We start from the raw sequence: 243,793 nt of genomic DNA, 5'->3' as shown, positions 1-243,793 counted from the left end.
TCTTGGTGTGCACAAGAACAATCTAGTCCCCACCTGGAGATGCCGTGGTGTCTCCACTCCATTCTACGCTCCATACTGTTCCTCAGAGCCACCATACCAGGTTCCCCCAGCATGATAGCATCTAAGGTTGGAAGCCTAGGGAACGCTCAGGTAATGCAGCTACTCCCTATCCTGAAAGCCTCTTCAGTGTTGTACATTTTCTTTAAAATGTGAATGTTAGTTTTATTTTCCTAGTTACTTTAGGCAATTGCACCACATAATAGGCATTGGAAACTTCATAATATCCTGATTGCAGTTCAGTTTCATTAAAACCTATGATATACATTCAGTATAAGGTCTAATACACCTGCTATTTTTCTCTTTTTTTGAAAAGAAACTGAGCTAGAGTAACAAAAACTCCAAACAAACCCTGCCATTCAGCTATGGAGATCGACAGTGCTTTACTGTAATAGGTCATTTAACCCCAGCGCCTCATTTGTGGCATTACTGGGAGTGACAGTCTGTGTGAGTAGCTGTAGAGCTTCCACCACTTTCTCATTATCAGTAGAGTGGAGTGGTTTGTGTATGTAAAAAGCCATGTAACTGGGATGTGCGTTTAACGATAGCACAGAACAGCTCCCTCCTGTCACCTGAATGCCAGCTGCATTTCCAGAAGCATTCCTTTTATGAGCAGGGACATCTCCCAGGACACCTGGCATCAGCTCAGCACAGCTTCTCATCCTCACAGTTGCAGGTGCACCAGCCCTGGAGGCACCTGAGGCTAAAGCAGCAGCGCTGGAGCAGGAAAGGACTCTGTTGTCCTGGGGCGGAGGCGAAAAAAGGGGAAGCATCTGTGAGTCCCCTGCCAGAACCACACTGAAGGAGCGTTCGCTCCTGCTCCAGTCCTGCCTGGCATGGCAAGAGCAAAGGCACGTGGATGGGCTGGAAAGCTCAACACGTGGGTGGATCTGTCTACACCCAAATGCCTGGAGACAATTCTTGGGTGACACAGAAGCAGCTGTTACGAGAAACCCATGAGAGATTATGGAGGCAGCTGAGCTGTGTAAATATTAACAAAATTGGAGCTGCCCAGAATGTCCTACTCCAACGAGAAACTTTCTCTGTGCCCCAAGTGCACGGGGTGTGCTGGCAGCGGCTGCTGCAACACTGCAGGCAGCAGGGCAGGGAGCACAGGGCTGGCACTCCAGCAGGACAGACACACAGAGCGGCACCGGGAGAACCCAAACTGCAAAATAACCAGGGAAAGGGAGTAAAGAGAGTGCTCCAGTCCTTCTCGGCAGCATTGCCCTGTGCTCCCTGTGCCGGGAGGGGATGCTGGCACCTCGGGCGCCCTTCTGCCTGTCAGGGGAAGCGGGGACAGGCCCGGGGGGGATGTTGCCACCTGATGCTAGCGCAGCTCCAGCTCTGCAGGGCAGGGAGGCAGCGGGGCACAGCTCGGCTCGTTCCTTTGCCCCATCTCAAGCAGCAACAGGAAATCCAGGAGCTCTGTGAAATGACAGGGAGGGAGAGAGAGAGAGAGAGAGTGAAGTCCCCTCGCCTGGTGACGTCTCTCCTTCCTCTTTTTTTTTTTTTTTTTTCCTGTCCCTATAAAGAATCCCGGGCTCGTATCAAACTTCCCAGCCAAGGCAAAGCGGACCCGGAGGGGTGGGGGAGAAGGAGGAGGAGAAGCCCCTGGGCGGGCTGCGGCCATGCCCGAGCCCCTCGGGGCGTCCCCCGGCAGGTGACGGGACGGGACCAGGGGCTCGGCCCCGCCGCACCTGCGCCCCCATCCCGGCGGCCGCCTCAGCCCCAGCTCCAGGCGAGCTCGCCGACCGCGGGAAACTTTATTATTATTATTATTTTATTATTTTTATTCTTTTTTTTTGGGGGGGGGGGGGAGTCCAAGTTTTCGGGGTGTTACAATAACCCCTGGCGTTACTCCGCGCCGTCACTGCCTCCCACCCCCTGAATTAACAAAACAAATCAAAACGAGGAATAAAGTTATCCCGGACCTCCAAACGACCAAACAAAACTTTTAAAAACCTGCACCTCGGGAAGAAAAGGCGGCGAGAACCAGCCCCGCGGCGCCAGGATGAGGCGGTGACCGGCAGCGGCAACTCGCTGCCCGCCGCGCTCTGCCCCTCCCGCCCCGCTCCGGCCAAGCTCTCCGCCCGGCCATGGCCCCCCGGCCCAGCGCCGCCACGGCCGCCTGCGCCCTGCTGCTGCTGCTGACGCCCGGTAAGAGCCCGAGGTCCCCGGGACGAGCCCCCCGGAGGGCTCCGGGACACGGCCGGGACCGGAGGCGCCCGGCGCCGCCTCAGGGAGAGGGCGGGCGGGCGCCAGGGGGCGCCGCGGGGTCTCCCCGGGAACGGGCGAGGGGCGCTGCCCGGCTCCCCTGAGGGGAGCTGTGGGGGGCTCGGTGGGGCTGGGGGGGGGGGGGCTGTAAGTTTTGGGTGGAGGTTGTGGGGTTTGGGGGTCCCTGTGGGGGTTGGGGTGCCCAGGGGTAACGCAGAGGGTTTGGCGTTTCGGCAGTGCTCGGTGAAGTTACTCCGTTGGCACGTGCTGGGTGAGGGGGTGAGGTGCTAGGTAGCCTCTGAAGGCAGATCCCCGCGAGTTTTGTTGGGTGGTGGATGGGTTTCACAGGGTGCTCAGCACGTTACAAGCCTTTTGGGGGTTAGTTTCATGAGGTGGACACACCGAAGCATCCTTGGTTTTCTTGGCTCCACTCAGAGATGGGTTCCTTCTGCAGAAACGCCCCCAGGCTGGCTGCAAGGTGCTAACCTAGGGCATTTCACATATCCCCTGCAGCATCTTCCCCACAGCTCCCTGCACAATAAGTGGTTATCCTCAGTTCGTGCTGCAAACTGCCTGACCAGCTTTTCCTGAAAATAAATAAATAAATAAATGCCACCACAAGTGGTGCAGGCCAAAGAGCCTTCCATGGCCGGCACTCTGGTGACCCTCGGTCCGAGTGGCCCAGTAAGGCTGGTGCCATGGTCCCATGCCGCACGGGACACCAGGAGATGCACCCTGAGGTGCACCTGGTGGGGAACAGGGAGCCTGTGTGTCCCTCTGGGGGGGGTTCCTCGAATTGCTCCACCTGGCCGACACGCGTGTGTTAACTGGCAGTTAATGCACAGGCTGGAAGAGCTGCCCGTAGAAGGTGTGTTACCAGAAATCCAGCCGGGAGCTTCCCAAAGGCATAAATAAATCCCCACAGACTTCTGTGGATCGGAGGGAGATGAGGGCAAGTGTTTGGCAGAAGGGAGAAAGCACGTCTTGCCGCAAGTGCTCCTGAAGTGGAGCACGGTGCAGTGGCACCCCGGTGGCTGGGTGAAAAGGTTGGGTAGAGATGATGCCCACACTGCAGTGCCGCCTTGGTTCTTCACTTACCAGCACTGCTTTCCTGGCACTTTTGGTGCTAACAGCTTTGGAAGTTGGTCCAGGCTCACTTTCTCATCAGTGCCTGGCAGAGAGGAGGCAATGTGTGCATCCAGTGAGAAGGAAAGGAAGACAGGCACATCGCTAACTGTCCCTGTAGGCAAAGGCTCACGAAGGATTTGGAAGCAGCATTATGGCTGTCAGACCTTTGTCCATCATTAGGAAAAGAATCTGTTAGCACAGTGTCTGTGTGCCCTAATTAGGCTGGAAGCCAAACTGAAACAGGGCCAGGAAGTCGGAGGATTCTGGATAGCACTGATGTTAGCGAGGTATTAACTCCTCAGTCACCTTTCCCTCAAAGTTCATCTCCAGCGGTGAATTTAATCAAACTTTGTTTGACCTCCCAAGGGACAAGAGGCATGGATCTGTCCTGCAGGCTGTAGGTTAAGCCTCCTCTGGGATATTTCTGGTCAAAGTTAGGCAGAGTTACGCTGAAGAACTTGAATCTGATTCAAACCCAAACATCTAAAAGGCAGACAGATGATTTTGCAACGGTGAAAGACATTGCCCCTGAGGTGCTGAGTGAGGGCAGTGCAGCTGCCCAGCCCCAGGGGCACCTTCCTGGGCAGGACTTCCCGGGCAGCCAAGAGAAAGGGAACACTCGTGGCCCTTACCAAACCTCAGCAAGGGAGCTGGAGTGTCCTCTCCTTCTGTATCAGTGGTTGCAGCCGCTGTGTCGTGATGTCCTGCTTTGCAGCTCAGCAGATCCCCTATGTGGGCCAGGGATACCAGAGGACAGAAGTTGTCCATAGCCGTAAAACTGATCCGGATCAATGGGTGGTCTCCTTCAGAGAACTCCTGTGCAAGGAGGATCATTCGCTCCGTGTACGTGTTTAGCAGGGAGAAGAGACCGTGCAAACTTCATCCCAACAAATTCCTGCCTCATCTTAAAACGTAGCTTCAAAATATTTCATATGTCTTTAAATTTCCTAAGACAGTTCTACAGGTATCATGAAATATCCACTTTCTTTTCGTTTATTACAGAGCTTATTTCAAACTCTTTCTTGTACTAGTTAGGGGCTTTCTGCTAAAAACTTTTTACATAGTAATAAGAGTTGTGGAGATGCCGACAGCTGGCACAAGTTCTAGGTAGGCCTTTAAAAAAACATCTGAAAAGAATTATTGACACTGGCAGTACCTTCTGTAGTGTCTTTCGCTCCTTGATATTATTATCAAAAAGTTTTTAATATATACGCTTTCCAAATAACTTTTCTGGTATTGGAATAAACTCAGTAATTGCAATGACGTAACACTGGAAAACTAACAAGATTCAAGAATTAAAATTAGGTCCTGCCTGATCCCTTTGACACTGAAGCCAGTTTGGAATTTAACATTTTTTGTTTGTTTCATTTTGCAACTTCTTCTGCAAACAGACCTACAAATGTACCAGGAAAGGCAATTTAGCTTACTAACAGATGCATTTCAAATGTGCCACATGTCAAGAGCTAATCGAAAGCTTCAGGAGCTCAGAACCCTGCCAGCTTGCCAGCGAGGGTGCCCACTGCATGTAGCCAGAAGGACTGCGGAGCCGGCGGCGCGTTGTTGCGAAGGCAGAGGCATTCGGGGTGTGCTTCTGCCTTCCTCTGAGGCAGCCAGTGCTGGGAAGTGGAGGATTGGATAGCCGACAATATGGGCTGCTGATCGGTTCTAGTAAACCAAAAATGTGTCTCTTAATTGGTGTTATTTCTAAACATTTGCTTTACTGTGGGAAAATGTTATAAAAAGCAAAGGAGACTTTTTATAAGATTGTGATATATGAGCTTCTCTGCCTGAAGCTGCCACTTTCAAAACCAACTGGAAATCTCTTACACTAATTCATCTATTTAAGGCAAGGAAAAAAATGCAAAGTATTTCTGAATACTCCCTGAGCTTCTAAAAACCAGCATCGTACCCAAAAGAATACTGAGAATACAAACCAGATTGTTTGTTGAAGGTTTCTGTTACAAGAACTTAACATATCTTCTTTTAAAATTTCAAAAATATTTATCTGCACACGTTTCCCCTTTGGTCTGGCAATACACATGAATCTAAATAAGAGCAGCAGTGTACATTTGAGTGGTCTCTACTCTTTTGTATGGTCTCTGAATTGCTCGCAAAGCAGTAGTTCAACCCAAATCAGTCTGAAGTAATCCATCGAGTCGGGCTGTATTTACAATATGTGTATTGCCGGCAGATCACCTTATTGCAAAAGGTTTCCAACAAGCACGAGAGATTTCTTAGGTACAGTCAGTGGTACGTGAGCTGCCTTTTTTTGTAAGTTTGTCCTCCAAACTGCCAGCATGGTTTGAAGGAGGGTGAAAATCTGCCTTATGCTGCATACGCTCCGAGATGAAACGTGCCTTTTGCTTCCAAAGACATTTGCAAAGCATATGCAGCAAGGGTCACTTGATCATCAGCAAAGGACAGGATGAACAGAGGAGCTGCTTTCAGCTTACGTTGCAAAACAGTTTTGGGGGCAGCAGCAGCAACCTGCATTTTTTAAAACTACACAGGAAATTTCCAGGAGGCAGCGTTTGACTTTCACAGAGAGTATGAGAAGGACACTGAAGCTTAGCAGCCCTGCCGAAGTTCTTGTGCTTACTCCCTCTCATCTCCCTTGCTCCACCTTTCCTTTTTTTCTCTAGACCAGCCTGATGTCACTGGGATGGGAAATTACGAGTGGAAGCAATTAAAAGATATTCAGAATATCTAAACAACAGCCAGGAGCAAAATAGATGTGTCCCAAGTGTTTTCCTTCAGAAAGCAGCTCGAATGACTGACGGGACACAAAGGCTGCTGGGTGCCAGTCAAGGGATTCTGGTTCTCACCTTCGGGCAGAGCATCTAGCTGTACTCCACCACATGGCCAGAAAAGCTGGCTACATAAACAAGAGGGCATAAAACGTGTGCAACGGAGAACTGATCTCCTGGGTTAGGCACTTCTTTAATTTTTCTTTTTAAGGCCACTGAGAAAATAGGAGAACCTGCCAAAATCAGCCAGTCAAGGTTATTATCTGGAAATGGCATTTAATATAAGCACACGCTTGAAGGCTGCCCCAGGGAGCAGAACTTTAGCAGCAGAGAGCTTGCAATCACCAGGAGCAAGCCAAGATTAGAAGAAATCATGTGAAGCGAGGCTTTCTGTATAGGAGTTGTGATCTTAGGGGCTTGCCCGTGAGCCATTTGCTTCAAGTGAGAAAGGAGGAAGGTTCGAAGAAGGTAGGGAGCCTGATCTCATGAGCCTGTGATGAACAAAACTGATTGCTGCCCATTTTGGGCAAGCTCCACACTGCCTGAGTGCTCCACCAACTTGTGTGGGGAACCCCGGCCCACCCCAAACCAGGTATCAGCACACATCCACAACTGAACGAGGCAAATCTGGTGACCTGGCCGGACCTCCTGCATTCTCCAGTAACGGGAATAGGAAGCTGGAAAGAATCTCCAGTCCCGTGCCCACTCCACAGAGCTGAATCTGGGCTTTTCTCTGCTATCCTTGAGGCAGGCTGTGCAGCACATGTGGCCACAACCGGCATTGCCCCGTGTGCCCCGGAGGGACCATCTCAGCTTTTTGCTTTCAGAGGTTTGGGAAATTGCATGCAATGAATCCACATATTGAGGGCAGCTGAGCCAGTGCCCCGTGCAGTTGTTAGCTTTGTATTAGGCAGTCGCTAACAGTTTCATACAGCTTTGTACTCTGATGGGGAGTGAGTCTGTGAACCGTTTTATGATGGATAGTGAGTAGATGTGTGAACTGTTTTACAAAAGGCAGCCCAACGCCCTCATCCCCAAGTCCTTGGATTAGCCTGTCTTTACAGCACATACTTTTTGTCCTCACTACATCCTACACCCCTCTCCTGCTCGCTCCCCCCTTCCCTAGATGTCTCCTAAACTCCCCTCAGGGCTCAGGATTCCTCGAATTTTTACATTAGAAAAAGTCTGGAGGAATTTCTCAGCTCTAGAGGTCTGCACAGTCTCTCTTCCCTGTACCAAAATGAATTTTGCCTTTACATGGTGCCTGGTGCAGAGGTTAGCCAAGCCAGGGTCTGAGACCTGCAGCCAAATCCCTGGTGTTTTGCAAGGAGATGCACCAAGTCTTCATGCTGAACTAAACTTTTCAAGGGCAATTTTTTCAAGCCTCCCCCCCCCCACTATCCACAAACGTAAAAGGAGTCACAGCCAGTGCACGGTGCGTGTGCAACCAGCGTTCGGGGCTTTCATTGCGGCTCTAAGCTGCAAAGCTTTCAGCGCTGAAAAGGAATCTCAGACATCAGTGGGTCAGAAGGAAAGGACCTCTTCTAACCCTTCAAACGAGGCAAGGCCAAGCAAGCCCGTTTTCCTTTGTGCCCTGCTGAGAATGGCAAAAGCATATGCTCCCTGAGATTTCAAAATTCAGCCAAAAACTGGACTCAGGACCAGAATGTAAAGGAAATATATGGACCAGCCTTCTATTTTCAGACCACTTGCCTTTGTCTTCTGCATTTCCACATAGGTTTCCTTAGATCTTCCTGTGTTTTTCTGAACTGTGGGAACACGATTGCCAAGGAAGTGGAGAGGGGAGTTTTCAGTCCTTTTGGGATTGTTCTTGATTTGAGGGTCAAGGAAGCTTGACCTAGTCATTACCTGTTCCATTTTTTAAAAAATCTCCATGAATTTAAAACACTGCAGTCAAAATCTTTGCTTCCTTAGAGCCCACAGCTCAGAAATCACAAACCTTAAATTCTTCCTTATAGATACCCTAAGGTCAGTTTACAGAAAAAGCAGCAATCTCCACGGGGCTACTCTGCCCACTCCTCCCTAGCTGTGGGTAAACTGGGACAGCCCCTGTCACTCACGGGGATATGGCACACAAACACACACACACAAACAGCTATCCTGTAAGGGATTCGTCCTGTTTGCCACTAACCCATACCTCATTAGCTGAAATTAGCGCTGAATACAATAATTTGGGAGTTGAAGCAATTTTCTCCTTGTCTCCAGAAGCCTGCAGCTGGTGACACGGGCACGGAGCCTCCTTAGTATCCCAGTCCCCATCCTAGCTTCCCTCACTGCTCCTGAGAAGGGCTCGCCTTGGCTCTTTGTAGCCACAGGGATCATCCTGAAAGCTGATACCGAGCCTGGACTTCCCGAATTTGGGGGTTTGGTTGCGCAGGGGCTGCCGTTTCAGACCTTTAATGTGCGGATGCCTACGACAGCGTGTCCTCCAGGAGTTATAAAAAGTGTTTTTCCCCTCTGCTTCTTCACTTGTTCTTCCAGCTGCCTGAAGCTGCCTCCCCGAGGGGCTGTAACACATGCCCACACAGTAGCATTTGGAAACCCTTCTTGTGGGCAATCCTAATTACAGTACGCCTTCATACAGGAAATGGCTGTTGGAAGAGATTGCCCAGAGCCCTGAACAGGAAGACGTATGCAACTGTGTTTGAAAGGAGGGAAGTAAGGCACAGTGGATTATCACTTGCAAGCCTCAAGGTCCCTGTCTTTCCTTGCAGAAAAATAAATCCCACAGGTGCAGTGTTGTCCAGCTGAAGGTACGGCCCCTCTCCCCACGCACCCCCCCTCTCCATTCGCTGCAAATTAACTCCCTCAGCGCTAATTTGCAAAGATAAGGGAAAGGACTTCGTGCACAGCCACTGCTTAAAGCCCAGGTACTGCTTTGCTCCTCAGCCCACGAGGAATATCAGAGCTCCTAATGCAGCGCCCAGGTGTGGCAGAAATGCTTTTCCCAGACCCCTTGGTAGGTGTACACCAGGCGAGGAAGTTGTAGCAGCTCTTGCTGCATGACACAGCGGGACAGAGAGCTAAACAGCAAATCTGGCTAGCTTTTAACTATTTGTACTCTTACAAATAAAGGGTGATTCAAGTGAATGGAAACGATGATGTCACCCCGAGAACCTTTTAAACACCATTTAAGCTATTACATGGTGTGAAGCAGAGAGAATCAGCTAAACTTTTAGCCTGCCACATTTTTTCTCTACGAGCGGATGATGTCTGGGTTATTTTCACTTCGTGTTCGTGCACTTGGGTCGATCTTTGCTCTCCGTTACACAGGTTTAAAGCTGAACACAATAGCCTGTCTTTGAATTTGCCTTTCTGTGACCAAGAACATTTATTTTATTTCGGTTGGTTTTACATTTGTGGTAGGATCTGAGTGAGAAGAGAACTGGCTGAAAGCTGCTCTCTCGCCGCATGCTTGATAGAGGTGGAGATTTCACTGATCTTGTTGGCAAATCCCAATTCGTTTTGGAAGTGAAAAATCGCAGTGAGAAAGCTCAGTACCCCGCTGGCTCTCTAAGAAGAGGGAAAGCCAGTGGGTGGCCCTGCCCCTAGGCTGCAGCACCGGCGGCCTTGGGGCCAGCCACCCCGGCTGCTGTTTGTGGGGCCGCGCGTGCGCTCACTTGGAGTTTATTTTGGCCCTGAAGGTCCCGTTTTGCTAAGCCTCCCGGAGGTTCTTGTGCTTAAAAACAACTTTTCCTCAATCTTGGCAAATCTCCTGTTGAGTAAGGATGGAGTAAGAACTCAGGGAAGAGAGCGGGGCTTGGCCCAATCGGAATCACCAGAGAGGGTGATTAATCTCCAGAACCCTACGTCAGCGTGAACCCAGCACAGCGTGTGATGGGGAGGGATTGCCTGGGGCAGAGCCTCCTTTGGCTACGGTCTCGGTGCAGTTGGCCCATCGCACTTTGAAAGACAGCCGTGTGTTTCTCACAGCCCATCATCCTACTCAGCGAAGGCTTTTCCAAATACAATGACACCATGGGTCTCTGGGAAAGTCAGGGCTGGTTGTTACCACGAAGCCACTAATGATCCCGTTAACAGTTTTATTACTTAATCCACCGATACATCAGGTTCTAACTTTGTCCAGAAAGACAAAACATGTCTTCGGTGTGATGTATTTATAGGCTTGGAATTGCTCTGAATTTCTAGGCTGTGCTCACACGTGGACCATTTTCTCATGGCTTTAGCACCACGTCAGATAAACACGGGTGGCTCCATTATCTGGCTCGCTGTGGCGTGTTGCATTTCGCCACATGTGAAATGCAGCTCTGCCTGGGCAACATCACCTGCCCTGATAAAAGGGAGGTACAGGCCAAAACCAAAAGGGCCGCGATGGCACGGCTGCTGGGATGAAGGAGCTGCCTGGGCAAGGTGAGTTCAGGAGCGAGCAGGATGCTTAAGGGGATGTCGGAGGTTTCCCCCATCTGGCTCCAGATGCAAATCCCCGTCAGGAAATGTTGTCCTTACATTTGAAGAAGGATGTATACACGTCTGATTTTGTCTTAGCATTATGGAGACATGGGCCTATTTGGGGATACTGTCCAATCTATACTCCTTTCAACTAAAAAGACCGACAGATGTGGTTATTCGTGTCCTAAGGCCTGTACCAGGTGAACATTCTGGGAAGAGAACAAGGGACTAGAAACCCCTTAGGGGGTTCAGCAGTTTGGGCTTTCACAATGTATTCGTTGCAGCGTGATCTTTATACCAAGGCTAAAAACATTTGTTATAAATTAGCCACATACTCTGCCTTTTTTATGGTCCTCTACTTTGCATTTGAAATGTGATGTTCAAGCCTGCATGGTGCAACACCATTATTAATTTCAGTTAATAAACCATGATGTAGCGTGCCTTCCTCTGGTTTCTGAAGTTGATCTCTCTGTAAGTTTGTGCATAACTGTGGTTGTTATTAACATTCAATTGCTAACTTTTCTTTCCTAATGTACTATCCAGAGCGTCAGAGCTGGTAAACAATATCAAACAGGGCAGGCAGCCACAAACAGGCACTACGACATCCCACAAGTCTACGAGCACAGACTAATGCTCCCAAGAGAAAGGCTCTCCTTTCCTCATCCCAAGAATATGTGCCACAATTCGTTTTAACATTCTTCATGACGGTATCTTCAGCTTTCTCAAGAGTTTCTGGCACAAGGACAAAAGAAGAGGAAAGGAGACAGTTTTGTCTGGGTATAAATCTCAGTTTTCATTTGCCAAACTCGTCCTGCACTTTTGAGAAAATCAGGGCAGAGGAGTTGAAAAATCCGTGCTCAAAGTGGGATTAGGGGAAAAGCTAAAACTGAACTACTTTTGATTCCCATGGAGGAGAGTTTGCGTAGCTCTTCCACTGTACTATATCACAGTATCACTGTTCAAAATGTTCACGTAGACTTTTAAATGCTACATGGATTTGTGGCTGGTCATTGAGCAATGCAACTTTTTCTGCCTTTCTGTCTGCCTCTGACTGGGATGTCCCTCAGTGAGACCGCCTGAGCTAAGAATTTCAGTCTAAACATCTTCCTGGTGTAACAGAAATTTTATATCTAAAAATCTTGTTTTCAAGATAGTTTACATTAAGAAGATTAAGGTGTCTTTCAGCAACAGGCAGCTATTGCTTGGGAAAAGAGGAATAATCACTGCAAGAGAAATGACTGGGCAGAATCAATTACGCCAGAAATAGGAGACAAAAAGCTGACAGCATGAACCTCTTACCAGCATAAATCAAATCCATTTGTAAAGGCAACGAGTTGTCGCAGGGTCTGCAAGTGCATGTGACAGAAATGTGCCCCAGGTAGCTTGCCTTGCCTCTGCAGTACTGCAGAACGTCCTTTAGGGGCTGGTCTGCTGCAGAGAAAAGCCACTGAAGTTTTTCTCCTTGTGCAGTGGCAGAGGGATGCGCAAACAGCAGTGATGCAGTCACCTCCCCTCCTCCTCCTCCTCACACAGCTTCTCCTTCCCTGGGTCACACCTAGCACAACCACGCTGTGCACCTGAGAAGATGGAAACCACCAGCGTTGAGAACAAGCCCTTTTCCTGAACAAAAGGCAAAGTGTACTCTTGAACACACAGTGCAGTGCACGGCAATCAGCGTAAAGGCAAAAATGGAGGTTTTTGTTCCTAGGATGCTGGGATCTCTGTTCTAGGTTCTGGACATCTCTGATGTAGCGTTTAATTCTTTTTGTGCATTTATTCTGCATCCTTTGAGCAGCAATGACAGCTAGCAGTTAATAATGCCACAATTAAAGCCATCGCTGTTACTGTTGGGGATAAATACTTCACCCTGATGAATTGAGCAGATAACACCTTGAAGAGCCATTGTTTTGGGCTGCTGCTTCTTTAATTCCCAGTCTTGTCTGGTGTCACCTACATTTAGAGCAAGGCTAACCAAATGTAAAAAGGGACAGCAAAAGGGGTCAAAGAGCAACTTCAGGAGAGCCCAGAACAGCCCAATCCCTTTTGTCATCTTTCCTGTTTGAAAATCTTTCTGCTTATCTGGGTTCTGGTCTTGTCATCTGCTGGTAGCGAAAGCGAGTTTGTGACACCGGGGCGTGGCGGGATGCGGGATATCTCAGACAGCAATCTCCTTGCCATGTATATGATCAAGGGAGAGGAATTCTCAGCATACACAGGGCAAAGGTCTCCCGGGCTCTTTCATTTAAGGCTGAAGTGATGTCCTTTAGCGTGTATTGTACTGCTGGTCTTTGAAAGGCTGCCTTTTTGTTTTGATTCTATATTGTTCTAAGTTAAATAGTAGGAAAAGAGAAATCTCTGCTGCCATAACATTCTCTTATAGGCCTATTCATTATAGATCCTGAGAGGAAACTGAGAGCTCCCCCGGACAATGCTCTGATACACAAATGAGCATACATTAACTTTCTGTAGCTGTATAGCTCATTTTTGCCTGCATTTCCTTTACATTCTTAGGAACGTGGAGTCGGGCATAATTTGGTTTTATGTCTTCCTCTGCCTTGAACTGCTGTCTTGTTAGACACGCTGCACATCCAGCAGCCTCCCTGCAGCCCAGGCTGGGGGTGGAAGTGCTTCGGGCAGACGCGGTGGCGATGATGCCGCTGGTGATGCCAGGAGGGCCAGAAGCAGAGGAGACCAGGCCAGGTCTGCAGGATTTGGGCTGAGCTGGGAAGGAGAGGGGGTGGTGCTGGCCAGGCGCTGTGCTCCAAACCAACCAAGGTGGTCAAGGGGTTGGATGTAAGCTGTGACGTGGAAGCAGCTCAACTTTGGTTCCCTGTCCTTTGAGAAACGCCTCAGGGGAGCTCCCCTGGGGGCACACCTGCAATGTTTTTGACAGATGGCTAACTCCAGAACAGAGATGTTTGCTGCTTTTGTGCCTCTGCCCTTCTGTAAATCAGGGCAACCAGCACTTCCCCTCCTCCCTGGAAAGTCAGGGTGATAAACGTTGCGAAGAGAAAACGCAGCTCAGGCACTACAGTGGTGGGAGCCACGTTTTTACTTCATCTTTCACTTCCATCACCAGAGAAGAAGCCATTTAAAGCTACAAGGATATTGAGGCACTTAGGGTTGCAATGATTAGGACTGGGATCCCGCGGTAGGCATTGCCTGAACTGCCAGAAGTGAATCTCTGCCCTGTCCTCCAGACAGACTGCTACAGAACTTGGGTTTCTCCGCTGCTCTTTTGCACTAACATGTTTTGTTCTCATGTACTTTGCATGGGAACAGAGCCAAGCTGATGAAAAAGATTAGAGACTAGGTCAGGCATTGTTACCCTATCTCCTGCAAACACCTTTGAACAGTCTGAGGAGTGTGACGCCTACCTCTGAAATGCTGCCTGTCCCTTCCAAAAGGTGTGTCTCACACACCACTCCCTGCTAACGCTGCCGTGCACAGTCTGCTTACCTGGGTACCACCAGGTGCACGGCATTGATGCACAGGGCTTGCAAGGCTACAGTTTTTCTCAAATTTCTTTTAACGCAGCGCCTCTCTCAGCCTCTTGACCCACACATATGCTGCAGCTTTCCTTGGAGGAATCATGAAGCACACATACACATGCACACACACATGCAGTGTCACTTCAATTGCAACCACAGTCCAAAAAGCCTCTTGGTTTTCATTTTGACTGTGTCTTCTGGCACAGAGAAATTTGCAAAGCTAATTTTCAGCTCCTGTCTAATGGCTTCCCCTGCTGAGTGTCTGTTACAGTTAAAGGATTCCAGATTGAGAGTTTGTTCTCGTCTCCCCTGTGCACATCTATGTTGGAGGTGCTTTTTGGAGAGCTGGTTAATGAGCCTGGCGTGTGACTGAGTGTTTGTGCTGACATTCAGGAGGAGGTTCCCCTCCTCACAAAAGGAAGGTAGCCCTCACATCCTCACAGCACATTTGTATTCTCAGTGCATTCACCCAGCAGAAATCAGGTACTTACAGGTATCAGACTGTGCCACAAATAGTGGATTTATCAAAATTGAGGAAGCAAAAGGAGAAGTCCCTCTTTCTAGGAGCACGCTTGTTCTAGAATTTGCATGTTTTTTCGGGAAGAGGAACGAGCAGCATGCAGCAAAGGCTCCAAATACTGCTGTGTGCTACTTCCTCCTTGCCCCTCGTGCTTGCCCCACTGGCCACCCTCACAGGAGAGGACGCTGCAGTCCACACCAGGTATTTGCTGGTGTCAGCTCTTTCCAGCCCCTGTGGAGCTGAAGAGAGGCTGGCCATGTATGATCCCGCAGCTCAGCACACAACTGGGAGCCAATTAACTTGCCTTCTAATTCCTGCCATGCTGCAGGCTTCCTGTATGACCTTAAGTAAGATACTTATCTTATCTGTCTTCAGTTTCCAGCAGTATATAATAGCAATTAATTACCAACCTCACAAACATGTTGCAAGGTTAAATCCCTTTGCAAGCGATCACACAACTAATCTTAGAAATGCAGACTGCTACGATTATTATTGTTATTGCCATTTTGGCACAGACTTGGGTGTTTTCCTATGAAGTCTGCTCCTGCCCAAACCTTAAGATAGGGCTTAAGTATCAGTTACCACAAAAGACTTCCCCATTTTTCAGCACAGGGTGTTGGACCTTCACCCTAAAAGGCTCTTGGAGGGTGAACGTAGACACGGAGAAAGCAAAAGATGGTGGGTGTTAGACCTGGGCGCTGTCTAGGGGTAGGATTAGGGTCAGGGTTAGGGTTTGGAGAGAGAGAGAGAGAATGGAGTCCCAGTGTGAGTGGGGTTGTGAAGGGGCTGCCAGGAAAGGCTGAGGACTGGCCAAACTTTTCAGTCCTGGCCAGTATGGGGGGAAGTCCCTGGTGGGACGTGTATTGGACCTGGGGAGTGTCTAGAGTTAGGGTTTGGAGAGAGAGAAAGCACAGAGCCACAGCGTGAGTGGGGTTGTGACGTGGCTGAAGAAGACAAAGGCATGCTGCAAGGCTCTGGGAATAAAGGAACTCTGCAGCAGTCCTCTGCAGAAGGCTGCAGAGACAGAGCCCAACGTGCAGAAAGATGCCTCAGGGACCTACGTGTCTCACTGAAGCCCGGTGCGATGATCAGTTAAGGGTGAGGGATGTATTGAGGTGTCCTGACAACATCTAGCAAGAGGGGGAGAAGTCTCCCTCTCTCCCTCCCAGAATGACTGTTACTGGAGCCTCCAGTGCCAAGAGAGCTGGGGTGAGATGGGTTTCTGGACAATGGTGAACACAAATTCCACACTCACCTGGTAAGCTCCATTTGTGAAGCAAGTCCAGAGAGGCTACAGAACACGAAGCACTCATTCAGCCACTTCTTCTGATACACTCGGCCAACAATATGGCACTTCTCACGTGTAGTTACACCATCTAAAAAAGAGCGTGTTATTGAGGAGGTAGAAAGTTGATCTTTGCACCAAGCTAAATTAGAATTAAAATTTCTTAATCTCTCACTGAACAGTTTCTCTCATTTAAAATGGGACGGCATAAATGAGTTTTTATTGGAATATGCTACTCTTATCATTTTAATTAAGAGGAAAATACATACATAAAACAAAACACCTGGGCATTATCAATATTCATGGTTATTATTCTACTTGTCAGTTGGGGCAATCCATTTGTAGTGAACTGCAGCGCTGAGTACAGTATCTTTGTGCTTAAGATCAACATATTCCCAAGCTTGTTGTCTTTGGCATAGCCAATATTTTATCTGCCAAAGCCAATGTTAATGAAAAATTCCTGAGAAATTCCACATTTCAACACAGAAACACTCTGATGGGAATAACAATCTCTTTGACCTTGTTCAAAAGCAGATATTGGGCAGGATACAAAATAGGGAGGTATTTCTGAACCCCTCTATCCAGGACGTTGGGTACTTGTGCTAAGTTTTTGATGCTTGTTCACCTTCATAACTGGTATCATCAGATTGTGTTCTCCCCATAGTACCTGCATCCACAATCATTGTTGCTAGGAATGACGTGTGCAGTTCGAAACCCTGGGCTGGTGAAACTGAGAACTGCCTTCTAGTTCTGTTGCACAACAGTCTCATCTCTTTGAAGCAGTCAAGGTGATGCAGAACCTTTGTAATAAGACCATGACCATATAGAAATGGGTTTCCCTTTGGGGGATAATGCTGATGAAATACCAAGGTGAGACTTTTGGACATGGGAAGCAGGAGTGTTTGTGATCCAGCACAGTCGACATAAGCCTAGGTGGTCTGTAATATATGGGCTCATCTCCTCACTGCGTGTGACAGTTTGGAAAATAAGGTCAAGCAAATTAAGTTGTGAAACACAAGCCCAGTCACGAGTGAGGTGACCTTCAATCCGCTACTGGCAGTGTGGGGTAATGGCAGGGCCTAATTTACTTTGATTTGCATGAATTGAATTCCCACACCTCGTCATCTCCCTTAGGAGTTCAGAGCATCCTGTACATTTCTGTTGGAAGCAGGGTAGTCCTAGAGCTGTGCCACAGTGAAATGGCTGACTTGAATGAGAGAAGATCCACCTGGATTTCTCCTTCAGTCCCTTCACGTGAGCCTTGCGCAGTCAGACCATCCTTCCTGCTCTGCAAAGGCTTCTTGCCAAGGCAGCCCATATGATGTGGGAAGGATGGGCAAGCCAGGGCTGTGCAAGTATCTCATTGTGGAGAATCCCAATGTAGGAAAGAGAGGCCATCCTCAGGAGACCTTGGAACAAAGCTCAGAGGAGTGTAATGGAGTTAGTCACATAGTGTAGTTTATTCTGTGAGTGGAGAAATGAGTGATTTTGTCAGCAAGTCAGGAAAAACCTACGCATGCAGCCTCTCCATACAGTGTCCTGCAACTGAAACCTTTGTGCTCTACATACACTTCAAGGACCAGAACACACAGGGCAAAAGAAAATCCAGACTTACCACTAACAGACATCCAAAGTCAGCTTATTACACACACATCCACACCTGACAAAAGGCAGGGCAAGCGGTGTGATTTATTCCCTCCCTGTTGTCAGAGTCTGTGATAGCATCTAGGAGCAACACAGTCTGCCGTGCCCCAGAGACAGGAGAAAGCCTGACAGCACACAGATAAGAGCAGGTGCTAATTGGATGCTGTGGTCCAGCTCGTGGATGGGATGCAGTGTGAATGCTCTGGTTTCAGCCCCTGGAAAGCCCCCTTTTGCCAAATCCTCCCCTTTCTTTGGAGCCTGCTGGAAGGCAGTGGCTCAGCCGGCAGTGAGAGCGCGCCGTGCTTCCCCTGTGTAGACAAGATCTTTGATGTGCTCATGCTGAGCTGCTACCTTTATTTCAGTTTGAAAGGGGATGCGAAGGGAGGGACAGACTCTTGCCAGTCACTGACTTGCCTAAATATTTATCTCTGCTAAAAACAGTTTAGTTTCTGGATTTAGCCCAGCGTTGTTTCTGATGAGAGACATCAAACATAATACACACGAATCAGGGACAGCACATCTGGCATTGCCTGCGTGCTGTAGGAATATAAATAAAAGAGCCAGTAAACTCCAGCTGGTGACTTATTTGTACTGCAACAAGGCTGTCAGCTTTCTAATATCACCACCCCGTGAGGAGCGGGTGCCATGAATCACTTGGGGCGGCTCTGCGGTCCCCATTGGCGTGCGTCTTTCTCTTTGCATGGGAGGGCTCGACAGTGAAGGATCATAAACACTTTTTTCAAACTGATTTGCAAGAGTGCTGGATCCACTGAAGAGAGTGGCAGGCCAAGCCAGCAGCGCTGCCAATATTTGAAACATTTCTCCGACACAATGATATTTTATTTTTGGAAGTATCTGATATGAACGTTCTTTTCCTGGAAAGATTCCTTCTCCTGCCTGCCTCCCCCGCCTCCCTCGGCCTGCTGGTGCCAATATTTCTGTTGCAACTTCCTCGCTCCCAGCCGTTTCCTACTATAGATTTCCCTCCCCTCTCCCCTGGAGCTGCTGCTCCAGGTTGCACTGTTCTGCTGGCCTGCAAGGAGGCAAAACTCGGCGTCCGTGCAGCTGCCTCCAAGATGCCAGCGGGTCAGGCCCTGGGGCTTCAAGCTGCCAGGCTGGAAGGGCACGAACATGGCAGGAGGCCTGGCAGGACAGCTCGGCTGGACAGACGGGCCTCCAGCTGCCTCCTGTCATGGAGCAGTGGTGCGAGGGCCTCCATCCACCTCCCTCATGGAGCAGCAGTGTGAGGCCTGGTGTGTGTGAGGAGCGCCGGGCCCACACACCTGGGGGTGCTTACACGTGGCGTCTCCCCTCCTTTCTGTCCTCTCGGCCCAGGGCAGCGCTGCCCCAGAGCTGGTAGTGCCCATCTTTTACTCCATCACTCTGCAGGCTGCCAGCACGCGATAAGCATGGCCTTTAGCTGAGCACAACTTGGCATGGAGACCCGAGCGGGAGCCTTGAAGCCGAAGGTTAAAAAAAGACTGCAGTGCCCAAAGAGATGATTTGACCAATTTAAGCAAAATCGTCGTAGGAAGCAGCCATGAGACTTACCGCATTGTTTCCCTAGTTAGCCCCAAACACCAATTTTAGGTGCTGTTAAAACAGTGGAGGTCAAATTTACTATGGAGGGCAAAGACCAGTGATTCATTTTCCCTTCTAGCCACTTTTCACCTTGAATAACAAAGGGGCCTAAACACAGAGAACGTTTGTTCTTGAGCGCTGCCAAAACCTTTTTTTTTTTTTAATTATTTTTTAATAAACCGTCATTAAAATCTGGGCCCATTGCCTTGACAAAAGAAAAGAATATATTTGTGTATACTTAAGAGACGGGAAAGAGACTGTGCGCCAGGCCTAGTCACAGATAAAGGAATTCCGGACATTATTCCTTGCGCTCCTAGGGGTTGTGACATGGGATTTCCTTTCAGAGTGGTAAATAGCTCAGCAGTTGTTGTAGGACAGGGTGGGGTGCTCAGTGCTTTCTTTAAAATGGGGAGAGATGAAAGCACATTATGAGAAGAAGGCTGAGCTGAATGCGTGCACAGTGAGCCCCTGTGAACGGGGGCGAGGGGTGCACCATCACCCAAGGCAGCAGCTCCAAGTTTTGCCCTCCCACAGCTCCGTGGCTTGGAGGTGCTAGCAGCTGGTCTCTGCTTTGGGAAGAACAGGTCCTGCCATAGTGCCTTAGGTTTAGTTCTTAGGAGAGAGCCAAAATTTCAGGGCTTGTTGGCACCTTGTGGATGCCTCCTAGATCGACTCCTGGTGTTCGGCCATGAAAATACAATGTCAAAAAAAAAAAACAAAAAAAAAACCTCCCTGGCTTTTCTCAAAGCCAGCCCCAGTCCCAGCCTGGTATGAGAACGGGAAGGGTGGGGACAGTAGGTAACCAAAGCTGTGAGCTTCAGGAGGAGCTCACCACAGTTTTTAATGAGAGTGAGACGTTCGAGGGCTTTGGTAGCTGAAAGCACCTTTCTCTCTTTTGCCAAATCCTGCATAGGACTGGGGTAAGAGGTCTTTTCTTTTAAGAAAACAGAAGAACTAAAGCTGCAGATTTTATCCTCTTTGCATTTTAAATAGAAGAACATTCAACTTTGTACTTGGATTACTTTTTTTCTGTTGGACTTTGTTTTAAGGACTCACCCAAACGCACTGATCTTGCAGTGTTGGGGGAAGCTGGGAGAGGGAAGGAATGCAAGTCTCTTGATGAGGGAGAAAAGAACATTGAGCTGATTTTATATTTGGATCTGAACACAAAACAATTTCCCTTCCTCCCTCTTCCTGCAGCTCTCCTGGAGGGTCAGCAAAGACTGCAGATCCTAAACCTCACCGTTCAAGCAGGGCTTAAAGGGGAGAAAGAAGCTTTGCATTTTACTATTGTCCAAATCCTCAGGATTCAGGTTTTTGATACTAAATGTTCTGCTAAGGAAGCATCAGTGGAACAGAAAAATTAGTGTATTGCAGAAGTTTGCAAACAGAAGGCTCCTACATGAGCCTTCTCATTGCCTTCTATTTTGCTGCTAGGTATCTGAATTACAACTATAATCCTTCTACCATATGACAACACACCTGCAAATTTCTTTTCCATTTGAAGCAGAATGAATAAAGCTCCCAAAATAGGAAGGCACGTGGCAGCGGGCTTGTAAGATTCATGGAAAGTAGGAAAGTCTAAGAGATTAAAATGCTGTTTCCAGTGCAAGAGTCAGTCTCGATCTACTGTAACTGGCCTTGCTTCACCACTGAACAGGATGCCCAGGAAGGGCTAGAGATTGAAGTCTTAGCTGCATGCAGTCCCTACTGCAGCTCACTGCCTCGGGAGGGTCCAAGCCCATATAGGACACATGGAAGCTCCTAACCAAGCTTAGAACTGGAGACTTCAAAGGAAAACCAGAAAATTCTCTCTTTGACCCCTTCCTAACATCGCACATTTTTGTGAAAACCAGGGAAAAGAGAAAGTTCCTTTGTTCATTGCAGTAATAAAATAACACATCTTCTAAAATAACCGCGGGACTGGTCTAAGGCACAACAAAGACAGCTAAATGAATCACACAGAGAATTACTCATACATACACGTTTTTAAAAAGTAAACAGGTTATGCTTACCATTGCAAGCACGCCAGGCTGTACAGTCTGCATTGCTGCTCGTGGAGAGTGGGAGAAAACCAGCTGATGAACAAATAATTTCAGATTTCAGTCAGGCCCTAGGAGGGCACCCAAACATTGGCACTTCTGTCTGGGCAGGGGGCTGTGTGGCAGTCACACCTCAGGAGAGTACTGGTTTGCTCGTATGAAATGGATGATGTTTTTAAGAGCCATGTAACAGGCTGTAGGCTATTGAATCGTGCTTTTTTGATATCTTTGTACAATCACATTAAATCCCTTAAGATGAATTGTATTTTCATGGCCAAAATACAAACAAACAAAACTTTTTGAAAAACAAACAGAAACCTATTAGAAAGATTTTTAGAAAGCTAAACAGATCTAACACTTCTTTTAAGGACTTGTAATTATAAAATAGCTCAGTTAAGTTAAGAATGCCAAAAACTATTCACTGTCCTTCCCGGAGGTGTTGTGAGCACATCAGAGTTTCTGTTTCCTCACAGTGGAACCTGCCCCTTCATTACCAAGCCACTGCCCAGTGTCACGATCTCTTTATTTTGGGCTGCAAGGTGCAGTAAACCTGGGCAACCAGTCACGTCCCACAGGACAGATGTTCATATCAACACAGCAGCTCTTGTGAATAAGGTTTGCAGGATTGGTGCTTGGCATACAGCTATTTTTACTCTCAAACAACTTAATTTATTTTTTTTTTTGATACTCCCGAAGCTTCTTACATCCTGTGACCTTGCGCTGAAGCCCACATGAAATGCCTCGCAATCTTCCTAAATACTGTCTTTACTCTTACGGCTCCTGTATGAACCACTGCTATGCAGTTAATGCTCTGCAGTTGTTTCTACCCTAAGACCTTTTAGCCAAGGGTTTACAACTTGGCCTCTGAGGTCTCTGCCTGAAAATTCTTTATTTTTGTACTCTCTGCAAGAGTCTGTTTTAAATTGATATAAACATTTCCATATCTTAGGAGTGCAGCAAAATGGTCAGCTTCTCTTTCCAGCTGGAAAGCAAACATGTTTCCTTCAGTCAAAGTATTGCATGTTGTTGGCTAGACTAGTGGCTGGTCTCATTCTGGCTTGGTTGTGCAGATCCAGGCGTCTGCGTGAACTTACTACACATACAGAAAAAAACAAAACAAAACAAAACCCACCTTTAACTGACTGTGCAGTACTTGCTTTTTCAATGCATCTGTTTGACTGTAGTTGGCTTTGCTTCCCCCTCGTCCTCAGATATGTATAGCACACAGGTACCACCACACTCAGCAAGAGACACAGAGAACCCGTTGTTTTTCTTTAGCATATGGAGAAATTCTTCAGTAGCATAGTCCACAGACCAAAATTCATATGCCATGCTAAAAATGGTACTGCCTAACCAGGGGAACAGACCTCTGAAAGAACAAGTAAGGACTCCAGCTAATGTGGGCTCTGCCTTGACAAGCCATTTGCTTATTCTGCAGGGCCTCAGATCTGGATTTCCCCATCAGAATCGCTTCTCTGGGTTCGTAGTGCAGCAGTTCACGGCTCTGTGCATGGATTCATGCATGGATTCAGTATGGGAAGGAACCTTGTTAACTGTCTGTGTGCATTTCCATTATTCTTCCATCTCCAGCCTTGGTACTTGTCCCTGCCTGAATCCATGCGGTGACGTTTTTCTTTCTTGGTAGTGGTGTTCTCTTTGCTTTCATTCAGAGCTCACTTAGCTTCCATGGTTCTCTTTTCTCCTCAACATTTTCATACAGATCTGTGTGTTTTTTATCAGGGCTTCTGTTACTCTGCAAGAAATAGTCAGGAGAGAATTCCAAAACCAGGAGCTGCTTTCTTCATTTAATTGCTCTTAGAGTCACATTTGTTGATTTCCGTAACTATCCAGCACAAGAACTGATCTTATTCTTCAAAGAGTGACTGAACGTTTTATCTATGGGAGCTGCAATAAACTCTTGGGCTGAAAAGGGAAACTTTTTAGGAAAAGAAAACAGCAGTGGGCTTATCTCTGCTCTGCTTGAAATCAGTAGTAAGAATAGAACCAGTTTGTTTTTTTATAACAAGAGAGCTTTTCATTAGAAAATTACACTGTGACAAAATTTTGTGTCCAAAGTGACTGGGGTAAATGCAGTCTTCCAGGAAAGGTTCTGCAGCCAGGATGGTTTCTCTGCTCACAGCCCAGTGACACCATGCCCCTGTCACTGAGATGCATGCGTAGGATGCTGGAGACACCAAGTTCCTTGGCGGAATCAAGCCTTTGAATCTGTGTTTCCAACTACCGGGGGCTGCCCTAAATATATGGCTATTTTTAGACGAGTCTTTTTCTGTTGCTGCTTTTCATAATAAAAATTAAAAAAATAAAAAAATAAATAAAAAACAACCTTTGAAGGATTTTTGTTTTATCCCTACGCACAACAGGAATTAAAATAAATAAATAGACCTTAAATATTTAGACATGAAAAAGAAGAATTTCCTGCCCAGCTTTTGCTAAGCGGCGTAGGTGGCTTTAATGCAAACCGTGCCTGCTGCTGGGTGCCCAGCAATGTTTTCTTTTCCTGAAAGTCAGTGAAGAACCTTTAAAAGCAGGGTCCCACAAGGCAAACATACGGCTTCCAGAGGCACCGTGCAATCATCTCCCCGGTGCCGTGGCTCCTTCAGATGCCGATGTGAGCTGCTGCGACCCAACCCACCTGGCTGCAGAGGGAGTTGCTCCGCTGCAGCAGCAGGGAGGATGCGGCCAGCACCGGGGCTGAGGGAGCCTTAAAGTGTGTGAGCCCCTCGCAGAGCCCCTCGAGGTCCAACCAAGAAGCAGGATCCGGCCCTAAAGGAGCAGGCTCAGCTCGGGGCATCCCAGCTGGAGGATCACCCACCTGCTGCCCCGCTCAGGGCTCGTAGGAGGCTGCGCCCAGACAGCGGCGGCTGCCTTTCCTCCGAACCTTCGCAGGGCCAGCCAGCTAATCTGGAAAGCAGCAGGGGACAGAAGAAGGGACTTTTGTCAACAGGCAGCCATGCTACGTAGACTTGATAAATATGTGCAGCGCTAATTCGAAGCAGATTCCTGCTTTGCCACAAGCAGAATTCCTCCAAGCCCTGCCATCAAAAACATTATGTCACAGCTGCGGAGAAGCCTAACAAACAGGGGAGCAGCCGGGGTCACGTCAGGGTAGCTGTGGTGGAGGCTGCAAGGAAGCGATTGAAGCCCTGCTCCACGGCCTGATGGACTTTGTCATTAAGAAGGATTTCACAAACGATTTGCAGCCAATTCCCTGGGTCTGATTGGTACTTTCCAGCTTAATGCAAGCCAGCGAGGAAACCAGCTTGCAGACCTAGTTAGGCCAAACTACACAGGGAGGTTGCAGGCAGGAGATAATATAACATCGCCTGGGGATGCGGAAACCTAACTGCATCGGGGACTGGGTTTTAAGCAGATCGTTCGGTTCTCTCTCCCCTTCTCGAGCAAACAGCTTTTATCTCATCTCCCAAAATAGCAACCTCCCACCCTTCAAAACAAACCAAAAAAAAAAGTAAAACCTCTTGAGACAGGCACACAAAGCCGACAGAAGCAGAGCACAGAGCTGATCGAAAACAGATTCCAGCGTCAAGTCCAAAGTTGGTTTCAGCCCATTTCTTCTTAATGGGTTATGTTCAGAAACAGAGAAAACAGAGGCATTACCTGCCAGGCAGATTTCACTGTCATTTGGAATTTGCACTTTTCTGACACATATGATCTTTGTGATTTGATCAAATTCATTGCTCTTTAGTGTGGTTCATCAATTGGGCTGATCTTAGGAGGCTCTGGCTCATTTACTTCTGGATGTATAGCCCCAGAAAAGCTAATAAAATAATGCTAACTGGGTGTGTGCTTTTGTTCTGCTTCACTGTGACCATCCACCTTCCCCGTTCTGATTGTGTCCCTCTCGTGACCTTCCCTTGGCCTCCTCCTTCTGCAGGTCAGTGATTCATCAGCAGGAGGACACAGATGTTCTGTACAAAGAAGTGTTTCCATGCAAGCTGATGTTTTTCTTAGAAAAGAGGGCTGGGTGATGGAGAGGAGGAATTTAGCACTCTGCAAAAGGCCTGAGCACACACATTACCCGGTTTCCACTGGTGTGCTGCACGATGCTGCTTACACGACCCTCCGACACCCCCAGGGAGCAGGGCTGCCTGCTGGATTCGCACCAGCAAGGCTCCAAGCAGGAAACCTCAGGGCACGTGGCCCGGGACAAGAGGCAGCCTTTCTGAACAACTCACCCACGAGCACTTGGTGGGCAGCGGGCAGTCAGCTTGCTTGATGGCTTGACTGGGATTTAGCCATGGAGGACGGTCAGAGGCTGTTTTGCAAGCCACCCTCTCAGCGCTCAGCAGACCCTCATCCAAATTCCTCTCTGAGCTCTTTGTTTCTTAGAAACAGCTGCAGTCCTCTTCTGAGTTTTGGTTTATGGACAGTTGAGTCCAAAGCCCAGCACGCCCACTCTGCCTTTGAGTCCCAGCAGTGCTGAAGCAGTACCAAAGCAGTTTGCAAAGAAGAGACCGGCCCTGGCAGGCCATCTGAGCGGGACAGCGTGGCCCCAGTACAGCCCTAGATGTGGCAGCTGAAGCACTGGGAGATTGCTTCATGTAGGTCACCAGCAAATGTTTTCTGAAGGACATCTCCTAGCGCTTTATCTCATCTAATTTTAAATAGTCCTAAAGATAGGGAATGCTGCTTCCTTTGGGAGATGAATTAGACATGCTGATAGAACAACGTTGGGAAGATTTTCTTTCCTCTCCCTAGGCTCTTACCACTTGCAACTGTAAAAGCAGATAAATAGCTGCCCTTGGTATTGGACCTCCCGTGATCCCAGCCCTTCCTGTTAAGCACTCTGATTTACAAGTTTTATTGTTGTAGCACCGAGAGGTCCCGTTGAAGTGTACTGTGCAAGCAAGTAGCATCAAATCTACTGAGAGGGCTCTTGGACTTCAGGTTTAGACAACCTGGGAAATAATCAGATTAGAAAAATGACAGATTATCTTTTAAACCATACCAAAGTTTTGCTTGAGATATGGAAAACTGGCAGAGCACTCATACAACGTTGAGACAAAATTGCCTAAGAATCATCCCTGACACCAGAGATGTCAGAGTCAAGATACAAAGCTGAGATCTAGACATGTATATTTAGTATCTTAACTGTTCCCTTCCATATATTTGGGCTATTGATCCTTGACTGAACATCAAAGAACACAGATAAAATGATACTCTAAAATCGTACCAGAGAGTAAACCCATGCTTTCCTAAAAACAAACATCTCTGCAGCAATGAATTCTTTTCATCTTCATTGGAGATGAGCCACCAGCTTAGCTGTAGGGACAAGTTTCCTTTTTTTTTTTGTCTTGTGTGCCACTGAACAGATTTCCTCCCTGAACTTCATGTTCATTGAAGGCCAGGCTACCAAGTTTCGGAAAGTGTCCATCACATCTAGGCAGTTTGCACCAAACCAAAGCAAATGAAAGGCTCTGTTAGTCTTCCCCTTAAGCCTCATGTGGCTCTACTGACTCAAATCACTGCAAACAAATCATTTCCCTGTACAAAGCAAAGATGGGATCCAGAACAGATCCACACGGCATATCCCGATAAACCCCATCAGTTGGGCTAACAGCATCTTTCTTCAGATCTTATGAAGGTCACTCTGTGCTGTTCAGGGCTTAAGCATATGTTACAACTAGTCTGAGGGTTTCCCAACGGTCTCTTGAGAAAGTGGCTGATGAAACAAGAAGAGACTTGGGAGTCACCAATTTAGGTTGCGGATGGTAAAGGAGGAACAGGAGTGAGCATCCTCCTCACCTGGTACATGCAGGCAGAGGCTGAAGGCAGAGTCCTTTACAATTCAAAGAAACGTGCTTTTTGCTAAACTAGAGTTTGAGGAATGTCATAAGTTCTCTCTCCTGTTCCTTTCTGGTCATTCTGATGTCTCCCTAGGGTATCCATCTTACACTTTTCCAAACTCTTTTACTTAGGATGAATTGTCACGAAATCTTATTGTCAAAGGTGTATGCTGACTTAGAGTACAATATTTTAATTGACCCAGGAGTTTGAAAGACTGTTGCACATTAATATTACCTTATATTATATGCAAAATTTCTCTGTTAATACATGTTCTGGCTATGAACTTAAATAGCCAGATGAGGTGGATTTCAAATTCCCATCCCTCAGCAGCTCTGTAAATATACATATATATGGCAGCTGAGGTTGTGTGTTGGGTTAATGCTGGCCAGTGCATTAATTCATGCGGTGTGGCCAAGTGAAACTTTATTTACCAGCATATTTAACTTGAAGGACTTTTATTTTAATCTCTGTTTGCTTTTAATTTATGAGTGTTATTTTCCAAGCCGTATGGTACCAGGGGTCTCCCTCTGAAACAAGTCTGATAGCTCTAAATTACTGCTGAAAGTTGTTTCATGATTATACTCCAAAGGTGATGGGACTAGACTAGATTTATAACCCCAGCAGTACGCTCTGGGTGCCTGTATGACCAGATACCAGAACAGATCTTTGACATGTGTGAAAACAGCATTATTTTATTGACTTCTCATAAAAATTTCATTTCACCACTGCTGGTCTCTGATGTTAGCAACTTTTATGGGGACCTAAGGGAAATCCCTTTCAGGAGTTTATGTTGCCAGCTTAAAGTCTGACCTCTGCTGGCAGTCAGGATGAATTAGCTGGTTGGTGCGTGCGTGGGTTGCTGTGTGCCTTCTGAACACCGAATGAAGGGCAACTGCTCGGGCCTTCAGAAAAATAAACCCCACTGCACGCTCCCTGTCTCCTGCCTTGCAAGCAGAGGACCTGCATGCAGCCTTACTACTGCCCTGGTGTACCACGGACCCCCCGCAGGACGTGCTGCCATCCTATGGGAACCACCATTTACATTTCCAGGCTGCCAAGAGGCATGCAGTAATGTTGTGATCAATAAGTAAAAATATATCTAAATTACCATATCATATCCATGCAGAAAATAAAACTACTGCCTTATTTATTTTTTTAATCTGATGGTTACTGGCACTGCAATAGAAAAGGGTTAGAAAGATATAAAATTGTACGGACAAGAAAACATCAGAAAACTTTTCTACCAATGCTCTAAGTTTAAATAAAAGATCCATTTTCTGTAATGAAATAACCAGGCTAAAGAGCTCCATTTACTCTTATCCCGAATACAGGCAGTCCATTACTCCAGATAAAAAGTCCAATATAAATGTTAAAACTGGGTAGAAGCAAGAGAGAAATCAGTGCTTGCATCAACAGATTTACTACTTGTTTTTCACGAGAGGTCCTGGCCCAAATCAAGATAGATTTCCATAGTGACTGATCCTTTCTGTGCACACGAGCAGGTTGGGGAATAGTTCTTGGAACAGAGTCAGCACAACAATTGCTTTCATTATTTGCAGCTGTACAAAACAAATAACTTTGAAAGAAATATAGAGAGGTGCCAAATTCAATCCCATTGATGTGTGAGTGAACACAGTGTTTAGTGCTGCTCTGTGTGACACACATGAAGTCTGTGAATTACGGCTGTTGACTTTCAGCCTTACATGTCACCCTTGATAAATGAGCTAATCTGCTGATAGCTACTCAAAATAATAAAGTAATTTAATTAAAAGTGTTTAAAAACGTTCCTTCCACAGCATCCGAAACTTTCTAAGTTTCACTGTGTACACGGCATACAAATTACCCTCTATGGAGCAATTCGGATTAGATTAAAGGGAACTGAGTGTAGGGGTTTGACAAGCAGGAGTCACAACCTGGGCAGTGCCTGTAGCTACGGAGACGTGTTGGGCTGATAAAAGCGATAGAAGCGATCTGTCCACCAGCACACAAATAGGCTCCCAGGAGTTCACAGGCTAAAAGAGGTGAGGTGACCCAGGAAAGCCTGGTAGGGCCCAGTGGGGACAGGCCAAGCCCACCTCGCCACCTTCCCATTTCCCACTCAGCGCTCTGGAGAAAGAAGCGAAACCTTGGCCAGGTTCACTTCCAGACGAATGCTGTGTTGGATCTGAAGACTGAGGAGCAGCAAGTCCCTTACCATACGGGCGAAGGGCAGGCAGGGCAGGGCTGTGGTGGGCTGCAGCGGGAGTGCAGGGCCTGGAGGGCTCCTGCAGGGGCTGCTGCCATCTGGGTTCCTCCTCGGGGCCAGCCCGCGCCCGTGCTGCTCTCCCTCGCAGCCCTGTCACCAGAACGGGCCCTCTCCTCGGGATGGCCAAGTCCAGGAAGAATGAAAGCTATGTCCGGAGCTTCCATGAAGTAATCCTGTCTGGGAAGCAATGGAAACACTTGCATCTGCAACCCTAAGCTGTTCTCAGGAGACCACATCGGGGGAGAGGCAAAGACAGTTTCATACCTCACATATTTTGATTTTTTTTTCTTCCCCTGAAGTCTTCCACGCATAGCATGGTCTCTTTTGTGTGTGTGTGTCTCTCTCTCCCACCGGGTCTGCACATTTGCTAATCGTGGATATGTGCCAGGTCTTCTCTTTCCCAGAGGAATTGCCATAATTTAGATCCAGAAATAACAACATTCCCAGCCTTTTCTCCATCAACATGAGATTGCTGCATTTCCTAAATACTTCAAATTGTGCTTGAGTGCATGGCAGATGATTGCAGATGTTGCCACCTCCTTTCCCAGATCTCTTGTTTATTTTATGGCTGTAGATCTAAGCTCTGGACTTGTCACGCAGTCACAAAGAACGGACGTGTCCCCCCCTCTGTACCTCAGCATAAGCACAGGGCGGTGATATCTCTGTCATTCTGTAGGACTCCACACTCTGCGGTGTCAGAGGGAAAACAATGGCTCTGATTAATGAGCTGCTGCCACCAAAGACCAAACAATTTTGACCTAGAGCTGCTTTCTGTGGCCTCTTTCCATAAATCTGCAACTGATACGGCGATCCCTATCATGGAAAGACGAGAAAGCTCATGGCACTGCACGCTCAGGGAGTTGCCTTTGAGCAGGTGTAGTCAAACTCCAAAGGTTATGTTTTGATTACCAAAAATCAGAGTGAAGTTCCTGTTAATTAACGGTGTTTTTTTAACTGTCAGCACACAAAGCAATCAGGTGGCCTTGCTGAAGTGTTTCTGCTGATTACAGGAGGAAATCAGAGTGACCCTGTGCCACTTCATCAGGAAATGCTGATGCATCGATGGGTGAGGAAAAGTCTTGTAGGAACAAATCCCAAGAGTAGGGCCAATGTCTTATCTTATCTCCAAACACTCACCCTACTTTGCAGTTGTTTTCTCTGTGCTGTAGATGTCTCCTCCACTTGAGAGCAATGATTGAGTTTTTTGTTATTGTCACTGAGAACCTTTACATCCGAACTCCTGCCTCTGGCGGAGCTGCACACAACTTGTATCTGTAGCAGGCAGAGGGGAAGAATGGGTGGGAACTGCTCCCCTTTCTCATGAATCAGCTAAACAAATACTGGTCCTCTGGCTTGGAAAATCAACAAAAGCATGAAGCCTGCTGCGCCAGCCGATACTCTTGGGTTAACACCAGCGTTCAGATATTCTGAAAGAATCTTAGCCATCTCCCCCGATGAGTTACTGATTACTAATTTAATTCTGTATGAACTTCTTCAGCTTCTGTAGGAATGGAAGCTCTGACTGGCCCACCGATGGCTAGCTACATGCCCACATAGGGCATCGCTGTGGCAGGACTCCCTGGGGGGATTCCTGTATGAGGCACGGCCTCATACATCAAGCACCGTGCATGTGTGGAGGAAAAGATGAAGAGTTTAAATCTTTACAACTTCCATTATTAGCCTCAATATACATACGGAGAATTGAGGCTTAGGAGAGCAAACAACCTGATAAAGCGAACTCCCTGAGCAAACCATGAAACGGGAGCGAGGTGATGAAGCCACGTTAGATCTGGAGGCTAAGCTACCTGCACACAGCCCTTTCTGACCCACACATTCCACATCTGCAGCCCATAGGGGGCCTTTGCCCTCCCTACTGGCTCGGTACCCATCAGGTGGCTTGACAGAGCACCCACTAGCCAGCAGAAAAGAAGAAAATGGAGAAAGAAGTTTGCTCCTGATTTAAAGCCAAGATCTTCAAGACAAGAGCATCCCTTCTTTGCTGGGAGAGTCAAAGCCAGCAATAATGCTTAATTTAGAAAATATTGTGTTTAGAATAGAGAGCATAAGGTATTTTATTAATGCATGAGTCTGGCAGAATCAAAAATGATATGTCCTTCTCCCACGCAAAGTCACAGCAAAAGGGAGGGAGAGGTGGGTCTTTTTACTTACTTGCTAATGTCCTTTTAAGCCTTTAAAGTAACAGAAAATTACTCAATTATAACAAGTGAAAGCTGATTCCAGGAGCTGAGGACCTAATAAACACACCAAATATTGCAAGGCTTGTGATGCCATAATGCCAGCAGTACTGTTTTCTCTTTTCATAGTGAGTGACCTTCAAACAAATCCTAAAATGATTACAGGCCGTTGGTTTAAACACACACGGCTTTTCACTGAATCCTTGAACTTTCTAATTCTAGTGGAAATAGGATTTCCTTGGGGACACAGTCATGAAAATACCCTTTAAAACTGGTACCTGTTCGTTTCCCAGATGCACTCAAGCTGTGTCCTTGTGATGAGGTTCCCTGGCCTCTCAGAGGACAGCACATTGTCTCTCCTCAGTGCCATTTAGTGCTGCAGACACAAAGCAGTTTGGAGAGACTGAGCTATCATCTGCTTGTCCCTGGCAGGCAGGACAGGTAGCAGCTCTTCGTCTGCACGATCCGTTTTACTGGCAACCATCTCATTAAGGGTGATCAGGGCCGTGCACATAGAGCCCCCAGTGACCCCCCGAGCATTTTCAGAGCACAGATTACGTTCCTGATCTGGGCTCTGACTTTCAGAAACACTCCAAGTTAAGCATGGCTTACAAAAGTATTCCCAGTCTATTGTCAGCAGTGGACAAAGTTTTTAAATAACGTGTCTATGCCTCTCCCCTTTCCCTGCGAAGTCAGCTCTAAAACCCTGACTCCCAGCCCTTCCTAATGGGACCTGATGTGTCCTAGGGCCCAGATCTGCGCACAAGAGTGACTTTACACACATGAATAGTCCCTGGAGTTCAATCATGTGCAAAAAGCTATTTGTGTGCCCAAATCCTTGTGGAATCAGGGCCTTGGTCTAACCTGCTTCATTTAGCTGTCAGCACAGCGGTCTGCGCTTTGCCTAGACGTTATTTTTTTGTCATCTGACGCAGAGGTTGGGTGCTCTTTGGTACTGTTCTTCCAGTTTTCCCCTCCTCTGTGTGCTGCAGTGCCCGAAAGGGATAAGAGGATCTCTTAATCAGGTACGATATTGACATTAGCTGTCACCACGTAGGATACCTCGATACGCTCGATCTCACAAGCATTTGTGAGCGCTCTTTTTGGCATAGCTACTGGGTAGTGACAGTGCCTAAAGGATGCTTGAAGGAAGACTGTTACAATGAGAAACAGAGATTAAAAATAGTTGTTATCTCTGCTTACCGATGGTCCTAGCACGAACAAGGCTTAGTGTGGGAGGGATGTCCCTCGGCCAAGCGAGATGGAGTTAGGAATCATCTGGCAGAGGTGAGGGAGGTCACACGCTACCCTCCGCCTGGGGATCCTCCCAGGTTTCATCTTGGCTATGGTGCAAAATCAGATTATCCCAGGAAAAGCAGTTTTCAATATACTTTTCTTCCCTGGACAATGTATCAGTCAACCTTCCACATTTCACTGCCAAGGACCCGTGTCGATGTGCTGTGTTTGGGGTTTTCTGCGCTGTCAGGAGCAGAATGTTAACCTGGCAGAGAGAATAAGCTCTTGGGAGCAGAAACGGCGCAGAGAGGCCCTGGTCAGAGGGTCTGTCCTGGCTCAGGGCTCTTCTTAAAGCCTCTCTTTAGCTCGGCACTGTGAGACTCTTGACCAGCTTTGGTCAACCTGCTTTGGCAGAGAGAGGCATTTCTTAAAGTCCTGACTGTTTTCTTATGAAACTGAACACAGCAATCCTTGTGGGTACCTTCTAACTCAGGATATTCTCCAATTTTATGATTCTAAGTACAGAGCTATCTGTAATTTATTTAGTTAGTTAGTTAGTTTTGAGAAATGCTAGACATACTGATTAAAGCTGTAAAATTAAAATGAACTACATTAAAATAGTGAACATCCATGCAGCATACAAAGAAGGAAGAGCACCATAACGAAGCTACATGGTGCATTTAAGCACTCAGCTTTGGCTCAGGCATGCCAGAAAAGGCACACGCTGTGTTTAGAAAAACTCTCTGTCACCTGGCAGCGGGGATGAAATGTGTGTGGCAGAGGAATTTCTCCTCCTGTCCTCCATGGGGTAGAAACGCGCCGAAATTACTCTTTGCTTATTCTTTTCTTCAGCTCCTGAAGCCAAAATAAACTTTGGGAAAAAAGTATCTCAGATGTCTAAACAGAATAATTGAAAAATACTTTTCTTTCTCTTAGCAAAACCAGTCTCAGATATTATGAAAGCCCGAGCACTTACTCCCCGGTCACAAGAGCAGCTCGGGGCTCTGCCCGCTGCCTGGCGCAGCACCCCGCACCCCTCCCACAGCATCACACTTGCTCGTGAGGGACCTCGTGGGCCTGTTCAAAAGGCCAGCTCGAGGCTTCAGCTAAGCCACTGTGAGCCCTAAGAACAATTGACGGTGCATGAGGAACCATAGAAAGGATTATTCAAAACCCCAGGATTTTCTAAGTCAAAGCAGACCTGGCTGAAGTCAGCGCAAACAGCCCGGCGCGGATCGCGGTAGTAGCTGCGTGCTGGAAAAACTACGCAGGGCCCAAAGCCCCCTCAGCTGGCTAATTAAATGACACTCAGCAAACATTTCCAAAGCTACATTGACCATTTTTTTTGTTTTCTTTTTGCAAAGATCAACACTTAGCCTTAGGTGAGTGAAATTCCTCAGCACCACGGAACAGCACATGCCAAAGCTCAGACCATGCCACGTAACATGCTTGTTACAACCCAGCTTGGCAAGGGGTTTGGACCCGATGATCTCCAGAGGTCCCTTCCAAGCACTCTGGGATTTTGAGTCTGTGACTCTGTGAGTCTAGGGGGCGTTTTGCATCCACAGCATTACACACAATAGCAATTTTTAGGTAGGGCCATGCTACACAATGTCACCCTGGAGGGAGCTCATGTTGGCCAGGCTCCCACTTGCTCTCCAATTTATTCCTTATTCTATACAGGACATTAGAGACAGAGCTACAGAGCCATCAACCATGCAAAACAGGGTGTTGGGAGGTCTCTGATGGTGGAGCCATGGTCAGGACCGGTGCAGTGTGAGCTGCAGGTCTGTAGGGAGGCTCCGTGTGCCCAACAGGGGGGTTGAGGAACACGCTGTCTGGGCAGGATGCTTCCCGGGAAGGACTCTGGTGCCATGAGATGAGCTGGCCTCCGCTGAGTTTCTGCTGGGAATTTGAACGGCTCACGGAGGAAGCCAGGCTCTCCAACGTGGGAGTGATTCACTCTCCACGCTGAGAGAATATGCCAGGCTCAGAGCGTTTTACTTGAATCCAGCACAAAGGAGATGAGAGGAGATGGGAGGTGGGAGGCAAGAAAATCACTGTTTCATCCAGTTGAAAAGTTAAACCCTAATGTTTCTCTTTTTGTTAGATGCATTATCTTCACTATTCTGCTGAGAATAATGCCTCTTATAAGCCCAGCTAAAGATTTCTGGCTTATCAAGTTCAAGGCAAAGAAGATAGAGATTTGAAGAGCAGGAGGGGAAAGAAAACATACGGCTTTAATGTCAGAGCTTTAGAAATTGAGATACTTATCTAAGCCTGTTTTCTCCTTTCCTTGATTATGTTACTTTGAATTTGGACAAGGAAAGCAGCCCAGCCAGCCTCACTTCTGCTTCTTCTCAGTTTCACTTTCTGAAAGTGATACTGCCACAGATGAACGCTCCGATAGCAGGCGGGTTTCACGTTCGGCTTTCTGCAGGCAGCTGCCAGGAGCGCTCGGGGCGCGGGGCCGCGCAGCACCCACCTGCCAAAGCTCCTCGCTCCGGCCATGAATGTCAGCAGCCCCTGCACGTGGCCGTCTGCGAGGGCTCAGGAGCATCCCAGCACCTCTCAGTGCCCGTGTCTGTGGGGCTGTCACAGTGCAGTGGCTGTGCTCACAAGCTGTGTGGTGTGTGAGCCGCACCAAGCACTCATCAGTGCAGCAGGGGCGAGGTGAAACCCGTCCTGATCCCACAGAGCCCTGCGAAGTGGGGCTGCTCGGGAGATGTTTCCTGAGCCAGGAGATGATGATGATGGGGATGATGAGGAGAGAGGCCTTTGTCACTGCTGTCACTAAAGCCCACTGTCATGAGTGACCTGACAAACCTTGTTACGCCAGCACTAGGGATGGGGTCTCAGACATCACTGTGAACTACCTGCCAGCACTAGTTTTAATTTTATTTTTGTACATTTGCCTCAAAGAAAGCAGCTTGCTATTTGGTTCCAGTGCAGTATTTGTGAATGTTTCTTTGGAAAACAGGAGGCTTTTGATGTGTTTTTAACATAGCAGATGTTTCATGGCTGTGAATCAGAAAGAGCTGCTCCCAGAATTATTGTTACCTCTCCTCCCATTGATTACAAGGTAATATGTGAGCTCATGCACCGAGTTGTTTCCCAAAGACCCGATTCCCACCAGTTCTGTACATGTGTAAAAACCTTTTGAAATGAATCTGTTGTTCTAAAACTGTAATAATCCAGTAACACAGCCAGCTCTAAATAAAAGGAAGACTATTAGCAGAAATACAGGTTCCCCATGTTAGAAAAGAAAGAGATGAATAAGGGAAAGAAAAACAAACTGAGGGGATCTCTGTAGGTACAGTGTGCTCAACTGAATTGCAGCAATATAAATTAAACCCTGTGTGGGCCCCCAATTTAGGAACTATTTACAAAACAAAAAGCTTTCCTCAGCTGCATTGTGCCTGTTCCAGCCGTACTGAATAGCCTGCCTAACCATGGTTTCTTCTTTATTTGTGTCAGGTCTTGCTGAGGACGAATTTTTTGAGAAACCGACGCTAAGCATTGCAAAAAACCAGATTGTCATCTTACCAGGAGAAACCCTAAAAATAAAATGCAGGTAAGGATTGCTCGGGCAGTGCTGGATTCCCTGGGTTGTAGCGATCCCCTTGGCACAGCACGGCTTCTGGGGAGGGGAGAGCAAAGATTGCTGCACAGCCATCGTCTGGCAACTGGAGCAGTTTTCCCTCACAGGTGTTTCTGAGTGGAGGAGAATGTGCTGGGCTGTAACGGAGCAGGGAGGAAGGTCTGTGGTCACCATGCAGCCTGACCTCGCTCTTTACACTGTAAGGGGGCCCAAGAGAAGCCCTGAGTCAGTGCACGAGTAAGCTTATGGAAGGGGTTGTACCTTAAGGATGTGGCTGTAAGATCCTCATCTGAAAATAGGTTCCCATGCAGCTCTTTTGCAGCTAAAGTCACTCCTTTGCCCCCTGTCCATAAGTAAATGACAACTGAGATCATCACACTGTCATTAGCTCATTATATATACATATATATGTATAAAGCTTCACATATTAATACATACATGTATATAAGACCAAAATGTATGTATAAGCTTAAACTTCCTAACCTCAAATACTGCTAACCCACGAGATGACCATTAAATAAGCAGCAGTTACTACGTGTACATGCAAAGACCTGATCTGCTTGAACTTACAGCTTTAAATCAAAGATAACCAGGAGTTGTAAAAACCAGAGCATTAATCACAAACTGTGGCAGCTCTTCGATTCTTGACACAACGTGTGAAAACCAGCCATGCAAGAAATAAGCAAAGTTTTGGTAATACCTTGTGTTTGCAGGGTGGTGGACCTCTGCAAAAGGAGGATATAGGGTTTTGGTCACAACCAAGCAGTAAATGCAAAGAGTCAGAGCACTTTCTGCTCTATCCAAACACACACAGGCTCGCGCGGTCACACAAAAGGCCTCAGACTGGGCTGAACACAGGTGTCACTTGTTCTGAGTGTGATTTCAATGCCACACTGCTGGGAGAGGCTGTTTTTCAGTTTCTGCAGAGAGCATTGTAGGAGAGAAGGCTGAAGGTAATCTAAACTATCACAGTTTCTCCCTCACACGTACCTTTTTTTTTTTTTTTTTTTACACCTTCTTGCAAAGTCCCCTTGACTGTAGCCAGGACGTGGTTGGTTTCTTGCAACCCCAGTTCCTGGAGACAGTAAGAGCAATAGGAAGGTGAATCTAAGCTGTAGGTTATGCTGACTCATATATCCCTTCTGATTTTTTTCCTAGTCTATCTAATTCAATGTTACGGTGAAAGGTAAATTGACTCATGCTGTGTAAATTTGTGATGTCTTCTGGAGTGTTAGGTAATCCTCTTCAAAGTACCTCCAGCTATCTGCGTGGCTTATGAGGTCAAAACAACCTTACAATGGTATTTTTAGCTTGGCAAACAGCAAGGATGATGGCAAGAAAGTTTAAACAGTCCTTTAAAATCTCGATGCAGTGCTTCATAAAACATGATATGTGGACACGAGGTCAGTGTGGTGCTGCAGGCCAATTAAACCACTACTTTGCAGCAGTTCTCCATCCACGGCCTATTTCATCTCTAGCAACACCCTGTTTTCTCGTACCACCAGATGAATGAATAGATGAAGAAATTATTAGCACTTCAACTGTGCTGGCTGTGTTCCGAAATTGCTTTATGGACGTGAAGCAATGAACCCCCCAGCAGGGCTGGCAGGAAGCAGTACCTGCGATGCTCGCAGGGAAGCAGAGGCCCAGAGCGCTCAAGTTGCTCACCTCACCCAAGAGCTGGGGCTGCAAGCGAGATTTCTGCACTGGGAGCATGAGATCCCCTGACCCAGACCCCGATGCCTGCCACCCGCTGACACACCAGCTCCGAGGTCCCTCCGGAGAGCAGCAGGGCTCAGCACAAGATGGCAGGCCGAGCAGGCAGCTGCTGGAGGCTGAACTCGCCGTGTTAATGCTCCACCTCCCTCTGCCTCCACTCATTGGAGGTTTTTGGCCAGGATTTCCTCCTTTTTGGCAGCCTGGCTGAAACTGCAGCTACTGCTGTGACTCCCCTTGGCCAGCTGTGTGAAAATCCAGAAGCAGTGGCCAAAGCCTTCATCCTCCACCTGGATAAAACGGGCAGGTGGAGAAAGCGGGCGCGTGTGAGGACACAGATTGCTGTGAAGCCCCGATCTGCTCTGCAGGTTTCCAGCCGTTGCAGAAACCAGACTGGGTGAGGGCAGAGGGGCAGGGACCTGAGCACTGGGTGGGAGCTGAACGTGAAGTGGCAGAGTTCACGTTCAGGGCCAGGAGTCCCGTTTCTTGATGGAAGGGGTCATTACGTCAGTAATGACGTTAATAAGGTAGGGAGAGAGCACTGGAGGGACCTCCCCGCCACAAAGCAATCCGGTGCTCTGGAGGCCAGGAAGCTGCTGTGACGGACAAGGTGGGGCCGTCCAAGTCCACCGTGCACCCAGCGGGGGTGAGGCTGCCCACCAGGGAGGATGTTCACGCTTCTCCCAGGGTTCTCGTTCCCCTACGTGCTGGGAATAACCTGGAGAGCTCAGCCCCGCGACCACATCATCTCCAGGAAGGCGACAGAAGGACGGGCAGAAACGGGGGCCAAGAGGATGTTTGCTTAAGTGTCACTGAATTTGCTGGCAAATGCCTTCCCTTACGGCACCGACTGCACCGCTGCAAAGCCACTGGCACAGAAAGGGTCGTCGGGGCTCCTCGCTGACTGGAAATGTCACACAGCTCGCTAGATACACCGAGTACTAGCATCTCTGCGCCGAGGAGACGTGTCTAGACCGGATTTCTCCCTGGTGACACTCAACTGGGGAAATCCAGAGCTCCTTACTCCTTCCTCAGCTCAGCCAAAGCCGCTGGGTCACTGGGAACTCACCGAGGGAGGGAGAAGGGGTGAGGGGTCCGTCAGAACAGCACGGCAGGAGGGCACTGCCTCCCTCCAACAGCAACACGAGCTCCATCTTCCCCAGATGAATCCACAGCCCATTGCTCCCGTCCCCACTGGTTTCCACACTGACCAGCAACAACTACTACAACAAGACCGTACTCTTACCACACAGCAGGCTCAGCCTGTACTGGCTCTTCCCCAGGGACCTCAGAGCACATCCCGAGCAGGACGGGGCTCCAGAAGCTCCTGCCACCATGCTGTGCCCTGCTGGTTTCGGCACAGCACGACCAGCACAGCCAGCGCCCGTTGCTGAGCTAACTTGGGTCTGCTGAAAGCTCCCTCTGAGTCCAGCAACAGGTTGTAAAATGGCTTTGCTTTTTGTCAGTGAGCTACGTAAAATTGCGTTTGACACTAGCTGTGTTCATAAATAAGGCACGGAATGGGTCAGGTGGGTGAGGTGCTGTACCTATCTGTCCTGCTGGTTTTATGTTCTGGCTGCCGTGATGAGGGGAATGGAAAAAAAAATGTGTCTTGAGCAGATATTCTAAGATCTGTAATCTGATTAGTTCCAGACCCTTCACAAAATCAAGATTGAGTCACTGCTGATTAAACAAGAAAGGTGATGAGAAGTTACATAAATGTTCTCCCTACATGCAGCCTTAGAGTTAAAAGAAAGTATAAGTTAATGTAGCTGTTAAAATATGCAAAGTCCTCAGCTTGGAAGAAACATATAATTTTATCTGGTGCTTTCAAATGTTTGAAGTGCCTAAAACATAGCATTATAAAAACAATCTCGTGTTCAGGATGTCTGCTAAAATAAAAATTAAGCTTTCCTCCAGAAGTTAGCTTGCCACAGCTCCTAGAGACCAGTTCTGGAATTCCCCTTGTCCTGTTGGTGAGTGTGGTGTGATCCCCCTTACTTTTTTATGGCTGGTAATGCAAGCACCCCACAGCCTTATTCATTCGTGTCCAAATGACAGGCTTAGGAACATTAGGAATATCGACAACACTTAGCAAGAAGGAAGCCCAAATTTTGTCTGCAGTCGTGACCCTGTCATTAATTTCGGTGCGTTGTGTTGACAGGGGGGCACCTTCGGTGAGCTGGCTTTTGAGGGAGGACCAGAGGGAAGACCCCAGGGTGCACCTCAGCAGCTGCCGAAATAGCACGCGGCAGAGCTGCAGCACGCTCGTCGTCAGGAAAGTGACGGCCAACGACACCGGTTACTTCACCTGCATCCATGACGACTCCCCATCCAACAAGGACCTCATGGCCAAGATTTACGTCTTTGTTAGAGGTAAGAACTTGGCTTTCTTTCGGTTTTATGCCTTCTTGGTGACCTAAACTGTGTTCGGCTGAGCTGTTGGATCCGTGCTAGGTACAACAAGCCACCCAACTCAGCTTTCCCAAATCCCACCTCCCCGCTGACCCTGCAGGCACCAGCTCCGGCGTTTTGCAGAGGCTGGGTTACACCTGGATTGTCAGGCCAGCTCAACTCATGGGGACACGGATGTGACAACCAGAAATTAGCTATCTTGTTCAATTCCGGGACTTGAAAACTAGACAAAACTTGAAAACCTGCCTATTTTTGTGTGCCAAATAACTGACACGCTGATTCTTTAAACGTCTTTTATGCTCTTTTACTTTTAAGACTAAATTCTTTTATCCTAGGGGGTTTTGCTAGCAGAGTGCTTTTCCTAAGATTCACCCTCAATACCCAAGTCTTCCCCTTCCTTCCCAGGCATGAAACTCCCTGAGAAGGGTTTTTGTAATTCCTGTCTCTCCTACACGTTTGTGTGCAGCTTTGTCCTTCACATCCGTGAGGCGTACTTAGCAAAGCTGGATGACCGCACTGTACATATTTTCCTGGCTTTTGTAAAAAATGGCCCACTGCTCATTTCTGTTCTCTTTGAGCTGCCTCTCCTCCGTGTGTCAGAATCGCTGAGCTCAGATCCAATAACAAATGGAAACAGAAACTTCAGAGGAGAGTGGTCTGCTGTAATCAAGTGACTAACACACCGAACAACCATGTCAGTAATGGGAATTCTTCTTAAAATATTCCCAGAAAATGCTGATATTTTTTCCCAATCTATTTGACAAATGCACTGGTAAACTATTGAATCATCTTGGACCTTCCAGGCTGAGGTTGTGAGTAATTAGACAAAGGAGCTAACCTTCTGGGGCTGGGACAGGGGATGGCATGAGCTGCTTTGGTGCTGAATAGGGTTACTGTTCAGTTCCCCACGCATACAAATGAGTTAATTTAGTTTTTCCAGTAGCTGCTAAAATGGGGTTCTTGAAGTGTTGGGAATGAAACAAATGCTGGAGATGCAATGAGCTGGATGTGATCTGTGCAGTTCAGTGAGCTGTCTGCCTGCAGGACACGCTTGTGGATGGGCTGGGCAGCTCCCACAGCCTCACGGTGCTGCTAACCACGGTGAGACCAGCACGAGGCGTGACTCCCATCACCAGGGGACCGCGGTCTGCCCACACAGCTAAATTTGACTTCTGAACTGCTAGGTGAACACACCTGGCTGATGCACGTGGATAAGATTTTCCTGTCTCTGTATGTCTGTTGAAAATAGTCCCTTTCTGCCCTCATCCTGCTTTCCCAGTAAGTCTTTCTCTTATCGGAAAGTAGCTTTTTGGTGTTACTTGTTAGTTCCTGCAGTCACTTTTTTTCTGCCTTTCTATTTCCTTTTTCTTATTTTTCCTTGTTACTCTAAGCCCTGGTTTCTTTATCCGCCCTAGTTCTTGTGCTGAGCTGTTTCCTTTTCTCATTAAACACTGCTCAGATGCCCCGCATCTAATATTGTTAACCCAGCCCAATGCCTACACTTCAGGAAACAGTGCATTGAAAACTCAATCCTCTATCCTGATTCAGTGCCCTGGCCAGCTACCCGGGACTTCATTACTCTACGGCGGGAGCACGTGCAGGAAATGTTATGGATCTTTTGGGACTGCCTGAGCATTTTCCTTAAGAAAATATCTCAAGTTATGAAATGCTTGCTGGCGATGCACTTGGAGCAGTGCTAATCTAAAAAAAAAAAAAAATCACAGGATGTCCTCTTGCTAGCTTGAGCCTGCTGTGCCAAGGTTCTCCCTAAAAACAGCACTGCGTGTTTGCTCTAAATCAATCTATTCTCCTCTCTCAGATGCGATTTCCTCATGTAATATGCCCTCCCCGCTCTAGAAACTCTTGCCCAGAGTTTTAAAAGTCCTGTGCTGTAAAAGTTTTGAAGAAAAAGCGTACAGAAATTGAGCCGCTTGTGCTCTCTGCTCCGTGTCCTGCCCAGCCAGCTGCTTGCCCACCACTTCCAGAGCCCAGCTCGGGCTGCAAGGCTGCAAGTGCCTGCTGGGACCTGGCCTGCCAGGCTGGGGAAGCTGCTTGAAACAAAGCTATTTATACCTCTGCATGGATGCTGTCTGCAGGGCGTGCTCTTCTTCCCCTGTAATTCCTGTGTGTGTTTGCTGGATGCCAGCAGGCTGCTCTGGGGACAAGGAAAGTGTTGGCCAGTAAGGGAGCTGTGAGTTGTGGAGTTAAGGAGGGCGTTCAGACCATACCCATGATGTTCTTAACTATTTAAACATGCCTTCGTAAGGGATTTGGTCTCACAGTGTCTGGGCATCACTAAGAAAGCCATCGGCTGTCTCTAGTGAAGAAACTCACAGTTCCCAGTGAGTGCCAGACAAAGGAGAAGTCCAAAAGACATCTCTCTGCATGTTTTGTGGAGAGAGCGTGCGCTCGGCAGGGTGTTTATAGGACTGAGCCAGGTGGAGTGAGAAAATATTGAGCCAGACCCTGAAGGCTGGAGATTCCTCAGAGGTTACGAGCCATTATTGCCAAAAAAGGAAGGGGAATGGTATTTTTTCCCTTCATTCCTGGCCTGCTGCTTGACACCGAAATGAGAACATGATTGTATCGGAAGCCCTGCTTATTGGCTATTATTTCCTGTGCTTGCTTCTGTTTTTACAGCCTCCCTGGTGGAGCTTCTAAGCTCTGTCAGAATCTGGCACTCAGCAGCTCTCCCCCGGCGCAATTGAGCCGTGACCCCTGCACATCAGTCAGATCATAGGGGACCCAAAGGCAGCAGGGTCAGCCCCCACGCCTCAGCTGCGCTCCGACAGTCTGCAGGGAGGCAGAGCTCAGGACCTTAATCCTGAACGATTGTTCCTGAAGCCTTTTCTGCTTCCTGCTGCAGCTGCAAGTCCCAGGGACTGTAACTAAAAGGCAGACAACCCCCTCCTCCCGTTGCCCATCTCCTGGTTGGACATACAACGTAGCTTAGGGCTGGACCAGAAATAGTTGGGAGTTTCTTAATGTGGTCGTTTAACTTCATTGCAACTCTGAGGGGAAACCTCTGCAGCGAAAGGCAGCTTGGGTCGATGACCCGAGAGCAGCCCAGCAGCTCTCCCGTGGCCACAGTCAGTGAACAGGGGGACAGAGACAGCCACCCACCATCTCCAGACTCAGAAAGGCTCATGTGGACAGTGTTTCACTGCAAATGCTGTGAATTTGCTCTTGTCTCCTGCAATTATCCTTCCCAGCCTCATGGATGGTCCCCGTGGGGGACACACTCATTGCCACCTTTGGGATTGCTGGGCCCAGGGAAGGGGCAGGCTGGCTGTTGTGTGTTCTGATAGAGACCCCTCTCTGCTAGGTTTTCTATAGCACATATCAAATTAAACATGGCTTAGAGAAGGAGGAAAACAGAGACAAGAAGATTTTCTCCACCTTCCCCAAGTGCTGTTCCAGACCGCAGCCTAGACAGAAGTCAGGACTTGCAGCTCTCAGCTATCCGAAATCCTGTTACTGTCAGCAAAGCAACTGCCTCCAAGTAAGACAGCCCTCGGTGTGTCGGCTGGGAGAGCTCCCTGAGAGCTGAAATGCTGCCTCAGCTTTTGCTGTGCTTTCCCCTCGCAGTCCTTAGCTGCAGTATGGGATTTGCTACCCCTTCCTGTGCCACTCAGTCGGTGAATCAGCAGCATGAGCTCAGCTCTGCCTTGCTTCCCTCCATCAGCACCTTGCCCAGCGTTATTACTGTGGTAACTGAAGCTGGTCACATCTTGCTAAATACTGCCTAGAAAAGTTCCTCCAAGTTTCCAAGCTGGGCTTGGCTTCCCGTCCTCACACAGCAGTGGTGCTGCTTTGCTAGGACAGTCAGGGAGAGCAAAACATGGGGAGAGCAAGTCAGCAGCAGACAGCCTGTGTTATTTTTATGCAAAGCAGGGCTGTTGCTCCGGTTCTTTAAATAAGTAGGGCTATGATAGGGCTGGTTCACAACGACTTCAAAACCAACACGAGTCTCACCACAGAGCAATATACGTGAGCCCAGGACATCAGTGCTGGCGGCCACCCAAGAATAACTACTAGAATAACTAATTCCTGCTTGTGCCTTGTGTTGTTCACTCTTTGAACACGCAGATGGTGAGCATTTTAACTGCATCTTCCTACCCATGGTAGTTCAGCTGCTGGTGTTTCAGCATCTCAGTGTTACGGTCAATTAGGCACGTGGCAGGGTTGAGGGACTCATTTGCTTCCATACATTTGGTTATCAACACCGATGTTCCCAGCAACATGGTGTAAGTAGGAGATATCCCCGTGCAGAAATCGTGTTCGGGCTCCTTTTAAAGTTCATACAGATACCATGAAGCACTTCAGACCCAAGCTGTACTGCTGCACTGCCAGGCTCCAAAGCACAAGAACTGGAAATGAAATTGCAAGCAAGGCAGACTTCTGTGTGGGATCTCAAGTCCTGTTAAGGACTTGTTAATCCTGTTAAGGCTCCTCGTGAAATCTGAGGGCTGTTTAAGCCACCCATGTGAGCATAGCCCACAGAAGAAGGAAAATCTTCCACTACTTGCTGTCTGCTTAAATTCATCCAGCCTTTCCTGCTAGCTCCTCTTCCTCCGTAGCTAAGTGGAAGGGAAGAGGGATGCATCCAAGCTGCTTGTCCTGTCACAGCTCGCATCTCACTGCTCGTCAGCTCCAGCAGCAAGACGTCCCCAAGGAAGGACACGAGCTCTCTCTCCTCGCTGCTGAGAAGAATGAGGAGGGCAGGTGGTACAAGTACAGCACCAGGGTGAAGTGTCACATCAACCACAGCCTCCTCTTTATCACATGGGACAGCCCAGAGATGGGAAGTCCATCTTCTTCATCCTTCCTCCCTGAGAAAAATCTAAAGAGGAGGGAAGTGCATGAAAGCACCCCTCACATGAGATCATATTTTGGTTCCGACATTCTTTGAAGCCGATTTCTGCCTCCTTAATTCTCTTGACAGTTCACAGAGATAATCTGAATGTGAGAAGCAGAAATGCAGGCCCGGGGTGACAGCCTCGACTTGGGCTTTGGCTTGCTTTCCAGGAGATATTACCAATGAGAACAGAGTTGGAGCTGCATTTCTTCTTCCTTTCAAGCTGGAGACACCAAGACAGCTACACTTGCTGCCAAACACTCAGCAAACCGAGATAGGCAAACGGTGTCCTGTCTGCTCGGTGTGGAGCCCAGCAGATAAGCTGGCTGTCCTGTGCAGACTGCTGGACGGCTTTGGCACCAGATCCTAGTCAGCAGTGTTTAGGGCCACATGACGTGGGAACACGGGCTGGGTCAGCCCCTCTCTGTTGTTCCTCAAGTATTAAGGACTGGGTCCAGAGGAAAAATAAGATCATTTCAATTCTCAATCGAGACATTCAGTGTCTTCACGCCATACCCTAAAGGACCACTTTGAAGTGGAGGAGCCTTGTAAGATACAATGCTGAGTGAGCAGCACGACATCTTGGCACTGTGTCAGTGACAACACTCACCATCCCAGCAGGAAGAGGTAACTGTCCCCTCCTCTTCATTAATAACTCCTAATTGAAAGCCTGACAGCCAAAATCACCAGCACACTTCCCCCACTTCTTCCTCCCCATTGCCTATCCACCCAGCAAGCACTAACTGCCCAGCTTCACCCAAGCTCTGCGGCTGGCAGCAGCTCATGCAGGAGACTAGTTCTTAGTGATGGGACTTCAGTGATCCTGGTGAATATTTCCTACGTCTACATCTGCCTAAAATCTAGCGTTATAGATAGCCACATTCCATGAATTCATCTGATGCTTGAAACATGTTTCAGCCAAATTATCAAGACTTGGGTTGTTTTTTGTTGTTGTTCAATCCATTTTGGCTTTTTTGTTGTTATTGGCTTTTCCTTGGCATCGAAAAGAATTTTGCTCCTACAATTTTTCGAAGTAACATTTTGTAAAGTACTATTTTTCTCTACGGATATTCCTGTGTTTCTGACAGCAATCTCCAGGAGAAGAATGCATTTCATTTGCCCAAAGCAGAATGCTTCGTGTTGACTCAGAATGGCTTCTGGGGCCTTTGCAGTTACTTTTGTTTTGCCTACAGATAAAATATTCTGCTTTCTGTTTAATCTAAACATTCCACCACCAATTCTTTTCATTTCCCTGCCAAACTGGAAAGTCCTTTATTTTCAAAGGTCCGGTTTCAAAACAAGTGACTTTATAGGAGTTACTGCTGTACCTAGAAGCAGCTTTGATAGTTTACCAGGAAGAACGGAGCAGACCAGGCAATCTCCCTGTAAAGCTTTCCCAAATGCTCTGACCTCTGTGTCATTTAACTGCTAATGATCCTATTAACGTAGGGAGCAGATTGTTCTTGACCTTGAGGAAGACAAACTTGATGGGGTTTATGTCAAAAAATTAACAAAATGACCTGGGAAACTCTTATCACCCAGACTTTCCAGCAAGTCTGCTCTTCTAAGATATGATGGGTAGAAGGAAATAAATAGGGTGAGAGAATTACCTTTAGCAGGAACAAAGAGAAGCACAGTGAGTAGCTGACGGTTGGACTGAGTGATCTTTGCAGGTCCTTTCTGACTGAAACTCAGAGAACAGGAATTTCACAGAAAGGAGCAGCAGTGGATGACTGGCCTCAAAGGCCAGTTAGTGCCTCGTCTCTCTGGGCTGATGGATAGTATCTGAAGGGAGAGGTGGTGTTATCCCCACGGCTTTAGATATGATACAAATATCATGAGACAATTTGCCTTCATGGTGTAAGAAACATGAGCAGAAATAAAAAGTACTCGAAATTCTGTACAAAATCCTGTGCACATGTCTCAGGAGGATGTCCTGAAGACGCAGGCAGGTGATGTAACGCCGAAAAGCAAGAAGCTGGAGGAGAGAGCCTGGGTCTACGGCACGCTGAGCTCCTAGGGTGGGGGCTTTCAAGCCCCTCAGCTTCTCCAGCTGCCAGGACGGGGCCTCGAGCCTGCGGGAGGACGGAATTCAAATGGCAAGCGAGCATGACAAACTTGGAGAGCTCCACCACTTCCTGGTAGATAGGCACCTCCAGCACAGATAGCGCTAAACAAAAGAACAGATGTCACCGCGAGGCGAAGCAGTGCCGTATCTGCACTCACACGCTGTCACCGTGCAGGCCCGGAGAGGGAACTGCACGTCCCCGGGTGATTGCTCTTACACCGCCGAGTTAAAGGGGACCCTCCCTCAGCTCATCCCAGGCAGCAATTAATCTCCTCCTAGACAGAACGAGAGTTTCAACATGAAGGGCTTCTCCGCCCGAAGGAAAACAATGTTCTTGTAGGCACTTGACCTTTGGGTTGCTTTTGTGTGCAGCACACGGGATTTTTCTGTCCGGTCCCATCCCTGTGGCCGGACAGCAGCAGGCCCCCTTCCCCGCCGCTGCCCCGCTGCCTCTGCTTCCTTGGCTTGGCTGTTTGTGTTCCTTCTTCAGCCAGGCTGGGTAAACAGTAACACCCTGGCCTGGCTGCAGTTTCCTGCAAACTTCCACTGACCTGCAGAGCTAGACAGCCAGTCTGAGACCCAAGGGAAGGGGCCTTTCCCTCTCCTCCAAGCTGGTGCTGCAGCTGATAAGTCCCTCGTGCGCAGCTCTTGTCTTTCTTCACATATAATGAGCTTTGCAGCCTGCAGTAAATTATTCTTTTTAACTGTCCGATGGGAATTGATGGTGTTTTCTTATGGGTAAGATTCATAGGGCATATTGCCTTCCCAGCTCAGGAGGAGGAACAGATGTGCCAGGCTAGAGGGAAATACCCTATTTTCATAAAGCGTTTCTTTGCCGAGTTTCTTCCTTGGAGTTCAGTGCTGGTAAGAGCAGAGTTTCCGAGGCTTGTATTGCAGGACAGCACCTGTGTTTCCCATGCCACAGCTCTCCAAATGGCAGCAGTTGAGTGCGATTGATTTACACCATCTGGAATTTGAGATCTTCCTTGAGGTCAAGGTTATCATTTTTAAAGCAAAGTGACCCTGTCCCTTTTGTTTCACAAAGTTCTGTCTCTAAGAGGCTTTTTCACAGTGAGTAAATTGATTGCTGATTAACTTAAGCTGGTGAGCACGTCTGTAAAGCTGGCAGTGACACTCCCAGCCTTCCAGCAGATCATTTTTCCATGCCACAGTCAGCCTGAACTGCTTAGGAGTTTCATGAAGGATTCCCTTTTCTGTCTGGGTATATATAACAAAACTATCAGCTGGTAGTTGATGAGTTGTCTATTCAGCATTTATTCCTTGTCTTTTTGTTAAGCTCCAAAGCTGAGCCACTTTACATTTGCTTATCTGGTAAGTGAACAGCCCAGCTGCCTGGAAAATGCTCCTGCCCAAAGCAAGTGGGGTCGGCTGGCTCCTGCTCACGTGTGTTTGCGAGCAGCTGGGATGAAGCACGAGCAAACTTCACGATGCCCAGATCTGTTGCCCTCTATGCTGGTCCTCTTCGGGGCTCAACAATATTATTTCTTTTGCAGAGTTTCACAGGCAGAGGCAAAATGTCTGCCTGGCCTCACTGACAGACCCAGAGTTATTTGGTTGGTGCTTGATCCCCACCTGCAACCCTTCGCCGTTCATTCCAGGGCTGCTTTCCACCAACAGCCTCGTGTTAAAGCTCTCGTGCCAAAGCTCAGCCCTGCAGGCAGCTGCCTCTTTACCACCTCCACCTCAGGAGCAGCCCCGCTACATCAATACCTGTCCCCTCCTCTTTGGTGGACAGCGAGCTCTTTGGGCTAAAGCCGTAACCTGGATAAAGCACCGAGATAACAAAAATTAGAGATGCCTGCTTACTGCACAGGGCTGTTACGCTCTAGGAAACCTCAATTACTGTAGGAAAGAGAAGAACCCATAAAGATAATGTTTTTCTCTTCTTTTCAAAACAGAGAATAATGACTGTGAGACCTGACATCTACTGGAGACTAACAACCAACTGCTTTTCAAGCCATCCCCTCCTTTCCCAGTCCCTTCTTTATAACCCAGAAGCTACCTTTTGCTATTGTTAATTGCTGAGTGATTTTACAGCACTATCCAGATTTCAAATACTGATTGTAGAAGGCTGGCTTTATATATATTGGCTTCCAATTCGGACTGCAACTTATGATCTGGGATAGTGTAATTCTAGCTATTGGCTAGACATATGGCAATGCAGGTGGAGGCTGCCATTAAAAGTCAATCAGGAATGAAATACAGTTCCTATTATACATACTATAAATTCACGCTTCCCATTTAGGTATTTTCCAGTAGTTTAGTAGCATCACAATGAGTGTCTTTTCCATTTACAGCTGAAAAAAGTGGATTATTTTTAGTCCTGGTGTGAATCCGAACATTTGGTAGATGTCAGTCCTGGAGGTGGGGAGAGACGATGGAGGAGAATGAGGTTAAATAATTGTTTGTTTTCCATGAACAGGAAATATTTTAGAGAAAATTTATTCTGTTTTGACTAAGGTGTTTGAATTGTTGCATAATTCAATGTTTTCACACATTTTAGGGCTATTTAGCTCTTTTGCTTAACCACCTTCTTTTGATTTATTGCTTTTTAAACAAACATTGATATTCTGAAATTCCTTCAAAAAATATTGGCAAAAATATTTTTTAATTCAGTGCTCCCATCTTTTCAGTTGAAACATTTAATTAAAACTTGATCCAGGTTCGTGAATATTTTAGTACGAAAAAGCTCCTTTTTCACAGCAAGTTTCCTCTTGGCCTGTACCCTTGTCCCATCCCCCGTCACGTGGCACATTGCTCTTTTCTCTTCTTACCCAGAAAAGTAGATTTGAATATGCCTCCCCTAACACTTTTTTGCGCTCCCAGTTTTTGTTGCAAATCTGCACAAATCTACTTCCTCTGCCTTTTTCTATAGCGAATGATCCAAGAACATTGTCTTCTTCTAAGCAGAAAGGCCGCTCACCGTTCGCACACGCTTTGAATTTGGCTGTAAAAGTATCACCACATTTGATATACTCCAAGTATGGTTTAGCTGGAGAGCAAGACTGCATTAAGCAGCATTAATGCCCACAGACAAACATTAAACATGTTTGTAATGTAACTCAATCTAAGAATTTAGCAGCCCTGTTTGGGAAACTGCATTAGACAAACTGTAGTGAGTGTAAATATTTCATATTAGTTTTAGGGGTTGGAACAAGCTACAGGGTTGCGGTCTTGAGATCAGGTTTCTCAGCTTGAGGCTTGATTAGATCCAGTGCCTGCCTAGCCAAAAAGTTCAGACGTGTATCTGAAACTTCCTAAATGTGGGGAGATTAGAGGTCTATTTTTTATTCTAATTAGTGTCCCTCATATAATATTTCTTCAAAAGCCCTCACTCCAAAGTACATGGTGTTTTTTTTATAGACCAACACAGAAAAAAAAAAAAAATGAATGGCAGGGAATAAAAGCTGACATGAAAAGACATTGCTTGAAAAGATAGACATCATCCACATTGCTGGTCTTTGTCTTCTGTTTCACTGCCTCCTGTTCAGTTCAGAAAGTGTGCAAAAAGAGCTCTGCAGTGCCACTGACAGCTCCTTGTCACAGCTCCCCACGTTCATCATGCATCCCTTGTACCTGCACCGTGATCCAAGTGCCTTTTCTAAAACATCTTTGTAACATTTGCGACCTTCCTGATACACACGAGGAGCTCCACCAGCATTTGATCTCATCATGACTGAAGCACTTGGTACATTCCAGCTGCTAAGAATCCCATTTCCAGTTCTCAGAGCTAAAATGAAGCGATCAAAAATCCCAAAGTCAACAGCCCCACTTCCCTGTGCCAATCCCTACCTCTCACCCTTCATGTTTTTGTCAGGGGAACTCTGCTGGGTTGTGGAGAGGAGCTCTGCATCCAGCTCATGCTTTGAAGATTAATTCCAGGGGAGAGAACTCACGTATTTCCCTGACGTTCCTTGAGCAAGGACTGTTGTCATCAGTAAAGAAATGAACACTGACAGCGCCAAATGAATGACCTGCTCCCAGGCGAGTTACCAGCCATGGGGCAGCGAGATAGATAAACCACCTCTCTGCTTTCCTTTGTCAGGGGAGTTGTACTTCGGAAGGGAGGAGCAAACCCAAACCCCACACTCCATGTTCAAACCGTTCTGCAGGTCAGCATGAAGCAGCACTGATTTCAAGGAGATCAAACCTCCCTGAGCTGCTGGATGATTTCCAAAGTCACTCACCATCAAAACCACGCACCCACTTAAGTGACATGGTGGAAACCAACGACTAGATAAAAATACAATGCAAGCATAGCTATAGCATTTACATATAAAGCACTTGTTACCCAGAAATATTCAACATACTTGAGCACTTCACCTCCTATTTAATTACAATCCAGTATGGAATATGACAGCTCCCTACTAGGGTCCAAAGGGTGAACACTTGTTTCAAACTAAAACTGGATCCCCAGTGATTTGAAGCAAAATACTGTTTGCCAGGGATGGGGTACTGGAAAAAGAGAAATTCTGGAGACTTTTGCCATTTATTTAGACCCTTTGTTGAGAGTAGCCAGAAGACCCAACCCCCAGAAATTGGAATTTTGAGAACTCCACATACAGGGATTTTTTTCCTTACTAGCTAAAAACATTCGAGAAATATTTTATCATCTTTTCCTGGGAATTTTAGAGCATTCCCAGTTCTTCTAACAGATGACGAAGGGCGAGAGCTCTGATACAGTAATGCAGGCTTAATGGGATGAACAGACAGCCTTACTGCAACACTCTTCAACTAGGGCTTTCTGTAATCACAGAACAGCTGCCACAACAGCCCTAGCTGTAAAACGAGAGAACGAGAGCATGGGCTGAGGTGAACAGGTAGGGGCCAGCTGGCCTGATACATCGGTGCTAAACCAAGACGATCACACCGGTCAGACTCTTAAACACAGACTTGGGTTTGGCGTCTGTGTCGGAGAGGCACTCGGTCACCGATGCTGTATTTACTGGAGATGCTGTCACACCGTGCTGCAAGCTCAGCCCAACGTGTGCCAAAGAGCACTGCTGTCTAACTGGGTAGCGTGGGGACTTTATAACCTTTTGCACAGGGACGTGCCACTCGGGGCAATTTCTGGATGCGCAGTGTGGCTAGAGCCACCAGGCAATAAGTAATTGATTTTTTCTCTGTAAAAAAAATCCCTTAATGTTGTATCAGGAATTAGAGAGGAAACACAGCATGAGGATGCCAGGGTCGTTCAGGAAATACATTGATGATCTTCATCAAGGAGGACATTTTCCTTATTACACAGCATTGCAGAAGAGGTCACCTATGCTGTGGGTGTTTCCCATTTCCAAAGCCATAAAGCGTTTGGCCATTGTTGAAGGCCTCCTCCAAATCCATGGAGACGATGTGTCAGCCGGGGCCAACTGCGTTCATTACCAGAGCAGCCCACTGGGGAGCAATGAAACAGGCTTTTGAAAACTGATTTTAATTTCCTCATGGTACATCCTTGTGTAAAGTACTGTCAGAATACTTCAGAGCACATTTTTGCAACGAAGATTATTCACAATCCTTTCATGTCAGCTACTTCCCATGTTTTAGGTGAAGCCATTTGTAGCCAAAATATAATTAAGTGTGTGGGGGCAGGCCATGGATAAGCCGGTTGAGGTAACTGTGCAGCGCGTACATCCTTCCTTATCAAAAATGTAATCCAAAGGAAAAGTGGTTGATTGCCTGCTCTGTGTGGTGTAGTTTGGATTGCTTGGATTAGCTGAATGGTGTTTGAAACCATCAGAGTATCAAGTCGAAGAATGCTGTTTGGAAAAATCTTGAAGGTTTTGGGATCTCACAAATGGTCTTTTATTATTCTGATGACCATCAGCGTATTCGTACAATGGAAAATCAGTGAATGAGACTTGGAAGCTTTACTAACTTAAACTACCTCAGATTCCTGTTTATTTCAACTGTGCATGTCTATCCGCTCTGATTTATTATGGCAAATCTGCAGAAGGTCCCACAGTTCCCCAGGGTGTGACAGGTTGCTTCCCGGCCAGGTTATTAGGCCGAGTGCATCACCTGGCTGCCGTGGCACATGCAGTGTCAAATCGCTTGTGAAAGAAGTCGAGAGCACCACGAAGGCCCGTGGAGCTGATTAGTAACTTTATTTCTACAGATGTGGAATAGACAGGAAAAGGAGCTTTTGAAAGTTTAGACTGCAAACCAGTGAAATAGAGTTAGAAATGGGATATTCACTTCTTGGTCACTGGCTATGAATAACCCCTAGATGATAACATTTGAAAACAAGATACCGCTGGATGTCTTGTCACACGCTGCAGGGTTTGGTACGGGTGGCTGGTGACTGGGATCCCGGCGCTCAGTGGAGTCAGTTGTGCCGATCGGTGTTCTTCTCTCCGCAGACTACAGAAATCCCTTTGTGGAGATTCACCCGGAACACCCCGAGATCATCTACATTTCGGATGAGACAAAGACGGTGGTTGTCCCCTGCCGAGTTACTTCTCCAGATATCAAGCCCAAGCTTACCCAGGTAAGTGCCTTTCAGAGAAACGCAAACAAGTCTGGGCTGCCACCACCATGGGTAAAAATGTGAAATAAAATTTATGAAGCTAGGGAAGCTTCAGAAATAAAATAGCAAAAGTACTAAAAACCTGGAAGCACCGTTCTGCTCTCGCATTGTGCTGTCACTGAACTGTGCACGAGGCTGGGATTAGGCTGAGCTTATCAAATGATTTTCCCATCTCATGGCTTGATGCTCTGCCATAAATGGACAAGGACAGACGACAAAACACTATTTTTCTTCAAAATTCCTTCTACGACATCTGGCTATTAGCCACCTCCATGAAGGCTTACTCTCACACTTCTTATGCCTCGAACCTCCTCAGAACAGTGGCCCATTTCTGCTTGATTTCAGACATTTAAACCAAGTTTCAGCCTCAGAAATAAACGGCTCCTGCTTCCTTCGGCAGCTCTCGCATGTGACTGTCAAGGCTGCAGCGTGCTCTGTGCAGGCCAAGGCCATTTTGTAGAACACAAATGGGAATTTAGGGTCCAGGGCTTCCTCAGCCTCAGTCGGAGGGCTTTAGGGTTGCTCTCTGGAGATGCTGTGAGAGATGCGCTCGTTTTGCTGGATGTGGTGTGATACCAGGGTGGGGAGATCCTGTGCTGGTGGTGGGGTCTGCAGGCCCTCACCCCTCCTGGGCCAGGCGTGTGCTCCTCCGCAGGGACTCACGGTGGCCCGACACAGCGCTGCCTGCTGCCGACACCAGTGGCAAACTTCCAGCAGACGTGCACAGGGACAGCACGAGCCTTATTGCTTTAGCAGATCTCTGTTTTTAAGTTTTGTCAGTGGGGATTAAAAGGCGGGGAATAAGGCTCCTCTCCATGTGTAGCTTATCGCTTTAGCCTGGGTAAGTGTTATTGCCTTCTCCTTGGCTATAAAAATGAAACATCCCCATCTTATTTCAGCCTGCTTCAACCAAATTCATTGCTGGAATACTCCTGCTGACTTCGGCACAGTCGCATGAGCTTAAATACAGCCTTGGAGCCTCAAGAAAGCAGCCCTCCAGATTTATCCCCTTATTTATAGGCAACCCTGCTCTCCTAAGCTCTCCCCTGGTTATTTCTTCAAACACAACCTCAAGTCCTTTACCTTGCTGCAAGCTGCTGGAGGAATGAAATCTTCACTGAAATCTCTCTTTGGAATTGCAAGGAAAATTGTCCCCAAACGATTTTACCCCTTCAAGGGCGAGCGGCTGGGCGGTGGGGAAGGGATGTAGATGCTGAGTGCTGCTCCCCACAGGGATCCTTGTGAGGCTGGGAGCCGGAGGGACGTCGCTGCTCACGAGACCATGCTCTGGGAGCTGTGTGTTGGCTCCAGGAGCCACTGCAGCCAGCCCCGGGCCCCGCAGAGGGAAGGTCGCCGCTTGTTTTGCCCTGTCTGGGAATTTCGTAGCGCCGTGTGGAGCCAAGGTGGCGGCTTCCCATGCGGAGAGGAAGCGGGGTGGGAGAAGGGGTGGAGGTAAGGGTGGGGGAAGAGAGGTGAATAAGGCAAGCAGACAAATTTAGAACATCCTCTTCTTCCAAATTTAATCTCCTACGGACAGCGGACTTCAAAGGGAGGAAAGCCGCTGTGACTTCCTTCGAGCAGCATTGACGTTTTTTGTTTGGTTGTTGAAATATATATTTTTGAATATTGTATGAAGATGTTTAATATGTGTGCGGTGTTGAAAAGGGCCTCAGAGTAGGGTTATTTTTTCTTTCCCCTTTCCCTCGCCATTAGGGAGCAGAGCTGCCAAACCATAAAATTCAACTTTATCACATTTTATTATTCTTGTAAAAAATGTACTTTTCCCATCGTAAATTACGTTCCTTATGTTACCATTATACTTTAAAATCATTGCACTCTCTGGCCTTTAAATATGTATGGGGAAAGGTACGGCTTGCTAATATTAAACAGAACCCAGCTAACCCCACACATCATCCCTGCTACGAGGGAACACATGCTAAGACACACAACTCCAACTTTTAATTTTGCTTAACGTGATTTTAATTCTGGGCAAAAAAAGCATTCTCAGTCCTGTCAGATCTGTTTAGTCACTGCTCTGGTTCAATGTGCATTTGCTACTTACAGCTTTGACCTTCATGGGTGTTAAAGCACAAGTAAGCCTCAGGTCCCAGATCTCTTCCTGCAGTTTCCCTGAATTTTCCTCATGGCTCTGCACAGAGATGCCACAGCTCCATTGCTTTGGAAGTCCTTACATGAAATCCATGTTTGCTATTACAATCAGAAGGGAACCCCTGTTCCAAAAGAAAGCCGTGCCTGCTATCCCAAAGCAACACCACCAGTCGCTGCCCCATAGTCTTAATTCCTTAATAACAAGTGACCTAAAGCAAGGTCAGCCTGATCAGAAGTGTATTCACACGAGAGGAAAGAGCATCAGCTCTCAAAGCCCAGAGCTGCAATTTCTTCAGCACAGGAGTGTTATTTAAACGGAGTCCTATTTAAAGCACGCTACTGATACTAGACTACTGTTTATTTGGAGGCAGAGAAATAAACTGTGTGTTGCACAACAAAAAGGGGAAGAGCAAAGGTATGGCATCACTGGGGAAATTCTCACTTGCAGTCCCTAGTACAGCTTTTCTTTGTTAACTCCAAAAGCTAAAACCTGGTAGCTCTAAAAAGCAAACCATTACCTTGCCTGGTCTTGGAGAAACCAGTATTTGCTGTGAAGGAGGGAGAGGCATTATGCAAGTAAATTTCTTAGTTATCATGGGGCAACTCTAGGCACACTATGGTTTCTCTAAACCCTTCAGTTTTCAGCCCAAAGTGGTCTCAGCTCTCCTGCAAGCTATCCTCAGTCCTAGAGAGCCTTCCTGTGTCCTGCTGACAAGACATACCAGCAGGCTGTGCTTCCACACACCTGCCTGCAATGGGCTGAAATGGGTCGATTCAGTGAGCTGCTCTTTCACAGTCTCCTGAGTTATTTGTCTCTATTCACATTCACACAGTTCCTTTCTCCAGGATTTTCAAGAATGATTAGAAAGCAAAGCCAATTGCATTTTCTCTAGCAAATCAGCATTTCTCCTTGTGTTAATAATAAACTAATACATAGGGTTCAATAACAGTGGACGAGTTTTTGCTTTATTTTCCACATTTTCCTTTCATATTCTTGCTTCTTCCTCATAAGCAGAACCTAAAGATACTATTTTTTTTCAAGAATCGCAGAACACTACAAATATTTAGGAATTTAGGAAAACAAATGTCTATGTTACTAAGTCCCCTTACTGCTGCCATCCTGTGATTTACCATCCCAAGTCACACAGGCTGCTTCAGTGCCTAGTGGAAATCAATAGCTCCCCCTTGAAAGAGCCTCATCCCTTTCTGTGATATACAGAGAAGCTGACGACTAGCCACAGGCCATCAGGTAGTTAGTGACATGAATACTGCTGATTTTTAGAGGTCTAACTTAACACTTAAAGTACTGTGAGATCCCAGAAAGACATGAGGTACATACGTGTAGCATGAGGAGAAGCCAATTTTGTTCTCAGCACTTCCAAAAAGATTACCCTCTAAACCTCCCGGAAGATAGGCATAATTATTTCCAGTATAGAGAGGAGGGAAATGAGACCTGCAATGGGTAGCACAGAATCTTGCCTAAGATCTGAGATGACTGGGGCTGCCGAATCAAGAGCCCCAGTTATGATGTCCAAGTTCAGGATTTCAAACACAGCCGTACCTCAGGGTGGACTTTTCTCTTTGTATGTGTTGAAGCTGCCTGAGATATGTGTACAATGAGATCACCAACTACTCTGAAAGGTCAAATATCTACCCAGTCTACAAAGCAGAGCAGCTTTGGCTGGTCACCCCTATGATCTGAGGAGAAACAGAATGTCTCACCAGCCTCCTGTCTGCCTGCTCTCTTTCAGTATCCCAATTCTGTAGAGATCAAGTCCAAGAAGATGGAGTGGGACCCAAAAAAAGGATTTTCCATCCCCTCTCATGATTTTATTTATTCTGGATTACTCACATGCACTGCAAATGTCAATGGAAGCGTGTTCACATCCTACTACCTAGCACAGAGGTTGGGTGAGTGACTACCGTGCCCAAGGCATGACCACAATATTGCTGTTTCTTACTGGTATTTGATCTGTTTAACTGGTATGTGTCTGTAGCATGTCCAAACTGGAACACTTAGAGACAACTGAATCTTCCCCTTCTTCTCCTGTTCAGCAGAGCTTGGATTTGATCCAGTCCTGGTTTTGAAAAATTATGAAGTGTTGAGGTGGTACAGAATGGAAGCATTTTATTCAAACCCCACCAAGGCTTTGTTTGCTTGGATAGAGCAATATTTACATTAAGACAATTGCTGGTTTAGAATAAAACAAACAGTAGCTTTCTTTTTGCTCCTGGTCATTAAACACACGAGATCATGGCATAAAAATCTCATTAAAGCTCTGATTCACATCTTCACTTTTTTTTTTTTTTTTTTTTTTTTCTCTTGGAGATGTGCTATACCCTTCCCCTTGTATTTACAGTTGAGCTTCTGCACATAATTAAAATCTAAATTTGAAACAACTAAATGTTACATTTTGGACTGCTGGAGTTTAATAAGAATCCACTTCTAATTTATTTTTCCTTTCTTTTCAATGTATTTTCTTTCTCTCTTCATACATTGTATTTTTCACAGAGGAGAGTTTAGTGTGACTTCATTCCCATTACATTATGGCATCCTGCTATACAATTAGCACTCAGCTTTAAACAACAACGGATTTGTATAGCAGTCAAATAAAAGTCCTGTAAATCTTTTTTTTTTTTTTTTTTTTTTCATTGCTGGAGTAATTATTTATTATTAGAATCATGAATGCAGAGCTAAAAAACCCATTAGGTCATCCTTATCTAGCCCCAAAGCACACAGGCAAGACCATTCTCTAGAACATATTGCTGTATAGTGTTTAGAAGTGTATCTGCTATTTTGCACGACAGATAAAGAGGCAAGGCCGTGATGCAGGCTTTTTCACATTTGATGTATCTAAAGCATCAATAAATATATAAGGCCAAGATTTGGCAATCCCATTCAAAAACGAAGGGTAGCTGGCCATCAGGGGGCAGGAGAAATGTTTTATAAAAATTAGCCCTCTTTCCTGTATACAAATGTTGAGGTACTTTTTAATTATTTTTTTTTCTGAATGAGGAATGAAGAGAACAGGTACAAGAACAGCACCAGAGTGGCTGTGGAGCTGGTGGTTGAGAGTTGGAGCCAAACACAGAAAAACGCAGAAAAATAATTCATAAATTATTGTGTCCTCATATGCCCACTTAGTCTGATCGGCCGGTGTTCAGGCATTTATTCAACTGACCTGGCTTCTCCATTGTGTGGGTGTTTCCAAAAATTTCCATAGAAATGACAGAAGAAGGCGAGGCATTTGGGAAACTGAAAGGAGCAGATGTTGGAGAGGCATTCAGGGAGCAGATTCCTTCTTAAATGTCATTGATGCGTAGGATGCTGTGTGGTTATACCTTTGCTCTTTTTGTTTCAGAGGGCAGAGTACAGAACCTAGCTCTGAAAGCAAATTCCAAAAAACTGCTGGTTGGAGAAACTCTCAATTTGGAATGCACAGCAGAAACCTTCATCAATGGGCGCATCGAACTCGTATGGACGTGTCCGAATGGGCGAGTGAGTTGATGAAAATTCAGGATTTTGCTTTGATGCAGTCTCCTCCTCTCCAAGAGAAAGAGTTGTTCATGGGGCTGAGCAAACTGACTGCTTATTATTCTGAAATACAGTCAACCATTCATATGCCTACAATTGATTATATTTATAGTTTGAATTAATCTAGAACTTTTATCTACCATCTTAAACCTGCAAATTAAACTGCAAATCTCAGACTAAATATGTTTCTCATTGGAACAAAAAACTGTCTCATTTCTTGCAGCCTCTTTCTGGCAAGTGCCAAGTCTCAAAGGCAGCCGTGAAGGCTGCAAGTTGTCAACGTGCTCAGCCACCCTGGCATTTATCAAGTAGAGCAACGTGAAACAAAAGCCAATTGTATCTCCTCAAATCTCACCAAAGAATTAAATTTAAATTCTCAGTGTAGGTTCTGGTGCTTTCCATGGCACGCAATTTGGAAATGCTGAATTTGAAGTAGAAACATCTGAGAGACTGCATTCCCTTTGATGTGCTGAAACCTTTCAGTTCTCCCAAGGAAAACGGAGAGAAGAAGGCGTATTTTCCAGATCAGATTCATTTATCCAATATAATACTCACTGCTTCTTTTTATTTTAATTCAGCAAAATATCCATTTCAAAGGAGCATCTAAGCCTCCTGGAAAAGTAAAATGTGACCCCTAAAAATTGATTATTTTTGGACTTATTTTGTTTTCTTAAAGGAAGAATGTTGGGATGTTTGTTTGTTGTTCCTTTTTTTTTTCCTGTGAAGAAACTGCAGAAAATATAACATAGAATTTATAGAAGCTCAAGCAATACGATGTTACTGACTTTTGCTTCTTGAACCCCACCTGATGGAAGAGAGTTGTTTTTTTATGACCCCTCCTTAGATTTCTAACATGTTAAAGGAAGAATTTCTCTAGGATCACAATCCTATCAGAAGAATACAATGCGTTCTCAAATTTTTCAGGAAATTGCATTGGTATTTGGCTGTCTGTTATCTGTTAGGTATCTGTTGTTCTTTCAGAAAGTAGGCTTGCTTTCTAAGACAAGAAAACTGGCTGTGACCAGGAAAGAAAGAGGCAGAACTGTAACCCTACAGAAGCCAAAGGCTGTTTGCAGTGAGATCCCTGGGATTTTGGTCCCTGAGTAGGGCTGATCTTTGCTGCATCCCATTATTTACCTGCCTGCCCAGGTCTCAGTGGAGAAGTGCCGCAGTTCCACTCTGTTTCTCTTTCTTATTAGACTTGATAATGAAAGCTCACACAAGAGCCCTTCCTGCTGATTTGTCTTGTATAATATTTATTTCAGTGATGGGGAGATATGATAATTTTGATATGAATCACTGCTTTTCTTAAGTGGCAGACTTTGAAAGGATGAACAAAACAATCCCATTTCTGCTGCTTTTTGACCTCCTTTTTTTCCAACTTCCAGCGCCCTTACCCTAGAAGAAAAATAGACCAGAGTGAAACGGTGTATAAAGTTGGCAGCATTCTGACGATTCAAAACGTCACCATGCAAGATGGAGGCATGTATACCTGCAAAACATTCGATGTGCCGAGGCTGGAGGCCAATGTCACAGTCACAGTGTATGGTAAGTTCTGCAGCTAACCCAGAACACCCCAGAACCAAGATTGTTCAGCTGAAAGGATAATGCCATGTTATTAAATCTGCCGATAGGCGAATGGCATTAGGAAGAAAGGCAGCTAGTTAAAACAACCATTGATAATGTATAATCTGGAATCATTCTAGGAAAGAGTCAGTATCCAGCACAGTGTTTTCAAAAAACCATCAGAGAGTTCCAGACTGAGATCTCGGAGGACATGGCTTAACTGGGAGCTGAACTACTTTGAAAAGCCTGGCACCAAGCGTGGCTGCGGATGCCCTGGAAAACCTGGCCTGCTGGCATTCGCAGGGAGAAATACCCCAGGCATTTTTACACACTGCTCCAGGGCTATGGCAGATGCCAGTTCTCTGCTTTAAATATAAACTCTTTCATTTGGAGATAGAATTCAGTGGCTGTGGCAGAGCTTTGCCAGGAACTTGCTCAAACAGGCTGTCATTGCATTTGGCTGTCTGCAGCTTCTGCAGATCTGTAATTGCAAAAAATCCAGGGTAGACACGGCGCTATTCAAAGATGTGAGCGCTACACTGTGGTAGATAGATCTGCCCTTATTTGTCTTGCTCTTTTCTTCTTTTTCAAGACAAACCTTTCATTACGGTTTCACATAAGAAAGGGCCTTACTACGAGATCACATCAGGACACAAGTCACTGAAATTAGCTGCAAAGGTGGACGCCTTTCCTCGCCCAACTGTCACCTGGTGAGTACCACCACCCTGAGCAAAATCAGAAGAGCATGACCTTCTTTTGGTCTCCTGTCTGGAACAGATTTTCACTGTTTTTTAACAGACACAAGACAGGCAATTTGGGGTTACTCACAGCTGTGGTCTCACAGTGCAGCCACGATGTGACTCCTTTTGGTAGTGCTCTCTGCAGCTGGGCAAGCCAGACCTCTTTCCCATGCTCTTTTTCATAGACTCATGGAATCTCTCAGGTTGGAAAAGACCTCTGAGATCACCTAGTCCAACCTTTAGCCTAGTACTAAAGTCCATCACTAAACCACGTTCCTAAGTTCTACATCTACACATACCTTGAAGACCTCCAGGGATGGTGACTCAACCACTTCCCTGGGCAGCCTATTCCAGTGCTGCACAACCCTTTCAGTAAAGAAATTCCTCCTAATAGCCAACCTAAACCTCCCCTGGTGCAACCTGAGGCCATTTCCCCTTGTCTTATCACTTTCCCCCTTTGTCATACAAAAAAAAAAGGTTCCTATAGGAAAAATGGGGGGGTTCATTTACACTGGACACAGAATTGTAGAAAGCTAGTGGGGAAAGGCTGCCAGTTTATCAGCATTAGTGGTAGTCTGCAAAGAGGCAGTGTGTACTAGAAAGCTGCAGAGCACGTTATCAACATGAGAAATTGTTTCTCTACATCTCTTGAATAATTTACTCCAACTGGGTACCACCAGCAGTATCAGATCCTTTCAGACAGCGCAGTGAATCCTCCTAAGCACCACGAAGGCTCCACCTGGAGTGTGTTGGATCAGGTTAATAGCAAGGGCAACGTGTCAGCAAGTCCAGCAGACATTCATTCCTCTTGTTGCCCTTAAATTGCTTGTCCTCAACCCTGTCACTCGTTCCGTGCTGTGTTTTACAACCCCACCTTGTGCACCTCTAACAGGACGACAGCTGCTGTGGCTTTGTGTGTCCTGGCAGGGAAGGCAGCCCAGGTGAGTTAGCACCTTCAGGGTGTGCTTCTCCCTGGCTGGCTGAGTGCTGCTTCGGTGGCCTGGCAGATATTTTTAATTGCTGCTGGTTTTTAGGGGATGGAAACCTTCCTGGGAGTGGAAGCGGGGACCATCCCCCTGTCCTGTGCCAAGGCTTTGTTCTCGGGGCTCAGCGTGGAGCAGTTTGGTGGCTGCTGGGACCACCAGAGCTGCCTTCCCTGTGTGCTACAGCTGTTGATGTTGGAGGTCTCTCAGTGCAGTTGTTTAAACGACTGCAAAGGAGGTTTCCAGCACGCTAAGACAGTAGGACACGTGCCCCAGCTTCTCCTTCCACCAAACCTAAAGCTCTGTGTGTGGCAATGTCTGGCCTGCTTCGTACTCATAACCCAAACGAGCAGGGTGGGTTAACAGTGAAGAGGAGAAGGCTGCGTAGGCTCAGCTATCCCACTTGTCGTTAGAGAAGGTTCAGGACTGTAAATTCTTCACTGACCTTCTTAATGACCGTAAACTCTCCAGGACACGGACGTTAGCTTTTTCAGACACAGTAAAGGATCTTACGTACATGTCCAAAAACAACTGTGATTAATTCCCATCTTGTTTTAAAACTGATGACACAGATTTTGGCTAGCCTGTGATTTACTGCACCGAGAGCTGCACATCTCGCTGCTGTTTGCAGTCCAGCATAATCTGGGGGAAGCTAGATGTGCACTTCTGATTATAGCTGAGCATGCAAAAGCACTGATAATTCAGGTTCATTAAAATTGCTTTCTCCTGTCTGTTGGATGAAGCCCACAGCACTGCAGATGCTGTTCAGTGTTAGTGAGGAAGGACAAAGCAATAGCTGTGCCATCCCAGCAGCACTTCCAGGCCTGTGTTTCCCTTGCTGTTTCTGCAGGGTGACTCTTTATCCACTCTAATTTGGGTACCAGTTAAGTTTTTTGAGGGCTTAACGGGCATGTGCACAAATGATGAGCCTTGATGAGACTTTCACAACAGGTACAAAGACGGCAAACTGATCAAGGATAACCACACTTGCTATGAGCCCGAGCCACTGAAATACAGACTGGGCATAAGAGACGTGAGACCAAAGCACGCCGGCAACTACACCATCGTCCTGAGCAATGCAAAATACGGCCTGTATAAGAACCTCACCATGCAGCTGGTTGTGACAGGTAAGGCCTTGATGCTCATCATAACTTCTGTTAAATTCTTTCTCTTTTTTCGTGCAATCCTATTTTACCAGCCAGCAGGAACAAGTGACAAGTCCCCACGTTTAGCAGATAGAAGCTTGTACAATGTGGCGCATAGATTAGCATCTTATTTAGGAACCACTGAAGCTCCATCTCACCTCACCCCATGCTAAATAGAAGCAACAGAACGGGGAGCTGATATGAGGAGTCAGTCTGAAACCAGGTCATCTAAAGCCACTTTGCACTGAGCTACTGCACCTCAAAAAGAGACTGCAGCATCTTTTTGTTGGGACAGTGCCTCTGCAGAGGGAAACAGAGGTGGCTTGAAAGTGAACAAACTTGTAACAGGAGATTGGGAGACATCTAGTAGTGAGGGCTTGGAGCTGGGGGCACAGTTTCCCAAGAGAAGTGGTGGAAGTTCTATCCCTTGAGATTAAAAATGAGCTTGGGCAAAGCACTGGAGCACATCCTGTTGGGATAGGAAAAGTCCCAAGCGCGCTGGCGGAAGGAACTAGATAAGCTACCCTGTCTTTCATGTCTCTCCATCATCCTGCTACAGAAATACTTTCAAAGTCTGTATTTTACGTGTTGTTATTTATCTGCTGGGAGCATTTGAGAGACAGGTTCATTTTCAGGGGGATCCAGAGAAAACTGACGTAAACTGTGTGCACTGAAGCTGTTTTACTGGATAGAGAGGGAGAATAGATACTGGAATCACGATTATTAATCTCCCTTGCTGGGATAATGGAAGACAGAGCCACACTGTTTCTTTGCACATCCACTGCCTCTTTTCATCCATTGAATTTGGGAACAAACTGAATCACAAGGCCAAGCAGGAGTTCAGCAGAAGTCAGCTCTGCTTTCTTTTGTATTTCCCGAGTTTGCTCAGCCAGTGAGATAGATAAAGTGATTGATGTAGGTTTGTGTTTTTTTTCTATGGCGAATTATTTTCTCTTTCTTTTCTTTACACCTTAAAATATTCTCTATTGTCCTGTCTTGAATTACTTATGTACTGTTGTACTTCGTAGCTCCCAGTATTTGTGTTTTTCTCATTTCACCTTTCACAAAGGAATAGTGCCTGACAAAGGGAGAACTTGTTACTTAGGCACACTTGGCCTACTGAAAATGCTAAGTAAGATACAGTACCTTGCACCACCTTAAACATCACTTTAGGGTGTGAATTGGGATTGGAGAGAGCTATGAACATGTTTATGGGCAGCTACTGCAGCTCAGCTGATGAGCAGGAACGTGTTAAACTGCGGTGATTTGTTCACGGGGGGTTGTTTATCCATACAAGGGTTTTGCTGTCTTGTTGGAGAACGGAAACGTTCAAAGGAAGAGAAAATTAAGAATGATAATAAATTATCTTGTCAAGGTAAATATTAGTGTTTGCATGCAAAAGAGAATGTTAGTTTGAAGTGTAGCCTTTCCAGAAATAGGCACATAAAAACAAACAGACTTTGTTTGTGTGAGCAAGATGCTATTTCAGGATTAAACCATCCCATGCTATTAACTACAGCAGAAGCCTTTCATCTTTCTTGTATGTACAAGCATGTGGTATTCCGTCCCTCACACACAGTGCATGCCTAGCATGGTGCTCATTGTTAGCCTTTATTTCAGAGCCGCCCAACAAAGACTTCAATCAGCAGTAATTATTTCATTGCAAAACCCCCTTTCTGGAGTAGGCCAAGTCCAGCAGCTGCAGGACTGTTGCTGCCTGGAGAAGGCACTGGCTGCAAGGGAAGCACAGGAAGAATGAACAGCAGGTGCTTCTTTCCTGGTAAAACAAGGCCACCCCAGAAATGAGAGCGTGCAAAGGGAAATACTTGCCAGAGTACCATTGTTTTTAAGCAAATGACTGGAAACAAGGCGGGTATTTGCCTCGACTCTGAACAGGAATGAGTCAAAACTCCTAGGAAAGCTCTCGTGCCTTTGCCAGGCTGTCCGCAGCACAACCCAGCGTGCTATACCTGGGGCACTCAACCCAAGGACAGGGTCATTTTGTCCAGATGCTGGTGGGAAGAGATCAGAAAAGGAAAATTTTGTTCTTGAAGCTTATCCAACAGCACAAAACAGACTTTTTTTTTCTTGTGCTTTCAGTTGGAGTCAAGGGACTGCTTCTTTTTCAGATCTGAGCATCATTTGCTTTATATGCAAAAAAACAACCTGAAGCTCCAACTTGAATGCAGATTTGAATTTTTCCCTTAACTCCTCCAGAAATAACCTGACACTTCATCTCCAGTCATCATGACTGATAGCCTGGTATCACACCTGAATAGATCAAAGTGTTTGGAGTTTTAGCAGACACTTAGACATGCAGAAGGAGGCCAAAATGCTTTATAGATATTTTATGTAGTGATTACTTTGCCCACCACTGAAACAGAACCACCTCTGAGCTGAGAGGGGTGATTAATGCCTCTGCTTAGACCACAGGCTGTCTGCAATTACCAAAGTTGGAATTTGAATGCAGGGATTAACAGACTTCAAGAAAAAATCCTCTTGGGTTTGCAAGTCAACACAGTGATGGGAGCATCAGGTTTGCATCATGTCTAAAAGGTGGTGTCTGTGGCAGTCCAGCACCTGATAAGCCTCATGCTGAGTCCACAGCCATGAAGCAGCTTCCTATTGCTGAAGAGTAACATTTCTTGTCGAGTGACAGCATTACTCCCCAAAAGCCAGGGCCAGACTTCTAAATCTCAGAGCTGCATCTGGGAATGATGGTGAATTCTGATTAAAAGAAGATGGAAAATCACTTAAACAGACTTTTGAATGAAATGATAAATGTCATCTGAATGCTTTCTTTTCCTGCAAATGGTCAGTGTATTGAAGAAATGATAAGCAAGCACACAGCCCCCTCTCCTGTGAGTCTCTTCAGAATAACCCACCGTTCGTGTCCCTGAGCCGTGCAGGCAGTGTCACTGGCAGTCAGCGCGCTGTGACAGACCCGTCACTGCCAATTCGTACTAGGGGTAGGGGAAGTTTAAAGCTGATAGTGCTGTGGGTTGTCATCCACAAACAGCATAGAAAGAGCATGGGAGCCTTACTCATCAAATTGCATTAGATTAATTTGGCAGTGTATTTTATTCAGGAGTAACAGCAGCAGAAGAGATGCCTTTAAATAAGATGAGAACAAGATAAGAAATGATCTGCTGGGCCCTGCAAGATAGGAGCTTATACACGGTGCATCTCTTGACCTGTTACAAGACCCACACTGCTGCTGGCTTTCTTTGGAGTTGCCATCCATGCACGTCACTGCAGCCAGCACAGCAGTACTGGCATAAGGCATGCACTGGAAGTGCAAGGCATTTCACCCTGTAGTAATGAGCACAGTATTAGCAGTTATTTCCCCCGACGTTTGATATGGCCGTAAAGCTGAGGAGGCTCTGCAGAGAGCACAGGTATCCACCATTGCAGTTCCATGGAGGCAAGAAAAAGCAGAAAGGGCAAAAAACTCCCCGAGCTGCTGGGTAGGAGCTGATAGCAATGCTGGCCTGGGGCGAGGACCTTGTTGACAGTATGCAGGAAGGAGGTGCACGAAGATGTGCACTTGCTGCCTGGCCGGGAGGAGAATCACGCTGCTATTCAAAAAATGTCTCTTTAAGAAGTGGCTTAGCTGTGCCTCTGGTCACCCGTGCTCCCATCGCCGCTGGAATTTGATCTTGCAGGAGCACATCTCTCCCTTGCGGAGTCGTGTTGGCTCATTGTAGGACTCCAGCCCCCAGGAGGTAGCTGACTGCATTTTCAAAACTCTCCTTCTTTACATATTTACACATCAAACACTGTCCAAGAAGCGGCGGGTTGCTGTGCTTTTGTTTGGTTTGGTTAAATTCTTATTGAGAAAAGCTTCAAGAAAATAATGTCCTGAAGAATTTGGAGGGGAGGGAGCAAGAAGAAGGAACAATCCTAGCAAACAGCTGGTGGCTGCACATCTGAGTCAGCCAAGAGGGAGAAACGTGGGAGAAAAGAGCTATTGCGGGCTGGACTACAAAGCTGTTTCAGAACAAAACATAAACAAAAAATCCCCAAATCTATTTATGGGCAAGCAGGCTGCACTTCATCCTCACCCTTGCCCAAGTCATCTGCATGTACCAAGCTTCTTGCTGAGCCCTTTATGGAGCAGTCAGCATGCTCCGACCACCACGTTGTCAGTGAGGGTTGTAAAGAAGCACAAGTTAATTGTAGAAAATGGGATGAATAATCTCCTTCACCACTTTGCCTTTCTCCTTTGTCCCGAAGTTTCTCTCCTGTGCTCCCTCAAGACTCCTCCAGCAAGTGTTGCTTTGGGTTCTTGCTGCTCCAGTCAACTGAAATTGCATTCCCTTGTAGAGCCTTGCTCCCCCGAGCTCTTGCACTGTATCCACAAGAAGCGCAGGACCAGGTGCTAGTAACAGGCTCACCCAAGAGCAGCATAATTCGCAGGCTCCGTACGAATTCCTTCTCCCCTGGGCAAGGCCTGGACTACGAAGGGTGCGCGGGGAACTCACGTGTGCATTGCCACGTGCTCCTCGTCACGGCAGCGCGGTGATGGCTGTGCCTCGGTGTCCGTCACTAGGGAGAATTAGCTCCCGAGCACTGAATGATGCAAATGTTGCCCTGTTCTGCAGTCAGGCCAGCTCTTCATATTTGGTTTAAAATCAAAGGCAAAGGGAGTTCTGTGCCTGACCTACTTCGGCATGCAAGGGATGAGTTGACATCAAAGGAGTCCCCAGTGATCTCCATAATAACTCCATGGTGATCCATGTGAACAATACCCTGTCACCTAACCAGATCCAGAAATAGTCTGCAGAGGGAGATGAGTTTAATGCATCTGGGCTGCACCAGTTCAGAGAAAAAAAGCTCCTGGAGCAGTGAATCTCATTTAAAGGCAGCTGAGGACAGAGGGGAGACTCACAGGGTCTTTTGTGCACAAAGGGCCACTGAAATCTCCAGGCTGGACACCATTGTGCTGCGAGAAACATGAATTTCTTTGGATTATCAGCATAACCCAACTGGTGATTAGGTGAAAGGACCAAGCCAGACAGAAGCAGGGCTAAATAAAATGCTCTGCCTACACCTTACCTTCCCACTTCGATATTCTGCCAGGATGGGTTGTCCTTTGCATATCATATCCACCTCCAGAGTGGCTCCTTGGAGGAGGACCCATTCAGGAAAAGCCAAACTAGAAAATCTGATTTTCCATCTTCTGGGCCAGCCGAGCAAGCTAGAAACCCCAAAATAAAACCCAGCCCGTCTCCCTCCAACCGTTATTTCAGCGTGTTCCTCCCCCAGCCCAGCGCTTTGCTTTCCTCCTGGGCACGGGCAGCACTGGCTGCAGGCAGCGCGTTGCGTTGGGAGGATGCTCAGCTGGGAAGAGCAAGGGCAAAGCCATCACCACGGTGCTCGGTCTCTCCTGCTGGTCCCATTTGTCAGGCACGGGCAAGGGAGAAACGATTGAATTTTCTGGGAGATACACAAAAGGCAGGAAAAAATACAGCAGCACAACCAGACACTAATTCTGAGCAAATTAGGAAGAATTTTCTCACTGACATCACGCGGTCCCTGCGCACTTGCAGCTCCACAGCCCGGCCTCCCCTTAGCCTCCGCGCGCTCCCAGGAGAGCCCCTAATGACAAAGTCAGATGAGCTACCTTCATTCTGCTGGAAGTAGCCAAAGCAATTTTAGGAAGAGGAAGGTGGGGGCCTGCTGCAGTTTGCCAGAACAATCTGAAACATTCAGCTCACGTCTTTGCTGCAGCGATATCTCCCTGACAGCCCTTACAATCTGGAGGGGGGGGAAGTTGGGAAGTGGCAGCACATGGTTTCCACACAGTCTCTCAGCCAAGCCTGCAGGTGTATTAACTGGTGGTGCTCTCCTGTGAAAAGCAGGCAAAGGGGACAGACAAAAATCCTAGAAAGCAGTCTGCTCTGCTGAAAATTAAGCAGTTCATCGCTACACATTTGCTTTTGAACTCTGTTGAAGCCACAAAAAATAAGAAGCAGAGAGACCAGAGGAAAATCCCTTTTTTTCCCAAGTTTGCATCAGGGATGAATGGCAGATCTGGGAAAGATGGTACAGGGCTGAAACAGAGCCAGCTGCCTTCCTACAGGGTCAAGAGAGACGTATCTGTAAGTGACCGTAGGAGGTTAGGAAAACCAAACCAAATTGCACTGCCATTTAACCACCCAATTCCCAGCAGGGCAGGGCAGGCACTCTGTGATTCTTCTTCACTTGTGTTCAGGCAGCATCCAGCTGAAGGGTTTCTCTTCCACGTGCTTCCACCCCGCTGGCGTTCCCAGCCTGTGAGAGTGGCTTACAATGGAGCAGCAGGGTGTGGGCACCAAAGATTAGGCAGGGGGCTGATAACTGGCGAGCCTGCTTCTATTCCTGGCCTCCTGGCTTCTGTACTGACTTTGGAGAGACTTTGGAGAGACTTTGGCCACTCGATTTGTCCTGGCATCTGCTTCCCCAGAGGTAGCGTGGGGACAACGTTGTGCACCCACTCCAGAGCAGCCTGGTGTGTAGTGCTGTGCAGGATAAAACAAAAAGCAAACAGAACAAAGCAAAGCAAACCCCCCAGACAAAATCAGCTGGGGTCAAATTCAGCGTTCTGTTCAGCCTGAAACAAAAGCTATTTTCACTCGTTTAATTTAAATCATTTTTCTTTCTTTCAACAACAGCAACAAAAAAATACAATGATCACTTGCAAGCTGAACACAGATTAAGTGTTTTTACTTGGGGGGTGAATTTCATCCTCTCTTCCCCGTATCACTTGACCAGTCCATACTTGCATTAATGAGATTCAGATCTACAGTACAAAACATTCACCTGGCTCAGCCTGCAGAGCTCTGTTTCCATTAAGTACCGTACAAACATCAGATGAAAGATTCTGAAGTGCAAATTATTTTTGCTTTTGGGAAGCAGAAAAGGTAAATTGAGAACGAGTGGCCTCTCTGTGAATAGTTTTAATGAAGCCCCATGTCCAGCAAAGTACATAAGGTTGAGACTAAATGCCTCGCTGGACCACTCTATGGGATTTTAATGAAGTGCTCCATGTGAAAAGATGTTTTTGAAACCCAGTCTGGATGGCAGTGGGGAAGGTGTGCAAACAGCATTTCAGTCAGAGGTCACTGAAAGTAAGGCGAAGTTTCTCTGCAAACACAGCAAGCCTTTCTGCGTGCTGCCCTCTACATTTGGGTGCTTCTCTGGGTGCCAAGTGTGCACCTCCCTAACAACATCTGCAATGCATTTAGAGATAAAAAGGTCTCCTGCAAAAGGGGCGATGCCAGGGGGCAATGTCCCGGTCCTTTTCTGTATTATTTGCTCCTAATGCCACAGACTACCCATTACACAAGAAAGTAAGGTGAGATTTACATAATGCTGATCAATTTGAAACTTACAGTAAGCAGAACTGCTTTTTGATTGCATTTCACAGTGCAGTAGCAGCGAAGTCTTTAGTTATTCAGGTCATCTCTCACACCAGCAAGTGCACCTCTGCAAAAAGGGCTGGGGATACGATCACACTTTAAGGCAGAGAGGACAAAAACCCATTTCTTTCGATACATTTAAAGCCATCTGAACATGGCACATTGCAAAAGCAGCTGGAGACGAGAAAGCTTTTAAGGTTTGTTTGGCTTCTGCTTGAGGAAACTCAGCGTGGGGAGGGCAACGGCCGAGGGATGGGAGGCAGAGGCTGGAAGTAAGCAGGCAGATCTCTGGGGAACGGCTGGGAAGCGGAGAGTGGGATGGCGAGGGATGCTTCAGGTCAGGAGTGGGGTGTACTTAGCGCTCTCCTCTCGCAGCTCAGCACCGTGTAGCAGACAGGACCGCCAGGTCAGGGCAAGGCTCCACAGGGAGGTGTTCGGTGAGCCCAAGGTGAGGGTAGCAGAGGGCACTGAGGTTGGCACAGCCACAGAGCTTCAAGGAGGGCTCTGCTGCACTGAGCGGGTGAGGCAAGGTGTGCAGGGTGTGTTGCAGGGTGCTGTGCAGAGGCAGCTTGCTTCTTTATGGCTGTTGTAGTGCCGTTAGTCCAACACCTGCTGGAGCTCTCCATTCCCAACAGTTTGGGGTCTTTTTGCATGCTTAAGAACAGCTATACACGTGCAAATGTATCTGGGTTGATGAAACCCATATGTTAGATGCATAATTTAGGGTGCAAGCAGAAATATACCTGGATTCTGGCAGTGCTTACCCATGGATTTGTACCCCAAGCCTTTCCCCACACCTACCCATGAGCAAAGACACACCGGAGCTTGTGCATAAGCCACCACGCCGCTTAGTAAGCAAACATGAAAGAGAAAGCAAAGCAGGGCTTGGATGAGGGAGAGAATTATCTAAGAAATACACCAGTAGGTGTAGAATAGATAATCACTGGCTTTAGGTTAAAAACTCCTCGTCATGCTAATGCAGAGCCTTTCTGCAGGCGAGACTGCTGCGGTTGCCCACTGAGCCAACCACCTCGTTACTGCCCCACTAAACCCAAACGCAGCTGGCATGGCAGAGGTGACTGAACAGCCCCGAGGGGTTCAAGCACCAATGGAGGCAGCTGCTGCAGATAGGATCTAGCTGAGACGTGAGCCAAGTGAACAAGAATCATTCCTTCAGCTGCCGTCAGGGGCACAGCACGTCAGACGGCCGCTGTGCCCACTGTGCATAGGGTGGGAGAGTTCTCGGCTGAGGAATATCCCCCACCACATCCTACACCCCAAATCCGAGGCGTGCTGGGGCCAATGCCAGCAGCCTTAGAAGCACAAAGAAGCTGCTTTCAAAACGGCGGAAGGTGGGGTGACACTTACAGGGTGACACTCGCAGGATGACACCTACCACCCTTTCAGTCGATGCAGGGGAAACAAGAGGGAAAAAAGAGACTTCAAAATTGCTTCAATTTCTGAGTGCCGTGCCCATAATTACCTATTACCCCACGCTCACTGCATTGCAACGCACTCTGAAAGAAATGATGGGGAGGCATTTTTAGCCAGCCCCTCAAGTTTTAAGAAAATAATTGCTTAAACCTCATAAATACTAATTATTTCAATTGATGAATCATTTTGACTCATTCTAGGTTTCAAGTAATATTTAATAGTGCCATGCAGTAAAGTAATTGCGGAATTAGGAATTCATTTGTCACTCATGTGTGTTCTTATTTTAATTAGATCAAGTTAAAATTATTATTTCTTTTTTGGAAGGATAATTTAAATGACATTCAACGTGTTCATCATTTCACCGAGAAAAATCTAATTTTCAAAGATCATAATCAAACTTACTTTGTCCCCAAACTCTTTCAAACAAACACAAACACAAACACCGAAGCTTACTGTCCCCCTCCCCAGGTGTGTGAGGCTTTGTTCCGTCTGCTCAGAAAGCATAACACTTGAGCAACCTTTCACACTGAACTTGAGTCATTTTTTCTGAGTGAAAATTACACATTTGAGCTCAGTCCAAACATGCAGAACAAAGGATTTGAGGCTGCAAAGAAAAATGTCTGAGACCATGAAAAATGTGCTTCTGTCTCCGGGGAATTTTGCAAAATTATTTTTATGATCAGAAATAATTTAGTGGTGGGAAATGAGATGCTAGTTACATGGAAATGCAACATTAGTGCCAATAATTTGTCCTGTGAATTGCCCGTACACCCCCAGATCTCCCAACACTTGCTCAGTGATACATTGCATAACGCGGGGCTGGAAGCCCTGCTTCCACTTTGCAGATGAGGATTTGTTTTTGAGAGTCTGGAAAACCGTCCTGCCCGCTCCCTTCTTCATCTTCTCCATCACAAAAAGCCAACCCCTCGCCCTGTCTGCGGGGCTGAAGGAGTGAGGAGTTCATTTCTGGAGCCTGGTGGGACAGCACCTGCAGGCAGAGGGGGGAACAACTCAACCAAAAGGGATCAAACCCACAGAACAGAACGCAACGGCACCACCAAGCCAATCCTGCCATCTCCTTGTTGTTTCTGTGGCATGATTCTCTAAGTGGAATACTAATCGAGACCCAATCCAGGTTCCTTAAAGCAGCGAACGTTTTACTATAGAATGGGCGCTAGGATATGGCTGAACCAGCTACAGTCAACGCTGCTTTCATCTGGTGGAGAAGGAAATGCTGATGGATTTCCAGGCACCAATGAGGTCAGAAGCTCTTTCAGGGGCTGACCTGGCAGCCATGAGAAATGGAAAGCGAGGATCCCACCGAGACGTGGGATCAGAGTGGTCAGTCCTCTTCCAAGAGTAGCGGGCCGGGAGGGGAAAAAAATAGGAAAAAAGAAAAAAAAAAAGAGGGAAAGGGCTCAAGATTGATGAGGTGGGCAGCAGCTCCTGTTTATATATCTGGGGCCTCCTTGACAGCAGAAAAAATAAGTTAGCCCAAAAAATAGAAATCTAATCTGCATTCACTTCCCAACTTGTCAAAAGCCCGCAGCGTAAGGCAGCAACAGAGGTGTTCCACAGAGGGACCCCAACCAATAAATCTGTTTGATTTCCTGTTATGAGAAGCAGACAAAGAGATATGGCCAGGGATGGGCAGAGCTGTCTGCACAAGGGAAGAGCCTGTGCTTTCACCCCAATCTCAAACCCACCCTCTCCGAGGTTACGAAAAGTTCAGTTCACTTTGGGGATTTTTTAACATTATTTCTCATTTTCGCATGTTCCCGTGGGAGCTGGAAGTCGATGGGACAAAGCGTTGCCCTGCTGCTGGCCACAAGCAGCCCTGCAAGTGTCACACTAAGTTGGCTCTTGTGGGATTTCCAGCCCCAGGGTGTGATCTTGCAGTCCCTGCGGATGCGAATAACGCCGTGACATTTTTCATGGCTTTGCTGTTTCTGCGGCGAGGATGTCTTGGCATTATTCTACAAGGGGTTTCTCCCTGCCCCTTCTTCCCTGCCTCCTCCTCCCCCTCACCCAGTGCATGCTACAGGTAAACAGAAAAGGAAAGCAAAGTTTTCAGATCAAAAGGACAGCTTTGCACAGACCCTGTGGAGAACCATGCACAGTGATAGCAACGCTGCAGAGCAGCAGCTGTTTGATAAAGTTCCTCTCAGGAGGTGACACCAGAAGTTGAATGCAATTTTGCCCACGGTACACACACACACAGCCTGATCCTGCAGTCCCCAGCCGATGGCTGTTCATGGCACACCATTTCTAGAAGTGTAGCAGGTCCATGATGGCACTTGAAGGCAATTAGGATGAACGAGGCAGTGTTTTGATGTATTTTCAAAACCATCCGAACTGGTGCCCATGTTCCTGTGTGCGTGTGCTTTCAGTATTGCTGGTAATTGCCCTACAACTTCAGCCTCACTAAATCATCACTGGTAGTGGTGACAGCAAAGGGTTTCAAAACCTTTGATGGAAGCAGGCCCACAACCACAGATGCAAATTTGCTCTTTTGGGTTTATTTTGTTGATGTTGTGTTGTTTTTTTCTTCAGAGAGACCCAAGATCTACGAAAAGGAAACTGATTTCGATAAGATTGAGCGGGTGGAACTAAGAAGCAAACACAAGATCCAGTGCACTGTAAGCGGGAATCCTGACCCGAAGATCGAGTGGAAGTGGCAGCCCTGCAGCCCCACAGACACCCTGTAAGTGCCACTCGGGGAGCTCTCGCCTAAAGGTGAACACAATGCCAAGCAGCCCGGTGCTTTCAAGCCAGCTTTTCTTTCCAGTCCATCTTATTTCTTTCAATTAAAAATCGCAAGCAGTGCTTCCCTGCCCAAAGATTGCAGGGTTATGAGCCCCACAGCTTTCTGTTGCTTATGATCTTTTTGCAGTTACAAGCACCTTCTGTAACATCCAAATCATCAAATGAGTTGAAAGTGACTGAAGAGCAGACCTGAATGTTCTTTAACCAACGAGCCATGTCCCTCTGACTTACCACCACCTTTCCTTGCACCTCCTGGGTGCAGCCCACACAGAGGCTCTTTGTGCAGAGGTTACACACATCTTTTGCCTCTAAGAGCTATCGTCAGGCAAACCTGCCAAAGACTTGGGCTCCTTTAGTTGCCACGTGGACTTTTTGCTGCTTCAGAGCGCACACTGATCGCTGTCTCCTGTGGAAGCACCTGCACTGCCCAAGGTGCCGGGGGTACCAGGCCTTCACGCCGTACTGAGGGCCCTTTGCTGGGGGTCTGGAGGTGGCTTCGGGTGTCAAGAAACAGAAGGAAGTGACTGGGTCAAAACTGTCAGGAAGGAAGGAGGCAAGTTAAAATAAAAGAAGCTTTTTGAGATTCACCTCATACAAGCAGACGCTTTCTTTCCTCTTGCTGTGTAAGCAGGGTGGCCTGCGGGGAGAGGTGAGCTCAGCTCTAAGCGGGGAGCAGCAGGGGCTGCAGAGGAGCCAGGTGTAAGCATTGCCCTGTCATCAGACAGGGAAGAGCCACAAAGAGAAGCTCCTCTCCCAGGCTCCCTACAGCAGCGGTTGCAAAAAGGTTAGGTGATGTCTCAGGTTGGGTTGAAGAAGGGACTCGATGTCCTTCCACAGGGGAAGCAGCCTGTATCCTTGTCCAGCACCTGGCCAGGAGTTACACTGCACCTTTGGGAATCACAAGGCAGAGATTTGCAGGCTTAGGTAGGGCGGCTGGCATCAAGGCACACAAGCCCGAGCTGCTTCTTCGGAGGTGTTTGACCAGAGCAGGGAGGAAATACCCTAAGGAAACATCGTGCAGTCATAGGAAAGCCACAGAGATGACATGAAATCTTTTCCAGACCTTTCTGTCCAGGGAGAGAAAAGCACTCGTGAACACTGAATTACGCCAGTTTCGAAGCAGGGACCTGGTAGCAGAAGACCTCGTATAACCCTTGTTCCAGCTCTCTGACTCTCTGATCTTATCAATTTAAATACAATTGCAGAGTGGCGTCTACCTCTTCTGGCCCCCGGGGCAGCCTTATCTTTTTCCAGCAGAAGCTGTAGGAGGATTCCTGTGGGAAATGACACAGCCCCCATTTCCTCCTGTTGTCTCACTTCCTCTCTCGCTCTCTTTCTCTCCCCCCTCCTCAGTGGTGCACTTTGAATCCCCAGCCCCGATCATTGTTCCTTAGAGCTGGGATGTGATTTGCTTCCGCTGAGTTTTTTCCCTTCACCCCCCAGCCAGCACTGTGCCCTGCAGGAAGTCTCCCAGGGCATCTTCTAACGAGGCTGTTCGGGGAGCTGGGAGCCCTCCCTTAGCCCAGGGTGTCAATCCTGTGTCTTGTGCCTATTTGGCTGAGGCCCAGCTGGGTTACAGACTCGTTTTCTGCAGTAGCAGCCCTTGCACATCACCTCTAGAAGTCTATGTGCATTTTCCCTCCTGCAATCCTAATTTGCTGCTGTGGGCTCCGAGGCTGCTGGGACTGGAGGTGATAAGGATGCTTTTTTTCTGCCGTGCATCGCGATGCCTTGCACAACATCCAACTGCAGCTGGTTGTGGAACTGAATTGACTTCACCAGCTTGTTCTCACAGGGTCCCAGTTCCCAACGCCCACCCTGGACTGGAAATTTGAAAATAAGAAATTTCCTGGAGTGGCACAGCCGGCAGTGCCCTCAGCCAGCATCCCTGGGGCTCCAGCCTGCCAAAGACTTTGTGCTCCTAAGCTAGGGAAGGCTGGTGGATGTGCTGAGTTATTTAAAGGGTTGGCATTAAAGAAGACAGAGAAGCCCTTTACCTTGGGTGGTGCAGATACACCTTGCAGCATGACAGCCTGCATTTCATGTCAGAAGGCTCAGCAGCCAGCCAGCCATGCTCAGTGACATCCATCCCCACACACTGCCATTCTGAAGTCTGAAATGCACTGCAAGTGCCCAAAAGAGCCCTTAAAGAGCCATAGCTCCTTTGAGCTGCAGTATCACCCTTATTAGCCCCATTAAATAAGCGTGGTATTATTAAGTGTCCAGTATTTTCTTTTTTCTCAGTCTTCAGAATGCCTGGGGGGTTTCCTGGCTGCTCGTGCATTGATCTTTGGCCACCTTCGTGGAGGTGGCTCCTAAATACCTTTAAAATGCTGTGATGAAGGAATACAGCACTTTTAGAAAGCAGTAATGATCTCTGTCAGGAAGAGCTTTTAGAAGTTTTTAAGACCTAAGACTGTCACTTAAGAATGACATTCTCTCATTTAATCGTGCCTCCTCGGGTTATCTGCGGTGAGCTGTGTTCTTGAACATCACCTCTGCTTTTCCACCTCCAGGTGCAACCCTGATGGGCAAAAAATTCTGGTTCAGGAGAACACGATCGTAGGCAACAAGATCAAGAGCATTGAAAATATGACCATGAAGCACGGGGATAAAAGGAAGGTATGTGTGTGATGGAGAGCTGAGCACTGATGTCACGGCCTAGCAGTGGGCTTTACGGAGGGGATGCTGCGCTCACACAGCGCTCTCCCCACGGTTCCCAAGCTGCTGCTGGCTGTTAGCATGCTTGAAATTCCACGGCCCTGGGATCATTTTCAGATCTCTGCTGTTTATAAATGCTGGGATTCTGGCAATGATGTCACTTACCCTGTTTAAAACTCTCCAAAGAGTTCTGGGTCAAAAACCTCTCTGTCTCCCTCAGCCTTGAGGAAGTGTAAGACGGCTTCAGTGCAAGAGGGGTCCTGTGAAGCGCACCCAGCTGATAAGGGCATCAGGTTCATTAAGATGCTCTGCTCTTAGCACTTTGTACTACCCAGCCTTGCCTGCTCTCCCAGTAGCAGGACTTAAACAACTGGGTAATTTAAGAGGCCTACCACGGCCAGAAACAGCTGGGCTGATGTTCAGTGTCTGAATGCCCGCGGCACCTGCCTGTTCCAGCTGGAGGTGTGGACGGTTCCTTTCCCATTTAGGTCCCCAACCACGTTACCAAGCCGAGGAGGGCAGCAAGGCCTCCTTCCTTCTCCACCTCCCTGCCTGCTTCTCCTTCCAAACTGATCGTGCCGGAGCACGCTTCCTGCACGAACTGCAAAGATCCCAGCCATGAATTATCTGTTAAAGGCCTCGGGGACCTGCAGTGACACGGGGTGATGCTGAGTGATACAGTTTACACACGTCCATGCTAACCCTTGAGAAAGTGCCAGAAGCTTTCCTGCTCTAGATTCACAGACTTTGGCTATGCCTTGCAGAAGGGGCCGTGGTCCTGCTCAGAGAGCTGCTGAACCCCGGTTGGACTTACAGACATTGGTGGCTGGAGGAGTGGTTTTGCAGCCACCCGTGGTTTGAGGCGGGCGATTCAGACTCATGCTGACACCTGCAAGGTGCTGAGTGCTGCAGGTCGGATCCTGGTGTACCTTTAAGCATGTGATAATTCTTGGGGTACTCACATGCTTAAAATTAAGCACAAAGCTAAAGTGCTTTTCTGGACCAGGCCCAAACTAAATCAGCATCTGGCAGGATCAGTGCCTAAGCCATCTGCTCTTTCTCATGGAGACTTTCCAGTTCTAAACATAATCTAAAACAGAGCTCAGAAACATGGAGGTTGGGCTGGGAAGATGAAAATTGGTGTTCACTTTTCACTCTGGAGTTGTCCCTTTGCTGGAAGATATCTAGAAATTGGATCTACTTAGATACTATAGTGCCCCATAAGGTCTGTCTTTAACGTACTCTCTAAGATTTGGGGATCTTAGGTACAAACAACTATCTCCAGAGCTCCGATTGCACAAACTGGAGGTCGGTGACATGTACCTACACACTTTCTCCCTTTTCTAAACCTTCCTGTTTGCTGCATGGCCAGACAAGAGTTTAGTGGCTTTTGTGGCTCCTGTTGCTCTCCATACATACAGCCTGTCAAAATACATGATCTAAGAACTTACTTTATGTCTGATATCAGTCTTAAATTTATGGTAGTCCCCACATGAAAGTGAAGAGTTTCACCATTGCTGTGACTCAAAAACTATCTGTTGGCTGCTGGATTGTCCCACATCCCGGGATAGCAAGACACCTCAACCAAAATTTAAAATGTTTATCTGTCTTTATTTTATGTTTATGCCTATGCATGTCCCTCCCGTTACTTCTTTTCCCAACATTGCTAAGGTAAATACGTAAACAGGTGAAATTTGTGTTTGATCCCAGGCTTACAGATGGCATTTGGCTGCAGTCCCTATGAGTGAGGTGCTTTAGGGGTGCCACAGAGCTCCTGGATTCAGTGCAGCACTCCAAATGCATCCTTGCTCCACATTGGTGCACGATTAGGGGCTTCGCCGCTTTCCCCTATCCCCTGATTTCCCCAGAAAGCATAAAAGCAGGCACAGCAATCCAAGGAGAAACAGTGCTCCGCTGCCCCAGGGGACACCCCAGCACCTCCGCACGGGTGGCTCCTGACATCACCCACGTGCCCGTGCTGGGTGAGGGGAGGCACCGCTGGGGTAGGTGCTCTGTGGGAATGGGGGCCACGAGGGAACCTCGGTCCAAGGACCCCAAGGTCCTGCAAAGGACCGCTCGTGTTCCCCAAGAGCTCTGCTGCTGCTTACCCCTCGAGGACCACAAACAGCCCTGAGGCTGCTGGTCCGCATCGCACAGCTACCTCTGCCCCTTCCTTAGGCTCCAGGCATCCTGAAGTACTCCGTTTTTAGACATGTTCAAAAGCTCAGCCCACACCCTTCAGCTTAAGCTTTTACATATTTCGTTATTAAAGTTTCATAACAATACTTCTTTACAAGTTACATAATTTTACGATTTATAATATATTCATTATTTTCATCTCCTGCTGATCCAGTGGTTGAAAACACATTCTGAGGTGTTCCTAATAATTCTTATGTCCTGATTAAGATTTATTCAAAGTAATAAAACTAGACTTTATGAATCTCAGATTTCGGCACTTTGTCTCCCCACTTGCATTAGCAGACAATTCCTCTCCTTCCCTCTTTCTGAAGTCCAGGGCTATCTTTGTTAAGTGGAGCCTTTGGATAATAGAATATAATTCAAAAAAGATAGTGATGAAATCCCATAGCCTTCAGACTTTTCCTTGCTTTTTATCAGTCGTTATTCCCACCAGAAAATAAATAGACAGGAAACAACCCAATCTGTTCCCACTATGCCCTAGCAAGTAATTCATCTGCATTGACTAGCCACATGAAATAATAAAGACGTTGGAGTCTGACTGAGCGTGGCTTTTATTGGCAGTGTTATGAGGCTGGGATTAGCTGAGATTGGTTATTTTTCCTGTGTGATTTGAGTCTGTCCGACAATAGCTGGAGTCTCAGAGCAGAAGGTGGAATTTACCTGGTCGCTAGGATTTCATCTGTAGTTCAGCGTCCCTCCAGGTTGCCCTCCGAGAACTGTAGTGACACGTTTGTTCACTGACATTTGAGAAAATGCATAAACTTTTTAGAGTTGCTCAGACTATGGGAATGAATCCCCAGAAATTCCCAGATCCAGAGTCTTGCTTAAAAGCAAGCTTGCAGAGGCAGCAAGCAGGGCTTTTTCCAGCAGCGCAGGCTCACACCGAGATCTTCAGGCATCTGTTTGATGGAAGCGGCATGTACGATTGGATTGAGGTCTCTCGTCATATTTGCCATAGTGATTATTCCACTGTTATTCCAAGATAGAGAGATGAATTCACCCCCTCCTGTCATCCTAAAGGCTGTCTCATTCCCAAAGGAAAGCACGTGGTTATCACTAACAGTAAGAAGTAGTTCATGGACATTTTGCTCAAATGCTGGTTGCAGCAATGACATCGTGCCAGCTTCATGTGCCTGGCAGTTTTAAGTCAACACTAAAGTTTTCACTCTGTGATTTCAACTGCTGTGTAGCTACCTCTGAAGACTGCTTTTTAATGCCAGGTGAAACACCCTTGTTTGCATGAATTGCTCGCATTTCCTCCTCACGTTGCAAGGCGCTAGCTTGCTATTTTTTTTTCTTTCCTGTTAGTAAACTGGTCTTATTGCTTCGAGCTTGGGAGAAGGGAAGAAAAGCACAGTAAGAGCTATACAGAATTCAGCCCTCCTTGCAGGTTTCTTTCCACCTCTCTTTCCTCTCCCTCATGTCTATATGAGAGCGTGGCCTGGCCACGTGCATGTTCTTGCAGTGAAACGCGTGAATCAATTTTGCTGGGGAAATTGATAACCACTGCAGAAAGTGACCCCAAAATGTCAGGCTTAAGCCTCGCGGAGGAACAAAAGGATGATATCAGAGCAGTGGGGTGGGTTTGGTGACGAGCATGTGAACAGCTCAGCAGTGCTGTTTAAATGTCACCCTGCGTGGGTGCCGGTTTCGCTGAGCTCCCACAAACTTGCAGGGGAAGGTGAGCTGCCTCTGGGGGTTTGAACGAAGCATCCCCGATGTGGGAGACTTACCCAGATGTTTCAAGCACAGGAGCACACGGCCCCGAATGTCCTGGGCAAGTCTTCTGGGGAAGCCAGGCTGGCAGCAGGGACTGCAGAGAGGGCCCTCTGTCCTCCCCAGCCTCTGCAATTCACGACTGCCACGACTTGGGTGTGAGGGGAAGGCACGGGGCGCTCATTGCTCAAGGCTGGCCAGCACCTGCCCGGAGAGTGCTCAGTCCATCCGTACTAGAAATGTGCACCAGGAACTCAAGAGGAACCTCAGAGCTCCGGTTTTGCTCACTTTTCTGCCCGTTCAGCACCTCTCCCATCGCACAGCTCTGCCGTTCTCTGAGGGAGGTAACCGTTCGCCTTCTGCAGGGAGACAAACTCCCACGGCCAGGGAGCAGAGCAAACCCTGCAAGCTCCCATTCAGCCGACAGACTGCTCTTATCACTTGTCCTCAGTCCATCCTTTAGCATGTTTTGAATGGATGAATAAAATCATGGATCGGAATTGTCAGGCTATAAAAATAAGTGCTGTTCTCTGCCATTCAAGCAGACGGATTGGGAGCTAGCTGAATATTTCCTTGCAGGGTCTCTAGTCAAGTTCCTATTAATTTCATCTCCCTCTAGCCACCTCCACCCCAGCTCTGCCGGAGTTAGACAGCTGAGAAGTTTGCCACCCACTTTTTTACTCCTCATCCTCGCCCACATACAGCTAACGAAGTGAAAGAGAGAATTGTTAACGAGAGCTGTTGGAGGGAGGGATTAGACAAAGGGAAGAGAAAGCAAGGAATATCAAGAGAGATTAATTCATGCTGGCTCCAGCTTGAAAGCAAGGCCCTGCTGCTCTGTCCTTACTACAAGATGTCTTAAAACACTCATGGTACGGGGCTGTGGAATGTTATTTGGCTGCTTCGGAAGTGGCTTGTTTTTATCAGCTGGGGAGCATGGCAGCGAGGCACACGGACTTCATTGAGCTCCTCCATTACGGTTCTCTCAGCAGCACTGTCTGTTTACTTGCCATTGCTGCTCTTCAGAGATCAGGCGTTTTATTTCTTTTCTTACTGAGTTTTAAATCCGGTTTGTTCTTTTACAGTAATTATTTATTAGCTAATAAGCCCTTCCTCAGGCTTGCAGTATTGGGTGGCCTTTAGGTTAAGTAATAGGAAATGGAGCCCTTTACTTCCAAATTCAACACAGGCAATCAAAACTGGTTGTTGTCTGAAGGATGTTTGGCGTTTGGCATGCAGTGAGCTCACAGGATCTCAGGCCAGCTCCCACTAGGAAGATGTCTAGACGTCACATGCCAATAAATTGTTATTAATTCCACTGGTTCCAGCGCAGCCCACACAGAAATGAAGGACTGAACAGCCCCAGAGCTCATGCTGCCACCTGGGGCTGGAGTGCATTGGCAGGGGTTAAAGTGTCAGTCGGGCTGAGCTGCTCTCGACTGGGATATTGGGTGGAAGGCAGAGCCATTCCCGGCTCTGAATCCAGGGATGGAAAGCTCTTTGCCAGCTGCATGGACTAAGCACGTGAAGTAGGTTAACTCCTCACATTTTTTTTGCCATGCTAAAGGTCCCCAAATGCTGGGACTATGCCACGCCACTGAGAGAGGTAATCCTGCTCACAGTTTTCACTGGTAATAATGGGAAAAGATTCCTACACTCAGTTGCTCGAGTTCAAACTGTTTTCCCATTCAACTCAACAACCCCTTATCCCTACCTGCCATTACAACCAAGTACAGACAAATGTCACAGAGATAATGTTTGTTCAGCTTGGATTGTCTACAGAACCAGGTGATGAACTGCCAGCACATCTGCATTGTGAATATTAGGGTTTTTATAACATCTGGATTACTAGGGGCTACTTTTCGAAGCAATATCCTTGCCTGATTTGTCCAGATACTTCCAAAAGCAGCCACTACTGCTGCCTTCCTAAATGTTTCTTTCAGGTTTGTTCTGGTAAAAGTCAGAACCGTGTGGTTTTATGAAGGGGAAGAAAATTGGGATGCCCGTTGGTATTACACGTTTGTGTTCCAAAGCATCAGACTCTTGAGGATTAAAGCAGGATTAGGGCAGTTTGGCAGCTGAGGGCTTTACTCGAGATGCTGCAAAGATAACTGGGCTCCCAGTCTCAGGGATTTACCCAGGAGCACACAGACAGAACAAAAAGCTGATGCATACTGATTTCAAATTTTCATTCCTTTTCTTACAAAAAAATCACTCCATTCCCTTCTGGCTCTGAGATCCCACACCGTTTTCTGCTGGATGCTGCTGCTTCGCTCCCAGTTTGGCAGGAAGGTGAGAGCAAACCGAGCTCCCTCTTGTGCTCGGGTGTGTGTGCAACGCGTATCCCAGCACAGAGCAGGGTGTGAGCACACAAACAAGAGATCTCCTTTATCTCTTTTCCACAGTGAATTTTTCCCAAGACATTGCCCACAGACCAGGCTTGTTTCCTTCCACCATTTTAAGATCTTTTTCACCTTCCCACCTAGCTACTTTTGACCTTAGCTAGGACGAGGTCCTGGTACAGCTATCTGGCTCTTTTGCTTTTTTCCCTACTCCCATGTCAGACTTCTCTCGACCTACATAGCTGGAGCTGTTGGCATCTGCGTGTGGTGTGTGTGCATGAGCGTGTGGGTGCATTTACCTCTGGGCCACCAAATGCAGCTTGGGGCATTGCAACCGTTTTTAGAAGAGTCACAGTATCACCCCTAAAACTTTGGCCGTAGTCCAAAATGGATAACTACATTCCCCTTTATGATTTTAACTGGCTCTACAGTATTATTCTTGACTTCCAATCTAGAGCTGTCACTTTGCAAGACTAATAGCTGTTAAAAAGCTGTCCAAATTTATCCTCTTCTGCCCTTGGAGAATCAGTTTCAGCTCGTACATTTATAGTGGCTTTTTCTATTCTCAAACATAAAATTGTTAGATCAAGTGATCACAAGAAGAAAGATCTTTCTCATGATTCAGCAGTAGTTCAAAAAGCAGTGTCTAGGGCTCGAAGTCAGGGGGCAGTGCTCTGAACATGTGCTTGTTACTAACCTGGGGCGTTAGGCCCACTGCTACGGGAATAGAAAAAGGAAGAGGAGTAAACTGCCTGCCTGCGTGATTCAGTACCCACGTTAGAGCTATTTTCACATCACAAATAAAGCAGAACTGCACAGCTCTTTCTTTGGTGGACACCAGAGGGAGCTGGGTTTTCTGGTCTCCTATTTTCACCCCTAAATTTGGGTTGTTCCCATTTTTGGTTAATTTCTGTGTTTTGTAACCATGAAAAGTGGATACTTTTCCACTTACCCACTATTCTGCTGAGGTGAAAAGAAAAACAGTCCCCTTTAGAAAGTAAAATGCATATGGGATCAAAACCTTTGAAACTCATTTCCCTACAGGATTTAAAGTGCCAAAGCTCAGAAAATCTGAAATAACTCTCTGATAATACACCCTGCACAGCGATAGACACATCCACGGTGCAGCTTTATAAGGAGCAAAGGAATGTCTTGTGTGAGTTTAGTTTGGGATATTAAAAAGAAAGTCGAGAGATGCTTTTGCGCACTTCAAAGCACTCCCTGGAGATACGGACAAACGGCCAGAGGGTGTTATAAGTTTTGATCCTCAAAGTCGTTAAGAGAGGACAGCACCGAAAGTGATATTTGTTCCAAATGTGAGGGCTCAGAGTTCCTCAAGTGAATGGCTGCAGGGAAAGCAAAGCAATCTTGCAGGAGCATCTCTGCTATGGTGGCCTAGACCCTACTTTCTTGCTAGCAGTCCAAAGGAAGAACTAGAAATAATTAAAGCCATGATAGTTCTCGACAAGCCTGTGACGGCACATCGTGGCAGGGAGAGGGGAGTGCCATATGGCTGGCTCCTTGTTAGCCAGGCCCTGTATAGAGGCAGGGCTTAGGATGCTTGAAGAGCACAAGCTGTTGAAGAGGTGTGCAAATTCAGCCCCCACAAGTGACTGAGCTGCTTCCTTTTTCTGTGTGGTGAAGCTCAGGACAGGCGTTCCTCCCTTCTCTGTCACAAACCGCCCCTTCCTTGTGCCTTGCCAAGTGTCTCACCCACGCGGCTTCTCCAGGGGCTCCTTCTGCACCCTGCAGGTTCCAGCGGGGCTCAGGGGAAGGGTTATGGGATCAAGGTGCTTCCCAGGACCACTCCTAAGAGCGAGCTGGGGCCCAAAGGGGCCGCATCGCCCCCTTCTCTGGGGTTATATCAAAACGAAGCCAAACCCTGCAGTCACAGCCCTGTGAGTGACCTGCCTCCCGTGTGAGTGTGCACGTCCTGTCACCTGTGGAAACCATCCCTGAAAAGCTGAAAAGAAAGCAGGTGGGTGTGGGCCTGATTTGCTATGTCCTGGATGAATCTTCCAGGTCCTTCCCTTTGGGCTCTTTGCTGATGTTGTCATACACAAACCTGTTTTTCACATGGGGAAGGAAGGAGGAGAGAATTACCTGGGATGAGGTGACGTGAGATGAGACCAACAAATAAGAGCACTTGTATGCTTGTGAGCTCCACTCATGGCTAGCAGCTCCTTTGTTAGCTACTCTGCCACAAATTATACACTTACCCACTGCTCCCAAACCCCTCTGCTAAGCCTGCCCTACATTCAGCATCTTTAATTTTTCTCTCCTTGCCTGGCAGATTGTGAGCACGCTGACTATGGAAAACAGCAGCGCATCGGGGATCTATTACTGTGTGGCTTCAAACAAGATCGGCGAAGAAGAGAGGAGCATCGAGTTCTACGTCTCAGGTAAGCAGCGCAGGGACACTGCACCAAACCCGGGTGCTGCTGCTGGGACTGCCTCTAAAGCTGCACACAGCTGGTGAACGTGGCTGGAATGGAAAATCCCTGGGCACTGTGGTTTCAAAGCTCTCCAAACCACACAGAGCCCAGGCTCTTCACCACATGCAAGGTTGGGTCCCGCCAGTGCCCAGCTGAGTTTGATGTATCCAGCAGCAGACCTGATGCCCATTTTGCCTTTGCCAGCTACGGATTCAGGCCCCCAGTTTAGCTGCCTGGGTTTTAAAGCAGCGCTCAGGACAGCTGAGCACTGTCCTCACGAAACCTCTAGCAAAAGCTCAGTCCTGTGTGGTCGTGCAGTGGCCTGAAGCTTCTCTCTGCCTCGGGAAAATGGTCGCCTCCAGTTAATTCGGTGGACATAGCAAAGGTGAGCAAGGCCAACATCCAGCCCTAATGCAGGGCTGCTGTCACTGGGAGCTGCTGTGACTTTAGATCCCTGCCCGAGCAATTAGCCTTTTCTCTGCCCTTTAAGGAAGGAGGAGGTGAACATGCTAGTGCTCCAAAGAACACAAATCCAAACAAATATGTCCTTAACCTTTTAACACAGGAATTCTTTAGTAGTGAGATCAGGACCTGCATCATGCTTTTAGGAGAAATGGGAGCTTAAAAAAGGCGAAGAGTCCAGGGAGAGCCTTGTTCAAGTGCTTAACCAGACCAAACTGAATCACTTCTGTACTCACTTTCTGGATGAGTGGATGTTGGCCGGTAGAATTTGCATCAAAATAACAATTTTAAAACAAATTGTGCAGAATTGCCCTGGAAGGTAAATGTCTCACTGCCACCATTCCTGTTCTTCCCCATGAAGCCGATTTTGAGGGCTGAGCTCACTCACGGCAACGCTCTGCACCCCTCTGCCTCTCGTCTGTCCTGTGTGCTTTGCCTCCGTTGCTCAAAAGCAGTTCAGCACGTTTCACACCAGGCTAACCAGCCAAGCGCTCACTAAAGCTTGTCACCATTCTGATTACACAGAAGTACCGAAGTACTATCGCAAAATGGGATCCAAGGCTGACGAAGCTGGTGCCATATGGGGGAAGGATTGCGCCTCCAGTTACAGCTTCTGTGCACTACCCAACGCCTTCTGGAGCCAGAAGGGAGTTTAAGCCCCAAGAAGATGTTCTCCAAAGCCCAAACTCTTATTTATCAAAGAAAAAGCCCTTCAAGGGTCACCTTTGAGAGATAAAGCACAGACGTGAGAGGTCCACACGATGCCTTTCAAGGCAGACCAAAGACCAGCCATTTATTTTGCCCTTCCCTTCCAAGCGTGGGTTTGTTTCTGCTCTGAGCCCTGCCAGCTATGTTTGGATGGGTTACTCAACGCAGCATGTTCCCGAGCTATTCGCAGTACTTTGCAATACTCGGGGGCTAAAGCCAGCGCTGCTGCAACCAAACAGGCAATTGGCATGAGGGCAGGCTCCCAGAGCTGGCACAACGGTTGCACCTTTCACAACTATGTTTTATTTTCATTTTATGCCTTTCAGAGAAGATTCTTTTACAAGAACATACTGAATTGGCACAAGTTCTGTAGTCGTCATGTTGTGGTTGTTTTTTTTTCCCCACAATGAGGTAGCATTTCAGACTCTTTTGTCAGGGCACTGACGAGAGGAAGCTCAGTCGGGTGCTGCCCAGGCTGCACCTGCTCTGGGGGAAAGGCCGGACTTCAGCCTGGTGCCTGCAGCACCGCGCCCCTTTCGGAGAAGTGTTTATCCCAGGGGAATGCCACCAACAGCCATTTTGTTTTTTCCACTGCTCAGCCCCCTCAAAAACTCCCACAGGCACTAGAAATAGCACTGCCGTCTATTTTTAAAGCCTTTCTCTGGAATCCATTTCAGTGCAGGGTCACCAGGGTTTGCAGATCACACTGACAGCAAGCCACGGAAGGGGGCAGTGGGGTGAGCAACCCAGGGGTCCGGCGGCCACGCTGCCCTCCCAGAGCTCCTTCTGCAGATGCCCTGCGAGCGCCCCACTGAAGCCGTTCAAGGCCTGCCTGGTGCTTGTGTTTGTCTCTGCTAACCCCCCTTGCTGAAACAGAACCCGTCTCGCAGCCATCCTGCCTACCACAGGCCTGCCAGCAGTGTTCCCACCTCAGCCAGACGACTGTTTTGTCCCGTGCAGAGGCAGTGTGGGCATCCATCAGATGCTCACACAGCTCCATGGCCTTGCCCAGCCCTGCTGGCGCACCAAAGAGTGCTCGAGGCTGCCCAAACCCTCCCAGTGCAGCCCAAAGCTGAGCTGGTGCCCTCTGGAGGTGCCCTCTGCCACCAAGGGGTACGATTTACCTCCTAATCTCTGCTCTGCACCTTGGAAAGAGCAGCTGTGTATCACTGGAGGTCCGCAGGACATCAAATCCAAGCCTTTGTGTAACTGTACTGCAAACAACAAAATGGGATCCCACCCATCTGAAACCTCTGAATATGCTTGGAATATAAATGAAGTATGATAAGAATAACAAATAATAACAAAAGCCTCTTATCTGATTGCAAAAACAACTCCGAAAAATGAAATTAAGGATTTCTACCAGAAAGAAAATCCTATACTTCAAACTTGAGATAAGAATCGGCGATCAGATGCTGGAACAATGGATGAACTGGGCTTTCCTACAACTGCTTGCCACTCTCAGTTTGCTTACTCCTGACATGGTTATAGGATTTATGAAAAGCTCCTTGCTGCTTCAGATGGAGGGCTCACCCCTTCTTTTTCTCACTCTCCCTACATGCGAATGCCTGCTGGAGACCCCCCCTCTGACAGGCAGCGGGATGGAATTTGGGCAGGAGCAGGAGTTTTGAATTATCCAGATTATTGTGCAAAGCACAGGAAATTAAAACCAATTAATTCCTTGTAAATACAAATGGAGCCAGACTTTCTTTTGATTTATGCTGACTTTTTACCTTCTCCCAATGGCTCATTTCCCCATTTTGTCATGGAATCCCACACAGTTGAGAGTGAAATTCGCGGCTACTACACTGTAATACAATACGAAAGACAAATGTTTGGTGACTGCTGATAAAAGAGAAAAGGCCCCACGGTGCATTCTTCTGGCCAAGTTATTAGGAGTCGGTTAAAACACTGTATCTGTTCCGAGAGAGGAAGTTAATCACTGCTCAGGTTCAAGATTGTGTAAGCAAAGTAGCCCAAGAGATGAACTGACCTATAATGTGCTCTCCACGCTGCTGTGACTCCCCAGACAATTCAGGTAGGAGCAGAAAAGAGAGAGGAGAGCGAGAGAGACTTTATTTCCCCTCTTTTTCCTTCCACTGTAATGAAAATCAATGAATATTCTATTGGAGCTGGAAGAGCTTCTTGAAAGACTAACAAGATGGCAGAGAATAGCACAAATTCCAGCTAAAAATATTCAAAACGCTAAATAAAAAATGTCAGTAGAAGAAGTGATAAGAAAAACAAGCCCGTCCACTGCTCCCAGAACAGTAAATTGGCAGAAAAAGCCCTGCGCTAGCAAAGTCCAGCAGCAAGGTGAAACTGTTGAGCACCCCTCACAATTTCAGCTTGCAAATTAGCACGTTGGGAACTTGCCCTGAAATGACAGAGACCTCTGGGTGCTCCAGCCTGCGCTGTCACTGCCGTGCACCAGACGGTGCCTTCCACAGGACAAGCTCCATTTCCCCTCGGGGCTTTTTTCCACTGCCATTCACGGCAACTTGCCCTGCCAAAAAAAAGGGGTGACGAGTTGCATGACCCAGTTCTCCTGAAGAAAAGCTCCCTGAGAGGCAGAAGCAAGGGCAAGCAGGGCTGCCATCCCATCCACTTGGGATTAGTCTGCCTTGAAGGCTTGCAGAGCTGCAGTGTTTTACTCACGACCAAGCTCCAAGCTCACCACTTCACCTGGAATCCATTCACTAAGCACTAAGGCTCACAGGGTAATTCAGGTTGGAAGGATTTTCAGAAGGTCTCCCAGACCACTGAGCTTATTTAAGGACCAAAAGATCCATCTGCTTGATTTCTGTAACTCTTGCAGGAGCTAAGAGCAAATGCTTAGAAAAGCAAACAAGTAACGAGGGCATTTTGTCCCTATTTCGCTTCAACGGGTGCTAGAGAGATGCTGCTCATACCACGTCGCATTGTTTTCACTGGACCTTAATTCCTCCTGTTTCGGGAATTTTTGCTGGCCTCTGACTTTCCCCCCTTTTTGATAAGCATCAGGTTGGCGTGTCGGAACCACAAGACATCAGACGAGAGGAGTGGTGGTATCACACACGTCAGCTTGAGCACGCAGCTAGCGCTGTCAGAAAGAGCAACTGAGCCTAACAAAACACTGCATGAAGTAAAGTGCAATTTCATGAAAAGGAAAGAAAGGAAATATAACAATCCCCACTGCTGTGGCCTGAGGGGTCTCTTCTCTTTTTGGAACTTTTGTGAAACATTTCTGGTGCTGGTCATTAAAAACCATGAAGCAAAGCTTGCTGGTTCTATTCCAGATGACTTGTGAAGAAGAGAGACTTCTAACCACATCTGAAAGCTCCCTTGGGGCTCTGGAGTGTATGGAATATATGGTTTATTATAAGGTAGATTGGTTATTTCAACAGCCCTGCTATTTATGTCCAGCTGTAGCTTCAATGGAGCTTTCTGCAAGAGTTTGCAGTGTGAGCCCCTGGCCAAATTCCTGCTCCCACGTGGAATTTGTCCGATTGCAGGTGTGAAGTATACTTGCTCGGCTTTAACTTCTGTCCCCCCCAAAGTACCACCCATTTCAGCCTAGCTTGAGAAAGCATCTTATGAACAGCCCAGTACTGAAGCAACAGTCTACTGGATTTATTGCAAGCACTGTTGGTGTTCAGGAGGTAGCCCAGAACCAGTCCTCCCAAACAGCCTCATCATCCCAGTACCGTGCCTGGTAACGTTTCTAAGGGATTCCTCACAGCTCTCCATTTCCACCGCTTCTAAATCCTGACCTGACAGCCAGAACACAGGTCACTGTGGTTATCAGGGCATTTTCATTAAAGTCTGTTGGTATATAGATGGCTGAAGCTAACAGAATAAAAAAGGAAAAGAGTATGTTGCAGACACGAGTTAATCGTAGGTCTCTGGCAGCTAATGCAGAAATTGGAATTATCTGTAGGCCAGATTCTGGCACTCGACTCAGAAACACATTTATTGTCTTAAAATGGATTCAGTTCAGCACTTCAGGAAAATTGATTTTTTTCTGAAGTGAAAAGTTACTAAAAATATAGCAAGAAACTGCTTATTCTTTTGTGGATAGATTGGACTCGTGCCTCCAAGCATTACTCGGCTAACTGTTACAGCCTCCAGGACTCACACATCATTAGATTAGTTAATCCTTCCACTGATCAAGTAAATACCCACACGATGAAAGTAAATATCCACATCATCGAAATAAAAGAGAATTGGGAAGATTATTCGGTGGTGAAGAAAGAGAGAGTCACTTGTGAGAAATGGGAGAGGTTTCTCTACCCTTACGCAACCGCACTTCCAGGCACTGGGAGCAGACAGAAAGGTCTCACCAACACATTTGTCTACCTGCATAGCGGAGTCTCCTAGTCCATTAACTACTTCTATATAAAAGCTTTCGATTAATTACTTGAAAATGGCATGATTAGAGTACTGAGGGTGAAAATTACCCCAGGTTGGAGCTGTGATGGGCGAGGTACAGTCGCTTACTCAATGCCCAAGCACAAGTGCCTGGCTGTGAGCACCAACGCCGGTCTCACTGAAATGGGCTGGTTGCATTGGGGCTGCTCTTGGAAATCCAACCATCAAGCTGCAAGCAGGCAGCCAAAATGTGCTCAGGTGTGACTGAACTGTGAACGTGTTTTCTCTTCCTCCCAGATGTGCCGTTTGGGCTGCAAACAGACCCACAGGTCACAACCATTGTGGGGAACGACGCCCAGCTGACCTGCCGGGCCTCCAAGTACATCTACAGCAACGTGGGCTGGTACTACCCCTCCTCAGAGGCGGCTCCTGGCGACTTGGTGATCAAGAAAATCGACAACTACTCCATTTCGCTGACGCTGGTCATTGCTAACGTCACCAAGGAGCACGGGGGCCTCTACAAGTGCAGAGCTGAGAACCAGCACAACAGCACGGACACGCTGGAGCAGCACACGCAGCTCCTCGTCAGAGGTGGGTCCTGCCCGTGGCAAACGGCAGCGGGGAGGGCATTGCTCAGCCAGAGGGGCTGAAATGCTGAGCGTCTGCAGCTCCCTTTGAGGCTTTGCAAAGCAGAAGGTGGTCAGCATTTCTTATGGACAGTCCTAATACACACTGTGTTGGTTTTTTTTGTGTTTCTGAGTGAGGTTTGACTCCTACTCATGTGCAGAACTCATGCAGCTGTTGCTGGTTTCATACAAAATATTTGCCTTACACAGCGAGGTGATTTCAGCAGCCTTTTACCTCCCTAATTCCACGCTGGGTGCAGACTTAGCCCTGACTGAGCAGAAAAGACATCGCCCTCATGTAAATGACAGCCCATCTCTCATGTGGGACTGCCACCCCAGACCTGTGTGACTGGGAGAAGACCACCCATCTACAGCTGCCAGGGTGGTGTAGATCCCTAAACAGCTTTGGACCCACAAATGTTACCAGCTGGGTGTATACTCAAGCACCATGTACAGTTATTCTGGGTGACTGGGATGCACTTCACTGGAGTTACGTACAGCCAAACCCCCAACTCCTTTATTTACATCAAATAGTGATACTACAGATCCCAAAGCAATCATCTCAAAGCCTTCTCAGTAAAAAAAAGGGCTGCTGAGAAAGTGCACCATTCTTCTCCCAGTGAAGAAAAACCCAAAGCCCAAAACCAGAGCAGAACTAAATAACCAGAAGCAAGCCGGGGTGCAGAAAACAGAGTCCTTTAGAAGCTGGATTAGACGGCGATTTCTAAATTGGCTTCTCCACTTACATTAATGGATAACGAGACACCGAAGGGACAGCTATGCTGCCGTAAGCACTTGTCACTTCGGTAAAAAGCAGGCAGCACAGGGCTGGCTTCATTCTCGTTTAAGTGAAGGAACACATTGCCCATGCAGTCTCCTCCCCAGAGCAGCCAAGGCTCTCGCAGCCCCTTCCCCTCCACGCAGACACACACACACGTGCTCGCCCACGCCACAGCTGTGGCTAGCACGGCTCCGATACCTGAGTGGGAGGTGATTTATTTTAAGAAATGGCAGGAGCACCTGCCTCTTCCTGCAGTGCGGAGGAAGGGAAAGAATCTCACCGCTACCTTACAGCACTCGCAGCTTGGCTCGTCCCCACCGCTGGCACCAGAGCCACCTGCCAGCAGCCCCTGACACGGAGGCACCGGGCTTTTGCTGCGCTCTGCATTCAGGCGATTTGCTTCTCTCTCCCCTGGCAGATATTTTTATTCGTTTAGTCAAATTTCTGCCTACACAGACACCTACACATGATGGCTACGGGAAAAACACAGCTAAACTGGGAATACAGCCATGGGAGAACTGGAATCTTAATCACGCTCCTGTGAGAATTACCGGGGTCTGTTATTTGTCTGGCACACGGCGGAGATGCAGTTCTTCTCAAGAACATACACAAAGTCACCCCTCCAAACCCATTCTCCTTCCCCTACACAAACTAGCTTTTAAATAGCTCCTTTAAATGTATTAACACCCATCAGCTATTCTCCTTATTGATGGCTTTATGTATTTTTTATACTGTGCTAGCGATTTCATTCAATTGCTTTCCCATGCCTTTTATAAATGAGCATAACCTATTCTGTTCTATAAAGCAGAGATTAACACGCTGTGTAGTAAGCAGATAACCCCTCTCGTGGTGGAGGATGACCCAAAATCCTCAGAACTGGTTCCTCTTCGCCTCCTCCCTTCTTGTTTTGTACTCACTCTGCATTTGCTCTTCCCACTCACTGTCCTCTGTTTCCTTCAGAGGCTGAGAAACTCAAGGAGGTTCCAGCTGGAGCTGAATCTACACTTAGGCACTTTGAAAATAAGCCAAATGAACTCCTCCCATCATCTTTTGTGGGATTTTTGCTACCACTCATCAGCAAATCTTTGCCACTTCCAGCAAGGCCACGTGGCTGGCCAGAGGGGAGACGATGGCAGAGCTGTGGGAGAAGCCTTCTGAAATGTCGCTGTCTGTTGTTCTCCTTTGTGACTACAGCAAAGGCAGCGCCGTACGTTATCCAGAACCTGACCGACCTGGAGGTTAACATCAGCGGCAAGATCATTCTGGAGTGCAAAGTCAGCGGAACGCCAGAGCCTCACATCACCTGGAGGAAGAACGGCCACCCCATCTCAGCAGCCTCAGGTGAGCTTCCAGCGCGTGCGGCAGCACCGCGCCCGTGTATAAACCCGGGAGGGAGAGTGTACCTGCGGGATGGGTCTGAAAGCACGGCCCTGAGCGGCCAGAGGGCCGTGGTGCCTGCTCACGGTGCTTTGCAGCTAGCCACCAGGGCAAGCTGTGTTGTGGCACATCACACGGCCTTTCTCTTTCTCCCACTACACAGTCCTGAGAACGTGCTCTCCGTTCAGCCGGTACAGCAGCCACCACGAGCAGGGAGCGTGGGCTCCTCCACCCCAGCCTGGAATTCCTTCTCATCTCTCTGTCCTGAGATCTCCTATAAATCTTGAAGGAACCTGTGTCAGTAGCTAGTCCTGTGACTTTAATTATGCTTCCTGGACTAGGTAGGAAATCCAGGATCATACATAATTCAGATCAGACTGTTCTGAGCAGAAACCCTTTACAGCTACTGAAATTTTATAAATAATTCTAGAGAGACAAGCATGTAACATCCAACCGATGGAAACATAAATAAAATATTTGGAAAAAACACCTCGGGGTAAATATTTCAGCAGAGTGCATGGCAAGTTATGTGCAGCACTCTTGTTAACAACAGCAGGATTCATGAGCAGAACACCGACCAACGCAAAGTGTCCTTCCCTTTTGGATTCAAGGCCCAGCGTATTTTCCTGTTTCTACCCCAAATATATCCCTAGTGACACGGAGAAGCTCTCAGTTTCATGCCACAAAATCAGGAAAATTACACATGGAGAAGCCTCACATAGGTCATCCCTAGGCCACCTCTCTCTCGGCTCTCCACCTCTAGCCCCTGGCCTTCTGCAAAGCCAGGATGGCTCCGTGCAGTGATTTTGCCAGGGATGCACATAACCTGATCCCCATGTTCCACATGCTAGAGCTCCCGTCACTTCCCACAGCCTCCAAAATGCTGGCTTTCTCCAGTAGTTTCTTTGAGTTCCCTTTTCTTCCAGTATACCCCATTGCTATCAGAAAACCTCTTTCCGTCACTTCACAAACTTCCATAAATGTTTTGTCAGGCTCTGTCTACTTGTCATAAATAAACAGCCACATTTGCTGTAGGTTAAGTGATACCCAAGCGATCTAAACAGGTATTGAGGTGAAATAAAGTGTCGGGTTGTTGCCAAACCACGAGGAACATGGAATTAAAATGGCTCCTAACAAGAGCATTTATCATGCCTGCACAGATGGGAGCTCATTTTCAGTGCTCTGCCTCCTACAAGCATTTGCAGGCAGGTAGATTGTTGTAACAAAATTTAACCTTGATCCCTCACTACAGGAATTTCCATGGAAAATAATACCCTGGTCATTGAGCGAGTAAAGAAGGATGATGAAGGGCTCTATGAATGCAAGGCATCCAATGACATGGGCCAAGACAGCACATCAGCCTTCATTAAAATACAAGGTGAGCTCCAAGCCAAGGTAAAACACAGATATCGTGCTGGACTGATGAGAACTTTTTGTTCAGCCAAGGACTCTGGCTACATTTCAAATCCATCTGTACATTTAACCCCCAGGTTCTGAAGAGAAATCCAACATCGAAGTCATCATTTTGGTCTGCACCGGTCTAGCAGCTACCCTCTTCTGGCTTCTTCTGACCCTCTTCATTCGGAAGCTGAGAAAAGTAAGAGAGCTTCCATCCTGTGCAGAGGCTCTGCTTTTGGACCCTCTGTCAGTGTAGCACCAGCGTTTAGGGCTGAAGTCGAGTCTGTGTGAATGTTTGGGACAGAGAGTAGAAAAAGTGCAAAACGTTCCAGTGAAATTTAAGTCCAAGATTTCTGCTGACAGTCCCTCGGCTTTTCAAAAGATCGCTTGTACATGTGAGCCTCCTACCCACTTCCACGGTATCAGAAAATCAGGCTCTTCCTTTTTCGTGAGACAAACTTCCTTGCAAGATTAGGAGACAGAACAAAATCCTAATTCCCCTAAAATGAGGGCTTGATTTCAACAGCTATCCAATAAGATTTCTCTGAAATACAGATATTGAAGGGAGCCCTGTTTAAAGAAAGGTTCTAGGATGTTTACTCTAGAAATGAGCCCAAACCACACGGCTTATTTTATCTCCATGCCCTGGTATTCTTTTACTTCCTTTAGTGACTCAAAAAAATAAAATTTCAGGAAAGTTTTAAGGAATTTTGCTCTGTTTTTAAACTGTAAATAGAATGGCAACCACAGCTCTCTGCTCTGAAGCTCGCCCAAACTGCAGTCTTAGTGCTGATACCCGATACTTGAATAAAATTTCCCCTCCTACTGCAAATGCAGTAATCAAATTCATGTTTTTCCTCCTTGTCTCAGATTTTAAAGAGCTGTGGAGAAGAGAGAATTTCCTATTATATTCCACACCCATGCAAGTCTCTTTACAGGTTCCACCACATCCCAGCTTCTCACTGAGCAGCATTAGGAGCAGCAGTTTTCACCAGCTCTCAACCACTTTTAATTTAAAAGTTAATTAATTTAATATTCAGTTTAAAATTAGCATTAAAGCAATAGCTACAAAGCTGATAGCTGTGCAGAACCAGCCTGTTACAAAAAGCTGCTTAACTGTGAAAATGCAATGGAACATGCTCCGTGGGGTGCCAGGAAGTGTGGCTCGCAGGGTGCACAGGGAAATGCACTGAGCTCCAGTAACAGATACACCTCGAAGACAATGATTGATTTTGTGTCCTCGGAGTGTTTACCAACATTAATCCATGACTATTCCCAGCACGGCTGAGTGGCAGGCATACGTAAACATTTATTTCCCAGATAAGAAAAAAAGAGAGGCAGAAGCTGAAGTGATGCACGTATGGTTTAGAATAAATTTCAGAGCTAAGGCTGGAATCCAGGGAACTCCCCAGCTTGCACTCCGTCTTGTAGATGACAGCTCTCTCCCATTAGAATTGCAGGGTAAACACTGTGAATAATTTCTCCAAACCCTGTTTTTAGCCCGATGCCACAGACATTAAGACAGGGTACCTGTCAATTATAATGGATCCAGAGGAAATGCCTCTCGACGAGCAATGTGACCGTCTTCCCTATGACAGCAGCAAATGGGAGTTCCCAAGAGACAGACTGCGGCTGGGTGAGTGGTTTGGAGATTATTACTGTAAAGAATGATGACTTCTCATGCTCCTTGATTTCAGTTATATCTGTTGTATTACCCAAGAAGCAGCCCTCCATTTAGTGCCAGCATACTCCCATCCTTTGGTGAGAACTGGCACTGAGTCACAGAATTTAGCATCATCCTTAATGGGGAGAAACGAGATTTGGTAAGAAAAGCAAAGATGTTTCTCAAAAAAGTGATCACCTCTTACTGTTTCTTGGAGAACTGAAACCAAACTCTTGACAGGGAAGAAAGGTACCTCTGGGTACTGTCCCTGTCAAAAGCATCGTTTCACTCCCATAGGGGATGATGGAAAGAGAAGTGAGTCTGAAAGGTGACAGTCTTAGTGTCAATTTTCTTTTGAAGAAATCTTCAAATTCTTCAAATAATCAATTCTTTATCAACCATTCAAACTTGGCTTTGAGCTGTAAAGAACTACCAAGAAAAATGAACCAAATTGAATTCAACAGCTCAGCTCCTTGGGTGATGGAGCAAGGAAATGTAAAACGCAGCCTGTGTTTGCTTAGAGGAACGGCAACATCTGTGTGCGATGATGAGTGCAGGGAATATGCGTGTGGGGGGGTGCCCACAGAGCCTTAGCTGGAAAACATGGAAGAAAGAGGAAGACAGGCAAAAAATAAAAATTAAATTAGAAGATGGTGGGACATAGGGTGAACCTGGCAGAACCAAAAAGCCAGACCATGATACCCGGTGTAGCCTTCTGCATTGTGGGTCAGAGCCCTCCGAGCACACTAGCTAATATGGGCCCGAAAATTCAAAGGAAAGGGAAAATGAGAAAGATTATCACCTGAAATTCATTTTTTTTAATAGTTTTTACTTCAAAAAAATGCCAATAACTGAAGGGTCAAAGGGTCCTGGCTGAGTGCCTTAGCTGGCTGTCTCTGTGACTGTGACTCATGAGATCAGTCTTCCACAAATCTATGTTTAACCTGGCCTCTGACTTCCCAGGGCTCGAGGATAACTGTATGCAATGTTTTTACCCTTCAGCCATATCTATATCTATCTGTATATTTAGCCTTGCCTTCAGCTGAATCCAGATTTATTTATTCTACTCTGTTCTGTCACATACTGTATTGCATTAAAGTCATATGGATATAAAGCATACTGTTTATATCCATATACTGCAAATATGTGATACAGGTTTCTGTCGACTACCGGTCTGCGTTGTGCCTGGGTGCTGGAGTCTTGGATTTCTTGCAGAGCTAAGGATGCATGTTTCCCTCTTATCTGATGCAGACTGTTGTAAGCCCCCTTTGGCTCATTCTCGACTCTTGCTTCTCTAGGTAAAACACTGGGTCACGGTGCTTTTGGGAAGGTGGTGGAGGCGTCTGCTTTTGGCATTGATAAATCTTCAACCTGCAAAACAGTTGCCGTAAAAATGCTTAAAGGTACATATCCCTCTGAGATTCTCAGAAGACTCCTCAGGGAACACGTGGGCAACAAGCTTCCAGTTCTCAGCTCCAAACGAGTCCCAAGTTCATTGTGTTCAGAAGGGAGTGGGTTTGCCATATGGGAGCAATTAGTCGTTATACAGTGGATGTTAACATGTAGGAAATGACAAGTGGGCTCCATGCTGTGCTGCTGATTAAGTCTTGTATTCCTAGAGGAGGAAAACAGCAGCTTCCAGGTCTGTGGGGTTAGGAGGGAAACAGATTATGGAATGTAATTACACTAGATAGTCTGAAATTGGATCTAAGCCTTCGATCACAGCCCTTCCAGATGTAGAACAGTTCAAGGGGCTGAAAAAAAGCAGTGCCAAGGGAATGAATTAGACAACTTGCTTCTAATTATTGAAATTAAGGAAAGCTTTCACCATTCGGCAGTGGGGAATGGATGAACTTGGAGACTGCTCTTTCATATTACATTTACATACAAAGCCTCTGCAGACAGCGCATGAATAAATGCATCAGCCAGTGCCTTGGTTCGTGGGTTGGAGGATTTTAGCTGTTCACGTAGGATTTTTCAGAGGTACAGCTGATGCCCACTGAATGGCTTTTCATAGCCCACATTGCTCTGCATCACTGCTGCATGACAGTATTAACCCTTCAGTGCCATTAATCAGCAACTTCTATCACAGCATTTGCCTTCCTGGTGCTCTGCTACTTCCCATCTCTCTGAAGTGCCAAATCCATCAGTTTTTCACCTCTCTGGACCTCCTTTGAATCTTGTCTGCCTTCTCTGCATTAGCCAGTAGATCTTTAGATCATCTTCTCTTCTGCTGTTGTTTTCTCTGATCCATGCCCATCTCCAGACCCATCCCTGAAATAGCCTAGAAGCCCCTGGTCCAGCCAGACATCCTTCTCCATCCCAAACTTACTGGCCTGGATAGCTCTGGGTTTTCATTCACTTCCATGCTGTGCTTCCCAGCCGATCCTCATGTCAGCTCTACCCTGCCCACACATATTCAGTGATCTCTTTGACAGTTTCTCCATCTAGTTTTACCCTTTTCTCCCCCAAGTCTGGCCAGCAGCCTCCTGCTCTAACCTGGCCCACCCAAACTAACATGCCCATCATTCATCATGTTCCTGAATAAGCCAGATTCTCTAGTGGGAGTCAAACCATTCAGAAAAAAGAAAAAAGAAAAAAAAAGGCTCTGGAGATGTTTGCATTACTGTAATTCTAGCATATCTGTCATTTCCATAAAGTTGACTGGTATCTGTTCTGGCTTGAAGGCTACATCTTAACGTGCTAGATTAGCTGAAGCATTTTGGAGGCTGTTCTCTTTAGATTTTACCAGGCATGTGTTCCAGCTCATGCCAGTGTAAATCAGGAGTGATGCCACCCACATACATACCCATCTATAAACACTGTTGACTGAAGAAATCTTGGGCTTGGAATAACTCCTTTATGACACATAGCTTGGTGAAAAAGTTGTTTGTGGAGAATTCTACAAACAGATAAAGAGGTTACATTTGTCACACTGAGTGATCTGTTATGTAACCATTTCTTCATTTTTAAATCTGAAATGATTTTGCTATGGGAAAAACGGAGGCAACAGGACACAGCCATTTTGTTAAAATACATTTTGACCATGAAAATTTTGGAAAGAAGATAGAGGAAATAGGCCAGTATATGAACAGAATTCTGGCCAGAATTCTGCCTTTCTTAGCTTCGCCAGCAAAGGAGAACAGAATTACACTGTACCTGGCCAACCAGGGCTTTGTCACGTGTCGAGCTCGTGGTTAGCACACAAATATGGTCCCCTCTGCTTTGCTCAGATGTGTATTTCTTGGGTCAATGAGATCTCACAGGACTGAGATTCAGCAATGCTGTACATTGTCTAGTACATTTTGGGACCCATCTTACAGATGTGCTGGATTCCTCCATCACCTGCACTGGAGTGTTGCTCAGTACTGTAGAGGAATATACTCTGAGGTATCATAGAGAAGTACTGCTAAACTGCACATCACTGCTACAAACAGAGAACATTCGGCTGTGTGCTGTTGTTGCTTGGAATGATTGTTTGTTCCTTTACTTAGCCTGCAAAACTCAGTCCTTGCAAAGGCTCTCTAGTATCTGATTTAGGGTAGTTCTAATACAGGACAGTAACCCTCCGTAACCCATTCTAGAAAAAGGAAGAGTCACCCAAAGATTAAGTGGTATTCCACTTCATAAAGGTCAACAACAAACAATGAAACAGCTGAATTATTATCTGTGTAAGAGTCTGAGAGGTAGAGATACTGCGAGTAACCTGGGTGGCTTTTGTTTCCAAGTATAAACAGGATCTTGCCGTGTCCTGTTAAAGATATCCTGTTGAGTAAAGATGATTTTTTCCTGTTTATCTTAAGCAGAATGTGCAACTACTAATGAATGCAAGGCTTTAATGTCTGAACTGAAGATCCTCATACACATAGGACATCATCTGAATGTAGTCAACCTGCTGGGAGCCTGTACCAAAGCTGGAGGTGAGAAATGCTCAGTAAATAGGGAGCAAAGAAGCACCACTTGTCAGATACAATGGTGTTTCAGTGTGTCTGTGGTGGAGTGTCCAAGCCTCATGCACATGTGGAACGTGGCCACAACACATCGATGGCTTTTGAACATCTTCTAGCCACTGGTGTCACTTCTCTGTATTCTTTTTCTCTGTCCTTTGTAAGCTTGTCTGCAAAAGAGAATAGAGACTGCAGAGAGGCAGGGTCCTTAGTTGCAGTTAGGCACCCAGTCCTCCACATAGGCACCACTGATCATTTCCAAGTTGCTTTTCCCCTTCTTCTCCCTATTCTTCCCTGCTTTATCAAGAGGAGGCACCAGGCCAAAAGGTACTTGAGGCTTCCTCTTCCCAAGCATTTCACTCTTGCCAGGCAAAGGCAGGCATTTTGTGTAGTATACAGGAACCTCAGGCAGTCCAAAGCTGAACGGAGCAACAGCACAGATCTCCAAGGGGCTGAGCTGACATGACTTGCTGTACACCATGCAAAGAATTTGCCATGAAACGCAAACGTGAACCAAGGTTCCAGAAATCTTAGGTCTTTGTCCCTAAAAACATCTGTTCCTTTCCCATACTGCCATACAAAGCATCCTTACCTCTTACCAGACTGTACTTTAACTTAGGGTACCAACCCTCAAAGATGCCTCCTAACTGCTTACAATCGACCTTCAAACAATCCCCAATGGACAGATTTAAGAGAGCTGAGGACAAAGAAACCAGAGTAAAATAAGCAAAAGGGAAGGAGCGAGAGAGATGGTGCACGCATCTGTTATCATCTACGACTCTGAAGCTATCATTCTCCCAAATAACATAATTTCGGTAAGGTTCTAGGATGCCAGAAAAGAAATGTTCCCTCCAGCAAGATACTCCCAGTTCCACAGGAGCAGTCAGCAACCAGCAGCCACAGACACTTCTGTAATCTGGGAGCCAGGAACAGGGAACTTGCAGGAATTCTTGCAGCACTGCAAGCCCCAGAAGCTTGTATGGGAGGATGGCCACCTTTAGCTGAAGGGTTTAAAGGTCGGGTGCATAAGCAAGTAGCCTTGGCTGGTAGCTGGGACTGTGAGCAGAGAAGTAACAGTCTGAATGCTGGTGACTCTGCTGTCCTGCCAGCAAGGTGGCTTAACACAAACACATGCCTAAACCATGGCAGCATTATGAGGAGGTCAAGAGATTTTAACAAAAACAGTAATTCACCCATAGAGTTGTGGCATTTCAGTAACCAATCCAATACTGTGAGCATCCATCCTCTGAGGAGCTTTTTCTCCTGAGAGTCCCTCTGCTTCCTGTTCTCCGCTCTGCTCCATTCTGATGGATGAAGTATCCTCCTGCTTCCTGGCTAGCTGCTCCCTCTGGCCGCAGTGGCTGAGCAGAGCAGTGCAGCAGGGCCTTGCAGGGCACTGTGGAGCCTCCAGGCAGGTGCTGGGTTGTTTGTCTTTGAGCAGTGTAACTGCAGACTAAAGAAAAATAGCCTTGAGCTCTCAAGACAGACACTGGGATAAGTGTTACTATTAAAATGCCATCGCAGAATATGGTGCCTTCTCCTTGTTCGGTTTTATACAACCATATAGCAGTGTTCCTGATGCAGACTGCCATTAAGCATGCCCATATATTATTTCACCAATGTAACAAGTAACAAATTTTAACACCTTCGCTGAGTGCCTGATGTTAAGCAGTTAGAACTAATGAGTAGTACATCCTCTGCAACAAAGAAATAAAATAGAGAGAGGCCTTTTCAGTCTCTACAGCACATGTCCGACCGGACCCAGGAGGCGGGCTGCAGTCCAAGTCTGCGTGCGCATTTCTGGCATCGCCAGAGCAAAGTGCTGCTTCGAGCTGGCTCTTTCCTGAATGGCCAAGTGCAGCTCTTAGCATTTTTCCTTTGAAGTTCAAACACATAAGCCTGAAATACGTTTCTGGACATGAAAGTAGTTGGTTACGATTGATAATAATGGATGTTTACATACATTCTAGTCCCATGATTTTACCTCATCTTGCAGCTGATGATTACAAAGCGCAGTGATTGTGCCAGAGGTAGACAATGCCATTGTTCCCTGTCCTAATGGCTCACACTGAAACATAAAAGGATTTTCAAGCAGATCTTAAGAATATATGTAATTGCATAAAAGCAGCAGTTGCACTGAACTCCACAGTGGTTTGCACAGAAATAAGAAAGGAAGAAATTGATAGGACTTTCCAGGCTTTCAAAAACTTCCCACTAAATATTTCTGCAAACTTCTGATTTAGATCTGTCTAGGATCCTGCACGCTTTCATTGCCTCTCTTGGCATCAGCTCCACCTAAAGCATGCAATTGTAAGGGCAGCAGAGAAAAATGAGGCCTACTCCATGCTATGGATCTATGTACAGGGTAAAACAATGTTAGTAACATAGGGGAGTGCACATTCTCATTTATCATTCCAAATTTTCTTTTGTCTATAAATAAGAAATAAATACCAACTGTTAATCATTAATGGAGAAAAGTAAGAATCAGTTTTGTGTTTCCTGCTTTCCCTATCTACTACTGTTTGGGTGCTCCTGGAGCTCCAGTCCTCTGCTTCCTCATTTCCTCACCCATATAACGGGAATGACAGTATTTCCCTATTTTGCAGAGGATTTGTGAGGATAAGTTAACATTAAGTGCTTTGCTGTGCTTCAAAACTCATTTGACTCTCACTGTCTTTTCAGGTCCTTTAATGGTCATTGTGGAATATTGCAAATATGGAAACCTGTCCAATTACCTACGAGGAAAACGAGGAGATTTCATTGCATACAAGGTAAAACACGACAGGCTTCTCATAGTCATAAGGCGACTAGCAACCACAGGCCAGAAGTTGGGTTGTTTTCTGCAGTGGCACTGAGACAGTCTGGTATTTATAGATTCCTCCAATCATAGAATCACTTGGTTTGGAAAAGTCCTCTAAGATCATCCAGGCCAACCTTTAATCTAGTACTGACAAGTCCGCCCCTAAACCATGCTGCTTCCCGCACCGTTTCAATTCATATGAGCAAGAAAAAGGAGCCTTTTTCCCTGTAGGACCTCACTCCCATCCTCTTCTTCTCTAGCACCTGCTAAAGCATTAGTTGCACAGACCCCAGCACTGCAGAGCCTTTGAGACAGAAAGGGAACTTCCCGCGATGCCAGCACGACCTGGCACAAGGAGGTCACAAACAGTGAAAAACTGCTTTTAACTCCAAATGCAAGCCTGGTCTGGAGATCTGTGCTTGGTGCCACCAAAACCAGCTCTCCTCCTCCATCACCTGCTCATTCCCATCTTCTTTCCTCTCCTTCCCCTGGCCCAGCCCCAGAGCCCACGCAGCATGCAGCAGACTGGATCACAAACATGGCCTGCATTACAACGTACCAAACAGTTTTGGTTTCCAAACAATATTATCCATCCTCACGAACATTTGGGCTAGCACAGACTCCACTAAGACACAGAGAAGTCAGAGGAGGCCAGAAATGAGCGGTGGGGAGGGGTGGGGACTACCTCCTCACTGGGAAAACAGAGCACCAAAAGGGCTCTCGGATCCAAGCCCTGCCAGGAACTGGAGCCTCGCCAAGATGTTTTTTTTTTCAGATGACTCGATTATTGTTGTTATTATTATCATTATTATAGCTATTGTGTACAGGCACAGAAGTACATAAGGTAATTTGTGTAAGAGAAGGAGGTTTTCCTGGTACAGTCACTCAAAATTCATTTCTCACCATTGTTTTCGTGAATTGCAGGCACTGGTTACGTTTTGCTCCCCGGGGGGGGTGAGATGGCTGCATTTCAGTGCACATCACACTCTATACCTTCAACTGTGATTTTTAGTGTGGTTTCCCAAGAAAGCAAGAGGTACAGAGTTACAGTATCTCTCTGCTCATCTGTCAGTCTCACCGAGACAGCTTCCAGCTAACTTGTATGATGGAAAATTGGAAGAAGTAAATGGAAGGAGATGTATTAATAAATAGGAAAGCAGGCTTCATGAGTTCTGCTCTTCAGGGAACATCATGTTCCAGTGTGTATTGAGCACATCTCCAGAGGACCCTTTCTCCATATGCCACTCCATTACGTATCTTTCAGTGCCCAGGCATTACACAATCCAAAGCTAACAATCAGTTTGTGCCATTTCCAGTCCCAGGAAAATTCAGACCAAGCAGAGAAAAGTCTGGATGAGTCCAACAGCGATTTGACCGAACTGATCAAGAGACGCCTTGAGAGTGTAGCCAGCACTGGAAGCTCTGCCAGCTCAGGATTTATTGAAGATAAGAGTTACAGTGATTCTGAAGAGGATGAAGAAGGTAAAAGAGACCTACCTAATTCCAGACCTTTTATTAAGATTTCTGTTACTTCTTCTGCTGTTTCTTGGACAGCGTCACGCACGCTGTCACACACCTCACACTGCTTGACTTCTTCCAGAAATTGCAGATTCCTTCTTCTGCGTGTGCCCCTCTCCAACTTTCCCACAAAAAGAGATTTGCAGTAACATATGTATATAAAAGCTGCTCCTATTGTGTAGGAGGAGTAACAGCAATATTTTACTTCATTTTCATGAAGATTTGTTGGGGCCAATCTGTCCCCAGTCTCTCCGTTCACTATAAATAGTTCCCTTCACTTTTATCCCCAGATGTTGTTTTCCCCATAGCTAAATTATGTGAATAATGTTGGGTGAAACTTTTTGAATCATCTGATGCTCTACCCCCAGGTCAGTGGTTCCCAACCCAGTAGAGCTGTAGCTCTGCAGAGAACTCAGGAAGCTAACACTGTTCACAAGCAGGACTGGGGTAATCTGCATGGAACTGGCACCAGTGCTGAAAACATTCAGGAGCTGCTGCCCCAGAGTTGTGCTCTGTCTGTGATCTCTCCTAGATGCCGAGGATCTGTACAAGCGGCCTCTGACGTTGGAGGATCTGATATGCTACAGCTTCCAAGTGGCAAAAGGGATGGAATTTCTCGCCTCCAGAAAAGTGAGCTCATTAAAACATCAGTGCTGAACCTCTTTCCTACAGTCATGGGCATCTGATATGAAGAAATCCAAATATGCTCTTGAGCCTGTGCAATCTGCTATTTGCTTTTGTAATAAAGTGTCAGAGATCACATTAGCTCTAGTGGTTAAGCAGTCAGCAGCACTGAAGGAGTTGTGAAGGAATATCTATCATCTTCTTGGCCAGGGACAGGAGCGAATGCAGATTGTAAGACCATTTGCAGAACTGCCTCTTAAATGAATGCAGAAAGGTTTCTTGTAGAGAAAGATCCTGCTGGTGTGGTCAACAAAAGCACTACTGAAAAGTGAAGAGGGAGTACTCCACTATTTGTTCAGCATGACACTTATGTTGGAGAACATCAGCAAAGTCAGCACCTCTTTTGCATAGAAAAGAAAAAAAAATGTATGTTTGCAGCCTGTAGAAAGACTGCTTTTTGTGTAAATCTAATGTAATATACAGACCAAAGTACACACCAAACAGTAATTGCCTATGTGAAACTACTGCAGTCTCACACACTTCTGCTCACTGACGTGCAAATATGGCTGCAGCTGCTTTCTGATCTCTCCCAGATTTGGCACAGAATAATTAACTGGAAAATGGCACTCCCTTAGGCTCACTGTAACCTTGGAAGTTACTTCAGACAGAAAAATCTGAAAACTAGCTGTGATGCTTGGTTTGTTATTTTCTCTTTTTCTCTTCAACCTGTTTGGCAACAAAAACTCATTTACCTTTCCACTTCCCAAGGAGGTCTCAGGCTTTCAGCTCTAGCGGAGGCGTGTTGTCCAGGCAGAGGCTCTGATCTTGCCTGTCTTCATTCCTTCACAGTGCATTCACCGGGATTTGGCAGCAAGGAACATCCTTCTTTCAGAGAACAACGTGGTTAAGATCTGTGACTTTGGACTAGCCAGGGATATTTACAAAGACCCTGACTATGTACGGAAAGGAGATGTAAGTGGAAGAAACCTGAAATGCTGATCTCAGATTTGTATTCCCCCAGGACTTGAGCAGATCACTAACAACACTTCTGGCAACGTGTTCTGTCTTTTGCATTTTCAGGCAAGACTTCCACTCAAATGGATGGCTCCAGAAGCTATTTTTGATAAAATTTACACAACACAGAGTGACGTATGGTCTTTTGGAGTGCTGCTATGGGAAATATTTTCCCTAGGTAAGAATGGTTTAAAACCTTTTTTTTTTTTCCCCCTAATTTACGGCTCTGTTGCTATGAAAAGCTGTTAACAAAAGATGGTAAGGTGATGCCACGTTTCTGTTCCTGTTAGTACAATTGTGCGGTGCCTATCAGGTGTAAAATAAAGTCACTGGGCTGAAGTCAATGAGAATTGCATCTGGCAAAGTACATGAAAACAGTGAATACCAGGGAGCAGAAGCAGGAATAAACCAAATCCAGAACACTGGACCTGACATTTGCAGTAATTGAAACCAACAGAGCACTGTGATAATGCAAGCCTCTGTTGCTCAGGAGTGAAATATTTCTTTGGGAGCAATGAAAAAGTTCCCCCATCAAACCGTATTTTCCCCTAAGCCAGCTGCTTCAGGAAACCACGCAGCCCAGAGGCTGCAGGGGATTACACCGCTGTTGACACAGTGGTCTGATGCTGCTGGTGGCAGACCAGGAAACCCAAGGGAGTTTGCCCACAGGACATTTTATCCCAGCTTGGTTATCTTCCCCACAAAATCCAAGTCAGATTTTAAGTACGAAAAATGTATTGGCAAGAGCTGCCATCAGGTTGATATGAAAGCCAGGCAGTGCTAGACTCTGCGTAAGGCATTTTGGCAGCAGACAGGTAAATGCATACTTCTCTGGCCATATCATTTGCAAGCCACAACGTTTTTGAGAAAAATAGTAAGAGCATTCTTTATACACTGCAGATTTCATCTTCTGGTACTGTTAGAAATCTCAGCCTCACTAAGATCTGGTTACTGTACAGCAGATAAAGCCCTGAAATTTAGACAAGCAGTCTTGCAGACAGTGGGATTTTACTGCTCTCAAATTCTCCTTGCGGAGTGGCAAGTCCTGCTTTCCTGAGGGAACTCAGGAATGCCAGCTCTGGCTTCCTGATCAGCATTCGCAGACAAAAGAAAACAAGGAGCACTGTCAACTTAAGCTGCTGAATCTTAAAGCTAACTGTAATCTGCCACCTTTGGTCCACCGATCAGCTGCAGTTAATGATTAGGCTCAAGATGCCAAGTCGAGACCTGGCTGCAAAGTCTGGAGCTATTTCTAACCTGAGCTTTATTCAGGGCTGTTAGCAAGGAACACAACCTGGTTCCAGTCCAAGTCTTTGATTTGGACTTTTCTCTAGTTTATATCAGCATGCAAACCAGAAAGTTCACACCCAGCTGGTTAAAACAAGTGGCAGGTGCTGCTTTCCCCAGAGTTCAGTCCTATTTATTTACAGCTTTGTTACTTCAGTGTAACACTTCATGGCTCTGTAACAGCATCACCTGCTGCGTGTGTTTTGAAGAGCCACAGAAAGATGAAGCTCCAGAAGCAGGAGCCATGCCCCAGCTCTGACAGATGATTACAGAAGATGCATTATTAGCATTAGCATGCAGAGACACGCTCCGAGGGGACAGTCTCTCCATTGCGCATCTCCAAGGAAGCGAATGAGCTGAATAGCAATGAGTGGCCAGGCCCACTTCATAAGGCAAACTAGTTATGCCATTCCCAAAGGTCCTGGCAGTGTTTAACGGATGTGAACTTCGGGTCATCTGGCCTTTAATACCTAAGACTAATAAAAATTAAAATATATTCACTGAAATTCATCTCTATTTATAACTGTTGGGAAAAAAAAAAATCATTTATCTGCTTGCTTTTCATCTTAGATGGCCTCTTTTCTTAATGAAGGTGCTCACTTGGAACAATGGGCTGTCCTCTTCTGAGTTGAGGGGAATTTACTCAATTACTCCGAGGGCTGCCATCCGCAGGGCAGCCTCTGCCCTCCCTGTGACGTAGATCACAAACTACTTTCTTCAGTCCGTGGCACAGATTCAAAACCAAGTGGTTTTCTCTAAGAGGGTTTTTCATGCAGATCATCCAGGCATGCCTGTGGCTTGGCACTATTCACATCTGCCGCTCACATGATAAATATTTAATTAAGGATTTGTGTCACTGATTGAACTCTCTTATATAAAAGTTTTACAGATCACTGAGAGCCAAGGGATGGAAAGTTCTTTGTCGTTGCTACAGGGTGTGTTTGGCTCCCACTTACAACCACTGCTTTTTACTGGGTTCCACAGGCTTAGCACCCTGCAAGCAAGGAGCAGACAGAGATTAGCAAAAGGCACAGTTGGTTTGAGTGGGGGTGCTGTCAGGGTCAGAAGTTGAATGAAGCACGATACGCTTCCCCTAGAAAGGCTGGCAGACCTGCCCCATGTCGGTGGTACGCAGGAAATCAGGGCTGGAGGGGCTGCCAGTGTTGATCTGGGACTGGGTTTGCACTGGGGTTTGCTTGATTTAAATGGGGTCAGCACGGCTCACGTCAGGCAGTGCCAGCAGTTTCTCATACATGGGGAAGGCACTCACATGGCACTCTGCAGAATGCTGTCGTCCCTCGGAATTTAAATGTGCAGTGTTCAAAAGGCAATCAGATGTAATTACATAAACAAGCGGTGCCTGGTAGTATAATATCAGCATCTTATTATCCTACTAAAATAAAACCAAGATCAAAAGAGTGCTACTATATCCAATGCATGCCACATCTTTGAGCATTTTGAAACAGATTTTCCCCTAAGGAAAACATCATGTTTAGGCCTTCTACCATATGTTTCAGCCTACATTTCTTCCAAGCTGTCTCAGCATCCCAAACCCGAGTTATTACGTAGTTCAGACGAAGTGCATGGAGGTGGAAAGGGAGATTTCCTCCCTTCTAAGATCTGAGCTGCCTGCAGCTAGGAGGAGGCCAGCAGTAGTCAACGTGTAAACTACCAAAAGATTTTGCAATCAAAAGTAATTCGCAATTGCCTTCCCTGTACTTGCTCACCCCAACACACTGCTGTTGAGAAGGTCAATGACGTTATCAAGAAAAAGTAACTCAGATTGCCAGATCAAGTGGAATTCTTGATCTTGAATGGGAATTCCCCATTTCCACTGTGTTGCCCTCAAGGTCTCAGTCCCAATCACTGTATTTGCAAGACTAATCCTTGTCAGCAATTATTATGATCATAATGACAGGCCAAAGACAAAACTAGGAAGGAAACTCAAGATGCGAAGCAGAAATGATGCTCCTGACTATTTCTAATCTACATAACTTCAGGAAACACTCTTGATGCTGTGCTCTGACACTTGCAATAAAGGCATTTCAGATGTGCTGAGGCTAAGTGTCCCTGAGCTTTGAATGTCATTGGAACCTATTTGCTGTGTTGAGATGCTCTCTTAGGAAGTTGCCAGGATTTTTGTCCCCCAGTGCGTAGTTTTGCAGACTGAGCGGTCAGATTCACAAAGTAGAATAACTCTGGAAACAGCCACATTTTGGCACCCTCTTCACTGCCTTCTTCCAAAAGACTTCTGCTGGGCTTGTTGTGCCCCCAGGTGCACAGCACACAATGATGTTTCCAGACTGGGGAAAAATACACAGGAAATAAATACGCAGGAATGTTGTAAATCATATATAGATCCCTTGAGGGCTGGATACAGATCCAGATTCCATTCAATCCCCAGTGTTAGAACTTGATTAAATTTTCTTCCAAATTCACTATCCAGCCTCTAGGATGCCAAAATGTGAAAGACAAGGGTTGTACTACATCTGAAACCTTTGCTGAGGAGGGAGGGAGGAAATTTTACACATCTTCCAGGTAGATCTACAATAGGTTCAGTAACCTTTCAAACTTCACTGCAGACATCTCTCAAATTGTACCTGTGAGGTCCAGATTACTCAGGTGCCAGAGCACTTTCACAAATTATATGTCCGTTCCCCTTATTCATGGCGCATTGTAAAATGCAGATGTCATACAACAAAGATCACAACCTCTGAAAGGCCCCCATTCTCTCATTAGTTGCAGAGAAAGCAGATTCATTGATTATTTCTCTGAAGATAACTATTTACACAGGAATGTGAAATAAATCTCCTTTTTGATGGCTTTTGTGCAAGTTAACCTGCTACTACCAGTCCCTTTCCAGAAGCCTACCTCTCAATTACAGTTGCCACAAGCTATTCTTCCCGGTTTCACACTAACATTTGAGTGGCCCTGCCTGTATTACAAATTCAGAGGAGGCAGCATGGCTGAAATCCCAACCCCTTCTGTGTTCTAGCTTCTTTTGCTGTCAGAGCCTAGGTAAACTTGAATTTTCAGCAGATATCACTGATGTGTGTTTACATCACTGGAGCCTCCTCCTTGTTTCTCCCATCAGGTGCCTCACCATACCCCGGAGTGCAGATAGATGAGGACTTTTGCCGACGGCTCAAAGAAGGGACGCGGATGCGATCTCCAGAATATTCCACTCCAGAAGTGTAAGGCCTCCTGGCTTTGTGTTGAGAGCTGCTACATGTCATTCAAGCCTCACGAAGCAGATTGTATTGAAGCGTGGAGGAGAAAGGGGACCTCATCGCATGACAGCTACATATTTTGCATTTTGTTTTCAGAAACATTGTAGTTGTGCATGCCTTGGGTATCCTGGTACCAAAGATGAATTCTAACGAAACACCAAATCAGCTTGACCTTTGCCAACAACACAATTAACAGATCTTCCCAAGTCAGATGCAGTTCATGGATCTCAGCTCAGGAGACTGCTGTGTCTGACTTATTTCCAAATCTGAGACAGGAACTAGGCATTCGTAACTACAACTTATTTCAGCAACATCAGTGGGGCCTATCGGTCAAGTTTAAAGTTAGGTGAAAACAAAAAGCCTACAGGCTTATTTGAAACATGGAAATATGGATGGAAAAAACATTCCACATGAAACTAGAGTAGAATTGCAGAATATGGAGATCTGAATGTGTCTTAATCCCAAACTACCTATATGATGACCAAAACAAGCAGTAGCAGAAAGAAACAGTTTGGGAGCAAGCTCTTATCCTTCTCTTAACACCTGTGGTTTTTCTCTAGCTACCAGACGATGCTGGATTGTTGGCACGGAGTGCCCACAGAGAGGCCTACTTTCACGGAGCTTGTGGAGCGTTTAGGAGATCTTCTTCAGGCCAATGTGCAGCAGGTAGAGCAATACAACTCTTTCTTCAATGGCTGTGTACCTGTATAGGTGTGGCTGCGTGTGGCCATACATGTACTTGGACACAAGCACGGACTATGCTGAGCAGTGATACTAGATTGGGCTTCATAGCAGAGGTTGCAAGGAATATGGCTGCTGGAATGAGTAAATAAAATGTTAATTATTCAAAGGGGATTATAGTTCAAAACCAGACGTTTATCCATACCTAATAAGAGAAACTTACGGTACATTAATTAAAAAATAGGCTCAGTTGCCCCTTAGAGTAACAATGGTGCTTTATCTCACAATTCTAATTAGATTCCAATATAGTAAGCTGCCAGTTGGTATGAACTTTCTCTCTCATTTTCTGAGCTTATGTTCATCAGTGCTCTTAGGAGCTTTAAAAGGATGTAGTTTAAAGCTCAGAAAGTCAATTACATAATTATTGATTTCGTAATAGTTCAATCGGTTTCCTTCTTCACTAAAAGCAACCAGACCAGTTATGTAACTGTCAATTTAATTTAAGAAGAAATCAAACACTCCCCTCCAGCTCCTTCCTGTTTGTAAACAAATTTAGTGAAGCTAAGTTGAAGAGGGCCCAGTTTGCAATATGAAGAGCTTGTGAGTTTTATCCTGGAACCAAAGTAAATTAACGAGACATAAAAATCATGGCAAGGGAATAGGGCACTAAATTGGTTCTCAGAATTAAAAGAAATAAGAAAGCAAAGGGAAATTTGCACAAATAGTTTTAAGACTTAGTCATTTCTGAAGATTTCTACAGTGGTGTAAAGGACAATGCAGAGTTTATTAAGATGTGACCTGAATTCCATTAAACTTGCTGTAGCAATTCCTTGTAAGGACAAGAAACAAGATCCTTTAAGGCTACCATTTTAAGGAATGGCTCTTACTACGCTGCAACTCCTTAAGTTGCAGATAAGCAAAAAGTCCATAAGTAAGACAATATTCTTTTATCAATTCCAAATTCTGTTCAATTTGCATCAGCCTTGGGGACTTTGTGACTTCCAGCCACTCCCTCCCTTCTCCCAGACATGTGGCTTAAACTTGGTTTGAGCTGTCCCCAAGACTGGCCCCCAGGAACAAGACGCTGCAGGGCCATCTGGGAGGGACATTTACAAGGTTTAACTGGAAAGCTACAGACAATATTCAGCCATTTTATGTCATAGATTACCTGAAGTGAACCATTTTCCTCATACAAAGCCTTCTATGCAGTAAATGTTGGAGAAAGCTACACATTTTAACTTACATGGGTTGTGAAGAACATCAGTGAACACCTTACAGAAACATCATAAAGTTAAAATAAAATACATTCCTGTCTCAGTGTAAAGCCCTGTTTCATATGATAACCTTTAACATCTGAGATGCTGTAGAAGATGGATTTTACCAGCTTTGTGTTCTCTTGTGTTATTTATTATATAGGATGGTAAAGACTATATCCCACTGAACATCACGCTGTGCCCCGATGGAGAGTCTAATGCCAAAACTTGCCCCGTGGAAGAAAATTTGAACAACTGTGTCAATCGCTGGAGCGCAGTGGAAACTGGGTAAGAAAAATATATGGGCGAGTATGGGTGAGGGGCAGAGAGAGAGAAATAAAGATCTGATATAGCTGGGCACCGTTTGTTGTCCTCTCTCCGTATGGCTGCTTTAAAGGAGTTGGACAGGCGCATTTGCCAGGGCATCGCTTGTTAGTTACAAAAGAAGAAAAAGGAAGACTGGTATGGGAAACTGAGCCGTGTCAGGGATGTTAACTGAGTTACCAACCTGGGTTTTATGCTGACCCCTCAACTTTCTTGCTTTCAGTAACAACAGCAAGAAGCGACCACTGAGTGTGAAGACATTTGATGAGGTGCCAGTGGAAAAGGAGAAAGTGATACATGAGGTAAGGGAGGTGATTGCATCCTTCTCCAGCAGGTTCACAGATCACTTGTCACAAGCACCACAAACAGTAGAGCTTTTGAAATGTGTTTGGTAAGAAAAAGCTTTAAATCAATCAGAAAATTTGGTCCTAGCATCTCACACATAGGTCTGTGTGACAACAGAGGAACATGTATTTAGATGGACAAACAATTTAAAGAGAAGCTTGTGCATGATTATCCTGGCTTTGATCAGGTTAAGGAGCTTTACCTTACAGCTAAACAGGAATTTATTTCAGCATGTTTTTGGTTTTGTTTCCTGTAAGAAAATGGCAGCTCACTGAGAGGGCCCCTTTTGAAGGAAATGTGTCCAGAAGAGATTCTGGCTGCCTGAGACAGCCAATAACTTGCTGCTGAGGGTGCTTAGTTCAGGAAAGACAAGACCAAGATTCAAGATCCTGCTTTACTTGATTCAAAGGGCTTCTACTCTGGATTTTCCCCACCCTAGGTGGACATATTTTTTGCTAGCTTAATGGCTCTCTGCAGGTGGGCAGGTATTGGTTTCATTTGCACTCCAGTGGAAAACAAAAGCCTGTTTCATTGTGCAATGATGGTTCAGCTTGTTGCCTTCCCCTGAAATTACAGTTTCCAAAGGTGGAGGTTATTTTCTGTTTGACTTCCTTATTTAAACAAAACTCATAAATGTCCTCTACAGTTCAGTACCCGTGGGCTGCAGTGCCACATGCACTCAGTGATTCTATGTCACTACGGACAGCCCCTCGTAATGCATGTTTGAAGCAGAGAGAAAATGGAAGAAATTGGACAGAAATGGAAGAAGGCATGCATCAGCTGGCTAGGAGCAGAAACAGGAAAGAAGGACGCGTGCAGCTTTATAGGAACACGTCAGTCTGTCTGCTCAGCTGCTCAGGGAACAGTCCCACACCCTCCAGCTACCGCTCCCCCTTGAGCAGCCAGCCCGTCCTCAAATCAGCTCCCTTGGGAAGGGTCAAGTCTCCAGCTACAACCTGTCCTGGACATATTTCAGGTCCTTGACAAACGGAACATCTATCTCGTCTGTTCCCTTCTTAGCACAGCCTCGATGCCCGCTATTCCCCAGTATTTTGCCAAATGTAATTTCTGTGCCTTTATCAGTGCATCTCAGGGATTAGAAGGCTTAGCATTTTCCCTGCCTCTTGCATCTTTCCTTTTGCAGGATAAAAATCTGTCCCTCTGAATCACGCAAAGACATTTAGTAGATAGATGTGGTATCAGTAAGTGATTACTGCTGCCAGCATGAGCATTACTTTCCTAAATGCTCCTTCTTGGCATTTTAAAGTCCTTACATGGAGGGAGAAAAGCTTCAAAAAAAGGGCAATCCATTAACAGATCAGAAGTGAAAGTGAGATTTCAATGGGAATCATTTAAAGTGAAATTGTGATGTGATCTACTTTTGGACTAATTAAGTGTACTTAGATTACTGTAATTATCTTAAATACCAAGACATGAATACTGGTTTGGTCATTATTTCAAATAGTTGCCCAGGAACTCTAAAAGTGCTCTGCCACGCCTTCCTGCAATTGTGCTACTTCTCTGTAGTCTCTGCTAAGATTTTCTAACAATTTTTCTGTAAGCAGAATGAAAAGCAGTAATCAGATGAATTATTTCTAGACCACATATTTTAAGGAGAAATAATAAAGATAAAAAGCAGAAAGAAATTCTGACAAAAGTTTTTGACAGATTCTAATTAATTTAAGATTTTACTTTATAAATTGAAAAGCAGTTTCTGAACTGATTTTATTAACAACTGATATATTACCAAAACATTTATTAAAAAGCTTTTGCTTTTATTTTTTCTGTTTCAGTCAGATTGAATGATAAAATACAGGTAACTACAGTTTCACTTCCCATGCTGAAGTCTTTTGCTTTCTCGATTTTGATAGACAACATGTTGTTTGTGCAACTCTCCAGCATCAGGAAATATTTCAAATGCAAAGAAATCCCTCGGGATATTTAATATTTTGAAACTTACTTAAAACAAGGACTGTACACGTCTGTGAACTGGTGTGGCACTTAGCACAATAACAGCTTGATCTTAATCACAACCTTGAGACTCAATTTTAGGTGCAGCTGCATCACAACCTCCACTTTAAATCTAATCAAGATAGTTTTGTGGGATAGGTCACAAACATTTCATAACTCAAGCACAATTAGCCATTTAGGCTACATATTCTTGCAAGACATCTGGGTTTGCCAAACTGATACTGAACATCCACTCCCCCCTAAATATATCTGTTTCTAATATACAGTGTATTTCTTGTAGGTATTTAAGTTATGTTTTATCTGATGAGCGTAGACAGTATTATTGGATATATTCTTTATGAACTTCTGTCCATTCCTGTGTCTCAGCTGTCCTATCTAGATGATATCCAGATGGCCTACTTAATATCAATTTCAGGTTTGAAAATGTCAAATTGGTTTTTGATATGTTCATTTCAAGAATGCATTTTCAAAATACAAACAACAACAACAAAAGGCATTTTCAGTGTTACAACAGCTACATGTTGGTACATTAATGTACATTTAAAACAGTTTTTTTAAAAATGACCATCATAAAAAAAAGGCAAATGTTCTCAGGCTAAACAGCATCATTATTAGGAGCAGCTGGCTAAAAGCTGATGAAACTGGCCCTGATAAGATACTATTTGGAGGAACGGGCTTAATTTCATATACCACGTGGCCATATCTCTGTGCTAAGCGTGTCATTAAATAGCATGCAATTGAAAGTTCCGATGCAAACACAAGCCTTGCAGGTTTGGGGCTGGTGTTCCATTCTACATGATAATATCCATGATCTTGCAATCACGTGGAACAGCTGGTAGCTCCTACATTGAACTCCAGTCCGCAAGCAGCAGTACATTGCACTGCAATGTAACACCACCTTGTTGGCCGTCTCTCCCTAAGAACTGTACCTGCTCTGTAGCTGGAGATAATTGGATAAATGAAGTTCTATCGACTTGCCCCAAAGCTGCATCAGCGCAAAATAATAGCTAGAATTTGTTATTTTAACTAGATACTTGACTTTCTTTCTCCACTGACTTTAATACTGGTTTAGTCTGACCCTTCTCCACGCTCTCCCCTTGGCAAACCACTTCTAATTCGAAAGTGCTCCATGCTGTCACCATCAGTCGGCACTCTGCTGATGTCCTCTTCCTTTTGCTACACAGGAGTCAGACAGTGGGATGGTGCTGACGTCAGATGAGATAAAAAGCCCAAAGAGGCTGGAAATCCGTTCCTGGCCCTATGGGATCATGGCGCTAGCGTGAGTACTGAGTACTTTTTGTTTATTTCTTTGGAAATCAGTGTTCCATTCAGAAAAATGCTTCCAAAGTTTCCAATTTTGTTTCCAATTCCAAAAGAGAAACTGTTACACAATGTAAACAGGCCAGAAGGAGAAGCAACTCTGGGTTTCAATACTGTAACAGACAGGTAACAGTTAATGTATTTTAAGATAAAAGAAACTATGATGGAAACTGCTTCCAAAAAGAAGCTGAACATAAAACACACTTCCAGGTCTCTGTAAGGATGGCAGTATTGTCGAATGTATGTTACCGGAAGGATAATTAACACAATTAATTGATTCATGTGACAAAAATGAAAACTCATTTCGTCAGCTTTGAGCACATAATGTCTTATCAATCAATTTAACTCTTTTTTTTTTTTTTCTTTTCAAAAAAGTCAAGTAGACTTTAGATACAGGACTGGCAGTTTTGCATCTGATGAGATGTGAGAAAAGTTGAGAAGCAATGTTTAGTAAAGGAGAGTATAAATATATATGTCTAAGGGACATTTACCAGAACTGTGATTTCTACACTTGTTTTTTCATTGCTATGATGACAGTCCCCCAGAGAACTGGGGGCGGGGGGATACTACCTTTAAGCCTACCACCTACAGGATTCTATGAATTGCATTTTTCAGATCTGTCTTACAAACAGAGGCTATGCCAAAGTTTGATGTATGTTATCCATTCATAGCACAGACCATCACAGAACAAAAGCAGATGCCTTCTTAGCTAATAGTTCTTTATGTTGTTGTAGCACTTGGGTAGAGACTGAGAGCAGACCCAGTGGTAAAACTGGTCTTCTCCGTTTTTACCTTCCTAGAAAAGAGTAATAGCAATAGTAATCCATTTACTGACTCAGATGTCAATGTGTGGAATTTCAAAGATTAGCAACCCGAACTATTTTTAAAAAACAATTCTATAGCAAGGATCTCTGTGTCTGTTCAGTTAAGTAAGCTAATTAGATTTTAACTGAATTACCTAGAGTTTTCTCTGAAATGTATTGATGAGATATCTATTGGCTTTCTCTTTATTAAATTCAATGATCTTCCCCACCAGAGCAATTCCTTGTTCTTCAACAAGAAAAAAATAGCACAATTTCTGCATAGTAAGGGAGAGAGAACATGGGAATGCACAGTCAGAATATAAGACTATTTCAGAGGAGCTGCAACTCCCTCATGCAAAGAGAAAAGCAAGATGGAAGAAACTTGCCTTGCCTTATCAGGCCTTAAAACCATAAATTACGCTATGTGTGTTTGATGGCAGAAGAGAAGAAAGAGGAAAAGGGCAACTGTTACGTAGCACAGGCTAGAGAGCCTTGAGGCATTTGGTGTGTGGCACTGTCACAGCATCGTACCTGCTGCAGGACTAGCAGAGAGCCAGATGAGGTTCCATGTGTCTGTGCTGAGAGGATTTCTGCACAGCACCACGCATTGCTATGGAGACCAAATGGCACCAGCTCTAAAAAAAGCAGCTCAAATGTCAGGAACTGCATTGCCAGGATACTTACCTGGTTTGATTTACCTCTCTGCCGCATGATGTCATGCTGACACTAGTCCGGCACATTCACACACACAAGCAGCCTCCCAGGTAGGATTTGTCCTAAAGGCTTCAGTCAATCATCTCTGACTGCTATTTCCCCTACTGCGTTTCCATCCCTTGGATAAATAGTTGGAGGGAATTGTGGAAGAGGAAGGCTCTCTCTCCCCTTTCCAAGCCTTCTGATGAAAATCACAAAATCAACAGCCAGCCAGATGCAGGCAGAAACACCAAAATTGCGTAACAGCCTGTTCTTTTGAGACTTCCAGGAAAACCTTCTGAACTGCTATCAGGCCCACTGGGAGTGACTGAAGTAACACCGCTCTGTGGGGTTCAGGGAATATCTGCCTGACCCCCAGCACATGGGGCTGTCCCACTTAGAGCCAGTGCTTCCACGGGATGCCGTTCACCAGGAGCTATCTGATACTTGCTGTGCCAGCCAGACCACAAATCCATCTTACCAGAGGTCTGCTATAAAAGCAAACAGGGCGGCAAGCTGTTTGTTGTCTCCTCATTCCCAGGAGCACAGCTACCTCGAAGCAGACAGAGGTGTGCTTTTTCTTGGACAGATCCTTCCCCAAGTGTTTGGGGTCCAGCTGAGCAGGCTATTTTGTCAGCTGTTTGTATAACCTTGCCTATCACTGGAACAAATAACATTTTTTTACATAGCTGGAGAGCATCTTGATGCCCTATTGTTTGAGGGCATGACACCCCTTGGCCCTTCTGCACTGCTGACTTGCAAAACAAGCCTCAGAAGCATATGGAATAGTCTCCAAATGGCTAATGGAGGTCAGAGACGAGCTCTGGTTTAATAGGGGAGATAAAGTCACCCCTGTTAATTGTATATCTCTCCCTATCAAAAACATTTACCCTGGATCCTTTTCAAATGCCTTTCTTTTATAAAACAAAACTGTTCAAAGGCTTAGCATGTTTTCTAAACCAGGGTGGCTGCATTTATTATTTTTGCCAAAATCTTGCTGCTTATTTATCTTGTATTCATTTCTCTGTCAAGTTTAAAATCTGGCAACACTACACACCATGGTGTGTCAGTGTCAAGAGTTTACTGGAGGTGAATCCGATACTCGGGGCATTTCTGAGCTCTCAGCATTTTGTCCTGCTGCAGTGTAAAGCTACAGCAGTAGCTGTAGGAGGGACAGAAGGACTGACCTGGATAATGACACCGGAGTTAGCGTTCGAGGAAGCACGTTCAGCAGGGAGGGGACTTCATGACGAGATGACTCTGTGTCAGGTTTCATCTGATACTATTAACAGGCTACTGCCAAGCACTGCTTTCGAATTCTCCCAAAGCCTTTATAATTAAGTTATTGGGTAAAACTATAATAGGTTTAATTCTGACAGGTTTGATATCTGCTCCGTTGTCCTCCCTCCATCCCTCTCCCTTCTTTCCCCCCGCCCAACCCAATTATCCTCAGTTGCTCTGAAATTACTTGTCAGGATCTGGCCAAGGCCCATGACAGCGGCTGACTGAGGCTCAGCTGATGCGCTCAGGGCGCTGGCTGCTGCATCCAGATCACATCACCGAGGGCTCTGCCTTTGCCAAAGCCAAAACGGGCCTAAGGCAAGTCAACAATATTGAAACAAAGTGATCCTGCTTGGGAGCAGCAGGCACTCACGTCCAAATGCGAGGTGCCCACCAGCAATGCAACCCAGGGAATTGGGCCAGAAACCTTCTGCAACATCTCAGAAAAATGAGCTATGGAAATACTTTTGCTCCACAGCAGAACTCAGCTTCAGCAGCTTTTTCTGCCGTGATGAAGATGCTGAGATAGCAAATGTACTTGGCATTGTGTCACGCAGCACCTTGCACAATGACCTGACTTGAGCTCTCCAAATACAAGGAACTTTGAGTCAGTACCTACTGGGAGAGTTATGCAAGCCAATTTTTCCCCAGAATTATAATATATGCTTATAGTGGCAAGGACTCCAGCTTGGTTTTGACTGCAGTGCTTTTCATCTCACTGCTTTTAGAGTGCTGGAGCTGATGTCAGAGGCTTTTATTCTGGTTTGAATTTCAGATAGCTGACCGACTTTGCCACACAGGCAAGGGGACGCATACTTAATAACCGGGTGGCTTTGGCCTCTTAAAACTTTATTCTAGATGTGCTTTGTGTTTAGAAATGTTTCACAAAACAACGAATTTTTGATTCTAACCCCTTAAGCTTTCCTTGCCAGTAGACTACTGATCGCACTGATACAGCCAGAGGGGCACCCAGGATTAAATTCCTACTGCACAGTACTCTGTCCAGAATGCATTAAAGCAAACTGCATCAGTCAAAGTATCAGGGGAAAAAAAAAACAACCCTTTTATTTCTTTCATTGCTAAAAAATAAAGAAAATTAATCTCTGTTACTCTGTGCCTCATTAGACACCTCTGATAGCTGCTACAGGGCCCTGAAGCTCCTACAAGTTGTTATGAGATGCGGTCAGGAGACAAACAGCTCTGCTTGGCAATGCTCAGCCCAATTTCTCATCTTTCCCTAAACACAGTTTCCAAATAAGCCCACAATTTCGACATGGACACAATAGACTATTAGGTTTTTCTACTCAGGGCAGGATACTTGGGCATTTTATTGCAAAGCAGTAAGAGCAGCTCAGCAGCACGGGGAATAAGTGCTGCACGTGGCAATGCAGTCCCACACTGGACAGGGAGATTTTCTTACAGTCACCTCTCTCAGTGCTCCTCTTTAAGTTATCGACCCTTAGGTTTAAGCTATTGGAAACTGCCCCTCTCACATAAAAATAAACAGCCCTAGTCATGATCCGCCACCTTCTTGGCAATTGCAGTGTTTTTCTACCTCTAACCGAAGTCTCTGGTTCATACAGAAGGATGAAAAAATCTCATTAACTCATTTAGGCTTTCTAACTATTGCAGGATTAACCTCTGTGGTACCTTCTAAGCAACTTTGGCCCCTATTTGGAAAACTTAAAAAAAATCTTGTGAAAGATTACTTAACATTCAGGCTAAGTTTTCCTTCGTCTAGTTTAATTCATCTGTATCACACACTCTGACAAAGCACAGTAAAAATGGGAACTGAAAAGGACTCTCACTGCCCACACCACAGCACCATGCTAAAATGCACTTGTTCAGGTTTGTGTCTGGGACATGAGAGCCACGAATAGAGCGGGGCCCCGCACAGACACCGCGCATACACGCAGTGGCATGGAGCACACGCGCTGTGCTAACCCATCTCCTGGGTATGGTCCTAGTTACTCACCTGGCAGCCTTTCAGTTAGGTTTCTCCACCTAGGAGGAGCCTCTGTCCCAGACCGGGTTTGAAATCTCACAAATGCAGCGCTGGCTCTGGGCTCAGGGACACGACAGATACACATCCTGAAGTGCTGCAGGATTTCCCGGTTATTAGGAGTGTCGTTCTCAGTTCATTTGCCGCTACCAGTTTGCATTCTTCTCCTCCTCCACCTCTGGTTTCTCCAGTTCTTTCATTGCTTTTGTGCTTTCCCCCATAAACCTCCCTAATTTGCAAAACCCTTGCTGAAGGAGAGGAGTCAAGTGCCTTATCTTGCCTGAAGTAGTACATCTTCTTGGGACGACCGAAGAGTTGGGCAGTGTGTCAGATGGGACCAGCTGGGGTCAGTGGGCAGATGTGTTTCAGCTGAACGTCACCTCATTCACACACCTACACCTTCACGGGGCTGTGCTGAGAACACTGCCAGACACGCGGGGCTGGGCTGACACATTCACAGTTAGGAGCAGATTTATCAAAACTGACCCTCTCTTTTATCACCTCCTGCAGCTGCAGCGTTCAGAAGTTCTGCAAAATCAGGCTCAGGAAACACCTTTTGGGGTGCTGTAATGCCACGCCAGGACAAGCACTGAACCAAGCAATGGCTTTTAACAAAATTATTTAATTGCATAGCCATTATGATCTTTTGTAGCTATATAATTGTATGATTAATCAAATCTAATGACTTCAGTCAGAAAATGTTTATCTGTGGGGCTGAGGGAGAAGTTTTTATCTTATACAGGATGTCTCAGAGCATAAAGGGGGTTTGGTCTCCTCTGAAGCATTAAGTACTGACCACTGCCAGAGGCAAGGTGCAGACGGACTGATCGTCTGATTCAGTGTGGCAGTTTCTATGTAAAAAAAATGAGATTTCAAGGACAGAGAGAAAAGGGAAGCCGCAGTCCAGTTTTCCCACATACAGTCGAAGCATATGTACATTTCTCTGCGTCTGAGTATGAACAGAGCAGATTGAAGTGTCAGTAAATATAGAGCATTAAAGGGAAAAATGCAAAGACCCTTGGATAGCTTTAATTTAGGAAACGTATTTGGAATGAAAGGAGTAGTTTTTAAAGTTAATTGCATTTTGGTCTGCCATAAGATGGCTAACGACAAAATTTGCTTCTTCTGACCTAACTCATCTTCTGTCTTTGCTCATCTTTCTGTCAAAGCCTTCTGTCTTTGGAGTAAATATTAGATGTCAGCATTTATGGGTCCTTCTCAAACACCAGCATGATTTCAGTGATAGACCGAGTCATTCCTGGATCCAGCATCCTGACCTCGAGAGGCAGAAACCTAACAAGAACTCTTACTGGGAGTCTATGTGGGTCTGAAAATTTCCTATTGTGTGGCCAGACTAAACCCTAATAACATTTCTTTTCTCTAGCACTCTGAGATATGCAGGTTGGGGGCCAAGTTAAACAGATACTTTCAAGCTTCTCCCTGTCTCTACTGACAACTTTAATACCTGGCAAATTGGATGCCAGAGCATCCATGGAATTGTCTGACACAAGTCAATAGGACTGAGCAACAAGAATAAAAATACATAAATAAGCAGAGAAGCAAATCGTGGTTCTGTTGGTGAAGCCAGGGAAGAATTTATCCATAGAGAAAGTGTGTGGCAAAAAGAGCCAGCAGCCAAATGTCTAGTACAGAGAAAAAGCTTCCACTTGGGCTTTTCTCTGGACAGAGAGGAAAAACTTAGATTGTGAAATCAAAGTGTGCTACATTTTTGTTGGAGCTCTCAGGGTTACTATTTATTTCAGAATTTCTGCTTCGCCAGTCAACAGGTTGGTTTCAACGCCCAATGCAAGTCTAAGAGCTCAGTAACATTAGCTTTCATCTATAAACTATGTACTTGCATTTAAGAAGTCACAGAACTCGAGTTTACTCTAGACAGGCAAGAGGTGGTGAGCTGGCTCTTACAACTCGGTGGTCCTGGCTTCACCTCCTGGAGACCAAGCTGGAGATGCAACATTCTGTGGAAAGCCACACGCCCAAATCAAGCCAGCCACGAGGCAGCCAATCTCCCAGTGCAGCTGACTGGAGTTGCAGCTGTTTGTTAAGTCTGAATTTGGCTGCACATCTCAGCTCCTGGCTTCGAATGACTAGCTTCATGGACTAGGATATACACAGCATCACCTACTCCACACACTTTCCTAAGAGGAGAACTACAGGGATGGATAATTTACAGATGGGCACTAGAGACTGTTAAATGTGGTTGTGGACAGATGGGTAAACTGGTGTTCTGTCTTAGCCAAGGCGCTGCATTATCCATGCACACTCCTGACCTTTTCAGAATTAGAAATTTTTTAAATGAAGGCACTGATGCTAATTCTGTCATCCAGATTAGAACAGCTGCTGCTTATAGGAAAATGGAAGCTTTTGGCAGGTTCCAGATTCAGAGACACAACTTCTGCAGTCACAGTAGCACAACTGGCAAGTCATGTTTATCCTTTCACAGTTGAGGAGCTGTGCCCAGTATCCACTGCAATTCTGTCATGCCCAGCATCAACCTGCTCTTAAGTCAACAGCAGTACTTTGCTGTACCTCCACAAAAACATGTCAGCACACACAACTGGTGTCTGGAATCACTGACTTCTCCTTTTCACAATATTTGTCCCCCTTCCTTCAGTTACTGCATCTGTCTCTTAGTTACTGTTTTATGTTTACTGGAGCAGGAACCTGCTTTGCTTTCTTTGTAAAGCACCCAGCACTCTGAATTCCTGCTGAGCTGCTGGGGACTGTAGTCACTGAAGCAGTCCAAATAAATTAAGTGTAACGAATAATACAATCATTTGATGAGTATTGATTATTTGGGTTTGGTTAAGGTCATTATGATGTAGCTTTATGCCCCTTTAAACACATGTGAAATACCCAAAGTGCTTCAGCACTGCCTGATTTTCAGTTCTCCCAGGCACGTGATCAGTCTGGGAGCGAGGCTCATTCCAAAGAGATGCATGATAAAGGATCCTAAGCAAAGTGGAGAGGTTGGAAAGCCATTCTTAGGTTGGGATCCTTATCAGAACCAATCCTAAATTATCCAAACCTCTTTCAACGAATTACTCAAAAGAAACCAGGCTTAAAACACTGCATTTAAGGCAGCCTACAAGAGAAAGTACCTTTTCTTCCATGACACTTCCTCAAGGTCACCTTACAATACAAATTCCAGGTTCTCCCACTTCTAACATTGATGTTGCTCTGTGCGATGTAAGCCACTTCTCTCCCACCACCTGGATCACCTATAATAAGAAGAGACAGCAGAAAATGAAACCTGGCTCTCTTTAATAGGATCAGTTACAGGCCAGCAGTTATACCGTTGAAAAGCACTGCCCCTCACTAGCGTACTGCTCAGTAATTTTAAAGGGCTAGAGAATATGAGAGAGATCTTGCCCTACAATGCTTTCAGTATCATTTTAAATTGGAGTCTGACTTATTAATTAATTCATCCTTTATTACACTTCAGGAAAAGTCAGTCTTCATTTCTGCTTTCAGAAAAGTCAGGCTTTTACTGATCTGTGTCAGAACAATGAGAGAAAAATATTGTATGTATAGGACAGGTGCATTTGCAACTAAGATATACAATACGCTAAAAAGTACAAAGCTAAAAAGAAAGGGCATCAGGACTCCTGGATTTTCTCGTAAATCTATTTTCATTACACTGAGTTCTTTGAAATAGCTAATTCAGTTTTATTATCCAATTTGTAAAATGTCACTGTCTTACAGGATGCTGCAAAGTTAAATTGAAATGCTTTATATATGTATGTATTTTTAAATACTTTTGACTATTCATTACACAGGGAGACAACAACTTGTGGCGCCAGGGTCAATATACTGTATTGTTTGTTCTCAACAGGCGGAGAGCTGTTAGCAAGAGCAAGGAATCCATATTATCTGACCACGAGCGTGAGGCTGTCAAATACCAGCCAGCAGTGCAGGTTGAAGAGGACACCATGGACTTCACACTGGAAGACTCTGTTCTCCTTCCGATGGATCCCAACCTGGAGTGCCACAGCCCACCTCCAGATTACAACTCCGTCATTCACTACTCTGCACCTCCGGTGTAATCAGCCCACCCTGAGGCAGGGCCTCTTGCTCCTCTCTTACCTATGCTAGATTCTTACATGCCTCCGTACAGGGGCTGGGTGAAAACAGAAGGGAAATCTGACAGCACACTGGTTCACGTTTCTTCTGGCACATCTCTGATGTGAACAGAAACTCTTTATGAGCATCCTCCATGTTATCTTTAAAGGCCTATTGCAACACATGCAGCAAATTAAAATTCTATCAGAATTGTAATTAGGAGGAGCTGTAAGCCCCGAGCATTTCCATCCTTCCTCCCTAGCTGGGACTGTTCATTGGCATTTGCAGATTAGCTCTGTAAGAGTCACCACGAGTCATCTCAAGCTAGCTGTGAAAACAAGATTCATTCTGCTGGTCCTGCACACATCCTGCAGGGATTGTTTAGTATGATGTTGTAAGGGATCAGTTGAAAACAACAGCCAGAAACTGTAATGTTTTGGAGAAAACCCGGAAATTAAAGCATTTTTCTTAACTTGGGAATTCACCCTCCATAAATGTTTTTGAAATATTTTGAAATCCAAAATATTTTTGTTACCATTTGTGATTTAGTAATTTCCACTGCCAATAGGATCCACTCCTAAAATGATCCAGCACCCAGAAAGCAGCCAGTGTTCATGTATCACGAGGCAGGCTGGTTTCTTGGGCTGGCAGGGCACACAACGTGCTGAAATGTTTCCTCGTGTTTCCTCCTTGTCCAAACAACAATTCATTTAACATCCATGCAATAGGGAACCTTGATGGGGATGCATCTGCAATGACTGCAAGGATCAGCGCTGCATTAACTAAGAACCTTCTCTGGCAGAAGCAGCCAGCGTTTCCCAGCACACATTTGTGTGAATGTGCAGAAAACACCAACACCAAGAGTTACACACACATGCACATATACCCTTGAGGCATCAGCATAGCAACATTTTTCTCCTTCCTTTCTTGACACAGATTATTTACAAAAAACCAAAAGCACTTCCTTTGAATTCTATGGCAGATGCCCAACAGTTTGATCTTGGTTACACTAGCCCATGCTAAGCTGTGAGCATATGTGACACACATTTGTCTCCGACTGTCTTGCCAAGGTAAATACCAGTGTGATATGCCATGCCCTCTGTATCTAAACCCTTCATGAGTAATTCAAAGCTTTTCTTTGCAATCTGATCACGTCAGACCAGAGGGATCACCACTTCTCCCATCTGAGCAATTCAGTGTGTGTTATCCCCCACCCCAGGCTGCGTGTGGCAGGGACTGGCTGCCACTACGTACACACAGGTCCTGCGTGTAGCGCTGCTCATACTCCCTGCAGCTGCACAACTAAACACATTATCCTTGTCGTTTAATGTGCTAGGAAACAACCAGAGTTGCTGGTAGAAAAACAGGAAGGAGTAAAGTATCTAGTTTTCAGGCATAAAAAGCAAAGATGAAAAAGATGTTCACTGGCAGTCAAGCCTATGAGCTCCTAAGTCATAAACCTAGATCTGCATATGACTTTCTGTGCAGTTTCTTCAAAGGTCTGCACAGCCCTTTTCTTTTCTTTTTAGACTTGAGGCTCTGATTTGACTTCTTCGGAGAAAGACTTTTTCTTCATGATTACGAGCTGAAATGATTACAAACTATTTTTTTTCCTAAAATATCCAACACTTGCCAAAAAGTTATTTTACCTTGGTGAAGACAGCCCGAACACCCTCACAGCAGTGAAGACAACATTTCTGGAAGCTCAGTTACAGTTGGTTGCATTGAAATAAACAGCAAAAGCCTCAGGTATTATCAAAGGGGGAAAACAAATCTCCAAACCCCATACCATGTTAACTGTGAATGCTAAAGCATCTGAAGTAACAGCTCTGGGGAACTGTACTTCTTGTTCTCCTCAGCTTTGGATTTGACACATTAAAGAAATCACCTGCAGAAAGTCATGAGCCCCTTCTTCATAGTGGACCTGGTAGATAGCTGGGATCTGTAGTTGCTTTATGGTCATTTTTGCACTTCTTTGTATTTTAGTACCTATGTATTAAGTGGGGCTGGTCAAATAACAGAGGAAACTACTGGGAGATAATTCGTCTGATGAGCCACAGAAAGCTCATTGGGTCAGTTTTTCATCAAATAGCAAAATACCTATCTATAGCGCTGATCATATAATGGATCGCTTCTTTTGCAATAATTTATTCATGTGGCAAAAAGGAAAAAATGTGCATATGGTTTGTCTGGCTCTACTGTTAATGGCATCAGTGTGAGATCGTTTGTTATTGTGCCTTGTGATGTAGTGTAAGAAGATAACAATGTTTAAAAACCTTTGCTTTTAAACTTTAAAGTAAGTATATATAGGAAGAAAAAAGAAAACACAACTATGCTCTCTGTTTCGAAAAAGAGTGGGAAACACTGCTGCATGAACTGTCTGCTTCCAAGAGAGCCGAGTACAATGTCTTTCCTCTTTATGAAGGATGAACTGTAGAGGTTTCTTCAAAACCCAAGGAATATGAAGGGCGTTTCCTGAGTGGGACCCGAGAGGACACTCTGATGGACACTGGCAGCAGGGAACCTTTCTGGCTCCCGGTAACGTGTACCAGCCTGTCTTGCTCCACGTGAGATGATGCGAAAGCAGAGTGCAGGCGCGTGTGCTCAAGACACGTTTTGAAGCACTGGTTGCATCGCCAGCCCGCTGGAAACTCAGGGCTCCTCTGCAGTGGCAAAATCAACAGCTGTCTTGAGCAGCATTGATGGCGATGTCTTCGGAGAGCAAGGACACCCTCCAAGCCTGTCCTCATGGCCTTGGGGTGTTCTGGAAATGGCAAGTGACTGATGTTTGGGCAGCTGTGTTTCCAACGTTTATTTTGAGTGGAAGGTTTTTTCCCCTATGGTAAATGTAACAAGCAAAAATACTGCCTAAAAGTATTACTGAACATATGTTTTCTATTTTATTTACTAATATTTTGTTTGTCTTTTTCTCTCCTCCCTTAATTTAATTATTGTTCTTTTCTTACAATGATGTATATAGTTTACCCAATAGCAACAAATATAGTGATTCATTTATATGGTAATATTTGTAACATTTTAGTCAAAAGATACCAGACATAACAGAGTTGAATATCTTTACTAAACATTTCACTAATGCTTGCAGGCCAGGCTCCAGTTTACAGTACCCTACAAGTGCCATTTCCCAGCAGGTCTCCTCCTGGCTCTCGTGTCTCTTGCTCTCGCTTTCTCTCCATGGTATTCAGTTTCAATCAGGAAGCAGGGATCTGGAGGAATCTGGCAGGTTTATCTCATTCCTGGGAGTGTTTCGTGCAGCTCAAGGTGAAGGGGAGGAATTTTCACTGCCTCTGCTTTAACTAAAGGCTGGTGTATTGGCTAGAGTATCAGAAGGGGCCAAATTGTGTAAGTGATAGGATGTTTATTATCTTCCTTCTCAGACTTCTCAGGGATTCTTATTAGACTCTTGTCAGCCACCTGCTTTTCCTATCCTGACTGAGCTCAGTGGTAGCTGGTATCAAGAAGCACCTTTGTTTTCTTTAATGGTGCTTACTCTGACTGTTTTTTTCCTCTTGTAACCCTAAAGAATTAGGGCAAAAGAAGTCAGAGCTCACCACAGAAAGGTGTTGTCTTCTCCCCTGCCCCTGCCATGTAGGCTTCCAAGGAAAAGTGCCTTCACCTGCATGTTGCTGTTCAGGCTGGTATTTTTGGCAGTCTGGTTTCCTACCTCCTCTTTGCTCTACTTTTCCTGTACTTCTTGGTTATTTGCTCTTCACAGCCCCCTGATGGCTTTTCTCTGCCTTTTGACTAAGATCAGGGATAGAACTCACTCCGCAGCTATTTTGTGTGTGTTCTGCTCTTGCAGAGGCTGAACTAGACAACCTGAAGTAAGCTTTTTTCAAATAAAAAATGTTTCCAGTATAGGCACAGGAAACTAGTTTACGCTGATGTGCCTGGAAGCATCTCTCTATACTTCCCTCAGTGACAGAAGCTTCTTACTCTTGTGATTTTTCAGTGTTGTGTATCTGTAGCAAGACAAAGATTGGTGTCTTACCTATGTGAACCTCATCTTTCTCCTAGTGCTTTCCCAAACAATGTGGTTTCTCTTTGCTTCCTTCAAGCTGTCCTCACCAGAAGGGGTTCCTGAGCAGGATGCTGGGCCCACACCATCTGCCTGGGATATCACGGCAGGCCAGACAAAACCTAAAGTCTTTCTGAGTAACAGCCTCCCGTGAAAGCACTCACATTTGTACCCACCGAGTGCTGAAGACACACACACGCAAGGCTGCCTGCAGGTAGAAACTGCTCTGCTGAGACGTTCCACTAATAGCAACACTGCTCTGCAGTTTGCCAGCTTGCCAACTGCCTAGGATAGTGGCCAGGCACTTCTCTCCCTGTATTTATGCTCTTGTATACTGTAGGAATGTTAGTTGGTATGGCAGCTTCTAACTGGCCAGTAAAGTGTTCATGACTTCTCCACGATCCCTCGCGCTGAGCATCGGCACTGCCTTGCCGTGTCCTGCCTTGCTTTACCAAGGCGAGCTGGCCCCGTTCCAGCCGTAAGGGCGAACTTTTGGGTTGGCAGACCCTAGCTCCCACCAGCACCAACTGGACAACACCAGGAAATATTAGCAGGGAAACATCACTCGCAAAAAGCTACGTAAGAAGGTAAAGCATTAGTGGGTTTTCCTGAATGGAGTTGGCCAGGATCTCACAGCTCAGTCTATTTTTTTCTTATGATAAACTGAAGGGAAAATACAGAAGGTAGCAATATTTCTTTTGTCCCTCCCCACAAATAGCATTGGCCAAACCCTGTGATCCATTTTTCGTTTTTTATACTGTGCCACAAAAAAAAAAAAAAAAAAATCATTAAAATTCATGGAGGACTTCTGGATTTGCCCCTGGTCACTGTATAGCAAGAAGCGTTTAGCTCAGGCACTGACTTGTTTCTTTGAGGCAGGTGTTTTCATTATTGTTAATGTAGAAAAGAAAACTTACTGGACAGGGTCATTTGGGACCCCAAGCAAATACGATGCCATAAGGGCACTGGTTACAGGAAGACTTGTGTGGTGGACAGTGAGCAGTGTCCCATTGTCCTGCCTCATAATCCGGGGCCACAAGGGCCAGCACATCCTTATTACTCGATTCATTTTTCCTTAGAACTTGAGCTGTCAAAGCAGCTAATGAAAACTGGGAAAACCCAGTAACTGGGGACTTGAAGAAGATAAACGAAGTGCCACATATTGCTCAGAACACTAAGGAATGTTTGTCTGCCCTGTTCCTGTCTGTCTGAAGAATGTATGCACTGAAAACAACGCTTTCTTATGTAGTCAAAAATTGTACTGTATCTATTAACCAAAAAAATAAAAAGATTCTATATTTATACAGCCCGGGGCTCCTCTGTGTCATCTCTTGGCTTGAAAAGTGTTGTCCTTGAAGCAGAATATAAATAAATAATGCAACAGTTTTGAGAGAATTTTACAAGGCATAGATCTCATTAATTTCTACAGGGGGTTCAAAACTTAGGACATAAACCTGCCACAGTGTCATTGCCCAGAGGTATCCAACAGCTATATTTGCTTAAAAGATTCACAGATCTGGGAAAGTGCTGGCCCAATTTGCTGGAGGAATCCATAAATCTAGCTGCTGCCAAGAACAGCCCATGAAAGACAGAGGCTGCTGTCTTGTTAAAAAAATCAATGGGACTACTGCGACAGAATCAGAATTCAGCTTTCTGAATGAGCTCCACATTCACTAAAGCATGTAAGCACGTAAGTGTATGAAGATAATTTCCACAACATGGTAGCAGTTGGAGGTTGCTCAGCTTCCAAATTTCAGAAATGATGTCTCATTTCTATTACCATAACTTTCTAAAACGAATACAATTACATGAATATTTCCCTATGCACAGCCAGGATGCTGCTATTGAATTCTCACTCGACTGAACTCTGCACTGTTTAAATCAGAATATTACATGCTCGGATTTCATAGTTGGGGTCTAATATTTAGAAGGATGGGGGAAATATTCTCCCAAAAATATTCAAGTGCAGCAGGCATGACATTTTCTTTACTGAGTGGCTAATCCTCGTGAAATACTATTTCCCATTCCTCTTTCCATTTTGGTGGCACAACAGATAACTAGTGGCAGAAAAAATATGACATCTTTGCAGATTTTTACAGACTGACAAAAACTAGTTTCTACTTATGTCTTAAAATAAATACTGTTATTATTAAAAATGTTGGCGTTTCAGAGCCATTCTTCCATTAGCACAGTCTTAAAAGTTATTGGTCTGTGTATTTTGCTAGTCACGTTAACAGCTATGAAGCACTCAAGTCACTTCAAACATTTTAAAGTTTCTCTTCACTCCCCGTTCCAAACAGTCCTAGAAATAAGTGTCTAAATTATACATGTCATTTGAAATGCGGCAATCTCCTTTCATCCACATAATGAGCAAGTACACTCTTCTCTGTAAACTATAAAATGTTTTAGTTACTTATATAATGCATGAGTCATTGCATGCTAGGCCTCTTTTATGGGGAGCTTCATGTGTTAAATGGTGGAAGGAAAATATACAAAATTAACTCTGATTTGCTTTTCGCACACATTTTCTCTTATTAAGCACATCCACTCAATCAAAGCATCAAAGCAGGGTGCAAGGTACCCTGTTTTGGCATTCCTTAGGGGAAAAAGGACAAAACTAGTCATCAAGAGATGTAAGCTTTTCTCTTAGGTCTTGGCCAGGGTACGTAACTCCTCTGTTCTTTTGGCATATATGATAGAAAAGATTTTTGTTTTTACAGCAGCAGCACGTAGAGATGCAAGACCAGAAAATCTCTATCTAAAGTATTAAATATGGGGTTTTTAAGTGACAGAAATCCAAGAAAACAACAGAAACTGGGAAGCAAAAGGAGCACGATGAACGGATTTTCTCCTGATCACAGAAGAAATCTAAGAAGAGCATACAGCTTTCTGATTTCCAGTCGTGTCCTTTTTCTTCCCCCCATCAGGAAACTTATGAAAGTTTGTGAAGTGCAAAGGCTCTGCAAGAGTGGGAAACACTGTTATTTTTATATGCTTAATACACACCGAGGCCCATAAGCAGTAGAGTATAATTTTGTCTCAAAACCGATGAAGTAGCTCCAGTCTTTCAGAGGATCCCAGTACATATTTTCTTGCTGGCTATTGCCTGTTTAAAATGGCTCACTAAGTGCCCCCTGCAGACCGTACTGTAATGAACTCGCTCTGCATAAAGCCCTGCAAGGGCCATAAATGCAGCCCGTGTTTTTAACAGTGCTAAAGTCAGTTACGATGAGTTGCAATTGTTAATGTGGCCTGATAAGTTAGGACTCATTAAAACGAAGAGAGGAGAAACTATTTTGTTTAAACTGCTTCCTCCTACAGGGACTCAGGAAACAGAACGCAGGAAATCTTAGTTCTGGCAGTTTACTTCATCTTTCCTCACCTGCGCTGATTCACACAGAGACCTGCCTGTTCCTCTCCTCTCTGTGGGAAGTCCTTGAACACACACTCTGCATCTGCACAACCAGCAGTGGCAGAGTAACGTGGCTGCTAAATATTCCCACTCCGTATTTCTTTAAGTGGCCTTGAAGACAGTGCTGTTGCTCCCAGGAAGACACAGGATGAAGGACTTTTCAAAATATAAGCTGTCATAATATCAAATGCCAAACGTCAAGGTGAATGAAACTAATGAGCAGAGCCTTCAGAGAGTCCTGTGCTTTTGTCACTGATGCTACTTACACTGGATCCGTGGTCTACACAGAATTCCCTGGATCTGAATCTAGCCTGTTCTTCACTGCGAAATAATGCCCAGTAATAAAGGATTTCCTCTGTGATTTAAGCTGTGCGCCTTCAAGGTCCACAGATTTTCTCTCAGAGTGCAGGTTGGCCACCACGGAGACAAAGAGGTGCTGTCTGTCAGCCTTGCACTGGCCAGGGAACATACCTAAGGAGATTTAGTTGAAATGAGAATTTACAACATGCTTGAAAAATAAGTAGTGATGCATGTAGGCCAATGCAGGCCAATGCAACTGTTTGTTTTCCTTTAAGGTAGTTCCTAATAAGACGAATTCAGCCCACTCTTCCTTCCTGCTAATGTGGTTTATTCATCTAGTTCAAGTAACAGAGGTCACAGCAATAATAAAGGTCGTGCAGGACTCAAACACTGCTCGGACTGGGCGCGTTTGGCCTTATTTGGCCTGAAGGAAGTTAAACTAGGAAGGAAAAAAGTTCTCAAGGAGTTCATTGGAATATATAGCAGGGATCGTTTTATTGACTTTTCTTTATGTTACTATTGATTTCACAAGATTCATTCCGGGGGAGGTCAAAGAAAAAAAGCACACAGTTGTTCCAAAACAGGAAGCACTGAAAAGACAGAAGTAAGAGAAATGGGGAGGAACACAGCCAGTCTGTTAGAAAGGCAAGAACAAAATTCAGCAATGAAGCGTGAAGGTTCTCGCTGCTGAGACAATCGGTGCGTCTGGAAGCACAGACTCTCTGGCAGAGGAGGATCGTTGAGAAGGCATCATTCTACTGTCCTAGAGAGGGCAGGAATCCACATCGACTGGGTGTTCTCATCTAAATCCACGGTAATGATACTAAAGAATTAAATCTATCATTTGCATACTTTCTAGGGCAAACCGTAGGTACACAGGTGGCTTACTCAGTTCAGGGATTTCACTCAGAGTAGGATTTGACCCATCCAATAAAAGAAATATATGCCTGCTTCGAACATTAAGAGCTACATTAGGAACCTTAGGAAATTCAACAGGGACAAAACCTGCACTTGGGAAGAACCAAGCCCTGAAGCAATACATGCTGGGGACTGAACGGCTGGGGCACAGCCCTGCTGGAAACACAACAGTCAAGGAGTGGAGCAGGTTGCCCAGAGGGGCCTAGACCCTGCTCTGTATAGGAGCATCAGCTACAGACCTCATGAGGTCCTTTCCAACTTGAATTATTGCATGACCACGTCTGACTCACTGCTTCATTCTAACAGAGCCTCTCTACATGTAAATTGCATTTGTCTACACAGTCAAATTACCAGCATAAAACTTCCATGCTGCCCAGGTCTCGCCTTCCCAAATACCTGGTTAGTGATTTACCATCAGATTCAGCAGAGCTCTCCTGAGAGTTAATGGTTTTTTGTCTGCATCAAAACAAAAGAAGTGGTAACTCTGATCTCACAGAAGTGAAACAAAGGGCATCCACGTTGTGAAGCAGTAAGGGTAAGTTGGCTACTGTAAGAAAACTTCCAGGCAGTCTGATCTTACAGCTTCACATATGCATTTGCCTTTTAGTTTTTCTTAATATTGTTATTCTATTTCATTTGCCAAATAACAAATATTACTCAGTATTCTCTCAAACCATAATTTATCCTTTTATCATATGCAAAAGGTGTTATTACTTATTAGCTAATCGTGTCCATTTTATTCTCTGTGAACTGTCCATTTCCCTGAATCTTCTTCAGTGTCACATGCTTACCATAATCCTCTGGAAGGGAAAGTCTCTGAAATCAAATCAAATTTCATAAACTGTGATAGGAAGTTTCCAAAATGTAAGGAGACAGCCTTCTCCTTTGCAAATGAAACAGGAATTTTACTTCCTCCAGGTAACTTGGTGGAAAGAAGACCATCGATCTGCCAATAATACACTGTTCCTTGACAAAGTCAGATATGGTAGGTGTCCCTCCTTTTTCCACAGAATTTTCTTTTCACAGTTACTACTGTGAAAGCTTTGTCACTTCTAGCTTGCTTGCTTTCTTCCAGAGTAACAGTTCTAAAGAAAAATTCAAATGTGACAGCAGATAAGATTAAGGAAATCAATAGCAGAATGCAGCTTTCCCATTGAACTAAAAAAAAATTAGCCCAGCAATTTCTGCCCTTCCAGGCTGCTGTGGATGGGCAGTATCAGCACAAGCTTTTAAAGCTAGGACGACGTACTTTGCAGTCTTCAGGACCAAGAGAATAAACTTGGGCATCTTTAGACACTCTACTTGGAGTAGCAGTTGTTTATTTTTAAGCTGGACAGTTGTCACAGTTAATTCTTCAGAAACCCAAAGGTTAATGTGCTTTTCATAACTATGCATTTAACAAAAAAAAAAAAAAAAAAAAAAAAAAAAGGAAATAAAATAACTTTATTCTTTCCTGGGAGAGTTTTGACCTTTTATTCATGTATATTTTTCAAATTCTGTATTCCACTGTTTACGCTGCAAGCTAGAATGTCACAAGCTATCTCAGCACAGAGCAGACCTACAAAGACAAGCAGGGGTAAGCCAAGGAGAGCAGGTGGAAGGGGGTGAGCATCTCAAATGCTCAAATGTGGTGGATCAAGGTAATGGGCTTCCTTACTTGTGCCTACGATGACATCTGGGATGTATGGAACAACTTTTCCCTCTTTCCTCAAAGCTTCTGAAAGAAACACAAGCCATTCTCATGATATGATGTCAAGCCAGAAGTACGGGATTTTACAGCCTCAGGTAAGAAGGACAGGATGGTGGACCAAAGCCAAAGCATTACCTCCCCAAGCACTAAAATAGCTAGATCAAAATCTGAACTTCACAAATGACTTCTTGTCTATCTGACGGATTGTTTCTGAACTCAGAGCTGCACTGGAGGTTACAGCAATAATTCCTCCTGTTGCCGTGATGACTCACAAGTGGATCAGAGCATTGCACTGACACCTATTGACTCAGCATCTCTCCACCACTGAACAGTATTTGTGTCAGTGCTGATGCAACAGTCTGCTCTGATGTTAAGCTTTGAAGTTGTGAGATCCCAGATATCTTCATATTTCTTTTATAGTAAATGGGACATGCCAACAGATTGCCTAGAAAAAACAGTCTTCTCCTTTCTCTTCCTGAGCAAGAGCCTTTGGTACCACTATTTCCATCCAGAAAGGAGTTATGAACTGAGAAGAAAAAGCTAAGAACTGAGAAGGAAAAACTCTTTTTTAAATGACGCCAAGCACAGTTTTAGAGCTGGCCATGAAACATTGTTTCCCCCCAGTTCTGTGAGTAAAGTACCCACTTCTTGCTGGTGCCAGGTCCAGCTTCTCTGACACAGAGTACTGATTTTGCAGCAGGCTCCAATCTGTGCCTCTGAGAGCCTCCATGCACTTGAGTCCAGAGAAGGGAGAACATCTCTTCCGTATCAAGTCAGAACCCAGACTACAGATTCACCTGTTCGAAGTACAGCCAGATTTTTTTCCTGGACTTGAGCAAACCACAGCTCTTGAAGCCACAAATGCTCCATAATACTGCCCTGAGTCATGCTAAGTAGTTCCCTCCTAACATTATCCCAACGTATTAATAATATTCCTTTTATATTATTTTATATTATTATCCAATTAATAATATTCCATTTCCTAAGACTTCAGTTTGGATTTAGGTACCAAGGATTTTCATTTAAGCATTTTTTTATTAAGACAGATGCCCATCTTTTTTCTGCTTTAACCCCATTCAGTAGAGTGATGTTTTTTAATAGCCTTAAACACCAAGTGAGTATTTCATAAATAAAGAGAGGAATGGATCCCAATACAACAGGCTATGCCAACCTTGTTCATATTGTCCTATTCCCATCTGACACAATTGGAAAAGACCTGAAAAGGGAAAGACTGGCTAGAAGGAAGGATTGAGCAAACACAGCTTTTATTCTGAAACATGCAAGTGCCCTTTTGCTCGGCTGACTACACCAAATGCAGTAAGTACCCAAGGTAGCTTGGAAATCTATGCAAAGACAGAAGAATCTTAGGACTGTGACACCGATCATTTTTGCTTGCATCAAGGGTCCAGTTGAGCCCTCCTGACACCTAACAGGCTGAGCTGCACTGATAACTGGATTAGCGCATGGTCGGACCACTTGATTCTTTCAGATACGGACCAAAATTTGCCCTTCAGAAAATTGTCTTTGTGTCTGTTTCTATGCAAAGTGCTCAGTGGTGCTGCAGAAGTGTAATCATCTGTAATGAAAAACAGAAACATCTCCCGCCTACTCAGCTGAGTATTGCCTTCCATTTTGGTCCTCCTTTTCCAGTAGCAAGGCCTTTAACTTCCACTGATGGCAGAAGTTTCTGAGTGCCTGCCAAGCACAGTGAAAAGTACTTACAGAACAGCTCAGAAGTATGCGTAAACAGAACCAGAGCGATGTTCCTGATGGGCTGTGGGAAAGTGGGAGACCAGCAAGTAAACTACAAAACAAACAAACAAAAACACGCACACACAAACATTCACACAAACACATGTAGAAGCAACTGGTGACAAATGATTTTTAGCTTGTGGGGATCCCTACAGAAAACTCTGTAACAGACTTGTGCATGTACGTGAGTGGATAATGTAAGAGAGGTTCAAGGAACATTGCACCAAACCAGAACTCTATAGGGGATTCGATATCAAGGTAACGGTAACAAGATGAGAATATCTACCTGTCATGTATTGAAAACACAAAAAGAAGCCCACTTCCTTGTAAAGGGCCTTGTAATTTCTCTAGAGACCCTTTGTCATTCTCAGGCCAAGTCACCTCGTGCTCACCGCTGCGAACTTGAGGCTTGTTGGTGAAAGTCCTACTAAGGGGCACTTGCTGGCTTGTGACAGACTGCATCAAGTTTCCACAGGAGCTTGCTGTTTATTCTTTAAGAGCATTTAAATACTTTACAGACTTCTCAGGCATGTGGCAATTCAGCCTGAGTGCAACAACAGACGCACTGGGGAAGGCTACACAGCATTTTACAAGGTGATGACTTTTTTCCTGTTTTCCATCATGTAACACCTAAATATTCTTGTCTTGTTGGTATCATCTCAATAATGAGTAAGATCTTTTTTTCTGTACAATATCGTTCTCCTAAAAAAATGGATTATGCCACCAGTGTGCCATCATTAAGACAAAACAACAAAGAAAGGTTTAAGTGAGATTTATAAAGCCCTGATAGGGAAGGACCATATTATCCCCAAGTAAATGTTATCCCTGCTATGCAGAATAATAGTTAATAACAAAGAAGCTTAAACTCCATCTCTGTCTGTGTCTGTATTTTCTAAATTCAAATAATGGAAGACCATTTCATTACTCCAGTGCCCTGCAATGTATTTGGGGGTTAGGGAATTCAAACCAAATGATTATGCAGGGAACATACTTGATTTGCTTTAAATGGAAAAAAGGCTGCAAATCATTTTGTAAGCACCCAACAAGTTATGACAAAATATGTGAAAAATGCCTGGCAGAGGACAGTATAAATCCCAACACAGATTCAAGACCCTCCCTTTCTTTTTGAAGACTCTCCAATGGGAACCTGAAATCTGGGAAGAAGGACTGTATAGGCTGCAGTTCATGGGAGTGTACTGCCTGTTGTTTATATTCCCACACTTCAGATATTATCTCACCATTCCCAGTTACTCCATTTGGGTTGAGTTGGGTCTTAGCTGTTGCTCTGGAGATATGGGACATATTTTTGCTTATTACTAATAGCTAGAAGATTTTCTTCTGAACTGGGATGATATTTCAAGTAAATTATGCTTAATACATCATTGGTATGCACACAAAAAAAACTGGTACAGAATGGTTTAGGAGGTTAAGGGAACATGTAGGCCACGGACAGTCCAACCATGGTACAGGCGGTCTCTAGAAGAGGTACAAACCAAGCTTTCAAAACACTTCTGATGTGCAGGAAGGTGAAGTGCCCAAGGACTACAACAAGAGCAACAAACCACCAAAAGACCTTTCAGTCTGAAAGAGCCCTGGGTTGAAGACGCAGAAAGTGAAATCCCAGTTGTGCAGTAGTGCTGTTCCAAAGCAAGACACACACGACAAAGAGAGTGGCAGAGCCCTTGCAGGTCCCCACCTGCCTCCATTCTTTGTTGCTGTAACTATTAGCAGGTTTCTAGCACAGGCTCACATGCTCTTGCAGCTGGTTAATTCTTTTCCACAGTCCCCAGGATGTCATGATGGAGTCCAGAAGGAAATTATGAAAATGACACTGCATGAAGACGATTGGAATCAGGTTGGAAAAAGCAATTCTTGTACATATACAACACTAACAGCTCTAAGGTACAGTTTGTGTCATGGGATTATAAACCTGTAGAGGGAAATGGTGTTTTGCCAGCATGGCTATGCTTATGCATACTTATTCTGAAATGAGTGTAAAATATCTTCAAGATAAAGAACTCCCAGAAAAAGAACTCCCTTTTCATGTTGTATTTTTATTTTAAAAATCTAGGTTTCAAGAAGTGACATGAAGCATCATATGAAACACTCCTAGCATGAAATCAAAAGAAAAACATTTTCCAGATAACTAAAAGAAGTTTATCACAAATGCATGCACTGAATGCTTATTAAGACTCTATTTTAATGAAGGATGAAAGGGGTTGCAAAGACAGTCAATGAAATTTTAACACAGCTTTACTATTTACATTTACTGGTGAACATAACTTGCTCACAGAATGATTGAAAATGTAATAATGACACTTCAGATTTCAATATTTTTATTTGCCACACAGATAAAAACGTGTATACATTTGGAAAATCACTTCATTCTGTCATCACTGGTTCATATGTCTTACAGAGATGAGAGAATGTGTGGAAACTATGAAAACTAGTAAAAGTTCCGTCAATTCAGAGTAAATACTACTTGTATAGATGAGACACCAATCTTCTGAAGCCAGGAAAATGGTCAAACTGCTTGACCAGAAATGGTTTTAGCTATTGATTTATCAAATTGCTAAGATTTGCATAAATTTTTAGATCAAAGAGTCTGTTGATGGGATAGTTTGCTTCTAGTTGTCTTAATTGATGCAAGAGAAAAAAGTCCTTTAGAAAAAAAAAAAAAAAAAAAAAAGGACTTGCAGAAGACAAGCAAATATGTGCTGATTTTTTGGAGAAAAATATACTAGAAGTCTTTACAATTCAAAATCCATAAAGTGAACTAAACTGACTTTTTTTTTTCATGTGTAAAGTTTCATCTCAACCACTTCAATGCACATCTAAGGGAAAGACAGTCCTTTTGTATACACTTCAGTTGAACTATCTGCTTTCTGACAAGGCAGACTTTTTCAAAAATCTGCCACTTAATAGCTTGGACCACTTCATTTAAAACAGCTGAGAAATTAACCTAACAGAGATGTAAACTATGAGAAATACCAAAATACAATTCCCTTTCTGTTAGACTCATTTGAGTGTTGATGTAAAGATTTTAAGGCATGAAAGACCCCTGTGATCTTGTGTTAGGCTTCTTCCCCACAGCTTCTGCTACAGATGTTGACAATTACTTCCCGGATTTACTACTGGAACTGAAGAAGTCAATTCAGACTGGGATAGATTCACTCAACTCTGTTTACAATGTTATTGATCCAGGACATGCCATCACTCTAGAGGTTTCTCCCTTAAAACAGATTTTCCTCAGATCTATTACCTTTCTTTTTTGTATTTGAATATATTTTGGTCATGTGTAAACACTTACTGCTGATTGATCTTCCTTGCAACAAGAACATGGCAAAGATGAATGCAAGACTCAACTATACTGGAAAAGAGCATTTCAAAACTCCACACCATTGGAAAATGTAGGACTAGATGATCTTAGAAGTCTTTTCTAACCTAAATGATTCCATGACTCTACTACCACCATAGCACCATGGCTACAAGTATTTACTTAGAGTGAAGAGCTATGTGTCACTGTAGTTTTAGACTTTTTACTAGTTATTGTGCTAATAATGAAGTAGCATGGGACATGTCTCCCATTTAACTTCTGTTCTTTCAGGCAAAGATGTGGAATGCTTATGTAACTAGGAAACAAGGTTAAATCGACCTTTACCTCTGCAACACATTACGAATTTATTCTGAAGTGAATACATCTTTTTGGTTCCTACACAAAGGAGACAGCAGATTTTGAACAGGATTTCATTCCTTTCCCTGCTTGTGACACATAAAGACCACATATACGAATTCTGCTACCATGAGACTTCAGATCTCTGTAGCTCAGCAGTTGAACCCCACGGGTTTGTTAATAAATGAGGACACCTGGCATTAGCTAGGGTTCTCAGTGTACCTTCATTCACCTCTGAGACTTTCCAGACAGCAAAAACAGGATGTGTTGATCAGGTATTTTGGGAAATAGCTGTGATTCCAACAGTTGGCTCGATTGAACCAAGCCTAAGCACCTCTCGTGGCCTGAGTCTATCTGTTGCTGCTACTTCACTAGTCAAGTGGAAAATTAAACAGAAGTATGAGACAATTCTATGAAAATGCAGCATATTTACTGGCATAGCACTGCCAGTCCCAGCTGTCCTGATGGCAAGGGGGTTTATTCAGATTTCCTATATCAACTTGCTTTATTCTGGTGCATAGATATAAGTCACTGCACCTAGAGGGAGATTTGCTCAGGGTGATTTTCAATGTATTCTAAAACATATTCTTCAGTAATAAAAGGAAACACAACCATCATTGTTCTCATTGTCGCTATGCTAAAGAAAAGGAGAGATGGAATATCATAAATATGCACAAGTAGACATGCCAGAATTCATCCCTTATCTGGAACATGTAGGAGCTGAAGAAAAATGTACCCATCAACAAATAATTATTCCTAGTTTTCACACCATGAAACCAGGATGCTGGAAGCTTGACCTGTGTTGCATCATTCATACCCCTGTTGTGCAAACACAGGTAATATGGCTCAGAGATACATACTGCACTGTAAAGCCTTGGAGCTTTAATTTGAGGAGCTTTCAGTAATTTGTGACATATCAAGAGTAAGAATGTACTTTCAGATCTTGCACTGTGAACACATAAGCAATACAGGCCACAAAGAAGGAGCTGATCCAAAGCTTTCAGGGAGATTCATTTAAAGGGAGTAAAATACTGTTTAAGACTGCAAGGAAGCACAGCAGACACTGCAGCCTACAAAGTGCAACCTCAGCCTCAAACCGTGGGCCTGCATAGAACAAGACCTTGGCAGATGCCACAGGTTCAGGGGTTCACTGCCAGCTCTTAACTTCCCAATCCCAGACATGAAAATATTGGCAGAAACAGCTGAGAAAAAGCATTATCATCGATTCTGCATAAGGATGCTGCTATGACCTCCAGGATACGATCCAGCCAACGGTAAGGTTCATTTCAACCTCTGTCCGCCTGACGTCTGCGCAGCTACCACAACTGCCAAGGAACTAGAAACTGGAAAGCGACACAGCCAGCTGTGGGAATGCACTGACAGAGTGCCAAAAGTCAGTGCAGAAGTGACTGCTGAAAGTTTCAGTGATTTATGAGGTGGAAAAGGGTGATCAGAATGCAAAAAGAGAAATAAGAAATTTCCATTTCTACTTCATCTGCATAGGGCACTGCACAAAACACTGAATGACACCGGGCTGGTACAATGTCTGAAGTATTGTGACCCTGAAAGGAGCAATGCAAATGCTACCAGACAGGTAACCAGTGACTGTGAACAACACAACAGTCTCTACCAGCTCAGACTGAGGTTATGCACAAGAAACAAGCAGGATTCTGGGGAACAGACTGTAAGTTTTTGGGTGTGTGAGCTTAGTAGGGGTGGAGGGCACCCAGAAAGCAACCTTTGGTTTTACTTTATTCGTATGGCAAAGATTAATCCTAAAAGACTCATTCCTTTCTATAAAAGGATTTGCACATCTCAACTCACAATGTTTGAGAAGAAAGCATTCTCTGAACTTCTTGCACTGCCACCACAGAAGTCATTGATATCAGCACACGATATACATCGAGTTTTACACCAATCTCAACCACTGGACCAGGCAAATTCAGTTTCCAGCCAAACTGAATAGCGAAGAGGAAGATCACCCAAAGTGCCAGTAGATGTTGAGATGAGTCACTGCTGTGGGACTGGTTTTCATAAGGGCCTTTGTGCAATGGAAAAATGCCTTTTATTCATGAACTTAAGAGACTGGTGGATGCTGAATAAGAATGGGTCTAAGGGAATTCCATTGTTTTCTTCACTTCCACAGTACAGACATTCAAAAGCACGATGTCCTTGCTTGCAGTCTGACTGCTGGCAATACTCGTGTTAGGGTGCTGAGAAGCTTTTGTGCAGGCAACAGCCGTATATCATTTCAGTACCAACTCCTGCCCTTGAAAATTATTAAAATCCAGCACATCTTCCGAATGAGAAGTGAAATGTGTTCTCCAGCAACTCCTAAAACTGCTCATGTTGCTGTTAGCTATGTTGAAACAAGGGTGTTCAAATAAAATTCCTATTAGAAAAAAATGAATTGAAATCTTTCAGTAGAATTAGATTTTCCTGAAATTTTCTAAGCCAGAAGGTTCATAAAATACAAAAGAAACAAAGGAGGAAAAAAATCATTCTTTATGAGCGATAGAAATGTAGCAAAAGGGAGGAAAAAAAAGCACTTTTTTCGAAATATGAAGTCTACAAATGATAATTTTATCTCTTTCTGTCAGTAAATGGCTCCTAGAGATTGGTTAAGGTTATAAACGCATAAAAAGTGGGGTAAAATGAGCTATTAAATTTCAAACAGCACTCCCAGCTACATTCCCATCACAACTGGGGAGGAAGGTGTTTAAAAGTCCCCTTTGCTTTTGCCAAGACTTACAGTGCCTGCGCAGAACAGCAGCATGCTCTCAGCAAACTTCCCTGTCACTGCCAGGGCTGGGAACACAGAACAGACCCTCAGCGTGGCACAGGAAACCTGCTGGAGGGTGACAGGGACAGAACCCGCAGCAGACCACTGCTCTGCACAGTTCCCACCTGAACAGCACAACCCATTGTCCTGGCCAGTTCTTGTCTGAAGTGCAGCCTGTACAAGCAGCTCCATGCGGCAAATCTCCACACCTGCACATGGCAGGGGCTGCAACACACCCTCCATAGCCTGCTAGTCCCTCCTGGCCCTGGAGATCTATGAACGGGGAAGGAGGCTTTGTGGGACTTCAAAGAACTTCCTTTTGCTCCCTGCAGGATTAAATCACAAGGGATTATTTTGTTTTCCCTCCTCCTATGTTTCTAGTTAAAACCATTTTCTCTAGCTGCTCTCCTCAAGCAACTGCCGTGCAGTAATTCAAGCCACATTGCTCTCTAGAAGAGGCTGCGTCCCAGGGCTGGGCAAATCCTTCTTTCTAGAAGGAAAACTGCACAGAGGGGTGCTTCAGTCTGAAAAGAACCAGAAAAATACTTTCAAACACTTAATTGACATGACTCTTGAAGGTCGATACCCGTTTCTCTGTCACCTTCAGTCTGCATACTGCTCATACACGCATAAAACATAGCAAATTGTCCCTCAGCAAGTGAATCCATTTGACAGAAAACCTGTAACAACATACCAATAGATCTAGCTACTTCTGGTACATCAGCTTGGTTATGTCTTATAACTACTCAGCAAAACAGCACAGCCAATGGCTTTGCCGTCACTGACTTGATTGTCATAAACAGAAGAAAAATGATGCAGTGTGAGGTCAGCCAGTCCTCAGATCCCAACACAGGATCCAAAGCTGTTCAAATAAACTCTCTGTCCCTAAATAACCAAGAGCATCTCTTAAGTAGTGTTTTAAATGTTTTGAAATTACGTGAGAAGTTTCTAGGGGAAGTTATGAATTACAAAAGATTGCAATTGAATGTTCAGCAAGTTTACACCCTCTATCTATAGACCTATATGATACAGATCACATTATAAGCTTCTTACTATCACTTCCCTGATCGGATCATTAGTCCTAGCACAGACGGACACTTTTCACAGATTCATGGAACAGTTTCGGGTGGAAATGTCCTCAAAGCCCACCCAGCTCCACCCCCTGCCATGGGCAGGACCCCTTCCCACCAGCCCAGGCTGCCCAAACCCCATCCAGCCTGGCCTTGGGCACTGCCAGGGATGGGGCAGCCACAACCTCTCTGGGCAGCCTGGGTCAGTGCCTTGCTGCCCCCTGAGTCTAAAACCATTCCCCCTTGTCCTGTCACTGCCTGTCCATACCACTTTCAGGAGTCACTCTCCATCTTTTCATAAGCCCCCTTTATGCACCGAAAGGAGCTTTTACTACATATCCAAGCAGAAGAGTGTGATCGTGTTTGGGGAGGAACTCCCAGCCAACCCCTCCTTCTCACAGATCCTGTGAAATGCAATCCCGCTGCTTTAGCTATGCCTGCAGCTTTACAGGAGCTTCTCTAGAAAAGCTGGCAGTGCAGTACGAGAGCCAGACACGTTGTTTGTTGATGCTTACACTGAGTGAGCCTGTTCTGCGGATTGTGTTCCCATTGCTCTAAGAGTAAACCCTCTTCACCACCAAACCCTTTTTTGAAAGGTAAACACATTTATAATTTCAGATAATGACAAAACTGCATGAGATCTCCAAGAGAAAGTGTTTCTTTGAAGTAATCTCATAAAGAGTGACTGTGCTGGAAGCTGAGGTCAGGCTGTCCTAACCACCCGCATTTGTGCATATTCAGCAGTGACTCACAGAATTATGAGCCAGAGCGGGTGACCTGCAGGAACTCAATAAGAGCCAAAGGAGAACTGAACATTTGTGTGGCTAATTAGAAAGCCTACATTTAGAAGTGGTCAAATAAATACCGTAGTAAAGGAGAAATACAAATCCCTTGGGACTCAAGGTCAGAATACAGGAGAGAAACTTTCCCCCAAGTTGCTTATTGCATTGAAAGCCTCTCTGCAACTTTCTCTGAAACCTCTGGTACTAGAAAACACCAGAGAGCAAAATCAGCAGCTGGACATGAGATGGCACCACTGTGCACAAGTGATGTCAAAAACATTAACTGTAAAATGAGAACTAGGAGTTCCTCGTCTGTACATACTGATGGTGAAGAAATAGCTTAGAGGCACTCACAGGTGCTCCACTTTGCCCAGTATCTGCGCTCCAGGTGCTGTAGGTACACGATAATTCAGGTCCATTCCCAGTCCCACCTATCTGTAACACTGAAAGGGATTTTGAGAAGTCCAGCACTACACACTCCATTTTCTCTATTACACACTCCATATTCTCTATTATACACAATTTCTTAATTCTCATATATGATTTCTTAAGCGTGCTGCCTCCAAGTCCCCTCACTAACAGCTTTTGTATCTGGAGGCCAGCTTTTGATCGTGGAAGAAGCAGAAGCACGATGAAATCCACCCATCTCTAATGCCAGCACAGTTCTGTGACTCATTTCTGTGTTCCCTTCTGTTGAAATCAGGCATATAAATGCTGTAATGCGAAAATCTGTTCTACACAGTAAAAGCCTTGGCTTCACACAGCCATTTTATCATCGTCTGTTCTGTGACGTTTCTAGGGCTCGGCTCCCCATTAGTGAGATTTCTCTCCTCCACAGCTCGCTCTTGCTCTCAGGGTCCAGGCAGGTACTGCAGTCGGCCAGCCCTGCTCTCCCAACACCCACACGCCTCCTCGAGAACCTGGGGCTTCCACGGGAGGGATTTGTGTTTCAAGTCATCTTCTGTACCCAAAGACCAGCAAAGAAGGCAGCACCTGGAGACATTTGACTACAGCAGCCATTCTGTTAGCTCTCCCGAGACACTGAGTATTAATGCTGCCAGCTTACCAGGAGCACTTGGTGCAGCAGCTACACAATTGTGCGTGATGCAACTGCCATGTGTTGGTGCTCAGCAACTGCTCTACAAATCACCTTCTTGATGGGTCTCAAGTTTTAATTTTCTTTCAGGGGACAAGAGTTTCCATTAAGGAAACTGCCATACCTACAATGTCTAGTACGCTGTACTTTCGAGGAAGGGCTCAATGAAGGGCCTTCAGCCAGTCTCTAGCCTGCAGATGGGAATTGTGGTGCCTTTTCAGGTGGTGAGCTGTGGAAGGAGCACGGAGTATGGTAATTCAGACTCCAGAAAGTCTCCTCCTGCCTTCAGCACAGAGTGACTCTGCGTTTCTTCATTTCCTATTTCTAAAGCTGACTTTAAAATACCATTTAACAGAATAAATTTACTCAGCTAAAAGACTTAAGGAACTGTATTAAGTTCACAAAATTTGGTATAAATGGCAGTTTAACTTGGCTTTGCAGTATGCTCACACAAGCAAAAGGAATCAGACCTTCACTTCAGGCTCTCCTGACCATTTGTCTGTTGTGAACACTTTCAGCAATATCACCAATACATGGCAGGGTTTCAGGCATTCTAATTGACCGGTTTGGGTTGCTTTTTGTTGTTGGTTTTCTACTAGTTTACTCAGCAACCATTTCATATAGTCTTCCCGTGGTTAATTAGATAACTCACTTCTGCTTGTCTAAAGAGTTTATAAATATAAACACATTATCCGTTATTGTATTTTCTTTTCCTACCAATTTGTCTCACAACAATAAAACTAACTACATTTAAAAAAATAAAAGAGGCTACAGGGGAGAACTCTGCACAAAGAGGCAATCATTATTTCCCAGGTCATTCTCAGAGGCAATAACATGAAATGATATAGAACTAATCAACAAGTGGTAGCAACAGCATGCATTCCAAAACAATGTGCTCATTTTACCCCGAAATAAACCTCATTGGAAGATGTGTGGATGAATAAGCCGTATCTGCAAAGAGATGTCATCCTATCTTGAATAAATTACTTGACAGTCACACTATACTGAGAATTTTCATCAACTTTGCTCTTTGTATATCCAAGGCTCGGGTAACTGACACAAATGCAATCTATGGCTTTTTGTTGATGGAAATTTAATTCTCCAATAACTTAGCTCTACTGAGAAAAACTTCAAATTCCAAGAGCTTTCACACCTCAAAATAGAATAAAATAGTCAATGGAATATTTTGGTAGGCAAAAATCTCTGCTAACCCTGCACTGTCCGTGACACATCCTGCAAAGATATTTAACACAGAAATGTTCTGCAAAACAAAGTAAAACCTGATGGAGCAAATCAATCCTGGATAGGGTTCATCCCAGGTGTATGGGTGATGCCATGCATCTGCCATGACACAGAATCGTAGAATCATAGAAACACAAGGTTGGAAAGGACCTACAAGATCATCTAGCCCAACCATCCTCCTATCACCAATACTACACACTAAGCCACTAAATCATAGCTCGTAGCACCTTGTCCAGGCACTTCTTGACACTGCAAGGGACAGTGATTCCACCACCTCCCTGGGCAGGCCGCTCCAGTGCCTGACCACTCTTTGAGAGAAAAAGGTTTTCCTAATATCTAATCTAAATCTCCCCAGGTGCAACTTGAGGCCATTTCCTTGAGTCCTAATGTACCAGTGCTCATGGAAACACTTCTGAAAGCATGGTTCTTTACCAGCTCCTTTTACTAAAGTAGACTGCATGGTTTAAAGAGGTAAGGAGGAGAGGAACCAGGTAGCAAGCATACAAAAGTACAAGTAGTATAAATATTTACTTACTTTCCTACAATGCAATGAAAAAGCACAAAGCAGATTTACCTCTGAGAAAAGGTAATAATTTCATACAGAAGCCTGCAGAATTCAAGGTCTTTCAATAACATCAAGAGCCAAACTTTCTTAGGAATCAAGAACTACTACGTTAGAAAGGATAAAGATAGAAGACAATTAAATATTCAGTCTCTAGAGTATAATCACAGACAGCTGGTGGTTGATTTGATAAAACAACCTCTCCAGTCAATTAACATTTTGTGGTTCAAAGGATTTCTTGGATGGTTTTCTGAGGTATCTAATTCTGATCTGTCAGACACCTTAATGGAAGTGAGATCCAGGGTCTCCCATGGCGTGGCAATTCCTATGTTCCATGCAGCTTGTAACGTCCCCTAATTTAATAGAGCACTGAGTATATACAATCTTTCATATTAGGCCTAAACATAGTGTTCTGATCACCTGCGTTTTAATAAATTACACAGAAAAGTCAAATGGATTAAAGAGTAATCGCATTGAAAACTGTTCCTTGCATTATTATACATTGCTTTTGCAAAACTTCCTTTGTGATTTTAAATGGAGACAGAATCTTTCATCACATCCTCATATAAACTGCTGAATAGTGTCATTGTGAGATTTCTTCCAACACTACCATGCTCACTAGCTGTATCATCTTTGTCATAATGCACAATTCTTGCATCACCTTGATCATGCATAGAAGGCTTCACCTCACTGGTGAAACAAGATTTTTGTCTAGTTAAAGTCTGCACGTTTAGAACAAGGTCCTGGGAAAATGCATTTAAAAAAAAAAAAAAAGACAAGTTGATTCTCTTCTTGATTTTTGTGTTGTATTTTATTTGTCCGATTAGTATAAAGGATTCATTTGGCTGGCAACTTGGTCAAGACCACTTTTTCCCAGAGCATAATAAAAATTTCTACAATGCCAATAGTTCTGCTACTTTCTGGGAGCTCTGTTATATTAGATTTAAAGTCTTGGAAAAGAAAATGAGCTTCAGACATAATCTTGGCAGCCAAATAACAATGTCTAAGTTTATGTCGGCTGTTCAGAGCCCACAAAATAAACATGGGCCTAATAATCTCATTAGGAACTAATTCCATGAGGTAGCCATTCTGGTGCTGACTTCACCGACAAACAATTCCAAGCATTTATAGCCTACTTGGACTGGAAGTTAGAAATATTAGATGAAAAAGGAAAAGAACAGGTTCAAATTACAGTGCGGTAAGATTAAGTTCTACCACAGTAATCCTACTGCTCTGCTATTGTTACAATTGCCAAAGCATTTTATTTCATTTTGCTGAAGGTGAATGGTCCACAGGCATATGGAACATAATGAACTTGCCTTCTTTAGGGCTATTTTATTACGTTATTTTAGCAGATGAATAATAGCAAATCTCTTCCCTTCTGCAAAGCAAATCTTTCTACCACTTCATTCTACTTTAGTATGTATGTAGCCATACACATGGTCTGATTTATACAAACACAAACAACAAATATAGTCATTAAGAAAAAACAAAAAGCAAAAAATACAGTGGGCTATACAAAAATAGTCCCAGTTACAGATGCAAACAGCAACATTAGTGTGAAACAGCAACATTACTGGGAGGGCAACATTTATTCAGAATGCATGTTTATGTAATTTTTTTAACAGATATTTCCTCCCGTTTTCTTTCATTTAAAAAGTTTTATTTGAATTTGTTCTCTGGGTTTGTTCATAGAATAAAAAATGATCAAAATTGTCGCTCAGTCTGTGAGACATCTACAAAATAACTGACATGTCATTACTGAAATGAATGCTGACCTGTAACCAGTGGCTTGTTATTAACTCATATATGACCACACAGCCAACACAGCTCTACAGAAACAAATACAGATCCACAACATACATACAAACAGTTAAATCTGATTTATTTCAGGGATAAAATACGAATGCAATTCAGGGATGTGAGCCTGTATTCCAAAATCTGCCACTGCAGTAACAGTATTTACCTGCCAGGACTCAGTTAGGGCTTCAGTGTCAGCAATAAAAGGTAAATGTTCACGTGATTACATGCTTACAGGGAGTATCTAATTTGTGCATGCCCTTTGCATGTATAGGCATCAAGAATGGCACCCAGCAGCCTTCAGCCAGTGTTCTTCAAGCAAACAGCAAGAATAATTAGACACCTTCTTCCCAAGAACACAGAAGTGACTCCCACAGAGGCACAGAGCCATGAAAGAAGCAGCCCTCCATTAGCTTGCCTCTAGATAACAACATAAATCTCTGCAAAATGTAATCCACAATCCTTCCAGAATGTTTGTGTTGGGTTTGTTTGTTTGTTTTCTAACACTTCAATTCTGCTTCTTCCTGTCCTCGGGGCAATCACTATATGCAGTAAACCTAATCTAGGCATACTCAAACTCATGCTCAAAAGGCAGATGGGTACAATTTTAGAAATAATCACATTCAGCACTTCTTCTGTTTAGGGCATTAAGTAGATCAAAACACAAACATTAAGCAGAGAAGTACCTCTTAAGCAAAGGAACAAATGCTCTACACCCAGAACAATATGTTGATAACATTTGGGACTTGCAAACAAGTTTGCTGCTTTCCTGACCTCCCACTTGGGTTCCCACCTGCAGAGTAGGGAAGGAAACCAGCACTTCTCTATGCTTTGGTCTCCTCTACAAAGCCTCACCTAACCTCCCAGAAGTTCTACGGAGCTGCCGTCGGGATGCTGAATGCAGGCATGACGCAGTGCTGCGCACTGTGCCGAGGGAGGACTAGCTGCAGGAACGATGATCGGTCAGAGACATCTAACGGTGGAATTAGTGAAGTGAAAGTATTTTGCATCCCTGGGAGAGGTCCTGCTTCAAAACAAGAGGAGGAGGGCTTCAGAGCAAAGGCATTTTGATAGAGCACTTGCTTTGCTGTTCTTTGAGCTGGCATGTAAAGTACTACACACTGGTAGAGGCAGTTCATGGGAGTACTGCATGGACCAGAACAGCAGAATAAAAAGCACAGAAGCATTTCTAAGAATTGGCTTCCAGGTGCTTTGCTCAGGCTGAACAAACATACAGGAATGTCTTCTGCCCTGCTAAATCCACCCGAGTGACTACTGTCTAAGTTTTGGGGCTCGATTTGTATGTTTAATTTTACAGTTTGTATCACCTCACGAGGTCTTCCTAACAGCTGGTATTTCAACACCCTTTTCAAGTTATATACCTATCCCCCTAGGTCACTGCTCAGTCAAGTGATTCAAACGTGATAATTTTATCTCTCTTCATGAGTCAGTGTGATCCACACTTGAGATTAGTGTCTGGCAGTTCAAAAGACAGAGCTGACAGATGATAGCCCTTCTTGATACACAGAAATGTTTTAACTAAGGAAAGAAAAATAGTTGAGAAATCAGAGAAAAACAAGAAGCCTGGATAGATTACCTACTCCACTTCCCTTGCTACTATAGATCTAATCAAGGTATCTATTTCTAAATAGATAAGGTAAAAATTGAAAAATAAAAAAGGTAGACCTAAGAATTTTAGCCTGATACTAAACAGCTCAAGTTCAAGTGCTATCCTTTCTCTTCCTTAGCCCTCATCCAAACAAATTCCACCTACCTGCTGCAGAAGCTTTATAGCCTGCTCCTCCCACAGCTTTGCACAGTGCAGGCAAATTGATACCACAGACTTAACAGCTGAAGGAGTTCTGTGCCTTTCAGAAGTTTTCTATTAACCGTTTCTTCCAAAACTTCTGAGCAAAGAAGTAGAAATGAAATTATAGGTTTAGAAATATTTTCTTTGCTGAACCAGTGAGAAAATCCAGCTCCCCTTTCCTGAGCATGCTCCAGTGAGATGGTTTGTAAGAAGGAAAATGCACTAGCCCAGTTTCCTTGGGGTCAGAGGAACCCTTTTTTCTACAGTGCTAGCCTCTTGGTGTAGCGTTCTGAAAATAACAATGTTTTATTGCTTGGTTAGGTAACTTTAATGATTCCTTTCCACCTATGACTAAATGGCCTTCTCCAAGATTGCAGATAGTTACAGTGCTATGAAAAAAAAAAAACTAAAGGCAGCATTATCCCTGAACTTTTGTTAACTTCTAGCACTTTGGGGGAAGAGGTGTAGGAGGAAGGTAAGGTTTGAGCTTGCAGGAAATAACTTTCTAATTCAGAAGATCACTAGGTCTGGGAGTCAGTGTTTCTTTTGTGGTTTTTGTTTGTTCGTTTTTGCCATGAAGTATTATAAAATGCTTAACTCAGCAATTAGCGATTGTCTTTTATGAAAACCAGACCACTGTGATCTGGGAGCTACACCAAAATCAAATAATTGAGGAAATAATTTTTACTAGTTAATTTTGAAACTTCAAGCCAAAATAAAGGAACTATGCAGCTCCAAAAAGAAATGAGGAGTTGATGAGATAGCTGTTGGAGCTGTATCACTGGTAAACCAAGGCTCAGAATAGGCTAAGTGCAAAAAAAGTATTTGAAATTACATGGATTACTTTTGAGAGTTGACACTCATGGGGACTTATGTTTGTTTTGTGGTGTTTTTTTCCAAATTGCCTTCTGAATTTTACTTTCAGTGCCTCTCCCTACAGAATAGCTGTTACTTTCTTTTTAGCTATTATTCTAACACTTTCCTCAGCGCTCATGCAGCCTAGATAAGACCTACATTATGTGTATGATATCTCCTTGTATTTCACGTCCTCACAATGAGTTACAAGACTTCAAAATCCTGGAGAATCCAGCCACGCACGCAATAGGTAGAATTGTTCTAACAGAAGTTCACTAGGTCTGATCTCTGCAGTTTCTCCTCCAAAACTGAATGATTCAAAATAGCCTTTGAGCAAAGCAGAGAGGTTGACTGAGATAAGTAAGGGTCATCTGGAATTTTGAGCTATAAAGGGCCTCAGAGGGTAAAAATGAACTTCCTCCCGTAGATAGGACAATGTGTATTGCGGCTTCATCCATTCCCGATTTAGAGTGCTAAAGCTATCTGCTGGAGCGACTCTTTACTGAAGCTGCAGAAATTTCTTTTAAGCTCTGCAGCCCAAAATGTGTTAAATTACGTCTGCAAACAAGCAGTTTTTCTATTCCTTTCTGGAAGAGTTAATTACATAAAGCCCTGCTGAACACATGAAAGTGGATGGGATCTGCTTTCCTTTGGGTTTAGATCTGCATGCCATAGCTCTTAGCCTGTGTTTCTTCAGCTATGCCTGACTGCTGCTTGAGCACAGTTTTCACTCCGGCATAGGACTGAAAGCTGTAATCTCCATCCAAAGCTTATTTTGTGTACACCTGCAGCATCCAGATGGCAGGTGCTATTTTAGTATTAAGAGCGTGCTACTTCTACATTTGTGGTAAATCCCAGATTTGATGCTCTTCACAGATAAGATTTACACAAAGTACTTTTTCTAATTGCATGTGGTTTGGAAAAGCTATGGAAGAGCCTGGGCAGTGTAAGTGCACGTAACTCACGGCAAATGAACCGGTGTCACTCTCAGCCCTGCTCTTCTTCCTCCTCCCCCGATACAGTTCAAAAATACTTTATCTAAGCAGAAATATCCCTGACTTTGTCATTTAGCTTTCTTGAGCACAAACTGTAGGACACTTGTCAAGTTTATCCCTAATCTACATAGAAAGGCTGCCGTGATCACCTTAGAGGAACTTTTGTATCAGTATGATGTGGAGTTACATCTGAGCCAAGTTCTTAGAGGTAAAAAAATCAGCTGGGTTCATGGTACTATCTAGACTGCACAATAAAGCACTGGTTAGCCTTTCACCTTTAAAACTGAAATTACATTGCACACCATCTGGCCCTAAGGGAGAAGTCAGAGGGACATTCAGTATGCTCAGTGGCAGCACAGTACGTGTGACACCAGGGATTTCATATTTTGATGCTGATGCTCAGCACGCAGACAGTTTCATATCAAGTGATTTTTACATGGTTAGGGCACATGAATAAACACAGCAAAAGACACCAATACTTCTGCAGACCTTGCACGTCAGATATTAAATTTGGATTTTATTTTTGATGTTCAGGTATATGCAGTTTAAACAGTTGGATAGTTGGTAACTGTTTGCGTGCTTGGTCACCTATTGCACATTTACTTAAACAATGATCCAGAATTATTTATTTATTTATTTAGGTCAACTTACTGAAAAAAAATCCAACTTTTAGTCATGCTGGAACCCATTCTCTAATAGGAACATCATGCTTGCCACTGCTTCATACTGTTAGCCTCCCAGGACTTGTTATAATCTTATTACATAGTTAAGATTAGCAAGATATTTTTTATTAATTTTGCTATATAAAATCTAAAAACACTAATTCTGATCTCTTTTGGTAAAGAGCAGAAATACATTTACACATGCATACAAACCACTCCACAAAGTATTTTTTGTGTCTTGATAATGCGTGAATAATTGCAACTTGGCTGTGGGATACCAATAATTTATATTCATTAGGTAGCAAAAATTGAAAAAAATATGATAGCCTACTGTACCTTTCAGTACTGAGTCACTTTAAAAATACTTTGATGCTTTTTCTGTTGTTGGTTTGTTTATCTCTACAGCTTGTAACTGGCATTAGAACAAATGGCATTGTTTCAACAAAACACGGGTGAAATGCTAAAAAATCACTTCTTTCATTAAAGTACCTCAGGTCATATAAATGCCTTTTTGGTGAAAGCGGAGGATAATTCTGAATATCAAACTCTCTGTGGTTCTGAGATGCTGAAGATTTTCTGTCTAAAATTGGATTCGCTGTCCTTTAACAGTTACAAACAAAAAAATGAAGAAGCAATAGAGCAGAAAGGTAGCTTAAAATGTTGTTGCTTGAATAGGAAAGCAAGGCCTATTGTACAGGAATTAAGGATCTATGGAGTACAGTCCAGTCACAAAATAGCATCTCTTTTATGGGTGGATGTTCCAGATGTGGCTGTAGAAGTGGGTAGGCAATGCTGCTTTCCCTTTTCAGTGATTAATGCTTTGTACTTTGGAACCACTCTACTGCACTTTAACGTGTCTGACTTCCTAATTTAAATGCAAATACTGCCATTGAAAAAGTTCTGCTAGTATGCAGTAAGTTTAGCAGTATTTCCAGTTGCTGCCTTTGTGATGTCTGTTAATCAGGACAACTTCTGTACCAAGGTGACTGACTAGGCAGCTACTTCATCCTCTGGTGAAATCAAAATAGGTCACTCACGTAGCTCCTGAATGTTGCCAGGCACCGAGTTCAACAAGGTCTTTGTGAGTGGTACAATACACCCAATTCTACAGCTTCCCTATATCAAGATCAATGTGTTCCCAAGAAAAGCTGCTTTATCCAAAGGGTTTTTTTTTACTATTAGTCCCCTTAATGATCTGAATTACTTCCCCAGTTAAAATGATGTACGTTTTAAGTGACCTGACAGATTTAACCTCCTACCACTTCTTTCTTTGGCTCATTTTTACTCCAGGTTCAGCTAGGTGCAAATGTAGTTGTTATATAGTGGGTAGAGATACTCTTCTTTTCTTGGTCCTGTCCACAAAGAATGGTCTTGTACCTGAGAGAGAAAACTTAAATGTAGGGTATCACTTTCTACCTGCGATCCCAGAATGCTGAAACTAATTGACTTGACTAGCATCTCTTAGCTGTACTGTTAACTTTGTATCCCCTTCTGTCCATATGTCCTTTCATGCATCAGGACACCAGAATACTGACTGTTCTGTGAGTGCAAAGGGGCCTTGACCCTACCATATAGCTCAAAATTAAGTAAGTGCTACCATATAATGCAAAATGTAATAAGACTCAGAAAAATCCTCTTCTCCACTGAATATGCTAAAGGTCCTCATGAGAAGATGCAGTGCCAGATGGCAGATAAAATTCCTTCTTGGAGCAAGCAACAGTGGTATTTCGCCTGCTTACTATTGCTAGGTAGTCCTAAACACTTGTCAAAAGACCCCACTCTTCCTATACTGGCAGATGATCAATGCTTTTATCTTGGGTTTGTTCCCTCTATCCTGCTGGGCTAAGTAGGTGTGGTACTTTGAATTCTGCAGCAAGAGGTCTGATTCATGACAGTTATTGTTTATCTGAGGCTGAAGAATGTGAGTAGGAGAGAGTAGATAAGAAGTCTAATGTTAAAGGCATAATTATAAAAGGTAACTGGGCTTTGATTTCTCAGTGCCAGCTTGTGAGCTCACATGAGGCATGAGAAGACAATATAGGGATATTCATGCCTGGCCAGTACAATCACATTTAGTATCTTCTTCAAGCACATCTGTGCTTGTGGTATTTTTATTGCTTTTTTGCTTACAGTTTCAGACTGGTTGGTGAATTGTTTCTGGATGACACTTTTAAACTCCTTTCACATTAGCTATTTGTGTTCATGAAACATTTATTCAAAGTGATCAGTAGAAGTTACTTCTTTATCCTCATAAGCACCACAAATACAGAGTTAAATCTTTGAGAAACAAGCTGTTGCTGCCACTGAATTGTTCCCTAGCTACTGGTGAGCAAGCCTTCCCAGAGGCAGGCTAAACCAATTCTGGAATGCTCCCAGACTCTCTCAGCTTCTGAAAGGAACCTCCTCCTGAGATACACTTTGTTTTCCATGGGTTAGCTTTGAGGCTCTGACACAGCAGAGGCTTTAGCAACGCAGAATCATGCTAGGCTATGGAAATGTCTTTGGGATGCTTTGGTTTGCGTCTCCAGCTGATAAGCTAAGCTGATAAGCATGGTGATTATCAAGTCTCTGAACTGCACTCTTTTCATGAATTTTGGATTCAGGTCTCAAAGTAAGATGGAAAGACAAGAGCAACCTTCTCAAGCGCAGACTCACAGAAAGGATCTAGGAGATACTAAAGCAGAGAACCACAACAGGCACCCCAGGGCAGTGGTCACAGTGACAAGGCTGAGAGAGCTCGAGAAGTATCTGAATGCTCTTAGACATATGGTTTCTTCCCACTTTTTTATTTTTTGTTGAATCCTTGTGGGATCCAGAAAACAATCCTTGTGGGTCCCTTCCAACTCAGGGTATTCTGTGATAACACCTACAAATATAAAGATTTAAATCCTACTAGTTTGGTCCCACTGATTACTCCAGTACAATGTTTATTTAAAAATATAAGGGTGAAGGGACGTACCTGAAAAATAAAAACCTTTATAAATAATACTGACCAAAGGAACATGACAGAGCTGCTTGAATGTTAGCTTCATTCACAATACCTTTTCAGGTTTGGAAATTATTTTTGTTCTGCATTGGAACATCAGTAAGCTCCTGATTTCTATATATTCACTAATTTTGCAAAACTGAACTGATGAAATGGCCATTTTTTAGCTGTTGAATTTAGAGCTCTGCATTCACTTTTCTTTTTTCTTTTTTCTTTTTTTTTAACCAGAGACATTCTGTAGGCTGATACTGGGATACTAGTCTAAGCAGCAAATAAAATAGATATTGAAGCCTAATTCAAAGTGATATAAGATTTAATAACTAAAACCTCTTTTCAGAAGAAGGCAAAGCAGAGACTTTGAATTTCTTCAGGTCTCTTCCTAAAGCAATACACCTCCCGAGAACTGATCAAAGTTCTCAGCCCCCTTAGTTATCTATTTCAGTGAAATCTGATTGAAAAGAAGAAAAAAAAAAAAAAAGGCACAAACCTTTAACACCTACTATGCTGTTACCCCAGAGCATAAGATACTTGGGAGGTTTTGAAACTCCTGAACTGTAACCTGGGCTGAGACCAACTGACTCAGTGTAAGACTTCTTCACTCCAACGTGATAATGTTCTTCAAAGCAGCAAAATACTTGTTGCTGTAATGCCTACAATTACTTTGACTGATCAATCTCAAAGGCAAGATATCAAACTCTACTTTCAGGTGTGTTAATGTGAAGCAACGCCACTGCAGTCACAAAAGTACAGTTACCTGAGATAGGAAAATGACCTCGTACTGCATCCTCCAAGAAGCTAGCAAATTATCTGATGTGTTTGAATTAAACCATAAAGTCTTGGAGCTGGGACTTCCTTTTATTTACTTAAACTTTTCGGTACATTTCTGCTTACTAAGCTAGAACAAGAAACCCTGTCAGTATTTGTAAGACTACTGGTAATAACAAGTTGGAACTCTACGTCTATTCTAGATGAATACCTAAGCACAGGAATAGATTATTTCTGTGTATCAACATTCACTGTATGGTTGACATCTACTGTTTAGCAAGCAAGCGCCATGTGGTTTTCTGGTTAAAAGATGTATGTATTTTATTTACTGCACAAGCTTCTGCTAGCCAAACAGGATTGCCCAATGGCTTTCACTAGTGGATTGGTGTAGCCATTGATACAGATTTTTAAATGGCTGTAATACAGGAAGATCTAAGGCCACATTTTATAAAGTAAACAAATACACCTATATTTTTGGTTCACATTATTCCAGTATTATTTAAATACATTAACAACTGCATCCTCAAACAGCCTGGCATTTCAGAATCAAGTAGCATGCAACAGTGACATATTCCATGGGACACTTAAACCTGACGTATAGGGCTGTATATATCTGTTACAGTCAAATGGGAGGACATCGTGTTTGCTTGGGGCTAAGAAATTCACCTCAATATTTTGGTTTTTCCTTGCACAGCTGCATTTGGAATACCTGAGGCTTTACTTCTCTCCCACCGCTCTCAGTCGCTGCACAGGACTGTGCAAGAAAGTTCATCTGGGGCTAAGACTGCTGAGATATTTCCAAATGGCACCTGATGACCCCTCCGGATTAGCAGGACTTTGTGCCTGCACCTCCTAAATATTGAAGGCATAACAGGAAAAGAGAAAGTTATTTAAGGTTCTCTCCAACAAATCCTGCAGGAAATTCCTTGAACAGAATCCAGCTGGCCCACCTGCTCACCTGCACAGCAGCCCTAGAGGTAGGAGATGACGTGCGCTGTAGCAGGCTTCTCTGGCGGCCCTGCCAGGAAGGGAACTGCTCCACCCACCACTGTGCTGCTGCCTTCTGCTAACAGCAGCCTCCGGAAACCTAGGGAGGCCAAAACTAGACACAGCAGTTCAGATAACCCTGGGAGGTATTACAATCCTTTCCTTTGTTCATTCAGCTTCACTAGTGCAGCAGGCCAGCTCCTGAAGCACTGTATTTATTTCAAGTTTATGTCATTTGTTTGCACACATGGATGCGTGTTACCTCTATGGTATGTTTGAGAAAGTCAGATAACCTTTACCACCACACCTTTCGTTTTGTATCTGTAAACAGCTCTCAGTTCAGCTTCATTCCTCATTCAGCTATAAAGAATCACAGAATGGCTTGGGTTGGAAGGGACCTTAAAGATCACCTAGCTCCAACCCGCCGGCCACAGGCACGGATGCCAAATTATAGAGGATTTCAAGTTAAGAAGGGAAGCGGCAGTTTTAAAAATGCCTGCAGCCTGTTACCTCTTCCTCCCCCAGCGAGGAGTTCTAATGGTGTCTGGAAGCTGTTTGGGCAACAACTTGCTTCATTGGAGCAGTGCAGTCTCAGCTCAGTAGTGATCAAGTCATCTCTATGGCTGGATGTTTAGCCAGTGTAAAATAAGATGATGGTATGGAGGCAGTATCTTTACGCCACAGGATTGCTGCTGTCAGGGCCTCTGTCCCAGGAAAGGCTGACTTTGAATGATTCCTTTGACCTCAGTGCTTTGATTTATTAAACAGAAAAAGGTAATCAAATTACCTTCATTACAGTCTTTTCTCCTAACCTGTCTTGTGAGGTCTGTCCTTTCTGCAGCGCCAGCTCTAGGTGATCATTTGTTTCCTACAGTCTTTGATTCAGAGTTTTCCTGACTTCTCTCTCAATCAGAGGAGCCTGCTGACTTCTGTAATGCCTGATTAGGCTCAATCAGGAGGCAGCTGAAGAAACAGGAGAGGCAGGACCCATGCCTGCTGAAACAGACAGGCCACCTTATAAAACACGCATAGCCCATAATGTCTGTCATATAGACCCACTGTGAACACAAATGCAAGTAAACAATGAAGGCAGCTCAAGGTACCTCTCTTGAAAACAGATTTTGTTGGTCAAACTCCCCTACTGAGCTGAGAGTTACACCTCCATCTTTACATCTTTAAGCTGTACCAGTAGAGCACCACCTGATTTTAAATGCAGGTATTCTGATTTGCTTCTCCTAATCTTGATCTTGAAACTTAAATGTCAAGTGAAGGAGGAGCTGTGAGCTTATTTTTATTTATTTATTTATAAGTTTTAGCATTTGCATATTGCCTTGAAAGTATGAGCCAATGCTGCACGCCAGTTCTGGAAAGTTTCTGCCACTTTTGTAGCACTGCAAATTATATGCACTCAGCAAGGGCCAACTCCTGTTGGAAGACTTTACTTTCATTTCTTTTCACAGGTATCAAAATTAACCAAGTCTCAATGTCTAAACCAAGCTTTTCCTCTAAGCAATCTACTGAGACAGAGAAGCACTGAGTTTGTGGCTCCTGCCTCTGTATCCTGGGGGTATACTTCCATCTGGAAGAGGACATCCACTGGAAGTCACAGATGCACTTAGAGAGGCTTTCATGCGCTCCCGATTGTGCTGATCCTATGCACTACCCTGATACTAGGCAACAAATGAGGTATGAACATTTCTAATGTTTTCGTCTGCATACGATGTGCCCCTGGCATGGTTCCCGCAGTCTGAAGACATCAACCTGACATACACCCACTGTGATGTTCCTCAAGCCACACTATTCTTCTTGGGAGCCTTCCAGCAGCTTTGCTGCCATGCTAGGTCAGCTCCACTGGCAGAAAGGAGCTGCAGCAAAGCCAGGATCTCCTCATTCACTCAAAACATCTTCTGTATGGGTACTGAAATGCCTTGTGAATGTGGCACATGGCTGTGGGAGGTCAGGTCCTTGCTTTCAATACTATACAAGAAAGGCAACCCACTGGGGAAACCCCCAAAAGAGAGCCTGGGCCTTGTCAAACAGTGTAGAGATACAAACTGAGTTCTTCAGGCATGATGCCTTTGGCTCTTCCCCTTTCCAATCTCCCAGAGCCTAAGTGCTGTTACACAGCTACGACAGCTGACTTCGAAGTAGCAGAGCCATGAGTGACACAGGTCTTTACAGCCCCTGACATGGAAATTGTCATTATGTAATCTGTGTGGCACCACAAGTTTATTTTTACAAGCATTTTTGTGCCCTCTGTAAGCACTTGGCAATTACTGGTGACACATGCTCAGTGGTTTGGGGACACAGGATTGAAAAGGACATCACTTGAGTGCAGTCCTCTGTACATAATCCTGTTAACAAGTTAAGCTTTAATTTAAAGCTAGGTACAGCGCTTGCCTCTGCTGCTCCTCCTGAATGCCTGTTCTGGAGCTCCATTCTTGAATTCAACACAAGATGTATTTTGTATTGTCCACCCCTGCGAACAGACAAATGCTGAGGCTGTTTTGTGTAGGAAACAAGTCCTACGAGCAGCGCAAGGAAGTTTTTCTGCCTCCTAGAAAACACTTGCCTAAATGGAAAAAAAACACAGATTTTGTTTGCTGATCCTCTTATCTGTGTCTCCATACAACTTTCCTGTCCTTTCTGCTGAACAGATCTTTGCCCTGATTAGTAAAGCTTATCTGTGTGCTGATATCACACCACTACACAACACCATTTGTTGCTGCTCTGTGCACAGCCCTGCAGCATTTCTAAGTGGAGATACATATGACAGGAAAATATGATATTGGGGAATCACATCAGACCTTTGGTGGCAATAGTGCTGAAAGGCAACAAAAATGAACCATCTACTCCACAGATTTTCTTTTAGTCCTGAAGACTCGGTATTGATCAGAACAATTTTGCATGAAAAATTGTTTTTCATGCATGTTCTTCATTAATTTAATCAAATATTTAGAGATTAAAACATGAATTTCAAATGATTTCAAGACTGAAGGTTATAAGCTTCCTTTTTAATGTTATTTTTACATTATTTCTTATCAACAGCACTGATACAGATCAGTATACAACAGATGCAGAGTGGGAAGGTGTTTTAGTCTACAAGAAAAAAGCATCTTGCTCCAGAGAAAAAGAAGACACTCAACAAAATTAAGTAGAGGACTTTGCTAAAGCAATATTCGTTACAGGTCATCTCAATTATAATGTTATCCAAGAAGTGATATTAAGAATTACCTAGCTGTATCTTCAGATTTACCTATACGTGAACAAAATCTCCAAACAAACTTCTGTCCTTGGAATCAAAGCTCCAGTCCTTTCTGCAGCTTGATTTCTCTTCACCTGAACTCCAAGACAGCCTGATGTAGGCTAAAGACTGTCTTCAGACTCAGTGATTCCTCCTGATTGCACCATCCTGGGACTAGCACTAACTCCCGTTGACCAAGTTCAGGCCACAAGAAGAACATGTCAGACTGGGCAGAAGACTGTAAAACAGAAGACTCCTTGGGTTGAGGCCAGAATTGGTTTTTCAAGAAACCCTGGAAACACTTCATGACCACCTCTACTATGCTAGAAAGATGACTGTAACTATACTCCCATACCATCTGGGAATAAAACATAATATTCCTCGCTTAGATGGGCATTCATGTCATCACATGCAAACTTGGAGGACTCAGTGTGGTTACTACCTACTGTCCTGGTGGAAATAAAGCTTTAAATGCTCAGATCTAACCTTCCTCTGGGTCAATAGGAATGGTGCTGAGAATTTTACCAGGTTTATGGTGCAGGTAGGCAACAGAGGAACGCAGCCATACCAAACAGCTCACAACACCTACTAACTATTTAGTAATAATTTTCCATCTTAAGATTGAACACGGGCAAATCAAAGTCTATGTTATTTACTCTTGAACTCTGGCCAAGACTTCAAGATACAAATTCCACTCATAAAAAAACCCCACAGTGTCATAATTGTCCACAAGAGGTCAGAAACTCAGCAGCCTGTCTCATTCCAAAGGGAGGCTGGGTCAGTCTGATTTTCTATTTCCAAGGCTGAGTATCCAACCTTAAAGAAATGATTTTTATTCCTCTGATTTTCTTTGGAGATGAGAGATTTAAGTTGAAAGCCTTGAGGAAACCTTCCCCCACACAAATCCCCAGCCAAAATAATGGAGCAACTGTGATGCGGCAAGAAATCAGTACACCTGAGATTCCATAAGTAGGCCACTTATCACAGTGTCATTTTGTCCAAAACAATGCAAGTATAAAACGATAGTGCTCTGATCTGGTGGTGGCTGGCACTAACTTCTTCCTTTTAGTCCTGGTGTAGATGGTACATAAGGAGACGGGCAATGCAACACTGCTTCTAGTAAACTTACAGAGTAGAGCGATGTGTTCAAAGTCAGAGGTCCTGAGTTCTGCCCTGGGCTGGCATCTGCTCTGCATGCCCTTGAGCTGCTGATGTCCTTCCTTAAGCGATGCTTCTGAGCCAGCTCGGCTGCCATGCTCAGTAAATAATGTTCTCTCTCTGGTTTTCTTCTCCCACTTTTTGGCTGAGTTACCTATTAGACCGTAAGCTCTTTAGCAAAAGGAATGAAATTTACCATCTGCCTGTAGAGTGAGCAGCAACACTAGCACTTTGAGGTACAAAAAAGAAATGCTTTCATAGCTACATCTAAGATAAAATTTCAACTGCTGCTAAGGCAGAAAACGCTGAAGTTAGGGATTCCCAAACTTTTGGTCTCAACTTTTGAATTCGACTTTTATCAAATACTATTAAAGAAAAAAAACCTCACATCTGAATTACTGATGCCCCCACTTGAAACTGCCAGCTGCTTGAGCTGCAACTGCAAGCTGGTAACCACTCACCCCAAGTGCTGAGCACTGCCAGGGAAGATGGCTGCTCTGCGAAAAGGATGAGGGTGACCAACACAAAAGTGCAGCTGAGAAATACTGCTGGAATCATTGCAGCCAATCACCTCAATAATTGCCTAATTAATGCTTAGCAGAACCACTGCTCCATACAACAAAACTACAAACACTTGTCAGCAATCTAAAACATATTTAAGCCATATAATTCAACAGTCCATAGCCACAAACCACAAATGTAAAAGTTCCAGTTACAGAAGCACCCTAGCTAAAATATTAAAGGCTATAGCATACGATACAAGCTGTGTCTCCTGTAGTCTGTCATTGTAAGGGTGTTGCTAAGCATTTCTGCACACCGGTAATACAGAATAAGATACCTTACTAGCAAGAAATTGCTGCAGAGATTCAGAGAGCTGGCAATCAGATTCATTTTTCATCAGTTTTCATGTTCCAAACTAACACGTCATTGGAACAGAAGATGATGATAACAACAGAGATTAATTGTATTATTTTTCTGAGCTCAGTCCACATGGTTTGTGCATTATTTCTTAATCTGCAATTGCAAAGTTAAACATTTTTAGAACGATGATGGCAGTTGCTCCAAGATAACTCTCTACGTTTTGATGATAGCAGCAATCCCCTTCATCTGAAACACGTACTGTCCACATGGATTAAATGAGAAAGGGAAGGAACAGCAACCTATTAATGGATTTATTTCAAGGAAACATCAGCTGCAATTAGCACTGCCCCAATCTAGCTCTGCAACAAGGCAATGTGGACTCAGATAAAGCCTGCTTGTGGACCTAGAGCGGAGTTTCTAGATTCTGAAAGAGGCAGTTAAGCTCTTCTGTGCCTAAATTTCTACTACCTCAAAATGGGAATAAAACCTACTTGATAGGAAGCACATGAAGATCAAGAATGTTGACTTATTTTAAAGAAGGGGGCAATGAGCGGAAAACAACTACTCAGTACATCAAAAATGGGGCCAGATTAATATATTTGCTCTATAAACATGCACCTAAAAACCACTCCCGCAAGTCAAATAACCACACCACAGCCACAGGTTCTGATTTAGAAATGAACACATTCCTCGTCCACTTGGTTATGGAGATGCATTTGATAAACATGAACAAAACATGAGCGATACAGTCCCAAATCTACCAGGAAAAACTACTGCACTAATTTACCCAACAGACCAACTTCGGGTATCCTTATTTCCTAGCAGGCGAGGATCTGGTAAGATAAGGATTAAAATGACATGGCGTTATCAAGCATAAGCTTCCAGATGTTAGATAAGTATTGCTACTGCTTCTGTCTGATGACCAGCAGCATCCCTGCTGCCTGCTCTTGACACTGACAAGGGCAGGAGACAGCACTTCCCCACAGGGGGAGCACAAAGCCCCCTAAAAATGCCCGTGACTGTCAGTTCCACCTGCATAGTCAGAGAGGTGACACTGCAAAAGGATCTGATGTCGCAGCAATGCCTGGTGGTCTGCAGCACCCTTATTTACCCCAAAATCGATGCTATTACGCAGCTGTATTCTGTCACATTCCAGTATGGGGTTAAAGAAGGTCCGTTGTCACCCACAAACTTGCTTGCTTTCTTGGGCATTCTCCTGTGGGCAAAGCATGGTACCTGCTGAGCACAGGGAAGAGCTCCTCAAAGGGACTACATAGTACAGAACATCATGAAAAAAGTCCCTTGCCCTTCCTCCCCCTCACTTGCCAAAAGATGGCTGCAAAGCTAATGAATGTACAGAAACTTGCAGCAGGTGGTGTAGTGCCTGGCTAATTCTAGCAACAACCATCTGCCCTCTGGTTGCAGTGAAAAGAGGGGGTGGATGGGGAGGTGACTCAGCCGAGAAGAGCAAGCAGCTCAGCTGAAGCTGAAATCATACCCAGCTTAGCACAGTCTGTATTTTGTACAAGACCACTCCCACGACGTGGAAATACAGCTGAAAACCCAAGCTTTGGCAGGTATTTGTTAAGGACAACACCAGCCCTCAGCTCCATTTCTTGGGCTGTGCTGACTCCTCCTTTACGCTGAGCTTTCCAAGCACTGCTCTGAACTCTAGCCCTCATTACTGACCTGGCAGATTGTCACGATTCAAACTGGATGCACATCTTCCTCTGACCTCAGAAGGCACCAGATCTCCTTGTACAGATTCATTTTTTGTTTGTACTGCCAACGCTGCTGTGCCAAAGCAATAAAATGAAGTCAGCATGCTCCCTCCCATAACACCGCACGAGGACCTGACCTCAACAGCAGTCCAATGGGAGGTGCAGAAAGAATCTGAAACTTCCATCGCTTTTTGGTAGCTTCCTAGACTACCTAACTGCTAGGAAGGTGACCCCCAAAAATCACCACCTTAACTAACACACCTATGCTGACAGGCAAAGTGGCATTACTTGAAATATACTAGAAAATTATTTCTTGTCTGCACAGCAAAATTATTCTGAGCACCAGATTTGACTATGTCACTAAAATAACTCTTATATAAACTGCTTTTCCTGTAGGCTAGTGGTAGTTTGGTAGGCTTACAGCTATTCTGATAATCCTTTTAAGGATTACTAAACTCTGAGCTAGAAGCTGTATTTTTTCTATACTATGTTGCCCCAGGAGACCTGCAAGTTAGTTAGCTTCTGCACAGTATCACCAGAAGGGAGCAAAATTAGCTTCTATCTCCTATGTGACATAAATGTGCAAACCATTTATTCTTTGTCCTACAGTTGCACTCCTCTAATCACAGAGAAGTGCATTGGTTTTTCCAAATTGCATTAGAATTTGCTTAAGATGCTTCTGATTATTGTCAAACGAAGATCAGTTCAAAATAAGGTACCTTTTTTCTTTGATAATATTTACACTATTCATAAAAGAAAAATAAAAGGACAGTGTTTAAAAAAGTCTGCAAAGGTTTCATTTTCTTTCTCTCAATTCCTAAGAGTGCTTCCATCAGCCAAAGTAAGAAAGGAAAGCTTGAAATAACTTTTTTTCTGCCCAGTGTGCTCTGAGCAGTTGCACTGTGCAGGTGAGTTGGGGCTACAGATACTACATCCAGGACAACAGCAGAGTATTTTAACGAGGCTCTCCTTGTCGCAGATTTATTTATTTGTGACAGCATTTTGTTGATATTGTAAAATAGCTGTGCGGGCTGGAACTAATCAAACAATTTGATAGTCGACCTTTTTGACATTTGAATTTCAGTTTGACTACAAATAGAGCAGCAGAAGGGAGCTGCTTTCCGGGAGCTGCGCACTCAGTTGTGTTTCAAAGCTATAAAGTATCTTTGACACAAATACCAACTAGTAACTGTTGGTGCAAAACATCTCTCATCACATTTTTGCATAGCATATATTTTAGGATTTCACTGGATTTTGGTGCACAGCCATGGCCTAAAAGCATTTGAGAAGCTCACGCTGATCCTAGAATAAAGATGCAAGTTCTAAAATTCCATATGAGAAGCTCCAAGACACCATCACAAAACTGTTAGCTTCGACCTTCGATGGATGGAACTAGAACAGGAGAAAATACTCTAGGTCTGTAGACACTAACAAAACTACAATCCATTCTCATCTTCCTCATTTAAAGACGGTGTGACTTGATACGTATGCTGGTTTTTCTATAACTCTCTTCAAAGCATTCACTGTTAAACAGAAATTCAAACAGTACTCTGGGCTCAAAGAATCCCGGACCTCTTCTAGCATTTTTTGGCATAATGCCTATGAAAGGGGGTAAATGGAGTGCTTCCTTTATCTCTTCCCATTATATATTGACATTTCATTGAATGATTTATAAATAAAAGCCTTTCCCTTTGATGTTTCACCAGGTCTTTGTAAAGACCTGCAGGTCTTTGTGCATAAGTTTCTCTTCACTGATCCATGAGGCATGCGGGATATGCAAACACTCGGTGATCCTACCCATCCATAATCTTCTCACTTTAAAGCCAATCCTTAATTTGCCATTATTCTTTGTAAATCTGCATCACAAATAAGTCTGGTTCTTTATTTCTGCTGGCATCCCAGTGGAAGAAATATTTTATCAAGCCTTCAGCAGGCCCTGTACATCCTCGAACACACTTAGACTGCATCAGCTGGCAAGGACAAACCTTCTATATTGGGTTTGGATCAAACTGCGCCACTGCAGCTAGCTGAGATTCCCTGCTGTCTCTCATAGCAACAGGATCGTTTGCTGAAAAAGCAGCATTGATCACCAGCTGGAGCATTTTTTTTTGTTGTCACCTATTCATTAAGCAAAATCAGATGCATTCAGTGAACCTGGAATATCTCTTTGACGTGTCTTGAAACCAAATTATATCCCTCACCACTGATGTGTTCATGAATCAGTTAGTAGTTACAAGTAGGAGAGATGCCACTCTTCTCTTGTTTACCATAGTACTATTAGTAAGATAATTGGTAATATTCACTACACTGTTCCAGAAGCAGAAGCTGCAGTTTTCCCTAGTCCTTAGGACTACCTAGCCCTTTCAAAAGACTTTTCCTGTTTCCTTTCCAAGAATTTCTCAAGCAAGGAAGATCTCAGCGTACTGGACTCGTGTTGTATTCAAAACAGTCCAGCAAGCAAAACTAGCAAGTTTTTCCTGAAACCTAATTCTAGAACTACATACATTTAAAAGTCACAGAGATAATTATATGCCAGAAATTTTTGTCTCAGAGGATCAGTCAGCAGAGTAGTAGCTAAACCAGGATTTTATAAAATGAAATTTTCTGGATGAGACAGAAAGAGACCCCAGAAGTATTTTTTACATGCACAGAATGTTTTACTTGCAAGAGTTGTTCACAAGATTTAGTATTACAAACAATAACCAAATGGAGGCACTCTGATAAGTAGCCATATCCTCAGCATAGACTCCTGATAAATAAGGCTGCTGACAAAAAAGACTATTGTTACTGAATGTCTAGAGAACACCTAAATGCATGCAACTGCTGCTATGCCAAGATCTGTGTCATCACACTGACACGTATTTCTGTGCAGACGGGGGGAGAAGGATGCTCCCAGCCCAGTCTACAGACATGGTGTAAGCATAACGCATCTATGCTGATGAACAAGCAAGCACCTGTCAGCTAATACCATCCCTGGCCTCTGATTTGACTTGATGGAACTGGTAACATTTGACAATGAAGGAATTCCTAAGATCTCATGGAATACTTTGAAGCTATGTTCCTGCAGTACCACACCTGGTATTCTGCCATAGAAAAACTCTAACCGAATATGTGTCCAAACAGGGGCTTAGACTAAAGCTGTTATTTTCAATTGATCTGCATGTTAAAATCATGGCTGTATTATGAAAAGGGATTTTATTTAAAACCTCAAACAAAATCAATGTTGGAGCACCTCCACTAAGACAAACTTCCTCTGAGAAACACACAAAGCAACAGGCTATTTTGCGTTCAAGCTGGCCAGGTACATAATCTTGACAGGTTTTATCACAGGTACGACTGAAGACAAAATTTGTTGCTGTAACAAGGATGCTTAACAAGGATGCTGAACCATTTCATTTGTAAAGAATATTGATCACTGCAGAGCAGATTCTCAGGCTGCATAAATCTAAGGGGAATTAAAAAATACAGCAAAAGAAAAGGTTTGTCACTAAGATTAGAAGACATCATTTTGAACACGCCTGAGGAATAGCTCTTCTGAGGAAGCTGCTGCTATTTTTTCCTGTTGATTTACAGAGCAAAATCGCATTTCAGCAGATGGCTCATTTTTTTCCACCACAACTTCAGTAGGAGTAAAAAAAAAAAAAAAAAAAAAAAAACAACTCACAAATGTAGGAATAAGATACATTGGATGCTTGCTGCATAATAAAACCTTTGTTTAGTTTTTATTCATGCACTTATCAGCACACTTAATATCTAAAGTTAGTTTACAAAGGAATTCTCTACATGTTTACAACCCAGTCTGTATTTAAAGTGGCAAACTTTGTGGATAAGATAAATCTTTAGATAAAAGACTGAAAACAGATTCCATTTAACATTTCCTGCTAGGATTTCTTCTTAAAACCTTCAAAAGGGAATGTTCATGTCTTCATTCTGTACACTTTCTGTTAAAATTTGAGATCCATGTTTGGAAATCTCAGCAACAATCTTTATTGCCATCCATTCCATGGCCTGCCCTTCCTGTTTTCCAAAAACAAAATGCTGTATTTATTTTGAAAATGGGATATCCTGCTGGAAGGCTTTGAGGAAAAAAAAAAAAAAAAAAAAAAAAGAAAAAGAACACACTGAGCCTAAGACCTCAAGTATTCCTTCCTGTTCCCTAAAAGAAATCAAGAAATAGTTCTAGTCAAAAAAGGAACTATGGCAGGAAAAAACTACTTGGGAGTTACAGTCAGAGCAATACTTCAAGATAAATAGTAGGGAAATAATTACATAAATGGTTGTGTTTTTTTTCATGGAACTTCCTACATCATGGACATAAAGCCCCTTAACAATATTGTAAACTTGGAGTATAACGCTTTGAAAGGAACATTTATGAGCCCCATTAAGGGACTAAAATCTATTGTAGTGTTCTTTAGCAGGAGCAGAACAACCAGCTTTTTTTCCTCTAAACGAGTGAGAAAAACCGATCTTTGACTGAATTTTGACATTTCATTCAGTATAACTGCGTGTGTTCCAGACACTCACCTGTATTGCCTTCTACACAGGAGCCTTAATTTTTACTTTAGCAGTGTTTTTGCATACTTTTCTTAAGTCAAAGCAACTTCTGCATCGGCCATACACGGTAAGACAGTGGATGAAATCATGGCCAGTAAAAAGGAAACTGTAAGGTTTTGTTCGTGTCTTTCTGAATGAGATCCAGTTGCCTAAACAAAGCCCTCTCCTGTCCCCTCAGCCAGTGTGGGACACTCTCTTCATCTGCCAGCTGCCAGTTGAGAGGAATGTGGGCCTTTTGTAGACTGTGTTGTATTTGCCAGCTCTGTACAGATCTTTTGGATAGCCTTAAGCAGACATCTACAGCATCAGGTATTTACTTCAGTTTCCTGCTTCACCCTGTGGTTTTGTACCCTGGTTCCCCACCCTCCATGGCCACTGGCTTATCCCAAAGCTTCTTCAGAGTGAACCAGTCTGGTCCCTCTAATGTAGTTCTTCTGGACAGTTTACTGTAGTGTTTTCTCTCTGCTGACAGCAGGGCTGAGACTAGGTCAGGTCCAGCAGCCTCCAACACTGCACAACCAGCCACAACAACGCTGTTCCCTAAAGCCATTTGGGGCACAATTCCTAAGAACACACCTTAGTATCTGACCCTGTTCAGAAAGTTGTTGGAGTCACATTAGCTTTGCAGCTCTAAGATGTAAGAATGGCCACTAGGGTAGAATATGGGAAGGGAGACTAAGAGCAGCCTTTATGTTAGTGGAAGAGTTGCGGTTCTGTTTCTGCATTTTTTAATTTAAGCAATAAAAAGAACATTTAAATCAAAGAGACCAGATTACCCAGGCAGCTGAATTTTAGCATAAATCCAGGATAATCCATTTGTCCTAATATTCTTTTGAACAATCATTTTGTGCAAGACTCACGTGACTGTGACTAGAACAAATTCTTATCTGCATCAAAAACACAACCCCCTCCTCCCCCCAATCAGTATCTACCCCCACCTCAGAAATCTTTACTACAACTGAGAACAGCGATTCTTTATCGCCTGTATCCTGAGATATAAATAAAATTAAAGACTCCATGGTTATTTATAATGTAAAAGGAACAAGATTTCTGCAAGCATGATCCATGCCACAGCGTTGGTCTATCCTGGCTATTTAAGTCATAAGCATGCATTAAATACAAATATCCCCCTACTGCAGTCTCACTGTGAAGATCCAGAGTATTGCCACAAGAATGAGAATGACATTTTGACATACACAAATAAAACTATCCAAGCTACAACATACTGGTCTTCTGAGAAATGCAAAATAATAAGGCCACTCGGTGATAGTCACAGCTGGGCCCTGCGAATTTCTGAAGAGAAGAACAAGTAGGACGTGACTCAGAGGGAGAAGGGTGACAGTTACATATATGTGAAAAATTGCAGAAAGCAAGATCCAGGGAAAAATATAGCCACATATCATACACAGCAGAGTCAGAACTCCTAGGGAAACCTCCTGGGTCTGTCCATAGGCAAATCTGCGCATTGTATTTTCCCACATGAAAAATGAACACTTAGGGCATATTAGACACATGATGCTTATTACTTGAAAAGCCCTTTCTTCAGAAGATTTTGGAACCAAGACATCATCTGCTGTGTATTTAACACTTTGGGGACTACAAAGATCATCTTTTATTGATTCATAAAGACTGCTGAGATACTTGGACTTAGAGCACTAATTGCGTAGTTCTCTAAATCCATTAATAACATTATTACCTGTCTGGGTAAGGCTATTTTTTGTTTGTTTGTTTCGTTTGTTGTTGTTTTTTTAAATCTCCAAAGGTAACATGTATTCTTTGACAGGCAGAGTACTGATGGTTCATATGACAAACATATGGGAAGGGAACTATGTCTTTGGGTAGCCTCCACACAGCAACTACTTGCATGTATTTTCCTCTTTCTGTCATTGTCACCAAAAGCTAACAATAGTAAGCATCTAAGAATGAGTGGAAAAAGAAGTCAGTGGGATACCTGGAGGTCTTCATTGTCACCTCCAAACTTGTTTTTGGAAAAGCTTTGCTAGTATACTAATAATCACCTTTAAATGTTGGCCCCTGTTTTTCAACCCTTCTGCACCCCTCCTCTCCAACCCCAGTGGGATTTTTTTATTCTACTCCCTTATGCCCCCCCCCAAGATCACTGCTCAGAGGACTCAGGTAAGGACAGGCAGAGAACTAAGGCTGCCAGGCACTTTCAAGAACCTTTTCGGTCCTAAAACCCATGTAGAAGTAATGGTGCTGCTACAATAATTCTGTTTAGTCTGTATTTGTGGGATTTTCTCTGTATGACTGATGGCTATTGAGAAATGCCTGCCACGTCAGCACCAAGCACTGTTTAGTCACACAGCATCCTTTGATCTCCTACCACACTGGCAAGGGCTCTGCTGTGCTGGTTACAAAACTGAAAGGTATCTCTGCCTTACTTGGCACAGGACCATCCCTGGTCAAAGTTGTAGTGTTTTATTTTAAAGCCTTTTGAGGCAGGAGAGAATTACTTCAGACACACTAGAAAAGAATGAACCCATTACAAAGCTATTTTATGCTGTCTTGTTAAAACACACACACACAAAAAAGGCAACATCTTCCAAAACCTAAACTCAGGTGTTAGTCAACAGCTACAGGCATTGAAATAAGAGAATAAACTGATGCAATGCTTGCCTCCATTTAACATTTCTACATGTAAATTATGCCAGCTCAGACTTTCTTATCAACCTTCAAGTTCAGTCCAGTGAACCAAATGGAATGTTACCTTCCCCATCAGAGCTCTGCAATCAAGTGTCGAAAGACCTGAACAGGCCTGAAGGCAGATTTATACCCTTTTAGATTTGCTTGTAATTTTACTTACTATATCTTTTGGAGACTCACCACTCCCACAAACCAAGGAGTAAATAAAAACACTCCTTATCAACAGAGTATACCTTAGTTATTTTTCCAGAATCCAGTACTAGGATTGCATTTTTTCCCTTTTCAGAAGGATTATTTGCAAAATTAAGTCAGAATGCAACGTGATGCCTTTTTTTTTTTCCTCCACAATCTGGACATCACCACTGACTTCTTCATAAACAGAGCTTCACTGCCTCAGTACATCATAAACATCGGGTCATATACTCAGTAATAATTTAATGAGTACAGAGGAGAAAGAATGGCTCAGTAGGTAAGACTTATGAGTTATGCTTTAAGTGTTGACTTCTTGTCAGATGAACTCTCCCTGCCTCAGTTCTCAACCTGTAAAAAGTGAATGCTACTTTTGTACCTACAAGGTGAATTATGAGGCTAACCTAGTTAATAGCTGTGAGATGTGTTCCACTCGTGGTAGCCATCTAAATAACTAGATTGTCAGGAAAATAAGCGTACATAGGATGTTAAGCTCTGCAAATGAATATTACTAACCATGACTCTTTACTCTCAAGATGTCCTTAATATAATTATGCCAAGAGATTTCATAAATAGTTCATAAAGTATCTACCCAGATAATCATCTACCCCCAAACTATCTCATGCTCAGTTTAGCAGTCATATAAATGGCAGCATAACAGATTAGATTTGAGAAAAAATATTTATCCAGCTGCTGGAAATATAAAGATAGAAAATATCTGCAAAATACTTTGATCTTCTTGAATATAAAGCACTGTAAAATGTGTGAAATAATATTATACAGCTGTAATAGTGGAAACAACTATTGTTATGCAAAACAAATGCAATAAAGCATTTATTCGAGTACACTGTGTTTCAAATAATCAGAACCTTAGCTGAGATACTTCAGAGAAAACTTCAGTAAACCTCACACTAGACAACTCTGGAAGGATACCACTTACAATTCATACTTTGAAGCATAAGGACAGATATGCTTCAAACACTGTATTGCTTATGATACACTTGATACACTTCATTATCACAACTTTTTCCAAATCCTTCTAAGCTATTTGTTCCAAGATCTGGCAGCCCTTTTAGAAGAGGGCACATGCCATTTGCCCTTGTATAAAAACCTAGAGCCACTCCCACTTAGCACATCTGGAAGGAAAGCACAAAGGATCTTCCACACGTTTTTTGCTTTTAGAAAACATTTGACACTATTTCTGTTTGCTTGTGCAACCACTCCCCTCCAGTTCTGAGGACCAGACCTGAGTTACCGAGTAACAGCCTCCCAGCCACAGAATCTTTAGTGCATTAAGGCAGGAGTCCAAAAGGTCCCTCATTAGGCACTAAGAGTCATGGCACCTTCCCAAAGAAGTACAGGTACTGCTGACACACTTCCGATTTTTAAACCCAACTTTTTCTTCAACTCTGCAATGCTGCGCACCTCACACAACAGCTGCACAGTTACAAACCATACATGTCAGAGCTTCTTGCAGTGTGACATTGGAAGTTTTGTTTTTCACTCCAAACTCTAGAGTTTCCAACTCATGAGTTTATCCTGGGATTCGCAGAAATACATTCTGCTAATCAGAACAAGTGAACCGAAAGAATTTATTTTTAATAATCTCATCTGGTTCATAATTAATTTTTAATGATGCTAACTGCAAGCTACTAAGAGTAGCTTCCTCAAAAGGGCACAGTCAACATAAAGAGCTCAAAGGCTCTTTTTGACTTTCCTGAATAAATTTTGAACCCTAAAAAACACTCAGAAGACCACGTGCAAATTTAATACTTGAAAGAACATATCTCAGCTGACAAGAATGTGATTGTATCCATACCAAAAACCCTTGGAAGAGATGCAATTCAGTTCAGTCTTCCCTGTGACTTGAGTTCATCTCTACAACCCATGGTAAAGAACAGAATTTCATCTTTGTACCCTCGAACAGTTCAAGACATGTTGTACTGCCATAAATTAAATAGATGAAATAATTTGCTAACAGCGAAATTAAACTTGGTAATCTAGGCTAAAAATTGAATCTGGATTTCCTCAGCTGTTGTTCAGGATCTTTATCCCTTCAGCTCTCACCACACAGACACATGCTCAAAATTTAGGATAATTAGCATGGTCAGTAGCAGCGACTGGTGAAGTAGTTACTCATTGGTGGTAAACTGACCTGCGATGACCACTGAATCTGTATCAGTCAATGCAACTCTGTTACAGACATGTATAAAGACTTATTCTATGTCTCTCTTCATTTCCCAATAGGCTTCAGTTTGGTCAACAAACATCATACAGCTGCATTAAGGATCTTCTCATTCTTAGGTCTTGACTCTATTCCATCCAAAATAGACTCAACACAAGCAGAGTAAGAATGCCTCTTTCCTTCGCTTTTCATCTTGAAGCTCCTGAGCAGCTCCAACAGCACTAGCAGTACAGGAGCTGGAGAGCTTTAACGTAGCTAAATCCTACACTGTGTGATTTTTGGTTACCTGTGTCTGAAATGCAGTAGGGAAATCTGCTCAGGGAAGTGCTCCAAAGCAGAAATGAAACAGAGGAGTTCAAACAACTGACCTTCAGACATAAAAGTACCTGTCCCTATGTAGATTTCCCTTTGGAACTGCTGTTTTTTCTCCAGAGTCATTTATTTCTTTGTCCTTTACTTCCAATATCACTTGTGTCCTTGCATTTTGGTCTGTTTTATTTGTGCATACTCCAGCTTTCTGTCTCATTCTGAGAAGAGCTTTGAGCAGCATTGGGAGTGGAGCTTGATGAGCTGACTCGGAAGAAGCATGGAGCAAAAGCAAGGATGCTTGATTCCCACTCATGTTTATTATCGGGGGGAATGCATCACCACTTTGTTTTGGTTATATCTGGAAACATAAAATAAATCTGTTCTTTAAGTAACACTATTACATATAATTTCCAGGGAGAGAAAACATTATTTGGGCTGGGGAGCTGGGGGGGAGGCAGAAGAGAGGGGAGGATGCAAGCATTTGGAGAGGGGATAATTTCTGAGCTAATTCTCTTTTGCACTGAGATGGGGGTGGGGATTTAATCAATGTTAGTATTAAAAGGAGCTATGAAAATTGCTGCAGGCTGCACTACATTAATCCTTTTTTTAGGTTGGTCAATTACTAACTAAAAATTTGAATAGCAATTAAGAGGGGTACTTAATCAGCCATGTAGGCTTCTGTCTATGCTATGTATTAAAAGTGCCACCTAGTGGAAAACATCACTTTAATGAGAGGCTATTTCTGTGACTATCTTTAATTCATGAGTGACTGACTACACAGCTATATGAAACATAGCTGTAGATCGCAAAGTCACACCTACACGGGGACGTTCTGTCATGACCGGAGATATTTTCAAGAACTAAAGGAAACAAAGAACACTAGTTCCATAAAATAACCCTCAATGTTATTTCAAAATTAGACTAAATGATCTACATCCAGAGTCTGCAGCCAGCAGCTAGCTGCCTGACAGTACCTATGGTGCAAAGAGCAGAATGTGTTCGAAGAGCTCTCAGAACCACTGAGATAAAAACTTCAAACAGAATTTAAAATCCTAACTTTGTTTTACCATATATGAAAAACTAACAGATTTTTCCTAAATTTTACTGAGCTGAAGACATGAGTTTCCACCCAGCAGGAGATACTAAGCACATATAAACAAACACACAGAAAACAGTGTACTGGAACACTAGATTACATTTTACTTAACTCATCTGGCCACTCAGTTTATACCAAGCATCTCTCTCACAGTTTTGGGGGTTTTTGGTAGTGACTGTAAACTTTCCATTATGTATCATCTCTGCTAGGTATGTCAGGTACAAACTGACAAAAGCGGGCTCCTTGTCTATGGACAAGTTTTCCCTCCTGTCTCTATGAGCAGCCAAACAATGTGCTGAGGTCCTACAAAAATGGCAAATGCGTAAATAGACCAAAGCAGTAAAGATTGGCTTTAGATCTGTTTGTACTTGGTTTTGGAAAGTTTACTGAGCAGACCCCTTCGGTTTCTTCCTACATTCGGCAGTGACTTATCAAGTCAGGCTTCAAGGATTTCATCACTTTCAATCACATCGCATAATGGCATGACTCACACAGCCTGAGGAGATCCAGCACAGTGCAAGGTGTTAAAAATTCAAAGCACAGAGCATCCTGAAAACACGAGTTAGAAAAAGCGATTTTCTTTTCAGAACTAATATCATTTTCCCTGTTCTTATGAGACTGTCTTTTATTTTAGCAATCCTAAAGGCTACTGTAGTCAAAATATGTTAGCTAATTCACTTCACAAGTGATGAAAAAAGAATTCATATTACAAAATCCTCATACAGGCATTTATTTGTCATTCATTATTTATATATATTACGATATATTCTTTGGGGGCTTTTATTAAATTACATCAAACTACATGAGGTCACATGTGTTACTTCTGCATGCCATATTAATCTCTAAAATAGATTACCCAGGTAGCCCAAGGTAAGTGAACAAATTAATGGCACTGAGAATCAGCCTCATTCTACCTACTTCTGCTATGTCAGTAGGTAGTATGACATGTGTCAGTTCTCTCTGACACAACAGGCAGCGAAGCAGTGCCATCCTGGAAGCTGGCATCAGTCTTTTAACAGCACTTATACCTACTAACACAGAAAATGTATTAAGAAACACAGCTACTCCTTAGAGAATACAAGATTAAAATACCGAAGGCCTGCTCTTCATTCTTCGCTGCCATCACTTCATAAGACATCTGTACTAGCGCGATGTGGGTGTGCAATGCCAGCATTCTGACTAGGCGCCATATTACATTACGGAGCAATGTAATATACATCACAGCCTAACAGAGGCCAGCCCTATATACTGTCATACTGAGCTGTAAATAACAGCTCTGAGTACTCTGTCATACAGAAAATCACTTGTAAGGCTAACGTTAAGAAGCCTACCACGTGCCTTAATAGTATCACTTCAGGTTTCAAAAGAGATGTTTCAGTTAATTACACAGCATGGTAAAACCCATGCAATATAACCCAAGTTTCAAGCCAGAGTTCTTCACTAGCTTTGCTGCTTCCTGCTTCTGGGCATGTGACAGACATGAATCACACAATTTAAGGCACAACTGGAAGAACTAATATACTAAACCAGAATGATACAAGACTATCATTACCCATTCTGTTCTGCACAGAACAGAATAGACCCTGAACTTGGAAATCTGAATAATGACAGTCACTGAAAATTTTATTGGAAATACCTTCTTGCCATTCAGCCAGCTGACCACTAGCTGTCCCCCTTGCTTCACAAGAGTAAAGAATCAGTGTTACAACCGGAAGGCTATTTTCAAATGAAATATATCTTCAGAAATGAGTGCTGCAACTCTTGGGGAAGAGGGGGAAAAAAAAAAAAAGGAAAAAAAAAAAAAAAAAAAAGAAAGCTCAGTAGAATTAAAACAGTTAAAACGAGCTACTAAATTTCTCTTAAGTTTTCAGATAAGAAAATGGATGTGTAGAACACCAACATCCTAGGACAGTGACAACACTACAATTTGAAACAGATCAGCATGGAAAGCTTAGCAGATCTATGACAATTTATAAGACCTAGGGCAACAGAAGTTCCTGGAGATCCATTGTTGTAGCAGAACAGGAATAATCAAAATGGACTGGGGCAATGCAGCCTTCCTGCCTAGTTTCTGACCACAACCAGCACATCATCATCTGCAACACTGGATAAAACCACCTTATGAGATGCTTTCCCAACCCAACCCATGGATGCTCCTTCCACCTCAGACTATAAAGCCTATTCAAACTTAGAAGTGGAAAAGGTATCTCAGAGAAGCCATAGGGTACAGGTGTCTTAAGCTCATCTCAAAACCTTCAAGTTTTGACAATTCAGGATGATTTCTCATTGCCATTCACCTTTTGGCTTCTCAACATGAGCTCAGAACAGAGAATTGTCATTTTATTTATTAGATCTGGGTTTGGTCTCTTCACAAATCAAACTGGAGTAATCTGTTTTTTATGTTGTTAATGGCTGAGATTTATTATTATATAATAATTAAGTGAAAATAATATCTTATAATGCAATTAAGTCTACCTTAAGTGACTTTTCTAGCCTTAGTGCTATTTATAAAGAATGAAGAAAGTCTGCATGTACTCAGTAAAATGTATTTTATGATTTTAGATGCTATTTATTGCTTTTTGTTTAGCCTTCGTAAATAAGCCCCATTATTTGCTCTATAATATTTGCTTCTAAAAATCAAAGACAAAGCAATGTCATTTCTAACGTGCCAGACCTTCCAGTGGACTCCTCTAGCCAGTGAAACTGCAATATACGAGGTAGTTTTCAATCAAGCCAGATATTTTAGATCAGAATCTACCCTTTTTCTCTGCTACATTACAGTCAAGAAAAACTGAACAGGATACAGAAGGTTGGGATTACTGTATCTTTCAAAATATAGGGAAAATAAAATTAGGAAAGAGAGACTGATTCCTGCTTTCATCTTCCACTCTTGTACTTGGCAACTACTGCTCCTGCACAATGCACTAAAACAGTTTTTTGTTTTGTTTTGTTTTGTTTTTTTTTTTTTTTTGTTTTTTTTTTTTTTTGTTTTTTTTTGTGAAGAGCTTTATTCAGAACTGCAAAACGAAATCCAGAATTGTCAGTGCAGGATTATTAGCAAAACAACAGAAAATCACCAAAGTAGAGACAAAGAGTTCAGAATTCAAAGTACATTGGCAATTTTCTTTAAAACAGGCTAATACTCTGAAGCAAAACTCCTCCCAGTTTGAAATCCACAATTTGCTTCCAAATTCTAGACTTTGCCGTATGTAATATCAACGTACACACAAATGCTGGGCATCCGCTGTGCCACAAAATACCTATTGAATGTCTGTGTAAACCGTGATCTTTTTTCACGTATGAATGTACTGTATCAGTATATTCTAATAGACATGAAATGTTTAACAGCCAGCTCCACACAAAATACACATACTAGAAGGAAAATCTTTCACAGGAGAAACTGGATGTGGATTAGTTATTTTCTGTTCTTCTGTTTTACCTCTAATGTCAAATATTTGTAATTTTAAAAATTTAGTTTCATTTCAAAACTAACTTTCGGAGTTTCAAAATGTTACCCTACACAAATAATTTTTGTAAATAAGTGTACAATAAAAATGTTTACGTATCTTTTTCATAGAGTAAAATCTCCAGAAAAAACATAAGTATCAAAACCAAAAAGAACATAAGAGTAAGAAGTAAGCATAAAAAAGAGAAATGTATTTGTCCAGACATGATCAGGAATGAATGTTATTCTCAACTTATGGAACAGAGTAATATTTTCCTAAAGAAAACAATGAATTTGTTTTCTATGAAACTGGATAAGACAATAGGCTTTATTCACCTAAATAGTGTGCTTATTTTGTATTCCAAACTCTCTACACATATAGTACTGTGTAGACTTTATAGATGTAACAACTGACTCTGGAGAAAATTCTCATTCTTCCCCACCCTCCCCCAAAAAGGTTCTGAGTGAAGAATGGTGTATTTACAAAGGATTTGGTATACGTATATACAGATCTCCCCAAAAAGACAGCTGTTACTGATATTCTTGCTAGAAGCTACGAAAAGCAATTCAAATACAAATATTTTTGTACTGTGTTTGCTTAAGAGCCTATGAAAATGTTTAGTTTTACATGAACTATATCAGCATTATTATTTACCTACCACCAAGAAGTTGAAAAACATGTCTGTCTAAAGATGTGCTTCACCTAGTAGGCTAGATTCAAGTGATACAAATGAAAAATTTGGTGCTAACTGGAAGCAAAATATAACTTGCTGAAATAGGATCAACTTAAAGAATCTGAAGAAAGCAGAGTTTCCTTCTTAGTGGTCACAGCACATGGCCAGAAGAATAAAAGAATATCAGTTTAACAGTCATATGTTATAAAGTATTTTCTTGAAGCAGTATGGAACAAGGAAAAAAGTCCTCTTCCATGTCAATATGGACATACTAGTTGAAAGTGTCAAAAGGTGTCTGTGATAATTACTGCTTTTCTAATAAACGCTATTTTACTTTTTCTAGTTGCATAAACCAACTATATTATAGTAAAAAATGGAGCAAAAACTTTTCTCGTGTAGTGATGTTGCAATGGATTAGGGAATAGGATAGAGCATGTTTGCTTGGCTGTAGTTTGGTGTATCATTGGTGTAGTTTGGGGTAACATTCCTGGATGTTGAAGAAGGGCACATCAAGATCTAAACTATGCAGTGAGACCCCAGCTCTTCAGCAGTGTTTCCAGCTGTTGGTATGTTAGGGAGCTACGGCCTGCAGGAAGAGTTTTGTCAAATGAACTAGAATATCTTCCAGACAGCTGGAGGGCTACAACTAATGCTACAATAAATGAGCAAATGCTGCTTCCTCCGTTAGCTGATTTATTGGTACACCTGCATTCAGGAGAGGTACAGAAATGCTTCAAAGGATGCATCTCCAACAGATTTGAAAGGAAGGAAAGGAAATCAAAATCAGGTTAAAACAAAGTTGTAAAGAATCTTTTTTTGGTAACTACTTGAGGGCTACCAAACTACCTTACTGGTCACTGATGTGTGTTTCTAAATGATTGAGGAGTGAAATACTCTAGTTAAAAAATCCTAAGGTACATACAAGATCATGCTGCAGAGTTTAAACCCCATTGCATTGGTTACCTACAGAAACAGGCTGTGCAGACACCCCAAAATATAGTTAGATTAATATTTATTTTGCTGATGTGGGAGGATTAAGCTGTTCAGACACAAGCAATAATTAGTGACTTCGCCAGATCTGGTGAGTCCACCCCAGCAGCTATACTTGGGCATTCTGAATGACCAACTGCCACACATCTGTAAACTGAATAAAGCTCACATATGCAAATACAAAGAAGTTTCTGCCAACCTCCCCTACCTAATGTTTTTAAAATACCTTTCAACAATGATGCCAGCAAAACACGCTCCTTCCGAAGCTCACAAAAAAGCAAGACATGTAAAAGAGCACAAGTTTTACAAAAGCGCACAATACGAAAGTCTTATAACAAACACTGAAACAATCACAGAAACCTGTGCTTCACCAACCAGCCCTGGTAGTAAGAGACAAAAGATTTCCAGAAGCACAGCTAACCACCTCGTGATTACAGCCTAAGGACACCATTCTCACAAAAGGAAACAACTGGCTTGTCAGGTGTGCAAAGTGATTCTTTCCTCCTGAGAAGCAGGAGGAACCTGTAAGTTCAACTGGTGTTAAAGTGCAAAAGACACTCAAAGAAAAAATACACTTCTGAACAAAGAAAAAACTCATCATACTTTGCACCTGTTTAAGAAAAAAATCCCTTTAACAAGTTGGTTCATTAATAAAGGTGCAATTAAGTACCACGTCATTAAAGGAACAGGAATGAAAACAGTAAATTCTCATTAGGAGACAATGCTAAGGTATCTATCTCATTAAAAAAAAAAAAAAAAAAAAAAAAAAAAAATCAACACTTTCTCCCCTCACCCCTGGTTATACATAATCTCTTAGGAACTTGGTACTTACTAACATAGGATTACTCCTGAAATTTAAGGAACTGCTTTTTTTGTGAGCTAAAAAGCTAGAATTTGTTCCCATATTTCTAAGAAAAAGTGCTACTTATTGTGAACAAACACAGCAATGAGAACAGAAAAACCTTTAGGGAAAACTACTACTCATTTCAATATCACAAACAAGACATAAGCATGGGGAAAGTGACAAATTCTGCATTCTCTCCATAACAGACTCTCTTTCTGTTAACATTGTAAGTTAGAATAGAGAAACTTCAATCACTGTGGCAAGCAGGCAGCTCATGAATAGGCTTGCTAACATCAACAAGACTATTCGTATGAACAAATGCTCAAAATGACTATGAGACTTCTTGTATATCCTTTGTAATGTTAAAATCAGCAGGACTACTGTGGTTTGCAAGTGCTCTCCCACATGCACTAAGAGCTGAAGGCAAGAGGCGTGCTCATGCAGTTAAAGCCTGAATCAGTCCTCTGTTTTCAGATAAAAATATTACAACACATTTTAACAACAGAACTAATGGATTCACAGATACCAGGCTTTACCTAACTATAACTAAGGCCTGAAGTTAGATTCTGATGTGCATTGCTCAAGTAAAATACTACTTTTACTGTCGGAACGGTTATTGGTTAACTATGAATGCAATTCTGCTTGAAGACCAGGAGATTTCAAACTACATTCAAAAAGTATAGAACCAGGATGGTAATACATAAAGGATCTGTGAGAAAGGAAGCACTAGAACTAGCAGCAAGGTGGGGTTGCCTGCATGGTCAGCCCTTCATTTGAATGCAAATGTAATTTTGGGGCAGGCAGTTATCTGTGACATCAGGCAGGACCTTAGTAAACTGTTACCACCAGCACCTGGTAAAACCATTGTTAATCATGTGTAGTAAAGGGACATCAGGGCTAGCATGAGTCATTTATAGAGCCAGTCAGGGCTAGAAAAGACAGAAAGAAAGAGGAGGGGAAGAGAGATCAAACAAACCCTGTGAGGAGCAGGATGTCCCAGCAAGACAAAGCCAGGCTGTGAGCATCATGTATGTGAGTTATCTTTTGGATAAAGAAACCAGCATGTATCCAGGACCTGCAAGGTGCAGCAACAACAACCTGCCAGTGCAAAACTTCGCGTCCGCTCCCCCCTACTCAGACTACATGGGCTATCACCATGTGCCAGCCCTGGACAACCACGGACAGCCTGCGGGAACCTGGGGATCCCACTATGGCCCACAGAGGGAGGACTGGAACGCTTATGGCCCAGGACCTTCCAGCACCGTGGCTGCTGCACAGATCAATGGCTCGTCTCCTGGGCAGGTCTCCTACAGCTCTGCTGATTACAGCTCCCTCCATCCTGCTGGATCCGGGGGGTTACCTCCTGTAGATACAATTAATGCACAGCAAATCTCTCCCAACAGCCAAAGGCACAGCTCTTATGAATGGATGAGGAAAACAGTACAATCTACTTCTACAGGTATGAGGGCAGAGAGGCTATGCTGAGATGTTTCTCTTTTGGGTGGTTGGTTTTGTGTTGAGTTGTTGTTGCCACCAGGTTCTGTGTTTTGAGGAAAGCATACATTTTTAACAACAAAAAAAAGATCCTAATTGCTCTGAACAATTCTCTTGCTAGCAGTTAAATATTGGTTCTATTTTTGGATGTTGTTTTTGATCAGCTTATGATCTCTTATTTCTTCCTTGACGTTTACTGATGAAACAAATGAAGAGCAGTGTCCTTTGACAGAGTATTGTTTTCACTTAGGATATGTTAAAAAAAGTGACATCAAATAATTGCTTTTAATAGCGGTCCTATAGATTTAAAGGAGGAAGCATGTCTGTAGAAAGAAATCACAATGAAAGTATCATATTTCTCTACCACCTATATTGTTTGTTTTCCTCAACTTTTAGAGTAGATATGAAAAGTTCAAGTAAAATACATACAGTACTGGGGTTGGAAAGAAACCTTTGTATTAGATACAACCTCTTAAACCTCAGAATACTGAAATGAAGTGTCTGCAGGATGAGAGGCTTTAAAAACAGGACCAAAAAGGGAAGGCTTGCCACCCCTTGTAGCAGCAGTTCTCAGAAAATGCAGAAATATAAAGATCTATGGTAACACAATCAGTTAATATTATGATGGGTCAACCTCTGATGCACATGAGTGGATGAGTTAAAGAAAAAAAAAAAAAGCTTCAGTCACATTTAACAAGTAAAAATAAGTCAAGAAGCCTGAAGAAAAAATTTTGGTTGTGGGAAGCAAGGAAGTAACACAAAAAATATGTAACTATTAAACATACTTAAAACATCTCTGTTCCTTGTATCAACAGAAAAAATAATAATCAAACAAGGAAGGAGAGAAGGAAAGGAGCAAGAGGGGAAACTGCCTGAAAAGAACAGATACAACCCGCTATAAAGTAGCTGATCCTCCAAGGTGCTGAGCAGCTTTTACATGCAGAAACATCAGTAGGAAATAAGGATGCTCAGTACCTCCCCTTAAGAGATGCTCACAGTATTTTAATGTTACATCTCAGGAAGGTTCCTTTCCTTTCAGCCCTTCCTCCCTCCCCGCTCTGTCCCACACATGCCTGCAAATTATGTTTTTCAAAGACAGTACTGAATCAATCTCTGAGAGGGAAGCAATTCATTTAAAAACATGCCCTGCAAAAATGAAAGCAACTAAACAGAAAAATTGTCTTTATTAAAATAATGCATCTAATGTGTATGGACAGACTGAGCCACACTTACTCCTGCTGAATACAACTTCAGCAGTACAGCTTCAGCTCATAAGGAGTCCATAGAGGACAACCAATCAGAGTACGTTGTTACTCTGGGTGCGTAAAAATTGTGGCAAATAAAAAAAATACAGGTTGTGGAGTGTTGTTTTTTTTAGTATCCATGTCTACCTGTATCTAGTTGCTTTTCATTGAATGCTACCTAAGGAAAGATAAAAGAGGGGGGCCAATCACACAAGGACTTATAGTTTACTTCTGGGTAGTCCTTATTTATACAATGACATTTCTCCTCACAAACCCTATGATTTACAGATGGCAGCATACTTGCTCAAAAAACATTACTTCTCATCTCATCTTTACCTACCTGCCTCTTGCTCCTGTGGATTTAAACTGCAGCTTTACCCTTCTGTCTCTTTGGAAAAAAAACATTAGGAATTTCTCTGCAAGAGCAGAGGAATTACATCTGTTGTTTATTAGCTATTTTTATTCCCTGTGAAACAGATATGAACTATGATTCTTAAAGATGGAAAAAAAAAGGTTTAGATTTACCTGAAGTCACAAAAAGATTATAGAAATAACATTTAGTATTTGTTCATTACTTGTTGCAATATACTAGCCATCAATAATATGATTTCACCATGGGAACAATTATTATTAATGCAAGTAATTTTTGCAAGATGTTCCTGAACATCTTCAAGAAATGCTCCTGTAATCATATCCCTTTAGGATCAGGAAAGATTCCTTCCATGTGTTTACTTACATTGGGTAGTCTGACTTGTAGCAGCTACAGAAACAGGGCCCAGAATCAATGACATTTCCATCTCCAGGGGTTTCATGGTTAGCTTCTCTTACTGGTGCTTTGTGGCCTCACAACCTGACAAATGATAAACAAAACACTTGACTGAAATTTCTGTCACTGCCTCATATCCTATGGATCTTTTCATATTGTTGTTTAAACAATTTACACAGAACAAAAGAATGATTTCTAGTTAAATCTTACTCTGTGTAACTTTAAGAACATGAAATATAAAAGCATGTCTTTACCTGGTATTAAGTAAAGCTCATGAGATTATGCTACTTAAAACCACTGAGATCTCAGTATTTAATGCAAGACTGTCGTGCTGACTTAGCAGCACTGGAATGCATTTCCCACAGAAAACACCTAATCAGGCTTTCATCCACCATTCCCTTTGGTCAGAGGATGTCTGAACATCCCTCTCTGCAGCTTTGGAACTGGAGGGAGTAGGACTTGATCCTAAATACAATGCACATAGGATCCAATGCCTGGTCACTGAATTCCTGAGGGTGTTCAGGATACAAGAGAAAGCAAGTGTGTTTTCACTCAGAATGCTCAAAGGAGGAAACACTGGCCATTTAGTATTTTCATTCAATAGCACCAGTGGAAAAAGACCCTTCTCTAACCCTTACACTGCCCATCTCCCTAAACTACCATTGTGAAAGAGCAAGCAAAGCCAAGGCAACTAGCAATCACAGCAAAGAACAAAGCCACAGCAACTAGGGATCTGAGATGGCAATTCACGTACACACAAAGCATAATTACAGGCAAATTCTTTGATGGAAAGTACAATAAATCCATCTTTGAACAAATTATGAAATCTACTTCTATTGACTTCAGTATTTTTACAGAGGTATGCAACCCTGCATATAGGAGACTTTACTTTTAGCCTTTGTAAGAAAATAACATACATCTGCCCAAAACCATGCCCAAAATAAGACTGAATAGGTGAGCACCAAGCAGTTTCAGCAGCAGTGAGAATTAGCTCACAAAGCTGAAAGTACATCTTCAGATCTAAACCTCTATTACCATTAAGGAGAGGGGGAGCAAGTACAGAAACAGGGAAACTAGTTATGAGCAGAGACTTTTCCTGTACATGACACCACCCCAGTCACTGTTCAGTAAAACAACTGACAATTAATAAACTCTGACAATTTTTCTGATTATGATGACAGGTGCTGACAGCATCATTACCCAAGGCACTGTAAATCTAGAAGAAGGAAGAAGTTATACCCCCTCAAATCTAAGAAAGAAACAAGCCTCTTAAGAAGCTATTCCTGCAAAATTTTGAATTTCTAAAGAACACACACCTAGGAAAAAAAAATCAGTTAATTGCTTGCTTTTTAGTATATACAGCCATGGGCAATGGGATTTTTCCTGACCTTGCCACTTAGACATCTGTCTACACTTTTGGCCACTTGTTCCCTTTTCCCAAACAAAATGCACCCCAAGCAGGCTGACCAATCGTCATTTAAAGGTGACAAAAATGATTCTGCTTTGGGTCCAATTATTTCTGTATGACAGAGATGAATAGTTTACACTAACAAAGTGAAGGACAGAATTTGGCAAGAGCTTTATTACAAAATACCAGAATGTACTCCAAATTGAAACTGTCAGCACTTCAAATAGGAGTCAACAGCACAGAGATTAAAATGCTGCAAGTCCGTTGACAGGTTCTGATTTCTATGATACTACTTTGTCCTTTTCTCCATGAGTCATCTGAATACGTACAATAAATTATGATCAAGACCCGTCAGAAAATACAGACACAGAATTTCACCATGCTTCACAAACCATGCATCCATCTTCACAACAGTCCCCCCCACCTCACTAAGACTTGCAGGAGGAAGACGATTACTCACACTCTACAGAATCAGACTCATGTAACATTTTCTAATAGAATGGCAGTGTGTATTTTTAAATTAAACTCTACAGAACTTCACGTGCAACACAATGTCTTTCTTCAAGACTTATTTAAATTACTTTTGTTTCACAAATTCAATGAAGTCAGCGAAATTTCCCTAGGGTGAATACGGCCCTTTCATTTCCTAACTTTTAAAGTGCGTGAATATTTGCAAATAGTCTCCCCCTCAAAAAAGAAAAAAAAAAAAAAAGAAAAAAACAACACACACTCTGGGGCCTGAGCTCCCATGGTCCTTACCTTTATTACAATTGAAACTAACACTAATCTCTCTCTTAATACTGAGCCAACCCACAGCTGCAGATGCAAACAGAGCATATCTTCATGCCAGCAAACTGTTTGACATTTTGAGCTGACTTACGCTGACCTCTCGCTAACCAGCACAGACATTAACTCCCTCTGACACTAATATTAAACTATTGAAACTATGATTCTTTGTACATTATCTGACACTGTTCTGTACTACATTTCCTGTCTAAATTAGGTAGCTGGTGGATTTTAGGAACGATGTCAATTTTGGAAGATGAAGGATTTTCCTGAACAGTTAAGAGACAAGGCACAGAAAAAGGGGCCAGGGCTAGTTCTCATGCTAATTTATTTTACTTTGTAAACTAGTTGTGAGGTCTGATGGTGGCTTTTTTTCCCTCCTTTCCTGGGCTACATTGTCTTCAGTTTTGAGGCCTATCTGTCATATTGAGGCAACAGACCCTTTTAACACTTCTCTTTGCTTTGATATGCAGTCTTGTCTCTTCCTTCTCCCTTTTTTCTTCAGGAGTTATATTGCCGGAAAGGGTGATGATTTTCACAGCAAATAAAGAGGCCTTCTCCTAGCTTTATTGTCTTCAGAAGAAATACTCTGTGAATTTTATGGCCAATGGGAAAGCTGTTCCCTTCCCCCAACTCAGAACTTGGCCAGTCACAAAAATTGCTGAAGTGGGTGTGATAGAACAGGATTGTTAGAAAACTTTACATGAGATAGTTTAAGCCTGAAATGTCTTTTTTCTCCTTATTCCAAAGTCAGTCTTAAACAGTCACCATGGGTAAAACTGTATTTTTGTTTGTTTTGTTGTTGTTGTTTTTGACAAAATTCACTTTTCCTGAATAGCTCAAAAGCAGCCAATCTGCTTCTCTAGCACAGAGGCAGTCATACTGCAAAGGCAGTCACTTCAAAGCTCCTTGTTTTTTCTTCCACTGAACTACCACTAAACCCTCCAATCACTTGCAGCTCCGTGGTATGACTGGCCATGACAACACTTTCCTAATAAAACTGGTAATACATTGCTGATTGAAATGACAACCTGACATTAATAAAAGATTAAGACCACAGAAAGCTAAATGTTGTTTACTCACCTGAGTAAAATACGCAGGATCTGACTAAAGGATTGGATTAGAACATTAACATTTATCATTGGATCATTAAATTCAGTCATCACCTACTAAACAAGCCTGAGAACTGAAAAATATCCTTCTGCTGTCTCTGGGGTGAATCCATTAGTTCTATCTCAGATTTTACTCAGGTAATACTTACTGAAATAGCATGCATTGCTGTAAATAAAGCCAGTAGGTATTCTGCAAGATTCATTGCAGAATGCACTACAGTGGATTTGTTCTACCTAACAGATGAAATTCAGAGGCTAAAGTCCTAAACTGTCTAGCAATAGGTTTTTAGTGCTGTTGTTTGTTAACCTTGGAAAAGAAATAAAAATGTATTTTGCCTTTGAAATCAAATGACATACACTGAGCAATTCCAACCCAGCATCCAGCAAAGGCACATGGAAGTCTCTCACTGACATCAGGACCTTACCCATGTCTCGTTAGGAGTAAAACACGGCGCTGCCAGAACTAGAAATACCTTCTCAGAGGAGCTCAGATTTCTCAGTCTGTTGTTGACTTTTAAGAAGGAAGTGTTCTCCTTTTCCCTTTCCCTTTTTAAAAATTACTTTGTTACCTTACTTTAAAGAAATAAGGTAGGTGCAAAAGCTCCTAATTTTCCCTCAAAAAGGAAAAAGAAATTGTAATTTCTACTACAAAACAAACAGAAAGGTAACTCATACAACAATGAAAGATTTTATGGAGGTTCTGTTTTCCACATACATTTAATTTCTTCAATTTAAGAAACAAAAAAACAACCTCTACTACTCAAATAAGGGCTTAAGCACTTAAAATCATAAATAGGAAGGCAGATCTCAAAGTTTACCACCTTGTTTTGGCAACAGAAGAGCTTCTGATATTTGTCTATGGCTTCTGAATGAGAATAGAGCTGAAGATAAGATCACCTTGTTGCTCCTTTGTGTACTCCATCTTAACAACACAAAGGAGACTAAGGAAACATTTTAAATATTTTGTCCCACAGAATGACCCCAAACTTTCATTTGAAGAGGAAAACCTTAACCAAAAACCAGACTAGAGAGATCAAAAGCTTAAAAAATTTCAAATAAAGCATTAAAGCACCACAGGTGACCATACGTTAAACAAACAATTTACACTTCGAATGAATGAAAACAAATGTCCTACTATTTATGTGGACTGCACTAAACTGCTGTTCTTCAGGGACTTTAAAATTCTTACCATAATATTGCAAAATTAGCAGCACTTTTCACTTGATTAGCAGGGTAAACGTAATTGGGCTAATTCTGCTTTTCACTAGTTTTGCCATGGCAGAAATGCTCCTGAAATGAGAGCATCTAACCTAGCCAAGCACAGCAGAACCTTCACAGGGAAGTAAACAGATCAGGGTGAAGTGTTTCTGGCTGCACGGAAGGAGCAGAAACCCCAGCAAAAGCAAGCAACAAACACAAAAAGCACAATTTATTTTTCCTCCTGAAACATTCCAACTAAGCTCAGACAGTTTAGAAATGCCCGTATCACTGTAAACTCACTATCAATGCACAGTGCTTTCCCAGGGTCAAACAGCACAGAGCGAGGAAGCTGAAGGACCAAATTGTGATGTAGACCATGTTCTACAAGCCCAGGAAGGGTCCTAGAGAAAGCCTGTCCCATAGGGCAACCCAGTTACTGTCCACAACTAGAGGTATAACAATATTTGTTTACAGCACTGCAGTGCCCAGGATTGCCAGTGCTACACAGTGCACACAGCTCTGCATCCAGGATCAACACAAACCAGACAGAAAGAATCTGTACCTGAAGAACTTCATAACATAAATAGTACCAGAGTGAGCCAAAAACTCCTAAAAGTAACAAAGTACTGGTTGTCAAACACTGTTAGAGAAAGGAGTGACGTGGTTAAGTCATTACCATGTGGTATATGCATGTAGATAATAAGTGGAAGGTAATGTTAACTTTATACATGTTCGGCCATGAAAACAATAAGACTTCATTCCTCCTTGGGCATACGGGGGAAAAAACATTAAGTCATGAAACAAAATCATGAATTAAGGGATAAAGTACTTCCAGATTCTGCTACACTGTTGTAGACTGAATTCTGATCTCTGGGTGCTACTTAAACTTCAAAAGCAAGGGAAGCTGGAAGGACAGGCTGGGCAGAAATCAGGCCTTTGATACTGCTGATACCTGAAACCTCCAGCTATTCCGTCCTGCAGGGGGGAAGCTGGTTGCTCTGTGGTGGCATGCTGTAGTGACCTACACAGAGACTGAAATTTTACCAGCTCCTGTCTGAAAATCTATTTCAGTGATACTCATTCAAAAATAATTAGTTATTATGAGTTAAAGTGTTATGAGTCTATGAGTCTGAGATGCTTTTTTTTTTTTTTTTTGTTTTGAAAAGTTATGCATGCGTACTTTTTTTTCAGGAAAAAAAAAAAAAAAAAACTGTAAGACAAAAATAAAGTGCTGTTGTATGAAGCTAAGCTACATCTGCAGCACTACCAGGCTGTTACAGGCAGCAAGCCACAAGATGCCTCCAGTTCTGTGCACAATCTGAGAGAACCTGGCTCCAAAGGTGTTGTTCTCACCTACTGGGGTGCAAGATTCCCAAACTGCAGTACCGCTGTGGAGCACACTGCCAAAACTACCAACTACAACTACATTCTCTGTCCCAATTCACAGAGGAAATATTTACTGATGAGGAACTGTCCAGATGAATACAGACAGACAAGCAGAAAACGAACCAGCAAGGCACTATTAGCAAACCCTGTAACAGTGGTCTTAGCACAAAAACAATCTAATCTTTCCAAAATGTAGGAAGCAGGGCTAAGAGGCCTTGGTTTTAAGCAGTTGTTGATCTCCAATATTTTGATTGCATAAAATGAGTATTAACAGCAGGGAAGAGGTGAGTGAGAAAGAAAGCATCAGCAGCCTCTCTCATTCTCAATTCTGTTTCACTACTGCCAACATCTTCTGTCCCTACAAATTACCCTGTATGGAATCGATAAGTTTCAGCTACTTGCATGCATGTTCCCTGGCTCACGTCATTTGTTGTTACCTTTTAACGACCCAGATACCCCTTAGCCATGTCTGCTTCAGTCAGCTGTGCCTTCGTCTGAAGTGATGCAGTGCTGCTGCTTGCAAAAGAACAGATGCTGCCGTTCTAGCGTTGTTGAATGTCCTTTGTTAAAATTACTGCTTTCTTTTCATCTTTTTTTCTTTTTAATTAGCTGTCATCTGAAGGTCTCTATTACTATTCCTTGAGCTATTATCAAGTTGTGGATAGATTGTGCTAGATTTGAAGGAAAAACATAGCCACCAAATTGCAGTAACAACCACAAGATCAAATGAGTATTTCTAGCAACTGGGACTGAGGAAGTTTGGAAGCTCTCAGCATTTTCTATGCAGTTAAATATCCTCCATATTTCTCTCTGAATCAGGTGGCAGTTTATCAGCTTTAAGAACAGAGAAACAGAGCAATTCAACGCTAGGCAGGAAGCCTGCATCAGAGTTAGGAACAGATCCCAGGTTTCCTGGCTCCTCATTCTTAGTAAGAATACCTTCCCTTTCCCAAATGATAACCCAAGGATAGTAAAGACTATGAGCACCAGTTTACCTTCTATTTACTAAGGTGCAAACCCAAACTCTGGTGGTATGAACCTCATGTTGTAAATCAAGACTAAGTCCACTACAGTCAAGGGAGTCACTTGGGGTAAGTGCATAGAGAACGAAGTCTAAAATACCCACAAACGTTATCAAATGCAAAGTCAGATATTTTATGTTACTGAAGTTAAAAAATTCTAGCTTGAAGCAATGTGTTCTTCTTTCAAAACAGGTAAAACAAGAACGAGAGAGAAGTACCGAGTGGTTTACACTGATCATCAGAGATTAGAATTAGAGAAGGAATTTCATTACAACAGATACATTACAATCAGGAGGAAGTCTGAACTTGCTGCAAACCTAAGACTTTCCGAGAGACAGGTAGAGTATGGATCACCTGTTCAGAGTTTCCTTTGCATTTATTATTGCTGATGAGGAGATAACCACACCGGTTAAGAACGCAGAAATGCTAATGCCTCTAATAACCTACGTGGCCGGGTTCCCTTTGCAGTTAAGGAACTCAAACTACCCAGCTGAATGGCCTGCCGGCTTTCTTTCTGCTCTTTCCTAATTATCCCATCAGCACTAGCTCAGCTCACATGATGACAGCAGAGAGCCATGCAACAACACAGAAACAAAAGCACCAGTCTGACAGCCTTGTTCTGAGAAAATATCAACAGAATGCTGCCTGGAGGTCTTGCTTTGGCTGAGGCAGTGGTAGGAGGGTGAAAGCTTTGCAAAACTTCCAAGCAAAAGTCCTGGTTCTGCTGAAGTCAGTGGGAACTGCAACTGATTTCAACCAGGTCAGCCTTAGCAGGGGTGCAGCTACTAAATATAAGTGATGAAATCACTCATTGTCAGGACACGGAAGGTGTTTGTCTCCTTGGCTACCTCCAACCTTTTGTTAATAATGTCCTGCACTCTTGCTGCTCCTTTCCTCCCTATTTCCTCCCATCCCCTCCAAATTCCCCTTGCATTCCCACAACTGAAAACAATCCTTCCGGGCCAAAAGATAAATACGATTTGCTCTGGAGCCATTCAGTGCCACGTTCTTCACTCATGCAGTTGCAGTGCACGTGCCACCTCCAGTGAGAGCAAAGCAGGAGCCTGGCCCCTGGCTCATGCAAACCAAGATAAGATACCAAGCTAGATCTTCCCCAAAGACACTCGTAAAATGAGCTGAGCATGCATTCTGCCCCATTTGACTGGGGACTTTCTTGATGCCGTACACTGAAGGAAGCAGCGACCTGCAAAATTAAAAGTTTTATTAGAGGATCTCCATGAACAGATTTCGGGGGAGAATATGCTCATTTGTTGGCCTATTTGCAACATGAATAACCATCACCGCACCGTTTTCCTCAGTCAGTTATCATTCAGTACCAGTCATTGTACCTGTACCAATACCTGAGTCACCACTGTTTGAAGCGCTCTGTTGAGCAGGGACAATTCAAAATCCACCTAGCTGCAGCACTGTGCATCCCTCTTGCACAGCACACACACACTGGAAGAGCTTACAGTAATGGAGAAGCAAATACTTTGTAAATACTACTCGATCTGCTGTTGAATGCAAGTATATATTGAAAACTACAGTTATTTCAACTGGGTATAAAGAACATACTATTTGTTTTCTGGCTGGCTGCTTAAATCCTAATAATGAATTCATTATTAAGACTTAATTTAAAAATGAAGACCGTCTTCTGTAAACAGCCAACAATATTTACTTGAAACTTCCCTGAGGGGTGATAATTCCTGATAAACCTTTTGTTATCAGATAAGAAGTGGTGATACAAAAAAGCAAAGCACATTTTTTGACATGTAGCAGGGCTTTTTTGGCATGTTAGCAGGGTAACATGGCTAAAGTTTTTGCAATATTTGCTCTTCATCATCAATATTTCATAAACAAAATTAATTCCACTGCATAAAGACTGCATCTCTGAAGTCACTCTTGAAAATTTAAGATTAAGGCGGAAATATCTCATCTATACTCCCACTACTCATCTTTCACACAAAATTAAACTCCATTGGATGAACATGGCTGAACACACATGGTCCTATCCCAAATTGCACTGCACTGAATCTAAAACCTGAAACAACTGCCTAAAAAAGCATTTCTATTTTTTTTTTTGTCCTGACTGCCAAAAATCCCATCCAGGACATTGAAGAGATTATCTCAAGACAGAAGGACAAAGAAAAATGCTTAAACAAGAAAGGAAAAATGTGGTATCTAGTACCAAATAAGTGGTATAATGAAGGATTTCTGAAATAGAAAGGATACAGAAATAAAGAGATGGTGAGGAGAAGAAGAGAGGGGAAGACTTCAAGGGGGTTACTTACACAACAACTGAACAGTGGAAAAAATACTGAAAGAAAAGGAGAGAAACAGGTAAAAGAACAACTCAGCTGCAATTGATCACATTGGCTTTTAGTCTAACATTTTGTATTTACTTGTGTTTGGTAACTGGTATTCAACCCTGAAACGCCTACTAAAACATCTCTCAGGAGCACTGCTGCAGGTCTGCACCCCTAGTTTAATAACAAATCAGAATAAAACTCTAAATTTAAAGCAGATAACGCTGAACACATAGGGTAATTCTGAATCAGATGTTAGTTTGGGTTTTAGGTTGTTTCATCTTTTCATGCATTCTGGCAAATGATGGGCAAAGCACAAAAAGCATAAAAATTACCACAGCACCATACCAGCGCAGGATATTGGAGAGTATTCGAGTCAGGTTTAACAGAACATCATTTGTTACTGAAGTGATATTCCAGAAACGACAAAAAAAAATGAACTTACAAGTGTTTGAAATGATAGCTTTCGACTTAAGGAACATGAGTTCAAATTTTTACAATTTCTATGTGCATCTGAAATCTTCACGTTCAGCTGGAAAACGGGAATAATAATGGCTCAAGAATAAGCACATCAAGATTCCTTAAGATGTTTTGTGGGACTTCACCACTAGGTTTCTTTTAGTGGCCACAGATATTACCACTTCTTACTGTTTTACCCATTTTCTGAGCATGGCCTAGTTATCCTTTGCTAAGCAGCTAGAAAGGAAAAGAAAACAAATCAGTATTTCTCAGCAAACCACAGATTTGGAGGAGGGAGGATTATGCAAAATAATGACAAAATTGCTTCCTTTGTCATCTGAAGAGCAAAAGAAAAAAAAACATGTCTGAATGTGATAGCTTAATCCATTATGCAGACTACATATAACAAGGAGCCATTTCCAAGGATAAATAGTAGGCACACACTTGTTTAAACTCTGCGCTGGGAATTCACATCCAAAGACGCTTCAGTTGCCATAGAACAGTCACTCTTTCACACCTGAACAAATTCTGCTGTATTACTTGTCAGCTTCATCTCACGTCCTCACTTGTTCCATCCTAATCAAAAACCATGAAACTCTTCGACAGTTGCTTCATCTCTTCCCAAAGATCGCATTTCTGTGACAGAGCAGTAACTATGATATAAAGTTACGGACTGTGTGGGAAACAGCAGCAGATTCTGGCCCCGTCTACACAGGCAATAAAAGGCACTTAGCTGTTAAGGCAACACTTCCATAACACTTGGAAATAACATGTACCCATGGTGACATGCTGCTCAGAAGTTTATTTCCATTGGCTTACACAGTGGAGCAAAGGAATTAATGTTCGGCATCCACGCAGGATAGCTTTTGTGCCTCAGTGCACAGGCCAATAACAGGTTTTGAATTGCTCTGGCTTCCGATGTACAGTTTTCAATGTAAAGATACTCTCAGATTCTTTTGGCTGTAACTGTGATGCATGAGATTGTTTTATTAGATTTTGTACAAAAAAAAAAAATCAAAGCTCATTCCATTAAGAAATACCTCCTAAGAATAACACTAAAAAATTGTTTATCAAGCTAAACAACTAATTACCTGTGTGAAAAGATTACCTGTGTGAAAAAAGCAAACAGCTCTGTTGTTTCTATTTGCTATTGCCTTTCTCACATGTCCTCACACAGTTCATTTCCCTCTTATGCCCCTTGACTCTATACACAAAGGACTACACTGCAGTCCATTAGCAATTGAAAAAAATTTCCTCTGCTTCTCTGCAGGTGAAAATCTGGTTCCAGAATCGCAGAGCCAAAGAAAGAAAATTAATGAAGAAGAAAATGACTCATTTTGACGGCAGCAATCTTGGCTCTATGCAGAGTGACTCTGGCTCAGTGAGCCCAATGCCAGCTCCTGACCAACAGACTCGTTCAGAAATGTCCGGTTCTTTATTTCCACCTCCACCTCCTCCACCTCCGCTTCCAATGAGTGGCTTGCAGCACAGCGGGAACCTGCAGCAGGTAGTGGCCTCTCAGTAAGGCTGCCTGAAGAGCCACTGCTTAACGAACGCTATAAACTACCAGTACACGTAGCACTACGGTATGAGAGAGAGAGGACATCTGGTGCTGTTTTGCAGGAGTCCCCAGCATGACGGTTCTGTGCACATAAACTTCAAGTTTAGTAAATCAAGAGTCACTTGCCAGGTCTGCAGGATAGTGCGAGTTCCCAAAGGCAATGGAGCTGCTGTGTGCCAGGAGGCCCAGCTGCAGAGAGCCTCTGCGAGAGGATGCCATGCTGCCCGTGGCACAAGGCAAGCCTCCCTCCAGCCACGCAGCAGGGGGGTAGGCACTGGGAGGGAAGAGAGCTGAGGGCTAGGCACGACCATCTGTTACCTCATGCTGCAGATGAAAAAAAAGGCACAAACCAGACCTCAAGCAATAGGACGTTGCTGGGGCATTAACGGTGGCTTAATGCAAGCGCTCTGTGCCTCGCCCCTAGGCAAGGAGTATATTCCTTCTCCTTCAATCTCCACGCAGGTTCCAGGTGCCAGTCTCACTTTCATGGACTCTACAGGGGGATCTTAATAAGCAGAAACCTGGCTTAAATGTTTTGAGCCACCTGATGGAAAGCCTGGGTTGTTGGCTACATTCAGCTCTGTTTTAAGTGCAAAAGTCAAGGATGAGCTTTTGGGAATTTTTTGGTTTTGACAGGTATGATTTCCAATGCTCCATATGCTGGTATAAACATGCACACAGCCTTACCATAAATGTTTCAAAAACATTCTGGAAACGTGAATCTTGCTCTAAGTTAGTTTTTGTTAGAACAAAAATCAGGTTGAACTCATTCTGCATCCTAAATAAATAGTAAAGGGGTGGGGGGAATCCTCTTTAAAATTGTAGGTATTTAAAAGAGTGATTTCTTTTTATTAGACAGCATAACCCATGGATAGAGATGCAATAATTGCGCTCAACTGATTTTACATTTGGACCGCTTTTCAGAACTCTTGTGACATTAAAAAACTCTGAAAAGCTACACTAACAGGAGGTAAAAATATTTTACCTGAATACATGCTCTTGCCAATTTCTAAGTGGCACCTAACACTCAGCTCCTAAACCGTCATCTGAGGATCAAAATAGGAGGTCTCAATTCTCAAAGTGATGACCATCCCTATAATAACCAGAATGTGGAAGATAATCGCCACTTAAAAATAATCCAGATACCTACTTCCTGAGTTGACTACCAATTGCATGTTCGTATCTTTTGGCTCCAAAGGGAACATCTTTACAGCACACAGGTAATTTGGAAACTCATACTCCCCTTTGTCAAAAGGGATTCAGAAATCTAGGATGCCTACCCTCACAAATTTCCAGCAAGGTGTCCTACTAAATATCTCCAACACTGTTGCAAATAAGACTTAGAAGCATTAAGTCATTTAGGCACTACATTCTTTTTGTTTTTGTGTTGTTGTTTTCTTAATTATAACAAATAGTACTATTAGATCATCAAAATGTTCGTAATGTAAAATTACTTTGTATATACAGAACATTAAAATAAATGACTTTTTTCAAAAACCTTTTTCCAATGTGATATCAGCTACTGTAGCAAGTGAACATGAAGATTTTCATGAACACTGTTACTGAATTGTAACATCAAGTTCAAAAGTAGGATTGCAGTAAAAATGCTTATAAAAAGTAGAGAATGGCAAAACCAGGATAATCCAGGGAGCTGGCAGTTGTCACTGTTTCTTGATTTTACTTACCATTTTCTGGTTGTGAGAAGGGTAGCATAAAGTAAACTTAAGTAAACTTTAAGTAAACTTAAAATGGATGCACATCTACACTGTAAAATTCCCACTCCTCCCTTTCATTGTGCTGCCAGCAACAGCAGGTTTAAACTTTGTGTTGGTAAGACAGCCAAACAAGATGAAGAAACTACAATTCAAAGTTCAGCAACAGATTTCCACACATTATGGAAAGTAGAACGTGACAAATGGCACTTTGGAACAAAAGTGATTTAACACCCACTTTGATGAGCATGGCAACCAAACCAAAACATCGATTTCCCAAAAGAGATACCCACTGCATATGTCCAAAAGAGGAATCCATTGGGAGTGCACAGAACAGCCGTTCTGTCTACTGAGGGAAATGCTAGAGATACTTTACATACAGTTCACATACACACAGGACACTTAAGAGAGACTCAAAAAGGTTCAAAAAAAAAAAAAAAAAAAAAAAAAAAGCAACCTCAAAATGACCCATTAAATGCGGAAGTAAGTTTGCATACTAGAGAAACATCAGTGAAATCTTCCAGATTTAGAATTTGGAAAGTTAAAAATAGGAAAGGAAGCTCTAAAATATAGTAATTTGGGACCTAGCTCTAGCTAAGTGCACAAAACCCTGGCCCCAGGGTTTTGCAGGATCAAGTTCATTGCTAACTTTTAATCACATTTCCATGCTATAGTTGGATTCTGTATGAGAATTTCCAAAAGAAAGAAAGAAACAAACAAAAAGAAGTCTTTCAAGTAAACTGTAAGAAAAATCTATCTGAACACAACTTCTTTCTCTTGAAAATTATTTAAAGATCATTCAAAGAATGAGGGATCTGGCAAAATGACCTGTTTTATCTTGTTTACATGTAGAAGAGTTATTGAGGAAGATAAGTGACTACTTTGAAGATCTGCCTCATTTCTGTTCCAGTTTACTGAAAGCATGCTTGCTATAGGTTGCTATGTGTTTCCAATCAGAAGTTGTTAAGTACACAAAATAAGGCTGGATTTTATTTGCAGAAGCACATGTTCAAAGGTTAAAATTTATTGCTCCGAAAGCAGTATCTTTAAACCAGGGTAATACTTTAGGGATTATTAACCCTCTAGTTATGCCAGTGATTGCTTTAAGTAGTTTTTTTTTGTGTGTGTGTGTGTGTATGTTTTTTTTGGTAAAACTTACCAGCAATCTATTCAGTATTTTCAACCTTAATCCTTTAAAGAAGTTGCTCACCAAAAATGCAAGAAAGATACTTTTCATCAAGCAGCTTATGAAGTACTGCTGTTTAGGTGCTATATTATATATAACTAAAAACAGGAGACATAAAATTGGAGCCAAATCAACTGCAAGTATTTTGGTCCAACACCATGAGTCACAAAACACCAGTACCAGTCCTCAGAACGATACTTGCTTCCTTTCTGACTGTGGGCATATCATGTAACCTATCACTTTTATCACATCTATAAAACTAGGGACACTAAAGCAGGGCTTCTCTGAAGATTGATTAGTTGTTAGCAAAGTGCCTTGAAGAAGAAAAGCATACCTTAGACTACATCACAAGAATATCTAAGCCCTTAATCCTAATTGTGATTAAAGCAATGATCAAGGTATACTCAGTTTTCAGAGGAATTCACTAAACTTTAAACCCCGCTACCCCAAAAAGAAGTGTGATTTGTATGGTACAAAAAGATCAAGAACATATCAAACAGGACCTCCAACAAAAACTTTATGCATCTAAATAAGATATACAATTCAAAATGGCATTTCCAAATCAAAAAACTCCAAATATGCGTTATCTGCAATTGCTTAGGGGTTATACAATCATTAATGCACATATGAGAGAGCATCAAGTATGTGTTACCTTCTATCCCAAGAGCAGATTCAAAAATATATTCACTCTGGATGTTAACATACACGAAGAATCATGCTCCTATTTCAGCACCCTTATTTAGTTTGCTGGAGCAGTACAGGCTTGCTCCAACACACACTTTTGCATCCAGAGCGTGCACTCAATGATGTATCCCTGCTCATCCTGAATGACATACACAGCCAGTTATGTTTTGGAACAGCACTCGATGTTTCTAGTGGGACACAAAACTGCACTGATCTCACTATTTAAGAAAATAGCCACTGGTTTTATGATAAAAACATTTGCCAGCTGTTTTCATACTCAGAGAGCACAACTACTTCTTAGCGTGCTTTTTGGAACAAGCTCTGTTCTGAGAGGTACCTCAATAAATGAAGAGGTTTAATTTAGGTACATCCTGCACGCTTTTGGTCTGCTAAGGTAGAACAGACTTCACACAATCTCTCACATGAGAGCATAAAAAAAACATTTGAATTTCGGCAACAGAAATGCCTATCTGAAGGGAATATAAGCCACGTGTACAGCAAGAATGCTAAGCACTAAGAACAACTGATTACTTTGTTAGCTCATGAAAATGACTACCCTAAAGGATGGCTGAAGGACTCAATACTGAACGCCCCAAAATCCATCTAGCTATACTCTAATCAGGATGAATTTGTTACAGTAAGTGGGAGCCCTATACTGCATGATTCTTCAGGAAAGAAGCCAAGTATCAGTGGAGGATTTGCTGATCACGTTCACGGTTCTGCTAAAAAGAATCGATTTAACCTGGATTGCAAATTCAGGCTCTTGAAATCCTTCTGTGTAAGTCTGCTTGCTGAGCAGTAAGATGCTCTCATTACCATCAGTATTGGTTCTGTAAGTTATCTAGATTTCAGAATAGCAAGACCTTCTTTTAGTTCCAGACCACTCTTTCCTGGCATATGCAACATCAGTGCAGATTATACATGACATATATTGCGGCTACTTTAATGAATGACAAAAGTTAACATTAAGAAAGGAAGGCTAGCTCATTGTTAGCAGCAGTTAGAAGAACAGCAACACAAGATTGAAGGGTGTATTTACTCATTGTACTCCCAACAATTGATTCTTCAATGCTGTCTTCAATTTTTTAAAAGGATTTGTTAACCAAAATTTAAGAATATGGAATTCAAAGTAACACTAAGGAAGGCTTCGTGGACAGTTGCCATTTTTATTTCTACTTGTTTGTACTGACTGGAACTTTTGATACAGCCTTTTTTCCTGCCAGGAAGGCCCAGTTCAGCAAGGGAAAATAGCTCCGTTACCAATACTCATTCAACTCTCTAAGCTGTGCCACACTTGTCGATAAGTAGTACAGTTTGCCATGTGCATGCAGTTCGTAGTCCGAAAACAAGACTAGGGCGCTGTATATTAAACCATCCCAGTTAAAAAGATTAAATAGATTTTTCAGAAAGTTTGTAAAAGTACAAAGTACAGTGAAAGTACAGTGAAAGCAAGATCAGCCTCTTTGGCTATGTGTTTTAAAATTCAAATACCACCTGCCTTCCTTCATGAATTAACAGATTTTTTTTCCAGCAGAACTGACCCCCAGATGACAGCATACCATGACTGTCCCTTCCTTAAGATTTATACAGCTGGCTATTAATTTTAGGAGGAATGGGTGTGCATGCAAAGCCTGGCTTGAACAAAGGGTGAGTTACAGCTCTGAAATACTGCATTAAATCCATCATTATGTAGTTCACCAATGAACTCCTTGAGTAGCCATTCCACTGAAATTGCAGGCATGCAGTTATGAAGGTACGGGCAAGAAGCATCCATAAGCTTTACGTTACTGATGTGTCATTAGAGTGGTCACAAGGAGGCAAGGAAACAAACACCTCTTCCTATCACCTTGGCCAGAATGGGACACGCTAAGCTTGTGTACTTTCTTCTCCTCAGCAACAACACCAAAATAATCAGATCGTTTTCAAGTGTCAGAGATGGAAAGATTTGTTTCTTATCGTTGTATGAAAGGAAGAGTAACTTTATGATTAAGGGTTCATAATATACTTATAAAAACCATCACAAGTATAAACACCTTTAATACACGTTATTGATGTACGGGCCAGTTTTAATCTGCCAGTAGTCCCTGAAATTGCAGCTATAATAGCTGTCATTAAAACACTCAACGGCATGTTTGTGGTTATACTGTTATTACCAGGTTTGGAAATGCTCTTGAGAACACCACACATACTAGAGTATACCATCTACACTGTCTGTACAAACAAAACTTTCATAGTTTCAATAGTTCTCACCACACTTGTTATTACTACTACATTTCATTAACCACTTGTTAGCAAACTAGGCAATCTTCTTCCTTAAACATCTTCCCCAAAGATTAAACGCACATAAAGTATGTTTAATTTTACATGCACACCCCTTCACCCCAACGAAAGGATGAGGCAACTCCTGTGGCTGCTACATAGATAAATTTTAACAGTTGGAGAAAAATGGAACATCATAACCTTGGAGCTCAGTTATCAATCAATCTCTCTGAAGTACGCCAAACAGCGCTGCGATCCTGCTGCCAATACCTTACGGACCTTTCCTATCCTGTCTCTACCCCCTCAGCTGAAAGTCTCCTAAGTACAAGCCTCCACGTGGATGACATTTCTGGACTTCCTGCCCCTTTCCCACCATCCCAGAAAGTCAAAGAGGGACCATGGTGACACGACAGCTCCACAATTGCATTAAGCAGTCATAAACCCATAACAGTCCTCCCTGTCCCACCAGCAACTCATTACCATCCCCTCACCATGCCCCCCCCCCCTCACAGGGGAAGGTCAGTGATTTCCCTCGCATTTGACAGCGATGCCCACTAGAAATCTTCCCAGAACTACAGGGTAAGTTACTGATACACACTGAAGAAGCAGCGATTCTGAGGCTCTGAAGCTACTGACATGCTGGATTTGAGCAGAATGACACACGTATGGCTGAGAAGCGACTCTTGGGAAGGCAGACTCAGATTAACAGTCAATTAGCTCTCAAAAATCATCAGTCCCAAAACTTACGGTACCCTCAAACCACTAGCCTACATGAAGAGATACGGGTCCTTCCTAATAATCCACACAGTTCTGCTACACTAAATGGAAGGCATAAGAGTGAGGGTGCAACAAATCATTTCTATGCTGTCATTTTAGTTATCTTATTCTCACTCTGGTGTTAAAAATCTGCAGTCTTACTGAGCAATCTTATCCTTCTATGTAAATTTATTTTTTTTTTTTTTTAAAAACAAACTGCCTTATTCAAAGCTTACTATTGTTAGCCGATATCAAATCAGTACAGCAATTCACCATCAGTGTATCTTGATCTAATTACGTTCTGGAAAGAATCGAAATAGATCTAAAGAAAATTCAGATAATGAAACAGGCAAAACAAGAAAGGGAAAGGAGGAGCATAAACAAAAGATAAAAGAACAGAGAATGAAGGATAAAGCTCTGAGATACAAAAAATGGGATTAGGTGATAGTGAAATTGTGGGGGGTAGGAACAGAGGCATCCCACAAAGGAAGAGAATTAAAAATTAAAAATGCTACTACCATCTAACATATGCTATGAAATTAAATGTCATTCACTGAGATGTGAAAATGGTATGCATAGTCAAAAAACACGTTTGATCTAGAATCTATGAGCAACCAGTGCTCATTTGTAATATGTCGATGGCTTGCAGATAGTTGATGGAACTGAAACTTCACCCTCCCATTGATCTGCCTCTGACAGATCTGCATTCTGTATTTAGCAATATATAGGAATTGAGCTGCTGGCATCATGCTCACAAATAGGCAAAAATGCCAGCGATGCTTCCAGTATAGGAAACAACCTTGTTCAATCTGAATGACACTCAGTGGAGTCCAGAGATGTTTTGTTAGTGGTTTTGGTTTGTTTTTTGAATAAGGGGCACACCTATTACAGGAGCCTTACTTTTTCCATGTCCTATCCTGTGATGCAAATTTCTTCAACATTCTCAAGATCCTTTGGGATTAAGAAATGAAGAAATCTGCAAATATAAAAAGTGGCCTTAAAATCTTTGCTACAGTTATTGACATAAAGTCTTTCCTCAAAAAAAAATCTTTCTGAAGTACACGCTTAGAATCCTTTAGTGCTGGAATTAGAAGGGATGTGTGAATATGAGTAGTGTCAAAATACAAAGGATGCTGAATGAAAATCCACACCTTTGTAAAGGGAAACAACTCATTATAATTTGCACCTCTTTTGCAAGCATACCCCTTGACAAATAGCTCATTGCAAAGAAATTTATCCAAGATAAAAAAAAACTGGTATCAAATACACTCTACAAATTATAACTAGACAACCATATAGAGGCAATTCTCTAGTCATAAGGTATGGCTTCATTCTCCCATGTTAATATCACGCTCTTAAAAATAAGATAAAACCAACTTTAGAATCATTTCTCTCAGTGTGGAGGCTTACCTAACCAGTACCTGTGTGTCAGGCACTTCACAAACAAGCATCAGGGCAGTTCTGATCCACTACACTGATATTCCAGACATTTCTTGTTGCCCATTTCACTTAATTGCCACCACCAAAAACAGTCTGCTATAAAGGAGTTTCAGAGGAAGGCCTTTCAGGTGCATAAAAGCCATCTTCAGTTTGAAACTGAAGCCAACAATATTGCTGGGCTTGATCAAAGAATTTCTTTGCTATTTTTTTCAGTCATTTTGCTTGTTCTTCTGCCACCATCTTCATTAAGAGGATTTATTGTCTACTTCTTAAAATTTATTGGTTTGCAACAGCCAACAAATGAAGAGATCTCTTTAAAGCACGCCATATGGGGAGAGCATGAACATGTTCATTACAGATAGAGCCGTAATTTCTCCCATGCTGGAAAATCACTTATAAACATCAAGAACAAGGGGGAAATTCTTGAGACACATGTATTATTCAAACTGACTGTATCCATTAATTTCAAAAATTTTAATTAGATTTTTTTTTTTAGCATCTGAGAAATTAAGAGAGTAAAAGATTTACTTGTTGATTGACAATACATCCTAAAATAGTCTGGACAAGAATCATTTAAACATTGAACATTTTTGTTACAACTTAACACTTTCCTTTTTCTTTTTTTCTTGTTTTTTAAAGGTCTATATACTAGGTTCTAAATGCAAGCAACAATTGCATCACATTACAGCAGTGGAATCACTGTTGAGTATCAGTGAAGGGTAACAGGATAGATAAAAGCTCTGTAAAAAGAGAAAGCACCAGAACTAGCAGAAAGGTGGGGTTGGTCAGCCCTTCATTTGAATGTAAATGTAATTATGAGGCAGGCAGTTTGGCTGACGTCAGACAAGATCTTGGTAAACCATTACCACCAGCACCTGGTAACACAGTTGATAATAAAAGAGGATGAAGTAGTAGATTCCAGGCAGATTGGCATTATTAGGGAAAAAATCAAGCAATTATTTTAAACGGCGAAAGAAAACACAGAAGAACAGGATGTTGTGACAACACATTTACGATCTGTGACCATCATGTACGTGAGCTCTCTCTTGGATAAAGAGAACAGCATGTATCCAGGACCTGCAAGGGGTAGCAACAACAACCTGCCAGTGCAAAACTTCGCGTCCGCTCCCCCCTACTCAGACTACATGGGCTATCACCATGTGCCAGCCCTGGACAACCACGGACAGCCTGCGGGAACCTGGGGATCCCACTATGGCCCACAGAGGGAGGACTGGAACGCTTATGGCCCAGGACCTTCCAGCACCGTGGCTGCTGCACAGATCAATGGCTCGTCTCCTGGGCAGGTCTCCTACAGCTCTGCTGATTACAGCTCCCTCCATCCTGCTGGATCCGGGGGGTTACCTCCTGTAGATACAATTAATGCACAGCAAATCTCTCCCAACAGCCAAAGGCACAGCTCTTATGAATGGATGAGGAAAACGGTGCAAACCAACACTACTGGTAAGCGTATGCTACATTATTTTTGTTTACTTCAGAAAGCATTTTTCTGCTATCTCTGATCTCATAAATAATTAACTTTACTTAAAGCACATAGGTTGGTGGGTCATTTAGGACATTTATTTAACCTACTCTTGTTTAATGCAATTTTAACTGAATTTGCACTAGTTTCACTTTCATCCCATTAAGGTTTTATGTGACTGTAGCAGAATGGCTGTTGTGTCTAGATATGGCTGCATCTCACTCAAGCCCAGGTATCTTTGTTCTAACATTGCGTAAAGCATTTCTGATGAAAAATATGACACTCTTGAAAATGTTGCTTTTAACAGTTGCACACAAAAACATGGAAATTATTCTGCATCACAAGGTAAAGATAAATTTTATACTGAGCTGTTTTATGTATTTAAACCTTTAAAGACTTTTCAGCAATTTTAAAGAAAATTACGCTATGATCAAGCTGTATCAATTACGCGATTTCCTCCTGATTTGCCTGTTTTTCATTATTCTCACGTAATAAATCTACATAGAAGAAATGCCCCCAGACAAATAATCTGACTCAAATTATCATTGTAGACAATTTTGTTTGCAGACCATGTCTCATCAGCTTTTGCTTCATTTGGTTTCAAACCATATTTTTCAGTATTTTCATGTACCAGAATTCTGCAGTTTGCTACAGTTAGACAATTAAAATTCACTTTCTCCCAAGTGTCACTCATTGATGTGCCCGTTTTTGTCACAAGCTGCATGCCAGAACTTTTCTGTGTATATTCCCAAGGTGTAAATTGTGTGTAACAATAGATTTAGCAAACCTTGCTAAGGTTAAATGTAGTAAGTGTGTGTTAGAGAGCATCAAAGAAAATGCTCTAAAGAAAGAAGGGCAATTACATCTGGAGCAATCCTAGCAGACACGGAAAATCAGCACCACCACTTCGGTAACAATCCTTCAAATGGTTATCCCTCAAGAACAAAATTAGTCTAGTAATTGTTTCTTAGTTATAAAGTAGATACAGACTGTTTTCCCATTGTTACTAAGGATAAAATGCCTAGTGCACATTAAGATACCACAATGCCACCCTTCCACTTGGGGTCTTCACAAAGGCCTTCAAAGCCAGGCAGATTTAGAGTCTGTTCCTCCCCCCACCCCGTCCTTATGTATACTCATGTAAATCAGCAGTAACTTCATTAACATCACTGGAGTTTTCCAGGTGTAAAAGTGATGCAAGACCCGAGCACAGACCAGAATCAGTTCCAACTACTGAATGTCAGTGAGGCAACCCTGTCGCTGTCACAGCACTGAGGTTTAAATGCATTAGTATTTTCAAAATCTAATTCCTTGTTTTACACTAATTGCACAGACAAGGCAGACACTGCAAAGTTTCACACATGCGTGCTCAACTTCATAAAATGTATATGCAATGCAGAAAAGCACTCATCTCTGGTCTGAAAAACCCAGTTTACACTCATGCTGAAATACTTCATGAACAATTCTGGACAGGTGAATCAGGGCCTGTCCACAGATAAATGTCCTGAGGCTTTACATTCCTAGAGCCCAATGCTTTGAAGTGTTAAAAACAGCTCAAGACTTCACTGAATTTGGCCGAAGACATCAATCCCGCTTAATAAAAAGGGATTGGGAAAGTAAAACAAAAATGTGATGTATTTAAAACAAGGGAAGTACCAAACCACATTTGGCTTTTTGTCAGTGTCTTTAAAATAATATTAAGTGTAAGAACTGGAAAACTTTAATACTGACACAAAAAAGTTATAGGGAATGAAATTCAAACATAATTGCAAGAGTAAAATTAGGCATGTAACTACACGTTAACAATATTTTCTCTAGAATGTAAGAAAACCTACTTGATATCATTATAGCCACTCTTCAAAGCAGAATTGTTTTGTTTTTCCTTTTGCCCAGACTATTATGCATGCTATAAAGTAGCTACCAGCTCCTCCCCTTCGATACTATTGAAGACTAATACAGTCCATTGGTCCAAAATTTCAGAACTATACAGCCCTGAACTTCACAAATACATTTACATACATATATACATGTATACCCTGAGCAGCATGGAGTAACAGAAATCAAAACACTTCTAATTAAATGAAGGAGCCTACTAAAATACTGACAATGGAAATTATTTGGGAGAAAGGGGTGTTAACGTCTATTTACCCTGTTTCAATATATTTTCATTTTATACAAACTTCAGGAAAACTGAAATGAAAATTTACGTGACCAAGACAAGTCTTAGGATGAAAAAAAAAAACTACTATCTGCTTTCAACAGCTCAAAGTTGGTTTGAAATTTTATACTTTGTATCTTCTAATTAAAAAACCATTACTGCATATTTGGAACAACCCTTTTTGTCAAATATACAGACATTGTAGACATCTTAGGCAATAAGAATTTTTTAAAAACAAAAACCCAAAGTGGGCTTGGTAAAGTTATCTTCCCAGATGAGCTACAAAAACAAGAAAAAGAACACTTGCAGTATGCCTTACAGTCTGATCCTGTTCTCACTAAAATCAATGTAAAAATGCCCTTCCAACTTCAGTTACGAAGACTGAAACTCCAAACCATTTCTAAAACCTGCAATATTATGTGCAAAATGTGTAATTCTATGAAAGTGAGTCTTCAATGAATGAAACTTAGCGAAGAGAAAATCTCTAAACAAGGGTCTAGAACCTAAAGTCTTATAAAACTTTTTGTGAAACTTCAGCTGGGAATGACCTTTCTCGAAAAACAGGATGGACTTTAAGGATACTACACAAAAGGAAAAGATTTATATACACACACACATTATTTATATATATATATATATAAATAATGTGTGTGTGTATATATATACATATTGCAAGGTCAGCTTTAGCTTTTTTTTTTTATTATTATACTCAACACATCTGATGTCATCACAAGCAATGATGTCCAAGTAATTCATATCACATCACAGCAGAAACACAGCTAGAAAACAAAATAGAGAAACAGGGAAAAGGGCCAGGTCTCTGCTTTCATGCTAATTTATTTTGCTTTGTAAACTAGTTGTGACATCTATTTTCCACTGGCCTACATTGTCTTCAGTTTTGAGGCCTATCTGTCATATTGAGGCAACAGACCCTTTCAACACTTCTCTTTGCTTTGATATGCAGTCTTGTCTTTTCCTTCTCCCTTTTTTCTTCAGGAGTTATATTGCCGGAAAGGGTGATGATTTTCACAGCAAATAAAGAGGCCTTCTCCTAGCTTTATTGTCTTCAGAAGAAATGCTCTGTGAATTTTATGACCAAGGGGAATGGGGAAGACTGCTCCTTTTCTCCACCCCCTTAAATCGTGGCTGTATTTGCTGATTATATTGAAGCCGGAATAACCCTGTTGAATTTTAACTTCTTTTCAAAGATTAACTTCTAAGCCTTCAGTTTACAAGGAACCTGAATATCTATACTATTGTTAACATTATAACTATCATCCAGAGCAAATATTTCAAAGCCAACAATTTGTAACTTGAAAAAAATGATGAACTTAAGTTTGATGAATGTTGTAGTCCTGCAAATTTAACCAGGAAAACCTCATACACTAGAAGTCAAAGGGGAAGAGAATTGAGGAAAACATTCTTAATTTTGTGTATTTCAAAAAATCTAGCTTCAGATAAAAATACCTCAGTCTATCCTCAATGTTGGCCCAAAATTGAAAAAAACTGAAGAAAAATATTCCTTCATTTATTTGTCCTTTTTTCCTCTGCTAAGATGAAAGAGTCTGACATTTGTTTAGGGCTTGTAAATTCCAAACCAATTGGCTTGTGTTTCTGAATGTAAAAGGAGTTCTTGATAAGATCTCCTTGTCGCTCTTTTGTGTGGCGTGTGCTTCATCTTAACACCTCAATGGATTTTAGGGAACCACTTTAAAGGAGTCTTTGTCTTACAGTTTGTCCCAGAAAACTCACATCAAAAAAAAAAAACTAAAACTGGGAAGATCAGACGAAAAAGGAAAACTATCTAGTTGGGCTGTTGGAAGTGCAAAAGAGAAAAAATAAGCTTAAAAGTGATCTCCGTATTATTATTTTAAAAAAAAATGTTTGAAAAAGTCTAAGAAATGAAAGATATGTTCTAAACATTACGTTACATTTCTCTTAATTAAAAGAAGTATTCTTAGATGAATTCTGTTGTTAGAGATCCTTTTATAAGTATTTTATTGTCTAGGTTTATAAGATGCGAAGTGCCTTCAATTCCAAATGGAAACTCAGCTCACTGAGTACCCCCAGCACCTTGCAAGACTTTTTTGGAAAAAAATACATATATATATTTAGTATATATGTATATAATATATATAATTATTGAACTTACAAGCTTGACCAAACACAGACTGTAAACAGATTGCTAGTTGACATTTCTTTGTGTTGGAGAACTGATCTGAAAAGCCCAAATACAAAATTAGTACAATTAGTCACAATTAAAATTGTGACTGAAAGTCAGTCTTGAGATCCTGTGATATTTATGTCCACGTATACACAAGTCATTTAAATGAACACTGAAATGAAATTCCCTTTGAGGTCAAATATATTCAGTACCAATTATGTATGCTATGAATTATTTAACATGCTTCAGGGTATTCTGCACTTAAGCTTTATATTTAAACATGTATTTACAGAGAGATAAAGAGGGAGAGAGAGAAGTTTGATAGCCAAATGTTATAAGAGCATATTGGTTATCTACTTATTCACTCTGTACCTCATATTCCTTCTCTGTAACAGAAGAAAACAATCCTTTGCAAGTACTCTGCAGCTTTATTAATAATGTCTGTAAAATATTTGAGATGTTTGAAAGAAAGATGCTATCAAAAATCAACATATTAATAATATTTCTTTCTCAAACAGGTAAAACAAGAACAAAAGAAAAATACCGAGTTGTTTACACAGACCACCAGAGACTAGAATTAGAGAAGGAATTTCACTGCAACAGATACATTACAATAAGGAGAAAGTCAGAACTTGCAGCAAACCTGGGACTATCTGAAAGACAGGTACACAGACTGTCCCCCATACTCACCCATCCACCAGACACTGTGGCTGTCGGAGGGCTCAAGCAGCATTCATGTTCTGTACGCAAAGTAGTGCCAAGGCAACCAGGACAGTTTGCAAGTGTATTAGGCACAGAGAATACACTACATAGTCACAAATTAATAAGTAAGTTAATTGGACAGAAACCTCCTATTAAGGGAAACTAAACATTAAGACATTCATCTATGATAGAAGTATGGAAAAGTTCTTGTTCTTACTTGCATAAAAGCTTGCTAGACAGCTTGAAATTAAACACTTCAGCTTCACGTTATCTTCACCATCACCATAGTTATGGCATTCTCCATTTTATTTCTTCTTGCAACCACACAAAATGGTGGCCAGTAAAGATGCAAAGCATTGGATACACTACAGGTGTAAGCCAGGAAACTGAAAACTCAACATTCAAAGAACAATCAAATGAGATTATCTGTGTATATCTTCTTACGTATTTGTTACCACTACTGCCACATGCCATATCCTCCCTCAGAGAGGTTTCAGCATGTTTTCAAGGAGCCTTTATAACCTTTGATTTTCAAGTCAGGATTTCTTTTCACTATCATGCTCACAGGTACTAGAAACAACTATTATGTACAGGATGCTTTAGGCTATAAAACTTGTTGCCAAATTTTTATGCCACTTATGCATGTATACATAGCCAATACTATCTGCTCACGAAATTTCCAAGTGCATACTTAGATTCATTGCTTATTTGAAAAGCATCTCTGTGTTCAAGTTACGTACATATTCAAACACTGTCCTGACTACAGTCTCCTGAGCAGGGGCCTAGGTATCCGAGCTGTGTTCATGCAAAGACTAGAGGAATCTGGGATAAAGAATTTCCTAGTCACTGTGTTGGAGAGCACATTTAGGAAACATGGCTCTGCTGAATGCAAGTATAGCAACTGTTGTATCCAGCCCTCTTTATACAACAGAATTTCAATGGCTCTGCTACAGTTGGAAGATAAGGGAAGATTTGGTGATACTGAATAAAGCACCTCATACCTTAGCAACCAGACTTATTGCCCCCAGGTAAATTTAATTTAGAGATCTTTCTTTTTAGAATTTTACAAACGATTGTTCTTTCTGAATATACACATTCAGTTCTCTAAAATATCCTCCTCTTCTTCTGCATTCAATCTGTGAAAGAACATGGAATAGAGAGGGACCAATTGAAGCTGGAAAGTGTAAGGATGCATAGATAAGTAATAATATTTTAGGTTAAAGCACTGGGTCTTTAGAATCATATTGTAGTGCAGCGATGTTCAGTCTCAGACCCCAATAGTACACAGATTACACTTCGTAGACAACAATTTGGGTTGGATATTAGGAAAAGGTTCTTCACTGAGAAGAAGTGAAAGAAAATGGTCACAGCACCAAGCCTGCCAGAGTTTGAGAAGCCATTGGACAATGCTCTCAGGCATATTCATTTAATTATTAGGTAGTCTCCCTTCCAAATTGGGATATTCTATGGTTCTTAAGAGGCTCTGGAACATAACTAAGAAAAACAAGTTGATCATCAACAAATTCCAACGTGTTTTACAGTAGGATGTAGCTCCATTAGAATATTTCCAGGGAATTGCAGTTCTAAAAGATTCAAATTCCTGCTCTGATGTTACGCAACCTGGCTGATTTAGAACACAGCCATACCTGGGTAACTAGTGATGCTGCATAAAACCAGCTGTTAGTTTCTTTTTACATAACTGCTGCTCTTCTCTTAAAGCTATCCAATTTCTGACTCATAAATTTCCTTCAGGCAAAACACAGACAAAATACATACCCTATCTGCATTTCTACATGACTCATAACTGACAAAGCTAAATGCTTCTTATTGTCATTATCTGTAAGATAATAAAGTAAAATCTACTTGAAAAGTAATAGAGATTTTTTTTCCTATATAATATTGTACTCAATATACCTTAAAGGATGTAACAGACTATGAAGTGAGAACACTGAAAAATAATGATAAGGAAAGCACAAATGTGGTTTTCTGCTCATTCACACAAGAAAATTTAGATACCAAAATAGGATTTCAAATAGATAGGGTTCTTTCAATACAAACAATTCACTTTATTGTCATTAAGTAGTGCAGCTGTAGCTATACACCTGACATATATATGCATAATACATATATAAATATATAGCCTAAAACAAAACAAGAATGCAAATACATACACAAATCACTCGATATAAAGAAGGAAATGAACCCTCACCACTTGGGTTTGAATTAACCTCTAACAGAGATGAAAAAGAAAGCTGACAAATTATTCTATAATTGCATGTTCCTTTAAGTATGGCACATACCACTGCCAAAGCTTAGATGATGAACTAGGTGGACACTGTCTACATGAGAACAGTTGATTCCAATGTTCCTAAATATAACACAAGTTCACTTTAATGCAGGTCTAAGTAAATAACAAGTTTCTGTTGATTATGATACAGAAAATGAGTAACTGAAGAATTTTCTACTGCAGAAGTCCAGTGTTGGTGTGGGTTTGTTTTTTTGAGAGGGGTAGAGGGGATATTTGCTTGCATACATATATTTTTTCATTGCTACTATTGCTGTAAAAAGTTGAGCGCTGCCTTAAACTGATCAGACATAACTTATAACATTGCAGGTGAAAATCTGGTTCCAGAATCGCAGAGCCAAAGAAAGAAAAATGATCAAGAAGAAAATCTCTCAGTTTGATGGCAGCGGGGGCTCAGTTCAGAGTGACTCTGGTTCACTCAGCCCAAATGAAATACCTGGCCCCCTGTTCCCACCACCACACGGAATAAATGGATTACAGTCCACTGACATTCATCAGGTCATAGTTTCTGAATGAACAGTGGGGGAAAATAAAGAAAAAGCAAAAGTAAGAGTGGAAAGTAAGAGTGGATTTTTCCCCTCTTGAAAACTCAACTTTGCAAAGGACCGTTCTTGTTTAACTACCTTCAGAGTGCTGACTTCTATGTACAGGATCTGGGACTATTCTCAAAATACTACAGAAATCTCAGGGAACTCGTGCTGCTAAGATTCGTCGCTCAATCTTTTGAGTAGGAGGTACTGTACTTCACATACTGACCCAAAGAATGATACCACTGAAGATTCAAGTAAACACAGTTCTAGTCTCTTCATATATACACAGAAAATTGTCTGTGAACTGATTATAGAGTACTATTGCAGAAAATGTAAGATGTTGGATGTATTTAGTTTGTTACATTTTATATAATTAGAATAAACTGTAGATGTTTATAAATATTCACACATAAGTGGACTGAAATTTATGGTAGTTTTTGAAAACTTTTAAAACACTTAAACATTCAATAAAAGTTCCTATGACAACATATTAAATATAATAAAATTAATCTTCTTTGTCCTCCATAATTGTATACAAGCATGCCAATCTCCTCAGTAATAGTTAGAGATAAATAATAGCACCCCAAACTTGCCAAGATTTGTTCAACTGTAAGAAACACAATCTGTTGTGCACATGACTAAATACTAAATAGTATGGAAGATGTAAATATTTCTTTGGTCTTCAACAAATCCATATGTAACTGCTCAAAAATGTGAGGACAAACATAATGGAGCCAGAACTATTACTACTAACAAGCCACCAAAATCAAATATAAAAAAAATTAACATGTCTCCAACTAAGTCAAAGAGCTGTCCTGAGCAACCAATTTTGTGTGACACCTAATTCAGGATGAAGGCAAGAAACATCCAAAAGTAAATGAATTTCTACTTCAAAGCTGTTATCAAGCAGCATTCAGAGTCACAGCACGCATATTAACAGAAGTGTCCTCTCCATGTGCACACCTGAAGGAGCACAAATTAGGGATAAATGTGCTCACAGTGAGATTATTTTTTATTACTGTCATGTGAGACAGTATTGATACCTAGAAGTATCCAACTGATGAGGCTGGAAAAAGTACATAAAAAACAAAGTGCTAGAAAACCCCAAACTCCTCAGTAGTCCTATTTATAGGATTTTCATAACATGACCTTTTCTGTTGCATAGAATTAAGTGCTCTAGTGAAAAATTTTAATTTTATTGAAAAGGTCATCAGTAGCAAAGGTAATAAAAAGAGAAAGAGGAAGAAAAACAGAAAATATCATTATCCTGCACGTGAGTCATGCATCGCTCCTTACTTCAATAATGTCAAACTCTCAGTCTCAGCAGCAGCAGATCAAATTCTGCTTTTCTTAGTGTCATGCAGCATTGACAACACACTGAGCAACACAGGCAGAACCTGTCAAAGCATTCGTTGTCTGGATTCAATGCATTAGGCAACTTAAAGTTGAGGATGCGCCTCACTGTTTCCCAGTTATTTAAAAAGAACTCAGAGTCACTCTATGAAAATAATTCTGGTAGGAGATACTAGAATAACAGTTCATCAAGAAGCATTTTATAGGTGTTTCTCCAATATATTTCTAATAATTGCCCATTCATATGATTCAAATAAATGGGCACATATGAATACAAAGAAACTGCAAACAGAAAGCCGCGTGCATGTAAATATTTGTAAAAGTCAGACCTTTTAGAAATTGAGACTATGTTCGGATATCTTTGAGGCATTCGGAATATTCCAAAACTGCGCATAGCTATTAGTGCTTGTACGGACATTTTAGAAAATAGGGCAGCATATTATAGAGCATGCACACAAAACATCTACTTCTGTTTCTATGAATAGAAGCGTATCTGTCCGTAGACAGCCAGAAACACAAATGCTGCTCTGCATTTAAAGAAATACATATTTGCTCTACAACAGATCTGGGAGAGGAGGGTTTCATAGTTCCACTAGCCTCTCTACCTAAGTTGTCTGTTTATACATAAAGGATGTAAATTAACCAAAAAAAAAATTCCAAAATGACTCATGAAGAAAAAAGCCATCACACTTTACACATACAAGAAAAAAATGAAGGAGGACCTTCACCTTGCTGCTCAAATCTCCCATCAAAAGACCTACTTCCACAGGAGAGCAGGTGACACTTTTTGTGAAGGTATTAGTGAAAGAAACAGAGACTGAGAGAATTTTTTTTGTTTCTGGTTTTCAAATGAACAAGGAAGAATGGCAAGAGCAGAGCTATAAACATACAATACATTGTTCATTATATTTGCATGCCAAAAGCGCATGGCCTAGCTTTAAACTTTTCCTTCTAATTTATCTCAAAAGCTTACATGGTTATTTACCAGGGCCACATTCAACATAGTCAAAATTATCACCCTGCAATTTTTAAACAAGTTCCAGTCTATCTTTCAGACTTGCCAGGCAGCAAGGAAACACCAAGCTGTTCTGGCAAAGTGGGCAGAACAGCTGTTGAAGCCAGAACTTCAGAACCACCACTGTTGATAAAGGAAACACCTTATGTAAGATTTTATTTTAGACTTCAAATGAGAGTTTTTGAATGGGATACAAAGCATTTCCTGTAAGATGTTTAAAATTAGCCTTGTCAAAAAAAAAGTGTTCTTTTTCATAAACTCCAGTGCTTTTTTCCAACACATCTACTTTAAATGGCTTCAAAGCATGTCAATAAATATTTGGTGGAGACAGTCTTTCATGCTCTAGATAATGATCTCTATGCCTAAAAACTGTATTAGATTATCTTTCCTGGCTACTGCTTAGTCAAGTAAAAACTTATTCCCCCTCTCTTGCACTGTGCAGAACTACCTCCATCTAGATCAGTGTCCCTTTAACCAAGTGTAGTAGCACAGCCATTTCTCAAAACAATCCAGAAAAAAAATTTAAACCCTTTTAGACTAACCCAGATCATTTTCACTAAACCAGATGAGAAAGCAATTAATATGCAGTCCTATTACCAGACGAGGATAGCAAGCAATAAAGAGGGAAGAACTGCAAGCAAACAAAAAAAGAAACTTCTTACTTCATCTCTGATAAGGCAGCCTGTGCCATTTTTTGCCAAAAAAATGTGATCCTAAGTCAAAATACAGTTCAAAATGTGCCAGCATGCAGTTCTAATGGTCTGTCACAGACTACAGGACAGTCTGCCAGAAGTCCATCCTATATTCTTGTTCTGCCAATACCAACATGGGGACACAGGGATCAAAGTACCCGAATATACATGGGCTGAGGCAACAAAACCATTACAGAGTTCCTACATCGCTACTATTTTCTGGGGAGCTATGTTTGACTCTCGTACATTGCTTACTTAAAGGAAAAGCTTCAGAAGACATCATCCAGTCCTTCAGTTTAATTTTTGTATTTTTGCGGGTGAAAAGAAACACTGAAGGCTATATATAATGTTTTCCAATAATTATCTTTCCACCTTTAAAGACTTCTCCAGGGACTTTAATTAGACACTCCCTTAGCAACATTAGGCAATTAAAATAATAAATCAAACACAATCCTTCTCACCCAGTGGGCATTTTCCCCAAGCTGTTTCCTGCCTTTTTCCCTTCAAGTAAATAGAAAACCACCACACTGTTTTCAAGTCAGCTGTTTGAGTGGTATTTTGAGTTTGCAAAGTAGTGAGCCACTTTAACACCATGCTGGTATCAAAAGAAAATTCTGCATCACACAACTGATTCTAGCAGCCAGCAAATCCCTTCTGACATTTACTTGAATCATCTTTACTCTTATGAGAATACTGTAGAGATGCCAAACCTTTGGGAACAACTGCCTTTCTCAGCCAAACTGTCTATAAATACTTAATCAAGCGGCAAGATTTTCCCTCAAACTGTTCATGCTGAGACTGTACGAAGCACCATAGTGAGCTGGCTACATTAACTAAGTCCTAAATAGTGGTCCAGGGGAGGAAGATACACAGATTTATCTCATTCCTGTAATGACACTGCATTTATAGTAGAAATCAGAAAGGACACTATTAAAATATACTTTTAAAAAAAGTAATTTATAGTCAAGAGCATAATTCAAAACATAATTTGGCTACTAGTAGTAGCAGTAATAATACAGGTGATAAAACTCTGGATCAGTAACTTGACAACCTCCTGAAACTAAGATTACTTGTGCAAATTCCCCTACCTCTACATTAGACATCTTCAGTATAATCCGCAGATGACCAAGCTGTAAACTTGGATCTGAAACCCATTACTAGCCACTGCTTCTTCTGTGCAATTGAGATTAAAAATGTCTGAAATGCCTATCAACTTCATACATTGATTCCTGAACTGAAACTCCCTAAAACCTGATACCTTGCCTAATGTCCCAGATATCAGAAGAGGTGCAAATAAAACACAAAACATCTAATCTTAGGGAAAATTTAGAATACCGCCCATGGGTACCTCATACAGAGGCATATACATAACAGCAGACCAGTAAAAATATGAACATTTCATATGGTGTTTCTCTGCAGGAATCTTCTCTGAAGCCCCTTACTACCAGCTCTCAGGCAGCCAGCGCAACGTTCTCTGAATTATACAGTTCTGCCTCAAGACACTGGGAAGAGCACACAGGGTTTTCGCAGCATGCTTTTTACGTGCTGCCATCTCATAGCTGCAGCTTGGGAAGACGAACATCGCAGCATCTACGGTAACTGGCTACGGTAACGGAGACAGCAGCAAATGTCTTCCCCACCTCAGCGCATGGCTGAACCAAGAGGGAACAACAATGTAGTAAGGATGAGAAGGACAAAGAACAGATTCAGACACATGCTTCACAAAATACTCTTGAATATTTGGTGTTTGACAATCCCAATCTGAGTGATGCAGCCATGCAGGACTCCCAAATATCATTATGTATCTCATGGTTCTCAATGGGAACAGCCCAACTTCTTAAGGCTTCTTCCACTAAACCTGTATCTCTTTTTTCATGGAATAACTTGAATCAGGTTCCTTTCTCCACTTGGGAAATGAACTTGTACTAGTGAGAAAATTCTTCAGCAGTATTTTAGAACTCCAAAATAGCTAAAGACATTTTCAGGGAAAGCTGGGCAGAGCCCTCTTGTACTGCAGAGCTGGTTCATCAACATGAATAATACTTTCTCAGTGCAGAAGCACAGGTCTCACAACTGCATTAGTGAAATTTGTGGAATCATCTCTCTCCTGCGCCAAGGCTCAGAATCAATACACAAAAAGAAAGTAAACCTCTGTGGTATATGAGCTATCATCTTGTTCAAAAGCCATTTAAAAATTTTACAGGAAAAATGGTATTGTGAGTTTTTAATGATAAAGATCATAAACACATGCTTGCAGTCACTTTGTGCGTTAAAATTCAGCATGTAATAGAACCATCCCATGTCCAGTTACTAATAAGCTCGTTTCCATGCTAAAAACTCAACAGTTTGGCATATATCAATATGTTGAAGAAACCTGGCCTAAGTCTTAAATAAAAGGGTAGCAGAGCAAATTTGTGGTTTATAGCAAGGTTTATGCACCACGTACTGGCAGAGGAATTAGAAGTGTTTGGATATGAAAGAGGAAATGGCGTATACAAGGAAAAGCTGACACACAGAAGAAAAGTCAGAACTTGATTACAAGTACCTGAATACAAATGATCTGGACAGAGAAACACACAACTGCCAGGGCCAGGCTTCGAGTAATGACTCTGTACTGAAGGCGCCAGCACCACGGGGCAGCTGGCAGGTTCAAGACTTGAAGGGGGCAGAAGGCTGCCTGATAAGGTGACACTCTTCCTACAGTAGTCAGTTCAGTTTTAAGGGCTCTCAGCCTCTAGCAAAAGAGAACAGACTCTCGTTCTTTAGCACATAGCTGTGTATAGTCACTGACCTTTGTCCTCTTGATGTCTAGCTCATCACCCACGTCCAGCACAAGCACCCCTTGATATTCTGTCCTGTATAAAGCCTGGCCAGATGGCTGCAGCACAGATAGACTGCAGCTTTCATATTTAACATATTTGCAGATCACTTTCAGCCTTTGTCCGTGGGCAGTTCTATGTGCATTCCAGTACAGATTTACTGTTTACTTCCATGGCAAATTCTTTAAATGTGATGTGAATAATGCACTCAGATGGGACCACTTACTGCATTTTCCCCTCTTGGTACAAGAGAAAGTGCAAAAATCCCTTTGGAAGGTAACAAAAATCACCAGCAGCCCAGCACATGCAGGGAAGTCAAGAAAACAGCTTAGCTGGAACAGGTTTGAAAACAGCACTGCAAGAAAGCGGTTGTTTGCCAAGCACTACAAAGCATAAACACCAATGTTCTGACATTACCACAGCTTAGCTTGGTCCTGTGTCAAGTTAATCCTGACTCCAGCCAGGGTAAATTCTCTGCAGCAACTCAAGTGTCACTGAAATGGAAACCATTCTTAGGAAAACTGCTCTTTTTACATCAAACAATAAGGCTTACATTAACGGAAATAGTTTGTACTAAGAAACACCTCATTTCTAACCACCACATCCTACCAGTTGATTTCTTCTACAAGTCTATTTCAGTTTTTCCACAACTTTTCATGCTAGAGACTGAAAAAACATGCTAGGCAAGCAAAGAAATAAAATAAAGCCAACACACACACACACAAAAAGCCTGTACTTTGAACTTGTTCTCCCTCTCAGAAAAAAAAAGAGGAATCTAATTTCAATGTCAGATGCGTTAACTGACTAGGAAATGGGGTGCCTTATGGGTGAGGTCTAATACTGTTTATTCTGTTCACTCTTTTTAAAAAGAGTATTTCTGCTGTAGCAGAACGGGGGCATTCTAAACCCCAGTCAGGTCCTCAAGTCCTAAATACATTCTCAAAATTGCAAGCGTATATTCCTATTCTCCAACAACCTCCTCCTTGGCTGAAGCACAGTCTCTGAAATGAGTGAATTATGACAGCATGAGATCATCTGTGGCATATTCTTCCTTCTGAATGATTATGATGAAGTTTTATGAAATAAACAATGAAAATATATATTGAGAGAAGACTCAGTATCTCTCAGGTCCATACTAGCATTCACTTTCCATGTCCTCTCCACAGCACTTTTATTTAATACTGTGCTTTGGTTTAACTCTTACCATTCCTGCACTCTTTTAGTGCTTCATGCCAGACCTAAGAACGCTTTTTCTTCCAAAACAGGGTAGTGATTTGGATAAACGTTGCCAGAGACAATCATCTGTCCACAAATTGAGTTTTTGCAGCAAAATTATTTCATCTAATAAATGGCTTCCAAAAAAAGTAGCGAAAGTAAAGCATCTATATACTTCATCCTGAGAAGCCCTAATTCTTGATAAACCATACTGAAAACATTCCCTAGAGTACTTACATCTGAAGTCCAATATTAAGCATGCATCCTCTAAATACAAAGTACAGTTACAAAACACGTTTTTTTAAAGTGATCTGTTTTTACTTCAGATAGTCATTATTCCTGCTAGGAGTACCCCCACAAAAAAAAAAAAAAAAATCTACAGAAGCTTCAGCTGAACTTTGACATTAACCTATTAATTAAGAAGTATAAGTAGTTAAATATGAAGTTAGTATAGCAAAGTATCTTTTGCAGTTAAAGAGACTTCCTTTCTTGGTTTGCTAACACCTCAGACACTCATTATAAAGAGGTCACATAGTATTTTATGCTGAGACTCACGCCGGTAGCGCAGTGTCATGACCATGTGCAGCCCCTGCCTACAACTCTCACAGGTTGACCCTTCTACTCTCAGTTACATCAGCAGGCTGTGCACTACTCTCAGCCACTTTGAACTGCCTGTGCTCATGGTTTACTTTTGTCCCTAACATTATTTGGTATTATACAGAGCAATGGGCATAAATTTACAAAACGAGGCTGAAATTGGTTTAACTCCCTCACCCTCCTTAGATCCACCCAGCAAGACACATCAGTGGTAAACTTTGACACCCTCCTACTCCCTTTCCTAATTATACATTGACAACATTTGTGGTATTGAACTCCATTACAAATCTTTCCTTGCTGTGAGGACTGTCCTTATTACTGCGTTTTCTTTTCTGTTTTCTAACTGGTCATTAAGCTTGCAGACCGCCCTCGTCTCACTTTCAGCAGCAAGACTTTTTATAGAAAACTATTCTGAAATCCAAGTACCTAATATCAGTAAAATCACTGCCAGAGTTCTGCTAGTTTTTTAAAAAATACACACTCAAAAGCACACGTGATTTAGCAAGTTGGGACAGGATCTTTCAATTTATAAGGTTACCAAGAGGCTGTTCCTTGTGAAAATCAACGTATGTATTTCAAATGCAAGAAGTTCTTACTGCTGATATACTCACAATTCCATTAACGGGAGCATTGCAAAGCCACAGTCCAGATGAAATAATTATATCAAGAAGTACAGCAACTATCCTTACAACCATGCCTTAATCTAATTAAGATGATGACACATGATACCCATCTGGGTAAGAGTTTGAAGTCCAATTTGTGACCTGTTGCACTCTATTCAAATTATTACTTTGAGCAGGGAAGCACCTGTAAAAACTCTTCACTTGTCAGTTGAAAAATATTCTAAGAAATAGGAACACTGCTGATATACAAAATCAGTGTAAATACTCATACAAACCCTTGACAAATTAAGTGTTGCATCACCGTGAAGAAAATAAAGCAACTGTTTTCCCTTTTATTTGTTTTAAAGATCCAGTAGGTATAGTGCTGGAAAATGTTCCCGTAATAAAGACAGCATTTCTAACTGTTCCACAGATTGCTCTGAAATGCTTCCAGGACTGTCTGACTTCTGCTCAGCAACAGCATACAACCTTGAACCCAAGATCCTACATTTAGCTTGCTCTCACAGGAAATACTGGACAAAACGACAGTAGGTTACATTCCCTGCAGTTATATTTTAAACTGCATTACCTTTCTCCTGGACAGTTTGCCAAAGTTGACAAGAACAAAGATAATAGCTAAGTATGAAAAATGTGTAATACCGATGCACTGCATCAAACACATAGTTTCTTACAGTGTGCTCAGCTATGATTAAAAGTTATGTTTTTGACTTTCAGATCAGTTAAGAGTAAACATCCCAACTTTAACTGAGAATAAAATAAAAGCCCGCACATTATTATAACCCGTACAAATCTTTATTTCAGCAGTTTCAAGACTTTCGTTCCATGGATTATGAATGGTAATCTCAAGTATAGAATGGAAGCTGAGTAGAAAAAAGTTTAGATCATCAGTTCAAGCGTTATTTTCACCTTTTCAACTTGTTTCTAAACAGGACAACTTTTTAACACTTGATTAATGACAGCAAAATACCTTCTGCCCCACACTTACTTCTTCTGCAATACATCCGCAATATTAATTACTAATAAGTTTACTTTAACTCATATTACTTTTTTACTCATACTATTTAATGAAATCAAAACAGAACATATAATTTCATTGAGAAAAAAAACAAAAACAAAAAAACTTCTACCTCAGTTATGTTTTTTAATTTTCCTCAAGCATCAGAATGTGATTTACCTGCAACTCCATGTAAGTTGTGCAGAATGTTGAAATAGAAGTGTATGGCACAGATAAAGCTCATACGTAGCTCATACAATTTTGATTTCGGAATCAGCAAAGAGTTTCAAAACCAAATCAGCTGCTTTTTGCTACTTTGTAGAAAGTCCTGAAAAACAGCAAAGAGAATTTATGAGGAAAATTCTTTCTCAAGAATAGCAGACAGGCGCAGAAACCCATTCTTCCCCTCAGGTAGGGGATAGGTGAGCTCCCTTCCTCAAAGACTCTCTAAAACAGAAATTCAGATTTGGCCACACTCTAAACTAAATACATCACTTCAGAATACCTTCACTAACACAGTAAAAGGAAAAAAAAAAAAAAAAGTCAGAACTTTATTTCTGATTCCTAGCTTGCCGTTCAAGACACCAATACTTCTCTTTGGCTCACTTCTGACTTACAGGAGGGGACTAATTTAAGTGCTTAAACTTTAAAATTAAACGCTTAAATTGTAGACTTCACAATAATCACCTGCATACAGGTGAGAACAGTCTGAGATGTTCTTTTTTTTTGTTTTTTCTTCCTTTTCCAGCAGTGGAACTCCTCCTACAGGGCTTTGCTTCCCTCTCAACGCAACACCCCCCTTTATTCTGGACTCGCTTCTCAACAAAAATTAAAAAGAAAAAAAAGAAAAAAGAAAGAGAATCGTTTGAAAATTATATTTGAAAACAATATTTTCGTCAGCAACCCGCTGAAACGCCTCCGCCGCTCCGACTCCCCCTCAGCCTCACCTCGCGCCCCGCTGCGAAAAGGCGGGAAGGGCGCGCGCCGCCTCACGGCCGCCACCACACCTGAGGCGCCGGGCTCGGCGCCAGTGCGCCTGCGCGCCCGCCTCTCCCCCCCCCTCCCCTCCCGCCCGGAGGAGCACTGCGCATGCGCGCGGCCGGTCCGCGCCGGGGGTGGGCTGGCGATGAGCGTGCTGCTGCCCAACATGGCGGACTTCGACACCATCTACGAGCTGGAGGAGGAGGAGGAGGAGGAAGGGGAGGAAGGGGAGGAGGAGTCCGGGCCCGTGGTGCGCAGCCAGGAGCTGCCCCGGCCCCGCGATGCGCCGGATCCCGTGGCGGTACGGGGCGCCGGGCACATCACCGTGTAAGGAGGGGGGGCGGCCTGAGGGGATGGGGGCAGCCTGAGGGGGCTGTGAGGGGACAGGGGCGGCGTGAGGGGACAGGGGGCAGCCTGAGGGGCAGGGGACTAACTGTGGGGGCTGTGAGGGGATGGGGGCAGCCTGAGGGGATAGGGGCTGCCTGAGGGGATAGGGGCAAGCCTGAGAAGGCAGGGGCCAGCCTGGGGGGGCAGGGGGTGAGGAGGAGCCGGGCCCCAGCCATGCACCCCCCTGGCTGTGTGAGGGGGGAGCTGTGAGGGGCCGCTGCCCCCCGCCCCGCTGGGCCCAGCCGTGGTGGTCCTGGGGCTCCCTCCTCTGTTTTCTGTCAGAACCAAGGGAAACCCGCACGGTGCTGGGCCCAGCCCAAAGGTTTGGGCGCTGTTGGAGGGATTGTACCGTAACCCTTCTCTGTCACAGCGGAGCCACGGAGTCCCCGTGCTGCACTGCAGAGGAGGCACGTGGCTGCGTTGTAATTTATCTCCAAAGTTAGTTGCGTGTTTTGTTGGGTTTAAGCAGTTTTTGTCATTGGGATGTAACGTGAGCTGCAGTGTGTTCTGCTCACAGAAACTGGTGGGACGCAGGATGAACAAACTGACATAAAGATGCAAAGTTTGCTTAATTTTGGTTTTGTTTTTCTCACTATTCCTACTCCAACAAGTGGAGGAATTAGTATAACAAAATACAGCCACAACAGCTCAGTGGTGGCTATATTCCTTTACTTGACAAGGAGGGAGGTATCAGAACTTGTATCGCAGACATCCATCAAGCTTGTGTTGCTTTGGGTCTGTCTTTGGACTGCATAAAAGAATGCACATTTCTCTCTGTGAATAGGTGCAGTGTGATCTAGCTTTCTGCAGCAAAGCTCTAGGTGGGGAAGGCTCTCTCATCCTAAGAGAACTAATGTTGGATTTGGTACGGTGTCTGTCATGTAAGTCTAAATCAGGTTTGCATTGAGCTAGTGCCAGTGGGTAGCTGCTGTGCTGCACCGCAGTGTGCTTGCTTGTGTTGATGGAGTTTTCATTCAGACCTGACCCCACAGAGCATGCGGCCTAACTAAAGGAGGGATGTAACAAGCAAAATGCTCAGAATAGCACCTACCTGTTTATTAGCTCTCTGTCTTTGAGCACTAAACAGAAAAACATTACACACCTCTTTGCTTTGTCTTCTGTGATGCTTTTTGTGTATTAGTGATGGTACTTAAAGCTCTTCTGGGGCTCCAGCATCTTTTGGGGATGGGCGGGAGCATCTCCAAGAGCTGTCAACTAATGATATCTACATCAAAAGAAAGTAATAATTTTAAGCGATGGGGGAGACATGAGCTAGAATGTATGCCCTGAATTCTCATCCACCTTACTTTCCCTTTCTTCTACTCCTCCTAGGTTTCTTGTAACAGATATACCTGCCTGCTGGTAGAAGGCAGCTTTTCTTTCATCAGTTCATGGCATCATTTAAAAAAAAAAATCTCCTTGAACTAGTAAAAACAGTTAGTGGACATTATCAGTTAAAATGGGAAAAAAAAAAAAAAAAAAAACTGGACACTGTAGTATATAATCCTAACCTCCTTAATAAGTGGGGAATATTTGGCTTCCTAAAAAGAGTTTCTGGTTATCAGTGTGTACCCGCTCTGAAATTCTGTCACTGTCCGATCACACAGATGCTGCTGCTTTTGAAATCAGTTGGCTTCAGGAGCAACCTGCTCTGCTTGCTGAAGTGAGAGACATGTCGTTCAGTAAAACTTGTGTTTGTTTTCTGAGCCTGTCTAGAATGTTGCTAATAAAAAATTCTGTCCTGACAGAAGTCAGACACTCTTTTTAAATAAAGGGAAAAAAGGGAGAAAGAAAGAAAAGCAGTTACTTAAAGAGAAGACAATGCCGTTGTTTTGTTTCAGATGCCTTCTGTTCCTCATCTGACACTGGCCTGCTTGGATACCCTTGTTCTACGTAGAAGGGATGTTCTCTGATTCCAGGGTCATCTTCTGGTCCAGCTTTCCATGGGCATTCCTCTTAAATACTTCCAAAGTACTAGATTCAAATTATGTATTAGTTTGTTGCATGAGAGTTTTTATTCCTGTAGCCTTGTCAGTGAGCTTCTGACCCTAACACAGTTACACTGCAGTATCCAGCTATTTGAAATATAAATTCCAGGAATCGCTTTAGTAAGATCTTGCTTTTTCCACTGACTGTTTTGCTAACCCTTCACCTCTGTGCATGGTAAGAGTGACTGTGTAAAATGTATTTGTTTTGTTTTTCTCACAGTGTTTGTGAAAGCAGGTAGCAAAACTTATGCTCATCTTGTTCAGTGCTCTTTCACTCTGGAAGATTCTAGCTTTAAAAACAAAAAAAAAACTAGGCATCATAGTTACTGTTTTCAGCAAGCTTTTGAATTTTAGCACAGAGGAATTACTGTGACGTAGTGAATGTCTTTTCTTTGCCACTGAAATTCCGTGCAAGTTTGTTGTTTCTTGCATAGCAGTGTTGCTTTGATGGCGTGTCAGAATATCTCAGCATAAACATTTTTAGTGAAGACTGAGTCATATGCCCACCAAAGCAGCAGCAGTAACTTCCAAAAACATAGCAGTAAACAAATGCCAACTTAGTTATGAGTTTTATTTTTTTCTGACATACTGTTTTTCCACATCATTAAGCATATGGGGAGGGATAGTAATGAGGTAATGAAGCAGCCATTAAACATCTTTTTGCCCTTAGCATTCAGCTTGTGATTCCTGCTTAAGTCTGCAAACTTTCTATTGTTGGGTACAAGTTAAGTTTTATTCTTCCATTATGTTTCCTATAGGAGTGCGCCAGGGATTCACAGTCAAGGCGCTGATGAGAAGCGTGTTGTCGTGAATTAGGGAAGAGCCAGGTGCATTTAGTTGTGATAAGACATTTGGTTGTTGTCTTTTCTTACTCCCAAGCTACACACCTTCCACGTATTTTAAATACCAAATGACCTCAGCCTACCAGTAGTTACAAGTTAGTTCTCCAGAGTATCATCCCTGAGAAAAGACACCTTTTAGTTGTTGGGTTGGTGTTTTTTTTTTGGCTTCATAGGACAGGGCCGTAGACTAGACAGAAAAATTTCAGCTGAGGGCTGTTGATGAATGTCATCTTTACTTGTATGGAGTCGTACATGTGATCTGAGTTCATCTGTTCAAGATAAGTTAATCTTAAACTGAATTAGGTGTGGGGAAAGGACCCATGGAGAAAGGAGACTGCAGAGCCTATCCTAGGAGAGTTGATTAAATGGGTTTAGCGTGTGTAGTCTAGTAAGACTGGTAACCATCTGTAAGTAACGAGTGGGACAAACAAGAATGAAGGGCTATTTCTCTCAAAATGACCAAAAAAAAAAAAAAGTGAAACATCTGTAAGTATATCTATTCTAAATAAAAGAAAGTGCTTTCCTGAATATTTCAGTTGCAGTTCTGGGGACTGAAGACCTCACTTCCTGATAATGCTTTGTGAGGAGCTCTAATGGGATACCTGTTGCAGCTGGGGCTTGCAAGTGATGATTCAGGGTGTTCCTTTCAGGCTTTAATTTGTGAGGGACTTAGGGCAGCTGCCTAGGAGAAGCTGTGTTCCCTCCGCTTTGCAAATGGGGAAAATGATGTGATGGGGCTTTTCTCAGGTGATACTTTTAAACAGGGAAAGAGAGAGAGCATGTGACAGCAGAAACTGATGTCATCCTGGTTCTGTTCCAGCGGTGGTGCCCGTAGGTAGCAATGCCAAACTGCAACTGAAGTATCTGGGTGACTTAGGTGAATTTCTAAACATTGGGTCTTGTGCAGCTTAAATCAAGAACTCAAGAGAGCGTACCCAGGAATAAATATGATGCCTTAAATACTTGAAAGGGCAGGCACTGCCCTTCATTTTGCATAGTAATTTGTAAACATACTGAATTTTAGAAGACATATAGGCAAAGTCCTGCTAGATCAATCTTTGCTGTGCATTAATCTGTTGTAGAACGTCTATGTTATCTCTTAATCAAGACTTTGTCTTTTATTAAACATTAATGTGAAAAAAAAACTTTAGTACTTTTTCATAGATGCTCACAAAGCTCTAGAACTATGTAATGTTCTGCTTTTACCATTGCTCTAAGAAAAGCTATTTTTTATTTGGCTCTTGAGTCTTTGCCCCCCGTCTAATATGAGTTTAATCCTTCTCAACTATGTGGTAAATCATCAAGACGCTTAGCTTGTAAAACCTCTGGAAATACTTCAGTAAATCTGTGTTAAAGCCGTCAGTGATGCTGCCTAAATGTGATATAGGGTAGCATAATTCTGTCTTCAGTATGCTCCAGGCCTTTGATACTCTTCTAGCCACTTGCGAGTGTCAGTGTAAAATAGATGCATTTCTGTAACTGAGGATTCTTGGTTGTGTTATAACTAAATGGAATATTTTGCAACTGATAAAAGGGTTGCTGTTTTTATATGGTTCAGGACATTATCAGCCTTCAAATTTAACCCAATAAAATCCTCTGTGCTATTATGTTCTTAATAGATCTAAACCAGAAAGCACTAACCTATTTTATTCTAGGGGGAAATCGGTAGTGCAGTGGCAATCTTATTGAGTGTATCTGTGACAGTGAGATGAAAGATGCTGCCTATGGCTCAGAAAGTTTTTGAACCGTTTGAAGGCCTGAAGGCTGTTCTGGGGAAATGGCATGGTGGACCTTTGGCATGATCTTGTGGAATTAGCCTGCTATGTGGGTAAATCTGCAGTCTTACCTGAACTTTCCAGTAGTTCATTTATTATGTAGTTACTCCATTGTTAATTGCTAAAACTTCATCATTTCAGGTAGTTTCACTGCCAATAAACAGAAAACTCAGTATTCCTCAAGAAGAAGCTCATGTATATGCTTCATATGGTTGTTAGTGTTTTCTATATTTTTTAAAACTGAAAAGACTTTCTTACTAGATTAACTCAGAAGATTTCATCCTAAAAAAAAAAAAAAAAAAAAACCTACGAAATGTGGAAGCCAACCTGCAGATGATATTGACAGAAAATGGAAATGTGCTTATACTAGTAACCTTTGTGCATGCCTAAAACCTTTGTGTTTTTACTGCTTGCATTTGTAGCACTAGTTTAAAATCACGGCTTTAGTGTTCGCTTGGATGTGCTGTGCTGGTGTTCAGTTCAGGCACGTTGACTTCTAGAAAATTTGTGATGAAGACATTGAATAAAAGCAACACAAATGGATGGTGATTGGTTGTAGTGCTTAGGGCAGCTTAGGAGACAAAGGCTGATGAATGCTTTAGTGAAGGTCTCAGCTTTGTGTTTTTTTAATGTTTCCACAAATAGTGCTCCAATGTGCTGTTTTTTCCAAGTGTCAAGGCTCTAGCTTAAATTAGCCATTGAAGATCTCTATTAGACGTCACCAGCATCATTGATGAACATTTTAGTTAGCTTTACTGGGTTTCTATAGACAGCACAACTTACCGTGCTTCTCTCTTCTTGAAGGTTTATTTTTCATGTCATTGCAAAGCAAGTTACATTGCCAGGCCTAGGTATCTGAATTATTTCTGGGTGCGCATGAGTACGTATGTATCAGGTAATGGCAGAGGACTGACGTTTGGCATCCTTACTGGTGACCAGTAAAAAGCAATTCAGGTGTCAGTTTGCCTCTAAACACTCTCCCCAGAAGGTTTGGTTCTACAGTAATTACTACAGTACCAAACATATTCATGCTTTTCTTTTTGGCTGTGATCTTTTTTTTTTTTTTTTTTTTTTTTAACAAAAATATTCAGGAAATGATTTAGCAAGGTTGACAGAACTTGGTGTACAATGTATTTAACTTTTATGGACTTGACAGTAAGCTTTGCTCAAATATAGAGATAGCTGAGAGGCTAGGTGGTGTTATTCTGTTAAACTTCTGAATTGCAAAGGTTAAAAACTTCCAAGGAGATGGAGAGAATGGGTGATTTTCATTCAAGAGCAGCTAGCAGGTATGGCATCGGAGCTTAGTTAATTTCTTGCTTCCATGCATGCTTCAAATACAGTAAAAAAAGCCAGGTCAGCCATCAGTATCCTGCTGACCTACAAAAGGAGCTTTTGGAAATTTCAGATGGTTTGGTAGGTGTGTGAAGTTCCTAAACTCTGGAAAAAAGTTCATAAATTCTGGAAAACTTTGGTCTAGCTGTCTGTCACTCGTCACCAGGAAGCCTTACCTCATGCTCAGTAACAGCGCTTCACTGGAGAAGAGCCACCATTAACAGTGTTGCCTAAGATTTAATTTTCTTGAAGTTCATAGTTGGTTTTAAACTGCTCGATGTGTAGACCCTTGCATATTTTGCATGAGAGTTTAACTCAGAGCAAACCCTTTTTTTTAATTGTACAATTGTAAACTTTCTAAGAAGGGTTCCTTTATAACTAGCTTTATCTGTTGCATGTGAATAAATTGCATGAATTAAAAAATAGCAGTAGAAGGATTATCAAACCTAGTAAAAGTGGAATTTAATAGGTGGAGGTTTTTGCTTCCTTTCTTTAAGGAAGCAAAAATGGAAACTTACTGCCATCAATTGTAAAAGAACTTTTCTGCTTTTAGTGGCTTGAAGGTTTTAAAGTAAAGCTCCGAGCTGTATTTCTTTGTCTTATGAATGATATAGAAGATCTGATATAAACATAGATTGAAAGCTCGTGAAATAAAGTAAATGTAAGGGCAAAAGAAATAGTTTTTCTTTTTAAAATGCAACATCTATTACATTTTTTATTAAGGGAACCAAAATAAGTTAGGTGGAATATATTTTGTTTGTCTCTTTTGTTTTCAAGGTTTGGCTTGAGCAACAAGTTTGATACAGAATTTCCTTCTGTTCTGACAGGGAAGGTAAGTGTGAGATTAAACTGTTCTTTTAAATGGAAAGATGCAGTGCCTCCAGTGGCTTCTGTGTTACAAATACATGCTCTTGAACCCAGACAAAACTGGTGGCAGGCCAGCACTGCGCTGAGGACTGTTAAATTTAACTTTGTCTTGTATGGAATAGCTGGTCAATGACCAGTCCCTACAGAAAAAAATAACTTGCAATGATTGTTGTCTTTATTGATGATCTAAATATGGCATCATACTGCTTTCATGCAGGCAGTCTGCATGAAAGCAAAACTCTTACCCTTGCTTTATAGGTGCCTGGAGTTTGTGCTGCTTCTGGCAAGTTAAACTAGACCTTTTTACAATGTGTCTGTCAAGCCTTGAGTTCATTTTTAGAGAGATCTCTGGAAGAGAATTTGTTTTATCTGAAGCATAAAGGAACAAAACATGATGGTGTTAAGCATTAAAGGTACAAGTTGAGTAGGTTTTTTAGGACATTTTCAAAAATACAGTAATTATTTCATTCTGAAAATTGGTGGTGACAAGTCTCGATTTCTCTGCAGTTTTGTTCTGTTTCTAAATGCAAGTTTAATAGATACTCATTTGTAGCTATTAATGAAATCTTTTAACAAAATTCTCTGCTGTTTTATTTTCATAATTGTGTATTTTTGAGGCTTTTTAATTTTGGAATATTTTTCCTTTTGACTGTTTTAGTCTCTAGTGCTTTTCCTGTGCTTTGTTTTGTGGTCCCCTTGTGCATTTTTTCCAGAATTTGTGAGAAAAAGATACTCAGCTTTTACTGCTTCCTCCAATGACATACCATACAGCTGCAGCTTCACAGTCCCTGCAGCCTAACTTGCAGTAGCTGTTGAGTCACAATATGTTGAAATGCAGCCGGAGGCTGTGGCGTCTTCCCTCTTTCGTTGGCATCTCCTGGTGCTGCCAAATCCATCTGGGGGTTTCCTCCCTTGTTTTCACCCCTGAGCCTAACAAGTAAAATACTCGTGTTCAATTTGTCCAACACTTTTGACAGCAGTCCAACTGTTGTTTGAAAAGGTTGTTAAAAGACAACCTGGGAACCCTGGCCGTGTTTCAGAACCTCACTGGGCTCAAAAGGATGCATATTCCTGACTTAATAGTGCCTAGTGTGAAGGCCAGTGATAACACCATCTCCATCTCGATACTTGGCATTTCTAAGGTTTATTTTCCAGAAAGCACTTTCAGGTCACTGAAAAAACATGGAATACTCTGGAAATAAGTTTTCATGTTCTTTTAATCAAGTGGTAGTTTTCCTTAAGTAAGCACAGCAGGAAAGCAGGAAATGTCAGAATTAGATTGGATGATTATTTCATCTTTTTATTTCTGTTTCTCTCTTAAAATGTGTGTGTATTTAAAAAGAAGAAAAAGGGGGGGGGGGGGGGGGGGGGCGGGCGGACATATGACCCTCTGCTTTCTAACACAAGCCTCAATGCCTGCCACATTTTCCACTCTGTTGTCTTCCTGTTAAATAAACAGTGAACAATTGACTTTACTACAGGATCTATAACGAAAGTTTAATTTAAAGTTCAGCTGACTGCATGAACTTAATTTAGCAAAGAGAAAAGAGGATGTTCTTTTCTGGGCTTACCTGGGTTTACCCTTCTTGTTCTATAGGTCTAATCAGTGACAGCAGAAATCACATGAGCTTGGTGTATGGAGATCACTTGGTGTGTAGAGATGCTTCTTCTGTTGAGATATCCTGATACCTCTTTTTATATGTGGATTTGAGGGGCTTCTTGAGAAAGATGACTTTGAAAATAATTTGTTTCCATTTTGCAAGGGGAAAGCACCAATCAAATGAGGTAGTAAACAATTTTTTTCCTTAGGGCTTGCCACATGCTCTTGTGAAAGATAATAAAAGCCACAGCTGTGGGTTGTTTGGTTTTTAATACTTTCCTAAATTGCAAAAAAATGAATAATTGCTTCTTCCTCTGGTTATGGCAGTCAATCACCTTTACCACTACTGGAAATGAAAACTCAGATTTTTCCAGTAAGTGTTCTTCAAATACCCTGATTAATAATTCATAGTAATAAGCATTGCGGTCAACTGATGTGTCACTTTAATGTCTTTTATTTTTCTTAAAGTACAAATGTTTACTTTTTATGAAATAACAATTTATGAATAACATAGTGGCTGTTTATATTAACAATTTTTTCATAAAATGTTTCTGGTAAGCCCACATTAGTACATAGCTAATATAAGGTTATGTCCTACTGTATTCACAATGTCCATGTAACATTCAGTTTAATGACTTTGTTGTCCACTGTGAATTGATACTAATAATATACCCCTAGCTGCTAATAACGTGTACATGGAGCCATTAGGCACAGTTGATAGACTTCCCTATGATGCTGTTTTTCTTGTAGATTTTCATCTTCTATTTAACAGATTTTTAAACAAGGGATGGAAATTTTATCCTATGCAGGTTAAAAATCCTAAATAGATAAAACTGCCTGGCTAAACTTTTTTTCCAGAAACACTGCTTAGATTTACACCACTGTGTAGTCTTAAGAATTTACTTGTTTCATGACTCTCAGTTTGCCCTTTAATGTAATGATGATAGTAAACCTCACACTATTTTTTAAATTTATTTATTTTTTTTAATATGAAATACCCCTTCTTCTTCACCCATCTTCCCTTCTTACTCTTTCTCATCTTTTGCAAATTTTGGATAGTTATAAATTAGCCTAGAACTAAGATTTATGCAAGTACATCCTGAGTGTTTGAGTAGATGTATATATTTGAGGAAAATATACCTGGAAATATACCTGGAAAGTTAAACAATAAAGAAAATACCAAGTAGGTCAAATATTGGATCTTGCTAATTCAACTTGAATGACTTGCTTCTTATCCTGTTAGATAAATATGTATTGGTTTATAAATACAGAGCTGGGCTTTCAGAGAGTGCATTCTTTTTAACAAAACCTTGTAAGAAAAGTTCTAATTTACTCAATACAGAGGTAATATTTAACTTGTAATAATGTGGTTGGACTTTGGCCTAAATTTAAATTCTGGCTAAATTCAAATTCAGTGTGCTACGATTTTATAGAGTTGCAAATTCTTTTAAAACAGGCTTTTAAGTTATGCTTTCAGAGCAGCTTGATTAGTAGCTGTTCCAAAACGAAGCATGCCTTCTAGTTCTTAAAGTTTAGATGGTTCCTTTGCTGCCAAGAATTTTAAACCTAGCTTTAAAAAATATTCTTCGTGATATATGGTGTGTTAGTGAACAATGCTCCAGGTGACAAGAAAATGATGGAGCCAGCGAACCTTAAGAAAGCAAGTGGAGCTTCCTGCCCTGATCTTAAAACAATAAGGGTCCTATACAGAGGTAACTGTGCAATGCAGGGAAATGTAAGCCATAAAATGTGCTCTTGGTATTGTGATCCCATTGCAACATGTGATTGATAGGGTTTGTGATCATGGTGATTGAAGGAGAAAGATCAGGCCTGCTGGGCTTTGCTTTCTTCCTGTGTTTGTAGATTCTCTTGCATCCTGTTGTAAAATATTATGACACCCTCTCCTTCCCTTTTATGTTTTTTTTTTCCCCCTTAAAGACCTAAAAGGAGCTAATGTCTCTTTACAAGGTGTACTGCACAGCCAGGAGCTATGTACTTATCTCGTTCTTTTCAAGACTCAAACAGAAACTTTCCAAGGGACTTCCCAAAAATACTCAAAACTGGACTTTTAGTGGGCTTTCTTTGCACAAGAGGCACTGTTCATTCTGTTTGAAGTAGTTCGGTCATTTCATATTAACCTATATTTGCAAGAAAGACAAAATTTAAAATTATGTCCAAAAATCAACAAAATTCTTCTGTGAAAGTTTCATCTGAAAACCATTTTCTTATTAAATTAATACAATGTTATTTTATTTACAGATATTTTACTCTTCGTCACTGCATAACAATGCTTAATTGTTACTGAGCTGGAAGCCCAAAGGAACAAAACTGTTTTGCTTTTGTTTATCACAGAATGAAACTTATCATGGTCACTGCTTCCTTTAGCTTCAAATGAAGATGCATTGACAAATGGACAAATATATTTTGTGATTAAGCTTCTTAAAGGAAGTAATAAATCCTGTAGATTAGGTTAGCTGAAGCAGTCTTTATTAATTCCATCTCATGATGCAGCTAAGAGAGTAATTGGCGCATTAGCAGGTAGTAGTGGTGCTTTGATAATACTGTTTTAAGTAAGCAGCACACCGAAGTATCTGAAGTAGAAATCTGTATTTCTTGGAGGCATCTAAAATTGGTTTCTAGTTTAGCCATTTGCAGTGCTGGGTTCTACTGGAACAAGAATACATCAGTAATGTTCTTACTTAGCAGCATCAGGCTGTTACACTGATACGACCAGTGCCTTAGAAGTGGCAGAGAAGTAGGGAACCTCACTGTGGCAGTGTTTTCCTGTTAGGTTCTTAATTTTTCTGCCAGCTGTGATCTGGTTGTCTTCATTTCATGTTGGATGTTATCACTGATGATAAGGTTTCCTGCTGATAAATTGAACTCTGGATTGTGCAAATACATTCTCTTCAGTAGGTTTGTACAGCTGTATTTGGGGGTGAAATGCGGTGTTGTCAAGGTCCAGTCAACTTTGTGACTGCAAGAAAAGGGAACACTCTCTTTTTGTAGTAGAATTCACTGCACAAGTGCTAATGGAGTCAAGAAAAAAGTTATCTTTCAAATAAATAGGATGATGCATGTACAAATTTCAAGATTTACTAAAGGTGTATATGTTAGGACCATAGTTACATGTAAATTTCCTTAAGAATCAAGGATACCAATTTGTTCAAATGCATCATCTCAGTTTACTTGTAAACAAGTCTGACTGCAGGAGCTGTGCAATGTCACTTGTGCAGCATACAACCAACCCGATAGGACTATGCTACAAAACTTGCTCCCACCTTGAAGGTGAAATGGTCTTACTCACATGTACCCACACCCGTTGGATGTTTGTGGCATCCTGAATATAAGAGCTGCCATTGGCAGAGAGCTGCAAAACCTTTTGTTTCAGATGCTTCAAGCTACGAGCTAAGTTTCTGTATCACAATATGATTTTTTCCTGTTCATTGAAAATGTCCCAATGTATGGGATCACTGCTTGTTTCGCTGATTATTATTTTTTTTAACTAGTACTTTTGTCGCAAATGTATTTAAATATTGATGTTTCTTTTAGGCTAAAGAAAATTTTTGGACTTGCTCCATTTGTTTGTGTAAAAAGAAATAAAATAAAATCTTTTCAATACTGAGGAAAGGAATTAAGTCTATAATTGCATAAGAAATAGTTGCTGCGTATTTATTCCTGCTATAAAATAATCACAATGTTAAATGATGTTTGTATGGTACTAGCTGTAGGCCTGGCTAGCGTACAAACCCAGAAGACCTCTGACTCTATACTGCATGGTGATCTGAATGGCTAGGAAACAGATGTTGTATTTACTTACTCCCTTTCCTTCAATGCTTTAATAAATTTAGCTCTTGTGAATAGGCGGAGGTAGCAGAATCAGATCCTCGCCACTTCCTGTCTGCTGGTTTTGCTTCTTTAGTGAAAGGAGTCATTGTCATAAAAGCTTTTTTTTTTTTTTTTTTTTTTTTTTTTTTTTTTTTTTATCCTCCCTGCTCGCAGAATTAAATTGAGCGGAGTTGGGCTTGGTGGTTGGAAGGATTATGCAGAAGTTGAACAGCTTTGTATACAGGCTAATCCCAGGGAGAGGGTTCTTCAGCATGGCAAGTAGTTAGGAAAGAAGTTTTCTTTTGGAGTTGTTGTGCCTGACTGTTCAAGTTTGTTGAAGTTGGATCTGATTATTCTGCTTCGAGCAGCCGAACCCTGGATTGTGTTCTGGTTAAGAGTGTCATCTTGGAGTCAAGTTTGGTCTAATACCATGATCCACGTTTGACTTGTCAGATTGAAGTTATTTAGGTAAGGTAGAGAGATGACAGATGCGGGGCATGTGGGTAGTCGAGTGTTCTCACTTTTAAGATATGCTACCATCAGAGAAAGCTTATTTTTGATAGTTGATGCAGTTTTCCACTGTGACTCTGCAGTGGCAACATACAGAAAATATTCCTCTGAGTAGACTCGGCTGAATATTTCTTAAGTTGTTTTTTCAACAGCTAGGCTTTATTCATAATCACATACAAAATGTGCTTTTTATCCTTGAATGTAATAGGCTGCGTGATGTTCTGGGCTTTCCTTCTCAGGGAGAAACCACAAGTAAAGTTGCAGGCCTGTGTCTGTGTGGACCACATCAGAAATTTGTGTTCCACCTTCACCCAGGCACAGTGTAGACTTGCATTGGTATGAAAGTATTTTGGACGATATCATCCTTTTTTCCTGTTTCAAACAACAGTGTTTTTACTACAAAGTAACTACATAGTACTACTTGTTCCCTTGGAAACCAGATACCCTTCATTCATTCTTTCTATTTTTTTTTTCTCTTTTTTTTTTTGTGGTCAGTGTAGCCAGTGCATATGTTGCACACTTTCTTCGGGGCCAACGTGTTGTCAAGACAACTGATTTATTAATGGTACAACCAATATGGGTGAGGCTGCTCCTCTAAACTATGTTGAGCTTTTTTTAATGTAAGGTTGTGCAAAGCATGCATTGTAAATGAATTGGGTTTTGGAAAGTGACTTTTCATACCCCCTGTGTGACCAGTGTTTTAGAAGATGGGGGTCATACTGCATAACGGCGTTACGTTTCATTTACATTTTAATCTGTACAGACAGTTTTTGAGAAAATACCCATGTAGTGGCTTTCCTCTGAAGTTTAGTGCTTCTGTTGCAGGTTGCTCCAGAAGAATTCAAGACCAGCATCAGTCGTGTAAACGCTTGTTTAAGAAAAAATCTCCCTGTCAATGTAAAATGGCTGCTCTGTGGCTGTCTGTGCTGCTGCTGCACACTGGGCTGTAGCCTGTGGCCTGTAGTCTGTCTTAACAAAAGAGTAAGTACATCTTTCATTTGTCCTATTCTCTTTATTTTGCAATTACTGAGAACATTAAATCATGTTTAATAGTATCATCTCTGTTCCAAACTCCTTTTATCTCACTTGCATTCAAAGCTTATTCCATTTTCCATGCCTTAGAAAATAGAAAAAATACATTTGTTAATGAAGTAAATGATACCAAATTGCTGATAGGATTAGCTACACCTTAGATTACCACATTCAAACTCACTTAAAAGAACAGTGTGTACTATACGGTAACCTAAACTTTCATGATTTTTAAAGCTCTAAAAATTGAATTGGGTGCAAAACTAGACATTGACCCTCAAAGGTTGCATGAACTGGAATTAAAACTTACTTTTCTCTTCTCTCCCCTCTTCCAGATAGTTATTTTTACAATCAAACTAACTTTTTTTATTTGTAATAAATACCATAAAATTTCTGAGCTGTGGCTTATTTAACTTACTTTACTGTGCTCTTTCTGTTAAGAATAAACAGAAATTCGTTTTCCATTCTGGAAGTTTAAAGAGTTCCTTTTTTTCCTTCAGCAGAACAGCTCCAAAGTAATACACCAAAGTAATGATGCTTCTTAAAAGCACTGTGTCAGTATCAAGCAAGCGTGATCCTAATTGCTTCTGTGGTTTACATTTAGAATAGCTTTATCACAGCAACAAATGTTTTGGAAATACATAAATAGGTATAGTGTAATGATATTCTCTGTAGTTGTATACTTTGTAAGACTTGTAAGCCATAAAACTTTATTGTCCACAAATGTGAATTGTGATAGTATGCGGGTGCACTGTGAGGGGAAAAAAAAAGCACAACTGCTCACTTTTCAATTTAAATATAGGAAAATATCTGTTAAAATAGATATTTTAACAGTTTAAATATTTTTTTAAACAGTTTCAATTTTTAACTGTTTAAATAACTGTTAAAAAGTAGTACTTAATGCTTTTGATACAAATGCAAAGCAAAAACAAGGACTGGATACTGCTTTTCAGAAGTGTTCTGCCAAACTTTCCAATTTTTGATTAAGAAAATAACAGTAGCATTGACTGGCTGAGGTGAAGCATACCTGTATAAGCAAAATGTAATAAATCCCATGTAAAACATTCAGGTTAGATTTTGTAGGATCCTTATATGTCCTATAGCCCTTCTGAGTGGTGAGAACTGGTGGAGGTAACTTTTTCTTTTTAAGTGGACACCAAAATTTTACAAGGGCTTAAGAAACACTTTTTGGCATCAAAAAATGAAATCTTGTCACTGAAGGCATAATATCTTCACTTGATAAACTGCTCATTATTGAATTCTATATCACTGAAAGGTTACAGGACTTAATTTAACTTACTTAAACTGCTTTTTTCTACATTGTAGAGATGTGTGCTTGAGAAATAGAGATGGAATATTTGTAGTTTTTAAAACACATTAAATATCTCTGTGCTATTAAAAAATCTAAATAAATGCCCATGTGATATTAAAATATTATTACATATAAAACATTATAAATGTTTTACGTGTATAAAACATTAAAATATTTCTCAAGAGTATAAATATGCATAAAGTATATATGATGAAATTACATCACTAAGAATCAAAAGGATAAGGTGGTTCTCAGTTTTCTTTTGTGGTGGTTGAACCAGTAACAGAGCATGCACCAGCCACTCACTCGCTCGCCCCTCCAGAATGATGGGGGACAGAATCTGAAGAGCAAAAGCATCATGGGTCAAGATGAAGACAATTTAA

The 243,793-nt window shown here is 42.9% G+C and overlaps 4 protein-coding genes across 6 annotated transcripts in view; all 4 read left to right on the top strand.

The window, feature by feature from the left end:
• Positions 1 to 1,630: 1,630 nt before the first annotated feature.
• LOC311213779 (vascular endothelial growth factor receptor kdr-like) lies at positions 1,631 to 132,761 on the top strand. Of its 2 annotated transcripts, none has more exons than XM_084294012.1 (30): positions 1,631 to 2,217; positions 36,123 to 36,219; positions 40,127 to 40,338; positions 53,681 to 53,808; positions 57,708 to 57,867; positions 59,319 to 59,455; positions 60,880 to 61,039; positions 61,650 to 61,767; positions 63,732 to 63,907; positions 75,316 to 75,466; positions 78,045 to 78,150; positions 86,740 to 86,848; positions 92,699 to 92,992; positions 95,003 to 95,149; positions 96,438 to 96,563; positions 96,676 to 96,782; positions 98,084 to 98,219; positions 99,545 to 99,649; positions 102,053 to 102,166; positions 104,876 to 104,964; positions 106,310 to 106,475; positions 107,044 to 107,141; positions 107,985 to 108,107; positions 108,216 to 108,327; positions 112,531 to 112,630; positions 113,227 to 113,332; positions 114,764 to 114,888; positions 115,148 to 115,226; positions 118,425 to 118,519; positions 127,193 to 132,761. In XM_084294012.1, exons 1-30 carry the CDS (start codon positions 2,157 to 2,159, stop codon positions 127,401 to 127,403), a joined length of 3,948 nt encoding a protein of 1,315 aa, XP_084150138.1. In that variant the 5' UTR covers positions 1,631 to 2,156; the 3' UTR covers positions 127,404 to 132,761. The 2 variants fall into 2 exon arrangements, with proteins under 2 accessions (XP_084150138.1, XP_084150137.1); XM_084294011.1 differs by having other exon boundaries at positions 102,050 to 102,166.
• Positions 132,762 to 186,554: 53,793 nt separating this feature from the next.
• LOC311213850 (homeobox protein CDX-1-like) lies at positions 186,555 to 200,236 on the top strand (the record flags this gene model as incomplete). The annotated part of the gene is made up of 3 exons (XM_084294128.1): positions 186,555 to 186,987; positions 196,139 to 196,284; positions 199,982 to 200,236. The coding sequence occupies 3 exons, from the start codon at positions 186,555 to 186,557 to the stop codon at positions 200,234 to 200,236; spliced, it is 834 nt and encodes a 277-aa protein (XP_084150254.1).
• A 9,101-nt stretch (positions 200,237 to 209,337) lies between these two features.
• Positions 209,338 to 217,634, top strand: CDX4 (caudal type homeobox 4; the record flags this gene model as incomplete). The annotated part of the gene is made up of 3 exons (XM_084293927.1): positions 209,338 to 209,770; positions 214,630 to 214,775; positions 217,428 to 217,634. The coding sequence occupies 3 exons, from the start codon at positions 209,338 to 209,340 to the stop codon at positions 217,632 to 217,634; spliced, it is 786 nt and encodes a 261-aa protein (XP_084150053.1).
• A 10,448-nt stretch (positions 217,635 to 228,082) lies between these two features.
• Positions 228,083 to 243,793, top strand: part of CHIC1 (cysteine rich hydrophobic domain 1) — a gene marked incomplete at its 5' end in the record, with an annotated part of 18,859 nt that continues 3,148 nt past the window's right edge. For both annotated transcript variants that reach the window (XM_084294335.1, XM_084294334.1), the window contains 3 exons: positions 228,083 to 228,264; positions 235,042 to 235,096; positions 241,895 to 242,050. In XM_084294335.1, coding sequence (XP_084150461.1) covers positions 228,083 to 228,264; positions 235,042 to 235,096; positions 241,895 to 242,050 — 393 coding nt within the window. The remainder of the gene's footprint in view (positions 228,265 to 235,041; positions 235,097 to 241,894; positions 242,051 to 243,793) is intronic.

This window comes from Netta rufina (assembly GCF_964035555.1).
Source record: "Netta rufina genome assembly, chromosome: 12".
Classification (NCBI taxonomy): Eukaryota; Metazoa; Chordata; class Aves; order Anseriformes; family Anatidae; genus Netta; species Netta rufina.
The sequence above is the reverse complement of the archived record's forward strand: the minus strand, read 5'-3'. Positions and strand labels throughout refer to the sequence as shown.

Bases quoted from the DNA above. Each gene is read 5' to 3' on its own strand.
- LOC311213779 (XM_084294011.1), top strand. From the start codon at position 2,157: ATGGCCCCCCGGCCCAGCGCCGCCACGGCCGCCTGCGCCCTGCTGCTG. The intron at 53,809-57,707 runs GTAAGTGCCTTT...GCTCTCTTTCAG, and splicing joins TCAAGCCCAAGCTTACCCAG to TATCCCAATTCTGTAGAGAT. The intron at 115,227-118,424 runs GTAAGGGAGGTG...TTTGCTACACAG, and splicing joins AGGAGAAAGTGATACATGAG to GAGTCAGACAGTGGGATGGT.